The 246252-nt window shown below is 43.3% G+C and overlaps 1 protein-coding gene across 2 annotated transcripts; it reads left to right on the forward strand.

Moving 5' to 3' along the window:
* Positions 1 to 2230: 2230 nt before the first annotated feature.
* On the forward strand, positions 2231 to 180484 carry NDUFS1 (NADH:ubiquinone oxidoreductase core subunit S1). Of its 2 annotated transcripts, none has more exons than XM_033944300.1 (19): positions 2231 to 2350; positions 8540 to 8625; positions 24605 to 24696; positions 46954 to 47061; positions 56312 to 56388; positions 65328 to 65409; positions 67113 to 67243; positions 74555 to 74740; positions 76588 to 76722; positions 82890 to 83004; positions 110848 to 110993; positions 111164 to 111292; positions 127582 to 127711; positions 131543 to 131703; positions 131949 to 132103; positions 137392 to 137567; positions 164147 to 164281; positions 164384 to 164456; positions 180098 to 180484. In XM_033944300.1, the coding sequence occupies exons 2-19, from the start codon at positions 8544 to 8546 to the stop codon at positions 180187 to 180189; spliced, it is 2205 nt and encodes a 734-aa protein (XP_033800191.1). In that variant the 5' UTR covers positions 2231 to 2350; positions 8540 to 8543; the 3' UTR covers positions 180190 to 180484. The 2 variants fall into 2 exon arrangements, with proteins under 2 accessions (XP_033800191.1, XP_033800190.1); XM_033944299.1 differs by having other exon boundaries at positions 2304 to 2522.
* Positions 180485 to 246252: the final 65768 nt, after the last annotated feature.

The raw sequence follows: 246252 nt of genomic DNA on the forward strand, positions 1-246252 counted from the left end.
AAGAAAGCTGAAGTCCCTGAGGATGTAAACCGCTGTAGAAAGCCGGTACTTCACAATTGTGCCTCCTCTTTTTTTTCATGTCCATGGGAAAGGAGAAACCAAGAAGGCACCACACTGAGAGGAAAAGGGACCTGCGGAGAACAGGTGTTACCCTGAAGAGGGTGAGGTAGGGAGCTGGGGGGGAGGGGCAGGTGTAACCTCCAAAGCTGGCACCCCTCTTTCCAATAGCCAGGCCTGGCCCAAAATCCACAAGCAGAAGCCAGGAGCTGTGAGGAACACATCCATTTAGCCTGCTGGAGATAGAGTATACTGAGTGGCCAGGAGGCTGTGCATCCAATAAGGCTGAGGACAACTCTCTATCTCTACCTGCTGGTTGATGGACGTAATCCCACTAGTCTCTGGATTCGTCTGCTGTTGATGAGAAGGAAGAGCTCTTCAGTTGTCAGGGCTTGAGGATCTCCACCAGCTCAAGTATTTATATTTTGCATTCAAGCGGGGAGAAAATTTGGTGCCCATCCACCCATTTTGGGCTCCAGCTCCTCCCCACAAATCAGCTGCATGGCTATGCCACTGACTACAATAAAAAAATCTTTGTGATGCACATATCTCAAAAACAACATATTCCAGTTAATACATTCAAAATAAAACACTTTTTTCTACCTTGGTGTCTGGACATTTTGGTTTTCCATCATCTTGGTCCCAGTTTCACTTTCTGCTTTTTGTCTATTGTTTACTAATTCTCTTTCCAGTGTCTGTTCATTTCATTCTTCTCTCTTGCTCCATTTCCCTCACTTTACCTGTCTCCAACATGTTGATTTTTTTTCCCTTTCCCATGAGTTCAACTCTTTTCCTCTTTCCCCATGGTCCAACATTTTACTCCCTCTTTTCTATTATTGTGGTTTTCCCTTCCCCCTTAATGCTGAACAATGGGTTGGAGGGAAAGAGAGATGTTGCATCTCTCTCTCCCTTCCATCCCCAGACCTAACATTTCTCCCTCTCTTCCTTCTTTCCATCCACAGGTGCATCATCTCTCCCTTTCTCTTCCCAACTAGCCTCCCCCTATCTTTCCCTCCCTCCTCAGGTTCACAATCTCTTCCTTTCTCTTCCCAACAGTATCTTCAAGTAACATTCCCCTTCCTTCACTTCACTCCACCCCACTCCACAACCAGCTTCTATTTCTCTTCTCTCCTTTTCAGATCACTGTCCACCATCTCTCTCCCCCTTCCTTTGTTTCCAGTCCCATAAGCTCTTCCCCTTTACCTACTCCCACACTCAGTCTGGCACTTCTTTTAACTCCCTCCCCCAGTCCCCCTTTCTACTTAAAAAAAAAGCTAGTAACGGGGATTTCCTCACCCATATGTCTTCCTCCTTCTATCCACGCCAACCTGATGTGGCTCTTACCTTCCATTGCTGAAAAATCCATTTTTGCTGCAGGGGATGTTCAGCCGCGGCAGCCAATTTGAAGCGCAGTTTACACTTCCCCTCCCTGCTTTTCTTTTGCCTTGGTCCATCCCAATTGCCGCAACTTATGGGTTCCGCCTGGGAGGACCAGGGCAAAGGAAAGCAGAGAAGGGAGCCCTAGGCAGCTGTTTAGATTAGCAGCCGCAGCTGGAGACCTCCTGCAGCCAAAATGGATTTCTCAGCAACGGAAGGTAAGAGCAACATCAGACCGGTATGGATAGGAAGGAGAAGACATGCCGGTTCACAGGGGGTCCTACCTGTTTGCTCCCCCCCCCCCTAACACCGGCCCTGGCCATAGGTACCAGCTCTACAGTTGCTCAGCATCACCAATTCAAAGAAAGCTCCTGAGATGAACCACTAGAGAACAGAGAATCCTCTCTAGCAGATTGTCTGATCCTATCTTATGAGAACTGACCCATTTACAGCAAGTTAAGCCATGTTTAAGCTAAAGCTAAAAAGCAGAAAACATCACAAGATAATTTTCCTATTAACAAACACTGTACCATGAAATAAGGTACAGTATATGATGAAAACAGTACACCGCTTACCCTCTTTCGCTGCTGCGATGTTAGTATGGAATCGAAACTGCGCGAAATTTAAGGGAGGGATTAGGGAACATGTTCATTTTGTCAACAGAGGAATCGTTTTTACTATGTTTGGTACCCCCAAATATTTTTTAAATGTTGGTACCTATATGTGACCAGCTGCTCTATTATAGCCACCATTCATTCAGGTTATACTACCCCATACAAAACCCGGCACAAGTAGCGACGGGAGGTCACGTGACCAGCCTGGATTCCGTCGTTGCTCGTGAGTTTCCGCCAGGATCCGGACGTTGCCGAGTCCGCCATCTTGGTTGTGGGGACAGTGTAGCAAAGTCGTCTGGAAGGTAACTGCTAGAGCCTCTCCAGGGTTACCCCAGCCCAAGCGGCCTCCGGATTTACGACCGGGAAGGGGGCAGTGTGAATGCCTCTTTACAGAGAAAAGGACGCAGCGTGTCTCGAATTAGCGCTTTTCTCCCTGTGCCCTTGACAGGCCGCTCAGCGGGTGTTTCTCCTTTTGTACGTTATTACTTGGGGTTGCATATGTGTTTCAAATATTATGTATAATTTCAAAAACAAAAGTCATATTTACATATATGTATTTTGAGCATGCGAAACGTATGGTTAATTGTGTCTTTTTGGCTGTTTTCCTTGGGATGAAATATTTCCTCCCAGCAGTAGATGGCAGCGTATTGATGTTTTCCAATCTGCTCAGCAGCTTTTCTTGTTTATGACTTGTGAAGGCTCGTAACATGAGCAGCCCAAAACCTAACGCGGAAGATAAAGATAACAACTAGAGAATGACACGGGGACAAATTTTTTTCCCTGTCCCTGCGAGTTCTGCCCTTGCCCCGTTCCTGTAAGCTCTGTCCATATCTGCACAAACCTCAAACACTTTAAAATCATGAGTTCAAGGCTTGTGCGGTTAAGGCAGAGCCTACAGGAATGGTACAGTGACAAAACTCACGGGGACGGGGAAAAATTTGTCCCCGTGTCATTTTCTAGTTGTTCTCTTTATCTTCCGCGTTTGGTTATGGGCGTTAGGTTATGTGATGGCTCTACATTTCACAGGTATTCAGAATAGAAGTGGGCAATAAATAGAAGTGGGCAATAAATGAGGGAAGGCAACAGGTTACTTTCTTTGGTTGTCTGTTCCATATCTCTCTGTGTGATCTCATAAGATATTTGGATCTCTTGTAGAGATGCTGTAATTGAGCAGTTCTGATGAAAACTGTTTAATATTTTGTTAGTACCTTTAATTTGTAGGAGAAATGCTACGTTTTTGTTTAGTGGCACCTGATTTCTTTTACTAGCTCTCCAATAAACAATGTATTTTAATAGGTCCACCAAGATTAGTAGGCTTCATTTTCAGTATTACTTTCTATGTTTAACTTCACTTACTTTAAAATTGCTCTTCAATTATCTTGCCTTTAAATCCCTTGATTTAGCACTTCCCAATAATGAGTTTACTATTTAACTGAAAGCCTGTTTGGGGTGTGGTCAAGTGTTTTTGACTGTAGATGTCTATTGGGTATAAAGTAACAACTCAAGATTGTACATCTTAGGGATTATTTATTATAGGAACAATTTTATAACAGTATTTCTATTTGAGAGGTTCAAAAAGATGCCTGTCTTATAAAAGCTGTTCAAATAATGTACTTTACCAAATTAGCTGTTTTCACAAATTGGGCTATCAGAAACAGCACACTACCAGAAACTACTTTTCTTAGTGCATGCCTAACTCATAAGTCTATAAGAAGATTTTTTGTTTTTGTTTTCTTAAGTTTCAAATATAATATATTTTACTTATGTTGATTCAGCAGTGTAAAGCACTTATAAAGATAACATAGGTGTCTATCTACATTTATAAAATAGGTTTCCAGAACCAGCCCAAACAATGCACAAATGCCAACACAAATTTATATCTGTGTGCATGTAGTCTAAGATGTGCCCATGTATTTTATAAAATAAGGTTGCATATTGTAACTCCACTTTTGCACTGCTAAAATTACAACTCCCAGGAATGCCCACACAAAGATTGCATAACAGGCACATACATCCTTTATGTGTGCATGCTATTTTATAAAAGTCATTTTCTGTGTGTAAAAGAGGCTGCTTTACATAATGGGGAAAAAATCATTATAAAATACCCGATATGCCTCTGTACAGTACTGCACATAGCAATTATCTGAGGTAGTAATCCTCACTATTTTTGAAGTAGGGACCACCACCACATTGGTAAAAAAAACAAAATCCAAACTTTAACATGAGAGCCAGGATCAGTGCTGGATAAAGAAGATGGTGCCCCAGAATCCTGGCTAATAAGGGGCAGGGGCCATTGATGATGCTAGTCTGGCTGTTCAGGCACCCTTAAAGCAAATGTGTAAATAAAATTTAAGTTTGGTTTTCTCAGACTTTCTTCTTCAGCCCATCTTGCTTTCCTTAACTCACATTTCCCCAATATATATTGTCCCCTAACCTTATACCAATCAGTCTCAACTCCCATAAACCTTTCCTCACAGTTGGCTGCTATCATCCTATCCCCAATCCCTTCAAGCTATGTCTCCCCACCAGTGTTCCCTCTAAGGTGAGCGCATGAGCGATCGCTCACTATTTTCAGTGGCGTCGCTCATGCTTCTTTTGGTGTCGCTCACTCGAGCAGAGGTGAGAGGAAGCGGCGGCGGTGGCGGCCTGCCCTGCTCGCATAAGATGCAGCAGCGGCGGCTCCTTTCATGATCCCCACAATCAGTGGCGTAGTAAGTGGGGGGCAGTCCGCCCCTTGTTCTCATTGGTGTAACGCCGGCCCTGCAGCTTCGGACTTCCCCACACCTGCCCCCCCTTCGGATCGCTATTATTTTAAATGTTATAGCCGCGGGGCTTATTCCATCAGTGGAGACGTCTAACCTCGGCCTGCCCCAGAACTCTTACTGCAACAGTGACTTCCTGTTCCTGCCTAGGCGGGCGGCTGCTGCAGTAAGAGTTCCGGGGCAGGCTGAGGTTAGACGTCTCCACTGATGGATATAGCCCCGCGGCTATAACATTTAAAATAATAGCGATCCGGGGGGGGGGGGGGGAGAAGGTGCGGGGAAGTCCGGAGCTGCATGGCCGGCATTAGATGGAGTAAGAGTTGATGGTGCCGCAGGGTCCTGCGGGGGGAGGGAGGAAGGAAGAAGAGGAACCGAAGCATGGCAATTTTGGGGCAGCAGGTGTGGGGAAGTCCAGAGCTGCAGGGGAGAGTGTTGCGGTACCCAGCTGGAGGGAGAAGGAAGATGAGGGAGGGAATGAAAGGAGATGCCAGGGCTTGGAGGGAAGGAGGAAGGTATGCCAGACTAAGGGAAAAGGAAGGGGGAGATGTGAGCGCATGGAGGGAAAGATGGAAGAAAAGGAAAGGAGAGAGATGCCAGAGAATCAGGGAAGGGAAGATACCAGACTATGGGGTGCAAAGGAAAGAAAGGAGAAGAGAGAGATGCCAGAGCATAGGGGATGGGGTGGTGACAGAGAGAAAAAAATGGAGAGGTGGCAGAACTGGCTGGCTTTGGGGGTGGGCAAAATCTGGAAGGCAGTGGGGGGACATAAGAAGGAGGCACTGGGGGCATTAAAGACATGGGAAGGAGGCACTGGGGGCACTATGGACACGGGAAGGAGGCACTGGGGGCACTAAGGACATGGGAAGGAAGGAGGGAGGGAATAGAAAGGGACAATTGTTGGGCCTGAGTGCAGAAAGAAAGAAAGGATACACAGTCAATAGATGTCCCCTTCTGATGAAAAAAATAAATGGTCACGTTACCACTGACTTACTTTCTCTTCAGCAGAGTCAGCATCTGCGCTGAGGTGCAGGAAGGTCCCGCGATGACTCGTCTGCGGGCTCTGGTCTGGAAGAAGTAAGTTACATCAGAGGGGGTGAACCCGGCAGACGCAGTCATTGCGGGACTTTGCCGCAACTCCCTGCGTCTGCCGGGTCCACCCCCTCCAACGTAACTTACTTCTTCCAGACCAGAGCCAGCAGACGAGTCATCGCGGGCCCTTCCAGCATGCGGCTGCTGAGTCCGCTCTAGAGCAAGTACGTCAGAGTGGGGTGGATTGGCAGCAGGCAGCTGCAATCATCGCGGGACCTTGCTGCATGAAGGGAGAGAAAGGAGCAGGACTGCTGGAATGGAAGAGTGGTGGAGGGAAAAAAAGGGGGCAGGGTGGTATGGAAGGGTGGTGCTGATGGAATTGATGTACAGAGAAAGGGGAGAGACATAAGGGGGAAGGATATTGGAGGGAAAGAAAGGGGGATGAAGCTGATTGAAGAGGGGTGGATGGAGGGAGAAAGGGCAGACATTGGATGGTAGTGGGGAGCCTATGCTGGATGGAAGTGCAGATGGAAGAGATAAGGGAGCAAATGCCAGAAGGAAATGGGAGGAGAGAAAGAGGGGAGCAGATGCTGGATGATAATTGGACAGAGAGAGGAGAAGGTACTAGATGGAAGAGTTGGAGAAAGAGGGTACATGATGGAAGGAGGGGATAAATAAAAGGAGGACACATGATGGGGAGAAAAGGATTGATTTAGGGAAACACTAGAGGGGTGAGGGAAAGAGGTGGCAAGCTTTAGGTAGACAGTAAAAAAGGACATTGATGAGAGGGTAGTAAGAACATAATCTAGACAGATGCAGAAAATAAATTGAAAAGGGAAATGAGGGGAAAAAGGGAAAGGGATTGCAGAGGAGAGGTGTGGGAGAGGGAAGGAGAGGAGAGAGATGCCAGACCAATGGGGGTGAAAGGAGAGATGGAAGGGGGAGGCATACAGTTTCTGGAAGGGGCATAGAAGGAGCGAAGATGCCATATAGGGGAAGAGAGACGGCAGACAGTGGATGGAAGGAAGAGAGTTACAAGAAGATGAGGAAAGCAGAAACCACAGAAGACAAAGGTAGAAAAAAATTTCTATTTATTTATTGCTTTAGGAGACATGTGTCACTGTTTCTGTGAAGCATTGTATGCAGAGTCCAGCTTCTTGCTGGTTCAATTTAACCTTTGTCTATGTATTTTTATTTTATCCCCCCTTTTACAAAACTGTGAAGCGTTTTTTAGCACCAGCCGTGGTGGTAGCAGCTCTGATGCTCAGAATTCTATGAGCATCAGAGCTGTTACCTCTGTAGCTAAAATCCACACTACAGTTTTGTAAAAGAGGGAGGGGTTAGTTTGTGATTACATATTCCATACTAGGCGAAAGTGTGTTCTGTGTTCTGTGTGTTCGAAAGATATAGTTTTCTGTTAGGATTGACGGTGTAGGATTGATCTGTGCTGGTCTGGCTTGTTTAGTTTTATGTACTGTTAGTTAGATGTACTGTTCACTGCAATATGTAAGATGCTGCCTTTTCATAGGTACTCATGTGTGACGTGTGGCTTGTTACTAAAAATCATGTTTTTCGTACAGATGGGGGGGTGCCAAAAAATGATGGGCCCCAGGTGTTACATATGCTAGGTACGCCACTGTATGTAAAGACACCAGAAAGCTGGCGAAGCAAAAACTTTAAGTAAATTGTTATTCTTCTAAGTTTTGAGTATTTAACCCTCCCACAATCTCATGGGTATTCGTTTCAAGTTTCAAGTTTATTGAGATTTTGATTTAAACGCAATATCAAATATTTTCAATGTGTATAACAAAAAATAAATTTTGGGAAATAAATAAAACCATTTGAACAATAAACATACAAACATATCCATAGATGATTAAAAATACATAAGGAGTTCAAGGATAAACTACATTTGTTTAAAAATGCGTCCTCCGTGCCTGCTCATAAATTTGTGGAATATGTAACTTGTCGCTCATGCATATTTTTTTTTGCACACACCTCATCAATCCTTAGAGGGAACATTGCTCCCCACTATAATGTACTGTCAAACCACAATATTATACCAGACTCATAACATCCCCATCACTGTATGAGGTATTATCCTGTCATATCCTATTAAATATTGCCATGCTTTTTGAGTACTGTCATGCTCCCCTATGTATTGTCCTATCATATCATGATCTAAAATGTACTGTCATGCTCTACATTACTATACCCTGTTATGTTTTAATACGTTCAGTATGTAAACTTGTTCTGAGCTCTTCTGGGAGGATGGGATATAAATCCAAATAAATATTAATGTCCTCTTACCTTTGCTGCAGGCAAAGGACATCTTTGCTGCAGGCAAATAACATCTGTTTTATTTTCTTCCAACATCATGTGGCTCTCAGTAAGCTGGATTCACATGGTTTCCAATCTTCTTCATACAGTCTTGCAAGAATAGTGGGAGTTTGTATGCTGCATAAATTGGAATCACTAAGAATCACACAGTTCTAAAGAAGAAAAATAGTGGCAACAGTGCCAGCAGAAAGACTATGGACAGGTGGGGGGGGGGGGGGGGAATTGTCTTAATGAGAGTCTAGAGCTTCAGGTTTCCCTTTTACTGAGAAAGCTTGGTCTATGGTCTTGATCTGTGATCTATGATGTATATATTTTTGAGTTTAAGTTGCTTTCTAAATGGTCTTTCAAATTTCTTTTCAGCACCATGCTGCGGTTGCCTGCAGTTCGTAAAGCTTTAGCAGGAGTCACTCAGTCCACCAGTGGATGCATTTCTGTGAAGAACAATGGTAAGAGCCTATAAAATATCATACATCTATAAAGTATGTTTCTGCATATGTAGCATTACATATTACCATATTTTATTTAAGCACCCTTCATCTGTTACAGACATTACTTGGAGAAACAGTAAAGCAATGAATACAAACAAATATACAGATAAGACTACAAATCCTAAAATATTTAAACTCGTCTCAACAAGTAGTTATAACTAATAACCAGAATTAAGACAATCCTTGGCCTTCTTACAAAGCCGCAACTAATTCACTTCAATCTGAAGTTCACATGAAAGTGCTAGATTCAACTTTAGTCACCTTGTTGGGCAGACTGAATGGACCATGCAGGTCTTTATCTGCCAATATTTACTATGATACTATGATACTATGAAATATTCTCTCCCTGCACTCATGCAAACCTCCAATCCCGTCTTGCGTTAACTCTTGGATAGTAGATGGCATGGTTAGGCAGATTAGATAGGCCATAATTATTTATTTGGATTTGTTAACTCCCTTTATGAAGAGATTCACCCAAGGCAGTGTACAACATATAAAACTTACAAATACAGTGAGTGAAGTAAACTCAAAATCAGCAAAATGAACCATAATAATAGGACTACCATGAAACAGTTTCTAAAAATATACCGTATTTTTCGGACCATAAGACGTACCCAACTGTAGAGGAGAAAAAAACCAAGAAAAAAATATTTGGTTCAGAATTTTTTATCTTCTTGGTTTTTCCTCCTCTACATTTAGGTGTGCCTGGTGATCTGGTGCTGCAAAGCCTGAAGCCGCCAGAAGCAGCCCTCCTGGTACCTTTTTTAGTGGCGGTGGTCCAGCGTGGTCTCCTGACGACTGCCTTTGTCTTAGAAGAGCAACGCACAGGTTGCTTGGAAGCGCAGCCGGATGGTTGAGTGCTGAGTGAGCTCTGATATCACAAGCTTTCTGAAGGAAATAATAAGTCACTAATTTAGTTTTATTTTAGTGATTTTGAGTGATTTCAAGTCTGGTTATGGCTACAAATAAACAGATGAAGAACGAAGGAGCTAGCACAAGTGGTGGAGGTGCTAAAAGATCAAAGCTGGATCCTGCGAAAGTGCCGTTGCCAAAAGAGGATAATGGTGACATTTCTGCTCAACTGAAACTAATAACTGAGATAGTTTCAGACAACGCTAAAAATCTGAAGGAGGTGAAAGAAGAAATGAAAAGTCTCACAGCGAGAATGGAAAGATTTGAACTAAAAACGGACCAGATGGAAAAAAGAATGTCAGAAAATGAAGCTGAGTTAAAGAAATGTAAAATGTATAAAGAAAAAGTGGAATTTCTCTCTAAAGAAATGGAAGATATTATTAACAGGGAAAAACGGAATAATTTGAGAATTATTGGTCTCCCTGAAGGTGTTGAAAATAATGATGCCATCACCTTTCTTGAACAGTTTCTTCCTAAGATTTTACCACTCAAATTAAAATTTCCTTTAGAGTTTGAAAGAGCTCACAGGATTCCTGTTAGAAGAGTTGGCAAGGATATAAGACCACATCCTTTGATTTTTAAGCTGTTAAGGCACCAACAGGTGATGGAAATCATAAAGCTTTCAAAGGAAAATAAGAACTTAAAATGTCAGGACGCAAAAATTCACATAGTTCCAGATTTTGCTAAGGCCACTGCTGATAAGAGGAAAAAAATGTTGGATTTACGGCCACAAATGAGGCAATTAGGAGCTAAGTTTGGCTTATTATACTCTGCTATAATGAGGGTAACCTATGCCAATAAAACCATGAATTTTGATTGTCCTGACAAATTGAAAGACTTTTAGATGATTGTGAGCATTTGATGATGATATAAGATGAAAATAAAAAGTTCCGATGGACTTGTACTTTTTTATTTGAAGGATTGAAAAGAAAAGAAGGAAAAAGGAAGTAAAAAGATAAAGTTAAGATATGTTTATATTTTATGTTTGGAGAAATGGAATTCTTTTTGAATTCATCTGAATTAACTGTCCTCAAACACGCAGTAATATTAGTTAACATTCTATTTGGAATACTTGGAAAGAAGATGAGGAAGATATGTAAATTAGAGAATTTCTTTCTGTGCAGATTCTATTATATCATCTTGTTCTAAATGTTCTATATGGTATGAGTGTGCCATGTTTTTAATAAAAACGCTGAGGATTTATTTAGGGGCATATAGGAAAATTCTTAGGAATCTACAAAGAAAAACTTAAACATTGTGCTTCTTACCTGGAGAATGGTTCCTGGCAATCCGTCTTCATAATGCTATGTTGCAGCAGTGCTGGAAGAGCCCAAGTGATCGGTGAAAAATACAATGGAACTACAGCAACAAACAGGGAATGTTCTGAGTATCTCTGTTTTTGAGATGAAAAAGTGGGGGAAAATACAATGATATGGAAAGTGTTTAGTTGTTTTAGTATCATTTGCTGCTTTGCTTTCTTTTGTTTTATTTTTAGTTTATAGTCTCATTAGGGTTTATATGAGATAATGGTTTAGTCCAAGGATTGTTTCTTTACTTCCGGGTCACAGAAAACAAGGAAGTATTACAAGTGCATTAGAATTTGAAATATATTAAGAACACTGCGTGTTTGTTCTTTGGACAGAATTTTATGAAGAGTCAGATGAGAATTCTGATAACATATTTGTTTTTTGAGAGATGTGTATTATATAATTATTCTGTTCATTATATTGAGGAATCTATGTTATGGAAGGGAAGATGATATCATTTTGTGGTAAGAGTTTAAAAGAAGATAACACATATTAGTTAATTAAAATAAGATGCAAAAAATGGTATTCTATTAGGGAGGAAATGAATTGAGAGAAATAGGTTTCCTTATTTCAAATGAAATTATTATTAATTTAACTTATCTTTGCAGTTTTAAGAAGAGTTAATTTGAGAGATGAGTCTTTAATAAACTAATATATATGTCATCTCATTTGAATGAAATTAAAATGTATGAGATGTAGTATAATGATTTTTTATTTCTTGTTTAAGGATATGTAATAATCGCTGATTAATGAATGATATATGCACTCAATTCTTTTTTGGCTTATTATATTGATATAATTATTTGCAATGTTTAAGCTTGTGGGGTACATCTCAGAACTTACCATCAAATGTGCGTTTTCAAGTTCTCAATGATGAATAAGGGTGGGGGTGTTATAGGGAGGGTTGGGGTTACAGGTATAAGGTTTTGTATAAAAAATTAGAATTTTGGAAAATGATGCATATTCAGGAACTGTGGAACAATTTGATTTACTTATTTTTGTTAGATTATTCTTATAAAAAGGGTTATGAGTAACTTTAAAATTTTTTCTTTAAATGTGATTGGACTCAACCATCAGGTTAAAAGGAATAAAATATTAGCATTCTTAAGAAAGCAGAATGCGGATATTTATTATATCCAAGAGACTCACTTGTCTATATTAGAATCAAAAAAATTGGAAAAGAATTGGGTGAAACATAGTTTTTTTGCTCCTGCTGATGGGAAAAAGGCAGGGGTAGCTATTCTTATTAATAAGAAATGTACTGCTAATTTTAAAATGGTAGGTTCAGATCCAAAGGGAAGATGGGTCCATGTAGAGATGAGAATGGGAAATAATACCCTGGCTTTGTTTAATTTGTACGCCCCTAATTCGAATCAAAATGAATTCTTTAAGATAGTACAGAGATTGTTACTCCCACTGGCTGCTTCCAAATTGGTTGTGGCTGGAGATTTTATCGCTGTTATGGATCCATTATTAGATAAAAAACCTTGTAGAGATATAAAATCATTAGGGTTAAACAATTTGGTACATTCATGTGATTTAAAAGATATATGGCATATTCTTCATTTTAATGATCGGGAATTTTCCTTTTGTTCACAAGTTCATAAGTCTTTTTCTAGAATTGATTATATTTTTGTTTCAACTCATTTAGTTCAACAAGTGTTAAAAGCTTCTATAGACCCAATTATTATATCTGATCATGGGGGTGTATGGATTGAGCTTCAAATAGATCAGCAAGAGTATAGTAGACCTATTTGGAGATTTGATAACACATTGCTTGTTGATACAAAATTTTTAGATGAATTAAAATTAAAAATTAATGAATATTTTCAAGATAATTTATCAGACAAAATTTCAATGGAAAATATTTGGGATGCTTTTAAGGCTACTTTAAGAGGTAATATTATTTCTTACTCTGCTTATATTAGGAAAAAAATTAAGAATCAATATTATAAGTTAGAAAGAGAAATGAAAGTTTTGGAAGCTAAATTGATAAATAAATGGGATCATGACACTTTACAAGATTTATTAAAAGCAAAAGGTAATTATAATGAATTAGCGTCAAAATTGATAAGGAAGGACCTTTTTTATCATCAAACTTTGTATTATGGAAATTCAAATAAGGCAAGTAGGTTACTGGCTAATTACCTTAAAGCAAAGAAAAGAAGAACAAAAGTTATTGCAATTAAAGATGAGAAAGGTGAGATGCATTCTCAAATTTTTAAGTAAATTTTTAAAGTTTTATAAAGAACTATACTCTTCTGAATCTTATGAAGGTAAAGAGAAGGATGGTATAGATTTTTTAAATTTAATTATTGGTCCGAAAGTTCCAGATCATATAAAAAGGAGTTTAGATGAGCCTATATCATTAAAAGAATTAGAAACGGCATTGAAATCTCTTAGAGTTGGATCCGCTCCAGGTGGGGATGGATTTACAGTGGAATTTTACAAATCATTTCAAGTTTCTCTATTACCTCAATTATTAAATTTATTTAAATCCCAATTGTCTAAGGGATGTATTACAGGTACTATGGCGGAATCAGTAACAATTGTTTTGCCAAAGCCAAATAGAGATCCTACTTTGGTTGCAAATTACAGGCCCATTTCATTAATAAATGTGGATGGTAAACTTTTGGCCAAGATTTTGGCTTTACGATTAGCTAAGGCTCTCCCTTTTATCATTGATATACATCAAACTGGTTTCGTGGCAAAAAGACACTCCTCTGATAATACTAGATTGGCTTTTCATATGTTAAATTTATCTAAAGAAATTGCAGATCCGTTTTTTTTCCATTTCTTTAGATGCGGAAAAAGCGTTTGACAGAGTTTTATGTATCAAGCACTTGGTTGGTTTGGTATTGGTCCGGGATTTATTCAAATGATTCAAGCTTTGTATAGCTCCCCTTCTGCAAGATTGTACAGTAATAATAGTTTCTCTGATCGGTTTACTTTGCGGAGGGGGGTTAGACAGGGTTGTCCGTTATCTCCTTTGCTTTTTGATATTGTTATTGGCCATTCAACAAGCAAAGGGGATACAGGGTATTCTCTTTTCTGATAGAGAATATAAAGTTTCAGCATATGCGGATGACATATTGCTGTATTTGAGGAATCCTGAATCTACCATTCCATGTTTATTGGAGTTGATTGATACATTTGGAAAATTGGTTCATAGACAAAACCGCGGAAGACAAAGGCGCGCGCCGACAACTGAGCGCAAGACGGAGGTGCGCGCCGAAGAAAATGACAGTTTTTAGGGGCTCTGACGGGGGGTTTTGTTGGGGAGCCCCCCCACTTTACTTAATACAGATCGCAGCGGCGTTGTGGGTGGTTTGGGGGGTTGTAACCCCCCTCATTATACTGTAAACTTAACTTTTTCCCTGTTTTTAGGGAAAAAGTGAAGTTTTCAGTAAAATGTGAGGGGTTACAACCCCCCACAACACCCCCACAACGCGGCGCAATCTGTATAAAGTAAAGTGGGGGGTTCCCCCCCACACACCCCTATCGGAGCCCCTAAAAACAGTTATTTTCTTTGGTGCGCGCCTCCGCACTGCGCTCAGTTGTTGGCGCGCGCCTTTGTCTTCCGCGGTTTTGACCTGACACCGGAAAATTTTCAGGATATAAAATTAATTGGAATAAGTCTGAGATTCTTCCTTTTAATGTATATTGTACTAAAGGTTTATTTGATGCTTTTTCATTTACCTGGAAAGAAGAGGGATTAAAATATTTAGGTATAATGATAAAAAAGACGCTGGAGGACACTTTGAAAGAGAATGAAAAACTTTTATTTAAAAAAAAATAACAAAAGTATGTGAGCATTGGAATCTGTTACATCTTTCATGGTGGGGGAGAGTGCAAACAATTAAAATGATGATTCTGCCTGTAGTTTGTTACCAAATGAGTATGATACCAATATTTTTTCAGGGGTCATTTTATAAAAAACTTAATGGTATTCTTACAAAATTTATTTGGCTGGGTAAAAGACTTAGGATTGCTCTAGTATCTCTACAAAAGCCAATTGAGGAGGGAGGGGTTAAATTTCCAAATTTTATAGGTACCATCAAGCCTATATTTTAAGCCAGGGTATATATTGGATCCTCCCAGAACTCTATGATAATGCTCCAGATTGGTTATATTTGGAGTGGCGTCTAATGTTTCCTTTACATTTAGTTCATGTTGTTAGTATAAAAATGCCTAGAAGATATAAACAGAACAAAATTTTAATTGATACATGGAAAACTTTGAGATACATTAGTAATCTAACATCTATTCCAATAAGCAAATCAACAAATCAATCTTTATGGTTAAACTCCAAGATTCGAATTGGTGGAGCTCAAATCTTATGGAAACACTGTATTATAGCAGGCATAAGAACTTTAAATGATGTTATTTTAAATGGTAAACTGCTTGACTTTTCACAGTTGCAAATTAGATTTGGTCTTGATAAATCACAAAGTTTTAAATGGTTGCAGCTGAAGCAGGCTATTCAGGTGGGGTTCCCTGAATGGAAAACTCTTAATACTCAATATAGTTTGGAGTTCCTATGTTTCAAGGCTGATTTCATGGGACACCTAGCCGCACAGTGGTATAAATTATTATCTGGATTTTTAAATAAAAAGCCAAAAACTGGTCTGAGAGACATTTGGAGCATTGAGATTAAGCATAATATTTCTGCTTCTCAATGGCCTCGAATTTGGTCTTGGAGAATGAGATTAGAGAATGACACGGGGAAAAAATCTGTCCCCGTCACTGCACCGTCCCCGGCCCACCATTCTCTGCACCGCCCCGTCACCGCCGTTCCCTTCACCGCCCCGTCACCGCCATCCCTTTCACCGCCCCGTCACCGCCACTGCCATCCCATTCACTGCCCCGTCACCGTCCCCGTCTAGCACCCATCTTCTTCCCTCCGCTCCCCCATAGTCTGGCATCTGTCTTCTTCCTTTCCAGTGTCTTCTCCCCACTCTGCCTTCCACATTTCCTTTCAGGGTCTGTTCCTCTCTACCCTCTTGCAATGTCTGTTCTATTCCTTTCCACCTCCACCCTTCCCTCCCTCCTTTACCATTTGTTCCTTTCTACCACCCTTCTTTCATATCTTCTATCAGTCCCCCCACCATCACTAGCAGTCTCTCTTCTCCCTTACCATGAGCAAATAGAACTTCTGAAAATTGTATTGCTGAGACATTATTTCTAGTACGCCTTTTTTTCCAGATGGATAATGACATCAATTTTATAATTCTTACTGTCTGCTCTGATTTCATTCACAATTTGGTTTGTGTTTTGTACCTGAGGATTCCATGAGACATTTAACCTTTTCCTGTCTCTTCTGTGATTTCAAGTTGATTCCTTCAATAATGGAGTCTCAAGGCAGTAGCAGTTTTCTATTTTTGGCTCTTTTGACATTGTTTAAGGGATTTCTTGTACATTTGGTGCTGGTCTTCTTTGATGAGGTCACTTCAGAATCTATTTCCAAGGAAGAGAAACTTTTTCCCTTTCACCCCCTCCTTCCTTGTGTGAGCCGGAACACGCGGTCCCCGCAAGCAAGTAATTTTATATCATTTTCATTCTATTCATTCATAGAAATTAAAGTCTAGATAATGCCAGTCACATAACAAAACATGATTTTACAAAAATAATTCCCTGCACAGTCAAGCCTGCAAGGATTACTAGATGTCTTTCAGCAGCTCCCCTCTCTCCCTCCCCCTTACCTTTGTGGCCAAGTCAAAATAATCTACCAACAATAAAATTTTAAAAACACAAAGCACGCTGTACGCAGAGAAAATGTTAATTATCATTTATATTCCGCGGGTTTTTCAAAGAGGTCAAGGCAGATGACTTTATGCAATGTCACCTCAGTAACAACTATACAAAAATAGACAAATATTCCCCCTCCCTTTTTACTAAACTGCGATAGCGGTTTTTAGCGCAGGGAGCTGCGCTGAATGCCCCTCGCTGCTCTCGACGCTCATAGGCTCCCTGCGCTAAAAACCGCTATTGCGTTTTAGTAAAAGGGGGCCATAGTGCAAAATATAGACAGCAGATATAAATTCTCAAAACGGACACATTTTGATCACTAAGTTGAAAATAAAATCATTTTTCCTACCTTTTTGTCTGGTGATTTCATGAGTCTCTGGTCCTTCTTTCTTCTCCTGCCCCCCCCCTCTTTCTTTCTCTCTCCCCCTTGCCCCCCTCTTTATTTCTGCCTTTCTTTCTCTCTCCCCCTGGCCTCCCTCTTTATTTCTCTCTCCCACTGGCCCTCCTCTTTCTTTCTGCCTTTCTTTCTCTCCACCTTGACCCCCTCTTTATTTCTGCCTTTCTTTCTCTCTCCCCCTGCCCCCCTCTTTATTTTTTCCTTTCTTTCTCTCTCCCCTTAGCCCCCACAAAGCCATCGTGCCAATTTCTCCACTTCCACGATTCTTTCCCTACCCTCACCCCCAAGCCAGCAGCCGATTTCTCCCTGCTCTTTCCCCGATGTCCTGATGTCCTGAACTTCATCGGGCAGCAGCAGCATTCACAATTCACTGCTGTTGCCCTCTTCAGGCCTTCCTCTCTGTTGGGTCCTGTCTTCATGACAACAGGAAGTAGGCAGGACCCGGCAGAGAACAAGGCCTGAAGCCGACAACAGCAGCGAATTGCAAACGCTGCTGCTGCCCGAAGAAAGTAATGGAGCACGAGGCAGACCGCTTCTCCCCCCTCCCAGCCGAACCCCCGCTGACCCTCCTATCTCCCCCCCCTCCGTGAACCTTTCCGACCCTCCCAGCGAGAGCAGCAAACCTCCTTCGCGGCTTTCTCCTCCCTCTGCCGCATCACTGATGACGTCATCAGTGATGCGGCAGAGGGAGGAGAAAGACGACGCTACTGGAGGGAGGTTTGCTGCTTTCGCTGGGAGGGTCGGAAAGGTTCACTTGGGGGGGGAGAGATAGGAGGGTCAGCGGGGGTTCGGCTGGGAGGGGGGAGAAGCGGTCTGCCTCGGTGCTCCAAGGCCTGGCGCTATTACCTTTTTCGCCCCTCCCGCCCCCCCTTGGTACGCTACTGCTCTCCAGCTCTCCTTAGTTTGCCGGTTTTCTTTTTCGGTGACCGGCACGCTTTCAAAGAGCCGCGCACGTGCAGCTGCTCAAAGTTCAATCTTCTGCTCTGCTGCAACTTCCTGTTTCCGGTTGGGTCAGAGCAGAAGATTGAATACTGAGCAGCCGCGCGTGCGCGGCTCTTTTGAAAGCATTCCGGTCGACGAAAAAGAAAGCCGGCAAACTAAGGTGAGGTGGAGAGAGGAAGCTGGTTAAACGATCGAGCCGGCGTGCGGGTGGGCGGGTGGGGGCTGCGAGAACCGCACGATCCTTTATGCCTCACTGCGGTGACAAGACCATTCACCACTCCACGGGGCGGCGATGGCCTTGTCCCCATCCCCGCAGAGGCTGCTAATTTTCATTCCCCGTTTTTGGCGGGTTACCCGCGGCTAAACGCAGTAGCCGCGGGTAAACCGCCACCGTGTCATTCTCTAAATGAGATGTACAGTGTCAGCATCTACGAGACAAACTTGGTTCTTTTTATTACATAGAGCTTTTTGGACCCCAGTTCGTTTACAAAAGTTGGATAGCTCTAAATGTAATAGATGCTGGCACTGTAATCTAGAAGTGGGGACATTGGATCATCTAATTTTTTATTGCCTCTGCATTAGGAATTTTTGGAATTCAATTTGGTCTCAAATAAATTGCTTATTGGAAAATCATGTGGAAATATCATATGATACTGTTCTGTTCGGTATGTCTATGAGGAAAAAAAGTCAATTATCAGCACATAACAATAAGCTTTTGATGATAATGATGGGTGTTGCTATGCAACATATTACTAACAACTGGAAAAATTATAGTAATCTCAATTATACGTTTTGGTGGAATTCCCTGTGTCATATTTACAAGATGGAAAGAGCAATTGCAATACAGAAAGGAAGTTTTAAAATTTTTTTAAAGATATGGAGACCGATGGTTGATTTTTGTAGTGAATAGGCATCATTTTTCTTTGATGATATACATAGGGGGGTGGGAGGATTGGAAGATAAGATGTAGCGAAATTGAAATTTTGAAGGAATATGATAGTTTTAATGATTGTATAGAAAGATGGGAGGGGGGAGGGTTTTTAATTAATTTACATATTAAGAATATAATGTATGATGTTCAAGTGTTATATGATAGTAATTCATGTTGTTCTTTTTGTGCACTTGATGTAAGTTTGAAAAAGAATAAAGAAATTAAAAAAAAAAAAAAGAAGAGCGACGCACAACGCAGGAGTGCAATCTTTGTGCTTCCTGCCTGTCAGCGCCGCTCTGTATTTTTGGAAAGAGTAACAAACAATTCACATCTACCGTTCCCACTCAGTGGACCTCTCTCATATCCCTGAGCCTTCTCTTCTCCAAGCTGAAGAACCCAGCCACTTTAGCCTTCCCTCATTAGGAAGTTGTCCCATCCCTTTTATCATTTTCGTTGTCCTTCTGTGTACCTTTTCTAATTCCACTATATCTTTTTTGAGACATGGCGACCAGATTTGCACACAGAATTCAAGATGCAGTCATACCATAGAGCGATACAAGGATATTAAGACATTTTCATCTTTGTTTTCCATCCGTTCCTGATAATTCCTAACATTCTATTTGCTTTCTGAGTTGCCACCACACATTGAGCCGAGGGTTTCAATATATTCTCAATGATGACACCTAGATCCTTTTCATAGAAACATGATAACAGATAAAGGCCAAATGGCACATCTGCAGTAACCATTGTCTCATTATTTCCCTAAGAGATCCCACATGCCTATCCCACGCCTTCTTGAATTCAGACACAGTCTCTATCTCCACCACTTCTTCCAGGAGTCACTTCCACACATCTACCACCCTTTCTGTAAAAAAGTATTTCCTTAGATTACTCTGGAGCCTATCATCTCTTAACTTCATCCTATGACTTCTCATTCCAATGCTTCCTTTCAATTGAAAGAGACTTGAATCATGCGCATTTATGCCACGTAGGTATTTAAACGTCTCTATCATATCTCCCTTCTCCCGCCTTTCCTCTAAAGTATTCATATTTAGATTTTTAAGTCTGTCCCCGTACGCCTTATGACAGACCATGCACCATTTTAGTAGCCTTCCTCTGGACTGACTCCATCCTTTTGAAGATGTGGTCTCCAGAATTGTACACAATATTCTATACAGGGGCATCAATAACTCCTTTTTCTTACTGGCCATACTGCTTCCTATGCACCCTAGCATCCTTCTAGCTTTCGCCATCGCCTTTTCAACCTATTTGGCCATCATAAGATCATTACATACAATCACACCAAGTCCCGCTCTTGTGTCCTGCACATAAGTTCTTCACCCCGTAAACTGTACCGTTCCTTTGGTTTTTTGAAGCCCAAATGCATGACCTTGCATTTCTTGGCATTAAATTTTAGCTGCCAAATTCAGACCATTCTTCAAGCTTCTTCATGTTATTCTCTATTGTAGATTTTGGTATCATCCGCAAAGAGGCAAATCTTATTTGACAGCCCTTCTGCAATATTGCTTATAAAAATGTTAAAAAGAACAGGCCCAAGAACAGAACCTTGATGCACACCACTTGATGACTTCCACTTAACTAGTTCCTGACCCAGCTCATCACTTTGGGGCCCATCCCGAGAGCACTCAGTTTATTTATTAGATGTCTGTATGGTACACTGTGAAAGGCTTTGCTAAAATCTAAATACACCACATCCTAGCGCATTCCCTCGTCTCAATTCTGTGATCACCCAGTCAAAGAAATTGATCAGATTTGTCTAACAAGACCTACCTCTAGTGAATCCATGTTGCCTCTGGTCCTGTAATCTACCGGCTTCCAGACACTTCATTCTCTGTTTTAAAAGATTTCCATTAATTTTCTTACTACAGAACTCAGACTTACAGGCCTGTAATTTCCTACTTCTTCCTTATTCCCACTTTTGTGTACAGGGACCACATCTGCTCTTCTCCTCCGGTATCACTCCCGACTCTAGAGAAGCATTGAAACGATCAATCAGCGAAGCCACCAGAACTACCCTAAGATTGATCCTTCAACACCCTTGGATGTACACCTGGGCAGTTACTACTAAAGTGGAACCTTGCATCATATAGCTATAATTCGGGTTTCTCTTTCCCACATGCATCACTTTGCAATTGCTCACATTAAATGTCATCTGTTATTTTGATACCCAGTCTCACAAGGTCCTCTTGTGATTTAACAATTGTGTTATCAGCAAATTTAATTATCTCACTAGTTATTCCCACCTCTAGATCATTGATAAATAAGTTAAAAAGCAGCAGTCCCTGCACAGACCCCTGGGGAACCCCACTATTTACCCTTCTCCATTGAGAATATTGACCATTTAAACCTACTCTGTTTTCTGTCTTTCAACCAGTTCTTAATCCAAAATAGGACATTATCTCCTATCTCATGACTTTCTGATTTCTTCAGAAGTCTTTCATGAGGTTCTTTGTCAAATGCCTTTTGAATATCCAAATACACAATATCAACCGTCTCATCTTTATCCATGTGTTCATTCAAAGAAATGTAGTAGGTTGGAGAGGCAATATTTCCCTTGACTAAATCCATGCTGGCTTTCTCTCATTAATCCGTGCTTATATATATGTTCTGACATTTTGTTCTTTATAATAGTCTCTACCATTTTGCCAGGCATCGACATCAGACTCGCCAGTCTATAATTTCCCAGATCATGTTGGCCACCCTCCAGTCTTCCAGTACTATTCTGGATTTTAAAGAAAAATTACTAACAATAGCTCTTCAAGTTAATTTTTCAATTCCATCAGTACTCTGGGATATACAGTATACCCTCCTGTTGAGGCAATTTGCTGCTGTTCAGTTTGTTAAATTGACCCATTACATCTTCTAGATCTGTTTTGAGTTTCTCCGATTCATCCATTTTTGGCAGCAGTAACTCCCCCCCATCTTCCTTGGTGAAGACCAAGGCGAAGAATTTATGGCCTTGTCTTCCCTGAGAGCCCCTTTTATCCCTTGGTCGTCTAGCGGTCCAACTGATTCTCTTCCCAGCTTCTTGCTTTTAATATACCTAAAAAAGTTTTTACTGTATGTTTTTGCTTCCAGCGCAATCTTCATTTCAAGGTCTGTCTCTGCCTTTGATTCAACTTGCCATTCCTTGTGCTGTATACAATTATTTTCATTCGGATCCTTCTTCCACTTTCTGAAGGATTCTCTTTTAATACACCCTATGTATTAAAGGCTTGGGTGTAGAGCTAGGCTTGCACTTTGTTTCCTGAAGTAGAGGTAGTCTGGAATTAGACATAGCCCCTCTGGGAATAAATTCTAGAGCATGGGTACTACTCCTGAGAAGGTTCATCTGGTGAGTATCACATCTTTCAGTTTCTTTTGATGAGGGTGCAGATAGAGCTTTGGATTCTTGCCCAGAAATAGCTAAGAAGAAAAAAAATATAAAAAAATTTAAATTGAATCAGGTTGGGCAGACTGGATGGACCATTCGGGTTTTTAGCTGCCGTCATCTACTATGTTACTTGACCTCTGAGGTCTGAGAGGTATGTAAAGGGTTTGCTTTTTTAAGTATGCTGGCCCATTTTGTCAAAGGACTTTGAAAAGCAAACAAAGAGTTTTAATTTTAGCCCTGTAAGGTACTGATAGCTAGTGTAGTTTTTGCAGGAAGGGTGTTGTATGCTCATACCTCTTGCAGCCTTCTATCAGTCATGCTGCAGCATTCTGAATTAGTTGTAGCTGATGCAAATTCTTTTTGGTTAGTCTAGTGACAGTTTAGTTGTGATGGTTATCGTGGCATGGATCACTGTGGACTTGTTTTTTCAATATATGAAGAGAGATTTTCTAGCTGCTGTAGATGAGAGAATTGTTAAAGGTTATTTGAATTTGTGGGATCAAAGTGAGTGATGAGTCTTAAAAGTATCCTGAGATATCCTGAGATTCCTGAGATTTTAGGGGGAGTTCATAATTCTAAAAAAATATTTAGGAGTCATATTTGTCCCCTTGTGTTAGGAACCCAAAGAATCTCTGTTTTGCTTGGGTTTAGGCAGTGTTTGTTGTTGTTTGCCCATTCTTGAGTTGTGGTTAGACAGCAGTCGGTGTGGGTAGTTCTAGTTCTTTATCTGCCTTTATTTTTCTATGTTTCTGTAAGGGAGAGGATAGTAGATGGCATGGTTAGGCAGACTAGATAGGCTATATGGTCTTTATCTGCATATTTCTCTGTTTCTCTCTTGTACTCCCCTTTCATCTTGCACATCTCTTTTCCCCATATCCCTCCCCCGCGAACCTTTGCCTTTCTTGCACTCCATTCCTTACTTTCCTTCGCAGTCACCTCTCTCCTCTTTTATTCTTTGTATCATTCTTCCATATCCTTCTCCCCCACTCCTTTCATGTACTGTGCCTTCTATTCCTCCACTACACCAGTTCCTATTACCTTATGCAATGACTGGGTTTACCATTCTCATACTCTGCTGCTTCCCTTTGGGTCCTTGGCTGCAATCTAGTTTCTTCATCACTGTAGCTGCAAGTACTGCTGTTTTTTTCTGCCACCAGATGTTTGTCTATCTTCATCAAAAACATCAGGATTCTTAAAACTCAATGTGGCCTAAAATATCCTAGTTTTGAGCTCACCCAAGTCATTGAAGCAGTTACTAAGATGAAATCTGCGGTGTCAAATGTTTAAGGGGCCTTTTTTCAAACTTTTTTTTTTTTTTTGTGGACAGATGTATAGAGGACTCCAGATAAGTTCATTATGTGATGATATTGCTGTTGAATAAGTTCTTCAAGTTGTAACAACTTTTGAATTAAGACACTGTTATTCTTTCAAGTTTTGACAAATGAGTGGCAAGTGAGAGAGGATTATGTATTATTATTTTACAAAAAGCACTATTTGAATTACAGTAATATTGGGGAGTAAGCTCTATGAAAGAGACTTACTAAATTCACCCAAGTGACAGCGGCTAATGATTGGCTAAGCTACACAGTGGGTGATTATAAATTCTGAGGGCTCTCCAATTTGCACATACAATTTGCCACACCATAGGTCTTATTTTATAGCAGGTATTTGTTTAAGAAGTGTTTATATAACAGTCATTTATCAATAAAGATTTTTGTAGATATTACAGTGACATCATTCAAAGGTCTTTTTTTACATTTGGATTATTTTGACCTAGTGTGTTTGGTTGTTACAGCATAACCCATGAATTCTGGCACATATCCTTATATTTAAACTTTGGAACAAAAAAAATGGAATGGAAGATTGTCCGTTTTGAAACTCCTTTCAGAGCTTGCAGGTCTGTATGTACTGTGCACCTATGGGCCTGCAAGCGAACTGAGCAAACATCTTGCAGAGCTGGTGCTGCAGGGAAACTTCAAGCACATGTACTTCACTGATCTCACCTTAACTCTAGCCCTACTATTGCTCTCTTTCCCAGGATAAAATGTTCAGTTTAAGTGGGTAGATACCTATTTATGAAAAAATGTTGAAAATTTCCACTTCAATGTTTGTTTGTTTTTAAATTAATATAGTCTAGGAGCTTGTTTGTACAGTTGGAATTCTCTGTGTTTGAAAGAGTTCCTACTTTTGATTTTTGTTTGCATGATGTGTACACTACCAATTTCACAGCTAGGAATCCTACAGTGCAAGCTGGATTCCAACATTTTGGAAAAGGTAAATTGATTCTCTTGGATTTTTTTTTGCAGTACGAACAACAGCCACAGCAGCCAGCAACCTGATTGAAGTGTTTATTGATGGCCAGCCAGTTATGGTGCCACCTGGAACCACAGTACTTCAGGTAGGAAACATGGTGCTCTACATGACCAGCTTTTAGCATAGCAGAGGGGCTTTCTCTTCTGTTTGCACAGCACTTTATACATATTATAGCACTATATGAATGTTTAATTGTTAAAGAAAGTATTTGGCTTATCTAAAATCAGGAACAGTAAGGGAACAATTTTCTGTAGAAATGCTTAAAATTAGGGGCTAGGATGATGCATGCTAAGAGCAAATTCTATAATGGCAGTTACCTTGTCATCAGCAGAAGATTAATCCAGAGATGAATGGGTTATAATAATAATAATAATAATAACTTTATTCTTCTATACCACCACAATCTTGCGACTTCTAGGCGGTTTACAATCAAGAGAGCTGGACATTCAGCGAGTTACAATGTGCAGATAGTCAGAGGAAATACAGAGGGCAGAAACATTTAGGAAGCAAAATTATAGATATACTATTTGCTTTAGCGAGAGTATAAGGTATACAGATTGGAAGAAATTTCCAAGTGGGCCTGTAAGAAGAAGGCCATGCAATTCAAAAAGTACAGCGAAAATTACGATAATAACAATTTATATATGTCACAGAACCAAGAGTTCTATGTGCAATTCTGAAAGTACAGCGAAAATTACGATATGATAATAATAACAATTTGTATATATCACAGAACCAAGAGTTCTATGCGGACTTAAGAGGGGAGAGAGGAAAAGGGTAAGAGGTCGGGAGGACCGTTATTGAGGAGAGAGGGAAGAGGAGGTCAGTTGTTTAGGTATTTCAGGAACAGGTGTGTTTTTAGGTGCTTCCTAAATTCCTCGTAGGTAGTGGGCGAAAGCAGTTGATCTAGGTCTTTACCCCATAAGGCTGCTTGGTGTGAGAGAAGGCAGGCAGCGATATATAAAGAACACCAAGCTGAGCTCTGTCATATATAGGATGGTACACTCACTGTTAAGCCAGTATTCTCTATTTTCAGCAGGCTTCTGGTGGTTTTTCCTTCATTTGAGCTTGGAGGTGTAGGTTATTTAGGGGTCCAACAGAGGGTATACCTAGTGGTGCCAAGTCCCTACCTGCCTCAAATTCCTTCCTTTTTGTTGCAGCAGTGAACTCCCCAGCCTCTCAGGCTGGCTTTGGTCGTAAGGGTCACCCAAGAGTTGATTCTGAGAGTGATATCTCTCAAAAAGACATCCCCCTGTAGACACCAACGTAAGCTGTATTTTGCCCCTGAAGACCGGGGGAGCTGCGTCTGTAGAGAGTGCCATTGCAGAGAGCCCTGGAGTAGTCATATATGCACTCTTGGCTAGGAGGCAAAGTCCAGAGAGGCCGCCATCAAGCCCAGAACCTGAAGGTAATGCCAGGAAGTAAGCTTTGTAAGGCCAGAATCTCTAAGATCAGCTTCCTGAGCTTCTCTGTGTGGCTTGGGAAGAAAGACACAGCCTCTGAGCTGTGTCGAAGTGGACTCCCAGATATTCCTAACACTGAGTTGGTTGTAGGTGACTCTTTCAGAAATTCACTATCCAACCAAGTCTCTGGAGGAGATTCCCCAACCTGCTGAACTGCATGCTCACCTTCCTGATGAGAGGAGGCCCAGATAAGCCAAGATAAGGATGCACCTGTATGCCCATCCTGCATAGGTGAGCCGCTAATACCACCATCACCTTGATAAAGGTGCATGGTGCTGTGGTAATCCAAAAGGGAGCACCAGAAACTGGAAATGTCATTCGAGATCATGGAATCTTAGATATCTTTTGTGATACAGAAAGAATGGGAATATGAAGATATGCCTCTGTTAAATCCAGGGCGGCTAGGAATTCCCTTGCAGATGATGGATGCTTCCCTGGAAAAGAAGGTGGCCATAGTCTTTTCAGACAACGCTACAGCACGGAGACGTCAACAATGCTCAGCTACAGCTGGAAGCTCATCTCCTGTTTCGATGGGTGGAGGCCCACCTGCAGGCAATCTCTGTAGCCTATGTAGCAAGAGTGGAGAAAGTTCAAGCTGACTTCCTTAGCCAGCAGATGCTAGACCCAGGGGGTGGTTGCTGTCTCCACAGGCATTTTGACTGCATTGTTTGGTAGTGGGGTCACCTGAGGATGGATCTCCTGGACTCATTGAGAAGGGGTTGACTACCCAAAGGGTTAAGGAATAAATTGTGTACTAGAAAGTAGGTTACTGAGGTAAAACCTATTATCCCAGGACAAGCAGGCAGCATATTCTTTACGCATGGGTGATGTCACCGACGGAGCCCTGGTACAGACCTTTTTAACTAGAAAGTTCTAGTTGGCCGCACCGCGCATGCGCGAGTGCCTTCCCGCCCGACGGAGGAGTGCATGGTCCCCAGTTTCTTCGTTTCCGCGGAGCGAAGAAGACGCATGTGTTTTCAACGGCCGTTGAAAAATCTACTTTTTGCCTTCCCGCTCGCGATTTTCTCTTATTTTTTCTCCTTGCCTTCGGGTTCTTTCTTGTTTTCATTTTTTCAAAAAAAAAAAAAAAAAATTTTGCTTTTTTTACTTTATTTTCAATCCAGCCCCAGCGGGGCCTGTTGTCACCATACAGGCCTCCGGGTTTGATTTTGCAGAGGCCGTTTTTCCATTCATGCCCCCGCAGCCGGGTTTTAAGAAGTGCCAGCGGTGTACACGCCCGATCTCCCTCACTGACCCACACAATTGGTGCCTACAGTGTTTGGGTCCTGAGCATCGGGCGGACTCCTGCACCTGCTGTGCCACTCTTAAAAAACGCACTCTAAAGAATCGACAAATCCAGCAGAACATCCTCTTCGGCACCGCATCTGCTATGGAACCGATTGCGTCGACTACGGTACCGCCAAAATCGGCACCCACCACTTCGACGACGCCCGATCCTTCATCGGCGTCGCTGGCGCCAGGTAAGCCGGCTAAGAAGCCTTCCACCTCCCTTGAGCGCCCTCCGGCCTCAGTGGCGACACCGACCCTACCGGCTTCACGCCGACCCCGGAAACGCTCCGCCCCGATCTCGGTGAGTGCCTCGTCATCGGCCTCCTCATCGCCGGGGCGTGGAGCGGCACCTAAGGAACCGAAGCAGAAAAAAGCGGTTCCGGTGCAACCCCTGGATGACCGCATCGCGACCATCCTCCAAGACAAATTACAAGAACAGCTGCAGCAACAACTCCAGCACCTGTTACCGACCCTCCTGGCACCGCTCCTTTCGGTGCCAGACCGGCCCGAGCCTCGCGCCATCCAACCGGTATCCATTCCATCGGTACCACTGAACTCCTCCATGCCGATTCTCTCGGCTGAACACCTTCATGCCCATCCCGTAGGTCATACCCACGCTGATGCCGATCCTCCTCGGTACCAGGCTGGGCACCGGTCCTCCCCGGACCGAGACCGGCACCGTTCTTCCCGGGACCGAGACCAGCACCGATCTTCCTCTCCCGGTAATATCTCGATGCGCTCTGGCAAGTCTCTGTCTAAGACACACCATACTGAGCCTTCCACCCCGATATCTCGACATGCGCACACTGATGTCAGGGACCTGGACTTATGGGAAGACTCCCCTCCCAGTACCGAGGAGGACGCATCGTCGTCGGACGAAGAGCCCTCAGCGCCTGATACCACCTCTAAGCCTGAGCAATCCTCCTTCTCAAATTCCTCAGGGAGATGTCAGCGGCTCTCTCTATCCCTCTCGAGTCTGACTCCAAAAAATCCCAGGCCTTTCTGGAGGCCTTGGATTTTGAACAGCCTCCCAAGGAGTTTCTCAAGTTACCCGTGCATGACATACTGCGGGAAACTTTTTATAAGAACTGGGAGAACCCACTCACCGTCCCCGGGGCCTCCCGGAAGCTGGATAGCCTTTACAGGGTCATCCCGATCCCGGGTTTTGACAAACCTCAGCTGCCCCATGAGTCTCTCCTGGTTGAGTCTACCTTAAAGAAAACTCAGGGCTCCAGTGTTTATGCCTCCACCCCTCCTGGCAGAGAAGGCAAAACGATGGACAAGTTTGGCAAGCGCCTTTATCAAAACGCAATGCTGGCCAACAGGGCGAACAATTACACATTTCATTTCTCTTTTTACATGAAACATCTAGTCCAACAACTGTCCGCCCTCGGAACGCAAAGTTCCGCTCTTCCAGCAGCAAATTTCCGGCCTCCTTCAACTGCGGAAATTTATGGTGCGCTCTATCTATGATTCCTTTGAGCTGACCTCCCGTGCATCTGCCATGGCCGTTGCCATGCACCGCCTGGCCTGGTTGAGGGTATCTGATTTGGACATCAACCACCAAGACCGCCTAGCCAACGCTCCCTGTCTTGGGGATGAACTTTTTGGGGAGTCCTTAGATTCAACCACCCAGAAGCTCTCTGCCCATGAGACCAGATGGGACACCCTTGTTAAACCTAAGAAAAAGGTTCCACCTGCTCGCCCTTACAGACCACAGTCCTCGTACCAGCGCAGGTTCTCTGCCAGACCCCTCAATCCGCCTTCTCAGCAACCTCGGCGGCCCCGTCAACAACATCAGCACACTCAGGCTCGCTCTCAGTCTAATCAACCTGCCAAGCCTCTCACAGTCTTCCTCCCTCGTTGCCTCTTCCTCAAACAATCGGAGGACGTCTCCAAATCTTCATCAGCCGTTGGGAGGTCATCACATCAGACCAATGGGTCCTCAACATCATCCGCCACGGCTACTCTCTCAACTTCCAGACTCTCCCACCAGACAACCCTCCCGTAGAGTCTGCTTCTCACTCCTCCCAAACCCCCCTCCTCCTGAGGGAGGTCCAATCCCTCCTTCTTCTCAATGCCATCGAAGAAGTGCCTCCGGCCCAAAGGGGTCAGGGATTCTACTCCCGCTACTTCCTGGTTCCCAAGAAGACAGGAGACCTTCGTCCCATCCTCGATCTCAGGGACCTCAACAAGTGTCTGGTCAAGGAGAAGTTCAGAATGCTCTCCCTTGCCACGCTGTACCCTCTTCTCTCTCAACACGACTGGCTGTGTTCCCTGGACCTCAAAGAGGCCTACACTCACATCCCAATCAATCAGACTTCACGTCGCTACCTCCGGTTTCAGATACAGCACCGTCACTATCAGTACAAAGTGCTACCTTTTGGCCTCGCTTCATCGCCCAGGGTGTTCACCAAGTGCCTTATTGTGGTGGCGGCCTTCCTCAGGTCTCACAACCTCCAGGTGTTCCCCTACTTGGACGATTGGTTGGTGAAAGCACCTACATCGCCACTTGTGCTGCAAGCCACTCATCACACCATCTCTCTCCTCCATCTCCTGGGGTTCGAGATCAACTACCCCAAGTCGCATCTGCTTCCTACACAGCGACTTCAGTTCATTGGAGCAGTTCTCGACACCACACTAATGAGGGCGTTTCTCCCCTCCGATCGTCAACGGACCCTGCTCCGCCTCTGTCGTCAGGTGCTCCTTCATCATTTCATTCCAGCCCGACAGATGATGGTCCTCCTGGGCCACATGGCCTCGACGGTACATGTGCTTCCTCTGGCACGACTCCACCTCAGGACACCCCAATGGACTCTTGCCAACCAATGGTCACAGACCACGGATCTTCTTTCTCATCCCATCTCTGTGACATCGTCTCTTCAGCGATCTCTTCAATGGTGGTTGAACTCCTCACATCTTTCCAGGGGTCTACTCTTTCATCTACCCCCTTACTCCATGATCATCACCACAGATGCCTCCCCCCTATGCGTGGGGAGCTCACCTAGGAGATCTACGCACCCAGGGACTCTGGACCCCTCAGGAGCGTCAACATCACATCAATTTCCTGGAACTCAGAGCCATGTTCTATGCTCTCAAAGCTTTCCAGCACCTTCTCTGCCCTCAGGTTCTTCTCCTGTGCACAGACAATCAAGTCGCCATGTACTACATAAACAAGCAAGGCGGCACCGGATCTCGCCTCCTTTGTCAGGAGGCTCTCCGCATCTGGACCTGGGCCACAGCCCGCAACCTCTTCCTCAAGGCTGTCTATATCCAGGGCGAACAGAACTCCCTGGCCGACAATCTCAGCCGCATCCTTCAACCTCACGAGTGGACCCTGGACCCTTCAACACTCCACTCCATCTTTGCTCGCTGGGGCACTCCGCAGGTGGACCTCTTTGCAGCACCTCACAACCATCAGCTGCCCCAGTTCTGCTCCAGACTCTTCTCTCCTCATCGTCTGACCCCAGATGCATTCCTGCTCGACTGGACGGATCGGTTCCTCTATGCCTTTCCTCCACTACCTCTGATGTTGCGGACGTTGTCCAAACTCCGCAGGGACAAGGCCACCATGATTCTCATCACTCCTCGGTGGCCTAGCCAACACTGGTTCTCCCTCCTGCTTCAGCTCAGTTCCAGGGAGCCCATCCCTCTTCCTGTGTTTCCTACTCTACTTACGCAGCAACGTCAGTCTCTACTGCATCCCAATCTGTCTTCGCTCCACCTGACAGCTTGGTTTCTCTCGGGCTGACATCTCCAGAGAATCTGTCTCAGCCTGTCCGTCGCATTTTGGATGCCTCCATGAAACCGGCCACCCTCCAATGTTACCATCAGAAGTGGACCCGGTTCTCCTCTTGGTGTCGACTGCATCACCACGATCCCACCTCATTGGCGGTGGAAACTGTACTGGACTATTTGCTCTCTCTGTCCGACGCTGGCCTCAAGTCTACCTCAATCAGAGTCCACCTCAGTGCCATCACTGCGTTTCATGAGCCTATCCTCGGAAAACCTCTAACGGCTCATCCACTGGTTTCCCGGTTCATGAGAGGCCTCTTCAATGTCAAACCACCTCTGAAACCTCCTCCTGTCGTCTGGGACCTGAATGTGGTTTTATCAGCCCTCATGAAACCCCCTTTTGAGCCTCTTGCCACCACTTCGCTCAAACTTCTAACATGGAAGGTGCTTTTCCTCATTGCCATCACCTCTGCCAGGAGGGTTAGTGAGATGCATGCACTGGTCGCCGATCCGCCGTTCACTGTTTTTCACCATGACAAGGTGGTTCTGCGTACCCATCCTAAATTCCTTCCCAAGGTGGTCTCGGCCTTTCACCTCAACCAGTCCATTGTGTTGCCTGTCTTTTTCCCTAAACCCCATTCTCATCCTGGGGAACAGGCGTTGCACACGCTGGATTGTAAGCGTGCCCTTGCATACTACCTTGACTGTACCAGGGCTCACCGCTCATCCCCTCAGCTCTTTCTGACCTTCGATCCTAACCGTCTAGGTCGTCCTGTCTCTAAACGGACGCTTTCCAATTGGCTTGCTGCCTGTATTGCGTTCTGTTATGCTCGGGCCAGTCTCTCACTGGAAGGTGCTGTCACGGCCCACAGGGTCAGAGCTATGGCTGCTTCTGTGGCTTTCCTCCGTTCCACGCCCATCGAGGAAATCTGCAAGGCTGCCACTTGGTCCTCAGTTCACACGTTCACTACTCACTACTGTCTGGATGCCTTCTCCAGACGGGATGGATACTTCGGCCAATCTGTGTTACAAAATTTATTTTCCTAATGGCCAACCATCCTTCCTCCCTCTCTGTTAGCTTGGAGGTCACCCATGCGTAAAGAATATGCTGCCTGCTTGTCCTGGGATAAAGCACAGTTACTTACCGTAACAGGTGTTATCCAGGGACAGCAGGCAGATATTCTTACGTCCCACCCACCTCCCCGGGTTGGCTTCTTAGCTGGCTTATCTTAACTGGGGACCACGCACTCCTCCGTCGGGCGGGAAGGCACTCGCGCATGCGCGGTGCGGCCAACTAGAACTTTCTAGTTAAAAAGGTCCGTACCAGGGCTCCGTCGGTGACGTCACCCATGCGTAAAGAATATCTGCCTGCTGTCCCTGGATAACACCTGTTACGGTAAGTAACTGTGCTATCTTTCCCTGTGGACTTCCCAGGCCTTTCTACCTCTGTATCATGCCAGTTTTGTGCTGAATGGCTGGCTGAGGAGCATTCATATTCCGTGGGGCACATGAGGTCTTGGAGTCATAGGATGCTCGAATGTTGGGTCAAAAATCCCTCCTAAGCTCTCAAATTGCAACTCTGCGTTGTCGGTGAAATGCAAATGCGCAGACACCTTGGAACCCATGAGGAGGCAGAAAAACGTCCCTGCTAGGGTCTTCAGGAGATCCTGTTCATGGATTTGACTCTGATTTTGCCAGTGTAATGTTTGAGACTTATTGGAAATATAAAGGCTTGTCTGCACAGCCTGATAGTATGCTGGTGCCTGGTCAGGGAGTGTCTTACATAGCACTGGTCCAGCACAAAAAGGTGCTCTGCAGGAACCAGAGGTCCATTCAGAAAAGGGCTAGGATGATTTGGGATCAGGGTCCATCCCTTTACTCCCATACAGTAAATCCTCAGGTTTAGAGGACCAGACAGTATGCAGACTGTTAAAACCGGTGGACTTAATGGAAGTAATAATACTATCTCATGAAGTTAAATTTGGAACCACCGCAAACTTCCAAGGCTCAAATGTCTCTTGTGAGCAATTCTAAGACCTAGTCCATATTTTTTCCTTCACATCCGGAGATCGGTATGATGCTGACAGAACTTTGGGAGGCTCCAGAGGTTTGCTAGAGCCATGACAAAATTGTATCCGGTAACTCCTGAGTTCCAGCAGTTATTCGTACCACCTAAAGTGGATTCTCTGTTAGTGCAAGTTAAAAATGCATGTCCCTTTCTAGTGAAGGTGGAGTAATTTTAAAGGATGCTCAGGATTGCAGGGTGGACTTAGTCTTCAAGTGACAGTTTGAAGCTCTAGCATTGGGTCTGAAAGCAGTAGCGGCAGCTTCTTTTGTGGTGCGCACATGCTATAAGATGAAACATAGAAATAGACGGCAGATAAGGGCCACGGCCCATCTAGTCTGCCCACCCCAATGACCGCTGCATCATCCTCCAGCTTTGATCGTCTCTGAAACAACCGGAAGTTGCATCAGAGACGACCTTTCCTGCAGCCACATGCGATTTCAACACCCCGGCTGCTGGTAGGAAGCACTTTTAGAGAAATTGCCTGCCGTGAAGTTAAGGAGCAGGGAGGGAGAAAGGGAGGAAAGGTGGGGTGGAGAAGAACAGATGCTGAAGGGACCTGGGGAAGGTGGGGTGGAGAAGAACAGATGCTGAAGGAAGGTGGGGTGGAGAGGAACACGCTGAAGGGACCTGGGGAAGGTGAGTTAGAGAGGGACAGACGCTGAAGGGACCTGGGAAAGGTGGGCTAGAGAAGATCAGACACTGAAGGGAACTGGGGAAGGTGGGCTAGCGAGAACAGACGCTGAAGGGACTTGGGGAAGGTGGGCTAGAGAGGAACAGACGCTGAAGGGACTTGGGGAAGGTGGGCTAGAGAGGAACAGATGCTGAAGGGAACTGGGGAAGGTGGGGTGCGGAGGAACAGACGCTGAAGGGAACTGGGGAAGAGAGAGATTCCAGACTATGGGGGGAGCAGAAGGAAGAAGAAGGGTGGCAGACTGGGGGGTAGAGGGGAACTGGGGAAGGTGGGCTGTGGAGGAAAAGACGCTGAAGGGAACTAGGGAAGGTGGGGTAGAGAGGAACTGGGGAAGGTGGGGTGCGGATGAACAGACACTGAAGGGAACTGGGGAAGATGGGGTGCGGAGGAACAGACGCTGAAAGGATCTGGGGAAGGTGGGGAGGAGAGGAACATGCTGAAGGGAAATGGGGAAGAGAGAGATTCCAGACTATGGGGGGAGCAGAAGGAAGAAGAAGGGTGGCAGACCAATTGGGATGGAGGGTGAGATGGAAGGGAGAGGCACAGTAACAGAGCATATGGAAGAGACAGAGAAGGCAGACAGTGGATGGAAGGAAATGAATGAGAAGATGAGGAAAGCGGAAACCAAACGACAAAGGTAGAAAAAAATTTGTTTATTTAATTTTTTTTTTGCTTTAGGATAAAGTAGTATATTAGTTGTGTTGATAAAAAATTTATAAACAAAGCCCTACTAGCTGAACATCTTTCTCTAGTTCAGCAGCCAGAACTTTGATTTATAAGGAAGAAATAAGCTAAATATTGCAGTACTGAGGCTTATATGGATGCTGCGGTGATAGTAGTTGTGGGGGCAGGAACAGTGGTTGTGGGGATGGGGACGGGGTGGGGATAGTGGTTGCGGGAACGGGACGGTGACAGGACAGTGGTTGCGGGGATGGGGACAAATTTTTTCCCCATGTCATTCTCTATTGCAAGACCTGGGATGGATTATCAGTTTCTGAAAGAGTCACTTGGAATCGACCCAATCCCTGAAGTATTTGGAGATCCTTTTCAACACAGCGAAAGGTTATGTTTTTCTTCCAGAGTCATGCAAGCAGAAGCTAAGAATCCAGATTTTAGAGTTCTGTCAAAGCCAACTCCCACAGCTTGGTACTACCTGCAAATGCTGGGGTCGATGGTAGCAACTATAGAAGTGGTACTTTGGGAAAAGCTCATTTATGCCTTCTTCAGAATACGCTGTTATTCCGCCGGTCTTCGCAGATAGATTCACTTCAGATGCCATTGATCTGGATGGTGAAATTGCATCAAAGCTTGAGTTGGTGGCTTTGGGTGGAGACACTGTCCAAAGGATTGTCTCTCCTCAATTCCTTCTGGGTGATACTGATGACAGATGCCAGCCTTTACAGCTGGGGAAGTCATTGCGAGAGTTGCCCAATTCAGGGCCGATGGTTACCCTCTCAGAGAAAATAGTCCATCAACAGATTGGAACTGAGAGCCATTCGCCTAGCACTACAGTCATTCAAAAAGACCCTGGAAGGCAAAATGGTCAGGGTCTTTTTGGATATTGCCACAGAGATGGCATACATTAACAGATAGGGAGGCACCAAGGCTCCCTTGAAGCTACAGACCCAGTTGTTGTTTCACTAGGTGGAAACCTACCTACAAACCATTTTGGCAGCATATATAGCAGGGGTAGACAGTGTACAAGCAGACTATCTCATTCACCAGACTCTACAGCAGGGGTGTCCAATCTGCAGCCCAAGGGCCACATGCGGCCCCTTGAAGTATTTTGTGTGGCCCCATTCGAGGGCGTTGCAGTGTTTTCCTCTGCTGCCCCTGGGTGTTTACCGTCTTGCTGGCTCCCTCCTCTGTCTTGCTGCAGCGTTTTCGTGTTTGTGCGGCCCCAGAAACATTTTTATTTGGCCAATGGGGCCCAAGGAAGCCAGAAGGTTGGACAACCCTGCTCTACAGTATATCCAGGGGCATGGTCTTTGTCCCAGATTGCCTTCACCAGAATTGTAAAGTGTTGGGAGAGGCAGACGTTTGATCTAATGATATCAGCAGACAATAAGAAGGCTTCTTGATTCTTCATCCACAAAGTATAGCTAGGAAACTTCAACATAAATGCCTTGGTCCAACCGTGGCCAACAAAGGAACTGTTGTATGTTTTTCCCCTATGGCCAATGATAGATTAGATTATTCAAAGAATAGCGGCTCACCAAGGGGTGATGATTTTTGCGGCAACAAATTGGCCATGCCGGCCATGGTATGCAGATCTAGTTTGGCTACAGCAGGACAAGTGTCTCAGACTGTCACCTCAACCAGTGCTGTTCTCACAGGATCCAATTGCCCTGAGAGTCCAGAACACTTTGGGCTTAACTGCATGGCTCTTGAGCTCTCAGCTCTAGGGATGAAAGGCTACTTAGAGGGGGTCATAGCTGCCCTGCTATGATCTAATAAGTCAACTACAGTCCCAGCCTATGCTAGGACTTGGAAGCGCTGATGTTCAGAACAGAAGGTAGAGCCTTTTAGGGCTCTGATTTTCTGTTTCTTCAGGATAGTCTCAAACAGGGCCAAGTAGTTAGCTCCCTCATGGTACAGGTAGCAAACCTCTTGTGCTTTAGTGCCTTACTGGAGAAGAGCTCTTTGGCTTCCCATCCACATGTTTCTAGGTTTCTGAAGGGAGTGTTGTGATTGTATCCTTCCGTGCGACAACATGGAATGTTAACATTGTGCTATGGGCCCTCAGTAAAGCTCCATATGAGTCCTTACAAGAGGCATCGCTGATGGATGGACCTGCCCATCAAGGCGGTCTTCCTAGTACACATAGCCTCAACAAGAAGAGTTTCAGAGCTTCAGGTGTGTCTTTACATGCAGTGTCTTCCTTTCTTTCAAAGATAGTGTCGGCGTTCCATGTCGATTAGGAATTACGCCTGCCTGCGTTCCAGGCTACAGGTGTAAAGAAAAAGGACAACGTTTTGGCGGTACTGTACGTGAGTAGAGTTCTTCTCCATTATCTTAAAGTGACAAATGATTTTCACCTTTCAGATCATCATTATGTGCTCATCAGTCCTGGCAAACTGGGAAAGCCTCTATTTCCAGATAGATACACATGGCTATTTCGTCTGCGTACATTGGCTGTGGTAAATGACCCCCAATCTCCTTGAAGGCACATCCCACTAGAAGTGTGGTTTTTTCATGTGCAGAATCATGGGTGGTTCCATCCAAAGAGATTTGTAGTGCAGCTACATGGTCTACTTTCCATACTTTTACAAAGTTTTATAGAGTGGATGTGGCGGCACAAATGGATATCGCATCTGGGTCCTAGGTGCTAGCAGCAGGCTCATCTGCCCTGCCCTAAACTCAGGAAACAGTTCTGGTATGTTTCACTGGTCAAGACTCGTGTCTCTTTTGCATTGGAAGGGAAGATTAGGTTCTTACCTCAATAATCTTTTCAATATAAAGAGACTTGAGTCTTGATGCCCACCATGTCAGATGTCAATTGTCTGCTTCCTGTCTCGGACATGTATGTGTGTCTCCAGATGCTTGTTTTGGAGCAGCCAAGAGAGTATGAAGATCATTGTTTTCTGACTATAGTAGAGTTCTTGGGAGAGCCTAATCCAATTGTATAAATGTTAGTTCTGTTTGCACTCAGGTAGGTATGTATTAAGTTTCATGAGATTTAATTGATTCTTTTTGTTGCAGAGCAGAAAAGACCTCACTAACCCTGTGTCCTCCTTGTTATATCTCCTCTTTTAGGGGTAATAACTGCTTTGATGCAAACTGAGGAGATGGGGCACTGTTCATTGACACGACGAGGAATTGCTGAAAAGCTGTAGATGATTCCTTCTGCAAAAACCCATTAGTCAAGACTGATATGTCTTTACATGCAGTGTCTTTATGTCAAATGTGGTGTCAAGATTATCAGGGTAAGAATCTAATCTTCCCTTAGTGAACTATAAGCAAAATGGTATACAGCCAGCATTAACGAAAACAGGAAAAATGGACAAATTTAAAGCAGAATTAGAAATTATTTACTTCATCTCTAGATGTAACGTACTAAAGTTAGAAGGCTGTTTGCAGAAAGGTGCGGTAAGTGACCATATCTCATTCGCTGAAAACTGTGTAAAACATGAACAATGCTGTACCAGAAAAACACTGGCTGCACATACTGTAGTAGGACTTGCTTATCTACGGTAGTTCTATCCTAGCTGAGATGATAATCAAGCACCTTTGACATTTTTTAAATTAATCCCCTTATTTTTAACTACATTATATCTTATCTATGTGTTTCATCTTTGCATTTTCGAAATGGATTCTGTAGTTCGTATAGAACAGAATCGTTGTTATTGTTGATAATAGATATTTTAATGCGGGCTAGATCATTCTTGTTTTCTGATTTAGATTTGTTAGTGGTGTTTGATAGAGTGAATCACTCTATTTTGTTAAACAGAATCAAAGTTTCTGGTATTTCTGAATTAACATTTAGGTTTTCTTTTTTGGAAAATAGGAAAAAAGAAGTGTGAATTGGTAAAAAAAAAAAAGTGTCAGATTTGAAACATCTTGAAACTGAAGTCCTACAGGTTTTGGTTTTTTTTTTTTTTTTTTAATCCCCTGTTTTATTTAACAATCTATTTGGTTAAATTTTGTCTTATTTCATTCTTTAAATATTCATTAAAGAGTATATGCAGATGACATTCAGTTTTTCTTTTTGTTTGATTCTTCCATTGCAAATACAGTTTTGAAATTACAATCTATTGGTTATTCTGCAATAAATTGAACAAAACAGAAGATATTTTTGTAGGCCGGACCGGCTTAACCTATAGACCTGGTAAGGCTCTAGCCCAGGGCGCCAAACACCTGGGGCCATGACATCACCGGTTTATAGGTTAAGCTACGAGATGCAACTTGAACACTCTCCTCTTCCTTCTATTTACTACTATTTATTATTTCTATAGCACTGAAAGGCGTACATAGCACTGTACATTTTAACATACAATAGACAGTCCCTGCTCAGAAGAGCTTACAATCTAATTTAGACAGGACATTTCAGGGTTGGGGAGGTTATAGTGGGTATAGGTATTATGTCTTAGCAAACATAAAGTATGGAGGGCTATGTATGTTAATGCACACAGCTTAGGCAATAAAATTCTAGAATTAGAGACAGAGATAACGAACGCCGACCTCGATGTAATAGCGATATCTGAGACTTGGTTCACAGACTCACATGGGTGGGACATGGCTATACCAGGATACAACTTACTTCGTCGGGACAGAGAGGGAAGAATAGGGGGTGGGGTAGCACTATACACTAGAGATAACATCAAAGTCACCAGAATCACAGATGTCAACTACACCGGGGAATCACTCTGGGTGAACCTGGCCAGAGGAAATGAAAAATGCTTGTATCTGGGGGTAGTATACAGGCCCCCAAAACAGCAGGAAGACAGGGATATGGAACTAATCAAAGCCATTGAGAACATCACTTTACGCGGGGACACGGTTCTACTAGGGGACTTCAATATGCCCGATGCTGATTGGAAGACACTTTCCGATACTACCAGCGGCAGCAGAAGGCTTTTAACCTCCATAAAAGAGGCGCGACTCAAACAAATGGTGCTGGAGCCCACCAGAGATCAAGCGACACTGGACCTGATACTCACCAAGGGAGAAAGCATTTCAGAAGTTTCGGTAGGCGATACCCTAGCCTCCAGCGACCACAACATGGTATGGTTCAACATCAAGATAGGCTTCACTAGATCAAACACAGCAACAAAGGTCCTCGACTTTCGGGGCACTGACTTTAAATGCATGGAAGACTTCGTCCATCAGGCGCTACAAAACCAAGCTGAAACCGATAATGTAGAGGCTATGTGGTCAATCCTGAAATGCACCTTGCATGAGGCAACAAACCGCTATACAAAAACAGTAAGCAAACGACGGAGGAAGAACAAGCCCCAGTGGTTCTCTGCAGAGATCTCGGATCTTGTCAAGGAAAAGAAAAAAGCTTTTATTTCCTACAAGCATACTGGAAACAGGGTGTCAAAAGAAGACTATCTGATCATGTCTAAAGCAGTCAAAGCGGCAGTCAGAGAGGCCAAGATTCAAACAGAAGAACAACTAGCGAAAAACATTAAAAAAGGGGATAAATCCTTCTTCAGATACATTAGCGACAGGAAACGAAACACAGATGGGATAGTACGTCTCAGGAAAACAGACGGGACCTATGCAGAAACGGATTCTGATAAAGCCAAACTACTAAATGAATACTTTTGCTCAGTCTTTACTTGTGAGGCGCCGGGGACCGGTCCACAACTGCAGGCAAGGCAAACCTCGGAAGACCAGTTTCAAAATTTCAAGTTTACACCCAGCAGCGTCCATGGCGAACTATCAAAACTCAAGGTGAACAAAGCCATGGGACCAGACAATCTACACCCCAGGATTCTTAGGGAGTTGTGTGATGTCCTGGCAGAACCGCTATCCGTGTTGTTCAATCTTTCCCTAAGTACCGGAAAAGTCCCCATGGACTGGAAAACAGCTAACGTCATTCCATTGCACAAAAAAGGTTGCAGAACGGACGCTGCGAATTACAGACCGGTCAGTCTCGCCTCAATAGTGAGCAAACTCATGGAAAGACTTATTAAACACGAATTAGATACGATCCTGACCGAGGAGAATCTACAGGATCCCCAGCAGCATGGATTCACAAAGGGAAGGTCCTGTCAATCCAATCTGATCAGCTTCTTTGACTGGGTTACAAGGAAACTGGATATGGGGAAGTCTCTAGACGTTGTGTACTTGGATTTCAGCAAAGCTTTTGATAGCGTCCTGCACCGTAGATTGTTGAGCAAGATGACTTTGATGGGATTGGGAGTGATATTGACAACATGGGTCAATGACTGGTTAAGCGGTAGAATCCAGAGGGTAGTGGTTAACGGTATCCCCTCCAATACATCGGAGGTGACCAGTGGAGTGCCACAGGGATCGGTCTTGGGACCGATCCTTTTCAACATATACATAAGAGACCTGACTCAAGGGCTGCAAGGTAAAATAACACTATTCGCCGACGACGCCAAACTATGCAACATAGTAGATAACAGCACCTTGCCCGACAGTATGGAACAGGACCTGCTCTTATTGGAACATTGGTCCTCGACTTGGCAGCTAGGCTTTAATGCCAAAAAATGTAAGGTCATGCACCTTGGCAGCAAAAACCCGTGCAGAACTTACACTCTGAATGGTGAGACCTTAGCTAGGACTAGGGCAGAACGTGATTTGGGAGTAATCATTAGTGAAAACATGAAAACTGCCAAGCAGGTGGAGAAAGCTGCATCCAAGGCTAGACAAATGGTGGGATGCATCCGTAGAGGTTTCGTCAGCCGGAGGCCCGAAGTCATAATGCCCCTGTACAGATCCATGGTGAGACCTCATCTTGAATATTGTGTTCAATTCTGGAGACCACATTATCAAAAAGATGTGCGGAGAATTGAGTCGGTTCAGCGAATGACCACCAGGATGGTCTCGGGACTCAAGAACCTCCCATATGAGGAAAGACTGAATAAACTGCAACTATACTCGCTCGAGGAACGTAAAGAGAGGGGGGACATGATTGAGACTTTTAAATATATCATGGGCCGCATCGAGGTGGAAGACGATATCTTCTTTCTTAAAGGACCTTCAACCACAAGAGGTCATCCACTGAAAATCAAAGGTGGGCAATTTCATGGCGATGCCAGGATGTATTTCTTCACCGAAAGGGTGGTCGATCATTGGAATGAACTTCCATTGCAGGTGATTAACGCCAGCAGCGTGCTCGATTTCAAAAAGAAATGGAATATGTATGTGGGATCTCTAGCCGGATGAAGTCTGGGGGTGGGTTATTAGCGTGGGCAGACTTGATGGGCTACAGCCCTTTTCTGCCGTCATATTCTATGTTTCTATGTTATGTTTCTATGACAGCAGTGAGGGGGAGTTAATAGTTGAAAGCATTTTCAAAAAAGTGGGCCTTCTCTTCCCTCCTCTGACACTGCTGCCACTCTGCCACTCAGGATGCGGCTTTATAGGCCAGTTGCCATGAGGGGCAGAGCCAGCATCAGAGGAAGGACGTGCAGCGCTTCCTTACTCCCTCCTCTGATGCTCCTGCTTGATACTGATGCTGGCCTTCTTCAACATAACATAACTTTATTCTTCTATACCGCCACAATCAAATGAATTCTAGGCGTTTTACACAAAAGAGAAACTGGACAATCGGCGAAATACAAAATATTAATGGAGTAAATACAACATACAATACAGCTAAAAAAGACAGTAAAATTTTTAAGTTATGAATAAAACTTTGAATTAGGAGATAAATTTATCAAATAGTATAGTCTGATTTATTTTCGAAATGCGCCATAAGACAGCATGGCTCCTCCAATATAATTACCCAACCAGGATTGTTTACTTGCTTGAAATGCAAGCATCCTATCTAGAAAAGACCTATATTTGCAGCCTAGGATCTTCGGGTATGCAAATAAGTTACAATTCCTGGTTATCCTCGCAGGGTTATATAGCGCGAAATGAGTTAAAAGGTAGGTAGGGGCCAATCCCCAAACCAATTTAAAACAAATACATGAAAATTTAAATATTACTCGTGCTTTCACTGGTAGCCAATGCAATAGTTGATAATAAGGACTGACATAGTCACTTTTCTTCAGTCCAAATATCAGACGAACGGCCGTATTCTCAGTTTTCTGAAAATTTTCTTTGGTACTGCCAAATAGACAATGTTACAATAGCCTAATATGGATAGTATCAATGCCTGTACCAACAGTCTAAAAGATAGAGGGTCAAAATATGTTTTGATGGTCTTTAGTTTCCAAAGTGCAAAAAAGCACTTCTTCACCACAAAATTTGTGTCTTCTACCATAGTTAAATGAGAGTCTAAAGTGACTCCTAGTATTTTTATAGATTTTGAAATTGGGTAGTCACGACCAATGTTCCCTCTAAGGATTGATGAGGTGTGTGCAAAAAAAATATGCATGAGCGACAAGTTACATACTCCACAAATTTATGAGCAGGCACGGACGATGCATTTTTAAACAAATGTAGTTTATCCTTGTACTCCTTATGTATTTTTAATCATCTATGGATATGTTTGTATGTTTTTTCAACATATACATAAGAGACCTGACTCAAGAGCATCAAGGTAAAATAACACTATTCGCCGACGACGCCAAACTATGCAACATAGTAGATAACAGCACCTTGCCCGACAGTATGGAACAGGACCTGCTCTTATTGGAACATTGGTCCTCGACTTGGCAGCTAGGCTTCAATGCTAAAAAATGTAAGGTCATGCACCTTGGCAGCAGAAACCCGTGCAGAACTTACACTCTAAATGGTGAGACCTTAGCTAGGACTAGGGCAGAACGTGATTTGGGAGTAATCATTAGTGAAGACATGAAAACTGCCAAGCAGGTGGAGAAATCTGCATCCAAGGCTAGACAAATGGTGGGATGCATCCGTAGAGGTTTCGTCAGCCGGAGGCCCGAAGTCATAATGCCCCTGTACAGATCCATGGTGAGACCTCATCTTGATTATTGTGTTCAATTCTGGAGTCCACATTATCAAAAAGATGTGCGGAGAATCGAGTCGGTTCAGCGAATGACCACCAGAATGGTCTCGGGACTCAAGAACCTCCCATATGAGGAAAGAATGAATAAACTGCAGCTATACTCGCTCGAGGAACGTAGAGAGAGGGGGGACATGATTGAGACTTTTAAATATATCACGGGCCGCATCGAGGTGGAAGACGATATCTTCTTTCTTAAAGGACCTTCGACCACAAGACGTCATCCGCTGAAAATCAAAGGCGGGCAATTTCATGGCGACGCCAGGAAGTATTTCTTCACCGAAAGGGTGGTCGATCATTGGAATGTACTTCCATTGCAGGTGATTAACGCCAGCAGCGTGCTCGATTTTAAAAAGAAATGGGATATGTATGTGGGATCTCTAGCAGGGTGAAGCCTGGGGGTGGGTCATTAGCGTGGGCAGACTTGATGGGCTACAGCCCTTTTCTGCTGTCATATTCTATGTTTCTATGTTTCATTGAAAATATTTGATATTGCGTTTATATCAAAATCTCAATAAACTTGAAACTTGAAATGAGTGCCCATGAGATTGTGGGAGGGTTAAATACTCAAAACTTAGAAGAATAACAATTTACTTAAAGTTTTTGCTTCGCCACTTTCTGGTATCTTTACATACAGTGGCGTACCTAGCATATGTAACACCCGGGGCCCATCATTTTTTGGCACCCCCCCCCCATATGTACGAAAAACATGATTTTTAGTAACAAGCCACACGTCACACATGAGTACCTAGGAAAAGGCAGCATCTTACATATTGCAGTGAGCATAAGAACATAAGAACTGCCATCTCCGGATCAGACCCATGGTCCATCGAGTCCGGCGATCCGCACACGCGGAGGCCCAGTCAGGTATACACCTGATGTAGTTATAGTCACCCATATCCCTCTATGCCTCTCGTAAGGAGATGTGCATCTAATTTGCCTTTGAATCCTAGCACAGTGGATTCCTTAATAACCTCCTTTGGGAGAGCATTCCAGGCGTCTACCACTCGCTGTGTAAAGCAGAACTTCCTGGCATTTGTCCTGGACTTGTCCCCCCTTAGCTTCAAACCATGTCCTCTTGTCCGTGTCGCGTTGGACAATGTAAATAATTTATTTTCCTGCTCTATTTTATCGATGCCTTTCAGCATTTTGAACGTCTCGATCATGTCCCCTCGCAGTACATCAATACACCCATTGTAAAACTAAACAAGCCAGACCAGCACAGATCAATCCTACACATCAATCTTAACAGAAAACTATGTCTTTCGAACACAGAAAACACCTTTGCCTAGTATGGAATATGTCATCACACACTAACCCCTCCCCCTTTTACAAAACTGTAGTGTGGATTTTAGCCACAGTGGTAACAGCTCTGACGCTCATAGAATTCTGAGCATCAGAGCTGCTACCACCACGGTTGGCGCTAAAAAACGCTCCACAGTTTTGTAAAAGGGGGGATAAAATAGAAATACACAGCTTCAATGCTTTAGCTCAGGGGTGCCCAAACCCTCCCCTTCCCCTTCCCCTCCAACCCCAAGCCAAATAAAGCTAACACAGAATCAAGTAGAGTGCTGCCCCATTGGACTTATGGTTCCCCTACCTTAGAATATTTTACCAGGGGATTATGCCGCAATGCAGTCAATTTAGACATCAGTTGTAAGTAGTTCAAACGAGAATAAACTGTTAGAAGGTTAGGCAACACAGGGGTACGCCAACATTGTGCCAAAGCAAGGCAGATCGCAGTAAAGACACAGGCCGCTAATTTCTGTTCAGGGGAGAGGACATATTTGAGGAACAGGTTCCATAGATTATTAAATTGTATGATATAGATGCCCATTTGGTACATCTGGTTCAGAACCTAGGGGTTACTTTAGTTGTGGGACTCACTTTTAAACCTCATTTTAAGGAAGTAGTGCAGTCTTCATTCTTTGTTGAGCAGGTTGTGTAGGGTTGTAATCCACCCTAGGATTTGAAAGTGATGGTACAAAGTTTGGTGATTAGTGATTTGGAGTACTGCAATGCTCTTTATTTGGGACTGCCTAAGGCCATAGTTAGGGTATTGTAGATTGTTTAAAATACTGCATCTGATTTATTTCAGGATGCCTTTTTTCCCCAACTTATTGTTTTTAAGATCTTATTGTTGATTCATAAGTCATTGAAAAAGGATGCAAACTTTTTTTTAAGTACAGTTTTAAGTTTATCATTCAAACAGAGCACTGGGGTTAGAGGCACCTCGCTATTCCATCTCTAAGGAAAATTTATTTTGAGGAGATGAGACAATATGTACTCCTTTTCCATTGCAGGATCAGCCTCGAAGAACAAATTACTAGTGCATCTTAGGACAATGCTTAAATACCATTCAAACTGTAAAAAAATCCTGTTGTTCTATGAAGCATTTGGAGAAAATTTAGTAGGAGAGTGTGATGGGAGTAAATATCTTGTGGTGGAACAGATGTGAGAAGCTGCAAGCAGCTTGAGCTCAAGTCTATTAGAATTTTGTGTTTTTATTGTTTACTAGTATTTAAGCCTGTTACATTAACGGGTGCTAGAATGTGTCTGTCTGTCTGTCTCTCTCCTTGGCTGCTGTCTGTCTGTCTTTTTTTCTGTCTCTCTGTCTCCTTGGCCGCTGTATGTCTGTCTTTCTTTCGGTCTGTCTCCTTGGCCGCTCTCTGTCTGTCTGTCTTTTTTTTGCGGTCGGACTGTCTCCCTGGCCCCAGGTCCTTCTGTGTGTGTCTGTCACTCCCACCTACCTGTCTTTCAGTGTGTGTGTCTCTTACTGTCTGTCTGTCAATGTCCCTGTCCACTGCCTGTCTGTTTATCGTGCCCCTTCTCCCCCCTACCTTTTTTTTTTTTTTTTAAAATCACATGTGTTGTATACAGTGGAAAGGGCAACCGACGCACAGTAATCGCCGCTGGATACAGTAAACCGCCACGCGTGCACTCGTAGCAAACCATCATGCGTGCACACGCTGAATGCGTATGCGCTGCACGCTTTAACATTTCTCTACCGCAGGCCACAGAGCTACAGATCACGGAGGCAGGGATTACACAGGTAGGAGTGCGCACTTAGGATGTTATTATTAGTGATATTTTATATGAAAGGAATCATGTATTTGTCAATTGCTTGACGTATTCTAGCTGTATGTCTCCTTGAGTAAATTTCTTCAAAAAGGTGTAAATAAATCCTAATAAATAAATAAATGTGGATACCAACCTTGACAGAATTGTACATATTTATATGAATACAAGCATATTGCCTTCTGTGAACTCCAGAAGGAAGAATTCTTTGGTACAGCACACATTGAACAATAGCAGCAAATTTAAGAACTGCAATCATACTGAGTGTATCCTGACTTAGAGTAATATTCATGCTTTTAAAATATGCATAAAACATACTAATTTGGAGATACTGCTGACTGTATTTGTGTATAATTAAGATACTGTATATGCAAACAAACAAAAATTGTCTTGTTCTTTCTTTTCAGGCCTGCGAGAAGGTGGGGATGCAGATTCCCCGTTTTTGTTACCATGAGCGGCTCTCTGTGGCTGGAAATTGTCGGATGTGTCTGGTAGAGATCGAGAAAGCTCCCAAGGTATCCATCACACTTCAACTTTTAAAGAGCTCTGCTTGCTTGCCGTAGTCACAAAGTAAATAAAGAGCAAATTAATGTTTTAAAAAAATAATTTAAAATATTGCAATAGGTATAAAGAGAGGTCTTGCCCAAGATTTAGTTCAGTGGCTGAGAACATCAGGTAAGTGAAGCATTGTACTGGAACGCACTGGAGGGCTGTTTGCCAGTTGCAGTTCCTGAATAGCTGTGTTGGGGGTTCTTTCCTCCTCCCACTTCATGCAGAAATTTCATTTATACTGCACAATAATTTTTTTCCTTGCTCATCTCCCTTACTTTGATTAGAGTGGTCTACCATTGGCCTCTGCCTAGAGCTACCTTCTACCTATGTTCCCCCCCTAAGCTTTCACATTGGCCTCTGGGATTAGAGCTGTCTTCCACTGTTCCTACCTCCATTGTTTTCCCATTAGTTGAAACCTATCTACAGTTCTGCTTTTAGTTAAACTGGAAAAGAAGGCTGGACAAGCATGACAATGGATAGAGAATTGGAGATCTAAAGACGTTTTGAAGGCTAATAAGTCTGGACATTTTTCAGACATCTCTCTAATTTTGGGATGTTAATGTGAAAATATGTAGAATCCAGAAAAAAGTCAGACAGTTGTCAGATATGCTCAAGATTTGAAAGATTAGAATAGACAAGACCCTCCTCCAACTTTGAACTCTAGATATTTATTGAATTTACATACTTAAGTAATAGGATTTATTTACTTCCTTTTTTGAAGAAATTCACCCAAGGTAGTATACAATAGGTATAACTTGATATAGGCTGTAAACAATATTTAAAACACAGCATGTGTTATGGCATATTATGCTGCCCACAATGTCAGTATAAGTGGGAGAGCATGTGAAGCATGCGTCATGGAATTCTTTCCAACCTCTCTGCGTGTATGTTGAGGGGTGGGAGTGGTTATTGGATAGTTGTGTGATTGGTTTGTGTGCGCATGTGCTTACTATGTGTCTGTGATCAGGAGATAAGACTGAAAGGCAGTTTGAAAGATGCAATTGCTTAATCACAGTGTTAGTGAACTAGTATATACTACACCCATTGCAGCTGCTTCTCCCATAGAAATATATTGTGGCATATTTGTAGAGGAGTTGGTTATCTTCCATATCCCATCAGATGGAGAAACTTCACTTCTACAGGAAATCTTTCTGCATATCTCCTTTTCCCTTCGTTTGACTAGGACTTCAGTCTAGTAGTTTCTTCTTCTACTTTCAATGGCCACAGGCAAAGCAGGTTCACTCAAGGGAGTTGGGGGGGGGGGGGAATAGAGAATTGCAGGATTTTAAAATTGTGCTGATTTCTGAGGGAATAAAAAGCAAACGGTTCTGAGCACAACTCATGGGATCTTCATAAACATATGGACACAAAGGACCAGATTCTGTATAGGGGCCCGGACTCAGAAGCCACCTAAGCAGCTTATGAGAATTGCACACAGGCATCCTATACAGAATCGAGCCTAAGTCCACCTAAAAGAACCAGTTTCACTAACCAACGTCCATGTTACAATCACCGGTTAGAGAATCAAGTTGCCGCTGAGCTTTTCACGGCAAGGGATCTCCCTGCCGCGATAAGTTTAGTGACAACCTGTTCCCCTCACCCGCGAAGACTACCGGCGAAGACTTCCCTCTGGATGAAACATCCCCCCCGAACTTCAAACGGCAGGAGTGATGTTCAGTCTCTCCTGCCCGGCAGCCCCCTCCCCCGATCGAACGCGGCAGAAGGGATGGCCAGTCCCTCCTGATGTGCCACTCCACCCCTCCCCCCCCCCGTTGATCCCGCAGGAAGGACTAAAAAGGTTAGGATTCTTCAGCTTGGAAAAGAGACGGCTGAGGGGGAGATATGATTGAAGTTTACAAAATCCTGAGTGTAGTAGAACGGGTACAAGTGGATCAGTTTTTCACTCTGTCAAAAAAATTACAAAGACATGGCCCACATCCGCCTACCTCCCGCCTTACCCACTCTTCCAAAAACGCCCCTTTTCACTCTGAGCGCATAGAGGCAGGGAAAAGGCCTAAGCTGGTTTTAGATACATCTAAAACTCTGTTTATCAGTACTTGGACGACCTGTCTTTGTCCAAGTACCGATTTAGGCGGGTTTTTAGATGTTTGTTTAAAATTTTTTTATTATGAGCCCCCTAATGTGGTGAAATCAGTTAGTTTAGCGATGTTTTAAAAAAGGCTTGGATAATTTCCTAAAAGAGAAGTCCATAGGCCAATATTGAGATGGCCTGAGGAAATCCACTGCTTATTCCTAGGTTAAGCAGCATAAAATGTTTTACTACTTGGGATCTAGCTAGGCACTTGGAACATGGGTTGGCTAGGATATTGAGCTAGATGGACCAAGGATGGCAATTCTTATGTTCTTCTAATATGCACTCTTTAAGAAGACAGTGTAGTATTAATGTCTTTGTGAGATTTTATGTTTGAAATTTTAGAAGAGGGAATGATGTATAGTAGGGTTTACTTGTAGTTTGTTTTGTTGTGAAAATTATGTGAAATAATTTGTTTTATTGTAATCTGCCTAGGTTGTAGGTGAGAGATTTTTTTTTAAAATAAATACAATAATGACATTTATTGGAATTGAAAAAAAATCCAAGCAAAAATGTTATCCTCCATCCCACATTTCTAATAATAAATTGGGGATAACTCATACATTTTTCTCATGAAAAACCCTGAGGTGTTAGGTATGAAAGTGTGCACAGTGACAAAAAAGGCACATGTTGGCATGATCTGAGGTAGAGTTTGGACAGAGCAAAGACAGAGATGTAGATATCCCCACCTTTATTCTGGCCATGATTCCTGCCATTTTACCCTTATAATTTTATAAAGGCACATAGGTGCCTTTGTGCCTTTATAAAATAGGTTAGGAATTGGCTCTTCCTTGCCCTCTCAGCCTAAGTGACTTCATAAAATTACCCTCATACATGTGAAATGTTCTTTCTAGATTGAAAACTTTTTTATGGTTTTGGCATCATATAAATGTCTTCAATCTTTAGTTTGATTCTTCACCTATAGTATGTTACAGAAGGTACAGGAGTGACATGCATGCTTATTCCAGTGGCACCCAGTGAATACCTGTCTAATAGATTTTATCACAGCTGCCATATGAAAAATTAAAATTAGAGTGCCAATAATCCATCGTGTTCAACTGGAAATAAGACTGTTGAAGTATAATTGCAAACACACAAGTACTAATACTGACTGCATATACTTTCACTCCCACCCTAGTAGAGATGATAATTGAGCACTTTTCTCACATAATATGTAACTTTCTTTAAATTAGTCCCCTTATTTTCTCATCTATCTTATCTATGTGTTCCATTTTAGCTTCCTCCTTTAGATGTCTATTCAAATGTTTTGCATAATTTGTTGAAAATTTACCATATATACTCAAGTATAAACTGAGATTTTTGAACCCAAAAAATGGCCCAAAAATGGGGGGTCTCTGTTTATATTCGAGTTCCCCCCTGAAGTTCCATGCCTACCACTAGTGCTGCCCGATTCGCGATTCGAATCGATTCTCTGATTCACTTTGGGTGAATCGATTCAGATCGGTTTGTTTTGTAAGAAAATCGGACTTATCGATTCGTTGGCCCCCTTGTTAGAGACCCGTTCGGGCTTTCCCTCTGCCACTGGAGTCCTTGCTTCTGGTGTAACTTCTGGTTTTGCAGAACCGGAAGTTACATCGAAGCAAGGGTCTCTGGTGCAGATCAGCGGCAGCAAGGCTCTCTCCTTCCCAGCTGCAAGTATTTCTCCTCTCCTCCCTGGCCAGGCAAAAGCGGCGGTAGCGAATGCAATTCACTACCCTGCCGCTACTCCGGGCGTCTTTTCCTTACTGCACCACTGCTGCTCAGAAAGGGCCCTGAAAGTAGACCCCAGAATGCATCATTAAATGTTGGTTGGACTTTCAACCCTATACCCTCCATCCCCTGAACGGTGAAGGTTTTCAAGTGACTAGTTCTGCTTTTGCTCGCTCACGCACTTACGCTCTCTCCTTTCTATGTTGCTGTCCCATGTGTGATTGATCCATGCATTTAAAATCATTGTACTATAACATTGCAAAATCAGCTTCATCTTTCTTCTGGATTTCCCTGCAGCTGGTCCAGCCTTGGGTATTGATTTTAATCAAATGAATTATGGCTAATCGGAGCCAGCCATAGGCTAAGCAAACTATTCATGTAGGTCTCAGCCTGACTCTGCTTTTCATACATTGCTAACTGTGGCATACTTAAACCGTTCTAGCTTGAGGTCACTTAGTGAAGTTATTTTGAACCAATTTCCTGCACTGGAAATGAATCTGCCCATGGTATTGTGTGTAAGCTTACTCTGTGCTGCCTTCGCCTCTTAAAAAAGAAATATTTCTAGAATATTCTGTTTTGGGCGGTACATTCTGGATGGGAGCAATGTGAGAGTGAATCCCAGAAGTGCAAAGGTTATTTGTAGGGTTATAAGTGAAATGCCTGGTTTTATATGTTGAGATGATGTTACAGGCTCTTTAAAAACTGGATGACCTATTCCTTGATGCATCAAAGATTTTTAAACATAGTGCCTATCAACCGGGACTCTTTTGGGCCGTGTCATTTTCCTTTGGGAAAGAAACTACTGTTTGTTTGAAGTTTTAGCATGGTCATCAATTTAGGGCAGAGCCAATTTTCTTGACTCCTACTGTCTATTATTCAAACAATCATCTTGAAGTCCCCTGGAGATCACAAACACTGCAATTACAGCCAGAAACAAAATCTGCTTTATAATTCGCAAAATATAACTTTCTGGCTCTGATAAATCTTAAGTCAGATTTGAATTTTTTTCTGAAGATAATAAATTAAATATTTAAACCTCGATGGAAAAGCTTGTAATTTTGTCTCTGTACAGCTAAAATTCTGATAAGAAACCTTGGTAAGGATAAGGGATTCCTCTGGATAAAAAATAAAAAAGGGAGATGACGGGAGAGGGGAGATGGGGAGTTGGTGGACTGGAGGAGAGATGGGGAGAAGATAGATGGAGAAATGAACTTGGTGGAGGGGGAAAGATGGATGGTGGAGGGGGGAGATGGACTTGGGGGAGATCATGGAGAGGGGAGATGGGGGAAGGATAAAAGAAATAAGGATCTAAAAACAGGAGAGGGAGAGATATGGTGGACAATGGGATTTAGGGAAGGAAGAAACAGAAAGGAAGAGAAGTTGGGACACAAGAGATGGTGGGGGGGGGATAGAGATACTGGATAGGAGGGTAGTTAGAAAGAGAAAGGGAGAGCTGGTGGGGAAGGAGGGAGAGATGCTGGATGACAGGGTAGTTGAGAAAAGGAGAGATGGTGGATCTGGGCAAGAGACCCTGGCAAGCAAGTTATCAGAAGAAGATTGTTGCAGAGCCTGGGACCAACATGATTTGAAAAATGACCAGACAACAAAAGGTAAAAAAACCCAAAACTTTATTTTCTGTTTTGTGATTATAATGTGTCAGATTTGAAATTTGTATCCTGCCAGAGCTGAACTAGGATTTAACAGATAGAGGAAAAGTCTTTTTTGTTTATACCACAGCACCAGTGTGGGTAGGAGGGGGCAAAGAGGGTGAAGAGGCTATAAAATAAACTCACCAGGATGTCTGGAAAAAAACACCCAATTGTGCAGGAAAATCGAATCGAAAAATCGATTCAGTAGGCTGAATTGAATCGAAATATTTTTTCCTGAATCGGGCAGCACTACCTACCACCCTTATTCCCACTATTGTTCCTTCTCCACTTCTGCTGCCACTGCCATCAGCCCCCCCCCCTCCTGAACTGGGAAACTTCCCTGCCGTCAGTGTACCCCCCCCCGACCAAAATAAAAAAAGGTTCCCCATCCCTCCCCCCTCCCTCTCTGATACCACCATCTCTGGGACCCAGAGGAAGGACCCCAGGCTTACCTTGTTTCCCTGGTGGTCTAGTAGCGTATTGGAGCAGGAGCGATTCCCACTCGCTCCTGCCCATGCTCTTTCAGCAATGAAAATGGCTGCCAAGACTTCCAGCAGCAGCCTCATGAGAATGCAGCTAGAAGTCTTGGCAGCAATTTTCATCGCTGAAAGGGCATGGGCAGGAACGAATGGGAATCGCTCTTGCCCCAGTGCACCGCTAGACCGCCAGGGAAATTAGATGGGCCTAGGTTCCTTCCTCTGGGTCCAGGAGGGTGTTGGTGGTATCTGGGGACGGAGAGGAAAAACTGCCTTTTCTTGTTGAGGGGTGGGGTGGCAGGGAGGGCATACTGATGGCAGGGAAAAGTTTCCCAGTTTTGGGTGCATTGATGGTAGGGAAAGTCTCCCGGTTCAGGGAACGTTGCCAGTGGGAGAACTCTTCAAATGGGGTGGAAGGTTGTCTTTCTGTTGGTAGTGGTGGAGGCAGAGGGACACTATCAGGAGAGAGGGTGGTAGGAATGCCTGACAGCACAAGGAATGAAAGAGGAGTGGTGGAATATAAACCCTTAGAAACATAGAAACTGACGGCAGATAAAGACCAAATGGCCCATCTAGTCTTCCCATCCACAGTAACCATTATCTCTTTCTCTCTCAGAGAGATCAAACGTGCCTATCCCCAGGCCCTCTTGAATTAAGACACAGTCTCTGTTTCCACCACTTCTTCCGGGAGACTGTTCACCTCTTAACTTCATTCTATGCCCTCTCATTGCAGAGTTTCCTTTCAAATGAAAGAGACTTGACTCATGCACATTTATATTACGTAGTTATTTAAACATCTCTATCATATCTCCCCTCTCCTGCCTCTCCTCCAAAGTATACATATTGAGATCTTTAAGTCTGTCCCCATACACCTTATCATGAAGACCACACACCATTTTAGTAGCCTTCCTCTGGACCAATTCCATCCTTTTTATATCTTTTTGAAGGTGCGGGCTCCAGAATTGTACACAATATTCTAAATGAAGTCTCACCAGAGGCATCAATACCTCTTTTTTCCTATTGGTCATACCTATTCCTATGCAATCTAGTATCTTTCTAGCTTTAGCCATCACCTTTTCAACCTGTTTGGCCACCTTAAGATCATCACATCCAATCACACCCAAGTCCCGCTCTTCTGTCGTGCACTTAAGTTCTTCACCCCCTAAACTGTACCTTTCCCTTGGGTTTTTGCAGCCCAAATGCATAACCTTGTTTAGCTGCCAAATTTCAGACCATTCTTCAAGCTTCGCCACGTCTTTCTTCATGTTATTCACACCATCCAGCGTGTCTACTCTATTGCAGATTTTGGTATCATTCCACAAAGAGGCAAATCTTTCCCGATACCCCTTCAGCAATATCATTTATAAAAATGTTAAAAAGAACAAGCCCAAGAATAGAACCTTGAGGTACACCACTGGTAACATCCCTTTTCTCAGAGCGATCTCCATTGATCACTACCCTCTGTCGTCTTCCATTCAACCAGTTCCTGACCCAGCCCATCATTTTGGGACCCTTCCCGAGGGCACTCAATTTATTTATTAGATGTCTGTGTGGAACAGTGTCAAAGGCTTTGCTAAAATCTAAATACACCACATCTAGCACACATCCTCTATCCAATTCTCTGGTCACCCAGTCAAAGAAATTATTCAGATTTGTCTGACAAGACCTACCTCTAGTGTATCCATGTTGCCTCCGATCCTGTAATCCACAAGATTCCAAAAACTTGACCATTCTCTGTTTTAAAAGCGTTTCTATTAATTTGCTTAACACAGAAGTCAGACTTACTGGCCTGTAATTCCCTACTTCTTCCTTATTTCCACTTTTGTAGAGAGGGACCACATCTGCCCTTCTCCAGTCCCCCGGTACCACTCCCGACTCTGGTTTATATTCAAGATACCATTTTTCCCCTAAAAGGAGGGGGGGGGGGCAAAAATGGTATCTTGGTTTATATTAAGATCAGTTTATATTTAAGTATATATGGTAAGTAGCATACTATTCCATACTTTGTATTGTCATTTGAATATTTTTATCACTATAATTGTCTGTTGCCTATGTTCAGCTTATTCTTGTGGTATACTGCCTTGGGTGAAAACTTGGTATATAAATCCAAATAAAAGCTTATCCTGTAGCTTACTAGATATCATTATAAATAAATAAAATATTGTAGGCAGCTTTGTCAAGTTTTATCAAGTTTATTAGGTATTTATATACCGCCTATCAAGGTTTATCTAAGCAGTTTTTACAATCAAATACTGAAGTATTTTCCCTATCTGTCCCGGTTCACAATCTATCTAATAGCAAATTCAATTTAATATGAGTGCAAAGTGGTGCAAGTAGGAAAAAGCAAATCAAACTATATAGTTACATAATGAAAAGTTCCACATTAGGAGTCACCACACAGGAAAATGATCTAGGTTTCATTATGGATGACAGGTTGAAATTCTCTGCTACATAAGAACAGCCATACTGGGTCTGATCAATGGTCGATCTTCTAGACCAGTATCCTGTTTCCAACAGCGGACAATCCAGGTTTCCAAGTTTTATTTTTACTTGATGTACTCAAATAGTAGCAATATTCCATGCTGTCAATCCCAGGGCAAGCAGCAGCTTCCCTGTGTCTACCTCAATAGCAAACTGAAGTTTGTCTAAACTTCTTCTAAACATGTTGTTACCTCCTCATAGTGACGGAATAGCAACCCGTTGCTATAAGAAACAGGTCTCCAATCATATCAGTCCTCCTTTCTTTTTCCTCATCCTCCTATTATGCCCTCTGGAAGCGCATTCCAGGTGTCCACCACACGTTGGGTAAAGAAGAACTTCCTAGCATTCGTTTTGAATCTGTCCCCTTTTAACTTTTCCGAATGCCCTCTTGTTCTTTAATTATTCGAAAGTTTGCATTATGATGGCTTGAAATATACCTATTTAAATAAATAATCTTTGAACTGATTTATGCTTGTGAATGTATTCATCATATACTTTCCCCCACCCCTTTTACTAAGCTACGATAGAGGTTTCCACTGCAACCCAGAGTGCTAAATTCTCTGAAGCTCATAGAATTCCTATGAACATCATATAATTCCTATGAGTGTTGGAGCAGCATTGGAGTATTTATCGCTCCGGGCCGAGGTAGAAACCTTACAGCTTAGTAAGAGAGGGCCATAAGTTTCTTTCATTTATTTTGTTACACTGAAATTTTAAGTTTGAGCTTGAACAGAGCTTAAACAGTCTAGAATCTTTTTTTCTGTTAGAAGAGAATGGTGCTAATGATTTTCTGATATAATTGTAGCCTGTAGCTGCATGTGCCATGCCAGTCATGAAGGGTTGGAATATTCTGACAAATTCGGAGAAGTCCCGAAAAGCAAGGTACTGTGCTTGTTTTTAGAGTTATGAAATTGTCACCTTACTTGTTGCTGCTCTGTATTTTGTTAGCAGATTTGTTAGCTTAATAGTTAGTACATTTTAGGCACATTACATTCAACAGCAGTTGTGAAATTGAATATTCAAAACCGTTTTATTTCCAGGGTGAAGCTAAATTCTAGTGCAATGTATCTAGTAGTCCTGAATGGTAGAGGTTATGTATCTGAACCCACAAGTTGCTTGTAGAATGCTGTCAATCATCTTTGAACTCCACCTCCTTCCCAGGCAGCTGCTCCTGCCCCCTCAGTATTTTTTTTTCTGCAAGCAAGTTGCTCAGAAGTGTTTCTGATCTGCTCGCGGTTTTATTATTTTGGGGTATTTTTTCTTAGTGTTTGATTGGAGGCTCGGTGCCTAGAGGTTCTCGCCTCTGCCTGGGAGAAGATGCAGGCTTATGTTGCGGAAGTCTGCTGCTAGCAGGATCAGCCCTTGGGGAAACTTAGCTAGCCAGCCAGCTTTTGTATTTTTGGGAGTTCAGAGGCCAACCTCTGCATAGCTGCTCGCATCCCTGATTTATCAGGAGCTTGAGTGCAGACTGTTTTGGCTCCTTTCCAGCTTGGTAGGATTAATAGTGTGCTGGCTGCATGGTCTTATTCCCTTTCATGATGTGAGATTTTCCAGGGGTTAAGGCTCAGTCCAACATCGGACCGAGTGGCAGCCTAAAGACCAAGTTTGTCCAGCAAATCTGTGAGGTAGAGTTAAGAACATAAGCAATGCCTCCACTGGGTCAGACCTGAGGTTCATCGTGCCCAGTAGTCTGCTCATGTGGCGGTCCAACAGGTCTAGGACCTGTGCAGTAATCCTCTATCTATACCCCTCTATCCCCTTTTCCAGCAGGAAATTGTCCAATCCTTTCTTGAACCCCAGTACCGTACTCTGCCCTATTTCGCCCTCTGGAAGCACATTCCAGGTGTCCACCACACGTTGGGTAAAGAAGAACTTCCTAGCATTCGTTTTGAATCTGTTCCCTTTTAACTTTTCCGAATACCCTCTTGTTCTTTTATTATTCAAAAGTTTGAAGAATCTGTCCCTCTCTACTCTCTCTATGCCCTTCATGATCTTGTAAGTCTCTATCATATCCCCTCTAAGTTTCCTCTTCTCCAGGGAAAAGAGATCAAGTTTCTCCAATCTCTCAGCGTAAGAAAGGTTTTCCATCCCTTTTATCAGACGCGTCGCTCTCCTCTGAACTCTCACGAGTAACGCCATGTCCTTCTTAAGGTACGGCGACCAATATTGGACGCAGTACTCCAGATGCGGACGCACCATTGCCCGATACAACGGCAGGATGACTTCTTTCGTTCTGGTTGTAATACCCTTCTTGATTATACCTAGCATTCTATTCGCTCTCTTAGCGGCCGCTGCGCACTGTGACGTCGGTTTCATTGTATTGTCCACCATTACCCCCAAGTCCCTTTCTTGGGTACTCTCATTCAATAACATCCCTCCCATCGTATAGTTGTACCTCGGGTTTCTGCTTCCCACATGTAATACTTTACATTTCTCAATGTTGAACTTCATCTGCCATCTCGTCGCCCATTCCCCTAGTTTGTTCAAGTCCCTTTGCAATTCTTTGCAGTTCTCTTTAGTCCGAGCTCCACTAAATAGTTTGGTGTCGTCCGCAAATTTTATTATCTCACACTTCGTCCCTGTTTCTAGATCATTTATGAATATATTAAATAGCAGTGGCTCGAGCACCGAGCCCTACAGGTCACCACTCGTGACCTTCCTCCAGTCCGAGTTGTTCTCCATTTGTTCCAACTGTACTCCTAAGCTGAAGCAGGCAGACACCTGGCACAGTGAGTAAGGCTATTATAGCCTATGGGGAAAATTGAGGGGGGGTGGATTTCTAAAAGTGAAGTTTGAAGGTTTCTGCAGTCAGAACCAAGGTCCCCCACCTCTAAAACCCCTTCTTCTGCATTTTCTGTGCTTCAGGTGAGTCCCCACAGGCTGTTTTGGTGCAATTTTGCTGACAGTGGCCATCTTGGATTTTTTTTTTTTCTACAGCCTCCATCTGCCTCAGACCTCCTTGATTTTATTTAAAATCGATAGAGATGGACCCCTCGGGCCTTCCTACCCCTGTATCATGCCAGGCTTGCTCTGGATGGCAGACTGAGAAGTGCCAATGTCCCGCATATGGTGGATCGCATGGTGTAGGGTCGGGAGCCTTGAACTCAGCTGACTCCGAGTTCTCTAGGGCTAGGGATCCACAGGAGGTGCATTCCCAAGGGAAGAGACTCTTTTCAGATCCCTTCGAAGGGGCATTGGCTGAGTACAGATGTATGGTTGCCGCGGGGCCATGGAGGACCTGCAGGGGTTCCCTGCTGGGGTCCTCAGTACCCCCAGTACAAGGCTTCACCCTGGATTTTGTGAGCTTTATATGGAATGCCTGTTTGCACTGCAAAGGGTACTTAGCATTTGCGCTTAGCATGATGGAGGTGGTGGCAAAGGGGATCTCCCCTCAGAATGTGCCTCGACCAGACAAGGACATAGAGCTGGACCAGGATATTCAGTCTGACATTGACTGGGAAGATGTGGTTTTTTGGGGTTTTTTCTGCTCCGCTAATGTGAAGTTTTGCTAATTCTACTCAGTGGAAAATAATGCTCTTGAGTTTAGAAAATCCTGTATCTTTGTCTGCTCTGCTCTGTAGTAAAATGAGCTTGAGGATTTGGCTTGGTTTTGGAATTTTAAAACTTTATTAACCATTGCAGTAAGCACTTATTATCAATCAATAAAATATCATAAAGAATAACCCCCTTATTATTATATATATATATATATATACACACACTAGTCTTTAAGCCCGTTACATTAACGGGTGCTAGAATAGATGTGTCTGTCTGTCTGTGTTTCTTTATCTCTCTCTCCTTGGCCGCTGTCTGTATCTTTCTGTCTCTCCCCCCCCCCCGAGCAAAGCTGTCTGCCCCCAGCACCCACCTACCCTCCCAATGTCTCTGCATGGCCCTCTTCTGTCTTCCCCCCAGAGCAAAGCACCCCCCAGCACCCACCTCCCCCCAAAGCAGCCCCCTTTCCCTATCTCTCCATGGCCCCTTCTGTCTCCCCCCAGCACACCCCTCCCCCAAAGCAGCCCCCTATCCCTCTCCCTGTCTCGCCATGGCCCCTTCTGTCTTCCCCCCCAGAGCAAAGCTGTTTGCCCCAAGCACACCCCTCCCCCCAAAGCAGCCCCCTTTCCTTCTCCCGCTGACTCTCTCTCTGGCCCCCTTTCTCTGTCTGTCTTTCTGTCCCTCTCCCTGCCCCTGTGTCTTTCTTTCTTTCTGTCTCCCTCCCTCCCACTGTCTGTCTGTAATTTTTCCCCATTTCCCTGTGCAGCAGCATAAGGGGTTAGGGAGTTTCTCAGGCTGGCAAACTGTCCTCTCCTCTCCCTCTCTAATGCTCCTATGCTTTCCTTTTCTTTTCTGTTCTCTTCCTTCTTCACCATCCCCTCCTCTCCGATTTTCTTCTTCTACCTTGCCTCTCCTCCACCCTTATGGGTGGAGGAATATATGTGTGTGTGTCTGTCTTTATTTCTTTCTCTCTCTCTCCTTAGCCGCTTTCTTTCTTTTTCCTTGGCTGCCCATCACCACCCCTTGCCTGCTCCTCCTGTCGATTCTCCCTTCCTTTTACCTCCCCTGTGTCCACTACTACCCCTTCACTGCTCTCCTTATGCAGCAGCAGCCCTTCTCTCTTTGTTTTACCTCCCCCTGTCCAACAGCACCTCTTTCCTTCTCCCCCTGTCCAACATTAGGCCTCTGTTCCTTTTTCGTCACCCCCGCTGTCCATCAGCACCTCTTTCCTTCTCCCCCTATCCAGCAGTAGGCATCCCTTCCTTTTTCTCCCCCCTCCTCCTTCTTATCCCTATGATACACTTACCTTGCTCTGCCCCTGATCAGAGGTTCCCGACAGCCGCCCAGTTGCACCCATTGGAAAAGTTCCCTCTGCCACATCCGGCACCCCCCCTGACGCGACTCCCGCTTTCTTTCTTTCTGTCTCTGTCCCTGGCCCCCTTTGTCTGTCTGTCTTTCTATGTATCTCCCTGCCCGTGTCTTTCTTCTTTTCTTTCTGTCTCCCTTCCTCCCTCTGTCTGTCTGTCTGTCCAAAGCAGCATTTCCTCCCCCTCCATTTCCCTCCCCCCACACCAGTTCCCTGTGCAGCAGCATTAGCGTTTCCTCTACCCCACTTTCCCTTCCCGCGGGGCCAACTACAAACCTGGTGATTACAGCAGCGTGTGCAACAGTCTTCACACGCTGCTTCGGGTTCTTCTACTGCCCTTATTTGCTCTGCCGCGTCTCTGATGACATCATCAGAGATGCGGCAGAGCAAGTCAGGGCAGTAGAAGGGCCCGAAGCAGCGTGTGAAGACTGTTGCACACGCTGCTGGAATCGCCACCGGGCGGCGGGGTCAGTTAAAGAGGCCGGGCGGAAAGTTGCTGGGCTCCTCGGTGGGGGCGCTGAGTGGCTGCGATCCCTCTCCTCCGATACCCCGCCCGCTGGAGATCGGCGGCTGGCTGCCCGAGTGGTGGAGGCGATCGGCGCCGCAGCTCTGTCCGAGCAGCGGCGCTGGGCACGTGAGAGGAGCCTGCTGCCCGAAGAGGAGGAGCGGCGTTGTCTGAAGAGGCTGAGCTAGGCCAGTCCGTAAGCCACGCATGCGCACTTGCTCACGGAAGACGGACGCACGCATAGGAAGTGCGCATGCGTGGCTTACCGTTTTATTATATTAGATGATATATATATATATATATATATATATATATATATATATATATATATATATATATATATATATATATATTAAAACAAGGAGTACAACAAAGAAGTAACCCTTCCCACTCAACTTCCAACCCTACCCTGGATGTGTGTAGAAATTTACAAAAAGTAAAGATAAGAGACAATGATGAAGTGATAAAAGACGTCAATGGGCCTCACACCAATTTAAATACATTACTATGCCCCAACATATCAGCAATTATCGTCTCGCATCTATAGCATAAGCATAAATTTGCCTGCCAGAAAGGAAAATTAAGGCGATCATAATTTTTCCAGTTGCGAGTGACCATCTGCATGGCTATCCCGGTCATAATAAGGAGCAGTCTGCTTTTATATCGGTCCAAAGGGGGTTTAAGATTTAATAACATCCCATATATGACATCATATGTCAGTGGAATCGATGACTCCAATATGGTATTAATCTGTCCCCATATCGATTTCTAAAAATTAAGTATTAAAGGACAATAGAACAACAGATAATCCAATGTCCCTATTTCAAGATGACAGTGCCAGCATCTGTTAGATTTAGAACTATCTAACTTCTGCAATCGAACCGGTGTCCAAAAAGTCCTATGCAACAAGAAAAAACAAGTTTGTTTCATTGATGCTGATGCTGTACATCTTATTCTCCAAGACTAAATTTGTGGCCATTGAGTAGCAGAAATTTGTTACTTAATCTAAATGCTCCAAATATCTTTTAGAGAAGTTTTTGGTTTTTTATTCATAAATTCAGATATTAATTTATACTACTTGGCTGCCTGATGTCCTAACAAATCTGTCTGGAAGCATAGGCTCGGCAAACTATACTGATTTTTTAAAATTGCGCCAATCAAGGATTCCCTTCTGACTGGCCTGCTTCAACTGCAACCACTTATATACTTGAGACTTTGAAATACCGAATGATTGTTGCAGTTGTGAAAAATCAAGTATTTTCCCATTTGATATCACATCATCTAACGTGCGTATACTTGCCTGCAGCCAATGCTTCCAGAGGATCTTAGACTCGCCAATTTGAATCTTGAAGTTCAACCACAAGGATTGACATGTGGACTGTTGTATCGGGCTCAGATGTTAAATTATTCATGAATTGTAAGGTTTTCCATGTAGACAGAAGAATACTATTGTCCTTATAAATACATGGTAATTTGATACTCAACACATGACACAATCTCAATGGGGACATAAGTTGCCACTCTAGGTAAACCCAATCCGGGAGATGCACCAGAACTTCAGGAAGGATACAGTACATACCCTGCCGCATGATAAATGCTTGATGGTATCTATAGAAGTTTGGGAAATTTACCCCACCTACCACAGTTGGTTTTTGCAGAGATACTAAAGCTATTCTAGCATTTTTACCCTGTCAAATAAATTTGGTGAGAATTCCATTTAACTTCTTATAAAAGGACCCCTGAAAATACACTGGTAACATACACATTTGGTAGCAAACTATAGGTAAGATCATCATCTTGACAGTTTGGACTCTCCCTCACCAAGAAAGATATAATGAGTTCTAATGCTCACACATTTATTTGACTTTCAGCAATAAATATTTTTCATTTACTGTCATCGTGTCTTCCAGAGTTTTTTGTATCATGATGCCTAAATATTTTATCCCCTCTTCCTTCCAGAGGAATGGGAATGACTCAAATAATCCTTTTGTACAATGTACATTTAGCGGCAGAACCTCCAATTTACTCCAAGTTATTTTGTATCCAGAGAATTTCCCAAATCTATCAATCAATTCCAGTAAATGCGGAATGGTTGAATCGGGATTCTTTAAATGAAGCAAGATATCATCTGCATATGCAGAAATCTTATATTCCAGACCTCCATAAGGAATTCCCTGTGTCTCCCTTGCCTGTTGTATAGCCAACAACAAGGGTTCCAGAACAATGTCAAAAAGCAAAGGAGAAAAGGGACATCCCTGTCTAACTCTCTTCTCCAGATGAAAACGCTCTGAGAAAGTATTATTAATATATAATCTGACAGCTTTCTATGCAGGCAAACTGGGAAAATCCCTTCTCTTCAGAATCACAGGTCTTTGGAACGACCTTACTACCCCGCTGCAGAACCTGGGCTCCCTCCAATTATTCCGCAAGCAACTGAAAACCTGGCTTTTCATTAAAATGTAATTCTATCCCCCCTTACTCTTCTCTTCTATATATAAGTTCATGTAAACCTTTTTTTTCCTTCTCTTCCTATATTTTAAGTTCTTGTAAACCGTGCCGAGCTCCAGATCCGTGGAGATGATGTGGTATATAAACTTAAGGTTTAGTTTAGTTTAGCTATACAATTGATTATACGTAACTGGAAAAACTGGGATTGTCTCAATTTTGCATTCTGGTGGGCAAGTTTATGTCACATATATAAATATGAAAAAATGGGACTGATCAGTTAGGGAATTTTAAAAACTTTCATTTTTATATCTAATACATCATATTCTAAATATATTTATGTCCCCTCTCCCTCCCCCCACACTTTTATTATTTTTCATTCATACATATTGTATAACATATTATAACATATTTTGTAAATATTATTTTTCATTACCCCCCCTCTATGTGCGTCATAAAAAAGATACTTAAAAGAAGAAAAGAAGAGAAATCTTAATATTTATTCATTGCAGTATTTTGTCAATGGCCCCCATATTTTTATGAATTTAGTATATGTCCCTCTTTGTATTGCTATTGTTCTTTCCATTTTAAATATGTGACATATTGTATTCCACCAAAATGTATAATTTAGGTTATTATAATTCTTCCAATTATTGGTTATATGTTGAATGGCAACCCCTGTCATTATTAATAAAAGCTTGTTATTTTCTGGTGAAATTTGACTATTTTTCCTCATCATCATTCCAAATAATACCGTATCATATGATATTGCTATATGATTTTCCATTAATTTGTTAATTTGAACTTAATCTAATATGGGGTCCATTGACATCTTTTGTAGATTTAATATAATTATACATTTGTTGTTAGAAGAATTGCATATCCAGGGGGGAGGGGGGAGGAATATATAGGTTATAATCAAATATTATGGATGGGGCAGGGTGGTTTATAAGTTTAAAATATGTCTAAGTGGATAAATGTGTAATTTTATGTTTAAAATATGTAGTGAATTACGGAATTATGATAGATCTATAGATTCTTGAATGATAAAGAATAATGTGGGTGGGAGGGTTTTTGGTCTGTAAGAATATTGTAATATTTTAAGTGATGTCTGTAATGTAAATGTTTTAATTATTGTTTTTCACTTACTGAAATTATTTTAAAATGAATAAAGATTATTAAAAAAAGAAAATAAATCAAGACAATATTATTTGATAAATTTATCTCTTAATCTGTACTTTTATCTTCATTTTTAAACATATTCAATCTTATCCTATTAATTTAAAATTTTTAATGTCTTTTTTCCCATTTCTTTATTCATTTTTTCATCATACAACAAGTGTACAATATTACATCAATTGAATCATATACATCACTTGAAATTCTTTCCTATTATTATTTTCAGTACATATATTAAGCCCCTCCCCCACCCCCCCTTTCCACAATTATTGTAAATCAAACATATCATACATGTAATATATTCAACATATTGATTAAACCAATAATATAACAATATATCCCCCCTTTCCCATTATTACAATTATACTTTTAGTGTAAAAAGGTGTCTAATCATTACAATATGTTATCAATGGCCCCCAAATTTTGCAAGTATTGCTAGCAGCAGACAAACCTTAACTGATTTATACACACAAAAATATAGTTGAATGATTCGGGAGCACATTGTTCCAGAAGCTGAATTTATTTTATTATGTCTGCAGCCAGTCTCACTGAGGTTTCAAAGCAAAAATTAAAACACCTGGAGGGGCATAATCAAAAGAAACGTTTAAGTCTGATTTGGATTTATGGTGCTAGACACCCAAAGTTGGCAGTGGAAAAATGCCCATTTTTGAAAAATACATATAGAATTGTGTGTAAGTTTTGATTATGAGCTCCATAGTTTTTAGTTAATGCTTTTTGTTTTGTGGTGCTTGGTTCTGAAAATTGTAGAGATGCTTCATTCATAAACCAGATATCAGTAAAAAAGGTTTAAACAATGAATATCTTCAACAGAGAAGGTGTGATGGAGTTCCTTCTGGCAAACCACCCACTGGACTGTCCCATCTGTGATCAGGGAGGAGAATGTGATCTTCAGGTACACAGTTTGGCTTCTTTAATCATTATTTGTTTGCCCTTTTTGTAATGTGTTTTTTTTTTTTTTAATTTTCATTTTGATTTGCTTAGTGGTTTCTGACACCTCACCCTTCCCCAGACATGGTTGGTGCTGATAATTCGTCTTCGTCTCATGACTGGTAAGATGGTGACGTTTCTGGAATCCTGTGGATTACAGGACCAGAGGCAACATGGATTCACTAGAAGTAGGTCTTGTCAGACAAATCTGATTAATTTCTTTGACTGGGTGACCAGAGTAGTGGGTAGAGGGAGTACACTAGATGTGGTGTATTTAGATTTTAGCAAAGCCTTTGACAGTGTACCACACAGACGTTTAATAAATAAACTGAGTGCTCTTGAGATGGGCCCCCAAAGTGACGGACTGGGTCAGGAACTGGTTAACTAGAAGACGATAGAGGGTAGTTGTCAATGGAGATCGCTCTGAAGATAGGGATGTTACCAGTAGTGGCAACTAAAATGTAATGCTATGCAAGGTCATGCATTTGGGCTGCAAAAACCCAAAGGAACAGTACAGTTTAGTGGGTGAAAAACTTATGTGCACAACAGAAGAGCGGGATTTGGGTGTGATTGTATGTGATGATCTTAAGGTGCACGAATGAAAGAAGAAACTCCTAGTCTCGGAATGCAGACAGTACAACAAAAGGGCAAGGGAGGCATCCTATCAGCCAATGAAAGAGTCTTTATTTAAACAGATGGCCCTGACAAGGATCCAGGTTTCAGCACGTGAACAACACCTTCCTCAGGGGACACTGATGTTGAACTCTCTGTGGTGCGCTGAGGAGATCTTGAAGAACGGTTTCCAAAGTTACTAGAAAAGTGAAAGGTGGCCAAACAGGTTGAAAGGGTGACGGTGAAAGCTAGAAGGATGCTTGGGTGCATAGGCAGAGGTATGGCTAGTAGGAAAATGGAGGTATTAATGTCCCTGTAGACGACTCAGGTGAGACCTCATTTAGAATATTGTGTACAATTCTGGAGACCACATCTTCAAAAGGATGGAATCAGTCCAGAGGAAGGCTACTAAAATGGTGTGTGGTCTTCATAATAAGGCATATGGGTACAGACTTAAAGATCTCAATATGTATACTTTAGTGGAAAGGCGGGAAAGGGGAGATATGATAGAGATGGTTAAGTACTTGCGTAATGTAAATGTGCATGAGTCAAGTCTCTTTCATTTGAAAGAAAACTCTGCAATGAGAGGGCTTAGCATGAAGTTAAGAGGTGATAGGCTCCGGAGTAATCTGAGGAAATACTTTTTTTACAGAAAGGGTGGTAGATGCATGGAACAGTCTCCAGGAAGAAATGGTGGAGATAGAGACTTACCATAGGTCGCATCCCTTTTATCATTTTCTGAATTCAAGAAGATGTGGGATCTGTTAGAGAGAGAAAGAGATAATGGTTACTGCAGATGGGCAGATTAGATGAACCATTTGGCCTTTATATGCCATCATGCTTCTATGTTTCTATCCTCCATGCCACTGGTTAGCCAGAAGGAACAGTTACCATAGCAGCAGCTGTCTGCCCTTCGCTCTTCCCCTGGACCTGCATATGCCATTATGTACTATTTTTATTTATGCTGCTTGTAATGCTGTGTGATATTGTACTATAAGTTTAGTCCTTTTCTGTTTTTATTTTGTGGTGTTTTGTTGGGGGGGGTTTTCATCCTAGGACCAGTCTATGATGTTTGGTAGTGACAGAAGTCGGTTTCTAGAGGGGAAACGTGCAGTCGAGGACAAAAACATTGGTCCGCTAGTGAAGACTATTATGACTCGGTGTATCCAGTGTACCCGGTGTATCAGGTACCATCCTATTAATCTGTATTCTGCCAGTGTTTGTAGATTGTGTATATATATATTGCATAGAGCTTGTGTCTTTCCATCCTTTTTTCTTTTAAAATCTCTTCATTGAAACATTTCAAAAAATAACAAAGTAAACACATATAATTTCAACATTTTATATTACAGCATTATGCCCTATCAAAAATCAACAAAACTGTTTCAAAAAACAATACAGAAAAACAAAAAGTAAAAGGACCAGACCTCGATACAAAAGTGGAGAAAAGACCTCGGTGTCACCTGAAATGTGGAAAATAAGTCCACTATCACAGGATGTACCCCTCTATAGAAAACAATAACTAGAGAAAAAAGACATATCACAGGTCAGAAAACTCCACAGAAAATCCAAATAACAATTGATATCAGCAAAAATTGAATTTATATCAAACTTATCTTTGTGCAGAAGTATCAATTGTCCTGGTCCATACCTTACCATACATTTTCTTCTAATTTTCCGCTAGGATTCACTGTGGTTTACAACAGATTTAAGATCAGGACATGTACATTGGATGTAGAATTGGGTGAATCAAAAGGTTACAACAAGATTTAGGGACTGGGTAAGAGGAAAAGGGCAGGGGGTGGGCTCCTGGGATTTCACTATAGGTCCAAGGAGAAAAGATGGGTCAAGGTTCTTTCTGAAGGTTTTGTACTGGCATTGTTGTCGCAGGTGAAGGGGAAGACCATTCTAAGCCCTGGGTCCCTGGTATGCAAACGTTGAATTGTGCAGTTTCTTTCTACATATGCCTGAAGAGGGGGAAAGGCCAGTTTGTATAGTTTGAGTGATATTGCCTTGAGGAAGGAGTGTTTGACTGTCCCTGCCATCCACATCTTAAGAGCATAAAAATTGCCACTCTGGGACAGACCAAATGTCCATCAAACCCAGTAATCTGTTTCCAACAGTGGCCAACCCAGGTCCCAAGTAAAACAGATTTTATGCTTCTTATCCAGGAATAAGCAGTGAATTTCCCCAAGCCATCTCAATAATGGCCTATGGACTTCTCTTTTAGGAAATTATCCAAACCTTTTTTAAACCTGCTAAGCTAACTGATTTCACCACATTCTTCAGCAACGAATTTTAGAGTTTAATTAAATGTTGTGTGACGAAATATTTTCTCCAGTTTGTTTTAAATATACTGTACTACTTAGTAGCTTCATCACATTCCACCTAGTATTTTTGGAAAGAGTAAACAAGTGATTCATATCTAACTTTTCATCATATCACCCCTGAGCCGTCTCATCTCAAAGCTGAAGAGCCCTAGCCATTTTAGACTTTCCTTATACAGAAGTCGTTCCATCCCTTTTATCATTTTCATCACCCTTCTCTGTATCTTTTCTAATTCCAACATATCTTTTTTGAGATTTGGTGACCAGAATTGCACACAGTATTCAAGGTGCGGTCTTACCATAGATTGATACAAGGTCATTATAACATTTTCATCTTTGTTTTCCATTCCTTTCCTGATGATTCCTCACATTTTATTTGCTTTCTTATTTGCCCCTGCACATTGAGTTGAAGGTTTCAACATATCCTTAGCAATGTCATCTGGATCCTTTTCCTGGGCAGTGACTCCTATAGTTCAGATTCCATTTTCCCACATTTATCACTTTGCACTTGCTCACATTAAATATCATCTGCCATTTTGATGCCTAATCACCCAATCTCACAAAGTCCTCTTGTAATTTTTCATAACCCACTTCAATTTAATAACTTTGTGTCATCATCAAATTTAATTATCTCACTAGTTATTCCTATCTCTAGATTACATTACATTACATTAGTGATTTTTATTCCGCTTGTACCTTGCGGTTCAAAGCGGATTACATAAGAAGAGAACTGGACATTTCCAGGAGGGTATGTGACATTGGAGAATACAGATTGAGGGTATAGACTTAATAACAGATTGAGGGTATAGACTTAATAACATTGGAAGATAAATCAGGTTACATAGCAAGTATTCTGTTTCCTTATGTTGGTAGATAGTCGGTTTCGGTAGGATAATTTAGGTTTCAGGTAGCTTTCTTGGCATTTCATTTTTGTTTTTTTTGTTTTGTTTGGGGTTTGTTTTTTTTTATTGGTCGATTGAGGGTATGGTGCCAGGGAGTGAGCAGAGCATGGTCGGGGTAAGTGGGGAAGAGGAGAGGGAAATTAGCTAGATTGTATATACTTTTTGAACAGCAGTGTTTTGATTTCTTTACGGAATGCTTTGAAGTCAGATGTTGTGGTTAACAATCTGGTGATGGAGGGTTCGAGTTTTGCTGCATGCGTTGCTAGGAGGTTATCATATAGCTTTTTGCGATGAGTGCCTTTGAATGGTGGGTATGAAAATGGTGTCAGTGATAAATACGTTAAAAAGCAGCGGTCCTAGCACAGAACCTTGGGGAACCCATTTACCCCTATCTCTCCATTGAGAATATTGACCATGTAAACCTACTCTCTGTTTTCGATCTTCAACCAGTTCTTAATCCATAATAGGACATTACTTTCTATCCCAAGACTTTCTAACTTTCTCAGAAGTCTTTCAAGACGTACTTTGTCAAATGCCTTTAGAAAATCTAAATACACAATATCAGCTAGCTCATCTTTATTACTATGTTCATTCACCCCTTCAAAGAAATGCAGTTGATTGGTGAGGCAAGATAGCCTTGACTAAATCCATGTTGGCTTTTTAATCCATGCTTATATAAATGTTCTGTCATTTTGTTCTTTATAATAGTCTCTACCATTTTGCCCGGCACTGACATCAGACTCACTGGTCTATAATTTCCATGATCACCTCTGGAACCCTTTTTATTAATCAGCGTCACTTTGGCCAGTCTATGCTGGATTTTAAAGAAAAATTACAAATTACTAACAATAGCTAAAAATATATAGGATAAATACTCCTTAAAGAATATAAGTAAATAGTTTAGAGTGGTAATATTTAATAATTAACAATTTTTAAAGTGGATTTAAAGAATAATTCAATTACTATAAATTAATAATGAAGGTTGATCAATGAAAGATACCACAAGCCACAATTCCCTTTTGGACAATAATAATATTATCCTGGGAGTGGCAACTCTGAGATCTTTCCTTCATTTATAAAACCACCATTATATTTAATGGTTTATAGTTTTCGGTAGATTAACTTTTTTTGGGGATCATTTTAAAAGGAAGTCATATTGAGCATTGGAAAATAATAATAATAATAATAATTAACTAATAAAAATAGTACACATTTAGGGCTCCTTTTACTAAGTTGCGATAGTGGTTTTAGCTTGCGCTTAGCACGCGCGCTAGACGCTAATTCCAGCATTGAGCTGGCGTTAGTTTTCCCGCATAGTGTCGGGGGTTTGCGTGCTCTAAAAACGCTAGCGTGCCTTAGTAAAAGAGGGGGTTAATTTTCCCCACCACCAAATTTCCACATCCCACCCCACCCGGCTACTTTTTCATGCCACCCGGCTGGAAAACATTTCTGGGGAGAACACTGAAGACATATAAATGTTGAAAAGAATAGGGACAGGGGTGATCCCTGGGGAACACCACATAGCGGTCTCCAAGGAGAAGACATGGTTCCATTCATGTTAACAGTGTAAGAGCGGGATCGTAAACATTTCGAGAACCAGTCTAAGACTTTGAAATCAATGCCTATCTCAGAAAATTGGTAAATTAGGATATCGTGGTGGACAACATCAAAGGCCGTAGATAGATTGAATTGTAGTAGGATAGTAAACTTATTACGAGATTGAAGTTGTTGAATCTTTGAGATTAAAGAGGCCAGCAGGGATTCAGTGCTGAAATTGGGTCTGAAGCCATATTGGCAAGGTAATAGAATGGAGAATCTCTCTAAGTAAGATGAGAGTTGAGTGGATATAACAGCCTCGAGCATTTTGGTCAGGAGAGGAATATTTGCTATAGGACGATAGCTGGAAGGGGAGGATGGGTCTAGATCAGCTTTTTTTCAGTAGTAGTGTCAGGGCAGTCTGTCCCATTTGTACGGAAAATAGGCCAGATAGTAAGGCTGAGTTGATAAGTCTGGTGAGAGATGAAATAGCCTGCGTGAGAATTTTCTCATAAAGGTAGGAAGGGAACAGGTCCAGGGCACATTTGCAGGATCTTAATTTGTGGCACAGTTTAGAGACCTGGGCTTCTGATACATGCTCAAAGACTGTCCAGGATCTGCCTACTGGGATAGGGTTAGTGTCACTGGGCACCAGAGAATTGTAAGTGACTGCTGATGGAAAAGAGCTTCTTATAGTAGCAACCTTTTCGTTGAAGAATTTTGCTAGGTCGTCCACTGCTGGAGAGGAGGAGAGAATAGAGGTCATTTTTAGAGGTTAAGGAGTTCCAGATGTTAAACAGTGTGCTGCTTTGGTTATTGGATCTGGTGATTTTGTCACCGTAGAAATTCTTCCTTGCTTTTTTTAGTACTGTATTGTAGAACTTGATACTGTCCCTCCAGGACTGTCTATCTGCTGGGGATTTAGATTTTTTCCATTTCAATTTTCCAGTACTCGGCATTTCTGCTTTAGTTCTCTGTGGTACGGAAGATACCAGGGGGCCTTACGGGAGTAGGAAACCATTTTAGTAGATAGAGGGGCAAGAGAGCACTATGTAGACTCAGAGAGGTTTACCCAGTTGTGCCAGTTGGTTTCTGGGGAATCAGGTTTGGGACAAAAGGAAAACTGGTTGAGAAATTGAACTGCAAGGTATAGGCGGAATAGAAGTCCCTAATGTAATATAATGTAAAATTGGGTCCAGAACTGTTCACTTGCAATTTTTTTACGAAAGGTAATAGATTTTGTGGCGCGGGGTTGAACCCCAAGGTGAGACATGAAAATGGGGAGACAGAAGGTACCTAGAAAATGGTCAGACCAAGGGAAATGTTCCCAGCGAACACCTTCAGCTAGAGTTTTGTAGTCTGTAAGGTCGAGGAAACTAATGATGTCTAGGGTGTGCCCCTTTTCATGAGTTGGAGAGGGAAAGCCTAGAGAGGTGAGAAAGTTGTTGAATTCCTTTGCATCCTTGTTGGTGTTATCGTCAAGGTGGAGATTGATATCACCAATAATCAGTAATCTTTGAAATTTTAGGAAAGCGCTTGTTATGGTCTCAAACGAGTTTGGAGGATTTATTCCAAGGGATTGGTGGACGATATAATAGCAAAATGCCCAGTGGGTGATAATGGAGCTCATCATTGACTGAGGCTAGCATATATTCTAGTGGTGTGTCACTATCCTTTTTGAGGAGCTGAACGTCAAAGAATGATTTGTAGAGAAGTGCAAGGCCTCCTCCTTTCTGGCTATTTCTGGTCGAGAAGAGGCCTTGATAGCCGTGGGAACAGAGTTCATTTTGTGTAAATAGATCGTCTTTTTCAATCCATGATTCTGTAATGCACAGGAATCCAGGATCAGAATCTCCAAGTAAATCATTTAATATTTGAGTCTTGTTACATGCTGATCTGGTATTGCAATACATTGTTGGGACTGGACTGAGGGAGTCAGAGGTAAGGTTGGACAAATTGGCAGTAGGTACAGGCTTTAAAGAAGCATAGTTGACGCCTCAAGGGTTTTTTTTAAAAGGGGTAATTTCTGGTACGCATCTGCACGGGGATTCTGAGGCCAGGGCAGATCTCACTAACATTAGTGGAATCAGGTGTATTGGGGGAGAGAGGTTTTGTGCAGTGAGTGGTATTGAGAAGTGAGCAGAGTAAGAGAAGATAGAACCAAGGAGGTGGCTTCATGATGAAAATTAGTGGAGACTACAGGGGCTGATCTGAGGCTGCTAGGTAGCAGAAATGTAAAACAAAAGTAAATAGACCAGTAAGAAGAGAGAAAAAGGAGCCGATTGGGAGTGAGCCTTTTTTTTTTTTCATTTTAATTTTGGGGGTGGTATGGTCCGCTGAGCCCTTAGGGGGCTAGAAGGTGAGCCGGGAGAAGAAAGCCCTTATATTATATTACATGATTTTTATTCCGCCATTACCTTGCGGTTCAAGGCGGATTACAGAAGAGAATTTCTGGACATGTCCAGAGGTATTACAGATTACACTTCCCTCTCCGAATCCATGGTTTCAGTAGATTTTCGAGGCAGGAGCGATCTTCCCATGCTCCTGCTCCGTACAGATCGCTCACAGGAAATGGCTCAAGAGACTACAGGAGCTCAAGGCAGCCATTTCCTGTGAGCAATCTGCACGGGGCAGGAGTGTGGGAAGATTGCTCCTGCCCTGAAAACCCGCTAGGCCACCAGGTAAGGCTTAAGTGGGGGCTTACAAGGCTTAAAATAGCCGGGGAGGGGGGGGGGGTTAGGGGCAAAACCGGCCTGAATATTATTCGTGTTTTTAAAATATTAGTGGGCCGGCTCTGCCCCTAACTCCCCGTGGATACCGAGGGAGAAGTGTAGAGCGGGTTGCTTCAGAGGATTGAAAATTATTAATAATTGGTACTATATATTTAGCACTCTGGTCATGCTTATCTTGGAAATACAGAGAACAGGGAATCTCTGAAGGCCTGTGAAAGTAAAGTGAGGGCCCCATGGCACATCATATTTTTACCGCCTTTAAGGAAGATTTATGAGCCAGACACATGTTTTTACAAATAAACCAGAGATGGGGGAGGAAAGAAGGTTCAGGTTCCCACAGTAAGGAGCCATAAAATTCCTTTAGATATGAGCAGATATTTTCACATTGGGGCCAGAGGAACAGAGGAATTGAATAATTGAATTTGATTAGCATGGGACCAAAGCAATAAATTGACTTTGACAAAATACAGATGGAAAGGGGCTATAAAATTTGTGATATGGAGCCTAGCCTTTGGTCTAGGAGGGAAAGGCTTGGCAGACTGGTTAAGCTCCATGCTATTCCTTCCTAGCCCAATTCAGTGTCTTTGTTTTTAATTTTTTAAAGCAAATTTTTCTTGTATTATTTTGTATTACATTTAAATTTCTGAAAAGTATAGCTGCATATAATTTATATTTACCTTAAAATTTTGATTTACCAAAGAAAAAGTAAAGATTAAAACAATTTTTTAAACAATTTTATTGGCAACAGACTCTTGAGTTCTAAATTAATTTCTTTTCTGGAGAAAATGCATATTATTTGGCCAGGCAGCATAGTCAAAGGTCTGAGGCTTTATAAAGCATTCTCATAATATCTGAAGAGCAGGAACTGAGTAAATAAAAGGGAGAACTCTTATAAATTGCATCTAATTTCCAGCTTATTACAAAAAACACTCTGCTTTGTGTTCGGTGCTACCGGTGTGGCTTTACCAGATTAAATATTGTGTGCATTTTTCATTTTCTAGGTTTGCAAGTGAGATTGCTGGGGTCGATGAGCTGGGAACTACAGGTAGAGGTAACGAAATGCAAGTTGGCACATATGTTGAAAGAATGTTCATGTCTGAGCTCTCGGGGAACATCATTGACATCTGTCCAGTTGGAGCCCTGACATCCAAGCCTTATGCCTTCACTGCTCGTCCCTGGGAGACCAGGTATGCAGAGTGTGAGCTGATCCTCTCAGAAATTAAGGAGGTTTTCTGCCTATCAGTGTGAATGAAGTAATTTAAGAGACCTGCTTATATTAGATGAGAAATCTTTTTGCTGATCTGAACTTTTGCTTTAAATAAACTTCTTTAGCGTACCTCCTGACTGGCACAGAATGGATGAGTTTACGTTCCTCTGCTAGCCGGTGGAGACTGAGGCACTGACTTTTGGCATTAGTACAAGTGGGCTGTGCAGTTCCATCTGCAATCAGTCTGTTCTCAGTCTCCAGCAGGTGGAGGTGTAAGCCTGTGCAGTCTTCCCTTTTGATAGTTAGGGCCTGTTGGATCTAATTAATGACTTTTTTCTGGTCCCTTTTTTGCTCTCCAGACAGAACTTGAGTCCCTCCCCCCACCTCCCCCTGTTGGCCCTGCCTACACTTCTACTCCTCTGTGATACTTTAATCCCCATGGTCCCCTCATTAAGAATTATAGGTGTCTACTTTGTCCATGCCTCCAACTTCAGTCTATAAATATCCTTTCTAGTTCAGCACATTTTCTTTAAGCTATGGCTGATAAAGCTCAGTTCGATCAGTATTGCATCCCCCCTGCTTTTCAAATGACATGCTCTTTTGTGCTTGCACAACTCAATTAGTATAACTTACTCTATAAAGGTCTGAGGCAAAAAGACTTGTATGATATCCAGCTGCTTCAAAATACTGCCTTCAAGATGATCACTGGTTCCTGGCAATTGATCATGTAACCCCATGCACACTAGCTCCCAATTACTCAAAGAATCAAATACAAGATCTTGCTCCTTATTTCAAGATACAGACTACCATTTACCAGCCTTCTCGTTCCTTTCATTCTGCCCAATAGTACCTCTTAGTTAAATCTTCCTTCAGACAGATCATGTATGACTACACTCGCAACATAGTCTTCTCCATAATTGGTCCCACACTATGGAACTCCTTACCCTCACATCTTCAGATCTCTCTTCAAAAATTCGAAACTGATCTTACCTTTATTCACACTTGACTCTATTCTTCCCCCAGCCTGGGAACCTGTGAGACTGCTGAGAAACATCCCTTTTCCCTCCCTTTACTGACCTTTGTTCTCTACTTTTCCTATCCATTATTGTAGTTCTTTTCTCCCCACTTTCTTACTGTCATATCTGTTTCCTCCCACCTTTTTTTTCTCCTTTTTTCTTTGTGCTATCTAATAGAAATTTCTTGTACAATCCTGCTCTATTCTTGTACAAGTGAGTTATGCATCTCCCACTAGTGGACAAACCTGGGGTTAGCTAGCTCCCAAGAGAATGGTCCCTGAACCCCGATCAGAAAGTGCAGGCTGTCCTCAAAGTCTATGATCTCCCACAGCCAGAGTTGTCCCTACTGGGAACCTCTGCAGCATGAAGACGCAACACATGAACAAAAAGAATGAGTTTAAAGAAAAATAAACACGAAAAAAAAAAAACTAGCTCCTACTGTCTAGCTTGTAGGAAAGCAACTGAATTCCTGAGGTAAGAGGGGAAGGTCTAAAAAGTTTAGTAAATGAGTTTCCTACAAGTTGTCTAGCAAATGGATTTGCATAACCCACTTGTCCAGCAATAGAGCATGGATTTACAAGAAAGAAGATTAACAGAGGTAAGAATCTAATCTTTCAATAAGCCGCTTCAACATTTTTCATGATGAGCGAAATAGCAAGTGCTGGATAAACTTGGAAATTAAGTAATGGGCGATGTTAGTAGCATGGCTTCCCATCTCTCTGCTCCTTCCCCAGATATAACAAAATTGTCACTGATCCCCATTTTATGAGAGTCTGAGGTGAAACTGTATTGTTCTATTCTCGTCCTTCAGGAAGACAGAGTCCATTGATGTGTTGGACGCTGTAGGAAGTAACATTGTCGTTAGTACAAGGGGTGGAGAAGTGATGAGGATTTTGCCTAAGATGCATGAAGACATCAATGAAGAATGGATCTCTGATAAAACCAGGTTAGCATGGATAGGAGCTGTTTAAGATTCTGAATAATTCTGACAGAAGGTGCATTCTTATCAAAATTATAGGTTTTGTGTATGTATCTACAAGGCACACCATGATTGTCTTTTTTTTAATTGAGTATTTGTTCAATCTTCATTTTACCATGGGACCTTTTACTATCATTGCATAGATCAGTGTTTCTCAACATGCAGTACGGATACGCGGGTCGCCTGTTGGGGGTATGCGGCCTGGCCGCCACCAGGGATCCCTGCCTGCCCCCCGCTGAAGCTGCCACTGACGGGAATCCCTCCCTGCATGCACACCCTTCACCCCCAAAGCCAACCCTGCCACCTCGCTGAGCCGATAAGCTTCATCCCCCTCCAGCAGCAACTCCGCATAGGAATGGGCCATGGCGTGTGCAACCACTCACAAGCCTTCCCCCCAAAGTCAATTCTGACGTCGGAAAGAAGGTTTCGGGCCAGCTAATTGCTGCCTGGCTGGCCCGGAACTGTCTCTCAGACGTCAGAATTGACTTCGGGAGGAAGGCTTGTGAGCTGGTGCTGAGTTGCTGTTGGAGAGGGGATGAAGCATGTCAGTTTGGCTTGGTGGCAGGGTTGGTTTCGGGGGTGTGGGGTGCTTATGCAGGGAGGGATCCCTGGCAGCGGCGGCTTCAGGGGGGGGGCAGGCAGGGATCCCTGGTGATGCCTGCGGCTTCTGTGGACAGGCCAGCTTTGGGGGGAGGGGCACAAACTCGACATAGAAAGAAAGGGGAGCATGAGCATGGAACACACAATGGAAAGAGGAAGGGGCACTAACTTGGGACATAGGGGGGAGGGAATAGAAAGTGAGAATGGTTGGGCATATTTGAGTGAGATATGGTGCACATGGGGAAAGGAAGAAAGGAAAATTGGGCATAGAGTGAGTGAGGTAGAGATGCATGGGGAATAGAAGGATGAGAGTGAGAAGTGTTGGATATGATGGTGTAGAAGGACAGATTGAAGGATATGCAGGGGAGAGGAATGTTGGACATAGTAATGGAGGGAGAGATGTGCTGGAGAAGGGTGATAGAATGGAGGGAGAGATGTGCTAGAGAGGGGTGATAGAAGGAGAAATGGGCGCTAACGTGATCCAAGATGGCCGAAGCCTAGGCGATTGGGTACAAGCTCCCAACTGAAGTGCTTCTTCCTGAATGATTTTCGGCTGAAAACTGCTGTTCCCGGCCTGGACGTACCTGCGATGCCGAAGGTGAGAGGCAGGAGCACTGCTGGCGCCTCACGGTGCTCTGGGGTGCCGTCCCTTGGCAATATTGAGCAACTTCTTCGGAGGATGCAGGGAGCTGCTCCAGTGGATCCGGCTGCTATAAGCCCGCTGAAGATCTCCGGTGTTGGTGAGACCGACAGGACTCCTCCTGGGCTAGACACCACTCTTAGCCCGGATGTCAGAGCACCGCCTCCTCCACCACAGTTGGCCAGCTCACCCAGGGGTCAGGAAACCCTGGAGAAAGGGGAATTACTTTCCCCAGAGGCAGATAATCTAACTTTGGGAAGCTTGAAAATGGAGACCCCGGTTATGTAATCTCCAAAGAAGACGCTATGGGGTCCATAACAACTGGAGGAGGACTGAACCAGAGGGAACAGAAACCAGAACATCCAAAGGAAGTTGAGAGTCTCTGTACTACAATACAAACTACTATTTGGGATAGACCTGCTGAGGTGACCTTAGAAGCCCTATGGGACCTGGTAGCAAATTTTGTGAAGGTAATTAGTCCCAATTTCCAACAGATTGAAAACAAACTTATCCACCATTCAGAAGAACTGGGAAAATTAAAATTGGATATGACTTCTTATAATAATTTACTTCAAAAGACTCAGCAGGATATAGTTTCAATAAAACAACTCCAGGAAACTGTAATTGAAGACAATTTGAACCTTAGAAGAAAAGTGGAGTCTTTAGAGAATCAGGCATGTAGCAATAATTTGAGATAGATAAATTTTCCAAGAATAACCATGGTAACTCCTAGAGATATGCTTAAGAGATATTTATCAGAAATTTTGAAAATACCTGAAGGTAACCTTCCACCATTTGCTCAAGTTTATTATCTCCCCAGTAAAACTCCGCATCAACAGCAACCTGAGCCTATTGAAGGACAAGTATTGAATATTACTGAGATTTTGGAGAAGTCAGATAAGGAAGTAGTAACACCTGCAACATTAGTAGCCACTTTGGCTCTCTCTATTGATAAGTCTTGGTTATTGAGACTATTTCTAAAGAATAAACAAAAGGAATTTCTTTGTTGTAAAATTCAAATGTTCCCTGATGTTACAAGGGAAACGCAAAAACGTAGACGTGATTTTCTTCATTAGGGGCTACATTTTATTTGAGACATCCCTATAAGTGCATTGTCCGTTACCATTCAATTAAATATGTATTCTTTGAACCTCAACATTTAACTAATTTTCTGGCGATGTCCCGTCTGGACAAAGAAAAAACTCAAGGTTAAACTCTAAAGAAAATAGTAACTTCCTTTCCAATTTATAGGAGTTGCATTACTTCTTTGATTGTTTTCTTAATGTTTTCTCACAATTAATTCTTGGATCCAATGAGGACTTGAGCTAATTTTACCATCATAGTTTCTTTTGTAATCTGCTTAACACTGTTAAGTATGGATTTATATGATTGTGATATGCTGTGGTTAAATTTGCTTTTTGTACAAGTTTACTTGATATAATATTGAAATCAATAAAAATACTTAAATATAAAAAAGAAGGAGAAATGGGCATTGTCAGTTTGAAAGTGGTACCCACAATATTAGGTGGTAGGGGTTAAGTGAAAAGGCCAACTTAAGAGCTTTCTTTTTAAAGACGCTTTTAATGTTTAATTGAAAAGCCAATTGCTCTTTTTAGTAATAATTCATTTTATTTAATTATGTATTTTTATTCCCAATAAACTAATTTTCCCCTACCCTTTGTATATTACCCTTAATTGTTCCTCCTTTTCTATCAGACAATGTAGTTCTTTCCCCTCCATCCTAATGTATCATGTAGTATTTCGTCTATGTTTAAAGATTTAATCTTTTTACTCAATTTTGTTCTTGTTTACCCAATATTAATATTTTATGTACATCGCTTAGTAATTATTGATAGGCGATTGATCAAATATTGAATAAACTTGAAACTTGAAACAGACGCCAGGTCCCAGGTTCAGTTCCTTCACAGAAGTTTCATTAGGGATAGAATCAAATAAGAAGCACAGCCAGGGGTGATTATATAAAGAATATATTATAGAAATAGTCTTACAGAAAAGTAATATTTATAAGCATTACAATTAAGCAGAGAGCATTACACTTAAGCAGAGAGCAAGCAGTCTCACTGCCTTACAGAGGTCAGAGGCAAAGAGGGACATAGAAGCTTGCAGTTCTAAGAAGCTTCGTGTTCCATAGATAAAGGGAAGGATAGACAGAGAGAGGGGGAACCAGAGTGCCAAGCCAAGAGCCAAGAGATAGCTAGATAGAAAGAGAGAGAGAGGGCCAAGACCCCTCTCCTGATAGCTCCATAGAAAAAGAGAGAGATAACTTGATAGAGCAGAGAGCAGGCTTTTATACCTTGGAATCTTATTCTGAATAGAGAAAATATTGTATCTCCCAGTATCTTTCTGTTTAGAACTTGCAAACTGTTTGAGACAATGGTCAATTTAATAGACAAAGGAGGGTGAGAAAACCTGCAAGCATGGTGATGGGATTAAGTCTCTGGCTTGATCTGTGCACCATTGTCCTAAGCACCCTCTTAATCAGACATTAACACCTTTTAGCTAGCCATGATTCAATCAGGGCTACTTGAAACTTAAAATATATCAATCAGGGCTACTTAAAACAGTTTCCCTGCACTAAGGGTCTATCTGCCTTCCCATGCCAGGGTCAGATTGATATAATCTCCCAGAGGCCTCTAGGCTGACAGGCACGGGGCTGGTGGGCAATGGCAAAAAATGCTACATGATTCAGGGGATGAGAGAAGGAGACATGTAGGATATGGCAGTAGAGGGGGAGGGAAAGATGCCTGGATTTCTCAAGGCAGATGGACAGAGAGGGAGGGAGACATATTGCCAATAGGGGTTGAGGAGAGAGGATGAAAAGTTGGATGCTCATGGAGCGACACAGAGAGAGAGAGAGAGAGAGAGAGATGTTGGTTGGGGAAGAGAATGAAGTCTGGAGGAGAGGAAGCGTGCAGGAGGCAGAAAGAAAGAAATATTGGAAATGCAACCAGAGACTCATGAAATCACCAGACAACAAAGTTAGGAAAAATACTTTTATTTTCAATTTAGTGATCAAAAAGTGTCAGTTTTGTGAATTTATATCTGCTGTATATATTTTGCTCTATTTGTCTATTTTTCTATAGTTGTTACTGATTGTATATTTTAAAGTCATCTGCCTTAACCTCCCCAAATATAAATGATAATTAACATTTTCTGTGTGTACAGTGCTTTTTGTGTTTTTTAAATTTTGTAGTTACCATTATGTATTAGTAAAATTATATTGTGTGTATATGAAAAAATGGATGGAAGAAATTGGGTTACATATGGGGGGGCGGGTCTGGGGTGGAGCTTGGGCAGGGATACTCAGCTGGTATTTGTTAGGCTTAGGGGGTACTTGGCTTGAAGAAGATGAGAAACACTAGCATAGATGATGGAGAATTTTGTACAGATGAAACTCTCTGCCTGCATGTTTCTGTCGTATGACTTCTAGCTTATTTATATCAGATTGGTTTACAGGATAGGATTGATTATAGGATAGGATGTGTTCTTTCTGCTGGTGATGTTGCTAGACTACTTAGCTGATGTCATTGAGGCAATATCTTTTTTATTTTTTATTTCAAGAACATAGCCTATACTTTCTGTCCTGTTATTTCTTTGCTGTAACTTGCTATACATTTTTTAAAGCATTTTATTTAGGTTGAGCAAATCTAAGCTGGATGTCCCTTACTACTTCCTTCATAGGCCTCCTTATACTGTTTTGTCATCTAAGCTTTAAGAATTAAGATCTACAGTATTTTCTTTTGGTTCTGTCAGAATTAGGGAAATTTTCCAAAGCTACAAATCTCAGTATAATTTTTAATGTTTAAAAAAAAAAAAATAATAATTTCTTGAACCTATATGTAGTTGTCTCCTTCTGTGCATATATATGATTTGTTTAATTATTCTTTGGTGTCTCCGAAACAATGTGAATATTTGAATGAAACAGAACTTTTAGTCACTGCTGTTTGGGTGCTACCATAGAGGTGCTGCTGTTTGGGAACCTATACACAGTGGTAACAAACTTTTGGGTGCCCAGATGGCGGCATCTAAACGTCCTCTCTGTACTATTTCTTTCCACAACACCCTCTAGCACACACACTAATATGTGGGGCAAGGTGTTTAGCTAGCAGCTGCAGCTGCTGCACTGACTTCTGGTGCAAGGAGCACATCATTGGAGCAGAAGGGGGAGATCATAGCTTCCCCAGGAGGTGCCTGAAGGGAGGCGAGAACAGGCCCCTATAAAGAGCCTGTTACATTATTTTTACAGTATTGATATCCTTTCTTGCATCTGAGGTCAGTGTGAGGGAGAAGTACATAGAGGACTTTTAGATGTTACTGTTTGGGCCCCCAAAGAGCACATATGTCATGCACCGATATTTGGGAATAATAATAGTGAAAGTGACTGTACATGGAACCATGATGGAATTATGATCTGAGTTTCCTTTTGATCCCAGTTTAATTGGAAAATAGTGCCAGGAGTTTCATTCACAACTCTCCAGAGTCTCCTCCCCCCCTATTTTGTAATCTGTTGCCAATTCAGTTTGGTCATTAGTGTAAAACGTAGAACCTTTGTGTGAAGACTGGAATTCTGACCACCAGGCCCTGTGAATTTTTCCTCTACAGCATCTCAACCCTGGGCTGACCTGAATGGAGAAAAGGTTTACCTGGAAATCAAACCCAGGTCTTCCACATGATAGGGCACAGAATTGCCATTGCAGCACTGGGTCAACCCACAATCTAAAGCCTGAGAAATAAAACTTGTATAGAAGTCCACTCATACAAAGATTGTATTCCTTTCCAGTCATCACCCCTAGTTCTGTTATTGCAAGACACAGCACTTGTCACAGAATTGGTCATGTTTGCTGCACAGTTTGATGTTTTTCTATTTGTCTAGGTTTGCCTATGATGGACTGAAACGGCAGAGACTGACCCAGCCCATGGTCAAAAATGAGGAAGGGCAGCTGGTCTACATCTCTTGGGAAGATGTATTGGCACGAGTGGCTGGTGTGGTAAGACACTGATAGCAAACTCATATGTTTATACTTGTGCAAAAATCATGAATTGGTTCACTTGTGCATGTTCCTGGAACGACTTTCATGATATAATTTCTCTGTTTTTCTGTTTCCTCACCGAGTACCTATACACATAGAATAATTGTAAAGCATGTTTTACACACACAAAATGGCTCTTAGAAATTACATGAAGATGCACACACTAAAAGAGCATACCAAATACCAAATGATTGCACTTACTTCTCTGTGAACTGCTCATAAGAGTTTCTGGGGATTTAATTTGGGTAGAGTTGTGAAGAACATATAAATGTGTGCATGCACATGCATATCTTATAAAAATGGACATCACCTGTGGAGCAGGTATAAACCTGTGCAGTTCTGGGGTCATTATAGAAGCCTGTTGTATGAAGGCATGTAGGTGTCAGTGTTGCCTTTGTAAAATGTGAACATTTGCTCTTTAATCTGTGGAAGTCTGATTCTGTGCCACTATTGTCCCAGGTTTTATAGAGTAGACGTGACAGCTAGGAAGGATGCTGCTTTTGGATCCTTTGTGTTGAAGGCAGGCTTAGTAGTCCTTCCCTAGATTCTGGACTGCTTTGGTACATCCCTAGCATTCAGGACTACTAGACACATTGCACTGGAAAGCAAGATTAGGTTCTTACCTTGATGATCTTTTTTGTAGATGTCTAGTGTCAGTTTTGTTAGTGGCCCCCCCAATGTATGGTGGTAGGGGTTAAGTGAAAGGCGTACTGACAAACGCTGGTCCCAGGTTCAGTTCCCTCACTGAAGTTTCACCAGGGAGTAGAATCAAATAATAGGCACAGCAGGAGGTGATTGCATAAAGAATATATTATAGAAATAGGCTTACAGAAAAGCAATATTTATAAGCATTACAATGAAGCATTTACAATTAAGCAGAAAGCAAAGCAGTTTCCCTGCCTTACAGAGTCCAGAAGGAAGCGTGAAGTTTCAGGGAAAGGCAGAGAGAGAGAGAAAAGGGGGATGGTCTAAGCTTCGTGTTCCATAGATAAAGGGAAGGATAGACAGAGAAAGAGAGGGAGAGTCAAGACCCCTCTCCTCCAGAGATAGATAGCAGAGATTGATAGATAGGTTGATAGATAGATAGATGTGTTTTGCAGAGAGCAGGCTTTTATAGCTTGGCTGAATATAGAAACCTGTATGTCCCAGTATCTTTCTGTTTAGAACTTGCAAACTGTTTGAAACAATGGTTAATTTAATTGCTAAGGAGGGTGTGATACTTGCAAGCATGGAAGATGGGATTAGTCTCTGGCTTCTTTGTCCCTGATCTGTGCACCTGGACCCATTGTCCTAAGCGCCCTCTTAATCAGACATTAACACCTTTTAGCTAGTCATGATTCAATCAGGGCTACTTAAAACCGTCTTCCTGCCCTCAGGGTCTATCTGCATTCCCATGCCAGAGTCAGAATGATATAATTTCCCATAGGCCTTCGCTGACATAAGTAATGCCAACTAAAAATGCTGAATGGTAGCGATAGCTAGTCTGACATCTTCCATATTTTTTTTATTTTTATTTTTATTCTTTGAAATGTGGGCAAGCTTGTGGTACCCTTCTTTAAACAGCCAGTCTGCAATTAGCAGATGCTTCTTTTACCTCCAACATTATAGTCGCAAGTCCCCTTTGCTGCAGAATCTCCAAGCTATGAAGATAAACAGTTCCCATTATGAGTTCAAACCTCTGTCTTAGGTAGTATAGGCTATCATCTGGGCGGGGGTCCCAGTATGCTTATATCTTACCCGTTGTTGAGCGAATGAACGGTGCATAAGGGATGCAGGAAGCTTTTTCAGGAGGTTCAGGTATAAAGGTACCAAGATGTCATGAGAGAGTATGCATGTATGGGATATGGGATAATATTATCTCTGACCCTGGTAATGGTAATGCAATAGGCCATGCCAAATTAAAACCAAATTAGAAAGTGTCAGAGAAGATACTGGAAATACTTGTATAACTGCCTTAAAAGTTAGAAGGAAGCTTGTGAGATAAAGAAAAGTACATGTGTTTCACTTTACAGCAAAGGAAAATCATAATAATACATATCAAAATTTGTACAATAATTAAGATAATGATAGGGTGAATTAAAACATTAAATACGTGGTTTGCAGTGGGCGAATACCCAAAGAAAAGTTTCTAAACTGAGATATGAGGGTCTCGTAGCAAATTTTGTGCAGTTTGTGCAATCTGTCCATTTTCCTCGTTCAATATTTTTTATTGAGTTTTTTGAAAAAATATAAGAAACAGTTCAAGTACAGGGTATCAAAAAATAAAACAAAACATTTAGTATAACAAGTATTCAGTTATATTGTGCAATGTAGAATTGAATCGTTTTAAAAGATCTAAAGTACTAGGACTGTTCATGAAAAGATAATAAAAGAAAAGATAAGAGGAAAGAGAAATTGAAAGAAGAAAGAAAAAGAATAAAATGAGGAAAAAGATGAAGGTAAAGAAAAAGAAGAAGAAGAAGAGAGGAGTGTCTATGAAATAGATTGAACATATGAGTCCAGGAATTTCCAGGGTGATTTACATTGTGTCAAACTTTTGGAAAGTCGAATTATATTTTTCTTTTCATAAGCATATGATTCAAATTTATGATACATGCTCAAAGAATTCCACCAAAAGGTATAGTTTAGTAATGAAGAGGACTTCCAATTTTTCAAGATGTGCATAAGGGCAGTCACAAACATTGCATCAATGAGTTTAGGAGGACAGTTAGACTGTGTAAAACAAGGGTGTTGAGATCGGAGAATTATAATGTCAAAGGAAATTTCTTCTGAACAATTGGTAATAGACTTTATGGTGTCCCAAATGCATGTCCAAAAGGAACGAACTTTAGCACAGTGGAAAAGCATGTGATCAAGAGTCCCAGCTTCTTTCATACAATTCCAACATATAGAGTCTTGTTTTAGGTTAGCTTTCCACATCCGAAAGGGTGTCCATACCGCATTCCACATAATGAAGAACATTGATTGTGAGACTCTGGATGATAAAAGAGGTCGGTTTGTCGATGACCAGAAGAGTTCCCAGTCAACATCAGTAAGTGAGGTTGTCAGCATAGATTCCCAATGTTTCATGGAATGAGAGGAAAATGTGAAAGAGTGATCTCTTAGAATACTATAAAAGAGAGATATCGCTTTACCTTTTGATGTAGCCAATGTGGACCAGTGATACAAAGTGTGAATGGATGTCATATAATCAAAGCGTATAGACATAGAAGATAACGTCTTAGTAAGAGAAAGCCACTGTGAGTAAGCAGAAGGAGACAATGAGTAAGTAGAGCAAATTGTGACAAAGGGAACAAACGAAGTGAGAGTGGTTATCTGATGGAGAGACCACAAACCAGCCCGCTGCCACCTTTTCCATGAAAGAGATTTACTATTGATTTGGATTTTGGGGTTATTCCAAATGGACAAGAGTGGACTGTCTTTAATTGAAATCTCTGCGATTACGTCTAGTATATGAAGGGCATGCTGCGTTGCACTCAATAAGGAGTATTTTCTCAAAAGTTTGGGCACTGGCACCGTCAACAAGCATGAAACATGTAATGGTGCACATAAAAACCGTTCCAGGTCAAACCAGGTTGGTGAGTCTTGGGTATTAGGGTTAATAATCCAATAGGCTCCATATTTGGCCAATGATGCGATATAATAAAAATAAAAATCTGGTACATTCAAACCCCCATTAATTTTAGAGGCTTTCAGCTTGTCGAGAGCAATACGAGGTTTTTTGTTATTCCACACAAAGTCAGATATTTTCTTATTCAACCAATGAAAAAATTTCTTCTTGCATAAGGAGGGAAGCATTGAGAGGGTATAGTTTATCTGAGGAGTGAGGGTCATTTTGATAGAAGCTATTCTGCCCCACCATGAAAGGAAGAGTGGAGACCAACGAGACAGGGTGTTAAGAACTAAACTTTTAATTTTAGATATGTTTAGATCTTGAGTTTGAATCGGATCTTTATGTATTAACACTCCCAAGTATTTTACAGCTCCGTGTGACCACGTGAAGGGAAATTGGGCGAGATCTGAGGGGTAAATGAGATCATTAAGAGGGAAAATTTCTGATTTTTCCCAGTTAACTGAGTATCCAGAAAGCTTGGAGTAATGAGAGACAATATTAACGAGTGAGGGAAGGGAAGCAACAGGATCTCGGATAAAGAGAAGGACATCATCAGCGTATGCTGCTAATTTGATGTGACAATAAGTGGTTTCAATTCCTGTTATTGTTGGGCATTGTCGGATAGCAGAGAGGAGAGGTTCCAACGCTAAATTAAATAGCAGCGGCGACAGAGGGCAGCCCTGGCGAGTGCCTCTATGTAGGGAGAATTTGTTGGAGAGAGAATTATTAATTAAAATGCGAGCTGTGGGTTGATGATATAAAGTTTTAATCCAATCTGTATAGAACGGGCCAAAGTTGTACCACTTTAAAATTTGGAATAGAAAAGGCCATTCAACTCGGTCAAAGGCCTTTTCGGCATCTATGGCCAAACCGATTACGGGATCTGAGAGTGTTTTAGCATGGGCATTAATATGATGAAAGAGGCGTATATTGTCTCCTATGAACCTTTGTTTAATAAACCCCGTTTGATCTTTGTGAATAAGAGAGGGGATCACTTTGTTGAGTCTCAGTGCAAGAAGTTTTGCCATGATCTTGTAATCTAAATTAAGAAGAGAAATGGGGCGAAAGTTTTTAACCAAGGTAGGGTCTCTGTCAGGTTTGGGAATGACTACTATAGTGGCCTCAGTGAAGTTGAATTGTTTGTCTGGATCAGAGTGGAGGAATTCGTAGTAAGAAAGAAGATGAGGAGCCAGAAGATTACGAAACTGCTTAAAAAATTCATTGGTAAACCCGTCAGGACCTGGGGCTTTGCCGGTAGGCATAGCTGATATTGCGGCTTCTATTTCAGATACAGTAATGGGAGAGTCCAGTTTCAATTTCACAGAGTTCGATAAGGTCGGATGAACCAAAGAAGCAAGAAAAGAGTCTATCCCCGATTCTGAAGCAGAAAAATCAGATTTATATAAAGTAGTATAGAAGTTTTCAAATTGAGAAGAGATCAGAGACCGGGTTTTAACCATCTGCCCCAATGGGTTTTGAATGGCTGTGATATGTAGGCGTTTGGATTTAGTTTTAAGATATCTAGCCAAAGGGCGTCCCATAAGGTTGTCTCCCATATAATGTCCAGAGGTTGAGATAAAAATATCCCGTCTAGCAGTACTGGAAACTAAAGTGTTAAATTCGTATTTAAGATTTTGTATACGTTGAAAAATAGATGGATCATGTAAGTGGGTAGACATATGTTGTAGTTCTAACTCTTTGATAGAAGATTCTAAGTCTTTCTCTTTTTTCATGGATTGTTTCTTTTTCCAAGAGGCGAGGTTGATAAGTTCACCCCTAAGGGAGACTTTATAAGCCTCCCAGACAATGGATGGGCAAATTTCTGGATCTTTGGAGTTAAGTTCGAAGAATTCAGCAGTGAAAGATTGAATTTTGTCAGCTATTTCTGAGTCTAAGAGTAAAGCATTGTTTAGTCTCCAAGAAGAAAATTCTTTGCGGGGGGCAGAGATAAGTAGGTGTAGGGAGGTGGCCGCATGATCTGTAAGAGAGATTGGGTGAATAACATTGTTTGCCAGGTCCTGAATGAGAGAGGAGGATATAAGAAAGAAGTCTATTCTTGAGTAGGTATTATGAGGTGGTGAGAAGTGAGAGTATTCTCTACCCTTTGGATTAAACAAACGCCATGGATCTACAAGGGAGAAGGCATCTTTAAGGGCATGTAAGGCTGTGAATGACTTGGATTTGGAGGGTTTGCAAGAAGATGATCTATCAATATAAATATCTTGAATTTGATTGAAATCGCCTCCAAGTACTAAAGGGCAAGAACTGTATTCTACTAACGCCATCTGAAGGTCTTGGAAAAATTCTGGGTGGTCTAGGACTGGAGCATAAATGTTAAGGAACACAAAGTTCACTGAGTGCAACGCAGCGTGCACCAAGCACCATCTTCCATCCTTGTCCGTCGTAGAAGAGTGAACTACAGGAGAGAGTTTATCATGGAAAAATATTGAGACTCCATTTTTCTTACGCTGGGTCGCAGGAGAATAAAAGTGAGAGGAGTATCCCTTTAATTGAAATTTTAAGGCAGCAGCGAGAGGCAGGTGAGTCTCTTGTAAAAAAACCACATCAGGGTGCTTATTAAAAATATAGTTAGCTATCTTTTTCCTCTTAATGGGATGATTTAGTCCATTCAAATCTGTCCATTTTCAAAAGTGATAGTATGATTCACTTCTTTGGAGGTTTTCTTGAGTTGTTCAATGTAAGTATGGAGTTCAGTAAAGTTCAGCAGCTTTTGAAATGTCTCGTTGCCCATACCTAGAGGTAGTGGATGTACAGCATATGAAATAAAGTCTGGAATGTCCATAGAATAGGTTAAATAGGTGGAATTGTACAGCAAAGCGTTCTTAGGAAGGTGGCTGTCATGAATCCGGGGATCCAAGGAACAGGAAACGTTTTGTGGAAAGAATAGGTGAAAACAAAAATGTCCAGCTCCAAGGTAGTACAACGTGTGTGAAGAAGTAGAGGAGTAGGAGATCTTTGCGGACAGGGAGCAGGAAGCTGAATTAGTCCAGCAGGAACCAGCAGTCTCTTTAAACTGATGAGATGCACACTTGGGATGAAATTATGTTTACACAGGATCTGTCAAGTCACTGGAAACTAGTGGTGTTCAACCTTGAGATGAAATGGTGTCTGCACACAGAGTGAGGGATCCATTGGCTTAAATGAAGTCCAGGTATCATCCAGCGGTAGTACCCATGTGATGTGATCCAAATAAGAGATAGAAAATGGAAGAGAAACCATGTTGCCTGTACTGAATGTATAGAGAGAGAGAGAGAGAGAGAGAGAGACCAGGTTGCCTGTACTGAATTTGGCAAAATATAACAATATTAATGCATTTACTTGGTATAGTTATGGCAAAAGACATACAATATTCAGGTACTTAAGGTTCTTAATCAGACATTCCAAAAATATATGTTTTGGTGTGCTGCATATAACTATTATGGCACTTAAGAGAGACCATTATTCTATACTGAATGTATATATATAAAAAAAATTATGTCAGAAATGTGTACTGAATCTAGTAAGGAGCATAGAATAAACACGGTATAAAAAGTGAAACCTTTACTTAAAAATATAACCCCAACTAAGCTACATTTAGGATATGAAACAATAGGTAAAAAGAACATTGCTCAATTGGGCTAGTTAAAAAAAAAATGGGAAAAGAGCTCTAGAAATGGCCAATGTTATGTATCCTGGGGTACCCCCTAAACTAAAACAAATAGACAAAAGACAGACCACATGGCACAGACAACATAAAACACAAATTTTTAGGCGTCCATCTGTCAAGTGTTCAGGGCTGAATTTAACTCTGCAAATAAACACATTGTTATAGAAAAACACAGCAAAGATGAACACCTGAGTAGTACAAATAATGCATATCATAACCATCTCATATTCAGAAAAGGCATAAAGCTAATATCTTCTTTGGAACGTCTTTATCTCTGCAGTGATAAAGAGGAACATTGGGAAACACTAGAAATATCTTTGTGCCAAAACTGGTCTGGGATGGCTATATATATATATCCGAACTGCTGCTAAGAAAAAGAAAAAAACATTTTAAATTGGCAGCATCCTCAAGGTCACTTAAAACAAACTTTGTCCATGTTCCATTCAGGCCGGCCTGGACCACATGTCTGCCACCTGGGTCCCACTGCACTCGGAGGAGTGGGCACTGCGGTGCAGAAGTCAGGTGCAGGCTAGATTTGTCTTCTTTTGTCTGCACTGTTGTGTCCTGGCATTCAGAGGCAAGGGGCAAATTCCAAAAATCATTAGTCATGTCTAGGACAGAGAAAAATGCACATTTAGGATTAAGTTTCACAGTAATGTCAGAGTAAGAGGCTGCCACTGGTACAGGCTTTGAAATCTTAGTTAGGGCCCGAGAGTGTATAGTGAGCCTAACAAAGCCCTCTGATTTAGCATCTGACCAAGCTGGAGAGCCACATGCTAAAGAGATAGGTCCACTCAGACCCCTCTCCTCCATCTTAGGCACCAGTTCTGTTGCTGGAGGAAGTACTGGATGCTGTGTTTGTGGTTCAGGATCTTTGCCCTCAAACAAAATTTTTGTGTACCTTTTCCCACAATCTTGTGCCCAAACTGAAAGATCTGCAGCCTCTGAGTGAGTTACACTACGATCATGATTCTGCACTGGCATGCTACACTGTGTGGCTAACTGCACAGGAATAACCTCATGAACCAAAGGTTTAGAAGCATTTAGAATTCCTATACCTAATGCAAGACCAGCCACTTCAACTATTTCTTTGCCTGTATTCGCACTCATGCTGGCAGTAGTTTCTACAATGTCTTTCATTTGTTCCTTTTGTGGTATAGATACACACTTTGAAGCTTTGTCATTTAGACCCTGAATCTCACAAATTTCCATATTTTCCTGATCTCCAGTAGGAGGCGCTCTATCTGTAAAACTGATTCCAGCCCCTGTATCAATTAAAGTTAATTTATCCTGACCCTCTATAGTAGTATTAACATTGGGGCGGCTGCAAGTGTCCAAGATCAAAGGTGCCACATACCTCAAGCTGAATTCTGAGTCTGACTTCTTTGCCTTATCCTGCGTCTCCAAAAGTGAGTCCACCGGTAAGTGAAAGGAGTCTGGCTGGGCTGTAAAGGCCTAAGTCACCTTGGCATTCTGACACAGAGAGTCAGGACATCCCTATGGACTAGCACTGTTTTTCCTGGCTGTTAAATCACTTTTTACCCTGTCCAATTATTTCTGCATTGTGTGACGATCCTGTTCCCATTTCATTTTCTCTTTTTCTAATGCTTCTGTCTGTGCTCTGAGCTCATGGAAAGGAATGTAAGTGGAGGAATTTCTGTAACTACCTCTGACATGCCCTCTATTTCCTGTGTGTGGTGTTTTCTTGTATTGGGGTGCTCCCTCAGCACGCCACCTTCTAGCTTCAGAGACTGAATAATTTGAGCTGGCTGGGTCTTCCACACAGACCCAGTCCTGAGCAGTAAAGTGTCAAAAGGTGTAGTTTTAGGGTCCTCCGAGAACAACAGAAGGTGTTTAGTAATCTCGGGAGATAATAATTCTAATAGGAATTCTTTATGTTCTCTCTGACCATAATCTAAGGAACTGGGCCAATGTTCATTCTCTTTAAGTACAGCGTGTATTACCCACACTCTATATGCAAACTGCTCTAGTGTATCACTTGGCAGGGGTGAAAGAGTTCTAAGTACTTGCAAAGAGGTGCAGCGAAATAGTTGTTCGATGCCCATCTTTACAAATTGGTATGGATGAACAAGAGATCCAAGTTTATAATAATGTGGACCCAGGGCTAGGTGTATAAGCTTATCAAAATCTGCATTGTTCCTTTTGTATTTCCCTAGACCCCAGTGAATCAGTATGTCAGTAGCCCATTTGCACCATTCATTTATGTTAAAAGGCATAGGGCCCACTTTCTCCACTATTCTTTCAATGTCACTGGCCTTTATATGTCCCTGCAGTACTACTGTTACTGGAGCTGTGTCACTTATAGGGGTACTATTGGTATTGCTCTGGCCTGGTAATGAATTTTCCTCACTTTCGTTTGTCGGTTCTTCCTGTTCTACATCTGTAGCTAGTTTACCTTTTCGCTGGCCTGCTACAAAAACAGTGTTTTGTTTTTCAATAAACTGACTACATGGATTATAGGGTGAATGTTGCACTGGTGCAGACGGCAGAATCTGTGAGGAGACAGCATTAACCTGTCCCTGTGAGGCACATTTTGACTTTAAATACTTTAATTCTGCCTTGGCCTCTTCAAATTGTTCATTTACAGCTAAAAAGGAATTTGTAGCTTGAACAATTTGGGTTCTTAGCATGGATATATTAATTTGTGCCTCATCTAAGTCTTTGGATAGCTGATGGCACTGAGTGTTCAAGTCAGTATTTTCTTGTTTTAGGCTAATAACTCCTCTACATAGCCCCTGAATGAAAAGGCATTTTCATTTATTTGTTTTCTTTCTAAACTCCTGAGAATGCGAAACCATTTGTTTCTGAATATCGTGCCATGTGTGTTCAGGAAAATTACCCTCATATGGACCCCCTTTCTTGACAAAATATTTGTATAAATATCTGTGAGTTCTTGAAAATCAAAAGGGTTCATATTTGAGGCTGCAGAAGTCTGCCTTGGTTCGTGGGCCTTGCTCATATATTTCATGAGAGAGAATGGGCTTCTAAATGTCCCTGTCTGTGTGTAGCCTTTGAGATTGAAATGCTCCCACTTATGAAGGAGGGAGACTTTAGTTAATAGGTAGAAAATCGAGGTAAAGCGTGTTAGGCAAGAGTCATTGGCATAAATAATACACTTATGCCCACACTGGTTACTACCTGAAATTTACAGGCAGAAGTTTAGCAGGAAAAAATATAAGAAGTCTGTTAGAAGAGGACAGATGCCAGCTGCCAGTTCCAGTCCAGTGTGCACTGGGCCTTTCACCAGGGCAGAGACTGACAAGAAATAGAATTAAAAGCACAAAGTAAAAAAGTAAAAGTTATTAGTACAGATGTGGCGTGTCTTAATTGAGTGACTGGTTTCACTTTGAACCCTGCTTTTCTTCAGAGCAGCTCAAATATTCTTACATGCAACACCCTAGCAAGAATATAATAGCAAATCATACAATGCAAACTGGCACAGGTAACACTACAAAGACTTTTGATAGTAAAATCTCACCAAATATAAAACCCAAAATATTACTGAAACTTTTCACCAGTGTGTCATCCAGTCTAAAACAATTTTAAGGATTGCAGAAGGACTTTTGATTTCTATCTCACTCTGTCTATCAATCAAAAATACAAAGTATATTGTTAAATAAAATCTCACCAAGTATAAAACCCAAAATATTACTGGAACTTTTCACCAGTGTGTCATCCAGTCCAAAGTACAATCAATCTAAGGGTTTTCCAAGGGCTTTTGATTCTATCTCACTCTTATACATAAAAAAAAAAAATTGAATTCTACTTACCCAAATCATCAGGAAGGACCGAGACAAAGCCCCCAAAATGTCAGTTTTGTTAGTGGCCCCCCCAATGTATGGTGGTAGGGGTTAAGTGAAAGGCGTACTGACAAACGCTGGTCCCAGGTTCAGTTCCCTCACTGAAGTTTCACCAGGGAGTAGAATCAAATAATAGGCACAGCCAGAGGTGATTGCATAAAGAATATATTATAGAAATAGGCTTACAGAAAAGCAATATTTATAAGCATTGCAATGAAGCATTTACAATTAAGCAGAGAGCAAAGCAGTTTCCCTGCCTTACAGAGTCCAGAAGGAAGCGTGAAGTTTCAGGGAAAGGCAGAGAGAGAGAGAAAAGGGGGATGGTCTAAGCTTCGTGTTCCATAGATAAAGGGAAGGATAGACAGAGAAAGAGAGGGAGAGTCAAGACCCCTCTCCTCCAGAGATAGATAGCAGAGATTGATAGATAGGTTGATAGATAGATAGATGTGTTGATAGATAGATAGATGTGTTTTGCAGAGAGCAGGCTTTTATAGCTTAGCTGAATATAGGAACCTGTATGTCCCAGTATCTTTCTGTTTAGAACTTACAAACTGTTTGAAACAATGGTTAATTTAATTGCTAAGGAGGGTGTGATACTTGCAAGCATGGAAAATGGGATTAGTCTCTGGCTTCTTTGTCCCTGATCTGTTCACCTGGACCCATTGTCCTAAGCACCCTCTTAATCAGACATTAACACCTTTTAGCTAGTCATGATTCAATCAGGGCTACTTAAAACCGTCTTCCTGCCCTCAGGGTCTATCTGCATTCCCATGCCAGAGTCAGATAGATATAATTTCCCATAGGCTTTCGCTGACATAAGTAATGCCAACTAAAAATGCTGAATGGTAGCGATAGCTAGGCTGACATCTAGTAGTTCCTGTGATGTCTATACTATTATAGTGATTCTTGACTGCTTTTGTACAAACTAAGGGGGCAGGAGTGAGCCCACTGGGAAGGAGGCGGAATTGAAAGTTGTGTGACATCCTTCTGCAAACAACTTGCAGTTTCATATGGATAACCCTAGTGTTTAGGACTGCTAGACACATCTACAAGAAAGAAGATTATTGAGGTAAGAACCTAATATTTCTATACTACTGCTTTAACTCTTATTTAAGAACATAAGAGTTGCTATACTGGGACAAACTGAAGGTTTATCAAGCCCATATCTTTTTCCAGCAGTAGCCAATCCAGGTCACAAGTACCTGGCAAAATCCCACATAATCACAGAGACCCTCGTCAACATGAATTTTGCCTCCTATATGTCTGTTTCTTTCTCTTTGAAAGGAAGGAAGAAACTGAGACATACAGGAGATTAAACCTTGAAATAGTGCTATGTGAAACATGAATTCACATTGCCGAGAGTCTTTGTGATGATGATGAAGAGTTCAAGATGTAGTTTATTTGACTGAGATAAGAAAAAAAAAATGAACAATTGTAAAATGAATAATTGTAAAACTTAGACTGATGAAGATCTATAGTTTAAAGAGCTTCTTCAGACTATATAAAGTTTACATTGAACTGCAACCTCTAACCACCTCAAAATACAGAGTTGTGGTGCCTTGATGGCCTTTGTAACATGAGCATAAAATAGATTAATTTATTGAAAATTATTCATAAGTCTTTTGTTATGAAATAATAATAACAGTTTATATACCGCAGTACCGTGAAGTTCTATGCGGTTTACAATAATTAAAAAGTTACAGATTGAGTAGTGCTAGTGGAGTTGAGATTTAGCCGTCAGTTATTGTGGGGAAAGATTGTTCAGTGTAGCTGCCTAAGTACTTTAGAACATAAGAACATAAGAAATGCCTCCGCTGGGTCAGACCTAAGGTCCATCGCGCCCAGCAGTCCGCTCACGCGGCGGCCCATCAGGTCCAGGACCTGTGCAGTAATCTTTTATCTATACCCCTCTATCCCCTTTTCCAGCAGGAAATTGTCCAATCCTTTCTTAAACCCCAGTACCGTTCGCTGCCCTATAACGTCCTCTGGAAGCGCATTCCAGGTGTCCACCACACGTTGGGTAAAGAAGAACTTCCTAGCATTTGTTTTGAATCTGTCCCCTTTCAACTTTTCCGAATGCCCTCTTGTTTTTTTATGTTCTGAAAGTTTGAAGAATCTGTCCCTCTCTACTCTCTCTATGCCCTTCATGATCTTGTAAGTCTCTATCATATCCCCTCTAAGTCTTCTCTTCTCCAGGGAAAAGAGACCCAGTTTCTCCAATCTCTCAGCATATGAAAGGTTTTCCATCCCCTTAATCAGTCGTGTCGCTCTCCTCTGAACTCTCTCGAGTAACACCATATCCTTCTTAAGGTATGGTGACCAATACTGGACGTAGTACTCAAAATGCGGACGCACCATTGCCCGGTACAGCGGCAGGATAACGTCTTTCGTTCTTGTTGTAATACCCTTCTTGATTATCCCCAGCATTTTATTCGCTCTCTTGGCGGCCGCTGCGCACTGTGCCGTCGGCTTCATTGTCATGTCCACCATTACCCCCAAGTCCCTTTCTTGGGTACTCTCATTCAATAACATCCCTCCCATCGTATAGCTGTGCCTCGGGTTTCTGATTCCCACATGCAATACTTTACATTTCTCAACATTGAACTTCATCTGCCATCTCTCTGCCCATTCTCCCAATTTGTCCAAGTCCCTTTGCAATTTTTCACAGTCTTCCTTTGTCCGAGCTCCACTAAATAGTTTGGTGTCGTCCGCAAATTTTATTATCTCACTCTTTGTTCCTGTTTCTAGATCATTTATGAATATATTAAATAGCAGTGGCCCGAGCACTGAGCCCTGCGGGACACCACTTGTGACTTTCCTCCAGTCTGAGTAGTGTCCCTTCACCCCTACCCTCTGTTTCCTACCCGCTAACCAGTTTCTGATCCATCTATGCACGGCTCCGTCCACCCCATGGTTCTTCAGTTTCCGGAGTAGACGTTCATGAGGCACCTTGTCAAAGGCTTTCTGGAAATCTAGGTATATGATGTCTATGGGGTCTCCTTTGTCCATCTGTTTGTTAATTCCCTCGAAGAAGTGCAATAAGTTGGTCAGACACGATCTCCCCCTGCAGAAACCATGTTGGCTGGTTATCAGAAGTTCGTGTTTTTCAAAATGTTCATCAATTTTTTCTTTTATTAGTGCTTCCGCCATTTTCCCCGGAACAGAGGTCAGACTCACCGGTCTGTAGTTTCCCGGGTCTCCTCTTGATCCCTTTTTAAAGATGGGTGTAACGTTGGCTATCTTCCAATCCTCCGGAATCACACCTGTTTTCAGAGACAGGTTGCAAATTTGCTGTAGTAGTTCCGCTATTTCCTCTTTTAGTTCCTTCAGCACCCTTGGATGGATTCCATCCGGACCCGGGGATTTGTCAGTTTTTAGTTTTTCTATCTGTCTGCGCACATCATCAAGGCTCACTTCTATGGATGTTAACTTTTGTGCTTGATTTCCATTGAAGAATTGCTCAGGTTCCGGTATGTTGGTTGTGTCTTCGTTTGTGAATACAGATGAAAAGAACATGTTAAGTCTTTCTGCGACCTCTTTCTCTTCCTTCACCGCTCCCTTCCTGTCTCCGTCATCCAGTGGTCCCACCTCCTCCCTAGCCGGCTGTTTCCCTTTAACATATCTAAAGAACGGTTTGAAATTTCGTGCTTCCCTGGCTAGTCTCTCTTCATACTCTCTTTTGGCTTTTCGTACCACACGGTGACATTCTTTTTGATACTTCCTGTGCTCTCTCCAGTTTACCTCAGTTTTGTCCCTTTTCCATTTTCTGAATGAATTTTTCTTATTGCTTATCACTTCCTTCACTATTTTAGTTATCCACGCCGGGTCTTTTATTCGACTCTTGTTGCACCCTTTTCTGAATTTGGGGATATATAGATTTTGCGCCTCGCTCACCGTGTCCTTGAAAAAGGACCAGGCATGTTCTACCGTCTGCCATTTTTGGGAAGTGTTCCTAAGTTTCTTCTTTACCATTCCCCTCATTGCTTCGTAGTTACCCTTCCTGAAGTTAAAAGTTGTCGCTATGGTTCTCTTTCCTTTCAGTATTCCTACTTCCATCTTGAACTTGATCATATTATGATCGCTGTTTCCCAACGGTCCCACTACTTCCACTTCCTTTGCAGGTTCCCTTAGCCCATTTAGGATTAGATCCAGAGTGGCATTTTCTCTTGTCGGTTCTCTAACAAGCTGTTCCATGAAGCAATCTTGTACAGCCTTCAGAAATTCTGTCTCCCTAGCGCATCTTGAGCTTCCGAGACTCCAGTCTATCCCAGGGTAGTTGAAGTCTCCCATAATAACCGTGTTACCGCCTTTGCATTCTCGCTTCATCTCGGCTTCCATTTCTTCATCGATGTCTCCGGTTTGTCCGGGTGGACGATAGTATAGGCCTATCTTTATTTCAGGCCCTTTCCTTCCTGGTATTTTAACCCATAGTGATTCTAGCTTGTTGGTCGTCTCCGCTGTGTCCATTCTTGTTGATTGTATGCTTTCTTTTATGTATAGTGCTATTCCACCTCCTTTCTGTCCTGACCTATCCTGGCGATAGAGCTTGTACCCCGGCAGTGCTGTATCCCATTTGCTTTCCTCATTCCACCATGTTTCAGAGATTCCAATGATGTCTATGTCTTCTGCAATGATCATGGCTTCTAATTCCCCCATTTTGTTTCTTAGGCTCCTTGCATTAGTATATATGCAATTTAGCTCCTGGAATTTTGCTGCCTTTAATTCCTTTCCCTGTGCTTCGGTCTTTAGATACTTCTCTTGGGCTACAATCTTTCTAACCTTCTCTTCTTGGTTAGTCGACTCCTGTAATTTGTCCATTGTTTCTTCCCAGCCTTTTTTCCCCTCAGTATCTTCACGGGATACCTTTTTCCGAAACATCGACGCTTGGTCGACTGTCGGCTTTCCCCTTCTTCTTAGTTTAAAGCCTGTTCTATTCCTCTCTTGACATTGTTTGCTAGAAGTCTAGTTCCCGCTGTGCTCAGGTGCAATCCATCTCTCCTGTAGAGCTTGCTCTTGCCCCAGAACGTCGTCCAGTTCCTCACGAAGTGGAATCCTTCTTCCTCACACCATCTCCTCATCCACGCATTTATTGATTGTAGTTCATCCTGCCTTTTCACATCTGCCCTCGGTACCGGTAGGATCTCTGAGAATGCTATCTTCTGGGTCCTCATCTTCAGCTTCCTTCCCAGAATCTTGAACTGTTCTATCAGCGAACTTCTTTTGTAGTTCTTGCTGACATCATTCGTCCCAATGTGGATCATTACTGCGGTCTCTTCCATCTCCGCACCTTCCAGGATCTTTCCAATTTTGTCCACGATGTCCTTGGTTCTCGCTCCTGGGAGGCAGGTCACCAGTCGGTCCTCCCTCCCTCCTGCTATGTGGCTGTCCACATGCCTCAGGATCGAGTCCCCCACTAGGATCGCTGATTTTCCCTTCTTCAATGTTCGCTTCGGTCTCAGGTCAATGTCCTCGGTGTGCTTCGCTCTCTCTTCTTCTGGGCATCGACTGGTCAATTTCTCTTTGTGGGTGTCTTCTTTGAGGTCTTCTGCTTCTTGTTCTCCCTTCGATGTAGGTGTAGCTTCTTCTATCATCTGAAGCTCGTTCTCTTCCACCCTCCTCTTGTATGCTTCTTCAATGAATTTCTCAAGTTCCCTGACTTCCTCCTCGATGTGTCTCTCGTTCGTGAAATCTTCAGCTGTCCTGACTGGGTCTTCCGTGGTGTAAAGTCCTTCTAGTTCCTGTATCTTGTCCTCTAGTCGCTTGACTTCCTTCTTCAAGCTTTCCAGCTCCTGACACCGACCGCATACATATGACTGTCTCCCCGAGGGGAGGTAGTCATACATATGACAGCCAGTGCAGAACACTGGAAAGCTCATCTTCTGGTTTCCCTCTGCTTCCATAGTCGTTCCTACTTTAAGATAACACTTAAGATTACGTGCTCCTTGTGTGCCTGCTTTCTTCAGCGCTTTCTTCTTGTGTGTGCTGCCCTCGCTCTACCTTACTATACTTTGTTTGTGTTTGTTCTTTGTGTGCCTGCTTCTTGCCTTCTTCTTGTGTGTACTGCCCTTGCTCTACCTTACCTTACCGTTGTTTGTGTGTGTCGTTCCTTCTGCGCCTGCTTAGGAACAAATTTAGGAACAAATTTAGGAACAAATATGTTTTTAGGTTTCTCCTAAATTCCCCATTTGTATCAGGGCACCTAATTTGTACATATATATATTCTTGGGCAGTTTTATAAGAACCCACTGGAGCATATGAAACGCTGTCCTACATAGTCACACAACCCTCCCCCCATTTTATGAAGCCGCATTAGTGTTTTTTATCGTGTTGCGGCGGTAAAAGTTCCAAAGCTCATAGGTGTACTGAAAATCTGCTGCTGCTGTTAATGCTGTATTCTGATCCGGTGTGCGGCCTTGAGCATCTGCGCATGCTCAAGGCCTGCCTGCTCCTACGCGATGTCAGGGAGTAGGGCGTGCATGGAGGAGGGTGGCAGCGGCAGGGGTTTGTGTGCAAGGAAGATAGTGGCTTTAAGGTTCATCACGGGGGGGGGGGGGGCATGTATTCAGCGAGGAGAGCAGGAGGAGGGGCATCATCCTATTGAAGATTACAGCCCTTGTCGTCATCGGGAGTTGAATGGAGGACAGCCGCACCATTGGTCGGGTGGTGGCTCAAATATAAACCGAGACTCCAAATCTCAGTTTATATTTGAGTATATATGGTAATTGATTTTGTTGAGTGAACAGTATGTTTGAGAGGGGGCTAAGAATCAAATATTTTGATAGGAATGAGTCTAGTATAATGTAGTTTGTGATTACAACTAATATGTTGTAAACTATGCGATATTCAATGGGCAACCAATCTTCTAACACATCTTGAATAACATTTCATTGATCATTCTAAGAGAAGCTATTTCAAAAGATGATATTTCAATTTTTCCAAAATTTCCAATTTTTTCCACTTCTGGCCTCAGGATTAAAAATGGGAAAAACATTTTTCCTCAACCACCCAGACCAGTATCATTCTTTGACATGATTGGTTCTTGAAAACTAACAGCAAATAATTTTATTTTAATTTTTTTATGCAGTAGTTATCCTAACTTGAGCAACAAAGCAATCAAGGCTTTGTTACTGTTTGGGTCTTCTTATCTTTGCGAATTTGGGTTTCCAGCTCTGACAGAAATTAATTTTTTTAAAAAGAGAACGGCAGATGGTGGATGATGAAATGTGTGTTTGCTTGCCAACTATCAAGCTGCGTTTGAGTTAATTTGCACTCAAAAACAGCACATATATTGTCACATTGTTTAGCACTTCTATTTTATCTGCTTTAGTTTCACTATTACAATTGTCCATGCATAGCTTAAAGCACTGTTCTTCAACCGCCGGTCCGCAGAAAATTCTTGCTTCGCAGGGCCGGCAAGATCTGATTGGGGCCATCGGCAGTGTCTGGGCTGCAACGGCGATGAGCAGCATTGGTGGCCCCCCACGATGCAATTCAAGTTCGGCAACGGCCTCCCCGGCACTCAAGATCGGCAACGGTCTCCCCCCCTCCCACGACGGCACTCAAGTTCGGCAACGGGCCTCCTTCTCCCCCCAGCATCAACAGCACTTCAGATCGGCAATGCGGTGCTCAGCCCAAAGCTTCCCTCTGACTCAGCTTCCTGTTTTCGCCCAGCAGTTCAAGCCAGAGGGAAGCTTTGGACTGAGCACTGCGTTGCCAATCTGAAGTGCTGTTGATGCTGGGGGGGGGAGAAGGAGGCCCGTTGCCGATCTTGAGAGTCATCACGGGGGGGCGTTGCTGATCTTGTTGCCAAAATCGGAAAGAAAGATGAGAGGAAGGGAGAGAGATGGGCCGGTGGTGGATGGAACGATTGAGAGAAGGGGCAGATGATGGAAGTGAGGGGAAAGAGAGAGAAGGGGCAGATGATGGAAGTGGGGAGAAGGGGCTGATCGAAGTAAGGGGAAAGAGAAAGAATGGGCAGATGATGGAAGTGGGGAGAAGAGGGAGAGAGAAGAGGGTAGATGATGGAAGTGGGGAGAAGGGAGAGCAAATGCTGAATGGAAGTGGAGAAAGAGAACCCATACTGGATGAAAGGAGGGATAAAGAAAAAGGACATATGATGGATGGGGGAAGACGATAGAGTTAGTGAGATAGTGGAGGGGTGAAGGAAAAGGGTGGCATGCTGTGGGTAGACACAGTGAAAAGAGGGAAACTGAGGACTGCATAGTAAGAAAGAATTTAATTTAGACGGAGACAGAAAATAAAGAAGGAAGACCAAAGAAGGGAAGAGAGAGAGGAGAGAGAGAGATGCCAGAGAACGGGGAAGGAGACAGATATCAGATCTGAGCGGAGGAAATGAGAAGAGAGAGATGCTATAAACCACAGGGGGGATGGAAAGAGAGATGAAAGGAGAAAGATGCCAGACCACGAGGGAACAGAGGGAAGATGATGGATGTCAGACCAAAGGGGGGGGTCTACAGGAGAGATGGCAGGGGGAGGCAGACATTGAATGGAACAGGCAGATGCTGGATTGAAGAGACAGGGCAGACGCTGGAAGGAAAAGAGTGAAAAGAAGATAAAAGTGGAACCAGAGACAACAAAAGGTAGAAAAAAATCATTTTATTTCTATTTTGTCATTAGAATATATCAGATTTGAAATATATCCTGCTAGAGACATAACTGGGGACTGCAAAGCCCAGGCAGTGCTTCTTTAGCATCCAGCTGGCTTAGGACTCTCTCTGACCAGGGGGCACTCCCCTAACACTATTCCTGTCATGTGTGACTGCAGTATTCTGTTAGTATGATATTTTTGTGTAGCATTCTGTAATAATTTGGCTTGTTCAGTTTTCTTGATAGTAGAGGGGATATATGTGAAGGGGAGGGGAGACAGGGGTTTTGTTAGTCCTTGCTCTATATATTTGTATTTATAAAATGACAATTGTACAGAATATTGTTTCTTTTTATACTTTAATAAAATACGTTCAATATAAAATCATAACTGAGGCTTGTGCGGATGGGATCAGATGGTTTGTGGGGACCGAGCTTGCAGAGACAGGGTGGCAATGTGTTTTTTAAATTTCAGTCTTAGTAGTTTGCCGGTCCACAAAAGAATTCTTTTATTATCCCAGGACAAGCAGGCAGGTATTCTCACTAGTGAGTGATGTCATCCGACAGAGCCCCGATACGGACATCTTGCAAGCATGTCTTGCTTGAAGAAACTCAGAAGTTTCGAGATGCCCGCACCGCGCATGCGCCAGTGCCTTCCCGCCCGATGTACCGGGCGTGTCTCCTCAGTTCTTTTCTTTCCGCGGAGCTGAGAAGTTATCTTCATTCTGCGCTGACTGAATTTCAGTTTTTCTTTGCCTTCTTTACCCGCGTTTTAGTTTATTTCTTTGAATTTCTTTCGTTTTTACTTTCTTTTTTAAAAAAAAAAAAAAGTTAAAATTATTTCTTCCGGCGGTTCGGCCGGGCCGGCCTCGTGGCTGCGGCCTACCGCTTTCGACCTTTCAGCGTCGATTTTCCGGCCTATGTCCCGGCCAATCACCGGTTTTAAAAAGTGCAGCAAGTGCCAGCGTGCGATTTCGTTAACGGACCCGCATCGACGCTGCCTGCAGTGTCTTGGTCCGGAACACGTTCCGAAATCGTGCCGGCCTTGTTCCACGCTCACTGCGCGCTCGTTTAAGAGGCGTTGCTTGCTTTGGGAGTCGATGTTCAAGATGGAGACTGCCAAGGATCTATCTGCTTCTACGTCTGCTGAGGTTTCGCCGGTCCGCTCGAAACCTGCATCGACGACTCCCGCATCCAGCATCGTGAAGCCAGCATCGTTTACACCGGCTACGGCTTCAACTTCAGCTGCGGCGCCTGCCTCCGTCTCCTCGGTTCAGGTACCGCCTTCCACTGTCCCTCCCGTGGTCATCAAAGTGCCCAAAGCTAACAAGCAGAAGCACTTGGCCACGAAGGAACGCGAAGACCGTGCAGGAGGACCCCCTTTCAGTGCGGATCCCTCCATATCGGCTTCGCTTCGATCCCTGCTAGAAGCTCAGTTTGTCCAGCTTATGCAGACTATGGGACCCCGGCTTATCGCCAACATCCAGGGTGAAGTCCGGGCACCGGTTTCAGGGGGCGGTCCGCCCCCTCCCCCTCCTCCTCGCCGTTCGATCTCGCTGCTCGACGAGGGGGATCGGCGGAGGGTGGCGGAATCCTCCAGAAGGGCTTCCCTTCCTGATATGCCACCTTTAGAGCCCATCACACCTCCACGCCAGCAGGGTGCTGGGGCAGCCCCTGATACTCGGAGTCCTGGGCATACTGCATCGCAGGAAGAGTTCTTCTGCACTCCATACCAGACTTGGGTGGCGCTGCGTGAGTCCGCATCCTTACCACCTCTGCGGTCCACCGCATCGAGCCCCATCCGTTCCTTAGAGGCTTCGGGGGATAGTGCGATGCACAGAAGATCTCGCTCCCCATCCCGTCACCAGGAGGGGCATCGATCTCGACACTCATCTCGACACTCCTCACGTCATTCGGAGGTGTCTCCGCAGAAAAAGATGCAGCGTTTGGGATACTCATCGTCAGATGTATCCCAGCCGGAGGGACCAGAGTATGAGGAACCATCTACCTCCTATTCTCCATGCCGGTCTCAGCTCTCCCTGGACCCGGAGGCTTCCACTTCATCTAGTCCGTCTCGGCGGCCGGCCTTGGCAGACCAATTGTCTTTCTCATCTTTTCTCCGACAGATGGCGGATGACTTGGATGTGACTTTGGACACTGGGTCTAAATATTCTAAAGAGTATTTGGATACTATGCATTTGCCTCACCCTCCAGCGGAGACTCTTCGGCTTCCTTTGCATAAATTGCTGGACCAGACTTTCATGCGCTGTTTTGAGACACCGTATTCTATCCCTGCGGTTCCCAGTAAGCTGGATGCTCGATACCGCATCGTTCACCACAAGGGGTTTGAGGGGGCTCAACTTTCTCATCAGTCCCTTCTGGTCGAGTCTTCTCTCAAGCGGTCTCACCCTTCCCAGGTTTACGCTTCGGTGCCTCCGGGCAGGGAGGGGAGAACGATGGACAAGTTTGGTAGACGTGTTTACCAAAACTCGATGATGGCGACTCGAGTGCTCAATTACAATTTTTTCTTCTCATCATATTTGGATTTCTTCTTGCCGGTACTCCGCAAGTTCATCCCTTTCATCGATGCTCAGGCTCGTTTCCAGTTTGAGGAGGTGGTGGCGACCCTGTCCCAGTTGCGGCTGCAGCTGATGCAATCCTCCTACGATGCCTTCGAGCTCTCGGCACGGGCTGCGGCCTGTTCAGTCGCCATGCGTCGCCTGGCCTGGCTTCGCACTATTGATATGGATCCGAACCTCCAAGACAGACTGGCTAATGTGCCTTGTGCGGGAGCGGATCTGTTCGATGAGTCTATCGAGACTGTTACTAAAAAGCTTTCGGACCATGAGAAGTCTTTTCAGTCTATTCTGCGCCCTAAACCGAAGCCTCAGCAGTCTCGTCCTTCTAGACCGCCTCAAATCTACCAGAGGCGTTATCAACCGAGGCAGGCTCCCCAAGCGAGACAGCCTGCGAAGAGGCAGCCTCCACAGAAGACTCAACAGAAGCCTCAGATGCCGGCTGCACCCAAGGCTACTCAGCCTTTTTGACTCTCTTCCAGGGAGCATAACCGACGTTCTGTCTTCCCCTGTTTTTCCCATAGGGGGTCGACTCCACCATTTTTATCATCGATGGGAGTCGATCACCTCGGACCTTTGGGTCCTTACCATCGTAAGAGAGGGATACTCTCTTCATTTCCAACGGGTCCCCCCGGACCACCCGCCAAGAGAGTATCCTTCCAACTCGACGCAGACCACTCTTCTTCTACAGGAGGCGCAGGCTATGCTTCGGCTTCGAGCCGTCGAGCCGTTGCCAGTAGATCAGCAAAACCAGGGGTTCTACTCCCGGTACTTCTTGGTTCCGAAGAAGACGGGCGATCTGCGTCCCATTTTGGACCTTCGAGTCCTCAACAAGTTTTTGGTCAAGGAGCGGTTCCGCATGCTGACCCTTGCTTCTCTCTACCCCCTACTCGAGCAGAACGATTGGTTATGCTCTCTGGATCTCAAGGAGGCCTACACTCACATCCCGATAAATCCCGCCTCCCGCAAGTTTCTCAGATTTCGGGTGGGACATCTACATCTGCAGTATCGAGTGCTTCCATTCGGCCTTTCCTCGTCTCCCAGAGTCTTCACGAAGTGTCTGGTGGTGGTGGCCGCCGCACTCCGGAACATGGGTCTCCAGGTGTTTCCATACCTCGACGACTGGCTCATCAAGGCACCGTCGGCTCCAGAGGTCATTTCGGCGACCTTGACTACAATTTCTTTTCTGCAGAGTCTGGGCTTCGAGATCAACTTCCCCAAATCACATCTTCAGCCCACCCAGTCTCTCCCCTTTATCGGGGCTGTTCTGGATACCATTCAACTTCGAGCATTCCTTCCTCCTCAACGCATGGATGCTCTCCTTCTACTCTGCCAGTCGGTGTCTTCTCGCCCGTCCATCTCGGCGAGACACATGATGGTCCTCTTGGGCCATATGGCCTCTACAGTTCATGTGACGCCTTTTGCCAGACTACATCTCAGAATTCCTCAATGGACCCTGGCATCTCAATGGACTCAGGTGTCCGACCCGTTGTCCCGTCACATTGTCGTCACTCCTGCTCTACGGCAGTCTCTTCTCTGGTGGATGACCTCTTCGAATCTATCCAGAGGTTTGCTGTTTCACTCTCTTCCCCACCAGAAAGTTCTCACGACCGATTCATCGAACTATGCATGGGGGGCCCATCTGGATGGTCTACGAACTCAGGGGTTCTGGACCCCTGCGGAACGACTCCATCAAATCAATCTTCTGGAGCTCAGAGCCATCTTCAATGCTCTCCAAGCTTTTCAGCATCTGCTTCACGACATGGTGGTCCTTATTCGCACAGACAATCAGGTCGCCATGTATTATGTCAACAAGCAAGGGGGCACGGGCTCGGCCCCTCTTTGTCAGGAAGCTCTTCGAGTCTGGGATTGGGCGGTTCGCCACAACACCTTCCTCAGAGCTGTCTACATTCAGGGGAAAGACAACGTCTTGGCAGACAAATTGAGTCGTCTTCTCCAGCCTCACGAATGGATGCTCCATTCCAAACCCCTTCATCAGATCTTCGCTCAGTGGGGAACGCCTCAGATAGACCTCTTTGCAGCCCCCCACAACTTCAAACTGCCTCAGTTTTGCTCCAGGATCTACACTCCTCTCCGCCTCGAGGCAGATGCCTTTCTACTGGAGTGGGGGAATCGCTTCCTATATGCGTTTCCTCCCTTTCCTCTCATTCAGAAGACTCTGGTCAAGTTGAGATCAGACCATGCCACCATGATTCTGATTGCTCCTCGGTGGCCCAGACAACCTTGGTACTCCCTTCTACTTCAACTCAGCAGCAGGGAGCCAGTACTTCTTCCAGTGTTTCCTTCACTACTTACTCAACATCAAGGTTCACTACTTCATCCCAACCTGCAGTCTCTTCACCTGACAGCTTGGTTCCTTTCAACATAACTCCTCACCAGTTCTCTCAAGCAGTGAGGGAGGTCTTGGAGGCTTCCAGGAAGCCTGCCACTCGACAATGCTATTCCCAAAAATGGACTAGATTCTCTTCCTGGTGTATTTCCAATGCCACGGAACCTCAGCGAGCTTCCCTTTCTTCTGTATTGGACTATCTTCTACACCTGTCCCAGTCTGGTCTCAAGTCTACCTCTATACGAGTCCACCTGAGTGCTATTGCGGCTTTTCATCAGCCTCTACAAGGGAAACCTTTGTCTGCTCATCCTGTGGTTTCCAAATTTATGAAAGGGCTTTTTCATGTCAACCCTCCTATCAAACCTCCTCCTGTGGTTTGGGATCTCAATGTTGTCCTGTCTCATCTTATGAAGCCTCCGTTTGAACCTCTCAACACGGCTCCACTTAAGTATCTCACCTGGAAGGTGGTTTTTCTGGTGGCCCTCACGTCAACTCTTCGGGTCAGTGAGCTTCAGGCCCTAGTGGCGGATCCACCGTTCACTGTATTCCATCATGACAAGGTGGTTCTCCGTACTCATCCAAAATTCTTGCCTAAAGTGGTCTCTGAATTTCACATCAACCAATCCATCGTGCTTCCAGTGTTTTTTCCAAAGCCTCATTCTCATCCTGGGGAATCTGCTTTGCACACTCTGGACTGTAAACGTGCTCTAGCTTTCTACTTGGATCGCACAAAGCCACACAGAAATGCTCCTCAACTTTTCGTCTCCTTTGATCCAAACAAGTTGGGACGACCGGTATCGAAGCGCACCATCTCTAACTGGATGGCGGCTTGTATCTCTTCCTGCTATGCCCAGGCTGGATTATCCCTTCCCTCTAAGGTCACAGCCCATAAGGTCAGAGCAATGGCAGCCTCGGTAGCCTTCCTCAGATCGACACCGATTGAGGAGATTTGTAAGGCTGCCACTTGGTCCTCGGTTCACACATTCACCTCTCATTATTGTCTGGATACTTTCTCCAGATGGGATGGACAGTTTGGCCAAACAGTGTTACAAAATTTGTTCTCTTAAGTTGCCAACTCTCCCACCATCCCATTGGGGTTAGCTTGGAGGTCACCCACTAGTGAGAATACCTGCCTGCTTGTCCTGGGATAAAGCAATGTTACTTACCGTAACAGTTGTTATCCAGGGACAGCAGGCAGCTATTCTCACGTCCCACCCACCTCCCCTGGGTTGGCTTCTCAGGCTAGCTACCTGAACTGAGGAGACACGCCCGGTACATCGGGCGGGAAGGCACTGGCGCATGCGCGGTGCGGGCATCTCGAAACTTCTGAGTTTCTTCAAGCAAGACATGCTTGCAAGATGTCCGTATCGGGGCTCTGTCGAATGACATCACCCACTAGTGAGAATAGCTGCCTGCTGTCCCTGGATAACAACTGTTACGGTAAGTAACATTGCTTTTCTGCTGGTCCATGGGTGTAAAAAGGATGAAAAACTCTGGCTTAAAGAATTTTAAATAAATAACTCTCAAATTTAATTTTTTGTTGATTTAGCAATTTTATAAACTCAATTATAATGTGCCACGAAAAACCTTTGCTCTGTTTAGTGTGCCAGTTATAAAAAAAAGTCTGAGACACTGGTCTAGATGTATCACACAGGTGATGGTAAATGGAGGAAAGTTGTCTGCTGCTGTGCAGTGCCCTCTTGTGGCCAAAAAGAAGCACAGGAGATTAGTCTTGAAACCATGGTCTCTGGAAACCTGTGCCACCCCTAGGCAAGTTCTTTTTTTTTTTTTTTTTTAATAAATCTTTATTGAGTTTCCAAAGCTAACAAAAATGCAATACAGTATCTATATAAATATTAATCATATATGCATTTATAATCAATCAAAATCCATACAACAATAACCCCTCCACTCAACCAACATTTCATAAGGGAATAGAACCATACAAAGAAATACCCCCAAAAAATTAAAGTTAAGGCGATCCCAGTTCTTCCAGTTGCGCGTAACCCTAGGCAAGTTCTGTACTACTACTATTACCTTGTTTTCCAGAAAATAAGTCCTAGCATAATTTTTAGAGATGCTCCTAATATAAGCCCCATCCCTCCCCCCAAATGTCTCAATCCCTGACACTAGTGCTGCCTGATTTGCTGAAAAAATGGACTTGTCGATTCAGCAACTCCCCCCCCTTACTGCTTTAGGAGGCCTTGGAGCGGAGGTATGTCAGTCTCATGGTGGAAGGTTTGGTGGGATTCTGCTGCACAGGGGGATGGGAGGGATAGAAAGATGCAGCACAAGGGGATGGGTGAGAGGGGAGGAAAGATGCTGCACATGGGGGTGGGGGAGAAAGAAGAGGAAAAAATGGGGTGGAGGAGAGGAAGGGAGAGACGATTGTTGTACATGAAAAAAAAGTAAGACATCCCCCGAAAATAAGCCCTAATGTGTTTTTTGGACCCAAAATTAATATGACACTGTCTTATTTTCGGGGAAACATGATAATTATTTCTATAGTGCTACCAGACTTAGAGAGCTGAAGAGATATAAATTGGAGATGACATAAAACATGCTTATATTTTTGAATTGTCTATTTTCTGAAAGGTGGTAGACTTACACAACAAGGATGTGCAGTACAAAAGACTCCCTTTTTTGTATTTTGGCCATATTATTTTTGTTCAAATTTGGATTTTGTTTTGTTTGGTATTTTATTTTTAAATTCTTATTTGTGTGTGTGGTGTTTGGAAATAGTATGCACTATTAATGAAAATGAAAAAAAAATCTGAATTTTGGTGAGACTTATTTGTTTTGAAACAAAACAAACCATTTTGTTTCATTTTCTTTCAAAATGAATGCATATCCCTCTTTGTGCTCTACCCATTAAATTGACTATTTGGTGTCCTGTGGACACCAGATTTTCATTGGATGTGAGTAGAGTCAAAAGAGGTTAGATATTGTTTTCATCTGAATCTATATAGAGATGTATGCTGAGTCTAGAAAGAAAATTCCATTAGCTCTAAGAACTCCTAATACAATTTCTGTGCACAACATACAAACATATGCCTTATTTTACTTAAAAACTTTATGATCCCTTCACAATTTTACTAATTTAAGGCTACAGAAAGTAGCAGTTGCTCTCCACTGGTCCCTTGTTACTTATACTCTTTTTCAACTTGCAGCTACAGAGTGTCCAGGGCAAAGATGTAGCTGCTATTGCTGGAGGGCTAGTGGATGCAGAAGCACTGATAGCACTAAAAGATCTGCTGAACAGACTAAACTCAGATGTTCTATGTACAGAGGAGCTCTTCCCCACTGCTGGAGCAGGGTAAGTATTTAACAACAAAATATATATAATTCCATGAAAGTGTCAAGTCAGGCAAGCATCTTGATTGGATTCAGTTTTAGAAAGAGAGCTTCACTCATATCCCATAGACATCAGCCACCTTTACTCCCTCCCAGTGCTTTCAATGTGATGGTTTTGTGTCTCTATTACAGCACAGATCTGCGTTCCAACTATCTGCTGAACTCTCGAATTGCTGGTGTGGAAGAGGCAGATTTGCTACTTCTGGTTGGCACTAACCCACGCTTCGAAGCACCTCTCTTCAATGCTAGGATTCGAAAGAGGTTTGATTTCTTGGCTCATTTTTTAAGTCACTATAATAGTAATTTCTCCCAAATAGAAATTATACTTCACATGAACCAATTTTTATTTATCTGTGAACCCTTCTATTTGCTGGTAAGAATTCTATTGTTCTTTTTGGTTTTTTTTATAATTCTTTATTCGTTTTCAAATTAAACAACAAGTGCACAAAAGAGTATATTACAACAAATTATTCCAGAATAGCACTTTGATATCTGCCATATAAACATCTAGTAAAATCAATAACCCCCCTACCACCCACCCTATTGTTCATTTTGACTAGTTATTGAAACACCAGAAGGATCATTAAATTTACTGTTGGTCCCTCTGTTCTTTATTGTTGTGACTTGAGATATCTGCTCCTTCTTTAGCACTCTCCAGACCAGTAGAGGTTAAGCTTTACGATTGGAACAAACTTTCCGCTACGACCAGCAGCAGCAGGAGGCTACTAACTTCCATACAAGGAGCACGACTCAAATAGATGGTATTGGAGCCCACTAGGGATAAAGCGATACTGGACCTGATACTCACCAACGGAGATAGTGTCACAGAAGTTTCAGTGGGCGAAGCATTAGCCTCCAGTGACCACAACATGGTGTGGTTTCACCTCAGGAAAGATTTCACTAGATCAAACACATCCACAAAGGTTCTTAGCTTTAAAGGTACTAAATTCAAGAGCATGGGAAATTTCGTCTACGAGACGCTGTAAAATCAGTATACAAAAGATAGTGTGGAGGTATTGTGGTCTACTCTAAAATCTACACTACAGGAAGCAACCAACCTCTATATAAAAACAGTGAGTAAACGGCGGAGAAATAATAAACCTCAGTGGTTCTTCGCAGAGATCTCGGAACTCATGAAAGAGAAGAAAAGAGCATTTGTATCCTTCAAACAATCAGAAAGACTAGAAGCTAAAGAAGACTATCAGATGAAATCTAGAACTGTCAAAACAGCAGTCAGAGATGCCAAACTTCGGATGGAAGAGAATCTAGCAAAGAATATCAAAAAAGGGGATAAATTCTTTTTCAGGTATGTTAGTGACAGGAAAAGGAACACAGATGGGATAGTGCGCCTTAGGAAACCTGACGGTAAATATGTAGAATCGGACTCCGATAAAGCCGAACTACTCAATGAATACTTCTGCTCAGTCTTTACCTGCGAGACGCCGGGATCCGGTCCACAGCTGCAGGCAAGGGAGAGCTCAAACGATCCGTTCTGGAATTTTGAATTTCCGCCAGCAGCGTCTACCAAGAACTATCAAGGCTCAAAGTGAACAAAGCCATGGGACCAGAGTACTTAGGGAGTTGAGAAATGTCCTTGCGGAACCGTTAGCTACGCTCTTCAATCTTTCCCTGTGTACAGGAAGAGTCCCATTGGACTGGAAAACAGCTAACGTCATTCCGCTGCACAAAAAGGGATGCAAAACAAAGGCTGAAAATTACAGACCGGTAAGTCTCACATCGATAGTGTGTAAACTTATGGAAACATTGATTAAATACAAATTAGATACGATCCTAAACGATGAGAGACTAAGAGATCCCCACCAACATGGATTTACAAAAGGAAGGTCCTGCCAATCCAATCTGATCAGTTTCTTTGACTGGGTAACGAAAAAGCTAGATATGGGAGAGTCCCTGGATATCGTGTACTTGGACTTTAGTAAGGCTTTTGACAGTGTCCCACACCGTAGGTTATTGAACAAGATGAGTTCGTTGGGATTAGGGGAAACATTGATGGCATGGGTTAAAGACTGGCTCAGTGGCAGACTTCAGAGGGTGGTGGTAAATGGTACTCCCTCCGAAACATCGGAAGTGATTAGTGGAGTGCCGCAGGGCTTGGTCTTGGGTCCCATCCTATTTAATATCTTTGTACAGGACCTGCCTCATGGACTTCGAGGCAAAATTGCATTATTTGCCAACAACGCTAAACTGTGCAACATAGTGGGCAAAAGCACAATGCCCGACAGTATGATGCAGGACCTACTCTTACTGGAACAATGGTCCGCAACTTGGCAACTGAGTTTTAATGCCAAAAAATGTAAAGTTATACACCTTGGCAGCAGAAATCCATTCAGTACTTACACTCTTAATGGTGAGACCTTAACAAGAACTGCTGCAGAACGCGACCTAGGAGTAATCATTAGTGAAGATATGAAGACTGCCAATCAAGTAGAGAAAGCTTCATCCAAGGCTAGGCAAATGCTGGGTTGGATCCGAAGAAGTTTTGTCAGCCGGAAGCCCAAAGTTGTAATGCCATTGTACAGGTCCATGGTGAGACCTCATCTGGAATATTGTGTTCAATTTTAGAGGCCACATTATCAAAAGGATGTGCTGAGAGTGGAGTCGGTTCAGCGAATGGCCACCAGGATGGTCTCAGAACTCAAGGATCTCCCATATGAGGAACGTCTAGGTAAGTTGCAGCTATACTCTCTCAAGGAACGCAGAGAGAGGGGAGATATGATAGAGACGTTCAAATATGTAACTGGCTGTATTGAGGTAGAAGAAGATATCTTTTTCCTTACAGGACCTACGGCAACAAGAGGGCATCCATTGAAACTCAGAGGTGGGAGATTTCATAGCAACACTAGGAAGTATTTCTTCACTGAAAGGGTGGTTGATCGTTGGAATGATCTTCCACTTCAGGTAATTAGAGCAAACAACGTGCTCGATTTTAAGAAAAAATGGGATAAGCATGTGAGATCACTTCGTGGAAGTGCTTAGAGGGGAGGGTCCTTAGAGTGGGCAGACTTGTTGGGCCAGTGGCCCTTTTCTGCCATCATATTCTATGTTTCTATGACCAGCAGGTGGAGACTGAAAACAAAACTGTGGAATAGTACATAAGATATCCCCTTCTCTATTCTCATCAGTCTACTTCAGTCTCCAGCAGGTGTTGAGTGATCTGTACCCATCTCCCTTGGTAGGGCTGTTGGAATTTGTTTAGGGGTTTTCTAGTCCCTGTTTTTGGCCATATTGAGCTTGGGTGGGCCCTGTTTGGGGATCCGTCCGACCTCGGGGGTGTAAACCTCCCCTCTTCCTCCACCTCCCCACATTTTTTTAGAGGAGCCTCAGCAGTAAGTCTTGCCCCCTAAATCAAGCAAGGCATATTGCTTCGAGAGCCTGTGGAGTCTGTTCTGTTAAAAAAAATAAAATAAATAGATAAAAATCCTGAGGTAGTGCTGGTCTAGTGCTGGTCCCTTTTAAGATAACTGTATTTTACTGTATCTTTCATCTAACCGGCACTTTATTTCTAGCTAGGTTCTCAATCTGGTTCTTTCTGTTCTGGTGTGCCCGCCTTTTGAACCATTGGGCAGCTGCTCGTTGAAGGACCTTACTCTAAAGGCGGGCTTTTTGGTGGCCATTACTTCCGCTAGGCTTGTTTCTAAGCTACAGGCTTTTTCTTGTAGGGCTCCCTTCTTGGAGTTCTCTAGGGAGCGGGTTGTCTTGAGGCCTGTTCCTTCCTTTCTGCCAAAGGTAGTTTCTCCTTTTCATGTCAATCAGTCGGTAGTCCTCCCGATGTTGGGTAGTCAGGAGGGCTCTTCTGAGCAAAAACAGCTGCGCAAGTTGGATGTCAGTCAGGTTCTTTGCTCTTATTTGCAGCAGACCCAGGAGATCAGGAAATCAAATCATCTCTTTGTCCTTCTGGTGGGTCCTCTTAGGGGGTCTGGCACGTCTAAGGCTACTATTGTGCGCTGAATCAAGGAGACTATTGCTTCCACTTATCTTCTCAGGCAGCAGCCTGTTCCGAAGTTTCTCAAGGCTCATTCCACTTGGGGTCAGGCGGCTTCTTGGGCTGAGTCTTCGCTTGTGCCTCCGGTGGACATTTGTAAGGCTGCGGTTTGATCTTCCTTGCATTCCTTTGTCAGACACTACCGGGTAGATGTTCAGGCGCGTCGGGAGCGTGTTCTGGTGTCGGCCCTTTGGGGGTCCCGCCTGTGATGGGAACTGCTTTGGTACGTCCCATTCGTAAAGATTAACCCCCTACTGGTCTGGAGAGTGCTAAAGAAGGAGAAATTAGATTCTTACCTGCTAATTTACTTTCTTTTAGCTTCTCCAGACCAGTAGAGGTCCTCACCCTGTCTGTTGTTAGGGCTGTTGCGCGGGCAGTTTTGTTTTTTGCTGCGGGTTCTAGTATTTTTCTAGGGCCAGGGAGAATTAAAGAACAGTGGCTGTGGCTCGGCTGGCTTAACTGGCGAGCTGTGGGGACATTTGCCTTCTGGTATCTCTCCTCTGCATTTTCCAACAGCTTTTGGGTATGTTAGTTGTTACTCCTGTTCGGAGTATTGTTTATTTCTGTTTCAAGTTCTTAGTTCTGCTTGGCTATTCGGCAGACTGATGAGAATAGAGAAGGGGATATCTTATGGACTATTCCACAGTTTTGGTTTCAGTCTCCACCTGCTGGTCATGATTGGATATATACCCATTCGTAAAGATTAACATCTACTGGTCTGGAGAATCTAAAAGAAAGTAAATTAGCAGGTAATTTTTCCATTTTCTAGTTGAAATCACCATTTATAAAGAGTGAAAGTGAAAAACAACAAGGGGCGTGGCTTGGACACGCATGAAGGAGGTCGGTTAGCAGAAGAGCTCCATATAAAAAGTCCTTGAAAGAATAAAAAAGTCGCAAAAATTTGAAGAATTAAGATTAAATTTATGATAAAAATAAACTCGATGGCGTCAGGAAAGCAAAATAAAAACGACTTCACAGTCTCTGGAAGCAGCAAGAGAGCAAAGCCCGAACAAGAGACAGGATCCAAAACAGCAGATCCAGAAGTAATGAAAGAACTTAAAGAAATCAAACAAATGCTTTCAATTCTCACAAAAAAAGTTACAGAATTAACAGATGATGTTTCAACATTAAATAAAAAGATGGATCTAATCGAATTAAAATCTAACGATTTAGAAGAAAGAATGATAACTGTTGAAGAAGAAATTTTAAACACAAAAACTGAAAAAAAGAAAATTGAAACACTTACTAAAGAACTGGAGGATTACTCGAATCGTGAGAGAAGAAGCAATGTTCGTCTGATAGGTTTACCGGAAGGAGCAGAAAAGGGGAATCCGGTGACCTTTATAGAAAACTTATTACCAAAACTACTTCCTCTACAAACTAAATATCCCATAGAGATTGAAAGAGCACATAGAGTGCCAACAAAGAGATCAGAAAAGCATCAAGGACCGAGGCCACTGATATTTAAACTACTACGCCACCAACAGGTCATGGAAATTTTTCATCTTGCAAAACAGAATAAAGGTTTACAATATCAAGATGCCCGTATTCACTTTGTCCCGGATTTTGCAAAAAGCACAGCAATTAAAAGAAAGAAACTGCTGGATTTGAGACCACAACTACGTGAACTGGGAGCAAAATTTGGTCTTGTATACCCAGCAAATATGAAAGTAACCATAGCAAACAAAACTTTAACCTTTGATAATCCTGAAGAGCTACAAAAATATATACTAAACCAGGAAATGCCAATGTCATCTTAATTTTCTTTATTTTATTATAATGAATGTCAAGTTTGAATGTCTTATAATATAAACAGGTAGGGGAAATGATATGTATTAAGAAGAGCTAATATCACCTTGTATTTTTTGAAATTATTGATTGAATATAATAAGTATTTAGCAGATGAAAAACGGTATAGAATGTTTTTGACTCTGTTCAAAAAATTCCTACATTCTAGAATGGAATGATTCTTTAAATGATAAATTAACATATAAGTATACAAGATCTTAGATAAAAGTAATATAGTTTTTAAACAAGGAAGAATATAATATTTATTAGATAATAAATAAGAACTTGAATATAAAAACGAAATATAAGCCCTTAATTGGTTTTAGAAAGTTAATAAATAAATTAACTATTGATATTAATAATAACAGATGCTGTAATGAGCAGATCCTAAATACTATTATGTGATTGAATCATGGTCCAGAGCTTTCTTCCTATGGAATGTATGTAAGAATGAATGAAGATCTATGTATGTATATATAACCCACTTCTCAGAAGACAATACAGGAAGAATAAACCTATTAAAAATCCTTTCTCGGATTCAATGGAACTACAAATCCCAGAAGTCCTTGCAAAAGGAAATACATGTAAAGAATAACTCTTAAAACCGGATGAACTATGAACAAATATGAATAAATAAACTACTAGACTTGACAATAAAAGATAAAGGATTACATCGGATGAAAGATCACAAAATAAACTAAAATTAGATCGTCGCTGGAACCGGAACTTATTCGGAATTAACAAACTATTGAAAAGAAATGAATAATACTCTGGATATAAAAAATACGAAGAAGAAGAAAGGAAGAAAAAATAATATTTACTTGGATGAATAAAGATAATGGAATGACACATCTTTAACTTTGATATATCTTAAAAATGAAACTAGGAAGTATGTTATATGAATGAGGTATGACTCTGTATAATGAAGGAAGGAAGCTCTGGAACGGGAAAAAAAAAAATCACATAGTACAAGTAGCACACATATGTGAAACATTGTTTATTTTCCAAAGAAATAAAACATCTCATTATATAATATATAAGTTTAAAAGAATTATAAGGATCTAGAATATATTCATAAACTTATATATTACTTAAAAATATTATAAAGAAATAGAATTAGAAAATATAAAGGTGATATATATGAATTTAAAAAAAAAAAAAAAAATTTACAATATTTTTCATATTATCTGAATTAATAAGATATACTAATAGTTATAAAATATGAAAATGATACAGAAAATAATATTTGAAAAGATTAAATTTAACATTGGGGGGAAAAAAAAAAAAAGGCAAAATGTTTAAATATTATATGGATTGTTAATGTTATTTAGTAATATATGATATATTTGTGACTTATATCTGAATCTTAACAGGAAATGGACTTTTGTGGAGTGTTTTGATACCTGACCTAAGATGCGTGTTGCCAAGCATACACAGATAATATTGGGGGGGAAGGGAGGGGAGGGAGGGAAGAGGGGAAGAAAGAGAATGGGGAAAATATATTATTACAATGTGTGGATATCTGAAAATAATAATCATATGATTTCATGTCAAATTTTAATTACAAAAGTAAATGGATATTAAAATTTTTTCAATTAATGTCAATGGCTTAAATCATCCTATAAAAAGAAAAAAATTATTAGGTTTTCTCCATAAGCAAAACGCAGATATTTATTTCCTACAAGAGACACACCTTTCGGACACTGAATCTAGGAAGCTAACAGAAGGATGGATATCAAAATGTTTTTATTCACCGGCAATAGGGAAGAAAGCAGGGGTAGCGATAATAATAAATAAGAAATGCAAAGCTGATTTTAAATTAATAAATTCTGACTCTTCAGGAAGATGGATACATATTAAAATGGATCTGGGAAATACAACCCTGGATTTATTTAATCTTTATGCTCCTAATTCGAACCAAATGGAGTTTTTTAATCAAATTCAACAGATATTACTACCACTGGCTACTTCTAACTTAGTAGTAGCTGGAGATTTCAATGCTGTAATGGATCCAATTGTGGACAAGAAACCAAGTAAAATCATAAAATCTTTAGGATTAGATAATTTAATACAATCTTGTAATTTAATAGATATATGGCGTATCCTTCATTTTAATGATCGGGAATATTCTTTTTGTTCTCAGGTCCATAAATCTTTTTCAAGAATTGATTATATTTTTGTAACTAATAACATAGCGCAGCGTGTATCAAAAGCAGTTATAGATCCCATTATAATTTCAGATCATGCTGGTGTGTGGATTAACCTTAAGAATTATAATATTGATCAATTTAATTCAATATGGAGATTTAATAATGATTTATTAGCAGATTCGAAATTCTTAGAAGATCTTAAAGTAAAAATGCAAGAATTCTTTCAACTTAATTCTTCAGATGACATTAATATAGAAATTTTATGGGATGCTTTTAAAGCAACAATGAGAGGAAATATTATTTCTTATTCAGCTTTTATTAAAAAACAACTTAAAAAACAATATGAAGATATGGAAAAACAAATTAAATTATTAGAAAATAAATTAATTAAAAAATGGGAAAACAATACATTACAAGAGTTGTTAAAAGTAAAAGTTAAATATAATGAGATTTCTTCTCAATATGTGAGAAAAGACATTTTCAATAAACAAGTACAATATTATGGCAATTCAAATAAAGCGGGAAAATTATTAGCAAATTTTCTTAAAGCAAAGAAAAGAAAATCTAAGATTATTGCAATAAAAGATATACAAGGTAACACACATACCAGCACAAAAGATATTATAACACAATTTCTTGATTTTTATAAAGAATTATACACTTCTAATTCTTATAAAAATAAAGAACAAGAAGGATTAACATTCTTAAATTCCTTTCTTGGACCTAATATTCCGGATCATATAAAAGGAAGTTTAGAAGATCCTATATCTTTAAAAGAAATAGAAACAGCATTGAAGTTTCTTAGAGTTGGATCCGCTCCAGGTGGAGATGGGTATACTGTTGAATTTTATAAATCATTTCAAAATATCATTTTACCACATCTGTTAAATTTATATCAATATCAAATAAAGAATGAAAATATTTCAGGTACTATGGCAGAATCGATAATTATAGTCTTACCAAAACCAAACAAAGATCCTACTCTGGTTTCAAATTACAGGCCTATTTCGTTATTAAATGTGGATAATAAATTAATGGCTAAAGTATTAGCACTTAGATTGGCAAAAGCTCTTCCTTTCATTATAGATGTACATCAAACAGGATTTATTGCTAAAAGACATTCATCAAATAATACTAGACTAGCATTCCACTCATTAAATTTAGCAAAAAATATAAATGATCCAGCTTTTCTAATATCTTTAGATGCAGAAAAAGCTTTTGATAGAGTGGAATGGAATTTTATGTATCAAGCTTTACAATGGTTTGGTATAGGCTCCGGTTTTATTAAAATGATCCAGACATTGTATAGCTCTCCTGGTGCAAGATTATATATTAATAATAATTTATCAACTAGATTTAATTTGCATAGGGGAGTTAGACAAGGATGCCCTTTGTCTCCATTACTTTTTGATATTGTCTTAGAACCTTTATTAATTGCAATAAATAAGACTAAGGAGATAAAGGGAATCACGTTTTCCAACTGGGAATTTAAACTTTCTGCATATGCAGATGATATTTTATTATATTTAAGAGAACCGGATACTACTATTCCATGTATACTTAATTTATTAGAGAAATTCGGCACTTTTTCTGGATATAAAATTAATTGGAGCAAATCTGAAGTCCTCCCAATTAATGTTCATTGTACGAAAGGACTATTTGACCCATATTCATTTATTTGGAAAGAAGATGGAATAAAATACTTAGGAATTATGATCAAAAATACAATAGAAGACACAGTCAAAGAGAATGAAAAACTTTTATTGAAAAAAATAACAGAAATGTGTGAGCAATGGAATCCATTACATCTTTCTTGGTGGGGAAGAATTCAAACAATTAAAATGATGGTATTGCCTGTGGTTTGTTATCAAATGAGTATGATACCAATATTTTTTCAGGGGTCATTTTATAAAAAACTTAACAATATTCTTACAAAATTTGTTTGGTTTGGGAAAAGACCAAGAATCGCTTTAGTATCATTACAAAGACCAATTGTGGAAGGGGGGGTAAATTTTCCAAATTTTTATAGGTATCATCAAGCCTATATTTTAAGACAGGGTATGTATTGGATCCTCCCAGATCTCATGGAAAATGTACCAGATTGGCTGTATTTAGAATGGCAGCTCCTGTTCCCTTTATATCCAGAACATCTAATTACCATAACAATGCCTAGGAGATATAAAGATAACAGAATCTTTTTAGATACTTGGAAAACATTGAGATACATAAGTAACCTATCACCAGAACCAATAGCTAAATCTCTAAATCAATCAATATGGGTAAACTCCAGGATCAGAATTGGCGGATTTAAAATCTTCTGGAAACAATGGATAAATGCAGGAATAAGAACATTGAATGATGTCATATCAGAAGGTTCCTTGCTTAGTTTTTCACAATTGCAAAATAAATTTGGACTAAATAAAACACAATATTTTAAATGGATGCAATTGAAGCAAGCCATTCAGGTAGGGTTCCCTGAATGGAAAGATCTTAATACCCAATATAGTTTGCAAGTTTTATGTTTCCAGGCGGATTTCTTGGGACACCAAGCCGCAAAATGGTATAAATTAATATATGGATTTCTAAATAAAAAAAAGAAAACTGGACTTAGGGATATTTGGAGCATTGAGATTGGACAGACAATTTCTGCATCTCAATGGCCAAGATTCTGGTCCTGGAGATTAAGATTAACAAAGTCAGCATCTATGAGTCAAACATGGATATTTTTATTACATAGAGTGTTATGGACCCCGACGCGCTTGCAAAAAATAGATAATACTAGATCTAATAGATGCTGGCATTGTAAAATAGAAGTAGGGACATTAGATCATTTAATTTTTTTTTGTCCTTGCATAAAAGCCTTTTGGAATTTAATTTGGCCCCAAATTAACATATTACTAGAAAATCATATTGGTCTCTCATATGATACCATATTATTTGGTACTGCAATGAGAACACAAAGTCCAATATCAGCAAACAATAACAAATTGCTTTTAATATTGACAGGAGTTGCCATGCAGCAAATCACACAAAATTGGAAGGATTATACCAAGCTAAATTATACATTCTGGTGGAACTCGGTGTGTCACATATACAAAATGGAGAAAATATTAGCATTACAACAAGGAAATATAAAAAATTTTAAGAAAATATGGGATCCATTGACAAAATATTCTAAAGATCAGATATCTTTTTTTTTTTTTTTTTTCCCTTTATTTATTGGATTATTCATTACAATATCTCTGTAACAAACATACATGAATGAACACAAAAAAAATACAAAAAATACAAAATGTAAATTCCCAAATGGGAATTAACATAATATAAGAAAACTAATTCAACCATATCCTAGTCCACATTAAAGCTGATCGCCAGTACAAATAAAACATCATCAAAGCAAATCTTTCTATCTACTTTCTAGGAACAGGCAAATGGCTATTATATATAATACACATCATCCTCCAAAAGTAAACCAAATTAAGGAATTAAACTTTCAACAAAGGTTTCTCTTTGATAAAATCTTCTACCTGGGCTGGATCAAAAAACACATATTTATCATTTCCATATGATATCAGGCATTTACATGGAAATTTTAAGAAGAAAGTAGCTCCGACTGCCAAGACCTTAGGCTTTAGCTGAAGGAACTGTTTCCTCTTAAACTGGGTTTGTCTAGAGACATCTGGAAAAATTATCACCCGTTGACCACAAAACATCTCTTGCTTTTTCAGGAAATATAGTTTCAAAATATCTTGTTTCTCAAGTTCTGTCTTGAAGGTCACGAGAAGAGTTGCTCGTTTCTCAATTATGTCTTTAGAAGACTCCAAAAACTGTGATACATTCAGACTCTCTGGTGATACTATTCTATCCATTCCACCTTCCTCTACCTTTTCTTTGGAATCTCTTGAGATGTAATATAAATTATCGACCTCAAAGGTCTCCACTTTATTATAATGTAATATCTCCCTTAAATACATTTTCAAAAGTTCCATTGCAGAAAGGTAATGTGTGGTAGGAAAATTTAGTAAGCGAAGATTTTTAACTCTAATAGCATTTTCCATTTTTTCTAACTTAGTATGTAACATCATACTATCCTTTATATTAGAAACAGCACTAGCTTGTAAATTACCTACTGCCTGATCTAACTTTTCAACCTTTACAGCTGTTTCTCCAATTTTATTATTTTGTTCTTTAATTTTCACAGTTACATCAGATGAAAATTGACATAAATTCAAAACGGTTTTTTGCAAAGATGACTCTATTCTGTTAATACTAAGCCAAACATCATTTAGAGTGATCACCTTATCCCTGGGGAGAGCATCTGAGCTTTGCCCAGTACTCATCTGTACTGGGGTTAGTTCTTTAGCTTGCCCCAGGGACTGTCCTGAAACCTCCAGACCAGATACTGACAATGATTGAAGGGAAGAAGAAATTATTCCTTCCTTAAAAGGGGAAGGAGATTCTTCTAGCCGTAAGGAATATGATGGTTGAGGAGGTGGTGTTGGTTCCCCAGAAGATAAGGAAACAGCTTGAATATTAAATGTTACCTGTTCCTCAACAGGAGGCAAGATGGGAACCACAAGATGGCGATCCATTGGGCCTGTTGTTGCAGCAGATGGTATTGCCTTAGCTTTCCTCTTACCCATGCTGAAGAAATGGTAGTCCTGCTCCCTGCTCCTCTTAGGCTCCGAAGGGGCTCAAAAGGGGCTAGCCCCTTTAGCCACGCCCCTTCGGCTCGCGACCCGAGGCTCACGACCGCGGGCCGCGTACCGCGGCTGCTCCGAGTTTTAAGGCTCCCCGGAGGACCCAGAGGACCCTCTCAGCTGGCTGGGTCGGGCTGCTGCGGGACTGCCTGTCCCGATGAAGACAGTGCTAAACAGCACTAGCGACAGGCTCCCTCGGCGGCTGCTCCGAGTTTTAAGGCTCCCCGGAGGACCCAGAGGACCCTCTCAGCTGGCTGGGTCGGGCTGCTGCGGGACTGCCTGTCCCGATGAAGACAGTGCTAAACAGCACTAGCGACAGGCTCCCTCGGCGGCTGCTCCGAGTTTTAAGGCTCCCCGGAGGACCCAGAGGACCCTCTCAGCTGGCTGGGTCGGGCTGCTGCGGGACTGCCTGTCCCGATGAAGACAGTGCTAAACAGCACTAGCGACAGGCTCCCTCGGCGGCTGCTCCGAGTTTTAAGGCTCCCCGGAGGACCCAGAAGACCCTCTCAGCTGGCTGGGTCGGGCTGCTGCGGGACTGCCTGTCCCGATGAAGACAGTGCTAAACAGCACTAGCGACAGGCTCCCTCGGCGGCTGCTCCGAGTTTTAAGGCTCCCCGGAGGACCCAGAGGACCCTCTCAGCTGGCTGGGTCGGGCTGCTGCGGGACTGCCTGTCCCGATGAAGACAGTGCTAAACAGCACTAGCGACAGGCTCCCTCGGCGGCTGCTCCGAGTTTTAAGGCTCCCCGGAGGACCCAGAGGACCCTCTCAGCTGGCTGGGTCGGGCTGCTGCGGGACTGCCTGTCCCGATGAAGACAGTGCTAAACAGCACTAGCGACAGAAAGATCAGATATCTTAACACATTGATAATAATAATATAGAGTTAGGGAGGGAAATATAGAAATTAATATGAGGAAAAATGAAAAAACAAATAACAGGGGAAAGGGATTCAATATATATGATATGATATTGTACATACAACTATAATTATTATAAACTAAATATTATGCTATTTATTTATTGTAAGAATGAAAATTTTATAAATAAAAATTAAAAAAAAAAAAGAAAGTGAAAAACAAAACTGCAGCTTTGGGTTTCTCCCGAGTTTAAAGCCATCAGAGTATGCCAGAGTGTTGAGTAATTTTGGATGGCATCAGAAGCTTGTGATTCTTGTGTTCTAAGCTGTTTTTATGATCAGAATGCTCTTTAAATATAAAGCTCTTTTCTAGTTCAATAGGAACATCAGTCTTGATCTGTGGGTTTTAATCCTTTTTGACTGAAGTGTATAGAGAGCCTCATTTTAATTTCTGCTCTGGGCTGTGCTGAACCTCCTAATTATTTCTGTAGTGCTACCAGACGTACACAGCCCTGTACAGAGTCGCAAAGAAAAAAAAAAAGTCCCTGCTCGAAAGAGCTTACAATCTAAACAGCCAAGACAGACAAACAGAATGTCATGGATACAATTAAGGGGAACGGTTAATCAACTGGCTGGGTTGGAGGGCAGAGGAGTAGGGTTAAGGATTGAAGGCTATATTAAAAAAAAATCTCCTAAGTCTTTATCTACACATGTCTGTTCTTCTCAAGTTTATTTTCTTTTTTCGCTCAGGTATTCATCCAATCGTGAGGTTTTTGGTGCTTCAGAGGTTCCCAGTTCTTCAGGATATCTCTGACAACAAAAAGATACAGACTCTCAGGATAGAAGTCTGTAGCCCACAAGCACCTACTTTACAGTATTCCTGTGTGGTCAACCTGCACTAACAGTTTAGAGGCTCAGTGACAGTTCCCTTTGGAGCAGGTTTACCCCACTCAAGTTTACCCCACTCATACCCACAGTGGGCATGAGTATGGGCTGTGTGGTCCCCATGGCGGTTTTGCATTAGGATCAGAGCTGATTTTGTTCCTCCCACCACAAAATCACGTGAGGGGTCTGAAGGTCCTTTCCCACGTGGGGATTGGATGGCAGTCTGAAGAAACAAGCTATTTGGATACTCCAACGCTTGTCTATGACAGAAATCTTCTCATACCTCTGTCTAGAGGTTCAATGATCAGCACTTCCCAGCACAAGCATGGTACAGTAAGTAAGGCTGTTACAGCCTATGGAAAAATTTGGGGTGGGGAGGAGTCTTTAACTGTTGATGCAAGGAAGTAGGAGCTTATTGAAGCCATGACTGTTTAAAGATGCAGAAGAGTCTGCTTGCATGAAAAGGACTTAAACCTTTTGTGTGGAGTTGTGTGTTTTTTTTTAACCATACCATACAGATTCTAGTATCCCGCAAATGTCGACTAGGAATCATTGCGGCTTACATAATTAGAAATGATACAGAGGTGAATACCACATGTACAGATCAGTGTAGTGAAAAGAATAGATGTGTTTTCACTGCCTTCCTGAATTGGAAGTGTGTGATAAGTTGTCGTAGGTTGCTTCCAGACTTGGAATTCAAAGGTGGTCTCAGAGAGCTTTCCTCGCCCTGGCGTGGGGAGGGGAGTGGTAGCTTCCAGCGTTGAGTTTTCCTCAAGTCATTGAAGGATTGTAAGACCGGGATGGCAGAAGTGAGTCTGGCTGAGTTTTCTCCATATATGGCTTTATGGGCCCATACATGCAATTTTAAACTGGACCCTGCTTTTAACCGGTAGCCAGTGCAATTCTTTAAGCAGTGGACTTGCCCTCTTTATTTTTTTTTTTTTCAAATTCTTTATTGCCCTCTCATATTTGATTTTGCAAAGGATGAGCCTTGCTGCTGTGTTTTGGAGTTTCTTAAGGTCTTTCTCTGCGATGCGACAGTAGAGGGAGTTACAGTAGTCCAAGTAGGGGAAGAGGACTGCTTGTGCCACTGTCCTGAAGTTTTTTGGGCTTAGGGCTGACCTGATTGTTCTTTTCTTCCGTGGCTGAGGATGAAGCAAGCCCAGACTAGACTTGAACTGTGAATCCTGAGAGACTCTGTTGGAAGAGATTTATTTTCCTGATTGTTGAGCTGGAAGCTTTACTGTTTATTTTTCTGACTTTTGCTTTGCTGGGAACAATAAAAGAACAATAATAGCAAACTATGTTTTTGGGTAGTATGTTTGATATTAGTGCTCACATGCCTTCCTGATGCTCCTATGAGGTCCAAATTGGCCCATAGGAAAATACAATTTTGTCATAAGTTTGCCCAAGAGCCATCGTCTAAAGGGTGCCTTTGACAACAGGTAGGTGGCATGTTTGTTTCTACCTCTTTATGCATTACAAATTGTTGAGATGTGTTTTTGCAGTAATTCATGTTGTCTTTGCTAAGAAGAACAGACTCAAGTTGTTTTGGGGAGAATCCCCATATCCCCTCTCTTCTGTCCAAACTATAAGGCTGACCAGCTGCTTTGATACAGACTGAGGAGGTCAGCACAGCCCAGAGTGATGGGAGGCAGAGCAGAAGAAAATGAAAATGAAGCTCTCTACACACTTCACAGTCAAAGAGGGCTAAAACCCACAGGTCAAGACTGATGTTCCTATATACTTAAGGTTACCATATTTTGAAAAAGAAAACCCCGGACACATAACCCTGCCCCGTTATGCCACAAGCCCTGTCTCATTCTACCTCCGGTTCTTCCCCGTTTCGACCTCAGCCCTGCCCCTAGCAAGTCTCCTCTCTTCTACAACCAGCTCTGGCCACGTCTGGAGGGCCTGGGGCATGTGTGGATATGTGTGATGTCATCCGCACATGCTCAGAGGCCCTCTAGATGTGGCTGGAACTGCTAGGGGCTTGGTTTTAGAAAGTCCGTCCAGGAGCCCGGACAGTCCTCTAAAAAGAGAACATGTCTGGGTTTTCCCGAACGTCTGATAACTCTGTATATACTAGCAAGAAGATTAATGAGGTAAGTACCTAATCTTCAGTTCAGATTTATTGTGACAATTTTCTTTTGTTTCACTGTGTTTCCAGCTGGCTTCATAATGACTTGCATGTGGCTATGGTGGGAAGTAAGGTGGACCTGACTTACACTTATGATCACCTAGGAGATTCCCCACAGATCCTCAAGGAAATCACTTCTGGAAAACACCCTTTCAGTAAGGTAAAGACAAGAGGCATAGACTGTAAAACTGCTCAATTCTCTGGAGTCATACTACCAACTAGGAGGAGGTTAAGTGCCAGACTGAAAGTGAAAATAGATATTTGTGGAAAAATCACAGTTAGATTGTATATTGCTAATTAGACCTTACACATTTTCTATGGATTTGGGACTCAGTAATATCTTTTTTGTCTTTGTGCTCCATTTTCTGTGCAAACATGGTACTTGCTATTATTTTCTTGGGTTACATTAGAGGAATAGCGGGTCTTAAGTATCTCTTTAATAGTTTTCTGTGACATACTGTACTAGTATAGATATTAGAATTCTTCTGTATGAACAGTGTACCTCATTAACTTTCCACCAGTCTCTCTGTGCCAGAAGTTCTCAACCCAGTCCTTGGAGGTACACCCAAGCAGCCAGGTTTTCAGGATAGCCACAATGAATATGCATAAGATAGATTTGCATACACTGCCGCCATGGTATGCAAATCTATCTCATGAATATTTATTGGAGCTATTCTAAAAATTGATTGAAAACCCTTGATCTGTGCGTAGTATCTGCATTTTTATGTAAAGATTTGGCTATTTGAGGCAACGTATGTTTTGAAAAATAAGGTTATTTTAGGGAGAAAGGAAGAGTTGTTGTCATTAGTCTCGTCCTTCTGCTTTAGACTTCAATTTAATCAGGCCCATCCTTTCTGCGGTTATAGCACCATCAGCAGTCATTTGCAATTACAGTGGTGCCTCACACAACGAACTTAATCCGTTCCAGGAGCAAGTTTGTTATGTGAAACGTTCGTTGTGTGAAACGCGTTTTCCCATAAGAATACATGTAAAACAAAATAATTCGTTCTGTAGCATAAAATATGCTAAGGTGACATAAAAAAAGATAAATTTTTGGTTACTATTTTTATTTAGATACATCTAAAAACATAATTGTTTTTTAAAACAACACACATTTTTTAAATTTAAAGACAGACTAAGTAGAGTCTAATTTTACAGTGAGAGAGGGCAGAGTCTCAGCGGCAAAAACTGGGACTTAACTGTTCATTTTTTTTTTTTTCTACCGTGTTTCCCCGATGATAAGGCAGGGCCATCAAATAAGACAGCCCCCCCTTTTTAGAAAAAAATGTAAAATAAGGCACCCCCCCGCAAATAAGCCACCCACCGATACCTGCGCTTACCCGAATCGGGTGGTACGGTGGGTGACTCCGTGTGGTCCCTGGCACCCCCGACACGATCGGGGCAAGAGGGAGCTCAAGCCCTCTTGCCCCCCCCGACTCCCCGACACGATCGGGGCAAGAGGGAGCTCAAGCCCTCTTGCCCCCCCGACTCCCCGACACGATCGGGGCAAGAGGGAGCTCAAGCCCTCTTGCCCCCCCGACACGATCGGGGCAAAAGGGAGCCCAAGCCCTCTTGCCCCGCCGATTCCCCAACTCCCCGACAATATCGGGCCAGGAGGGAGCCCAAGTCCTCCTGGCCACGGCGACCCCCTAACCCCACCCTGCACTACATTACGGGCAGGAGGGATCCCAGGCCCTCCTGCCCTCGACGCAAACCCCCCCTCCCCCCAACGACCGCCCCCCCCCAAGAACCTCCGACCGCCCCCCCAGCCGACCCGCGACCCCCCTGGCCGACCCCCACGACACCCCCAACCCCCTTCCCCGTACCTTTCTGTAGTTGGCCAGACAGACGGGAGCCAAACCCGCCTGTCCGGCAGGCAGCCATCGATGGAATGAGGCCGGATTGGCCCATCCGTCCCAAAGCTCCGCCTACTGGTGGGGCCTAAGGCGCCTGGGCCAATCAGAATAGGCCCGGGAGCCTTAGGTCCCTCCTGGGGGCAGGGCCTGAGGCACATGGTCGGGTTGGGCCCATGTGCCTCAGGCCCCGCCCCCAGGAGGGACCTAAGGCTCCCGGGCCTATTCTGATTGGCCCAGGCGCCTTAGGCCCCACCAGTAGGCGGAGCTTTGGGACGGATGGGCCAATCCGGCCTCATTCCGTCGTTGGCTGCCTGCCGGACAGGCGGGTTTGGCTCCCGTCTGTCCGGCCAACTACAGAAAGGTACGGGGAAGGGGGTTGGGGGTGTCGTGGGGGTCGGCCAGGGGGGTCGCGGGTCGGCTGGGGGGGCGGTCGGAGGTTCTTGGGGGGGGGCGGTCGTTGGGGGGAGGGGGGGTTTGCGTCGAGGGCAGGAGGGCCTGGGATCCCTCCTGCCCGTAATGTAGTGCAGGGTGGGGTTAGGGGGTCGCCGTGGCCAGGAGGACTTGGGCTCCCTCCTGGCCCGATATTGTGTGGGGAGTTGGGGAATCGGCGGGGCAAGAGGGCTTGGGCTCCTTTTTGCCCCGATCGTGTCGGGGAGTCGGGGGGGGGGGGGGCAAGAGGGAACCAGGCGGAGAGAGGGCAGTTAAGCGCAGTGCCTGCGCGGAAGGATGCAGCTCGGGCGACTTCGTTGTGTGAAACGAAGTTCGTTGTACGGATCAAGACATAAAGTTCGTTGTGCGCAGCGTTCGCTGTGCGAGGCGTCCGTTATGCGAGGCACCACTGTATATGGACACTTTGGGGGGGGGTCCCTCTATTTGTAGCATTCAACAAATGCAGCACAGTTCATGGCCATAGGCCACATGATTTCAGTTTCCTTGAGCCTTGTGTATGAACAGCCTGCGTCCACTAGGTATCACTATTGTACATTGACTGGGTGCATTAAAAAAAACTCATGATACTATGGCTTGGATTTTCAGCCAGCATGGTGATCATTCTAACTTAAGCACCTTTGCTTAACTCAGTACATTTTTTCATCAACTATCCATATAGTATCTCTCTTTAATATTGTGCAAAATTCTGCTCAGTGCCGGCATCAAGTCATTTTTCCCTTCCCCGCAGAGATCGCATGGCAGGAGGAAGACATGAACTGCTGCACATTGGGTCACTTCCTCCTTGCTTGGCTTAGACTCGACTTCTTATGTGAACTGCCAGATCCTTGCAATTCATATAAGCTGTCCCATCTAAGCCAGCAGAGAAGGAAGTGACCCAATGTGTAATGGTTCTCTTCCTCTTCCTCTTGCAACATGATCTCTTTGGGGGGGAGGGGAGAGGGAAGGGTGGCTATCTCCAGAAGTACAGTGACATACAGGGAAATGTGGCGTTGAGGAGGGGGAGGGAGACTTGAGCTTGAAGAGGGAAATTTTGGACTATAGGATTGGGAAATTCTATAAATAAACTTTTTTGCAGATATGCAGATAGTACAAATTTAGTTTAGGCCTGCTGTTCAGCACGCCTAAATAAAATGTAAAAGTTATCCAGAGAGCATCTGAATGCCAATGCTATCCATTTAATCTACTAGCTCACTTTTGCCTTTCCTCAAATCTGGCACATGTGGAGAGTATCAAGTCACTTAGCAATTTAAATGGCCCGATGCCCATAGCTTTTAAATACATGGCTAAGGCAGTTATATGCTCAGTGGCTACTAGTGAACACATAATTGCCTTTGAATATTGTCCTGTATTATAGCTAAAGCAGTGTCTTGCCCAAATTGGATAAAATTAATTTAAATTGCTGTTCATGAAATAAAAAAAAAAATTTACACCATACAATTACTATTTGTTTAGAGAGTGATTTTGCAGGGTATTTCTAAAATCAAAGCATTTTGAAATCGTCAAATTCTTGCATGCACACGGAATGCTTTGTGGAGCTGATGCGAGAAAACACCATTTTAATGCACTGTAATACATGTAAATTTCCTTGTAAGTTCACAAGCTAGACTGCTGGTAATTTTTGTGGACTAATTGCCCATATACCGTATACCATAATTATGTTCACTTTTGCTTCTTTGCTGTCTCAGGTTCTGAGCCAGGCCAAAAAGCCCATGGTTGTCGTGGGCAGTAGTACTCTCCAACGCAGGGATGGAGCAGCTGTGCATGCAGCTGTTTCTGCTATTGCACATAGTGCTAGAGCAAGCAGTGGAGTTGCTGAAGACTGGAAGGTCCTAAACATCCTTCACAGGTTTGTTATTGTTAGCTAATTTGGAATTCATTAATGCCAGTGCAGTTCTCTAAATTGCAATAAACAGATTCTGGTGCTAGAGAGTATGTAGTTTGCTTAGTTGGAAGGTAATGAGGGTTCTGCACCCAAGTAAGCTAATTTGAGTGACTTTAGTCTCTGAACCCCAAGGAAGGACACTATTCCAATGGTATTATTGATCAGCTGCCCTGTTTTTCATTGCTGCTATTTTGTGTTTGTTTCTGCAGAGTTGCAAGCCAAGTGGCAGCTCTGGATCTGGGTTACAAACCAGGTGTGGATTCTATACGGAGCGACCCTCCAAGAGTGCTATACCTCTTAGGGGCTGATGAAGGGTGCATTACACGTTCAGATTTGCCAAAGGACTGTTTCATCATTTACCAGGGTACAGTAGTTAAGCTATATTTCTTTCTTATCACCAAGATCTGGATTGCAAGCTTAGCCAAAGCAAATAATCACCTGTGTTCTTTGGTCATTTAGCGCTTTATCCTGGCTAGAAAATAGTTTAAGCTGGGTTAGAAGACAGACACCTTGCTCCCAGTGTAGAGGTATTTTTGTTCTGTTCAAGTGATATAAATTTCTTTTAGTGCTACTTCACTCCTAATTACTTTTAGTCTAATGCAGTGTTTTTAAACTTGGGGTCCGCCTGTTGGTGGTACGTGAGCTGGCCACCTCCTGGGATCTCTCCCTGCCTGACTCCCCCCCTTTGCTGAAGCCACCACCGCTGAAGCTGATGCCGATTCCACCCTGCCCCACTCCTGAAGCCGACCCTGCCACCCAACAAGCTCCATTTCCACCCCCGCCGCCACAACAGGGACTGGCCAGGCACGTGCGACTGCACGCGGCCAGCCCACAAGCCTTTCCCCAACATCAATTCTGACGTTGGAGAGAAGAGTCCTGGCCAGCCAATCGCTACCTGGCTAGCTTGGAACTTTCTCTTCAGTGTCGCTGCACACGCCTGGCCCATTCCTGTTGCGGCAGCTGCATGGGGTGGGAATGGAGCATGTCGGGTGGCAGGGTCAGTTTTGGGGGTGGGGCAGGGAGGAATCGGCAGTGGTGGCTTTAGCAGAGAGGGCAGGCAGGGAGAGAGAAAAAAAGTTTTGGGGGGAATGGAGTGTGTCAGGTGGTAGGGTTGGCTTCAGAGGTGAGACAGGGAGAAATCGGCGGTGGTAGCTTCAGCAGAGGGGGAGGGCGGGGGCAGGAAGGGAGAGAGGAAGAAAAGTTTTGGGGGGAGTAGAGTGTGTCGGGCAGGGCCGCCATCAGAAATTTCTGGGCCCCTTACTGAGCAATCCTATTGGGCCCCCCACGCATCCCAGCCCCCCCCCCCGACTCCCCCCTTCTTCCATGGGCCGAATACACACATACTTTTCTCTGTCACCGCACTCTTTGACCAAAAGATTTGTAAGCCTGCAACCACGTCAGACTCTTTCAGCAGGGCCCTAACCTAAACTAATCTATACCTATCTATTCTAAACTAACATATGTCTAATACTGAACTAATAACAAACTAACAAACATCTGCATAATAAATAACTAATAAATAATAGTGCTAGTAGCTATAATTCACTTTTGAATGTAAAATCTCAGTTAAAGATTTCTTTTGACCTTTGTAGGCCAGAAGTAGATCACAATTGCACAATATTTTTTGTAACAAGTATTAAATGTGTTTTTATAAATACTGTAAGCTTAATAAATATATCAGAAAAAACTACACATCTGAGCGCATATCTGAACATACACATCTGTATGATCCCATCCTCCTCAGCTTGCTTATAGCTGCATCATGCATGTTAAAAATGTACGATATGTTGATATGTGCACCTTCCTTCCATCCCATCCATCCTCCTCAGCCTGTCCTTACACATCCACAGCTGCATGTTAATGATGATGTATATGTTATGATGATAAATAAGTGCATATGAGCACATCATTAACATGCAGCTATGGATGAATATAAAAAAGAAACAATATTCTATACAATTATCAATTTATACATCAGCGTCTTCTCCCCACTCTCTCTTCCCCATTTCCCTTCAGCGACCTCAGCCCACTCTCTCTCCACTTTCCTTCAGCGCACGCACATAAAAACAAGCAAGTAATTTATATCATTTTCATTCTATTCATTCATAGAAATTAAAGTCTAAATAATGCCAGTCACATACAAAACATGATTTTACAAAAACAATTCCCTGCACAGTCAAGCCTGCAAGGATTACTAGATGTCTTTCAGCAGCTCCCCTCCCTCCCTCCCCCTTACCTTTGTGGCCAAGTCAAAATGATCTACCAACAATAAAATTTTTAAAACACAAAGCACGCTGTACGCAGAGAAAATGTTAATTTTTCATATATATTCTGCGGGTTTTCAAAGAGGTCAAGGCAGATGACTTTATGCAATGTCACCTCAGTAACAACTATACAAAAATAGACAAATATTCCCCCTCCCTTTTTACTAAAACGCGATAGCGATTTTTAGCACAGGGAGCTGCGCTGAATGCCCCACGCTGCTCTCAACGCTCATAGGCTCCCTGCGCTAAAAAACGCTATTGCGGTTTAGTAAAAGGGGGCCATAATGCAAAATATAGACAGCATATATAAATTCTCAAAGCAGACACATTTTGATCACTAAATTGAAAATAAAATCATTTTTCCTACCTTTGGTAATTTCATCAGTCTCTGGTTGCACTTTATTCTTCTGACTGTGCATCCAATATTTCTTCCCTTCTTTCAGCCTCCTGTATGCTTCCTCTCCTCCAGACCTCATTCCCTCCCCAAACTTTTTCTTTGTTTCACCCTGCCCCTTCTTTCTTTTTCTCTCTCTCCGAAACCCCCTTTCTTTCTGTATGTCTGTTTTTCTCTCTCTCTCACCCTGCCCCCTTCTTTCTTTCTCTCTCCACACCCTCTTTCGTTCTGTATGTCTATCTTTCTCTCTCTCTCTCCGTGCCCCATTTTTCTTTGTTTCACCCTGCCCCCTTTCTTTCTTTCTGGCTTCCTGTCCCCTCCTTTCTTTCTTTCTCCCTGCCCTCCCCTATGCCACCACCATTGGGAAAATGCTGCCACCGCCACTGGGGAATAGGCTGCCACTGCCGCCATCGGGAACAGGCCGGCGCCGAGTTCACCCTGCTTCTCTTCCCCGTGGGGCCGACCAACTCTCTCCACCCGACGTCAATTCTAACGTCAGAGAGGACGTTCTAGGCCAGCCAGGCAGCGATTGGCTGGCCCAGAACGTACTCTCCGACGTCAGAATTGACGCGAGTGGTGAGAGTTGGTCGGCCCCACAGGGAAAAAGCAGGGAGAACTTGGCGCCGGCCTGTTCCCGATGGCGGCGGTGGCACTCAAGTGGCTAAAGAGCCGCAGTTTGCCGGCCTAGGGAGAACACTGGAGGGTGGCCAGCTGTGCACCCTCTTGGGATGTAAACCCGGTGCGGGGCGGACCGCCCCTCCCCCACCTTGGTATGCCACTATCTGTACCTCACTCCCTCCCTATGACCAAAAATTCTCCTTTCTTCTATTCCCCGTGTACACAACCATCTCTTTCCTTCCCTTCTTCTCTCCCAAGTCCATGCCTTCTGTGTCCAAAAACCCATTCCCTCCCCCACCTCAGCATCTCTTTCCCTCCCTTCCTCTCTCCCAAGTCCATGCCTTGTGTCCAAAAACCCATTCCCTCCCCCACCTCAGCATCTCTTTCCCTCCCTTCCTCTCTCCCAAGTCCATGCCTTCTGTGTCCAAAAACCCATTCCATCCCCCACCTCAGCATCTCTTTCCCTCCCTTCCTCTCTCCCAAGTCCATGCCTTCTGTGTCCAAAAACCCATTCCATCCCCCACCTCAGCATCTCTTTCTCTCCCTTACTCTCTCCCAAGTTCATGCCTTATGTCCAAAATCCCATTCCCTCCCCCACCTCAGCATCTCTTTCCCTCCCTTCCTCTCTCCCAAGTCCATGCCTTCTGTGTCCAAAAACCCATTCCATCCCCCACCTCAGCATCTCTTTCCCTCCCTTCCTCTCTCCCAAGTTCATGCTTTGTGTCCAAAACGCACTCCTTCCCCCCTTTTGTGTTCCGCGTTTGCCTCCCAGCCCATCTTTGCAACTTTCTCAGCAAAACGGAGCTCGAGCCGAGAGGCTTGTTTCCTGTTTCCTGCCTGTCCTGCCGTGCACAAATAGCTGACCGGAAGTATTCTCCGACGTCAGCGCTGACGTCGGAGGGCAGGCTTTGCTTAAGCTCTCCCTCCGACGTCAGCGCTGACATCGAGGAACACTATTAATCGGCTAAATGTGAGCGGCAGGGCAGGTAGGAACAGAAGACGAGATGTATTGAACTCCGAGTATGCCCCGTCCAGCTCTCTCCTGTGCATCTGGGGCGGACCGCCCCCTCCCTAGACTGTGGCCTAGGACCCTGGGGGAGCTCCGGGTCCCTGAATGCAGGACTGGTAGTACTGCCCTGATGGCGGCCCTGGTGTCGGGTGGCAGGGTCGGCTTTGGGGGTGGGGCGGGAAAGCAGGGAGAGAGAAAGGAAAAGTTGGACTCTTGGAGGGGCAGAGAGAAATGTTGGTTGGGGAATGGAATGAGGTCTGGAGGAGAGAAAGCATACAGGAGGCAGAAAGAAAGAGAGAGAAATATTGGATGCACAGTCAGAAGGAAGTGCAACCAGAGACTCATGAAATTACCAGACAACAAAGGTAGGGAAAATGATTTTATTTTCAATTTAGTGATCAAAATGTGTCAGTTTTGAGAATTTATATCTGCTGTGTATATTTTGCACTATATTTATCTATTTTTTTATAGTTGTTACTGAAGTGACATTGCATATTTTAAAGTCATCTGTCATAAGATCTTTGAAAACCCCCCAAATATAAATGATAATTAACATTTTCTCTGTGTACAGTGTGCTTTGTGTTTTTTTTTTAATTTTGTGGTTACCATTATGTGTTAATAAGATTATATTTTCTGGTGGGGTTGGGGGGGGCGCTTGGTTGAGCTGTGGAGGATATCAGAGTACAATCCTCCATGGCGGGTAGATCTTATTGTATAAGCTTGGCTGTGTACTTGAAAAGATTTAAACATAAGATTATATTGTGTGTATATGAAAAATGGATGGAAGAAATTGCATTACAATTAGTTCTATTATTGTGGGGGTGAAGTCAGGAGCGGAGTTTGGGCGGGTCTGGGGCAGAGCTTGGACTGGAGTACTTGGCTTGAAAAAGTTGAGAAACACTGGTCTAATGCATTTCATTGGTGTGTAATTAAAGTATCTATCCATATATAAAAGGTAGTAGGTGTGTTATGGTGATGGTTGTCCACTCTGTGCACGGTCTAACTGCAGAGAGTTGACAATTCACCCAAATAAACACATTGTTGTTTATGTAGGGCCTGGTTGGTATGGCAGTAAAGGAACAGGACAGCATAGCTGGTGATGTGAATAGGATTTTATGTTCCACCACACCATTCAGATTTCCTATCAGTCACCGATGGGATTGTCTACTACTACTTTACCTTATAAAAGTCTTTATTCACCAGTTATCTTGAAGCCTTCAGAAGATACTCTGCTCACTGTTATGGAATAATTGCTTATGTCAAATGCCTTATTGAGGATAAGCAACATTAGTTGAAAAATGTTCAGCAACTTTTCCAGTTGTCTGTTGGCATCAGTTTTGTTGCATTGATTTGCTCTTCTATCTCAGGGCACCATGGTGATGTGGGTGCTCCAATGGCTGATGTTGTTCTCCCTGGAGCTGCTTACACTGAGAAATCTGCTACTTATGTCAACACAGAGGGCAGAGCTCAGGAGACTTTAGTAGCAGTGACGCCTCCAAGCATGGCAAGAGAGGACTGGAGAATTATCCGTGCAATCTCCGAGGTAAAACTTCTTTTTGCATGATTGAAATTTGTGTTGCTTGCATTCCTGGCTGAGAATACTTTAGAAAATGGGAACGATGTAGTTAGAAAGTGTTTTATGGGAATGTATGTTTAATATTTCTGGGGAGAACAAGATATTTTTATGTTTAGTTCATTTTTATAAGGCATAAGAAAGTATCATTGTGCATACTGTAGACTGATGCTATAACTATCAGGGCTCAAGAGAGCCACCATTCCCATAAACAAGCTGCTAAATAATATGGGGACAATATTCAGCCAGCAATGACCGTTGCCAGCACTATGGCCAGAAATTTAATGCTGGGCTGCGTCAGACTTCGGCATTGGATTTCTGGAGCCAGCTAAACCAAAGCTGGCTCTGGAAATCTGAATATTCAGCACTTAACCAGCTGTGGACCATTGTATAAAGATATGGCTGACATTTACACGGCTATTTATGTGTTTACCTTGACAACCAAATCACCAATCTACTGACGGCATCCCTCTACTACAAGACATTTAGAAAAGAAATAAAGACCATAATCTTCAAGAAAACTCTGAAAAAAGAAATAATATCGCAAGTCTCAAACTCCACCTCTCACTAAAGCCAACCACCCCAAACAAATAACCTTACCCATTTCTTACTCTCTTTGAAAATGACCAATTTTTTTTTTTTTTTTTTGTAAGTTCTTGTTATAATACATCTTGGATAATTCTTTTGTAATCCGCCTTGAACTGCAAGGTAATGGCGGAATAGAAATCCCTAATGTAATGTAATGTAATGTTAAGTGCTGAACATTGGCACTTAACCACCCAAGTGCTGACTTTTTTTTGTCATCCCCCCGGAACGCCCCCTGTTTTGAATTAAACGTTAAGTGGACATTTTCAGCAGCACTAAATCGGATAAGTTCTGCTGAAAATGACTGGTTAGTCCAAAACAGGCGATTTAATCAGCCAGGAACCATTTTTGGCCAGTTAAATTGCTTTGAACATCAACCCCTTCATTTTTAATTCTAATGGTGTCTTATATACCACTATATATCCTACTGGATTTAAAACAGTTTACAAAAGATTACAAAAATTTACAAAGGATGATTAAGAACAAAAATACTGAAAATTATAAATAATAATGCTAAACAGTATGGTTTGACTGAAGCCTTTGTTCAAAGAGAGGTTTTCAGTAATGTACGAAATATGCAGTAAATAGGTATTGTTTTAATTACTGTTGGAAGACCATTCCAGATTTTAGTACCCAGGTATTGAAAGGTACGTTCATGATGTCTTTTATATTTGCCAGATTTTAATGATGGGTATAATAATGTCTAGTATTCATGTATGAAAAAGACTTAATCTGAGGCAGTTTACAGAAGTTAAACTGGAGAACAGATCATAAAGAGATGATAGGTCTCAGTGCCTGCCTGTGATTAGGATGGAGGTAAATATGGTCTGCACGAGGTGTGCAATAACTACTGTGTTTCCCCGAAAATAAGCTCTAGCATGAACATAAGCAATGCCTCCGCTGGGTCAGACCTGAGGTCCATCGTGCCCAGCAGCCCGCTCACATGGTGGCCCAACAGGTCCAGGACCTGTGCAGTAATCCTCTATCTATACCCTTCTATCCCCTTTCCCAACAGGAAATTGCCCAATCCTTTCTTAAACCCCAGTACCGTACTCTGCCCTATTACTTCCTCTGGAAGCGCATTCCAGGTATCCAACACACGTTGGGTAAAGAAGAACTTCCTAGCATTTGTTCTGAATCTGTCCCCTTTCAACTTTTCCGAATGCCTTCTTGTTTTATTTTTTGAAAGTTTGAAGAATCTGTCCCTCTCTACTCTCTCTATGCCCTTCATGATCTTGTAAGTCTCTATCATATCCCCTCTAAGTCTCCTCTTCTCCAGGGAACAGAGACCCAGTTTCTCCAATCTCTCAGCATATGAAAGGTTTTCCATCCCTTTTATCAGACGTGTCGCTCTCCTCTGAACCCTCTCGAGTAATGCCATATCTTTCTTAAGGTACGGCGACCAATATTGGATGCAGTACTCCAGATGCGGACGCACCATCGCCCGATACAATGGCAGGATAAATTCTTTTGTTCTGGTTGTAATACCCTTCTTGATTATACCTAGCATTCTATTTGCTCTGTTAGCGGCTGCTGCGCACTGTGCCGTCGTCTTCATTGTCATGTCCACCATTACCCCCAAAGTCCCTTTCTTGGGTACTCTCATTCAATAACATCCCTCCCATCGTATAGTTGTACCTCGGGTTTCTGCTTCCCACATGCAATACTTTACACTTCTCAACGTTGAACTTCATCTGCCATCTCATTGCTCATTCCCCTAGTTTGTTCAAGTCCCTTTGCAATTCTTCATAGTCCTCTTTAGTCCGAGCTCCACTAAATAGTTTGGTGTCGTCCGCAAATTTTATTATCTCACACTTCGTCCCTGTTTCTAGATCATTTATGAATATATTAAATAGCGGCCCAAGCACCAAGCCCTGCGGAATGCCACTCGAGACCTTCCTCCAGTCCGAGTAGTGGCCCTTCACCCCTACCCTCTGTTTCCTACCCGCTAACCAGTTTCTGATCCATCTATGTACGTCTCCGTCCACCCCATGGTTCTAAAGTTTCCGGAGCAGACGTTCATGAGGCACCTTGTCAAAGGCTTTCTGGAAATCTAGGTATATGATGTCTATGGGGTCTCCTTTGTCCATCCGTTTGTTAATTCCCTCGACGAAGTGCAATAAGTTAGTCAGGCATGATCTCCCCCTGCAGAAACCATGTTGGCTGGTTATCAGAAGTTCGTTTCTTTCAAGATGTTCATCGATGTTTTCTTTTATCAGTGCTTCCGCCATTTTACCCGGAACCCAGGTCAGACTCACCAGTCTGTAGTTTCCCGGGTCACCTCTTGATCTCTTTTTTAAAGATGGGCGTGACGTTGGCTATCTTCCAATCCTCCGGGATCACGCCTGTTTTCAGGGATAGGTTGCAAATTTGCTGCAGTAGTTCCGCTATCTCCTCCTTTAGTTCCTTCAGAACCCTTGAATGGATTCCATCCGGACCCGGGGATTTGTCAGTTTTTAGTTTTTCTATCTGCCTGCGCACATCTTCAAGGCTCACTTCCATGGATGTTAACTTTTGTGCTTGATTTCCATTGAAGAATTGCTCAGGTTCTGGTATGTTGGTTGTATCTTCGTTTGTAAATACAGACGAAAAGAACATGTTAAGTCTTTCAGTGACCTCTTTCTCCTTCTTCACCACTCCCTTCCTGTCTCCGTCATCCAGCGGTCCCACCTCCTCCCTAGCCGGCTGCTTCCCGTTAACATATCTGAACGGTTTGAAATTTCGTGCTTCCCTGGCTAGTCTCTCTTCATACTCTCTTTTGGCTTTTCGAACCACACGGTGACATTCTTTTTGATACTTCCTGTGCTCTTTCCAGTTTCCCTCAGTTTTGTCCTTTTTCCATTTTCTGAATGAATTTTTCTTATTGCCTATTGCTTCCTTCACTATTTTAGTTATCCACGCCGGGTCTTTTGTTCGATTCTTTTTGCACCCCTTTCTGAATCTGGGGATATAAAGATTATCCCAGGACAAGCAGGCAAGTATTCTCATGAGTGGGTGACATCATCCAACGGAGCCCCGATGTGGACATCTCAAAAGCATACTTGCTTGTAGAAACTTTTAGAAGTTTTGAGTTGCCCACACCGCGCATGAGCGAGTGCCTTCCCGCCAAATGCACCGGGCATGTCTCCTCAGTTCTTTCTCTTCCGCGGAGCTGAGAAGTTTGCCTTTGAAACTCTCTGCGCGAAATTCCTTTCTTGTGCCTTCTGTGCCCGCGGGTTTGGGTTTTTTTGTGCTCATTCTCGTTGGCTCACGTTGCGTTTTGTTGTTTTAAAAAAAAAAAAAAAATTTCATTCGATTGTTCGACCAGGCAGGTCGCGTGGCCGCAGCCCCGCAGCTTCGACCTTGCGGCGGAGCTTTTTCGGCCTATGTCCCGGCCTGTTACCGGTTTTAAAAAGTGTGTCAAGTGCCAGCGCGCGATTTCGTTGACGGACCCGCAACGACACTTTCTTCAGTGTCTCGGGCCTCAACACCTTCCGAAATCGTGCCGGCCTTGCTTCACACTTACAGCACGTGCGTTTAAGCATCGCTGTATTTTGTGGGAGTCGCTGTTTAGCATGGAGGCGTCTCCGGTGCTGCCCTCTTCACAGAGCGCTACGCTTTCGACTTCCGATTCTACATCTTCGGCCTCGAGTCTGCTCAAGCCTGCCTCATTCGTGCCGGCTTCGACTCAGTCGCATGCTTCGGTGCCTTCCGATGTCTTTTCAGGTCAGGCAGCGCAGCCTCCCATCCCTCCTGTGGTGCTTAAGGTGCCCAAGGCCTCTAAATCCAAGCCCCCTGGCGGCCGAGTGACCGATGTCCGTGTGGGAGGTCCCATTGCTGATGCGGATCCCTCTTTGCCGGCGTTGTTCCACGCCCTGATGGAGAAGGGATTTGTCGAGCTCTTTACCAAAATTGGGCCAACGTTCTCTTCCAGATCCAGCCTGAGCACGCGGAAGCCTCCCACGAGGTTGAGCCGCCTCTGGTGCTGGGAGCAGAGTCTCGGCAAGTGTCTGGTCTGGCTTCGGGGCATGTCTCGCAAGGAGCAGAGTCTTTGCCCATGCCACCTTTGGAACCGATACCCTCGATGCATGGCTTGCCTGGCCCGGACCCTTCCTCCGCAATGCCGGGCCTCGAACCTTGGGGAGCGCCTTGGGGGGGCCTCATCTCAGCCTCTGATGCTTCGATCCACAGCCTCCAGTCCCATCTACTCGGTGGCTGCCTCATCTGGGCGTCACTCGCCTTGTTGCTCGAGGCATTCATCGAGGCACTCATCGAGGCATTCATCGAGACAAGCCTCGCCTCGTCGGAAGCAACCTTTCCGGGAGTTTTCCCCGGAGTACTCGCCCCCTCCTCCTATGCCGGAACTCGAGAACTGCGGGGGTTCGTTCTCTCCGTGTCGGTCCTCGGCATCGGCGGACCAGGCCGCCTCATCTTCTTTGAGCCCACCTCGAGGCCCGGCCCTGGTGGACCAGTTGTCATTCTCGTCCTTCCTGAGGCAGATGGCGGTGGATCTGGATATCACCCTGGATTCGGGTTCCAAGTTCTCGAAGGAGTATCTGGAGACGATGCATCTTCCTCAACCTCCTGCCGAGTCTCTACGTCTGCCTTTGCATAAGCTTCTGGACCAGACTTTCATGAGATGCTTCGAGACCCCATACTCCATCCCAGCGGTCCCGGGGAAGTTGGATGCTCGCTACCGCACGGTGCACCATAAGGGCTTCGACGGGGCACAGCTCTCGCACCAGTCCCTCTTGGTTGAATCCTCTCTGAAGCGGTCTCATCCCTCCCAGGTCTATGCTTCCACTCCTCCTGGCCTGGAGGACAAAACCATGGACAGATTTGGCAGGCGCATCTACCAGAACTCGATAATGGCCTCTCGAGTCCTGAATACAGCTTTCATTTTGCAACCTACTTTGAGTTTTTTCTATCCATTCTTCAAAAGTTTTTACCCTATCTGGACTCTCAGGCTCGCTTCGAGTACTCGGAGGTGCTAGCATCATTGTCCCAACTCCGCCTGCAGATGATGCAATCATCTTACGACGCCTTTGAGCTCTCGGCCAGAGCGGCTGCTTGTTCGGTGGCCATGAGACGCTTGGCGTGGCTTTGCACCATTGATATGGACCCAAATCTCCAGGACAGGCTGGCGAATGTTCCCTGTGCGGGAGCGGACCTTTTCGACGAGTCCATCGAGGCGGCAATGGAGAAGCTGTCCAAACATGAAAAATCTTTTCAATCTATTCTCCGCCAGAAGCCCAAGCCTGCTATCTCTCGTCCATCTCGTCCTCCTATGATTTATCAGAGGCGCTATCCGCCGAAGCAGGCCCCCGCCATTCGGCCGCCAGTAAAGAGGCAGCATCAGCAGAAGCCCCAGCAAAAACCTCAGCCTTCTACTGTCCCTAAGGCTCCCCAGCCTTTTTGACTGTCTCGTAGGGAGCATAACTTCCATCGTTCTGCCCTCCACGCTTTTTCCCATTGGAGGTCGCCTCCATCATTTTTACCATCGATGGACGACTATTACCACCGACCTCTGGGTCCTTTCCATCGTAAGAGAGGGATACTCTCTTCAGTTCCATCATGTTCCTCCGGAACATCCTCCAAGAGAGTATCCTTCCAATTTAACCCAGATCGCCCTTCTTCTTCGGGAAGCCCATGCTTTACTCCGGCTTCGGGCCGTCGAGCCGGTCCCTGTGGACCAACAGAACAAGGGTTTTTACTCCCGGTACTTCCTTGTTCCGAAGAAGACGGGCGACCTGCGTCCTATTTTGGACCTCAGGGTGCTCAACAAGTTCCTGGTCAGGGAGAAGTTTCGCATGTTGACCCTGGCTTCTCTCTATCCCCTCCTCGAGCAGAACGACTGGTTATGCTCCCTGGATCTCAAGGAGGCCTACACTCATATTCCCATCCATCCGGCCTCCCGTCAATACCTCAGATTTCGGGTGGGACATCTTCATCTTCAGTACAGAGTGCTTCCTTTCGGCCTAGCTTCGTCTCCCAGAGTCTTCACCAAGTGCCTGGTTGTGGTGGCCGCAGCACTCAGGAACCATGGTCTGCAGGTGTTTCCCTACCTCGATGACTGGCTCATCAAGGATTCCACGTCTCAGGGGGCCGTCCGGGCCACTCAGAGGACAATCTGGTTTCTGCAGAGTCTGGGATTTGAGATCAACTTTCCCAAATCCCATCTTCAACCTTCACAGACTCTTCCCTTCATCGGAGCTGTTCTGGATACTATCCAACTCAGAGCGTTCCTTCCTCCTCAGCGCCTGGCGGCTCTTCTTAATCTTTGTCACTCGGTCTCTTCTCGCCTGTCCATCTCGGCAAGACACATGATGGTGCTCCTGGGCCACATGGCCTCTACGGTTCACATGACTCCTTTTGCCAGACTTCACCTGCGGATTCCTCAGTGGACCCTGGCTTCTCAATGGTCGCAGATCTCCGACCCTCTGACTCGTCACATTCAGGTCACTCCTGCTCTGCTGCAATCGCTTCGCTGGTTGATGCTCTCTTCCAATCTTTCCAGAGGTTTGCTGTTTCACATGCCTACCTATCAGAAGGTCCTCATGACCGACTCCTCGAACTATGCTTGGGGGGCTCAACTGGACGGTCTCCGCACCCAGGGCTATTGGACGAGTGCGGATCGTCTGTGCCATATCAATCTCCTGGAACTCGGGGCGATTTTCACTGCTTTTCAGCATCTGCTTCACGACATGGTGGTCCTCATTCGTACGGACAATCAGGTCACCATGTATTATGTCAACAAGCAGGGAGGCATGGGATCGGCCTCACTCTGTCAGGAAGCTCTGAAAGTTTGGGATTGGGCGATTCACCACAACGCCTTCCTCAAAGCTGTCTACATTCAGGGGGAAGACAATGCCTTGGCGGACAACTTGAATCGTCTTCTCCAGCCTCACGAATGGACACTCCATTCCATGCCCCTTCATCAAATCTTCTTCCGGTGGGGAACGCCTCAGATCGACCTCTTTGCAGCTCCCCACAACTTCAAACTGCCTCAGTTCTGCTCCAGGATCTACACTCCTCATCGTCTCGAGGCAGATGCTTTTCTTCTGGACTGGGGGAATCTCTTTCTGTATGCGTTTCCTCCATTTCCTTTCATTCAAAAGACTCTGGTCAAGCTCAAGTCCGACCGGACCACCATGATTCTGATTGCTCCTCAGTGGCCCAGACAACCTTGGTACTCCCTCCTTCTGCAACTCAGCTGCAGGGAACCCGTCCTTCTACCAGTGTTTCCATCTCTGCTTACGCAGCATCAGGGATCTCTGCTTCATCCCAACCTGCAGTCGCTACACCTGACAGCTTGGTTCCTCTCAGCGTAACTTCCCTTCAGTTTTCACCAGCTGTGCGGGATGTTTTGGAAGCTTCAAGGAAGCCTGCTACTAGACAATGCTATTCCCAGAAATGGACTAGATTCTCTACTTGGTGTTTTTCTCATCACAAGGAACCTCAACATGCCTCCTTGTCCTCTGTTTTGGACTACCTTTTGCACCTGTCTCATTCTGGTCTCAAGTCTACATCGATCAGAGTCCATCTTAGTGCAATTGCTGCTTTCCACCAGCCTCTTCAGGGGAACCTCTTTCTGCACATCCTGTGGTTTCCAGATTCTTGAAAGGACTTTTCCATGTCAACCCTCCCCTCAAACCACCTCCAGTGGTTTTGGACCTCAGTGTTGTTCTTTCTTAACTTATGAAGCCTCCATTTGAACCTCTTAACAAGGCTCCTCTGAAATTTCTCTCTTGGAAAGTGGTGCTTCTCGTTGGCCTCACTTCTGCCCGTCGAGTGAGTGAACTTCAAGCATTGGTTGCGGATCCGCCCTTACAGTGTTTCATCATGACAAGGTGGTCCTTCGCACTCATCCCAAATTCCTCCCCAAGGTGGTCTCGGAATTTCATCTGAATCAATCCATTGTTCTTCCTGTGTTTTTTCCAAAGCCGCATTCTCATCCTGGAGAATCGGCTCTTCACACTCTGGACTGTAAGCATGCTTTGGCTTTCTACCTGGAACGCACCAAGCCTCACAGAACTGCTCCTCAACTTTTCATCTCCTTTGATCCGAACAAGTTGGGACGCCCTATCTCTAAGCGCACCATCTCCAACTGGATGGCGGCTTGTATCTCTTTCTGCTATGCCCAGGCTGGATTACCCATTCACAGTAAAGTCACAGCACATAAGGTCAGAGCAATGGCAGCCTCTGTAGCTTTCCTCAGATCGACACCGATTGAGGAGATTTGTATAGCTGCCACTTGGTCCTCGGTTCATACCTTCACCTCACACTATTGTCTGGATACCTTCTCCAGATGGGATGGACAGTTTGGCCAAACAGTGTTACAAAATTTGTTCTCCTAAGTTGCCAACTCTCCCACCATCCCATTGTGGTTAGCTTGGAGGTCACCCACTAGTGAGAATACCTGCCTGCTTGTCCTGGGATAAAGCAATGTTACTTACCGTAACAGTTGTTATCCAGGGACAGCAGGCAGCTATTCTCACGTCCCACCCACCTCCCCTGGGTTGGCTTCTCTGCTAGCTATCTGAACTGAGGAGACACACCCGGTGCATCGGGTGGGAAGGCACTCGCGCATGTGCGGTGTGGGCAACTCGAAACTTCTAAAAGTTTCTACAAGCAAGTATGCTTGTGAGATGTCCGCATCGGGGCTCCGTTGGATGACGTCACCCACTAGTGAGAATAGCTGCCTGCTGTCCCTGGATAACAACTGTTCCTTAGCAAAGCAGCAGATGAATCCAGAGACAAGTGGGATATAGCTCACATCGACCAGCAGGTGGAGATAGAGAAACTGATTTACCGTTGGCCTTATAGCCTGGTGTTCCTCCTGTTGAATCAGTTTTGCTCTATCTCCCAGCAGGGGTGGAGCTATCTCACTAGCTCCTGGATTCTGACGGTGCCTGGTGGATTGGAAGTCTCCTCTGTTGAGCCTTTGGCTTTTCAGTAGGATCGGGGTGCCTGGCTGAGTGGTGCCGGCTTTAGGAGCTACACCTGGGCCCTCCCAGGTCCCTTCTCCACCCTCCCCTCCGAGTGATTGAGGGATTTTCCTGCTCTCAGCGTTGGTTTCTTCATTCCAGTTTAAAAAAAAACAAACAAAAACGCTCCTTCCTGTGCTGAGCTGTGCCCTTTTGAGGTAGCTTTCGGTTTAATTACCAGCTTTTTCCTTGCTGAAGGGGGGCGGGCTGAGAGTGTGGTGAGTAATTTGCTTTGTTTCTTCATTTTTTATTTGCCGCCTCGAGTGCCGGTCCGGTTGGGGGGGGCGGCGTTGTGATGGCAGAAGATTCTCGTCAGCGGTGTTCACGCTGTGGGAAGCGTCGAACACCGGCGGGATTGTGCTCAGCCGGGTGCTTAGAGGCACCGGCTGAGGATCCTTTCTTGCAGGCTTGCGAGGGGGCCATTTCCCGCGTCGGTGAAGCGCGCTCGACGTCCCCGCCCCTTGCGGTCGGCTCGGCCTCGCGGCGAGGTGCTTCCACGGCCGAGGGGGGGTCGGCAGGGGGCGGGGAGTCGGAAGTGCTAGAGGGAGCGGGGGCTCCGCTCTCCGGCGCCGAACAGGGGGTTTCAACAGCGGTTGGCCTGGGCTCGTTCACACCGGAGTTCATTATGCTAATGCATAGGGCTTTCATGCTTCAGTGCAGTCAGCCTGCTCATCCGGTCTCGGTGAACTTGCCGGTTCTTACTGTGCCCTCTTCCTCTGCTGTTCCCCTGAAAGTGGATGCTGGGGAGACGGCGAAGGGAGATAGTTCTCCAGTAAAATCGCCGGTACTTAAAAAGCGCAGGCTCGCGTCCGCGGGCGAGCCTATGGTAGTTTCCCCTTTTTCCCTTCCGGAGTCTTTGGAGGAAGGTGAGGTTGAGGAGTGGGAAGCGGAGGATCCCCCGTGTAGGGAAGTGGATGACCCTTCCGCGCTCCGTCTTTTCCATCGGGAAGAACTTTCCTCCTTAATTTCGAAAGCATTACTGGGTTTGAACATCTCTCAAGTAGATTCGAAAGTTTCGGGGAACCCTCTTATGGCAGGTACCCGTAGGCCGCCTAAGGCTTTTCCGGTGCATGAGGCCATGCAGGAGCTGATTTCGGCACAATGGGATACGCCGGAGGCCGGGTTACGGGTAGCAAAGGCCATGCGGCTTTTGTATCCGGTGGACCCATGCGAACTTGAGAAATTTAAATTGCCTAAGGTGGATGCACTGGTAGCCGCGGTTACCAAACGGACGACCTTGCCAGTAGAAGGGGGGGTTACGTTAAAGGATGCCCAGGATAGGAAGGTTGAATCTTCCCTGAAGTTATCTTTTGAGGTAGCTGCAGTTACTTTGCAGGCCGCAATTTGCAGCTCTTATGCAGCAAGAGTCTGTCTGCAGTGGTCTCAAGTGATGGCGGATAATATGATGGAGTCCGGGGGTTCTGTCCCTTCGGAACTGGCTGATTTGGAATCAGGTTTGGCTTATTTAGCGGATTCCTTATATGATATTATTCGCGCTTCGGCTAAACAAATGTCGCACCCGGATGGTCGCGCTCTCTCTCTCTCTCTCTCTCTCTCTTGATCTATTGGGTTCTTGGTTCGGTTGGGATATGGTTGGTGATTATTTTTTCTTACATTTATAATTAGAAGGTTTTTCACTGGAATGAAGTTTTTCCTTTGGTTTGAATGCTCATGCTCCTTTCTTGGGATGCTGGGGCAAAATGCATAACTGATTCAATAGGAGGAACACCAGGCTATAAGGCCAACGGTAAATCAGTTTCTCTATCTCCACCTGCTGGTCGATGTGAGCTATATCCCACTTGTCTCTGGATTCATCTGCTGCTTCTAAAGGAAAGAAAATTAACAGGTAGGACATAATTTTACATTACGGTAAGTAACATTGCTTTTTGCGCCTCGCTCACCGTGTCCTTGAAAAAAGACCAGGCATGTTCTACCGTTTGCCATTTTTTGGAAGTGTTCCTAAGTTTCTTCCTTACCATTCCCTAATTGCTTTGTAGTTTCCTTTCCTGAAGTTAAAAGTTGTCGCTATGGTTCTCTTTCCTTTCGGTATTCCTACCTCCACTTTGAACTTGATCATATTATGATCGCTGTTTCCCAACGGTCCCACTACTTCCACTTCCTTTGCAGGTCCCCTTAGCTCATTTAGGATTAGATATAGAGTGGCATTTCCTCTCGTCGGTTTTCTAACAAGCTGCTCATGAAGCAATCTTGTGTAGTCTCCAGGAATTCTGTCTCCCTAGTGCATCTTGAGCTTCCAAGACTCCAGTCTATCCCGGGGTAGTTGAAGTCTCCCATGATAACCGTGTTACCGCTTTTGCACTCTCGCTTCATCTCGGCTTCCATTTCTTCATCGATATCTCCAGTTTGCCCGGGTGGACGATAGTATAGGCCCATCTTTATTTCAGGCCCTTTCCTTCCTGGTATTTTAACCCATAGCGATTCTAGCTTGTTGGTTGTCTCTGCTGTGTCCATTCTTGCCGATTGTATGCTTTCTTTTATGTATAGTGTTATTCCACCTCCTTTCTGTCCTGACCTATCCTGGCGATAGAGCTTGTACCCTGGCAGTGCTGTATCCCATTTGCTTTCCTCATTCAACCATGTTTCAGAGATTCCAATGATATCTATGTTCTCTGCATTGGCTATGGCTTCTAATTCCCCCATTTTGATTCTTAGGCTCCTTGCATTAGTATATTTTCAGAGTAGGTCTTAATATAAGCCCTACCCCTGAAAATAAGCCCTAGCTGTAGGCAGGGGTGCTTCCCCCCGCCCCGGTCACACAGCCGAACCCTCCCTGACCCTACTTCCTTCCCTCCCAACCGATCCCTGCTGACCGTGACCATAAATACCTTGCTGCAGAGGAACGTCGGGTCAGCAACACTCACAGGCTGCTTCACGGTCGTCTCGCTGGGGCCATCTGTGTACTGATGACGAAGCCTGTGAGTAGTGCTGGCCCGACGCTCCTCTGCAGCAAGGTATTTATGGTTGCAGTCGGTGGGGATCAGTTAGGAGGGAAGGATGGAGGGTCATCAGCGGCGGGGACAGCGATGGGTGCTCAGTGGTTCTATTGCACGAGGGATGGGAGGGAGGGAAGGAAGGATGAAAGCTGGGCAAGGGTTCTGCTGCACAGGGGGATGGGAGGGGGAGGGAAGGTTGGAAGCTGGGCAAAGGATTCTGCTGCATGAGGGATGGAAGGGAAGGATGGAAGCTGGGCAAGGGTTCTGCTGCACAGGGGATGGGAGGGATGGAGGAATAGAAAGATCCTGCAGAGGGAAGGCACAAGGGGATGGGTGAGAGGGAAGGAAAGATGTTGCACATGTGGGGGAAAGCAAAGAGGAAGAATTGTGGTGAAGGAGAGGAAGGGAGAGATGATCATATACATGAAAAAAAATAAGCCCTACCCGAAAATAAGACCTAGTGCCTTTTTGGGGCCCCCAAATGAATATAAGACACTATCTTATTTTCGGGGAAACACGGTAGCATATATAAGTAGGTAGTGCAAAGGTTAGCACACATGCAAAGACAGTAATACTACTGTTTATTATTTAATGTACCACTTTTGTAATCAAATTGAAGTGGTTATTTAGGTAAGAAAGAAAGGAGTGCCTTAAAATGTGACAGTAAAGCAAACTATCAATCATGCATAACAAAAAAACACAACAAGCTATTCTCATGCATAAAAAAGAAACATTCAGACATTATCAATCACCTGACTGCTACACAACCCTTCTTCTCTGTCTTATTTCAAGTATGCCTGAGTCAACAGCTCTCCTACTTAGTCACTTCTGAAAAAACAAAAGCAAATTGTTTCAATCTAAAATCAACTGAGTTAGGAGCACAAAAAGAAATGACCTCTGGCCTAATACTTCAACATTATTCTTGCTAGGCTCACACAAAGCCACTTTGAGCCGTTGATTGTTGCATCACTTAAATACCTTACATAGAAAAAACCATTTTTTCCAATTGCAGTAACTACAGTAAGGCAGCTATCTTCCCCATGCATACAGTTTTTTCAACAAGTTATTCTTTGGACTCAACTGAAATGCTTACTGAAAATTATTTCTGAATTTCACTTAAACTAATTTATAGTATGGACAGTTGTTTTTTTTTTCCTAAACTCTCGCATGATACAGTTGGAGATTTCCCTCCATTAACTGGATTATAGAAAAGTGCTATTATATTACTTATAAGAAACTAAAGTAAGGAAAATATATCAGCTCTTTGTTACTTGGAACTCCAGTAACCCAGCATCCAAATACATACTTTAAAACTGGGTACCGTAAGACTCACCTGACCATAAGATGCACTCTAGATTTAAAGGAGAAAAACAAGAAAAAAAACATTCTGAACCAAATTGTGTACTAATATATACTAAGCTCTACACCCGGCCACCTTCACTCCCTGCTAGGCTCCCCCCTTCCCTGTCAGGCTCTGCACCGTAACTTTTTATAACACTCCCCTGTCACCTGCCAGTTAGAAAGCAGTTTTGTTGTGCATGACAACCATCCAAGAATCCTACAGCAGTGAAAGAATTAAAGTAAAAGCGACAGAGGGGAAGAGAAAGAGAGAGTTGTAAGTACAGGACAGAATGAGAAGGAAGTGCAGCCTTGTCTTCTTGAATGGGAGTGGCTTAAGTGAATTTCCTTGGAGGAGACTGTTACCTAGCGTAGGAAGTGCTCTCGCTGAATGGCTGAGAAATAGGTTGCAGGAATTCCAGGGTGTCATGCACATTTCAGAGCTGTGAACCACTGACTACTCATTTAACTGCTCCTCTTGCCTGTCACCCCCAGGCTGTAAGAAATTAAATCTCTGCCAAACATACACAACACCGTCAAAAAAGGTTTACAGGGAAATATATATATACACTAGTCAGTGAAATAAATGTGATATAAATGAGAAACTGACTATATTTATAAATACCAATGGTAAGAGAGCGAATGCCATCCAAAAAATTGCTCAGAAAAAGTGAAACTCTGAAGGGAGGTGGACACCTTCCCTTGATAAAAGAGTTTACCATCCAATCATTGCATTGCTTTAAAAGACAACACTCTCTGACCAGGTAGGACTTCAATTGTTCAATTGTGTAACAAGTATCTTTGTTACACAATTGAAGTCCTACCTGGTCAGAGAGTGTTGTCTTTTAAAGCAATGCAATGATTGGATGGTAAACTCTTTTATCAAGGGAAGGTGTCCACCTCCCTTCAGAGTTTCACTTTTTCTGAGCAATTTTTTGGATGGCATTCGCTCTCTTACCATTGGTATTTATAAATATAGTCAGTTTCTCATTTATAAAACATACACAACAGGCTATACTCGTGCAGCTCTAACATACGCAGGATATAACTGAACTTCCTTTCTAACATAAACTGGAGTTCTCATACAAAGCAAATGCACACTTATAGCTCCTATATAACACAGGAGTTCTTATAGTGCTCTAATACAAGCAGCATATCACCTGAAGCTCCTCTCTAACGCAGTGCTGGAGTTCTCAAAGAGTGCAAAAATAAAGCATGTTGCCTATAACCCCCTCACCCCCCGTTGTACCTTTTTACATGCTGCTTATAGCCTTGTGGTCCAGCGGTGTAAAAAGGTATGACAGTACGGGGTGGTGGGGGAAGATACTATGATGGGGGGAGGGCATTTAAAAAGGTACACCGGGGCGGGGGGGGGGGGGTTAAAAAATTTGAATCTTCCCTGTATAAGATGCACCGACATTTCCACTGACTTTTAGGTGGAAAAAAAGTACATCTTGTGGAGCAAAAAATACGGTATTTGATTTAATGTAGCAAAAAATTAGTGTAGTCAGGTGAAACCACCAGGTCGTATGGGCCTACCAAATTAGAGCCAATGTTGATGAGACCTTTCTTATGACACTTAAGAATTAGTATAATATACTTGTGGTGACAGAAATGACCCTGGTTTGTTTGTTTTTTTTACAAATGGGTTCTGTATTTCAGGAGTATTGTTTCCAAATAGGTTAACTTTATGTATTTCAATAACAGTAATGAACCTCACTCATGCAAGAGTATTTTATTTGTTTGTTTATAGAAATTTATTATTTTTTCTCAAATTAAAATGTTTTGCCCAAGATAATGTACAGTATAAAAGCAAAGCAATCTTTAAATACAAAGTTAAAAAATAACCAATAAAATAGACCCAGTAGCTAATTTGCTCCCACAATACAGCATTTTAAAAGCACAGGGGACATGGCATAGGCAGACCAAATATTTATACATTTTTTTCACCATCTTACAGTGGGAATACATGTGCAGACACATCTCACCATTGGGTTTTGCATCAGCTCAGAAACACACATATTCCCTCAGCTTTACTTGAGGAATTAAAAAAGTAATTCTCCTTAATACCGTATTTAAAATTACAATTCTGAATTTAAATTTAAAAATGTAACATCAGAAGTTAAGTGATGGCACTTATCTATCTAGTGGAGCCATTTTACTAATTCATAGATATAAGTGCCAGAATATGGAAGGTGCCAAGTTTTGATGCAGTTTTTGTGCATATCTGTATAGTATTTGTAAAATGGATTCTTCCACTGGATGTGCTAGCAAATACCTGTGCACTCAGCATTGCACATCTTATACGTATTTTGCAAAAGGTTCCACATTTGGCATAATGCTGTAAAAAAAAATTTTCATTTCATTTATTAAAATGCATAACACTGCATTCTTGCTATTTGAATACTAAGCGGGGTACAAAAAGCATAACAAAATAAGATACAGGGGGGAACTTAATGTGACTCAACCTGGTTGTCTTAGTTCCATTCTCAACAACCTATCCGAAATGGGCTTTCATGTGTTTCAGTTTCTTGTGACTAGAAAAGTTATGCATGATTTTTTTTATCATATTCACATTTTTTTGTATAATATTTGGTGTTTAAAGTACAGTTGGATATTCCTTACAAGCAATTATAATGCCTCTGGCCATTTAGAAACTATTGAGGTGCTTGCCACCGAAAGCCTGAAATTTTTGCATTTCCTTTTCATCCAACTAAATCAGTCTGCACAGTGGGTTATATCCTTCAACCAGTAGATGGAGGTAAAGGGGAAATAAAAACAGACCAGTTCTGATTATATCACCATTATAATAGCAGATACAGTCTGCACACCTCTTATTCTGCCAGTGTCGTCATGCTCAAATGATCCCTCTCTTCAAGTCACTTCATTGGCTCCCTGTCCATTCTGTACATAGTTCAAACTTCTCTTACTGACATGTAAGCGTATTTACTCTGCAGCTCCTCAGTATCTCTTCTCTTGTCTCTCCCTCTACCCCTCCCCGGGGACTCCGTTCATTGGATAAGTCTCTCTTGACTGTACCCTTGTCCTCTACTGCGAACTTCCAACTCTGTCCCTTCTACTTTGCTGCACCTTCCCGGAACAAATTGCCTGACTCGATATGTCAGGCTCCAAGCAATATTCAAATCCATGCTAAAAGCCACTTTTTTAAAGCTACTTTTAAGTCTTTACTCCAGCCTACTTGTAAAGCACCTATATCTGTTTGTAAACCGCTTGGATCCTTTTAGGCTGTTGTGCGGTATATAAAGTTTTTAATAAACATTCCCTCTATAGTTCCTTAGCCCAGAGGTTCTCAACATGCAGTGTGCATACCCGAGGGTTATGCAAATCGCTGGTGGGAAGGGTACGTAGTGCCACATGGGTCTCCTGTCCTCTTTCATTCACTACTGACATCACCACCCCTGAAATTCATTTTGCCTCCTGTGTTGGGGAGCAGGTTGAACTGCCATAGTCCTGCATGCTACCTGCTGCAAACACGGAAGCCTCTCCTCTGCTGCATCCCACCCTCTGTCAGAACTTCCTGTTTCTGCCGGGTGGGACACGACAGAGGAGAGGCTTTCAGGTTAGCTGCAGGCAAATGTGTATGAATCATTGCCGCTGCTAACCCATTGAAGCAAGAGAGAGCAATGTATGTTATTTGTGAGTGGGGTTGGGGAGGAGGGAAGGAAGGAAAGAAAATTATTGCAGGAGGGATGAGATTGGGGAGGAAAGGAAAGAAATTGTTGCAAGAGGGATGAGAGAGAAATGGGTATAGAGGTGGGAGAGAGGGAGAAATGGACTTAGAGAGTGGAGGGGAAGGAAAGATGTTGGACTTGGCAGAGAAAAAGAGAGAATGCTGCATGGGAGGATGAAGAGAGATGTTGGTCCTAGGGAACAAGGGAGGGAGGGAGAGAGAGAGTTGTTGGACATTGAGGTGTATGAGAGGGAGGGAGAGAGACACAGTAGGTGGAGAGGGGAGAAAGAGGGAGATGTTGGATCCAAGAGCAGAATGGAGTGATGGATAGATGCCGCACAATGGGAGTAAGGGATGGTGGAGGGAAGAGAGAAGGGAGAGGGAGATTCCAGGTTAGGAGGGCCGGGGGGAGGGTGAAGAGAGGGAGCGGATGCTAGAGTAGAAGGAGGAAGACACCGGGAATGGTGGAACTCCTATTGGAGAGACCAGGAGAGGGGTGGCAAGGAAATGTTTCAGAGGATAATGATTACAGAGGGTAGAAATATAATGGGGAGTAAATTAAATGTGAAAGGGAATGGAGGATTGAGGAGGGAGTGAGATGGGGAATCAGAGAGCTAATGGGTGAAAGAAGATGGAAATTTGATAGGTTTTTAAAAGTAAAGAGAAAGGTGAGAAAGAGGTAGAAAAGAGCTAAAAATGACTGATAAATATGCCAGTTATTAATAATGAAGTCTGGATGGAATCGGCTCGCAACAGTCTCTGCTGGTGGCTTCAGGGGGAGGCTCTCCATTGGGGCAAACCTCTTTGGACACACAGTGATTCACTCATGATAGATGCCAGCCTGTTAGGCTGGGGTTCTTTCTGCGGGGACCACTTTATTTGGGGGTTGTGGACTACAACATCAGAAGTGTTGGTTGATCATTCGTCTGGAGCTTCGGGCTTTTCGGCTGGCATTTTCTCGCTCTCCTGCCCACTCTGGCAGGGAAAGAAGTATGAATCTTTTCCAACAATGGCGTATGCAACTCATCACGGGGCACTAGAAGCACTCCCTTGGTCCAGGAAACTCGCATACTGTTTCGCTGGGCAGAGATACATCTTCTGTCTCTTTCCTCAGTCGACAAGTCCTGGACCTGGGAGAATGGTCTCTCTCGCCAAGAGCATTCCATCTTATCGTGCAGTGTTGCGGCCTGCCACATAGAAACATAGAAAATGATGGCAGAAAATGGCCACGGCCCATCAAGTCTGCCCAACCTAATGACCCACCCCCCTAATTTCTTCCATGAAGAGATCCCACATGCTTATCCCATTTTTTCTAAAAAATCTGGCACGCTGCTGGCCTAGATTACCTGCAGTGGAAGATCATTCCAGTGATCAACTACCCTTTCGGTGAAGAAATACTTCCTGGTGTCGTCATGAAGTTTCCCACCCCTGATTTTCAATGGATGCCCTCTTGTTGTTGTGGGTCCTTTAAGAAAAAAGATATCTTCTTCCACCTTGATACGGCCTGTGACATATTTGAACGTCTCAATCATGTCTCCCCTCTCTCTGCGTTCCTCGAGTGAGTATAGCTGCAACTTACCCAGCCGTTCCTCACACGGCAGATTCTTGAGTCCTGAGACCATCCTGGTTGCCATTCGCTGAACCAACTCAACTCTCAGCACATCTTTTTGGTAATGTGGCCTCCAGAACTGTATACAATATTCCAGATGAGGTCTCACTATGGATCTGTACAATGGCATTATGGCTTCCGGCTGACGAAACTTCTACGGATACAACCCATCATTTGTCTAGCCTTGGATGAAGCTTTCTCCACTTGATAGGCCATCTTCATGTCTTCACTAATGATTACCCCCAAGTCTCGTTCTGCTGTAGTCCTTGCTAAGGTCTCGCCATTTAGGGTGTAAGATCTGTATGGATTTCTGCTGCCAGTCCGAGTAGTGGCCCTTCACCCCTACCCTCTGTTTCCTACCCGCTAACCAGTTTCTGATCCATCTATGTATGTCTCCGTCCACCCCATGGTTCTTCAGTTTCCGGAGCAGATGTTCATGAGGCACCTTGTCAAAGGCTTTCTGGAAATCTAGGTATATGATGTCTATGGGGTCTCCTGTCCATCCGTTTGTTAATTCCCTCGAAGAAGTGCAATAAGTTAGTCAGGCATGATCTCCCCCTGCAGAAACCATGTTGGCTGGTTATCAGAAGTTCATTTCTTTCAAGATGTTCATCGATGTTTTCTTTTATCAGTGCTTCTGCCATTTTCCCCAGAACTGAGGTCAGACTCACCGGTCTGTAGTTTCCCGGGTCACCTCTTGATCCTTTTTTAAAGATGGGCATAACGTTGGCTATCTTCCAGTCCTCCAGGATCACGCCTTACACTTTTTGGCATTGAAACTTAGTTGCCAAGTCGTGGACCAATGTTCCAGTAAGAGTAGGTCCTGTGTCATACTGTCTGGCACTGTGCTTTCGCCCACTATGTTGCATAGTTTGGCATCCTCGGCAAATAATGTAATTTTACCTCGAAGCCCCTGAAGATGTTAAATAGGATCGGGCCCAAGACTGAGCCCTCTGACGTTTCAGAGAGGGTACCGTTCACCACCACCCTCTGAAGTCTACCTCTAAGCCAGTCTTTAACCCATTCAGTTAATGTTTCACCTAATCCCATCAAACTCATTTTGCTCAATAACCTGCGGTGTGGATGCTATCGAAAGTTTTACTGAAGTCCAAGTACACGACATCCAGGGACTCCCCCATATCCAGCTTTCTTGTTACCCAATCAAAGAAGCTGATTAGATTGGATTGGCAGGACCTTCCCTTTGTAAATCCATGTTGATGGGGATCTTGCAGATTCTCCTCATTCAGGATCGTATCTAACTTGTGTGTGATTAGTGTTTCTATAAGTTTACTCACTATCGAGGTGAGACTCACCGGTCTATAATTCGCATCCTCCGTCCTGATCCCTTTTTGTGGAGTGGAATGACGTTAGCTGTTTTCCAGTCCAACGGGATTCTTCCTGTACTTAGGGAGAGATTGAAGAGCGTGGATAACGGTTCCGCCAGGATATCACTCAACTCCCTAAGCATCCTGGGGTGTAGATTGTCTGGTCCCATGGCTTTATTCAGTTTGAGTCTAGATAATTCACAGTAGATGTTACTGGGCGTAAACTCGAAATTTTGAAACAGGTCTTCTGAGCTTTCCCTTGTCTGCAACTGTGGATCGGACCCTGACGCCTCGCAGGTAAAGACTGAGCAGAAGTATTCATTTAGTAGTTCAGCTTTATTGGGATCCGATTCTACATAATTCCTGTCTGGTTTCCTAAGGCATACTATCCCATCTGTGTTTCTTTTTCTGTCACTAATATACCTGAAAAAGGATTTATCCCCCTTCTTAATATTGTTCGCCAGATTCTCTTCCATTCAGAGTTTGGCCTCTCTGACTGCTATTTTGACAGCTTTAAACTTGGCCAGATATTCTTCCTTAGTCTCTCGTTTTCCTAATTGTTTGCAGGAGATAAATGCTCTTTTTCTTCTTTTTTACAAGGTCCAAGATCTCCGCAGAGAACCACTAAGGTTTATTGTTTCTCCGCGGTTTACTTACTGTTTTTATATAGCGGTTGGTTGCTTCGTGTAGGGTAAATTTCAGAGTTGACCACATTACCTCTACATTATCTGTTCCGGCTTGATTTTGTAGCGCCCGATGGACAAAATCTCCCATGCTTTTGAAGTAAGTGCCCTTAAAGTTGACGACCTTTGTTGATGTATTTGATCTAGTGAAAACTTTCCTGAGGTTGAACCATACATACCGTGTTGTGATCACTGGAGGCCAAAGTGTCGCCTACTGAAACCTCTGTAACACTTTCTCCGTTGGTGAGTACCAGGTCCAGTATCGCCTGATCCCTAATTGGCTCCAAAACATTTTGTTTGAGGCGTGCTCCCTTTATGGAGGTTAATAGCCTTCTGCTGCCGCTGGTCGTGGCGGAAAGTTTGTTCCAATCTGCATCAGGCATATTGATGTCCCCACACAAAGTGATGTTCTCTGTCTTCGATTAATTCTATATCCTTGTCTTCCTGTTGTCTTGGAGGTCTTTATACTAGACCAAGATACAGACATTTGTCATGTCCCCTGGCCAGGTTCACCCAGAGGTATTCCCCGGTGTACTTGACATCTGCGATTCTGGTAACTTTGATGTCCTCTTTAGTGTATAGTGCTACCCCTCCTCCTAATTTGCCCTCTCGTATCCCGGTATTGCCATATCCCACCCATGTGAATCCGTGAACCAAGTCTCGGATATCGCCACCAGGTCGGCGTGCCTTATTTCTGTCTCTAATTCCAGAATTTTATTGCCTAAACTGTGTGCATTAACGTACATAGCCCTCCATACCTTATGTTTGCTAAGTCCCTGTGGAGAATTTCCCCCCTGAGTTAGTGTTCCTCCTATAGTATTGTTTTCAACGTGTGTACTTACCTCGGACTCAGAAATGGAGTTGCAACTTACCTTGCCAGGATGGTTCCTTACCTTGTCGGTACGTGAGTGGGTACCCTCCCCCAACTTATCTAGTTTAAAGCCCTACGAAGCAGGCGGGCTAGTCGGTGTCCAAGGACGTTCTTACCCCTTCTAGTCAGGTGGAGTCCATCTGATCCCTGTAGTCCCTGCAGTGCCTCTCCATGGTTTAGGAATCCGAAGTTCATCTTGCACCATCCGTGTAGCCACTCGTTTGTCCTCTGGATACGTTCTTCCCTGGCTCTTCCCTTACCTCTCACTGGGAGGATCGAGGAGAAGACCACCTGCGTTTCCATCCTCAGCTTCTCACCCAGGGCTCCAAAGTCTTCAGGTATAGTCTCCGGGATGTTCCTGGCAGTGTCGTTTGTTCTGACGTGGATGAGAAGCATGGGTAAGTGGTCTTGGGGCTTGATAAGTCTATCTAGGCAGGCGGTGACATCTCGGATTCTGGCTCCTGGTAGACAGCAAACCTCTCTTGATTGCATATCCGGTCTGCAAATAGGTCCCTCGGTGCCCCTCAGCAGAGAGTCCCCAATGACTACCACTCTATGCTTCTTCGGGGGGGGGGGGGGGGGGGGGCTGAACTGTTGTCCCTGGAACCAGAGCCATCTGTTGGACATCTTCCTGTTCCTCATTGGCAGTTCCTTCCTGTAAAAGCTGGAATATGTTCCTCAGGGTGATTTTTGGGGTTGATGTAAAACGGCCTCTTTGTAAGAAAAAGGAACAAAAAAAGAGGAAGGTCTTCTGTGCTTGCCTGTGGAGGAGGTTACCAGCTGTCAGGAGTCAGCGTCTCCAGCCTCTTCCTGTACCCCAGTCGTTGGTTTCAAAGCTGTAGATTTGGTCGGTTTGGGCGTCTCGAGGATGGTCTTGTCTTGCACATGTTTGGTGATTTGGGACAGCTCCTGGATGACTCCGTCGATGAAGGCCTCGTCTTCCCGGATGCTTCTTAAGCGCTTCACCTCCTCCCTTAGGCTCCTCAGTTCCTGTAAGATTCTCCGTCTAGCTGGCCCATCTCTTCTGTCTATGTGGAGACTGTAGTGTTCTGCTGGAGAATGGCCTTGGTCTGCACAGAGACCTCTGTCCACCATCCTGGGTCATCCTCCTCCTGTACATAGGCCGTGGCCATCCCCTGGATCCCTTCGGTGACTGGAATGCTGGTCTTGATTGAAGTCTTGGTGCTTCTAGTTCTCCCTGCCATTTTCTCATACGGACGTGATGGCTTCAGCCAGGACCTCGAAGGTCAGGCACTTCTTTAGTCGAAGAACAGAGTGCGCAAGTTTAGGTCTGGATGCCTTGGTTCTGCCCTGGCTGGCTCATGACCTCCTTTATGTGTTCCCTCCGTGGCCTCTGGTTGGTCAATTCTTCCACTGGATAATGTCGTATCCCGGCCTAGTGATCCTAGTGACTCCAGATTGACGTAGTCTTCCATGGTATGCAGATCTTGTATGTCTTCAGGACGAGAAGCGAAAGCTTCCTTTTCGCGACCTTCTCAGTCAGTCTGGTACCCATGGAGACCCCTTGGCACTTTGGTTTTTTGGCATGGCTCTTGAGTGCTCAGCTTTCATGGAGCGCAGTTTTTTGAGGTGGTCATTTTCAACGTTTTTTAAGTCTAAGAAAACCTCTACTTTGGCTTCTTATGCCAGTCTTTCCATTAGTGGTGTGCCAAGGACCTGGGAGAGCTGGAGCAGGCTCCCATTCTGGTGGTTCTGTCTTGTCTTTTTCTTGCGGGCTTGGATACGAGTTTAGCTGTGACCTCCTTTAAGGTTTAGGTAGCAGGCTTTTCATGCTTCTGAGCACATAGGGGTTCCAATTCGCTTACTGCTCATCCTAACGCGACTAAGTTTCTGACAGGGGATCTTCGCTTGCGACCTCCCTTGCGTCTTTCTTTCCGTAATCTTAACTTCGTTCTGCAGAACCTTGTGGAAGCCCCATTCGAGCCACTGAAGGATGCTTTTCTTTTGGATCTGATAATAAAATGTCTTTCTGGTCACTGTTGTCTCAGCACGGTGTATTTTGGAGCTTCAGGCTCTTTCATGCAGTGAGTCCTTTCTACTGAAATAAAAGCTGCTTACTTTACCTTACTGGGGATCTGTCGAAAAGGAAAAACACAAGGCTTACTTTGTATATTCCAAAGCAAATAACTTTTTATTCTAGTAATAAGTATTATAGTAGCATTTGGCAAATCAGAAATAAATCAGTTTGGATGTATACAATGGAGAGAAGAAAAAAAACTCATACAGAGTGCCATTTCTGTAAGTATGGCGCAGCTTCTCTAAAGAAACTCTGCCAAAGCATGGATGTTTTATACAGAAAGTTTCTTTGTCTTACAAGACCCTGGCTGTAATTATGTATCACCCTATTGACACAAATCTGCTGTCTATCTAGCCCACCCCTAGTCCACACCTCCATTCTTCCCTGGGGAGCCCTTGACAGACATAACTTCTGGAACTTACTTGAAGTTTCCATTCTTCACATGGGTATATCAGTATCATTGCCTCAGCACATTAGCCTGGCATCTCTTTATCAGTTCTTAGGTTCCCGGATAGAGTGTCCTGCTGACTTGCATTTCCTTTCAGCACTGCTAAATAGCTTATTGTCTTTACAGCACTTTTGTGTCCTTGAGAAGAACAGTCTGTTTTACACACTCACATAGCCACACAGTAGCATCCGAGCATCTGAATTGAAACCAGTCTGAATTGAAACTTAGCCTGTGACTTCAGCAACTCCAGCAAAATGCAGGAATAGGTCTCACAACCTGTAAAAGTCTCCCATGGTCTCCTGTCATCTATCTCACTACGGATAATGGAAGTGGGACTGGTTCTCCATACAATACCTTCTTTTCTATCAAAGGTGGTTTCCGATTTCCATGTTGCTCAGGAGGTTTGTTTTCCTATGTTTCACTTCACGGGATCAGTAGGAAAGAATCAGATCTTCTGCAAATTGGACATCAGGAGAGTTTTTCTCCACTGTTTGGAGAAGACTTTCAGCTGTCTGTTCATCTCTTAGTCCTGACTAATCCGTCTCAGCCAGGTGGACCGGCTTCTAAGTCTTCGATTGCCCATGGTATTCGTATGGCCATTTTTGTGACTTACATCGCCTGCGGTAGGCAGCTGCCGGTTTCTCTACGGCCCCACTTAACTAGATGTATTGCTGCTTCATAGGTGGAGTCTCAAGCGTTTCATCCAGCTGCAATTTGCAGGGCAGCTACTTGGTCCTCGCTTCATACCTTTACCCAATTTTACCAAGTGGATGTGGCGGCTCGCTCTGATGCTGTTTTTGTAACCTCAGTGTTGTGGGTAGGCTCTTCTATCCCTCCCTAAATGCTGCCGTTGCTTTGGTACGTCACCTAGAGCAGTGGTTCCCAACCCTGTCATGGAGGACCACCAGGCCAATTGGGTTTTCAGGCTAGCCCTAATGAGTATGAATGGAGCAGATTTGTATGCCTGTCACTTCCATTATATGCAGATCTCTCTCATGCATATTCATTAGGTCTATCCCGAAAACCTGATTGGCCTGGTGGTCCTCCAGGACAGCGTTAGGAACCACTGACCTAGAGTATGGAGTCTGGAAAGGACGTAACTGAATGGAAGATTAGGTTTTAACTTTCGGTAATCTTCTTAATGTTAGTCCCTGTAAGATTCCATAAGACCCACTCTCTCTGTGTAAGCTCCATTGTTTTGGAATCGCCTGCTTTCTTTCTGCCTCAGTTATTCTTCTTACAGGCTTCAGGATCTTCCAGCAAGTCGGGAGATCCTGGGAGCAGTTCGCTCATCTGTAAGTATGCATCTTGCTAATGGCTATTTTATGTAGGTGCTCGTTGCACACAGCAGGTTAGTTGTTTCTCAACGTCTTTTTTGTGTTGCATTTTGCCTGTTTATTACTTGTTTTTATATTTTGCAGAGCTGTTCAAAACAGGAATTGTTAATGTTGCCAGTGAGGTTCCCCTATGTCCCCTTCTTTATCCTGGATTGGTTCCGGGATGGTTGCTTGGCTTTGGGACTGAACTGAAGGGGGCTCTAATTCACTCTCTAAGGTAGGAGGAGCAAATGCTCAGAAAAGTGTTTGGATTTCTGCAACTCCCGGATTGTGGGAAGGAATTGAACACCTAGAGTATGGAATCTTACAGGGACTAACAAGAAGATTATAAAAGGTAAAAACCTAATCTTCCTGTTCAGACCATTAATTGGATAACTATCCAGATGAATTTAGGACAGGAAAATTGCTTCTTGTCTTTATCTGGTTAGGAAACCTTCTTAGCATTTAGCGCACATTAAGCTTTAGCAAAAGGGCCCCTTAGTTATCTGGCTAGCAGTTTCTCTGAATACAATAGATATTCAAATATCAGCACTGCTTGCTGTATCTGGATATTCAGCTCCACTCATTATCCAGATAGTGGTGGTGAATATCCAGATACGTTGAAATGCCAAGCAAATATTGACCACCTGGTGTTTTCCTTCTAGGAGAGAACCTAATTGAGTTGTATTTTTCTCTGTTTTCCTTGCTGGTTTGGGGTGCTCTAGCTAGCTGGCATAACCCTCCCCTATGATGATCTGGACCAAGTAAGAAACAGATTGCAAGAAGTGTCCCCTAACCTGGTTCGATATGATGATGTTGAAGAAGCCAACTACTTCAAGCAGGCCACTGAGCTGTCCAAGGTACCAACCAGCATAAACTTCCACTCGATACTTTTCAGAGCTAAGTATCCAATTATGTCGGAAGGGCAGTTCTTGTCCTGATGCCATGTCTCTTTTCTTCAGATTGTGAACCAGCAGCTTCTTATGGACCCTCTTGTTCCACCTCAGCTCACAATTAAGGATTTCTACAGGACAGGTCAGTATCCAAAGTCTAGCTGGCTTGTTAGATTTGTTACTGAACTGATGGTCCCGGGAGCCAAAGTCAGGGGGAAGGCACTGGCACATACGCGGTATAGACACTGCCTAAAGATTTAAAGTGATAGTGCATTTGGCAGTGTCCATACCGGGTTCTATGGATGCCGCCCACACGTGAGAATATATGCTTGCTGTCCTCTGAGGGCATGCAAGATACTAATTCCACAGAACATGGAACTCTCTAGTTATAGGCTTTCTTGGGCGCTAACCCTGAAGGTGGACCCTAGCATTCGGTAACTGTGATTTGGCTTATTCTTCCCAATATGCTTCACTTTGCATTTGTCCACATTAAATTTCATCTGCCACTTGGACGCCCAGTCTTCCAATTTCCTAAGGTCGGCCTGCAATGTTTCACAATCTGCATGCGTTTTAACAATTATGAACAGTTTAGTGCAGGGGTCTCAAAGTCCCTCCTTGAGGGCCGCAATCCAGTCAGGTTTTCAGGATTTCCCCAATGAATATGCATGGGATCTATGTGCATGCACTGCTTTCAATGCATATTCGTTGGGGAAATCCTGAAAACTGACTGGATTGCGGCCCTCAAGGAGGGACTTTGAGATCCCTGGTTTAGTGTCATCTGCAAATTTAATCACCTCACTCGTCGTTCCAATTTCCAGATCGTTTATAAATAAGTTAAATAGCACCGGTCCCAGTACAGATCCCTGTGGCACTCCACTGTTTACTCTCTTCCGTTGAGAAAAATGACCATTTAACACTGTTCTCTATCCAATAACCAATTCCTAATCCACAACTGAACTTTGCCTCCTATCCCATGAGTCTTTAATTTTCTCAGGAGTCTCTCATGAGGAACTCTGTCAAAAGCTTTCTGAAAATCTAGATATACTATATCAACCGGCTCACTTTATCCACATGCGTATTCACACCTTCAAAGAAATCAAGCAAATTGGTGAGGCAAGATCTGCCTCGGCTGAACCCATGCTGACTCTCATTAAATGATGTTTGTCTAAATGTTCCACAATTTTATTTTTTATAATTGTTTCCACTATTTTTCCTGGCACTGAAGTCAGGTTTACCGGTCTGTAATTTCCCAGATCTCCACTGGAACTCTTTTTAAAAATCGGCGTAACATTGGCAACCCTCCAATCTTCTGGTACTACAGATGATTTTAGTGACAGATTACAGATCACTAACAGCAGGTCAGCAATTTCATGTTTGAGTTCTTTTAGTACCCTGGGATGTATACCATCCAGTCCAGGTGATTTATGACTTTTTAACTTGTCGAATTGGCTTAATACATATTCCAGATTCACAAAGATTTCTTTCAGTTCCTCCATATCATCACCCTTGAATGCCATTTCCAATTCTGGTAGATCTCTTACATCTTCTTCCGTAAAGACCGAAGCAAAGAATTCATTCAGTCTCTGCGATATGGCCTTATCCTCCCTGAGTGTTCCTTTTGCTCCTTGATCATCCAATGGTCCTTCCTCCAAGACAGCACAAAGGCTATCAGACTTATGTGTCCCTGAATGTCTCCTCTGTGTACCTCTGCCTTAGCTCCTCCATGACTGCTACTGCAGCTTCAAGAGATCAGACGTGTTCTCTGAGAGGTAGGATCTCTCTGCCCCAAGTACACACGTGTGACCCCTCACAAACTGAGAGATAATTATACATGTGATGCTCAATGAAAAAAAACAGGAAAGCATCCTCCTTGCTGCTGGATTGTTGTCTTCATCTTGGTATTGGTGTGATTAATTATTAGACTTGATCAGGTAGTAGAAATACTAAATTACTGTAACAGGTGTTATCCAGGGACAGTAGGCAAATATTCTCACATATGGTTGACATCGTCCACGGAGCTCTGTATGGACGGTTTAAAAGTATACTGTCCACTTAAGTTTTGAGAAACTTTGTGACTGCCTGTACCTCGCATGCGCGAGTGCCTTACCGCCCAACGTCAGCTTGTGGTACCTCAGTTTTGTATGCAAGCTAAGAAACCAACCCGGGGAGGCGGGTGGGATGTGAGAATATCTGCCTGCTATCCCCGGATAACACCTGTTAACGGTAAGTAACTGTGCTTTATCCTAGGACAAGCAAGCAGCATATTCTCACATGTGGGACTCCCTAGCTTACTTCAATAGGAGGGAGAGTTGGCCATTAAGAGAATAAATTTTGTAATAAAGCTTGGCTGAAGTAACCATCCAATCTGGAAAAAGATTTCACACAATAGCAAGATGTGAATGGAGGACCAATTAGCTGATTTGCAGATTTCATGTTTGGGAGTGGAACATAACTGAAGCCGTCATAGCTCGGACCTTATGTGCTGTTACACAACCCCTGAGCTGCAGCCCAGCCTGACCATAGCAGAAGGAAATTCAGGCTGCAAGACATGTGGAAATAGTTCTCTTGGTTACAGGCCGGCCCAACCTGTTAGGATCAAAGGAGATGAACAGTTGAGGAGAGGTTCTGTGTGGCTTAGTCCTTTGTAAATAATAAGCCAAGGCTCGTTTACAGTCTAAGGCAGAGGTGTCAAAGTCCTTCCTCGAAAGCAGCAATCCAGTCGGGTTTTCAGGATTTCCCCAATTAATATGCATGAGATCTATTAGCATACAATGAAAGCAGTGCATGCAAATAGATCTTATGCATATTCATTGGGGAACTCCTGAAAACACGACTAGATTGCGGCCCTCGAGGAGGGGCTTTGACACCCCTGGTCTAAGGTATGAAGAGCTGTTTTTCCAGGGTGAGACCGAGACTTTGGGGAAAGAAAACGAAGCACAATTGATTTAGATGAAATTCCGTGACTACTTTCGGCAAGAATTTAGGATGGGTGCGGAGAACTGCTTTATCATGGTGGAAAACTGTAAAAGGTGGGTCTGACACCAACACTTGAAGCCCACTCACTCGACATGGAAAGTTGTATTTTTAATCCGAATCACTTCTGCAAGTGAGATATTTAAGATGAGTTGAAGACATTGGCTCAAATAGAGGTTTCATCAGTCTGGTGAGAACAGCATTAAGATCCCAAACCACTGGAGGCTGTTTGAGAGTTGGGTTTGATATTGCAAAGTCCTTTCATGAACCTGGAAACAAGAGGATAAACAGTTAGAGATTTATTGTTGACCAGAACATGGAAAGCACTGATAGCACTAAGTGGTTTTAAGACCTGAATTGGATTAGTGGAGAAGGTAATCCAACACTGAAAATATGGAGGAGGATGAAGCATCTTGATGATGAAGACTACACCTTGTTGAAAACCGTGTCCACTTCTGTTGGTAGCACTGCTGTGTAGAAGGTTTTCTGGATGCATCCAAAATGACTGACAGGATCAGAAAGATCAGCATCTGCTGAAGTTGTCCTGAGAGGTTCCAAGCTGTCAGGTGCAACGACTATAGATTGGGATGTAAAAGAGACCCTTGACTGCGTGAAAAGAGATGGAAAGATCTGAAGTTGAAGGGAGAACCATGGATGTCTGAAGCCACTGAGGGGCTATCAGGATCATAGTGGCCAATTCTTGCTTAAGCTTGACTAGCATCCTGAGAATGAAAGGAATTGGTAGAAATGCATAAAGGAATTTGGCTGTCCAGTCCAGGAGAAAAGCATCTGCCACAAGATGATGAGGAGAACAGAATTGAGGCACTTTGTGATTGTGGGGGATGCAAATAGGTCTATCTGAGGAGTCCCCCAAAGAGAGAATATCTGATGCAAGACTGTGGAGTTGAGCGTCCATGCGTGTGGCTGAAGAAATACGTTGAGTTTGTCGGCAAGAGTATTTTGTGTTCCTTGAACATAGACAGCTTTTAGAAATATTTTTCGAGCAATTGCCCAGTTCCAAATCTTTTCAGCCTCTTGAGAGAGTCAGAGAACCCGTACCAGAGTCGGAGAGCCCGTATCTCCTTGTTTGTTTATGTAATATATCGCAACTTGATTGTCTGTGCGTATTAGGAGCAATTGATTGGATATACTGTTTTGAAAAGTCTGCAGAGCATTGTAAATTGCTCAGAGTTCTAAGAGGTTTATATGGAGCTTCTGTTCCTGAGTAGACCATTGACCTTGTGTGGAAAAACAGTCCAGGTAAGCTCCCCTAAGCATACTTGGACGAGGCATTTGAAACAGCAGCCCTTTGGAAAGATTTGAGGAATTCATCCACCACTGAAGAGATTGAAGAAGCGATGATGTGACTGTAATTTTCTGAGAGAATGGATCGACAGCTTGATACCATTGAGATGCAAGGGACTACTGAGCTGTTCTGAGATGAAGTCTTGTGAAGGGGGTAACGTGACTAGTCTTAATTGCAAAGTTTAATAGTCTTTGCTGAGGTAGGAAAGTCCTGAGTTGAATGGTGTCGAGCAGGGCCCCTATGAATTGTAGAGTTTGAGAGGGTTGAAATTGAGATTTCAGAAAGTTGACTTCGAACCCCAACTGCTGAAGAAACAGGATTGTTGATTGTGTTGCTGAGAGCACCCCTTGAGGAGAGGCGTCTTTTATGAGCCAATCGTCGAGATAGGGAAAAACTTGAAACCCTTGAGCTCTTAAAGCAGCTTCCACTACTACCAAGTACTTGGTGAACATTCTTGGGGAAGAGGCGAGGCCAAAGGGTAGAAATTTGTATTGAAAATGTTGATGAGCTATTCGAAACCGCAGAAACCTTTTGTGAGCAGGATGAATTGGTATATGGATATAAGCTTATTTTAGATCTAGAAAGCATAGCCAATCATTTTGATCTAATAGTGGATATAAAGTTCCCAGAGATAGTATTCAAAAATTTTTCGTTGACTAGGAATTTGTTTGTCTCGGAGGTTGAGAATTGGACGTCATCGTCGGGATGAGAAAATACCTGGAGTACAGCCCCTGATTTTTCTAAAAAGTTGATACTACCTGTATGGCATTTAGTTGAAGCAGAGCCTCTATTTCTCGAAGAAGAAAGGATGTCTGCTGAGGGTTGAAAGAGGACTGTCTTGGAGGATGATTTGGAGATATAGTGACAAAATGAAGAGAGTAACCTTCCTTGATGACTTTGAGAACCTACAGGTTGGTTGTTATCAGAGTCCAATGTTGATGATAGAATTGTAGATTACCTCTGATTGGTTGGGGAAGAGGCTGGGATAGGGGAACAGCAGATATCCTCTCCATAAGCACGTCAAAAGGACTGAACAGGTTTTTGAGGAGCTGCTGCTTGAGCTTTCTGAGGCCGTTGTTTTTGCTTCTTTTGCGCTGGCCTAGAAGCAGAAAGTTTAGAAGTATATCGCCTCTGATATGAATAGAAAGGCTTAGAGGACTGCTGTGAAGCTTGAGGCCTAGTCTTTGTTCTGACAAAGATTGAGGGAATCAAGACAAGGTGGATAAGTTCCTACTGAAACAGAACATACTCAAGTAAGGCTAGACTCAAATAGGGCACTGGTGTTTGACCTAAGGGCCACCGCATGAGCAGACTGCTGGGCACGATGGACCACTGGTCTGACCCAGCAGCAGCAAATCTTATGTTCTTATGACATAAGAATTCCAGTTGTTTTCAAGTTGTGTCAATTTTTGTGTGGCTGCCTCAATGGAATTGCCAAAAAGTTCTTCGCCTAAACATGGAATATTGGCTAATCTATCCTGAAGATTAAAGTCCATATCAGAGACTCTTAGCCAAGCTAGACATCTAATAACAACCGACATAGCAGATGCTCTGGATGACATCTTAAAAGCATCATAAACTGACCTTGCTATATACTTCCTAGTCTGTGAAAGAGTGTGAATAGTTTGCTCATATTCTGTAAGGTGCTCTGAAGGAATCTACTTTTCAAAGTTAGGCAATTTCCTTATCAGTTGTTTTAGATAACAGGACATGTAGAAAATGTAATTAAGGATCCTGCTCGCCAGCATAGAATTTTGATAAAGGCAGCATCCAAATTTGTCCATAGTATAGCCTTCACACCTTGGTGATGCTGAGGCATAAACTCTTATGCTGGAAGATTTTTTTAAGGGTTGACTCCACAAGTAATGATTGATGTTGTAGCTGTAGTTTATCAAACCCTGGACAAGAAATGATTCTGTAAATGAAATCTAGTTTCCTTGGAGCTACCGTGATAGTTAAAGGTGTTTCCCAATTTTTGAGAAGCATCTCTTTAAGAATTCCATGTTACAGTAACTTGAGAGGTCTTTGGGAGGCTCATCATAGTCTGAGGCATCCAGGTACTCAGCGCTTGATCCAATGTCAGCTTTCAATTTGACAGGTAGGGCTTTGCCTAACTGCCTAATATACCTAGTAAAGGAAAGTTTTTCTGGAGGAGATCTTTTTCTGGGAGGTGTTTTCTGTGGTGACTGTTCTGAAGGTGTGTCATAAGACTCAATTGCAGATAAAGTAAGTTCACACTATGAGTGAGATCGCAAATCTGAGTCAGAGAGAAGACGTGGAGAAGCTGTGCATCAAGGAGAACGATGTCCTAGGGAAGATTTACAACGTCTTCGGTACCGATTTGATGAAGATGATGAAGATCGATGATTATCCCTTTTTCGCTTTGAAGCTTGAGATTGACACAATGAGCCCCAATGATGCCTTGGTTGAAGAAGTGTGTCGATGCTTCAAAGTTGTGGATCGATGCCTTGATGGAGAACATCGATAAGATGAGCTTGAACGTCGATGCAAAGATCGATGTCTGGAGGTAGAATGTTGTCGAGATGGGTAGTGATGATGCCTCACAGAAGATCCATGAGAAGTAGCTCAGTGCTCCGATGGCTAGCTGACATTGGTACTTTGAGGCCTCATAGTGCTATGCTTAGGCTGTGCTGGTACCGAGGGAGTCGGTTAGCACCAGCATGCAGTGCAATTTTAACATACAAGAGATGTTCAAAAAGTATCAAACCTTTATTCATAAAAAATACTCGCATTCAGATACAACAATCTTATATTAATCTCCATCAAAGTAGTCCCCTTTGGTTGCCACACACTTCTTCCAACGGTTCTGCCACTGTCGGAAGCAATGCTGGAACGCCTCTTTTGAGATTGTTCGCAACTGGTCTGTCGCATTCTGCATGATGTCTTCTCTTGACTGAAATCTGGTCCCTTTCAGGGGCATTTTCAGCTTGGGGAAAAGCCAGAAGTCACATGGAGCCATGTTGGGAGAGTAGGGAGCCTGAGGAATCACAGGCATGTTGTGGCCAGGAAACTCCGTATCAGATGTGAAGAATGGGCAGATGCGTTATCGTAATGAAGCTGCCAATTGCCCGCTGCCCTCAGGTTCGGCCGTTTGTATCTCACAGCATTACGAAGGCGACGCAGAACTTCTTGGTAGTACCCCTTTGTGCTTCGATGATCTTGCATCACCAGGGTCCTCAATTGGTCAATGACGATCTCATTTCTGGATGTTGAGGGCCTACCAGAATGTGCTTCACTCTCTACTGATGTGCAGCCATCTCTGAAGTAGTTGTACCACTTCTTTATCTGTGTGGTGCACATTGCTTCGTCCCCGAAGGCCTGTTGAATCTTGCGGATCATTTCCACTTGGGAATCACCAAGCGTTACACAAAATTTAATGCAGTAGCGTTGTTCAACGTTATCTATCATTTTGTCAAAAATGAAAATCAGACAGCTCTCACTTACACTTCCTCACTCATTGGCGGTCTGCCGGCAACTGACAGCTTCTGTAGGCGGGAAAAAATTCAAGCATGCGCATTAGAGTTGCCTACATATGTGTACCAAACCACGCCTCCCTAGCTTTTATTTGTTTATGCAAGAAAAATTAAGGTCTGATACTTTTTGAACAGCCCCTCTGGAAGAACTCATTAGTTTCTCCCTGAAAGTATGCAGCGGTACCAATGGCTCATCAGCTGGTGCCATCAGTGCAGCAGGTTGTCTCGGAGTGGGTGACCTCAATGAGGATACACACCGTGAAGGAGAGACAACCTGCAAAGCTGGAGAACGATGGCGTCACTGTTTGGTCTGCATCAAGGGACTCGATGCTGTTGAGACCTTCCAACGCTTGCTGGGAAGTGGAGAGCTTCTTAGCTGGCTTCCCCAATGCTGTAAGTTCTTCTGATGCCAATACAGGAGTTTTCAATGTCGACGGGCCTGAAGATTTGCTGGTGAGCATGGCCGAGCCGAACAGCTTTTCCTGTTGAATGCAACATTCCTTGATAGAGCGCTTTTGTAAGGTGGAACACCGTGCACAAGAATTGACCCAGTGATCAGGGCCTAAACACTTAAGATAGCAACTATGAGGGTCGGTGATGGAAATAGGCCGCTGACACCTACAGCACTACTTAAAACCTGTTAAAGGTTTTGACATGGACGGAAAAATATTTTCAACGAGAATAAACTCAAGTTTTGAAAGTGAACGAGAGACCCGTTAAGGAAAAAAACCCCAGTCCGAAGTTGTTGGGTTTTTGTTTTTTTTTTACAGAAGAACAAAATGAAAGATATTAAATGAAAAAGAAATTAGAAACTAAGAAAAAACGCTAAAGCAGGAAGGCAACGCAGACTGAACGGAGTCCAGTCAAAAAAGTACTTCGCTCGGTGGAAAACGAAGAACTGAGCTACCGTGAGCGGACGTCACAGGAAGGCACTCGCACATGCACAGTGCAGGCAGTTGCGAAGTTTCTCAAAACTTAGTGACAGTACACTTTTAAATTGTCCGTACCGGGCTCCATGGGCGACGTTACCCACATGTGAGAATATGCTGCCTGCTTGTCCTAGGATAAAGAGCCTTAAGCTTATTTGGCATATTTTAGGTTTTTATATAGTATTTGATTCTATCTGAACTGCAAGTAAATTGTTGTTTACGGAAAATCATTTGCTGATGAAAATACCTTGTAATAAAAAATTTCCCTCTTGTCTTAATTGGGATAATTGACTATATATTAAGAGACATGGTAGGGTGGTTGGCAAAATGATATAGACATGATAAATATCTGATACATACGTTTACTGTTTTAGGGAAGTGGTCTCCAACCCTTTTCATGTAAAAGGCTGCAGTGTAAAGCTCTGAGGGCCACCAAGAAATTTCAAGTTTACATATACTACTAATTTTGTAAACCACCTTGACTTGCTTGTTCAGACTGCGTCTTAAAGATTAAAAATTAGTACTCTACAACACTTGAAGGATATATTTTGAAACTTCATTTTATTTTGGATTGTCAGCAGTAACAAATTCCATAAATGAGACATCTGAGTAACACACTTAAGAGATTATTTGCAGTTATTATTTCAAGTGGGTAAGATTGAAATTAACACATTTACATGATTTGAAGAGCATTTCAGCCATTTACATGATTTGAAGAGCATTTCAGCCAACTGTTTGAGAACTACAGTGGAGGACTTCCGGGGCTGTGCATTGGGAGACCACTGCTCTAGGGTTTTTAACATTTAAATTGAAACTAAGGGAAAAAATGTTAACTATTTAAGCAAACAGTTGTTTGCTTTGTTTAATTAAATTAAGAGATAGATAGAATATCAATAATCTGATAGGCAGCGGAATGTTTTTTTGTTTGGGAGGGGAGCCCAAAAGCTCCGCCTTAATGTAATCTAATCTCGTTTGTATGTCGCACATACCTATTCAGACTTTAGAGGGGTTGAAAGGGGATCAGGAGGAGGGACTAAGAGGGGCCTTGAAAAGGGGGGAGGGTAAGAGGGGGCAAGAAATCATAGTTGTCTAGGAGCTCATCTAGCGAAAAAGGTGGAAAGATTCATTTCTGAGAAGTCAAGTAGGTTCAGCAGTCAAAGAGGAATGTTGTGTTTAGTTTATTTTCTGATCAAGTTTCAAGTTTATTAATTCTTTTGATTAATCGCTTAATCGTAGTTCTAAGCGATGAACAAATTAAAATACATTCAAAGGGGAACATTACAAAACAATACAATACAAACTTCAGACAATACAATTGGATAAAAATTAACTCATCAAATTCATAACATAAGGTAAAAAAGGGGTAATGAAATACAATTTAATATAGGAAAGTAGAACAAAAAAGGAAAGGTACATAAGGGAACAAAAAAATAAAAGCATATTAATAGAATAAAATCAATGACCTGGGTATTAAAAAATTAAATATCAAAAGCATCTTTAAAAAGAAAAGTTTTTAAATTACTTTTGAATTTTCCCAGGTCCTGCTCCCTTCGTAAGTAAATTGGAAGGGCGTTCCAGGTCTGTGGCGCGGTCACTGAAAAAATAAATTGGCGTCTTGTATTTATGATCTTAAGTGAAGGGATAGTTAATAAGTTTTGTTCATTTGATCTTAAAGTTCTCACAGGATTATATGGTATTAGGCAATTAGGCACTTATATATGAATGCTGGTGTTTTATTGAGAAGGGATTTGAAGGTAAGCAAACAGAGTTTATATGTTATCCTGTGGATAACCGGAAGCCAGTGTGCATCTTTTAAAAGGGGTGTAACATGGTCAAACTTTCGAGAATTGGTAATAAGTAATTGGTAATGATCATTTCTGGCAGGTTATTCCATATTTTTACTCCTATGAATGTAAGTATGGAGTGGAACTAACGCCTGTAATGGAGATTTTTTTGTGGAAGGTAGATTCAACTGTATTCTGTTTGAGTCTCCTGGAGGTAGACCAGGCCGTTGAGAATAGTTGGGTGAGAGGAGTGGCTGAGTTTCCGTGGATTATGTGGTGTAGGATGCATGATGTTTTGAAGAATATTTGCGATGAAATTGGTAGCCAGTGTAATTGTTTGAGGTAGGCTGAGATTGAATCGTATTTCTTTAGGTTGAAGATAAGTCTGACAACTGTGTTCTGAATGAGCTGCAGTTTGTGAACTAGAGAGGAGTTGATCCCCAAGTATGCTGAGTTGCCGTAGTCCAGCTGGAGTAGTATCATCAGCTGGACAATCGGAGCAAAATGATGTTGGTGGAAGTATGGCTTAATAAGTCTTAGTTGGCGCATAGTGAAGATGGTCTTTTTCCGGAGGCTGGAGATTTGAGGATCCATTGCGAGTATATCATCCAGAATAATGCCAAGTACTTTTGAGGAGATCTGTACTGTGAGGGTGGTACCGGATTGAAGATTAATGCTTGTCGGGGCATTCTGCTGAGCAGTGTGGACACAGATGGCTTTAGTTTTGGTGGCATTTAGTTTGTTTGTTTGTGGTTGCCCAGGTGTGGATTTTTTTCAATGTTGTTTGAAATTTTCTCGTCTCTGTTTGGTTGGTTGGGGATGAGGAGAAGAATGTTGTCTGCGTAGGATAGTAAGGTTTCGTCTTCTAATTTAATGTTTCCAAGTTAGCTCATGAAAAGGTTGCAAAGGATGGGGGATAATGGGGAGCCTTGCGGAACTCTGCATAATGCTTTCCAGGGGTTGGAGAATGCTCCTTCCTTTTTAACCGTGTACTGTCTATTTTGTAGAAAGTCTGTGAACCAGTCTAACACAGTTCCTGTAATTCCGATTTCAGATAGGTTGTGTAAGAGATTCTTGCGATCTAGACCTTTGTCCCTAGACCTCCCACCTCAGACCCGCCCAAGCTCTGCCCCAGACTCCACCCCATAATAATAGTACTTGTAAATGCCATTTCTTCCATTCATTTTTCATAAACAGTACATACAGTATATTAACAATACATAATGGTAACTACAAAATTAAACTACACAAAGCACGCTTTTTCCCCTCCCCACCCCTGCACATCGTTTCTTTCTCTCTCCTCCACCCCATCCCCATATGCAATGTCTCCCTCTCTTTCATTGTCCACCATCTCTCTCTCATTCCCTCCCTTGCTGCAAAGGGAGTAGGGAAAGAGAGGGATCCAGGGTGAATCTCTAACTCCTTTTACTGCTACATCCAACATTTCTCTCTTATTCCCCAGACTGTGTGCAACATCTTTCGCCCCTGCCCACCAACCCCATGCCCAACATTTTTTTCTTCTATCAACCCTCTCCAGCACCATGCCACATCTCTTCCTCTATTCCCTCCAACACCATGTCCAACATTCCTCCTTGCATTCCTTTCCATGTCCCACTGTTCCCTCTCCACCACCACATCCAACATTTCTCTCATCTCTCTACCTCACTCCTCTCCCACCACCATGTCCAACAATTCTGTCCCTCCCTGTGCCCAACAATTATCCTTTCTTCCTTTCCCCATGTACACCATTTCTTTCCTTCTCTCATCCATGTTCAACAATTCTCCCTTTATATTCCCTCCCCCACCTCAGCCTCTTTCCCTCCCTCCATCCTTCCATCCTTTGTTTAAAGGTCATGCCCCCTCCCTCCCTCTCATGTCCCAAGTTCATGCCCCTCCCTCCTTCCTTCCTTTGTCCCAAGTTCACACTCCCTTCCTTCCTTGTCTCAATGCGTTGTTCCCCTCGTTTCTGTGTCCCAATGTACCCCTCTCCATCCCTCCCTTCTGTGACCCAACATCGCCTCTCTTCCTGCCTTGTTCCAAGTTCATACCATCTCCCAAGGGGTTGTACCTGTGTTCTGGTCGGCTCTGAGACATCCAAGTAGGCCCCCTCCTTCCATCCTTTCTTCACAGCCAAAGCAGCAGCAGGAGAATTGCAGCAGCCGAGTATGGCCAGAGGGCCTGGTGTGTTGGCTGTGTGACTTGCTTCCAAAAGCTGTACAGCCACGCAGCTTAGAGGGAACATTGCTTTATTCCTTTTCATCTAATCAACTTTCTATCTCCTTCTCTCACCCCCTAGCTTTCACATTTCTTATCCTCCTATTCCCTTTTATCTGTTCCCCATTATCATATTTCTATCCTCATATACTCATTCTGCTCTTTCATCTCCTTGACAACTCTCCCACATGGATCCACCATTTCTAGCATCTTCTCTCCTTGTTGCTTACTCCACCCTTGTAACCCAGTATTTCTTTCCTTCTCTCTCTCTTTCTTTCTCTTTCTCTCTCTTTTTCTTTTTCCCACAAGTCCAACATCTCTCCTTTCTGCCCTTCTACTCCCTTCTCCCAATTCTGACATCTCTCCTGCCTCCCCCTTCTGGCCTCCAGTCCATATTCCCTCCGCATTTCCCTGTATATCTTCCCTCTTTCTCCTTTGATCTTCCTGAGTAGTCCATCTTTCCTTCCCCTTCTGCCCCTCCCCTGAATCTTCGTTCCTTTCCACATTTTGTCCTCTCCACCAAATCATCTCTCTCTCTCCATTTTCCCCCCTCCACATCCATCTCACACTATACCCCTTCTGCCAACTCTCCCTGTGATCCTTCCACCCCCTCTGCCATCCCCAAATTTATCTGACATCTTTCCCTCCTCCCCTTACCCCACTGCTGAGTGTCATATTTCTTTCTCCTTTCCTCATTTGAATCCAGCATCTCTCCCTCCCCCCACTCCCTCTCCCAAGTCCTATATTTCTTCCTCTTTACCTTCCACCTTCCCCCTAATCTGGAAGCACCAGGCAGGACTCTGGTAGAATCAGCTTCTTGCTGCCGGTTAGCGTACCTGCTGGTCGTCGCTCTCTGCCACGAACCTTCCCTGACATTTACTCCTTCCCCCCACCTTACGTCTACTTTACATTTCTTGTAAACGTTGCTGCTTGGAGGAACCGATTCTCAACGCCACCCTGCCGCCACCCGGCATCTTCTCTACACTGCTCACCCCAGCAGAAACAGGAAGTTGTCAGAGAGCGCAGGGCGCAGTGAAGAGAAGAAGACGTCGGCCAGCTGCTGGACAACGTTGAAAATTGGTTCCTCCACCCAGCAAAATTTATAAGACATGTTAAAGTAGACGTGCGGAGGGGGGGAAGGAGTAGATGGGGAAAGGTTCAAGGCAGAGAAAACCAACCAGCAGGTACACTGGCCGGCAGCAAGATACCACTCCCAGGAGAGTGCTGCCTGTGTATATACACCATCAGCCTTGTTACCACTGGAAATATTTGGAGAGGCCATGGCCCCTGTGACCCCACTCCCCATTCTGACACCTATGAATAATCTTACCCTAAATTTTCCACCAAATCACACAGAAAATTAATATTCACTTAAAGCAATGTTCCCTCTAAACTGCATGGCTGCACAGATTTTGGTAGCAAGTCATACAGCCAGCACACCAGGACCTCTTGCCATACTCTGCTGCTGCTTTGGCTTTGTGAAGAAAGAAGTGCAGATAGAAGGAAGGAGGAGGCGGCCTACTTGGATGTCTCAGAGCCGGCCAGAACACAGGTACAAACTCTTGGAAGGGGGCATGAACTTGGAACAAGGGAGGGAGAGAGGCGCGTTGGGTCACAGAAGGGATGGATGGAGAGGGATATGTTGGGACACAGAAGCGAGGGGAAGGACATATTAAGACAAGGAAGGAAGGGAGTGTGAACTTCTTTTCTCAGAATTCCTACTGTATCTGTAGGTTATAAATTATAAATGGAAACACCAAATTATATATATGGACTACATCTGATTGTCCCACCCATTTTATAGCTGGTTTTTGGATGTATTATTGGTGCCTATATATGTAATCTGTATGTATAAAGAGTGTTGTCTTTGGAACACTCTCAGCAAGTTGACTTTAATACGAGTATAATTTTTGACATTCAGTACATTAGGTGTCAACAGTTATACATACAGTATAATGCTATTTATAGTAGCAGTAGGTGTGTCATTCTGGATGGATGGGTAATATCCTCATGCTCGTGAGCCATGCAGAAGGAATCCACTCCAACTTTTGAATTCCTCCTCCACTAGAGGGCTCTGCTGCCCCCTTCAGTTTTTCCTTATGCACGTGAGCCAGAAGGAGTCTTTCTGATCTGCTCTGTATATTTCTTTTTTTGTCTTTTTCCATTCTTTTCACAAATTTTTGACAGCTCAAAGCTCCCTTCTTCGAGGGTTTGGCTCTGCCTGCATGGTGGAGAAGCAAATTACAGTCTGTAGCTTACCAATCCTAGGCCGGTGCAAATGCGCAAAATAAAGTGATGATCAAGGGGATGACCCCACAGTCCACCAGTTGTTCAGACCCTCAGCTCTGGTTGAGCTTATTGTGGACTCTGCAGGAGATAAACTTGTACTCCCTTGCAGGTCTCTGCTGCTCCTCGCTCTATAATGAGCGTCCAGTTTTCCTAATTTTCCAGGCATCCTGACATCAATGTATTAGTCACAGAGCATTGAGATGCTCCTGAAGGGTCCCTTAGTAGCCAAGACAATGGCTTGGCCAACAAAGGAGGTGGCATCGTCATCCTCAATAGGACAGATTACACACAGGAAGTATTGATACAAATTGAGGATAGGTGAAATTATTTATCTTTGAGAGAGGACCCTACAGATTACTTAATGAGGAAATAGCAGTATTGGTTGATATTTCTTTTGGAGTTGGCCTTCTTATACAAAAAGAAAAATAATTTTTGAAGGTCCAATTAGATCTACCATTTATATGTTGCTCAAAATACATAAATCCATAGTTAATCCTCCTGGAAGACCTATTGTTTCACTGAATGGGTCTGTACTAGAACCTTTGTCTATTTTGTAGACTATTTTTCAGACCATACATACCCAAAATTGGTTCATACTTACGTGACTCAGCACACCAGGAGATATATCTGAAATCATATTGGTAACTTTGGACATTGAAGCACTTATATTAATATTCTGCAAATCAATACCTTGGCTATAATTGCTTTTTTAGTATTTGGCCCAAAGTCTTTTTTTTTTGTCATCCATGTTATCTGAAGTAATGAGTTCAGTGAATAAATGTGCTGTTTTACAGATCCCATCAGCAGAGCATCCCAGACAATGGCAAAGTGTGTGAAAGCTGTCACTGAAGGCGCACAGGCTGTGGAAGAAGTTTCCATTTGTTAAATCCATTTTCTGACCAGCTGACAACGCAAAAGGCTGATGAACAGCTATAGCAGTGTGTTGCTATGCATTATTTTCAAAGCTAGAACTGATTCTTTCCTTGTGATAGTACCACTTAGTCATCTTTTCTTGACTACATGGAGAACATGCACAGTTTTTGAGTTATATACCAGTACTGGTGTGGCATTGCCTCCATTTGTCATGGAGGTTAATGTAGGTGAAGATAGCTATATTGGGAAATACTTTTTGGTTGTGTATAAATTTACTGTAATCCTATTAAAAATAGTTTATTACATTACTGTCTTCACTTGGCCTGGAAACTTTACTCAGTGGCAGATTGTAATGACCATAGTTATTTTTCCAGTAGGAAACCATATATGTACTTGGGAAAAGCCAGGTTTCGCTTGATGAAACACATTCTCTCCTTACATTTCTGGTATTTTAGCAGTTTACTTTGGGTAAGACACAACCCTCCACTGCACCAGGTACAAAAACTTAGATTGTGAGCCTGCTAGGGACAATGAAAGTACCTGCATATAATATATGTAACCACTTTGGTTGTACCACAAAAAGACAGTGGATCAAATCCATGATCCTTTACCCCTTTATGTCCTGGCTGCACTCTTCCTAGGGAAATTAAAGATGTAGGTAGCATGAGATTTAGCCAGGAATAGATCATTTCCATTGGCAATCATTCATGTCATCGTCATCATAAGTTTAGGCAAGTAGAACAGGACAGTATTTACAAGTCTTGCAGCTTCATCTAACTGTGTCATGAATATATGAAAGAAAGATGTTTACTAAATGACTCCAGATCATCAAGTACACCACATATAGGCTATCAATCAATGATGAATAAATCCAATAATCAAAACAGCTAATCATAATATATCAACAAAATATACCAGTTTACAGGATCTTCAGAAGGCTATTAGAAATAATAATTTTGAATCATAGCTTATCTCTTCATTGATCCAGTGTTTTATCTTCATTTATATTTTACTAACTTCCCCTTTGCAGTTCATTACATTGCTTACTTCTCATTTTCAATTCATTGCATTGTATACTTTCACAGTAATAGAGTAACTTATCTGAATTTCTTCTGAAGTTATTAGCACCCCTAAATCCATGTTTCAATTACTTCGTCAAGATGGTATAATGCCTTGGCATAACTGCATTAATAAAACACATTTACTCAGCTTGTAAACTCTCAAAAATAGTTAGATTAAAAATATTAGCAATATGCACAGGACATCCTTATGCTTACCACACTTGCATTTACTAAACTTGTTTCAAAATGGCTATGGCGTCTCTCTTCATGAAACTGTCAGAAAGCGTCATGTATCTATCAGTGAGTATAACAATAACAACGCTCATGTGTGGCAGCCTTAAAATGAAACCGCCCCCCCCCCCAAAAAAAAATTAACATCTTAAATGGTCAAGCCAAATTCACGGGAGCAATTTAAAGGCCAGCAGAGCATTCCCCATCATTAATTACTAGTGCTATTGATCTTACACCAATGCCAAATGCCATCAGTCCAATTCTTCATTTAATCCAGTCAGAGTTAGTGTATTTAATTCAGAGATCCAACGATGTTCTCTTAACTTCAGAAGAAATTCAAATAACATAAGAATAGCCCTACTGGGTCAGACCAATTGTCCATCAAGCCTAGTAGCCCGTTCTCACGGTGGCCAGCCAGACCAGGTCACTAGTACCTGGCAAAAACCCAAAGAGTAGCAACATTCTATGCTACCGATCCAGGACAAGCAGTGGCTTCCCCCATGCCTTTCTCAATAACAAGATTATGGACTTTTCCTCCAGGAAATTGTCCAAACCTTTCTTAAAACCAGCTACGCTATTTGCTCTTACTACAACATCTGCATTCCAGAGCTTAACTATTCTCTGAATGAAAAAATATTTCCTCCTATTGGTTTTAAAAGTATTTCTGTGTAACTTCAAGTGTCCCCTAGTCTTTGTAATTTTTGACGGCATGAAAAATCGATCCATTTGTACCTACCTGTTTTACTCCACTCAGGATTTGTAGACTTCAATCATATCTCCCCTCAGCCAGCTCTTTTTTAAGCTGAAGAGCCCTAGCCTTTTTAGTCTTTCCTCATGCGAGAGGAGTTCTATCCCCTTTATCATCTCTATGACTGTGAAAGTATACAATGCAATGAATTGAAAATGAGAATTTAGCAGTGTAATTAATTTAACAATGAAAATGGGAAGTTAGTAAAATATAAATGAAGATTAAAAACACCAGATCAATGTTAAGCTGTATGATTCAAAATTATTGTTTCTAACAGCATTCTGAAGATCCTGTAAACTGCAATGGTATATTTTGTTGGTATATTGTGATAATAGTTTTGATTATAGAATGTATCCTGATCATCAAGAACAGACCCATCCAGTTTTAATGCTGATATATTTGAATATATCAATCTATAGAAACACATTTCTTACCTATTCCTGGTGAACATAAGAATTGCCACTGCTGGGTCAGACCAGTGGTCCATCATGCCCAGCAGTCCGTTCACGCGGCAGCCCTCTGGTCAAAGACCAGTGCCTTAACTGAGATTAGCCCTACCAGCGCACGTTCTTGTTCAGCAGAAACTTGTCTAACTTTGTCTTGAATCCCTGGATGGTGTTTTCCCCTATGTCAGACTCTGGAAGAGCGTTCCAGTTTTCTACCACTCTCTGGGTGAAGAAGGAACTTCCTTATGTTTGTACAAAACCTATTCCCTTTCAACTTTTAAAAAGTGCCCTCTCAGTCTCTCTACTTTGGAGAGGGTGAACAACCTGTCCTTATCTACTAAGTCTATCCCCTTCAGTACCTTGAATGTTTCAATCATGTCCCTTCTCAATCTCCTCTATTCAAGGGAGATGAGGCTCAGTTTCTTTAATCTTTCGCTGTATGGCAGCTCCTCCAACCCCTTAACCATCTTAGTCGCTCTTCTCTGGACCCTTTCGAGTGAAAATCAGTGATATTACATAAAACTCCAGTTTCAGGTTGAGAAGTGCTGGCAGAAGGGTTAAAAAGTACGGTACACCTTTAAACTGGAGAACTTAGCTCACCTCTGCACTACTTGAGATAGCCAACTGATTGCATCCTAGACTTAACTTAGGCCCTCTTTTACTAAGGTGCTAACCGATTAGCGCGCGCTAAACGCTGACATGTGCATGTTAGTCTATGGATGCATTAGCGTTTAGCACGCGTTAATTGGTTAGCACACCTTAGTAAAAGAGGAGGTTAGTGAATGTATGGATTTGTAGTCTTAAGTTTTCTTTTTGCTTCCCTAAGATTATCATAACCATAGATTCCTGCATGCCATGGGGATAAAACCAGGACGATCAGCTTGCTTTATTGATGTGCTTATGTGGTAGCTCAATGAACCCTCTGCCTGCCCCCACTGAATGCAAATTGTTTGGGTCAATGACAGAACGTCATAATTAATAAACATTATCACTGGTTTGAATATAGTCACAGAATTAAGAATGTCATCAGCAATTTAATTTAAATGGACATTTATTTGATCTTTTACTCTAGAGTTGAGTTGATTACAAATTGTAAAGATCACATCATTTCAATGTTGTAAAATACCTAATGCAATTTCACATCCTAAACTGCCCAGTATAAAAATTCAATAGACTCCTCTATAAACTACAAATATGATTTATCCCATTTTAGTGTATGTATTTGAAAACACCCATGTATTTAATTTTTGTTCTCCATAATTTATTTATTTATTCAATTTTTTGCCCATCCTCCCAAAGGAACTCAGAATGGATTACAAGTCAAGTAATCAAGCATTTTCCCTATCTTCCCTGGCGGGCTCACAGTATGTGAGGTAGTGGAGGATTAAGTGACTTGCCCAGGGTCACAAGGAGCAGCATGGGGTTTGAACCCACAACCTCATGGTGCTGAGGCTATAGCTCTAACCATTATGCCACACTCACACCAAGCAAAGTATGACCTTTGCTTGGCATCTTATTCCACAATACACAGGATTTATGAATTTTTTAAATTATATTAAAGTTTCCAACAGGGTTAGCTGCCATATATATGTGTTGAGATAGAAACACAGCCAGTTGGCTCTCTGTTATGTCTGTTGTACAACAGAAGTGGCCTTCAAGCTGATGATGACCATGGTTGACCTAACCCATTCTAATGTACCTGCTTCCTCTTGAAAAATAGTGCTTCATTTTTAAACAGTGAAATAAAAATTTCAGTTTGACTTTAGCTAGATTTATTTTGTTCTGTGTCCTGCAATTCTTGAGGTTTTCAGAGGATTCTGTACAGAAAAAGTTAAGAACTGCTTAATTGTTTAGCAGTCAGCAACTGCAGCAGCCCTCATTCATATTGTATTAATTTGATTGAAAATTGATCAACTTTGCAACAGACCTGTGATACAATGTTTAACATGTTTCTGCAGTCTGCTAGTAATGTTCAAGTTTAAAAAAAAAAATCAAGTTTAATTTACTGATTTTTCTGCAGGATTTTGTTTCGTTTTATACAATTCTCCCCAGGGTACATCTGAACAAGAATAACAGTGATGAACAGAAGTGATCAAGACTGTCTTGAGCTGGTTCATAATGGGTCATTGATAAACCAGAGACATGAACTTACTATAATAGAACTTTCAAAAGGCTGAATGGCTCCTCTGACGGTCACAGCTTCAACGCTGGCTTGTGCATACCACCAGCTAGTGGTGCAGTGGTCAGATCAGCACCCTGAGGTTGTAGGTTCAAATTCCATGATACTCCTTGTGACGCTGGTGCAAGTCAGTTAATCTCCCATTGCCCCAGGTATATTAAATAATAAGCCCACCAGGATAAATAGGGAAAAATGCTTGAGTACCTGAATGTAAACCACTTAGTGGTATATAAAAACAAATAAATTCAGGAATCTAGGTTTGAGAATGGCCATACAGAAGCTGGAACTTAGGGGAAAAATCACCACTTTAAGCTAACTGATGAAACCTTAATTTGCTTGTGCTGAGGAGGAGCTGAGAAGATCTAAGGGGAAGAAAAAGTCCATTGGAATATCTTACCTGCTAGCATTCAGACTGGGAAAAGATAAAAACTTGGGCTTCGGTAGGTTATTTCAATGTCCTCTTCCCCCCCCCCCCCCCCCCAATTGTTTATTAAAGTTTTAAGCATAAAAACAATTTGTAACAATCAAAACTGGTCTGGCTATGTCGCTTGGAGGACTTCCTCACTCCACACGGGACTAGAATTGGGTTAGGAGGGAGGGGGGTTGGGGCTTTGTGGGGGGGGGGGTAGTTTGGGGAATGGGTTGTTTGAATCTGGGAAGGGTACCAGTCATGTTCATGGTTCCTTCTTTTGCAAGATGATTTATGTATATAGCTAGATGGTATGTGTCTATGCGAGGTGTCATGACGTATGGTTGTATGTGACTTGCAGTTTTGATAGTGTCCTTTTTTTTTTTATTTCAGTACTCTGCTTTTTCAGCAAAGTCAGTTTAGTTAGTGTAGCCTTTAGAGTCTGTTAGGGTTTATTTATAAAAAGTGGGTTTTTTAAATCTTTATTGATTTTCAAACTTTGATAGTGCAATACATTTGATTAATCATGAATATGCCCTTATGCTTAAACTCCAAGATTCAAGTAGGCGGTGCTGGAATCGCCTGGAAGAATTGGATGCAGGCAGGTATTTGGATATATAAAAAGTGTTTTAGTCTAGATTAGTATTTCAGAGTATTAGTTCAGATTAGGGCACAGCAGTTGAAATTTGTGTTTAGCTCCCATCCACCCCTGACCTGATTTATAGTTCCTTGAACCAATTAGAAGGCTACAAACATAATTAGCTAGTAATTAGTTCTTAAGAAATTGTTTGAGAAATCTTTAGAGTATAACCTACTACTTAAAACATTGCAAAATAATAATAAAAATTAAACATGACCATAACCTAACATATAACTAGCAATCTTAGGGGAACTTAGACTACATATTCTAACTCCCATAGCAACTTAGGAAAGAAATCACCAATATTAAGATACAGGCAGCAGTCCAGCAGAAAGATGGAGACTATCCAGTCTTTTGCACTATCATATGTTTGATTATCTCCCAGTCGGTGAGAGATGTTATGTGTGTGCTTGGTGTAAAGAGCTCCTAGCACTCTGAACGGGTCTGATCTCTTGAGGCTAGAGTAGCAGACTTGGAGGAGCTAAGGGAGACAGACAGGTACATAGAAGAGATCTACAGGGATGTAGAAAAGTCCCACCTCCAATCTGGCAGCCTCTGTGCTGCCTCGGAGGAGGGAAGTCTTAAAGGAGAGTATCACCCTGGTGAAGTAGGAGGCAACTCTGTAGCTAGGACCTGATTACCAGGTGATGCAATGTCCTCTTACAATGAGGATCTGTCTCCAGGGGTGTCTGCCCAAGAGCAAAGTGTTAGGGAAGCTGTTATAGTGGGAGATTTGGTCATTAGGCATGCAGATAGCTCGGTTACTTGCTTGCCTGGTGCAAAGGTAGCAGACCTCATGCATCACTTAGATTAGATAAGTGCTAGGGAGGAACCTGGTGCTTTGGTACATGTTTGTACCAATGACATAGGGAAATATGGTAGAGAGGCTTTGGAAGCCAAATTTAGGCTTTTAGGAAGTTAAAATCCAGAACCTCTAGGGTAGTGTTTTCAGAAGTGCTCCCTGTTCCATTAGCAGGTCCCAAAATACAGGCAGAGCTCTAGAGTCTCAATGTGTGGAAAAGGGAATGGTGCAGGGAGGAGGGTTATAGATTTGTTAGGAACTGGGCAACTTACTGGGGAAGGGGGAGCCTATTCTGCAAAGATGGGGTCCACTTTAACCAGGGTGGAATCAGGCTGCTGGCGTCAACATTTAGAAAGGAGACAGAGCACCTTCAAAACTAGAAACTGGGGGAAGACTGACAGTCACTCAAACAGCCTGGTTCGGGATAAGATGTCTTTAAAAGATGTCATGAAGACTGAGCATCCTGATGGTGAGACTGCAATATAGACTGCAGTAGACCAGGTTTCCTTAAATTCAGAGTAAGTTGATTTTAAATTGTAAATCTATGTCAGCTGCTGAGCAAATTGCAAATAGATATGACAAACACTGAAATGTCTGTATGCAAATGCCAGAAGCCTAAAAAACAAGACTGGAAAGTAAAAATATATTACACTACATGAAAAGATATAATAGTCATCTCTGAAACCTGGTGGAAGGAAGATAACTAATGAGACACTGTCATATCGGGGTACAAGCTATATCGTAGTGAAAGGGTGGATTGAATTGGTGGAGGCGTAGCATTATATGTTAAGGAGGGCCTTGAATCGAATGGACTAAAAATTCTACAGGAGCAGAAACACACCTTGGAATCCCTATGGGTAGAAATTCCATCTGTAAGGGGGTCTGTAAGGATCGTGATAGGTGTGTATTACTGTCTGCTTGACAGATGCTAAAATGTCAGAAATTAGGGAGGCTAACAAACTGGGTAACACAGAAATAATGAGTGATTTCAACTACCAAATACACTGGAAAGAATAAATATTATCACCATACACTAATCACTTTATCCTCTTCTGTTGAGGTGGAGACAATATTAAACACAGACTGCGGTGGAGAAAAAGACCTCACATTCAACCAAAGTGCTTCTCAGAACAGCAAAAGCTGAAAGCGAGTAAGCCCTTTAATCATCAATGGCCATTTAAAAAAACTTCACCAGCTACTGTAGTAGTTACACTGCTCCTCCAACAACAGGGGAAACACTAGCAAAAAAAGTTACTTAAAAAAAAAAAAAAAAAAGATGTAAAGCAGCAACCGTGGAAGGCAAACAGCAGTATTTGAAAGCAAATCTTTATAGAAAATGTGTCACAACGTAGTAGAGAGGACTAGTTATTACAAACCAGCTGAAAATCATAATAAAGGTCCAAACATATGACTGAGCAATCTTAAAGTTTAACAGTACTTAGCTCAAACAGCTGGTCCAAATCTCAAAAGCTGGAGAAACTTTCACTGTAGTTCCCTTAGCATCTCTTCCATGGTTGAAGAAAGGCAATGAATGCACAATTATTGTCCCTACAGGAGTACCCTATTTTGCTTATGTGTCGTCAGGGGGGTCAAACAATCATTAACGTATCTCAAAGATGCACTCAACACAAGGGTGAGAGCTACATTATATCCCATGTAAACTGCTGATGTCATCATGCTCTAGAGGAACGCCTTCCATTCTACAGCATAATTTGAGCCTGCTGGGACAACAGAACGCAGTGTGAAGATCCAATGCTGCTCTCTTTGGCATAGATTGCTTCAAACATCCCCATGCCTGGCTGTCATTTGCACTTGTTCAAGCACTACTACAACGGAATGAGGCGAAAGTGTGTTGCTATTGAGTACAATGTTCCACAAGAGGCTCCATCAACTTTCTTGCTGATACACAATGCCAATGTTCTGTCAGGCGAATCCATAATTGGCATGATGTCTGCCCCACATAAAGGCCACAGGGACAAATGAGTAAGTATATAACATTCTCTGATGTACATAATGTGTCAGTCCTAAGATCAAAAATCTTATCACTAGCATCATGAAAACTTGCACCTTCTATCATCATAGGGCATGCCACACAGTGGCCATAACTACGGTGGCCATCATAGGGCAAGCCACACTGGCCACAACTATGGTATCACAATCTTATCTCTGGCTCTATGCAAGCTTCTTTTCCTGCCCCATCCAACCAAGTTTTTGTAGTTTTGTTGACATAATGTTCTATATCAGCATTTAAGAACTTTGAAAGCATGTGTGGATGCCCTCCTGCCTGATGAGAGCAGAGGGGGGGGGGGGGGGGCGAGGATGGGTGGAACTGGGTGGGCCTGTTTGGAAAATCTGGTAACCTTATTCCCAATATTATTGCAAAATATTGTAGAGGGAAGAAAAGGAGGAAGAGAAAGCACAGTTACTTACCGTAACAGGTGTTATCCAGGGACAGCAGGCAGATATTCTTGACTGATGGGTGACGGCACCGACGGAGCCCCGGTACAGACAATTTTAGAGTGATTGCACTCTAAGAACTTGGAAAGTTCTAGTAGGCCACACCGCGCACGCGCGAGTGCCTTCCCGCCCGACAGAGGCGTGCGGTCCCCAGTTAGGATAAGCCAGCTAAGAAGCCAACCCGGGGAGGTGGGAGGGACGCAAGAATATCTGCCTGCTGTTCCTGGATAACACTTGTTACGGTAAGTAACTGTGCTTTATCCCAGGACAAGCAGGCAGCATATTCTTGACTGATGGGTGACCTCCAAGCTAACAAAAAGAGGGATGGAGGGAAGGTTGGCCATTAGGAAAACAAATTTTGCAAAACAGATTGGCCGAAGTGTCCATCCCGTCTGGAGAATGCATCCAGACAATAGTGAGATGTAAAAGTATGAACTGAGGACCAAGTAGCAGCCTTGCAGATTTCCTCAATAGGAGTGGAACGGAAGAAAGCCACAGATGCTGCCATCGCTCGGACTCTATGGGCCGTGACAGAACCTTCCAGTGTCAGTCCGGACTGAGCATAACAGAAAGAAATGCACTCTGCAAGCCAATTAGACAACGTACGTTTTATCAACAGGACGTCCCAATTTATTCGGATCAAAGGACAGAAAGAGTTGAGGGAATGATCTGTGGGGTTTAGTACGCTCTAAATAGTAAGCTAAAGCCCGCTTACAGTCCAAAGTATGCAGAGCCTGTTCTCCAGAATGAGAGTGAGGTTTCGGAAAGAAGACAGGCAGAACAATAGATTGGTTGAGATGGAATTCAGAGACAACTTTAGGGAGAAACTTTGGATGTGTACGCAAAACCACCTTGTCATGATGAAAGACTGTAAAAGGTGGATCCGCCACTAGTGCATGCAGCTCACTGACCCTCCTGGCAAAGGTTAGAGCAATAAGGAAGACCACTTTCCAAGTGAGCAACTTGAAAGGAGCCGTAGCCAAAGGTTTAAACGGAGGCTTCATCAAGGCGGAGAGAACCACATTAAGATCCCAGACTACAGGGGGAGCCCTAAGAGGTGGTTTCACATTGAAAAGACCCCGCATGAATCTGGAAACCAAAGGATGAGTTGAAAGGAGTTTTCCATGAACTGGCTCATGAAAAGCAGCAATAGCACTGAGGTGGACTCTGATGGAAGTAGACTTGAGTCCAGAGTCAGACAAAGAAAGAAGGTAATCCAACAAGGTCTCCACTGCAAGGGACGTAGGATCATGATGATGAAGAAGACACCAGGACGAAAACCGTGTCCACTTCTGATGATAACATTGAAGAGTGGCAGGCTTCCTGGAGGCATCCAGAATAGAACGAACGGGCTGGGACAAAAGAGTATCATTCGAAGTCAGCCCGAGAGATATCAAGCTGTCAGGTGCAGAGACTGGAGGTTGGGATGCAGAAGGGTCTCCTGATGCTGAGTAAGCAGAGAAGGAAACAATGGAAGAAGAATAGGCTCCCTGGGACTGAGTTGAAGTAGAAGGGAGAACCAATGTTGCCTGGGCCATCGTGGAGTGATGAGAATCATGGTGGCCTGTTCCCTCTTGAGCTTGAACAAGGTTCGCAACATGAGAGGAAGCGGAGGGAAAGCATACAGGAACAGATTCGACCAGTCCAGGAGAAATGCATCTGCTGCTAGACGGTGAGGGGTGTAGAGTCTGGAGCAGAAGAGGGGCAGCTGGTGATTGTGAGGAGCTGCAAAGAGGTCTATCTGAGGAGTGCCCCACTGAGCGAAGATGGACTGTAGAGTTAAAGGATCGAGAGTCCACTCATGAGGCTGGAGAATTCTGCTGAGTTTGTCCGCTAAGGAATTCTGTTCTCCTTGAATGTAGATAGCTTTTAGGAATAGTTGGTGATCTGTGGCCCAAGCCCAAATCTTCTGGGCTTCCTGGCACAAGAGGCGAGAGCCTGTCCCACCCTGCTTGTTGATGTAGTACATTGCAACTTGATTGTCTGTGCAGAACAGAAGGACTTGAGGAAAGAGAAGATGTTGGAAGGCCTTGAGGGCATAAAACATCACTCTGAGTTCCAGGAAATTGATGTGATGCTTCATTTCCTGGGCTGTCCAAAGACCCTGAGTTTGGAATTTGTTCAAATGAGCTCCCAAGGCATAAGGGGAGGCATCGGTGGTGATGACAAGTTGATGAGGAGGTAGATGGAACAGAAGACCTCTGGAGAGATTTGAGGATATCAACCACCATTGTAGAGACTGACGAAGAGATGATGTCACAGATATGTGTCGAGAGCAAGGATCCGTCGCTTGGGACCACTGGTTAGCTAGGGTCCACTGAGGAGTGCGCAGGTGAAGACGTGCGAAGGGTGTGACATGAACTGTGGAGGCCATGTGACCCAAGAGTATCATCATTTGCTTGGCCGAGATAGAACGTTGTGGAAGCACCTGCTGACATAGATTGAAGAGTTTGAAGACGGTTGGACGGCAGGAACGCTCTCATGAGGACTGTATCCAGCACCGCCCCAATGAATTGAAGTCTCTGAGTGGGGATGACATGAGATTTGGGTAGATTGATCTCGAACCCCAGAAGCTGTAGAAACAGGATGGTTTGGTTGGTGGCCAAAAGTACTGTTTGAGATGAATTGGTCTTGATTAACCAATCGTCCAGGTAAGGAAAGACCTGAAGGTGGTGAGAGCGTAGATAGGCAGCCACCACAATCAGACATTTGGTGAACACTCTTGGAGAGGAGGCAAGACCGAAGGGCAGCACCTTGTATTGGTAATGACGATGATTGATCATGAAGCGGAGGTACTGTCTGGAGGCCAGATTGATTGGGATGTGAGTATATGCCTCTTTGAGATCGAGGGAACATAGCCAGTCGTCTTGATTGAGAAGAGGGTAAAGAGTGGCCAGAGAAAGCATCCTGAATTTCTCTTTGACCAAGCATTTGTTGAGATCGCGAAGATTTAGGATGGGTCTGAGATCTCCTGTTTTTTTGGGGACTAGAAAATAACGGGAGTAGAATCCCTGTCCCTGCTGATCTAGAGGAACTTCCTCTATGGCGTTCAGAAGGAGGAGGGATTGAACCTCCTGAAGAAGGAGGAAAGACTGCGGAGTGTTCAAAGCAGACTCTTTTGGCAGACTTTGGGTAGGAAGAGTCTGAAAGTTGAGAGAATAGCCATGGCGGATGATGTTGAGGACCCACTGATCCGAGGTGATGATTTCCAACGGCTTATGTAATGAGCAAGGCGTCCTCCTATGGGTTGTGGAAGATGGGCAGATGGTACAATACTGGCTATGTCCTGGAGAACCAAGTCAAAAGGGTTGGGAAGACTTTTGTGGAGGAGGAGGCTTCATCTGTTGTTGTTGTGCTGGTCTAGGGTTTTGCCTCTGTTGTTGTCGCTGACGCCTAGGTTGTTGAGAGGCCGGTGGCAAAGGACGACCACATAGCGGCGTTGGTAGGCCGATTGCTGCCGAAAAGGCCTGGTAGATGGGGTCTTCTTTTTTGTTTTGAGGAGAGTATCCCACCTAGTCTCATGAGCTGAGAGCTTTTGGGTAGTGGAATCCATGGATTCTGCAAAGAGCGCATCACCTAGGCAAGGCGCATTAGCCAGTCGATCTTGATGGTTGACATCAAGTTCTGAAACCCTGAGCCATGTCAGACGACGCATGGCCACCGACATGGCCGTGGCTCGAGAGGTCAGCTCAAATGTGTCATAGATCGACCGGACCATGAATTTGCGAAGTTGTAAAAGCGATGAAGAAGTTTGGCGAAAGGTAGATCTTTTGCGGTCAGGGAGGTACTTTTCAAAAGCAGTCAGATTTTGAATGAGATGCTTTAGGTAGAAAGAGAAATGAAAAGCATAATTCCCTGATCTATTAGCTAGCATCGCATTCTGATACAACCTTTTGCCAAATTTATCCATGGCCTTACCTTCTCTGCCAGGAGGGACCGAGGCGTACACACTAGCTCCCGTGGATTTCTTTAAAGTGGATTCCACCAAGAGAGATTCATGTGGAAGTTGTGGTTTGTCAAAGCCAGGAATGGGTATGACCTTGTATAAGGAGTCCAGTTTGCGAGGGGCTCCTGGGATGGTTAAAGGCGTCTCCAGATTTTTGTAAAAAGTCTCTCTTAATATATCATGGAGAGGCAATTTCAGAAATTGCCTTGGAGGCTGGTCAAAATCCAGTGCATCAAGAAACGCCTTGGATTTTTTGGACTCAGCCTCCAAGGGAATAGAGAGAGAGTCACACATCTCTTTCAGAAATGAGGTGAAAGGTTGCATTAGGCTTAGAGGACGGATCTAAAACAGAAGGATCCTCGTCAGCCGATGAACATTCCCCCTCAGAGAAAAGAGGCTCTTCGGAGTCACCCCACAGATCAGGATCCCTCACTTGGAAGCTGCGATCCCGGGACTCCGGTGTGGAAGGGTCCAGGTGTCGAGTTTTGCGTGTCGACTTACCCGACCTTAGAGAAGCGGTACCGGGAGATGTTAAGGGATGTATCGGTGCCGAAGTTTGCACAGCCTGGTGTAAGGACCTCTGTTCCGGCGCTAAGATCGGCATGGATACCGATGAAGCAGAATGTACCGGTACCGACAGAGTGGATGCAGATAAAAGAGGCTGCTCCACTGTCGGTACCGGTGGTTCAGACCGGACCGGGACTGGAAGGCTCGGTTTCAAAAGAGGAGGAAGGAGCTGCTGCAATTGCTCCTTGAGCTGCACCTGCAGGACGGCGGCAATTCGCTCATCCAGCGAAGGCACCGGTACCGCTTTTTTCTTCTGCGGTACCTTCGGTGCCGCTCGACACTGCGAAGAGGAGGAACCCGAGGTCGAGGGGCTCACCTCAATCGGTGCAGAGCACTTCCGCGGGCGCCAGGACTGGACTCGCTGCTACTGAGACCGGAGGACGCTCCAGCGGGGAAGGCTTCTTAGCCGGCTTACCTGGAGGATGCGACGCCGGCACGGTGTCGACGAGGTAGGTGCCGACTGAGACAGGGCCGATGTCGGGGCCGGTGCCGCAGAATCCGACATGTCGGTACCAAACAATAACCGCTGCTGGATCTGACTGTTTTTTAAGGTTCTCTTTTTTAAAGTGGCACAGCTGGTGCAGGAGGACGCCCGATGGTCAGGACCCAGGCACTGTAAGCACCAGTTATGCGGGTCGGTGAGAGAAATGGGCTGTGCGCACCGCTGGCACTTCTTAAACCCGGGTTGGGGGGGCATGAACGTAAAAACGGCTTCTGCCAAATCGAAGGCCAAGGCCTCGATGGTGGCAGCAGGCCCCGCCGGGGCAAAACCGAAAAAAGAAAGAAAAAAGAAATTCTTTTTTTTTTTTTTTTTAAATAAGAAAATAATAAAAGAAAAAAGGAAATACAATTTCCGTAGAGGTTTACGCAAGCGGGAAGGCGTATGAGGAAAAAAGTTTTCAACAGCCGTTGAAAAGTGCGTCTTCTTAGCTCCGCGGAAACTAAGAAACTGGGGACCGCGCACCTCTGTCGGGCGGGAAGGCACTCGCGCGTGTGCGGTGCGGCCTACTAGAACTTTCCAAGTTCTTAGAGTGCAATCACTCTAAAATTGTCCGTACCGGGGCTCCGTCGGTGCCGTCACCCATCAGTCAAGAATATGCTGCCTGCTTGTCCTGGGATAAAGATCTTTAAAGGAAAAACAGCCTGAACGCCAGCTCTGATCCTTTGCTGGCCACCTCCTAGCCTTCTCCATTGGCCTATACCAGACTTAAGAACATAAGCATTGCCTCTGCCGAGTCAGACCATAGGTCCATCACGTCCAGCAGTCCGCTCCCGCGGCGGCCCCCCAGGTCAAGGACCTGTAGTGATCTATTACTCAAGGGCGTTTTGTATTGTATAGTAACCCTCTAATTATACCCCTGGATCCCCTTTCCCTTCAGGAACTCGTCCAATCCCTTTTTGAAACCCAAAATCGTACTCTGCTCAACCACCTCCTCTGGAAGCGCATTCCAGGTGTCCACCACCCTCTGGGTGAAGAAGAACTTCCTAGCATTTGTTCTAAATCTATCTCCCCTCAATTTTTTTGAGTGCCCTCTAGTTTTTGTTGCCCCCGCCAGTCTGAAGAATTTGTCTTTCTCTACCTTCACCATACCCTTCATGATCTTATAAGTTTCTATCATATCCCCTCTAAGTCTCCGCTTTTCCAGGGAAAAGAGCCCCAGCTTCTCCAGCCCTCAGCATATGAGAGGTTTTCCATGCCCTTTATCATTTTTGTTGCTGTTCTCTGGACCCTCTCGAGTATCGCCATATCCCTCTTCAGGTACGGCGACCAGTACTGGACACAGTATTCCAGATGCGGTCGCACCATTGCCCTGTACAGAGGGAGGATAACTTCCTTGGTTCTGGTAGTGATACCTTTTTTGATAATGCCCAACATTCTGTTCGCCTTTTTTGAGGCCGCTGCGCATTGTGCTGCCGGTTTCATTGTTCTATTCTCCAAAATCCCCAAGTCCTTTTCTAGGTTGCCTTTTCCCAATGTCACACCCCCCCCCCCCCATTGTGTAATTATACATCGGGTTCCCTTTCCCTATGTGCATAACTTTACATTTCTCTACATTGAAGCTCATCTGCCATTTATTTGTCCACTCAGTCAGCTTCTCCAACTTTTTTTTAAAATAAGGGGCCACTTAATATTTCATAATATTCGTAGGTGGTCTAAGACATGCAAGTGTGAATACGAGCGCTCTCATATATGCCCCTGCTTTACCCATTCTCACTCTCTCTCTCTCTTTCTCATATGTTACCACCTCCCCCCACTTTCACAGAGAAGGACCAACTTAGAATTATTAGCACAAGGTGACCTCTTTCAAAATACTATAGTATATTAGATTTTTTTTAATGTTGATGTACACAGAAAATAGCAAAGTGCTGAACATACAACTACTTAAAAATATTAAAGAAATTAGTTTAAAAGAGAAATACTCTTACAATGGCTTTAGCACTAATGCAGGCTTGCATTTCATCTGCCCTCCCCCACCCACCCACACACACACAACAGAACAGGGGAAAAAATGAAAAAATTATCAATCTTAAGCCACACAACAGTGGAAGTTTGGGCTGGTCTCCGAAGTCTTGTGAGACTTGAAGCCATGGGACCAACCCAAACTTTCTATGCCAAGTAGCTAAAGCTCACGGCTGAAAAAAGGCATTCCCAAGAGGAGCTTCTATGGGCCAGAAAAATTAAGCTTGTAGGTCGGTTTATGGCCCACAGATTGTACAAATCTGCTCTATACCACCTGAGTGATCTTATAGAACGGACAACACAAGATATAACATTCCATTACCTCTTAGTCCCTGCCATTCTCTTCTCAGGTTACCACCTAATCCTCCTCCTAATTATCCCCAGAATGTCTGAGCAGGGACCTGAACCATCCACTCCACACCCCATCTCCCAGCAATGTCAGCTGGAGAATGTCATTTGTATTTGCCCCATACTTTTGCATACTCTCAAAACATCTGGAGGAGCAAATAGGTCAAAGGTGAGAATAAAAGACATAATTGTGAAGTAAGTACAATTTCTTTCTTTTTTTAATTTAAAAAACATATTATGACAGAATATAATTCCAGAAAATGAGAGAACAATCCAAATATCATATAAGTGAAAAATAATCTTTTTTGCAAAAAGGAAAATAATTTACCCCCTCTTTTTACAAAGATGGGTTAGCCGTTTTAGTGTGCGCTAAATATTAGCACGTGCTAAATACTAACGCGTCCATAGACTTATAATGGGCGCTTTGGCATTTAGCGCATGCTAAAATGTCTAACGCACCTTAGTAAAAGGATCCTTTAGTCCACATCTCGGGATCAGACTAGAATACCAAATTTGATATTCAGAAAAAAAGAAAAATTATAGCAGAAAGGGTCAGGATTATATTTAAACCTATTTCTCCAAAACACAGAAGAAATTACTAAGTAATATAAAAACATGGTAAAATTATGTTCTTACCTGATAATTTTCTTTCCTTTATAAGCAGCAGATGAATCCAGAGACTAGTGGGTATAGCTCACATCGACAGCAGGTGGAGATAGAGACACTGATTAACAGTTGGCTAAGCCTGGTGTTCTTCCTGTTGATTCAGTTATGCCTTTGCCCAAGCATCCCGAGACAGGAGAATGAGCATCTTCAAAACTTCATTCCAGTAATACATGTGTAATTTAGAAATGCAACCATACAATTACCAACATTACCCCAACTGAAATATGCAAACTAACATACCGACAGAAAGGCCACTGGGGTGGGGCTCTGGATTCATCTGCTGCTTATAAAGGAAAGAAAATTATCAGGTAAGAACATAATTTTACCTTCCTTAGCAAAGCAGCAGATGAATCCAGAGACTAGTGGGATGTAGCAAAGCCAATTCAAACTGGGTGGGAAGCCAATGCCGCCTCCGCAATCACCGAAGCGCCAAAACTAGCCTCCGCACGGGCCGCCACATCCAAACGGTAATGTTTCGAAAAGGTATTTCCAGACGACCAAGTAGCCGCTCGGCAAATTTCCTCCAACGCAAGACCACCGGACTCTGCCCAAGACGTGGCCAGAGCTCGAGTTGAATGAGCACGAAGTTGCTCCGGTACTTGTTTCCCCGACAACAAATAAGCCAACGCAATTGTCTCTTTGACCCAACGAGCAATGGAAGCTTTGGACGCAGCCATCCCTTTGTTCTTGCCCACGAATAACACAAACAGGTGATCCGAGCGACGAAAGTCGTTAGTTACCCCCAAATAATGTAGAATCATTCGGCGAACATCTAATAGACGCAAAGACGAGAATCGTTTTCCCCAATCCTCTTTCCTAAAGGACGGAAGGAATAAACTCTGGTTCATATGGAACGAAGAAATCACCTTAGGAAGGAAGGACGGCACTGTCCGCACAGACACTCCAGCATCCGAAATCCTCAAAAAAGGCTCCCTACAAGAAAGCGCCTGCAGCTCCGACACCCGTCTTGCCGAAGCCAAAGCTACCAAAAATACTGTTTTCAACGTGACATCTTTCAACGTCGCCGCAGCCAGCGGCTCAAACGGAGCCGCCTGCAATTTCCCCAGGACAAGTTTAAGATTCCATGCCGGACATGTACGCTTCACCGGAGGCCAGATATGGTGAACCCCCTTGAGGAATCGAACCACGTCAGGCTGCGATGCGAGAGTCGAGCGAGACACCCGGCCCCTATAACAGGCAATGGCCGCCACCTGAACCTTCAGAGAGTTATAGGCTAACCCTTTAGATACGCCCTCCTGAAGAAACGACAGAATAGCCGATAGAGAAGCCTGAAAGGGCGCAACACCCTGCCTTCCGCACCATGACTCAAAAATTTTCCAGACTCTAGCATAGGAGGCAGAAGTAGAAAGCTTTTTAGCTTGAAGCAGAGTGGAAATTACTTAGCCCCGCTTTCTCAGCCGCGACCGTTCAATAGCCAAGCCGTAAGACCAAATTGGGCCGGATTTTCGATAGCGATTGGACCCTGCGTCAGTAAGTCCTGAGTCACCTGGAATGTTAACCGCTCGCCTGCTGAAAGTTGAATTAGATCCGCGTACCATGGCCAACGCGGCCAATCCGGAGCCACCAGGATCACCCTGCCCTGAAAGAGAGATATGCGATGCAACACTCGACCTATCATCGGCCAGGGAGGAAATACATACAGAAGGGAATTCGGAGGCCACGGGAGAGCTAATGCGTCTACCCCCTCCGAGCCCCTCTCCTTGCGTCTGCTGAAGAACCGAGGCAGCTTTGCATTGCGGGACGAGGCCATGAGATCCATCGCTGGAAGCCCCCACCGAAGGACCAGCAGATCGAACGCCCGAGGAGACAGCTCCCATTCGCCTGGATCGAGCAGATTTCTGCTGAGGAAGTCTGCTTGAACATTTTCGTGACCCGCAATGTGAGCCGCTGACAGCAGAGGAACATGCACCTCCGCCCACCGAAACAGCAGCATTGCTTCTTCGGCTAACCGAGGACTCCGGGTACCCCCCTGACGATTTATATATGCCACCGCCGTGACACTGTCCGAAAAGACCCTGGTCGGACGGTCCTGAATGAGGGACTGAAACGCCCGAAGCGCACGCCTGATAGCTCTCAGCTCTAATAAATTGATTGAACACTGGGCCTCCTCCGAGGCCCACACCCCCTGTACTGAGGCTTGCAGGCACTGAGCCCCCCAGCCCAGAAGACTGGCATCCGTCGTAATCACAACCCATTCCGGCGTCGCTAGCGGCATGCCCCGGAAAAGATGAAACTCGCGTAGCCACCAGAGCATGCTGCGAGCCGCCCGAGGACTCAACGGGAGACGCAGATTGTAGTCCAGAAATGCCGGGGACCAACGAGAAAGAAGCGACTTCTGTAAAGGCCTCAGGTGGAACCGAGCCCAGGGAACCACCTCTAGAGTCGCCACCATCGAGCCCAGAACTTGTACATAATCCCAAATTCGAGGTCTGGGTGCCCCGAGAAGACACCGAATCTGAGACTGCAATTTCTCTCCCCGATCTCGGGGTAGAAACACCTTCCCCAAACAAGTGTCGAATCTGACCCCCAGATGCACCAAAGTCTGGGACGGGGACAGAGAACTCTTGGGAAAGTTTATGATCCACCCCAACGACTGAAGGAGAGAGATTACTCTTTGCGTCACCGACAAACTCTCCTGTTTGGAAGAAGCCCGGATCAACCAGTCGTCTAAGTAAGGGTGTACTCGAATCCCTTCCTTGCGCAGAAAAGCTGCCACTACTACCATTACTTTTGAAAAGGTACGGGGAGCCGTTGCCAGGCCAAAGGGCATTGCCCGAAATTGAAAATGCTGGCCGAGGATCGCAAACCGCAGAAACCGTTGATGCGGAGGCCAGATCGGAATATGGAGGTATGCCTCCTTGAGATCGAGGGACGTGAGAAACTCTCCTGGCCTTACTGCCGCAATAACAGAGCGAACCGTCTCCACGCGGAAATGACGAACTCTGAGAAACTTGTTGATCCCTTTGAGATCCAGCACCGGCCTGTACGAGCTACAAATCGCTGCCTGTAAAGTAATCGCAGCCACTTCAAAAGACATTTTCAGAGAAGATTCAATCTTCCTATCCTGGGCATCCCTCAGCGTAACACCTCCATCCACTGGCAAGGTAGTCCTTTTGGTAACTGCCGCCACCAAAGCATCAACCCTGGGCAATTTAAACCTTTCAAGTTCGGTCGGGTCAACTGGATACAAGAGCCGCATGGCCTTTGCCACTCTTAAACTGGCCTCCGGCGTATCCCACTGCGCCGAAATAAGCTCCTGCATGGCCTCATGCACCGGAAAGGACTTAGCTGGCCTACGAGTACCCGCCATCAGGGGATTTCCCGATGCCTTAGCGTCTTCCTGTGAGATGTTTAAACTCTGCAAAGCTTTGGAAATTAAGGACGAGAGCTCTTCTTTATGAAAAAGGCGGAGAGCAGAAGGATCATCCACTTCCCTACCTGGGGGATCCTCCGCTTCCCAATCCAAAACTTCTCCTTCCTCTAACGACTCAGGAAGAGAAGAAGGGGGAACTATACTAGGATCTCCCTCATTCGCTGACGCAAGCCTGCGCTTCTTCATTACTGGTGATTTAACCGGAGAAAAAATTTCATCCACGGTCGAACCAGCAATCCTGTGAAAACCCGAGGTGGAAGGCCCCGGAAGGACCGGAAAACTCACAGGAACCGGCTGAGCCGGCTGACCGCTCTGTAACATGAAAGCCCGGTTCATGAGCATAATGAACTCCGGTGTGAACGAGCCCAGTCCAAATGCCATGGAACTAACATGGTCAGTGCCTGAGAGCGGAGCCATTGCTGCTGCTGCTGTCACATCCGATCCCCCGATCGCTGCCAAACTTCCCCCAGCCGCGGGAGAGCCCTGCTGCCCGACCGAGTCAACCTCAAGGGCAGGGGATATTGCGCGCTCCTCCCGAACCCGGGAAATGGCGACGTTACACGCCTGTAAAAAAGAATCCTCAGCCGGTGAATCTAAACACCCGCCTGAGCATAAACCCGACGGTGTTGTGCGCTTCCCACAGCGCGAACACCGCAGACTAGCTTCCGCCGCCATCACCCGGTCCGGCAAAAAAAACTTTTTTTTTTTTTTACAATGCACACGGAGAAGCCGCCGTCGCTGCCCTCAACCAACCGGCATTCGCGCACGAACTCCGCACAACAAAAACAAAAAATGAAGCAGAAAGCAGAAACAACTCACCAGCACCCACGCCGATCTCTCCACATGCAGCAAGGATAAAGCTGGTAAGTGTACTGCACGCCGCTCAAACGGCACAGCTCAACACAAGCAGGAAGTAAAGAAGTGGGGTTTTTTTTTTGTAAACTGGAATGAAGAAACCACCACCGGCGAGCCCACGGAAACCCCTCAATCAACCAGAGGGGAGGGTGGAGAAGGGACCTGGGAGGGCCCAGGTATAACTCCCAAAGCCGGCACCACCTAGCCAGGCACCCCTATCCTGCTGAAGAGAGCTAGTCTCAACAGAGGAGTAGACACGAACACCAATGCACCCGAGAATCCAGGAGCTAGAGAGATAGCTCCACCCCTGCTGGGAGATAGAGCAAAACTGAATCAACAGGAAGAACACCAGGCTTTAAAGCCAACTGTTAATCAGTGTCTCTATCTCCACCTGCTGGTCGATGTGAGCTATACCCACTAGTCTCTGGATTCATCTGCTGCTTTGCTAAGGAAAGAAAAATAAAGGCAGATAAAGATCGTATGACCTATCTCGTTTGCCTAACCATACCATCTATTATCCCTTCCTCTTCCGAGATCCAACATACATGTCTTGAATTCAGATACTCTTTTTGTCTCCACCACCTCTACAGGGAGGCCATTCCAAGCATTCATCACCCTTTCCATGAAAAAGTATTACTTCTGAGTCTATCCATTTCATCTTAATCCTATGCTCCCTCATTCCTGCATTTCCTTTCAATGGAAAGAGACTTGCCTCGTATGCATTTATGCCACATAGGTATTTAAATGTTTTTATCATATCTTCTCCAAAATATACATATTGATATCTTTAAGTCTGTCTCCATATGCTTTATGATGAAGACCACTGACCATTTTAATAGCTGGACTGACTCCATCCTATTTATATCTTTTTGAAAGTGTGGTCGCCAGAATTGTACACAATATTCTAAATGGGATCTCACCAGAGACTTATACAGGAGCATCACTACCTCTTTTTTCCTGCTGGCCATTCCATTCCTTATGTACCCAAGCATCCTTCTAGATTTCATCGTTGACTTTTCACACTGTTTCCTTCTATGTTTATTGTTTACTTTATACCCCACTAATGCAACAGGTCATAGCAGCTTACAATAAATTAATAGTTGAAACACAGGGAATGCCATTTTTAAAAAGTAAAGATTAAAACAATCAATCCATCAAAAACACTTTTTTGAAGAGGGACCACATCCGTTCTTCTCCAGTCCTCTGGTACGACTCCAGGGCAGCATTGAAAAGGCATTAGCCAGCGGAACCATAAGAACTTCCCTATGTTCCTTCAGTAACCTCAGATAGTCCCATCACTTTGTCCACCTTTAGCTAGCTCCTCATGAACAGAGTCCTCTGAAAATTGTTCAGGGTCTACCACACCTCCATTCCCATATGCATTTGTCTTCTGTGGTCCTGCTCCTGGCACTTCAGCTGTGAACACAGAACAGAAATATTTGTTAAACAATTCTTTATCAGTTTCTACATATTCCTCTCCTTCAGCTTTGAATCTCACAATACCACTTTTGAGGGGTAGCCTAGTGGCAGAGCTGCTGCCTCAACACCCTGAGGTTGGGTCGATCCCAGAGCTGCTCCTTGTGACCCTGGGCAAGTCACTTCATCCTCCCTTGCCCCAAGTACAAAATAAGTACCTGTATATATGTAAACCGCTTTAAACCCCCCTTTTAGAAAACCGCAATAGTGGTTTTTAGCGCAGGCCGGCACGCTCAATGCTCTGTGCTGCTCCCGACGCTCATAGGAACTCTTAAGAGATTCGGGAGCAGTGTGGAGCATTCAGCGCATCGGCCTATGCTAAAAACCACTATTGCGGTTTTGTAAAAGGGGGGTAAATGTGTAACCACTAAAAGGTGGTATAAAAGCTCCATCCTTTTCCCCTCCCATCAGTAACATATCTATTTATTTATTTAAAAAATTTCCTCACCACCTAAGTGGGACAAACTTCACGTCCTCTGAGACTACACCTAAATGAACACAGAAGTGCTTTAAAGAGAGGACTAGCCTCAGCTCCGATGGTTCAACATTGTGATACAAGCAACATTTTTTTCAACTACGCTGTTTGGTACTTGATCAGATTCCTATTCATCCTAGGGGTGGCAATAGAAGACTTCAACTCCAGTGCAGGAAGCAATTTTGGATTTTTCAGCTCCAGGCTGTGCAGCCCCATGGATTAAATACAAGCATCGATTGGTTCTATTTTTACTGAATCTTGTCAGCATTTCTACAGTTAATCATGTCATCATTTTAGTTTTATCTTGTCTGCAGTATTTCTCTAATATGCTCACTTTTGTGTATCAGCTGTCTCTAGCTCAAGTGACTTCATTCTGTTTTGTGAATGAGCTGACATGGTCTGCCCGGATAGCACAATTACTTACCGTAACAGGTGTTATCCAGGGACAGCAGGCAGATATTCTTGACTGATGGGTGACGGCACCGACGGAGCCCCGGTACGGACAATTTTAGAGTGATTGCACTCTAAGAACTTGGAAAGTTCTGGTAGGCCGCACCGCGCACGCGTGAGTGCCTTCCCGCCCGACAGAGGCGCGCGGTCCCCAGTTAGGATAAGCCAGCTAAGAAGCCAACCCGGGGAGGTGGGAGGGACGCAAGAATATCTGCCTGCTGTCCCTGGATAACACCTGTTACGGTAAGTAACTGTGCTTTATCCCAGGACAAGCAGGCAGCATATTCTTGACTGATGGGTGACCTCCAAGCTAACAAAAAGAGGGATGGAGGGAAGGTTGGCCATTAGGAAAACAAATTTTGCAAAACAGATTGGCCGAAGTGTCCATCCCGTCTGGAGAATGCATCCAGACAATAATGAGATGTAAAAGTATGAACTGAGGACCAAGTAGCAGCCTTGCAGATTTCCTCAATAGGAGTGGAACGGAGGAAAGCTACAGATGCTGCCATCGCTCGGACTCTATGGGCCGTGACAGAACCTTCCAGTGTCAGTCCGATCTGAGCATAACAGAATGAAATGCACGCTGCCAGCCAATTAGACAACGTACGTTTAGAAACAGAACGTCCCAATTTATTCGGATCAAAGGCCAGAAAGAGTTGGGGAACTGATCTGTGGGGTTTCGTACGCTCTAGATAGTAAGCTAGAGCCCTCTTACAATCCAAAGTATGCAGAGCCTGTTCCCCAGAATGAGAGTGAGGTTTCGGAAAGAAGACAGGCAGAACAATGGATTGGTTGAGATGGAATTCAGAGACAACCTTAGGGAGAAACTTTGGATGTGTACGCAGAACCACCTTGTCATGATGAAAGACCATAAAAGGTGGATCTGCAACTAGTGCATGTAGCTCACTGACCCTCCTGGCAGAGGTAAGAGCAATAAGGAAAAGTACCTTCCAAGTGAGAAACTTGAAAGGAGTGGTAGCCAAAGGTTCAAATGGAGGCTTCATTAAGGCGGAAAGAACCACATTGAGATCCCAGATAACAGGAGGGGCTTTAAGAGGTGGTTTCACATTGAAAAGACCCCGCATGAACCTGGACACCAGGGGATGAGCTGAGAGAAGTTTTCCATGAACCGGCTCATGAAAAGCAGCAATGGCACTGAGGTGGACTCTGATGGAAGAAGACTTAAGGCCAGAGTCAGACAAAGAAAGCAAATAATCCAACAATGTCTCCACTGCCAGGGAAGTGGGATCAAGATGATGAAGAAGACACCAGGAAGAAAATCGTGTCCACTTCTGATGGTAACATTGCAGAGTGGCTGGTTTCTTGGAGGCATCTAGAATGGAACGAACGGGCTGAGACAAAAGAGTATCATAAGAAGTCAGCCCGAGAGATACCAAGCTGTCAGGTGCAGAGACTGGAGGTTGGGATGTAGAAGGGTCTCCTGATGCTGTGTAAGCAGAGAAGGAAACAGTGGAAGAAGAAAAGGTTCCCTGGAACTGAGTTGAAGTAGAAGGGAGAACCAGTTGTTGCCTGGGCCACCTTGGAGCAATCAGAATCATGGTGGCTCGTTCCCTCTTGAGCTTGAACAAGGTTCTCAACATGAGAGGCAGAGGAGGGAAAGCGTACAGGAACAGATTGGACCAGTCGAGGAGAAATGCATCCGCTGCCAGACGGTGAGGAGAGTAGAGTCTGGAGCAGAATAGGGGCAGCTGGTGATTGTGAGGAGCTGCAAAGAGGTCTATCTGAGGAGTGCCCCACTGAGCAAAGATGGACTGTAGAGTTACCGGATCGAGTGTCCACTCGTGAGGTTGGAGAATTCTGCTGAGCTTGTCCGCTAAGGAATTCTGTTCTCCCTGAATGTAGATAGCTTTCAGGAATAGTTGGTGATCTGTGGCCCAAGCGGCGAGAGCCCGTCCCACCCTGCTTGTTGATGTAATACATTGCAACTTGATTGTCTGTGCACAGCAGGAGGACCTGAGGAAAGAGAAGATGTTGGAAGGCTTTGAGGGCATAAAACATCGCTCTGAGTTCCAGGAAATTGATGTGATGTTTCATTTCCTGGGCTGTCCAAAGTCCTTGAGTTTGGAATTCGTTTAAATGAGCTCCCCAGGCATAAGGGGAGGCGTCGGTGGTAATGACAAGTTGATGAGGAGGTAGATGAAACAGAAGACCTCTAGAGAGATTTGAGGATATCAACCACCAATGTAGAGACTGACGAAGAGATGATGTCACAGATATGTGTCGTGAGCAAGGATCCGTCGCTTGGGACCACTGGGATGCAAGGGTCCATTGAGGAGTGCGCAGGTGAAGTCGTGCGAGGGGTGTGACATGAACTGTGGAGGCCATGTGACCCAAGAGTATCATCATTTGCTTGGCAGAGATGGAACGTTGTGGAAGCACCTGCTGACATAGAGATTGAAGAGTTTGAAGATGGTTGGATGGCAGGAATGCTCTCATGAGGACTGTGTCCAGTACCGCTCCAATGAATTGAAGTCTCTGAGTGGGGATGAGATGAGATTTGGGTAGATTGATCTCGAACCCTAGAAGCTGTAGAAACAGGATGGTTTGGTTGGTGGCCAGGAGCACTGTTTGAGATGAATTGGCCTTGATTAACCAATCGTCCAGATAAGGAAAGACTTGAAGGTGGTGAGAGCGTAGAAAGGCAGCCACCAAAATGAGACATTTGGTGAACACCCTTGGAGAGGAGGCAAGACCGAATGGTAGCACCTTGTATTGGTAATGACAGCGATTGATCATGAAGCGGAGATACTGTCTGGAGGTCAGATTGACCGGTATGTGAGTGTATGCTTCTTTGAGATCGAGGGAGCATAGCCAGTCGTCTAGATTGAGAAGAGGGTAAAGAGTGGCCAGAGAAAGCATCTTGAATTTTTCCTTGACTAAACATTTGTTGAGATCGCGAAGATCTAGGATTGGTCTGAGATCTCCTGTTTTTTTGGGAACTAGAAAGTAACGGGAGTAGAATCCCTGTCCCTGCTGATCTAGAGGAACTTCCTCTATAGCGTTTAGAAGAAGGAGGGATTGAACCTCCTGAAGAAGGAGGGCAGACTGAGGAGTGTTCAAAGCAGACTCTTTTGGCAGGTTTTGAGCTGGAAGGGTCTGAAAGTTGAGAGAGTAGCCGTGGCGGATGATGTTGAGGACCCATTGGTCCGAAGTGATAACCTCCCACCGGCTGAGGAAAAGAGAGAGACGACCACCTATAGGTTGAGGTAGGTGGGTAGAAATTGGAACACTGGCTATGCTTTGGAGAATGCAGTCAAAAGGGCTGTGTCGATTTTTGTTGTGGAGGTGGCTTCACAGGTTGCTGCTGCTGTGGCCTGGGAGGCTGACGTTGCTGTTGACGTTGACGCCTGGGTTGCTGGGGAGCTGCTGGCAATGGGCGTGCTGCATAGCGTCGTTGATAAGCCGATTGCTGTCTGAAAGGCCGAGTCTGAGGAGGCTTTTTCTTAGTCTTGAGCAGGGTATCCCAGCGTGTTTCGTGGGCAGAGAGCTTTTGAGTGGTCGAGTCCATGGATTCCCCAAAGAGCTCATCCCCTAGGCATGGGGCATTGGCTAACCGATCTTGATGATTAACATCAAGCTCGGATACTCGAAGCCAGGCAAGGAGACGCATGGCCATAGACATCGCAGTTGCTCTGGAGGTAGTTCGAAAGTGTCATAAATTGACCGAACCATGAACTTACGTAGTTGAAACAGAGAAGACGAGCAGTGATGAAAAGCTTGCTGTTTGCGCTGAGGAAGGTATTTTTCAAAGGAAGCCATGGTGGTAAGAAGATGCTTAAGATAAAACGAAAAATGAAAAGCATAGTTACCAGATCTGTTAGCCAACATTGCATTTTGGTAGAGCCTCTTACCAAATTTATCCATGGCTTTGCCCTCTCTGCCAGGAGGTACAGAAGCATAGACACTAGCCCCTGTGGACTTTTTAAGAGTAGATTCCACAAGCAGGGATTCATGCGGAAGCTGGGGCTTATCGAAACCAGGAATAGGAATTACCTTATACAATGAATCTAATTTACGGGGAGCTCCTGGAATCGTTAAGGGAGTTTCTAGGTTCTTGTAGAAAGTCTCCCTCAAGATATCATGAAGAGGGAGTTTCAAAAATTCCTTTGGAGGCTGATCAAAGTCAAGGGCATCTAAAAAGGCTTTAGACTTTTTAGATTCAGCCTCCAAAGGAATGGATAGAGAATCACACATGTCTTTCAAAAAAGAAGTGAAAGACGTGGATTCATGTTGAGAGGATGGGTCAGGCACAGCAGGCTCATCCTCATCTGAGGAACAATCACCCTCAGACAGAAAAGGCTCTTCAGAGTCACCCCACAGATCAGGGTCCCTGATATGGGAACTACGGTCTCGGAACTCTGTGGTGGATGGTTCCAAGTGCCGGGATTTGCGCACCGACTTACCCGACCTCATCGATATGGTACCGGGAGACGTTACCGGTTGCACCGGTGCCGAAGTCTGTACCAACTGATGCTGGGCTCTCGGTTCCGGAGCAAGAACAGGCATCGATATCAATGAGGCCGAGTGGACCGGTACCGAAGCGGATGCTGCAGGCAATAGGGGTTGGTCTACTACCGGTACCGGTGGTTCAGACCAGACCGGCACCGGAAGGTTCGGTGCCAATAGAGCAGGAAGGAGTTGTTGTAACTGCTCCTTTAGCTGCACTTGGAGGACGGCGGCAATGCGCTCATCCAAAGAAGGCACCGGTACCGCCTTTTTCTTTTGTGGTACCTGCGGTGCCGCTCGACGCCCCAAAGATGAAGAGCCCGAGGTCGAGGGACTCACCTCAATCGGGGCGGAGAGCTTCCGCTGGCGTTTCATGGTCGGCAGGACTGGGCTCGCTGCAACAGAGACCGGAGGACGCTCCAGCGGGGAAGGCTTCTTAGCCGGCTTACCTGGGTGCGACGCCGGTGTGGTATTGTGCGGCGTCGAAGAAGTAGGTGACTATGAAGACTATGAAGGTGCCGATGCCGGTGTCGATGGTACGGGATCGGACATATCGGCACCGAAAAGTAATCGCTGTTGTATCTGGCGATTTTTCAAAGTACGTTTTTTCAACGTGGCACAGCGGGTGCAGGTGGAAGCCTGATGCTCAGGACCCAAACACTGTAGGCACCAGTTGTGCGGATCCGTGAGAGATATAGGCCGAGCACACCGCTGGTACTTTTTAAAACCTGGCTGAGGGGGCATGAAAGTAAAAACGGCTTCCGCCAAATCGAAGGCCGAGGCCTCGATGGTGGCAGGAGGCCCCGCCGGGGAAAAACCAAATTGAAGAAAAAAATAAGTTGTTTTTTTTTTAAACAAAAATAAAAGAAAAGAAAAAAAAGGCAATAGAGCTAAAAGGGTTTACGCGAGCGGGAAGGCGTAGAGAAAAAATTTCAACGGCCGTTGAAAAACGCGTCTTCTTAGCTCCGCGGAAACTAAGAAACTGGGGACCGCGCGCCTCTGTCGGGCGGGAAGGCACTCACGCGTGCGCGGTGCGGCCTACCAGAACTTTCCAAGTTCTTAGAGTGCGGGGCGTGGCTTGGACACGCATGAAGGAGGTCGGTTAACAGAAGAGCTCCGTATAAAAAGTCCTTGAAAGAATATAAAAGTCGCAAAAATTTGAAGAATAAAGATTAAATTTATGATAAAAAATAAACTCGATGGCGTCAGGAAAGCAAAATAAAAACGACTTCGCAGTCTCTGGAAGCAGCAAGAGAGCAAAGCCCGAACAAGAGACAGGATCCAAAACCGCAGATCCAGAAGTAATGAAAGAACTTAAAGAAATCAAACAAATGCTTTCAATTCTCACAAAAAAAGTTACAGAATTAACAGATGATGTTTCAACATTAAATAAAAAGATGGATCTAATCGAATTAAAATCTAACGATTTAGAAGAAAGAATGATAAGTGTGGAAGAGGAAATTCTCAACACAAAAACTGAAAAAAAGAAAATTGAAACACTTACTAAAGAACTGGAGGATTACTCGAATCGTGAGAGAAGAAGCAATGTTCGTCTGATAGGTTTACCGGAAGGAGCAGAAAAGGGGAATCCGGTGACCTTTATAGAAAACTTATTACCAAAACTACTTCCTCTACAAACTAAATATCCCATAGAGATTGAAAGAGCACATAGAGTGCCAACAAAGAGGTCAGAAAAGCATCAAGGACCGAGGCCACTGATATTTAAACTACTACGCCACCAACAGGTTATGGAAATTTTTCATCTTGCAAAACAGAATAAAGGTTTACAATATCAAGATGCCCGTATTCACTTTGTCCCGGATTTTGCAAAAAGCACAGCAATTAAAAGAAAGAAACTGCTGGATTTGAGACCACAACTACGTGAACTGGGAGCAAAATTTGGTCTTGTATACCCAGCAAATATGAAAGTAACCATAGCAAACAAAACTTTAACCTTTGATAATGCTGAAGAGCTACAAAAATATATACTAAACCAGGAAATGCCAATGTCATCTTAATTTTCTTTATTTTATTATAATTCAAAAAATTTGAATGTCAAGTTTGAATGTCTTATAATATAAACAGGTAGGGGAAATGATATGTTTTTCATTGTATTAAGAAGAGCTAATATTTTTTGAAATTATTGATTGAATATAATAAGTATTTAGCAGATGAAAAACGGTATAGAATGTTTTTGACTCTGTTCAAAAAATTCCTTCAACGATCTTTTTACTAGAAATATGGATAGATTATACATTCTAGAATGGAATGATTCTTCAAATGATAAATTAACATATAAGTATACAAAATCTTAGATAAAAGTAATATAGTTTTTAAACAAGGAAGAATATAATATTTATTAGATAATAAATAAGAACTTAAATATAAAAACGAGATATAAGCCCTTAATTGGTTTTAGAAAGTTAATAAATAAATTAACTATTGATATTAATACTAACAGATGCTGTAATGAGCAGATCCTAAATACTATTATGTGATTGAATCATGGTCCAGAGCTTTCTTCCTATAGAATGTATGTAAGAATGAATGAAGATGTATGTATATATAACCCACTTCTCAGAAGACAATACAGGAAGAATAAACCTATTAAAAATCCTTTCTCGGATTCAATGGAACTACAAATCCCAGAAGTCCTTGCAAAAGGAAATACATGTAAAGAATAACTCTAAAAACCGGATGAACTATGAACAAATATGAATAAATAAACTACTAGACTTGATAATAAAGGATAAAGGATTACATCGGATGAAAGATCACAAAATAAACTAAAATTAGATCGTCGCTGGAACCGGAACTTATTCGGAATTAACAAACTATTGAAAAGAAATGAATAATACTCTGGATATAAAAAATACGAAGAAGAAGAAAGGAAGAAAAAATAATATTTACTTGGATGAATAAAGATAATGGAATAACACATCTTTAACTTTGATATATCTTAAAAATGAAACTAGGAAGTATGTTATATGAATGAGGTATGACTCTATATAATGAAGGAAGGAAGCTCTGGAACGGGAAAAAAAATCACATAGTACAAGTAGCACACATATGTGAAACATTGTTTATTTTCCAAAGAAATGAAACATCTCATTATAAGAACATAAGAACATAAGCAGTGCCTCTGCCGGGTCAGACCACAGGTCCATCCTGCCCAGCAGTCCGCTCCCGCGGCGGCCCAAACAGGTCAGACCTGTCTGAATCATCAGAAGGGGCTCCCTTGCCACCTTGGTTTCCCATTTAAGTCCTGCCTTCCTATCGAAGTCCTAGCCCTCCGGTCTTGCACATGCACGACCTGGTTGGTTTATACTCATTACCTGGTTAACTTCCTATACCTGTGTTACATCCCAGCACCTCTCTCAGTATCCCACGATCCCTTTATCCCTCAGAAATCCGTCCAATCCCTGTTTGAATCCCTGTACCGTACTCTGCCTGATCACTTCCTCTGGTAGCTCATTCCAAGTGTCCACGACCCTTTGTGTGAAAAAAAATTTCCTTGCATTTGTTTTGAACCTGTCTCCCTTCAGTTTCTCCGAATGCCCCCTCGTACTTGTTGTCCCCTTCAGTCTGAAGAATCTGTCCCTATCCACCCTCTCTATGCCCCTCATGATCTTGAAGGTCTCTATCATATCTCCCCTGAGCCTCCTTTTCTCCAGAGAGAAGAGCCCCAGCCTATCCAGCCTCTCGGCGTATGAGCAGTGTTCCAGCCCTCTTACCAATTTCGTTGCTCTCCTTTGGACTCTCTCAAGTACCGCCATGTCCTTCTTGAGGTGTGGCGACCAATACTGAACGCAGTATTCTAGATGTGGATGCACCATCGCTCGATACAATGGCATGATGACTTCCCGTGATCTGGTTACTATGCCCTTCTCTATGATTCCCAGCATCCTGTTGGCTTTTTTCGAGGCTGCTGCGCACTGTGCAGATGGCTTCAGTGATGCATCCACCAGCACACCCAAGTCTCTCTCGAGTCTGCTGTCTCCCAACAATACCCCCCCCAATTTGTAGTTGAACAACGGGTTCTTTTTCCCTATATGCATGACCTTGCATTTGTCCACGTTGAAGCGCATTTGCCATTTGTTTGCCCAGTCTTCCAGCTTGTCCAGGTCCCTTTGCATGTCCTCACACTCCTCCCTGGTCCTAACTCTGCCGCACAGTTTGGTATCGTCTGCGAATTTTATAACCTCACATTTTGCCTCCTTTTCCAGGTCATTGATGAATATGTTAAAGAGTAAAGGCCCCAGCACCGATCCCTGTGGCACACCGCTCGTGACTCCCCGCCAGTCAGAATATTGACCCTTTACTCCAACCCTCTGCAGTCTACCCGACAACCAGTGCTTGATCCATCTGTGCACATCCCCTCCCACCCCGTGGTTCCACAGCTTCTTAAGTAGCCTTTCATGTGGCACCTTGTCGAAAGCCTTTTGAAAGTCGAGGTAAATGATGTCTATGGGCTCCCCATTGTCCACCCGACTGCTTATTCCCTCAAAGAAGTACAGAAGGTTCGTTAGGCACGACCTTCCCTTACAGAATCCATGCTGGCTTGTTCTCAGTAGGCCATTCCTCTCGATGTGCTCGCAAATGTCGTCCTTGATCATAGCTTCCACCATCTTCCCTATATATAAGTTTAAAAGAAATATAAGGATCTAGAATATATTCATAAACTTATATATTATTTAAAAATATTATAAAGAAATAGAATTAGAAAATATAAAGGTGATATATATGAATTAAAAAAAAAAAATTACAATATTTTTCATATTATTTGAATTAATAAGATATACTAATAGTTATAAAATATGAAAATGATACAGAAAATAATATTTGAAAAGATTAAATTTAACATTGGAAAAAAAAAAAAAAAGACAAAATGTTTAAATATTATATGGATTGTTAATGTTATTTAGTAATATTTAATATATTTGTGACTTATATCTGAATCTTAACAGGAAATGGACTTTTGTGGAGTGTTTTGATACCTGACCTAAGATGTGTGTTGCCAAGCATACACAGTTAATATTGGGGGGGAAGGGAGGGGAGGGAGGGAAGAGGGGAAGAAAGAGAATGGGGAAAATATATTATTACAATGTGTGGATATCTGAAAATAATAATCATATGATTTCATGTCAAATTTTAATTACAAAAGTAAATGGATATTAAAATTTTTTCAATTAATGTCAATGGCTTAAATCATCCTATAAAAAGAAAAAAATTATTAGGTTTTCTCCATAAGCAAAACGCAGATATTTATTTCCTACAAGAGACACACCTTTCGGACACTGAATCTAGGAAGCTAACAGAAGGATGGATATCAAAATGTTTTTATTCACCGGCAATAGGGAAGAAAGCAGGGGTAGCGATAATAATAAATAAGAAATGCAAAGCTGATTTTAAATTAATAAATTCTGACTCTTCAGGAAGATGGATACATATTAAAATGGATCTGGGAAATACAACCCTGGATTTATTTAATCTTTATGCTCCTAATTCGAACCAAATGGAGTTTTTTAATCAAATTCAACAGATATTACTACCACTGGCTACTTCTAACTTAGTAGTAGCTGGAGATTTCAATGCTGTAATGGATCCAATTGTGGACAAGAAACCAAGTAAAATCATAAAATCTTTAGGACTAGATAATTTAATACAATCTTATAATTTAATAGATATATGGCGTATCCTTCATTTTAATGATCGAGAATATTCTTTTTGTTCTCAGGTCCATAAATCTTTTTCAAGAATTGATTATATATTTGTAACTAATAACATAGCGCAGCGTGTATCAAAAGCAGTTATAGATCCAATTATAATTTCAGATCATGCTGGTGTGTGGATTAACCTTAAGAATTATAATATTGATCAATTTAATTCAATATGGAGATTTAATAATGATTTATTAGCAGATTCGAAATTCTTAGAAGATCTTAAAGTAAAAATGCAAGAATTCTTTCAACTTAATTCTTCAGATGACATTAATATAGAAATTTTGTGGGATGCTTCTAAAGCAACAATGAGAGGAAATATTATTTCTTATTCAGCTTTTATTAAAAAAAACTTAAAAAACAATATGAAGATATGGAAAAACAAATTAAATTATTAGAAAATAAATTAATTAAAAAATGGGAAAACAATACATTACAAGAGTTGTTAAAAGTAAAAGTTAAATATAATGAGATTTCTTCTCAATATGTGAGAAAAGACATTTTCAATAAACAAGTACAATATTATGGCAATTCAAATAAAGCGGGAAAATTATTAGCAAATTTTCTTAAAGCAAAGAAAAGAAAATCTAAGATTATTGCAATAAAAGATATACAAGGTAACACACATACCAGCACAAAAGATATTATAACACAATTTCTTGATTTTTATAAAGAATTATACACTTCTAATTCTTATAAAAATAAAGAACAAGAAGGATTAACATTCTTAAATTCCTTTCTTGGACCTAATATTCCGGATCATATAAAAGGAAGTTTAGAAGATCCTATATCTTTAAAAGAAATAGAAACAGCATTGAAGTTTCTTAGAGTTGGATCCGCTCCAGGTGGAGATGGGTATACTGTTGAATTTTATAAATCATTTCAAAATATCATTTTACCACATCTGTTAAATTTATATCAATATCAAATAAAGAATGAAAATATTTCAGGTACTATGGCAGAATCAATAATTATAGTCTTACCAAAACCAAACAAAGATCCTACTCTGGTTTCAAATTACAGGCCTATTTCGTTATTAAATGTGGATAATAAGTTAATGGCTAAAGTATTAGCACTTAGATTGGCAAAAGCTCTTCCTTTCATTATAGATGTACATCAAACAGGATTTATTGCTAAAAGACATTCATCAAATAATACTAGACTAGCATTCCACTCATTAAATTTAGCAAAAAATATAAATGATCCAGCTTTTCTAGTATCTTTAGATGCAGAAAAAGCTTTTGATAGAGTGGAATGGAATTTTATGTATCAAGCTTTACAATGGTTTGGTATAGGCTCCGGTTTTATTAAAATGATCCAGACATTGTATAGCTCTCCTGGTGCAAGATTATATATTAATAATAATTTATCAACTAGATTTAATTTGCATAGGGGAGTTAGACAAGGATGCCCTTTGTCTCCATTACTTTTTGATATTGTCCTAGAACCTTTATTAATTGCAATAAATAAGACTAAGGAGATAAAGGGAATCACGTTTTCCAACTGGGAATGTAAACTTTCTGCATATGCAGATGATATTTTATTATATTTAAGAGAACCGGATACTACTATTCCATGTATACTTAATTTATTAGAGAAATTCGGCACTTTTTCTGGATATAAAATTAATTGGAGCAAATCTGAAGTCCTCCCAATGAATGTTCATTGTACGAAAGGACTATTTGACCCATATTCATTTATTTGGAAAGAAGATGGAATAAAATACTTAGGAATTATGATCAAAAATACAATTGAAGACACAGTCAAAGAGAATGAAAAACTTTTATTGAAAAAAATAACAGAAATGTGTGAGCAATGGAATCCATTACATCTTTCTTGGTGGGGAAGAATTCAAACAATTAAAATGATGGTATTGCCTGTGGTTTGTTATCAAATGAGTATGATACCAATATTTTTTCAGGGGTCATTTTATAAAAAACTTAACAATATTCTTACAAAATTTGTTTGGTTTGGGAAAAGACCAAGAATCGCTTTAGTATCATTACAAAGACCAATTGTGGAAGGGGGGGTAAATTTTCCAAATTTTTATAGGTATCATCAAGCCTATATTTTAAGACAGGGTATGTATTGGATCCTCCCAGATCTCATGGAAAATGTACCAGATTGGCTGTATTTAGAATGGCAGCTCCTGTTCCCTTTACATCCAGAACATCTAATTACCATAACAATGCCTAAGAGATATAAAGATAACAGAATCTTTTTAGATACTTGGAAAACATTGAGATACATAAGTAACCTATCACCAGAACCAATAGCTAAATCTCTAAATCAATCAATATGGGTAAACTCCAGGATCAGAATTGGCGGATTTAAAATCATCTGGAAACAATGGATAAATGCAGGAATAAGAACATTGAATGATGTCATATCAGAAGGTTCCTTGCTTAGTTTTTCACAATTGCAAAATAAATTTGGACTAAATAAAACACAATATTTTAAATGGATGCAATTGAAGCAAGCCATTCAGGTAGGGTTCCCTGAATGGAAAGATCTTAATACCCAATATAGTTTGCAAGTTTTATGTTTCCAGGCAGATTTCTTGGGACACCAAGCTGCAAAATGGTATAAATTAATATATGGATTTCTAAATAAAAAAAAGAAAACTGGACTTAGGGATATTTGGAGCATTGAGATTGGACAGACAATTTCTGCATCTCAATGGCCAAGATTCTGGTCCTGGAGATTAAGATTAACAAAGTCAGCATCTATGAGTCAAACATGGATATTTTTATTACATAGAGTGTTATGGACCCCGACGTGCTTGCAAAAAATAGATAATACTAGATCTAATAGATGCTGGCATTGTAAAATAGAAGTAGGGACATTAGATCATTTAATTTTTTTTTGTCCTTGCATAAAAGCCTTTTGGAATTTAATTTGGCCCCAAATTAACATATTACTAGAAAATCATATTGGTCTCTCATATGATACCATATTATTTGGTACTGCAATGAGAACACAAAGTCCAATATCAGCAAACAATAACAAATTGCTTTTAATATTGACAGGAGTTGCCATGCAGCAAATCACACAAAATTGGAAGGATTATACCAAGCTAAATTATACATTCTGGTGGAACTCGGTGTGTCACATTTACAAAATGGAGAAAATATTGGCATTACAACAAGGAAATATAAAAAATTTTAAGAAAATATGGGATCCATTGACAAAATATTCTAAAGATCAGATATCTTAACACATTGATAATAATAATATAGGGTTAGGGAGGGAAATATAGAAATTAATATGAGGAAAAATGAAAAAACAAATAACAGGGGAAAGGGATTCAATATATATGATATGATATTGTACATACAACTATAATTATTATAAACTAAATATTATGCTATTCATTTATTGTAAGAATGAAAATTTTATAAAAAAAAAAAAAAAAAAGTTCTTAGAGTGCAATCACTCTAAAATTGTCCGTACCGGGGCTCCGTCGGTGCCGTCACCCATCAGTCAAGAATATGCTGCCTGCTTGTCCTGGGATAATGGTTGATTCATGTTCAGCTGACCTGTCACGTGATTTTTCTCCTGACAGGGCTGGACATGGTTATAAGCCCCACAACAGTGCTTTGAAAGTTGTGGTTGAAAACAGCAATTAGGATCTGCGTACTGTAAGTAGTTGAATGAGCTTCTGCTCTTTTTCAACTTTCAGCAGGTGAGCAATTTCATTTCCCTTTTGGGTTAGTGTTTTGTGTTATAGGCTAGCCTGGATTTGGCGCTAAGGCCCTAAAGCAGTGGTTACCGGCCACGAAATGATCGTCGGCCTGGCCTGTTTGTGTTCAGTGGTTTTTACCATTAATCATTCTCAGCTATTTTTTGCTCCCACCTGCTAACTTTAAATTTGTGCGAAAGTTTTTTGCCTATGATGCTTTGGTGGAAGAGTGTGGGTACACCTCTCCGTTTGTCTGAGGCTTTTCTTTCGCTTAAGTAATAAGCTAGCTTTCTTGGCTTGTGTGGTGCTTTTGTTTTGGAGTGATATTTTTGAATCTTTGTACTATACCTCCCTCCATTCCTCCCTATTTTTTGTGGTTGATTACAAAGAAAACACACATAATCAAAACAACATCTAAAAAATGTCGTGTCCCTCGCTTTACCGTGTTAACTATTTTTTTCTTCCATTTGCATCTTTTCTTCCCCGACTACCAGCTTCTCTTTTCCAGATATTTTTGCCCATCTTCCTCTTTCTGTGATCTTTTGTTAGTTTATAAAAGCTAACCTCTTTTTTTCTTACATTTTCAGTTACTACTTTTGAGAATCAAGAATAGCCTTCTTTTCCTCTTACTTACTTTCCTTTTGTTGCCCTTACAATAGTTCCTTTCAGTTTTGCCCACTGCTTTCCTACTTCTTCCAGATGATCCCATCCAGGCAACTCCTTGATGTGATCCTTCATCTGAAAAAAATTAGGTTTTCAAATAATCTAGAGCCTTCACTTTTGAATGAACCCATCTTAATATTAAACTACACCATCCGGTGAACACTGGATGCTAGATGATCACGGGGAATTTTTCAAGTACCTTTCTTATTTCTAATCTTAATGTATATTTTCTGTAAACCGCTTAGAACCTAACGGATGTAGCGGTATATAAGAAATAAATTACATTACATTACATTACATTACATCACCAACTATAACATTAGAAACACTTTTTCCATTTATAAGCACTAAGTCCAGTATGGCCCCATCCCACATGGGTTCCATTACTGACTGCTGGAACGGTCCTCCCTGTAGAGAAGCCAGGATCTCCCTACTTCTAGGAGATCCTGCAATAGAGATACCCCAATCAACATTTGGCATATTAAAATCACCTATTAATAGTACTTTTCCTTTTACAGCTGTATTTTGAATATCTTCAATTAAATCTCTTTCCACTTCTGTCTGTGAAACAGGCCTATATATCACACCAATGTAAATACATTTTCCATTCTGTCTTTCCAGATTTGACCCACAGTGCCTCTTTCTTACCATGTAGGTCCTGAAATTGTGTGGCTATAAATACAGAGCGAAATTCAATCTTTTCCGTCACAGCACCTCAAACCTGGAATTTACTTCTAATCAATATTCGAGAAGAATTAGATTTGGTTAGATTTAAAAGTAAGCTCAAATGCTTTCTTTTTAAAGATGCATTTGACAGCTGAGATAACCAGAACGTACGACCCGACTAAAGTTTTTTATAGATCTCATTATATTTACTACTCTTGCCTCCCTTCGTTTTTCCTTCCTAATGTTGTTTACCATATATGTTTTCTTTAACCTTCTCAAAATTGTATTTCTTCCCCTTCTCCTTTCCCTTTGTATCCCGTGTTTGTCTTAAGTTTTTTTAATCAAATTGTCAGTCTCCCTTTATTAACTTAAGTTTATTATTATACTATGTACATCGCTTAGAATGTTAAATAAGCGATTAATCAAATATCGAATAAACTTGGAAACTTGGAAAACTTGCTTTAAATATAACACTACTCCCCCTCCTTTTCTTCCTACCCTATCTTTCCTTAAACAGATTATAGATCCTGGATGAGGAGAATCTACGGGACCCCGTCAATATGGATTTACTAAGGGGAGATCATGCCAATCCAACCTGATCAGCTTCTTTGATTGGGTGACGGGGAAGCTGGATGTTGGGGAGTCCCTGGACATCGTGTACCTGGACTTTAGCAAAGCATTCGATAGCGTGCCACACCACAGGTTGCTGAGCAAGATGAGTTCTATAGGATTAGGTGACACATTGACGAAATGGGTTGGGAACTGGTTTGGAGGTAGGCTTCAAAGGGTAGTGGTGAACGGCACCCCGTCCGAAATGATGGAGGTGATCAGTGGAGTGCCACAGGGCTCGGTCTTGGGCCCGATCCTATTCAACATCTTTATAAGAGACTTGGCAGAAGGCCTTCGAGGTAAAATAACATTATTCGCCGATGACGCCAAACTAAGTAATGTAGTGGGCAAATGCACAACGGACGAAGATTCAATGCCCGACAACATGATGCATGACCTACTCCTACTAGAGCACTGGTCTAGGACCTGGCAACTTAGCTTCAATGCCAAAAAATGCAAGGTTATGCACCTAGGCAACCATAATCCATGCAAGACTTATACCCTCAATGGTGAGATTCTAGCAAGAACGGTAGCAGAACGAGACTTGGGGGTGATCGTCAGTGAGGACATGAAGGCTGCCAGTCAGGTGGAGCAGGCCTCATCCAAGGCAAGACAGATCATAGGTTGCATACGCAGGGGTTTCGTCAGCCGTAAGCCGTAAGTCATTATGCCTTTGTATAGATCCATGGTGAGGCCCCACCTAGAATACTGTGTGCAATTCTGGAGGCCGCATTATCGCAAAGATGTGCTGAGACTGGAGTCGGTTCAGAGAATGGCCACCCGGATGGTCTCGGGACTTAAGGATCTCCCGTACGAAGAACGATTAGACAAACTACAGCTATACTCGCTCGAGGAGCTCAGAGAGAGGGGGGACATGATCGAGACGTTCAAGTATCTCACGGGCCGCATCGAAGCGGAGGAAGATATCTTCTTTTTCAAGGGACCCACAGCAACAAGAAGGCATCCGTGGAAAATCAGGGGTGGGAAACTACGAGGTGACACCAGGAAATTTTTTTTTCACTGAAAGGGTGGTTGATCGCTGGAATAGTCTTCCACTGCAGGTGATTGAGGCCAGCAGCGTGCCTGATTTTAAGGCCAAATGGGATCGGCACATGGGATCTATTCACAAGGCAAAGGTAGGGGAGGGTCATTAGGGTGGGCAGACTAGATGGGCCGTGGCCCTTATCTGCCATCTGTTTCTATGTTTCTATATAACTATTTCCCAGTCATGGTTCTCTGTGAACCACGTCTTCTTGCTCACAACTAAATCCAAATCAGCCTCTAGATACAGAACCTTATTTCCCAGGTCTAAATGGGTATGGTCTTTAAAAACATATCTGTTATTTTCAGAGGTGATCATACACATGCAGAGAAATCTAAGGAAAAAGGTTAATATACTTTCAAAGTGAAGTCTCATCACATTACACAATTTTTTTAAAATTAAACTTAGGGTTACCAGATTTTCCAAATGGAAAATCTGGACCCCTAGACCTGCCCCTAAGCCTGCCCAGTTCCACCCATCCTTGCCCCATTACGCCCCAGTCCTGCCCCCCGCTACCTGGTCATGGGCAGGAGGGCATCCACGGATGCCCTCCTGTCTGACGGCGATTTGTTGGAAGCTTTACAAAACCCAGCCAAAGTGCTGGGTTTTGAAAAGCCGTCTGGACCCCCTCCTGAAAAAGAGGACATGTCCGGGGAAATCCGGACATCTGGTAATCCTAATTAAACTAGTACTATTATTTATTTTAATGCATCCGTTTTGGTCCAATTCAGAGGAGCTAGCCAAAAGATCTGATTTCTTCTCAGGCACCAGCCAAACCATAGCAAGTTGAGAGTATATGAACACTGAAGCCTCCCATAATCTCCTTGGTCTACCCTGATCTTCCTCTTACTTGCTATATTACAAAAGGTTAGAGAATAGATTTGAGCAATGGCTTCTCCTTCAGTCCTCTGAGAGACACCATTAAACATCAGGGTGCAAGAATAATATGATTCATAAGGACATAATAGTTGTCATACCAGGACAGACTGAAGGTCCATCAAGCCCAGTATCCTGTTTCCAATAGTGGCCAACTCAGGTCACAAGTACCATATATACTCGAATATAAACTGAGATTTTGGGGCCAAACAAATGGCTCAAAAATGGGGGTCTCAGTTTATATTTGAGCCTCCTTTGGATGATGGTGCTTTTTTTCCTCCCCTCCCCACCTGAGGACCAACAATGTTATTTTCCACCCCTCCAGATGCCCAGCACTGCTATCCTCCACCCCCTTGCCATGACCAGCATGGCTATTTTCTCCCCTCCCTCTCGATAACCAGCACTGCTATCCCCACTGATGATCACTGCTATCTCCTCCTCCCCGCCCATGACTGGCACTCATACCTCCTCCCTCTTCATTGACCGGTACTCCAATCCTTCACTACCCGCTCCCCTCTGTGCTAGAGCAACATCGCACTTACAGTCCTGATGCTCTGGAAGCCGATGCCGATGCTCTATGTTGGATATTCATAAATGATTCAACAATTATCAATGTCTATAACTGATAGAACTCTGCTCAGAGACATGAAGGCAATATGTTCCGCCTCACCACCCAATCATTGCAGTGTTCACAGTGAATTTGCTCCAGGTGAAAGATTGTTCTTAACTGTTATGTTGCTAGCTACTACGGCTATGCTTAGCTTTTTATACAAATCTAAAATGTAAAAGCAGATTTGCTCAAACTTGGCTTTGAAAAAGTAGCTGGTTCCAACGTGCCACGTTTCGGTCCTGCGTCAGGGAACCGACAAACAAACACAGTTAAACTGGAGGTGAAAGCTCATATAGCATAAAATACAATTAGCTTATAACGTCCAAGTGTGATTTCTTTTTTTTTTTTTTGTACCTTAAGAAGAAATCACACTTGGACGTTATAAGCTAATTGTATTTTATGCTATATGAGCTTTCACCTCCAGTTTGTGTTTGTTTGTCGGCCTCCTCTGTACTTTTGCCACAGTCCACCACCCTCTGAAACAACTTCCTATTTCCGCTTAGATGGACCGCAGCAAAGGAACGGTGCAGGGGAGGCTGTGGGCAGCAAGAGCAAGGAGATGCTGGCACATGGATGGCAGGAAGGGGAAGAGATGGGGCATGGATGGAGGGAAGTGGAGAAGGAGGGAAGAGATGGTGTACATAGACGGAGTGCAGGGGAAGAGATGGGACACATGGAAGGAGGGAAGAAGGAGAGAGGGAAAAGATGGTACACATGGATGGAGGGAAGGGGAAGAGTTGGAAAGAGATTTGAGTTGGAGGCAGAAAAATGGAAGAAAACTGAATATGAAAATCGGTGCCATAGAAGGATGTAATGCAAAAAGTGAAGGAGAGGAAAGAAACAACAAATGCATAAGGAGGCCTTGGAAACAGAGTTAAGAGCACAGATGGAACAAGATGACCAGAAAAATAAAATTGCCAAATAAAGGTAGGAAAATGGTTTTTATTTTCAACTAGTGATTGAAATATGTCAACTTTGAAAATTTACATCTATTGTTTTTATATTTTGGACTGTTCAAGAAGAAATGCATTTCTTTCTATTTATATGTCTCCAGTCGTGCTCAGCTATCTGCTCAAAGACAAGTATATTGCCTTTAACCCCTTTTTTATTTATGTGTTTTACATCAACTGGACTCCTGAGGAAGGCGTGTTCGCCGAAACACGGACCGTATAGGGTCCGGTTGGACTATTACATTTGTATTTTTATGATTTTATTGTGGAGAGAGATAATAAATCATTTTTCAGAACATCTATATCCACAGACTTTTTTATTTTTCTCATTGGATGACAAATGAAACTCACATACCCAAATTTCTAACCTCGGTTTATATTAGAGTCAACCTTTTTTCCTTCTTTTTTTTAGGGAAAAATGTCACCTCGGTTTATATTCAAGTATATACAGTATCTGGCAAGATCTCTAGGCGTAAAACAGATTTTATGCTGTTTATCCTAGCAATAAGCAGTGGATTTCCCTAGGTTCATCTTAATAATAGCTTATGGACTTCTGTTTTATGAAATTATCCAAACCTTTTTTCAAACCCTGCTAAGCTAACTACTTTCACCACATTCTCTGGTAATGAATCCCAGAGTTTAATTACATGTTGAGTGAAGAAATATTTTCTCCGGTTTAAATTTACTACTTAGTAGCTTCCTCACATGTCCTCTAGTCCTAGTAATTTTAGAACATCTACCTATACCACTCCACTTTATAGACCTCTATTATATCTTCTCCAGGCTAAAGAGTCCTAGCAGCTGTTGCCTTTCCTTATAGGGAAGTCATTCCATCCCTTTTATCATTTTCATCGCCCTGCTTTCATGGTTCAACTTTATTTAATACATCACAAATAACAAAAGAGCTAAGTGGTTTGCAAAATATTAACTTAAACACCAAGGGGAAGAAATGGGGAAACCACATTAAGAAGCTAGGTTACAAGTGTTTATATAATAAGGAAGGAAACATGAGGAAAGAAGAGAGTGATAAATAAAACAAAAAACTATATAAACTAGTGAAAGCACTGTCCAAGCCTGCAAACCTGGGCATCTTGTCAAAAAGAAAAGCAAACACATGTCTGTTATACCATATGCCTTAGTAAAGTAGTACATTTTTAGAGCACCCTTAAATTTTTAATTGAATGTTCTTCATGAAGATAAGAGGTACTGCTATCCAGGAAGTAAGGACAACAACAGAGAAAGTAAAAATAATATCTTACCTGTTAATTTCTGTCCTTTAGATGCACCAGATGAATCTAGAGATTAGTGGGTTGTGCCCATCTGCCAGCAGGTAGAGATAGAGTTCAAACTTAGCACTCTGGCTTATTGGATGGCATGCCTCATGGTCAGTTAGTATTACTCGTACCAAAGCATGCAGAACTAATGCTGCTGTAAACGTCTTTCCCACATGGAACAGAAAAAACCTAAATGTAACAATTCAATTACAATGTAACATATGAACCCTGACCTGTCTATACTATCGAAAGAAAAAACCCCCAAACATTTTTAGCTCAATTCATACCAACAGCTACTTGAAACAGTAGGGTGGAACCCTGCATTTACCTGCTGCATCTAAAGGAAAGAAAATTATCAGGTAAGACATAATTTTTCCCAGCACATCCAGGCTTGAAATCTTCAGTTGAAGAACTGCAAGATGTTTTTTTTGGACTGCTGATGCCAAAGACTAGTGCTGCCTGATTCAGTAAAAAAAATTTTGATTCGATTCAGCCTATTGAATTGGTTTTTCGATTCGATTCGATTTACCTGCCCAATTGGGTGGGTTTTTTTTTTTTTTTCAAATATCCTGGTGGGTTTATTTTATAGCCTCTTCACTCCCTTTGCCTTCTCCTAACCACACTGGCGCTGTGGTGTAAACAAAATAAACAAACAAAAATGACTTTTCCTCTCTCTGTTAAATCCTAGCTCACGTTTGTGGTCTAACACCAGCTCTGGCAGGATACACGTTTCAAATCTGATATATTGACATATAGCTGGGAACATGTCCCCTGGTCTGACCACTTCCTAGGGGCTTTCTGTCTCCCCATCTTTATGTCGCACCTTGGGGCTCCACCCCGTACTTCCAACCCCATTACCTTCCGCAAAAAAATCACAAGCGACCTGTTCTGGTCTAAATTTCTCAATCTATTCTCCTCTGCCCCTAAGCCTGCAGATTCAGGTACTAATTAGCATAACTGGGTCACTATCTCCAAATCGACCTATCTTTCCCTCACCCCCCTTTCCACTAAATCCATCTCCTATCCCAGCAAGGCCCCTTGGTTTCTCCCATATCACAGAGAGCTAAAACAGAAATGTCGAGCTCTGGAGCGCATATGGAAAAAATCAAAATGTCCTATAGACAGACGGTCCTGGAGAGTCAATATCAAGCTGTACAATACAGCACTAAAAAAAGCAAGAAAGAACTTCTATGGTGACAAAATCTCCAGGTCCAACAATCAAAGCAGTACTCTATTCAACATCTGGCACTCCCTAACCTCCAAAAGAGACCCCACCTTGCTCCCCTTCTCTCCCTCAGCCGATGTTCTAGCAAAATTCTTCAACGATAAAGTTTCTTCCTTAAGATGTTCTTTCCCTCCTTTCAGTCTCTTACAACTCCCTATTGCCCACCGATTCAACTCCCACCCTAATGGTCTCCAACCCTATCCCAGCTGACAGATCCTGGACCACCTTTGAGCGCGTATCTGAATCCCTGGTCCTCAATCTCTGCCTCAAACTGAAATCCTGTAATTGCTCCTTCGACCCATTCCCCTCCTACCTATACGAGAACATTCCCGCTCAGGCTATTTCTTCTATCACCATTCTCATAAACTCCGCCCTTCAGTCGGGCCATTTCTCCCCAGAAATGGGTCATATCGCCTTGACCCCACTACTTAAAAAATCTGACCTTGACCCTTCCATACCATCCAGCTATCGCTTAGAGAGATTCTCTATTCTTTTACCCTATCAATATGGCTTTCGTCCTAACTTCAGCACCGAATCCCTACTGTCTTCCCTGATTTCAAGGATTCAACAACTTCACTCTCGAAACAAGTTCGCCGTCCTCCTACAATTTGACCTTTCTGCTGCTTTCGACGTTGTTCACCATGATATTCTTGTTTACCAACTCTCTGAGATAGGTATCAACTCCACAGTCCTAGGTTGGTTCTCTAAATTCCTCCGCTCTCGTTCTTACATTGTTAACATGAATGGCACCTCATCCTTCCTCTGGAAACCGAATTGTGGAGTCCCGCAAGGCTCTCCACTAGATCCTTTTCAACATCTATATGTCCTCCCTAAAACTCCTCCACCTATCCCCCCTTGAAACAATTTACACTTATGGAGATGACATCCTCGTCCTCATCGAGACCGATTCGAACCTCACCGACCTGTCTAAGAACATATCCTCTTGTATAATGAACCTACAATCCTGGGCCCACACTGTGCAAATGAAATTGAATGAGTCCAAAACAAGACTTCTTTGGCTCGGTCCAAAACTAGATCACCTACCCACCTCCATCTCACTACCCTCTGGTTCCTCTCTGCAGCTTGAGTTCTCAAGCAAGGTCTTGGGCATCATCATTGATTCCACATTGTCCTTCAATGACCACCTCCAATCCTTGGTAAAAAAATGCTTTTTCAGCCTTCACATGCTGAGGAAAGTTAGATCCTGCTTCCATCAAAAACATTTTACCCTCCTTGTCCAATCCATCATCCTTTCCAGATTGGACTATTGCAACTCTATCTACTTAAGCCTACCTAAAAAAACCTCCACAGACTCCAACGGATTCAGAATGCCGCGGCCAAGCTCATCTTCGCTAAAAGTAAATTTGACCATGTCTCCCCGCTCCTGGCCAAGCTCCACTGGCTTCCGATAATCACCAGGGTACACTATAAATGCGCCTGTTTAACTTTCAAAATCCTATATGGTATCCTCCCTCCCTTTATCCCTCTTTCTTGGAATTCCTCAAACCCTAATACCACAAATTAAAACTATCCTTCCCCTCGCTAAAAGGCATTTCCCACATAGGAAAGCTAGGGACCTCCCTCCACTTCAAAATCACTGAGCTCTGGAACTTGAGCTGTCTCCAAGATTTCCGCAAACATCTGAAAACCTGGCTTTTCTCAAAAAATGTAAGTCTCCCTCCAACTTAGGAATCAAGGAAACTCTTATATCTTGGCATCCCAAGTCCTCTAAATTTTCTTCATACTTCTACCTCTAACGCTCTGTTGTAGTTCCTTCCTATTTCTCCTACTGTAAACCGCATCGAGCTCTACGAACGTGGAGATGATGCGGTATACAAACCTAAGGATTAGATTAGATATTGTAATCACAAAACAGAAAATAAAATTAGTTTTTCTACCTTTTGTTGTCTGGTCATTATTCAAATCTTGTTGGTCCCAGGCTCTGGTTGTCTTCTGATAACTTGCTTGCCAGGATCTCCTTCTTTCTCCATGCTAACCATCCATCTGCCATCTCTGTCCTCCCCTTCCATTTCCCTTCCCTCCCCCAGAGGTCTGGCATCTTTCCTTTTTTTTGTCTCCCTCCCTAGATCCACCTTTTCTTAACTACCCTTTCATCCAGCATCTCTCCCTCCTTCCCCACCACCCCAGGATCCACCATCTCTCCCTTTCTTTTCCCAACTACCCTCCTATCCAGTATCTCTATCCCCCCTCCACAGTACACCATCCCTTGTGTCCAACTTCTCTCCCTTTCTGTTCCTTCCCTCCCTAAATCCCATGGTCCATCATCTCTCTCCCTCTCCTCTATTTTTAGACCCATTATTTCTTCCCCCTCAAAGTCCGGCATATGCATGTCTCTTTGAACCCCCCTTCCCTCCCTCCCTCCCTCCGTGTACTTCTACACCAGCGCCACCTCCTCTAAAGGCCTGCACCCCATTCCTGAAGGCCTGTCCCCCCCTTAAAGGCCTGTCCCCCATCCTTTGTCTGTCCCCCCTTTGAAGGCATGTTCCCCTCCCTTGAAGGCCTGCACCCCCCACTCTGCACTCCGAAGGACTGCACACCCCCCCAGGAAGACCTCCGTGTTCCTCCTGGCTTCCCCGCACCGTTTACCATATAGGTGTAGCCTGCAGAGAAGATCGCGGTTATAGCGTCTTTGCAAACTGCTTTGAGCTGTTTCCTCTGCTGCAGTCCCGCCCTTCCTCTGACATCAGAGGCAGGATTGCAGCGGAGGAAACAGCTCAAAGCAGTTTGCAAAGACACTATAACTGCGATCTTCTCTGCAGGCTGCACCTATAAAGGTAAACGGTGCGGGGAGGCCAGGGTGGGAAAACAGACGCCGGGGGGAACCAGACGCCAGGGGGGGAAGCTGGACAGCAGCACTTCCCGACTGACCCTTCCTCCTCGCCTTCTAAAGCAGGTGTGGCAGCAGCCGGCCAGCAAGGGCAGCGCTGCCGCTCCTGCTTTAGGGGACGAGAGGGGAGGGTCCGAATTGGGAAGCCGATTTTTTTTGTTTTAAATCGATTCGAATCGATTCACCCAAAGTGAATTGGTAAACCGATTCGAATCGTGAATTGGGCAGCACTACCAAAGACCATTTCCAGGCTCTGAAGTCTAGTGACTGAGTCAGACTGTACATTGTTCACTCCTGAACCATGCACTGCTGATAACGCCTGCAGGTGGAATTCTACTGTACGTAAACTACAACTATAATTTCAGTCTCAATGGTGCATTCATGGTTCCTCATTGCCTTTTGACGTAGGCCTGCTTTGCCTTCCAGAGTGTTCTCCAATGTCTGTAGGGTCAGACAAATAGCTAAGCTAATCTAATCTAATCTTTGGTTTATATACTGGGCCATCTCCCAGTGGAGCTCGACTCGGTTCACATATAATTAAGGCTAGAGTACATAGCAGAAAACATAGGAGAAGGAAGTACTAATTAAAAACTAAAGTACATAAGAAAAATAACTATAATATCATTTTATTGAGGCTGTAGTTAAACCATTTAAAAATTGAGAGAACAACAAAGTTTTCAGGAATTTACAAAATAATTGTAGCTGGCCTAAAAGCCTAATGGAGTCAGGAAGTTCTTTCCAGATCTCTACAAATTTGCAAAAGATCGACTGAGCTTCCCAGCAGATTTAATTCCCTTAAAGGAAGGGAAGGCTAACATATCTTTGTGTGGTTTTCAAATGGCAAAGTTTCGTAGCTCAAAGCGGTTATTCCTCTGCGAGGGCGACCAAACAGCCATGAATTGGCTGATCCTCGCAATGATCCACTTGCTGGTAGATGGGCACAATCCACCAGTCTCTGGATTCATCTGCTGCTGATGCTAAGGAATAGGAAGAAGTCATGCCTTGAGAATGTATCAAATGAGTCTGTATTGTAAGAAGTTGTTGGTTAGAAGGTGTCAGGTCAAAAGCGCGCCGGGACAAAGGCGCGCCCAGACAATTGAGCGCAGCGCGGGGGTGCGCGCCGCACAAAATTACTGTTTTTAGGGCTCCGACGGGGGTGTGTGTGGGGGAACTCCCCCACTTTACTTAATAGAGATCGTGCCGCATTGTGGGGGGGTTGGGGGGTTGTAACCCCCCACATTTTACTGAAAACTTCACTTTTTCCCTGTTTTTAGGGAAAAAGTTAAGTTTACAGTAAAATGTGGACGGTTACAACCCCCCAAATCCCCCATAACGCCGGCGCGATCTCTATTAAGTAAACTGGGGGGGCTCCCCAACAAAACTCCCGTCGGATCCCCTAAAAACTAATTTTCTTCGGCGCGTGCCTCCGTCTTGCGCTCAGTTGTCGGTGCGCGCCTTTGTCTTTCGCGGGGTTGTCTATGAACCCAAAAATATACTAATGATTATAAATATGTATATATGCAAACAATTGGAATTATATATATAGATGTGTGTGTGTGTCTGTCTTTCTCTCGCTGTCTTTCCTTGGTCGCTTTATGTCTGTCTGTCTGTCTTTCTGTCTCTCTCTTTCCTCGGCTGTCCACCACCACCCCTTGCCTGCTCCCCCTATCCAGTAGTAGCCCTTCTCCCTTCCTTTTACCTCCCCTATGTCCAGCAGCACCCCTTCCCTGCTCTCCCTGTCCAGCAGCAGCCCTTCTCCCTTCGTTTTACATCTCCCCTGTCCAGCAGCACCCCTTCCCTGCTCCCCCTATCCAGCAGCACTCTTTACCTGCTCCCCCTGTCCAGCAGCACTTCTTCCCTGCTCCCCCTGTCCAGTAGCACTCCTTACCTGCTCCCCCTGTCCATCAGCACTCCTTACTTGCTCCCCCTGTCCCTCTTCTCTGCTCCCCCTGTCCAGCAGCACCCCTTCACTGCTCCCCCTGTCCAGCAGCACCTCTTCACTGCCCCCCCTATCCAGCAGCACTCCTTACCTGCTCCCCGTCCCTCTTCCCTGCTCCCCCTTTCCAGCAGCACCTCTTACCTGCTCCCCCTGTCCAGCAGCAGTCCTTACCTGCTTCCCCGTCCCTCTTCTCTGCTCTCCCTGTCCATCAACACTCCTTACTTGCTCCCCCTGTCCAGCAGCACCTCTTACCTGTTCCCCCTGTCCAGCAGCACTCTTTACCTTCTCCCCCTGTCCCTCTTCCCTGCTCCCCCTGTCCAGCAGCTCTTCTTCCCTGCTCCCCTTGTCCAGCAGCTCTTCTTCCCTGCTCCCCCTGTCCAGCAGCACTCCTTACCTGCTCCCCTTCACTGTTCCCCTTGTCCCTCTTTCTTGCTCTCCCTGTCCAACAGCACCCCTTACTTGCTCCCCCTGTCCAGCATGTAGCTTCCTGGTCATTAGCATTTGCCCTCCTCTTCTTTAAAGCAGCTTGCTGAGGATTCCGACTAAGTCTATTCTTCCTCACCTTGATAGGTATAATGGTTTATCATTTTGAAACTGATTGCTTAATTAACCCCCCCCCTATAGAAAACCGCAATAGCACTTTTTAGCGCAAGCCGGTACGCTGAATGCTGTTCGCTGCTCCTGACGCTCATTGGAACTGTGTCAGGAGCAGCGCAGAGCATTCAGTGTGCCGACCTGTGCTAAAAATCACTATCGCGGTTTTGTAAAAGGGAGTGGGGGGGTAAATCTTTAATGTTAGAAGTATTTATTTCAAGAATTGGTGTAGAGCAGGGGTGCTCAAAAGGTTGATCGCGATCGACCAGTAGATCGCAAAGGCAATGCGAGTTGATTGTGGAGCCCATCCCAGGCTCCGCGATCGACTTGCGTTGCCTTTACGTTCTCCCTGCTTCCCCAACGCTGTAACAGGCCAACAGTGACTGCAGAAGCGCCGGGAACATCAGCTTTCCCCACCACGTCAATTCTGGCGGCAGCCATTCAGCGACCGGTGCAGGGCCGGGCGGGAGCTCGAGAAGCTTGCTCCTGCGTGCCTGTGTGCCACAAGCCCCGAAGGAGGTGCACTGCTAGACCACAAGGGATATGCGGGGGAGGGGGGTAAAAATAAATTATTAGTAGTAACGGCCGGGCCAGGAGGGATCTCTCCTGTTCCAGCCTACCACTAGGCCACCAGAGGTGGAAGAGGAGGTGGGACAGGGTGCAGAGCCTGGCAAGGAGGGAGGTCAGGGTACCATGCAGAGGCAAGTAATGAGGGGGGCTGGCTGCATTGCCTGGTAGGGCAGGGAGGAAAGGGGCTGGATGCAGAGCTTTACAGGGCAGGGAGGGAAGGGGTTGGGTGCAGGCGGCTGGGTTCAGAACCTGGCAGGGAGGGGGCTGAGTGCAGAGCCTGGCAGGGGAGGGCATAAGGGAGAGGACACTGGGTGCAGATCCTGGCAGGGCATGGCACTTGAATATAAGCCCCTGTCTTATATTCGAGTCAACCATTTTACCTTTTTTTGGGGGGAAAATAGGGGTCTTGACATATTCGGATCGACTTATATTCAAGAATATACGGAAGGTCTGTAATTTTTAACAAGAGCTGGGTCTCTATTTGGTTTTGCAAAAACTACAATAGTAGCTTCAGCGAAGTTGTGTTGTTGATTAGGGTGATCATGAATAAAATTATAATAATTTAAAAGATGCGGAGCTAGTTGAACACTGAATTTTTTTTAAGAATTCAGAGGTAAGGCCATCAGGGCCAGTAGATTTATTAGAACCTAAAGTGGAAATTGTAGTTAGGATTTCTTGAACAGTTATAGGAAAGTCAAATTCTTGTTTGATATTATGTGAGAGGGTAGGATGTGGAATTTTATCTAAGAAGGCAGAGATTATCTGTTCTGAGCTTGTATTTTCTGATAGAAATAAATAACTGTGAATATAACTGTTCAAACTGAGTTTGAATCGATTTAGTATTGGTAACTATATGACCTGAATTGATGAAATGTTAAATCTTTCTTTCTTGCCCTATAAATACTTGGCTAACAAAGTACCCATTTTATTATCTCCAACACAGTGTCCCAATTTATATATGAAGATATCTTTTTTGACAGTACAAGTAATTTATAGAATTATATTCATATTTGAGTTTTAATAATTTAGTATAGGTATCACAGTTTTTATTAGGGTCTAATATGTATTGGAGTTCAAGTTGAGTTCTGTTCAAGATCTTTGGTTTGTTTCAGGATCAACTTTTTTTTCCCAAGCCATTAAGCTTATGAGATCACCTCTTAATGAAGCTTTGTAAGCCTCCATACAGTAGCCATTGAAATTTCAGAAGTTTGGTTATTATTCTGAGATGAATAAGCTAATTATCTCTTCATCAGTTAGAATGTAGTTACTGAGTTTCCAGGAGTGACTGGTTTTATTAGTTTCAGTGAGTTTTATTAGTTTCAGTAATGTGACTGGAGCAAGATCCGATATCAATTTTGTATGTATAGTGGAATGTAGTAAAATTGATGATAATGAAGAAGAAGAGAGAAGAAAATAATCTAGTCTAGCATATGTATTGTGAGGAGGTAAGTGTGTAGTCTCATCTTTTGGGGTTAAGCATTTTCCAGGGATCTATTAAATTGAAGCTGCAGATTAAATTTTGTATTTCTCCCAGAGTCTTTGTTTTAGCAGGTCTACAAGATGAAGTCCTGTCCATAATTAAATCTAATGGTTGATTAAAATCTCCTCCGATAAGAAGTGGAAGATTTGGATAATCCAATAACAAAGTTTGCAGTGATCTAAAGAAATCTGGAGAGTCACTAACAGGAGCATAAACATTGAGCAATACAAGGTATTGTTACTTAATTTTGGCATGTACTAGACACCATCTACTTTCAGAATCAGCTGTATGGGAGATTATTGATGTTGGTAAGGTGGATTTGATGTAAATAGATAACACCAATTTTCTTATGAACTGCAAGTGAAAAGAAGTGGTTAGAAAATCTTTTGATAGAGGTTTTAGCACAACTTGCTAAAGATAGATGGGTCTCTTGTAGAAACATAACATCCGGATGAAAAGAAGTCAGATAATTGGAAATTTGTTTACATTTGAAATGTATAGCCAGCATTTAGATTATCAGTAATAATTCCATTAAAAATTCCAAAGTATATATATATATGAAGGGAACTGAAAGAAGTATTGGAAAAACATATAGATATTCTTGAGATAGCAAGTAAACCAGGAAATCACATCTCTGAAAAGGTCTAGGGATGTGATACTGTGTTTCCCCGAAAATAAGACAGTCTTATATTCATTTGGGCCCATAAAAGGCACTAGGTCTTATTTTTGGGTAGGACTTATTTTTTTCATTTACATGATCATCTCTCCCTTCCTCTCCTTCACCCCCAATTCTTCCTCTTTGCTTTCCCCACGTCCAACATCTTTCCTCCCCTCTCACCCATCTCCTTGTGCCTTCCCTCTGCAGCATCTTTCTATCCCTCCATCCCCCTGTGCAGAACCCTTTGTCCAGCTTCCATCCTTCCCTCCCTCCCATCCCTCATGCAGCAGAACCCTTGCCCAGCTTCCATCCTTCCCTCCCTCCCATCCCTCATGCAGCAGAACCCTTGAGCACCCACCGCCGACCCTCCATACTTCCCTCCCAACCGATCCCCGCCGACTGCAACCATAAATACCTTGCTGCAGAGGAGTGTCGAGCCAACAGAACTCACAGGCTGCTTTGCGGCCTTCTCGCTGGGGCCTTCTGTTGGCCCGATGCTCCTCTGCAACAAGGTATTTATGAGTGAGCTTAAAGTCAAAGTCAGAGTTCACAGCGATATGAGAGCCTGGCATCCAGGAAAAAGAATATTTGGTCCTTTTACTAAAGCACGCTAGTCATTTCAGTGCACGCTAAATGCTAATGCGTCCATAGACTATAATTAAAGAACAATTTCAGGTTTATACTTGGAATTCTCAAGCCCACATCATGGAATGCACACTAGCCCAAGCAGAATTTAAAGGCTCTAAAAGCAAAAAAAACAAAACACCCTTCTAAATAACTTCAATCTTACATTCAACCTTCTAGAACACGTGTCAAACACAAGACCCGCGGGCATGCCTGGCTGTTTTATGCGGCCTGCGGTGACTGTGTGTCTGACGTTACACTGTAGTTAAACCCTCTCCAGGAACCCCCTTGAATCCCAACTCCCCCATCTACCACCTCCTGCTACTGAAATTTTAAATCTTCGGTCAGCCAACAGCACAACAAAGCCAGCCTCCCGCCGTCGGCCTGCCCTGGAAGTGTTCTTTCTGCAGCATCCTGCCTACTCAAGAAAGAGGAAGTGCTGCAGAAAGAGCACTTCAGGGGCAGGCCGACCGCAGGAGGCTGGCTTTGTTGTGACGCTAGCTGCCAGAAGATGTTAAATTTCAGCAGTGGGAAGGTGGTAGGTGGGGGAGTCGGGAACTGGGGACAATTCATACCATAGTATCCAGCTGAGAGGGGAGGGCTGGGATTGGGAATGAGGGAAGGACATGCTACACGGGTTGCGGGTGGAGGGGGGTTGGGAAAACAAGAAGGACAGATGCTGCACAGGCTTGAAGGGGGTTGGGAAGGACAGAGGCTGCATGGGTTGGTGGTTAGGAAGGGAGGGAAAGAGATGCTGCTGGTGGGTGAGGGAAGAGAAAAAGAAAATTCTTGGACATAGGTGTGTGAAGTGGGAGGGAAAGAGATGGTATACATGGGGAAAAAAGAGATTTGTTGGACATGAAAGTGGTGGAGAGGAGGGAGGGAGAAATGTTACACTGGTGACTCAAAAAAGGGAGAGATGTCAGATTCCGGAGAAGGGTGAGGGAAGAGAGAGATGCCAGACCACAGAACGGAAGGCAAGGAGGGGAGGGAGAGAGAGATGCAAGACAGAGAGATGCTAGACTGCACAAGGAGAGGAGAGGAGAGAAGGAGAGATATGTTAGACCTCGGGAAGAAAGAGGGAAGGAGAGAGAGATGCCAGACCATGGGAAAGAAGAGAGATTCCAGGCTATGAGAAGGAGAGGAGAAAGATGCCAGACCATATGAGGGGGAAAGGGGAAGACAGAGTTGTCTGACCATGGGAGAGGGATGAGATTGTGCACAGGGATAGAGGGGAAGGGGAGACAGAGGGAGGAGATGGTGCACAGCAATGGGTGCGGCAAAGAAGAGATAAGAAGAAATGCTTCTTAGGGATAGATGGGAATAGGGGAGAAGAAAGAGGAAGGAGATGGTACGCATGGATAGATGGAAAGGGAAGACATGAAAACGTAGATAAATTTTGAGCAGAAAGCAGAAAAAGGGAAGAAAGTTGAATGTTAAAAATTAATGCTAAAGATGGATGTATGGCAGAAAGTAAAGGAAAATAGCAAATGGATAAGGTAGCCCAGGACACACAGTTAAGAGCACACACAGAAGGAAGTGCAGCCAGAGACTGGGAAAAGATGGTTTGAAAACCAAAATCACCAGACAACAAACGTAGGGGAAATGATTTTATTTTCAATTTAGTGATTAAATTGTGTCAGTTTTGAGAATTTACATCTACTGCCCATATTTTGCACTATTCAGGAAGAAATGCATTTGTTTCTATTTCTCTGGGGTTGTACTGCATGCAGAGTCTTGCATCTTAGGTTTCATTTGTAAATATTAGTACTTTTAGTTTGTGGTTCTGTATTTGCATAGGGTTATCTGTGTTCTGCATGAGTGACCAAGGCCAGGTGTTCTGGTAAGAATGAATGTTGAGAAGCATACAGTGTGCTTTGTAAAACCTCTATATGGAAAATTACACTGACTATCTGTAGAAATCGGGGGCGGAGACGTTAAACTGTGTACTAGTGTTGCCCGATTCCCGATTTGAATCAATTCACCGATTTACTTTGGGTGAATCGGTTCAGATCGATTCGCTGTTGTAAAAAAATCAGCCAATCGATTCGGTGATTGACCTTCCCCCCTCGCCCCCTAAAGCAAGAGCGGTAGTGCTGCTTCTTGCTGGCTGGCTGGCCGCTGCAGCTCCTGCTTTAGGGGGCGAGGGGGGAGGTTCAGTCAGGAAGTGTTGTAGTGTCCGGCTTCCCCCCTGGCCTCCTGCTCCTACATTTACCTAATTAGAGCAGTGGAGCAGCCTGCACAGAGGATTGCCAGTGCTAGCGATCCTTGCAGGCTGCCATCGGCCTCCGGGGCTGTAGTTTCCTCTGTCGCAATCCTGCCCTGGCCTTCAGGGGGACAGGCCTTCGAGGGGGTTGCAGGCCTTCAGGGAGGGGGGCCCTGGTGTAGAAGAACATGGAGGGAGGGAGGGCAGGGGGGTTCAAAGAGACGTGCATATATGTCGGACTGGGGGGGGAGAAATAATAGGTCTAAAAACAGAGGAGAGGGAGAGAGATGATGGACAATGGGATTTAGGGAGGGAAGGGACAGAAAAGGAGAGAAGTTGGACACAAAGGATGGTGTGGGGGGGGGATAGAGATACTGGATAGGAGGGTAGTTGGGAAGAGAAAGGGAGAGATGGTGGACCCTGAGGTGGTGGGGATGGAGGGAGAGATGCTGGATGAAAGAGTAGATGAGAAAAGGAGAGATGGTGGATCTGGGGTTGGAGACGAAAAAAAGGAAAGATTCTAGACCTCCAGGGGAGGGAAGAACAGAGATGAAAGATGGATGGTTAGCACGGAGAAAGAAGGAAATGACAAATGGGCAGGAAACCCTGGCAAGCGAGTTATCAGAAGACAACCAGAGCCTGGGACCAACATGATTTAAATAATGACCAGACATCAAAAGGTAGAAAAATAATTTTATTTTCTATTTGTGATTTACAATATGTCATATTTGAAATGTATATCCAGCCAGAGCTGGTGTTAGACCACGAACGTGAGTTAGGATTTAACAGAGAGAGAGGAAAAGTTTTTTTGTTTGTTTATTTTGTTTACACCACAGCGCCAGTATGGATAGGAGAGGGCAAAGAGGGTGAAGAGGCTATAAAAGGGGTGAAGAGGCTATAATATAAATAAAATAAAAAAATCGATTCAATAGGCTGAATCAAAATTTTTTTTCCTGAATCGGGTAGCACTACTGTGTACCATGGTTTTTCTGAGCATGCAGGGAGAAACTCCTGAATAATTTGATCAATATCTAACATTTTAGAAACAAAGAATGACAGGGAATTATTTGAAACTGACACTCCCAAGTCCTAAAGCAATATAAAACAATGCAATGGAACGATATTGTAATTCAACTAAAATGTATCACTTCCTATCTACTATAATAAAATGCTAAGAACGCATGCGCACTCCTATCTGCGTGTTCCGTGATCCATATGTCCGTGGCCGGCAGGAGTACACATGCGCGCTTACAACTGCCCCAAACTTGCGGATCTCCAGGATCTGGAGGGAAGGGGGGGAGGCAAAAAGCTCGGCAGCAGAGATGCCATCCCCTCTTTATTTACAGCTCCGAGCCGCTGAAGACTCTCCCCAAATCCCTGGCGGAGGGTTGGCCGCTGCCCCCACACAGGACTGGCGAGCTGAAGGTGTTCCGGGCGGCGGCTGGCGGGGGCTCGAACCTGCGCAAGCAAAAATCCCTCGCCAACCTCTCCTTCCTCACTGACGCCGAAAAGAAGCCCCGCCGCACCTCCGTGGAACTCGCCCCGGCCCTGCTATCACGCTCCCATCACTCACTCCACATAGCTGAGAGGAATGGCTGGAGGCCATCGGTTCCGGAGACTGCGGGAGCAGGAGAGGGAGGAGGAGGAAAAAAAGAAAAGAGAGCCACAGACCCATCTTCCTCCTCTTTGGACTCAGAAGTAGGTGAAGAAGCAGCAGTACTAGAGGGGGAAGAGAGCGACACTCTTCAGCGGAGGTGTTACTGTCAGTCGCAGACTGGGTTTCACGCCGACAATAATTTTTATCCGGGTGGTAGGCAATGGGCCGGCAAGTGTGGACATGATGGAGGGAAGGAGGGAGCAGATTTCAGTGGATACAGCATGCGGACATGTGCTGGCCACAGTGGAGAGTAGGCTGTGGCGCCATGACTGAAAGGTTCCTAAGGGGGGAAAAAAAAGGGGGAGTTGGTAGTGGCAAACATGAATGCAGTGGATTTGAGGGGGGGGGGGGGTACATATATAGCAATTGGTGAAAATCGTGAATAGAATGGATATTAAAAAAAGGGTGAAAGGACTGTATTTCAGCTCAGCAGTTCGCGTCGGAAGGGAACAGCACTGATGCTTATTGCGTTGATTGTGAACTACTGGATTATGGATGCTGTTACTCTTGGACAGGGGGGGGAGCAGGGAAGGGGTGCTACTTGACATGGGACTTCAGGAAGGATGGAGGGTTAGAATAAAGACATATGGTCTTGGGGAAGGACAAAGGGGACCTGAAAGGAAAAGATGGCAAAAGGGGTTAAACGCGGTCAGAGAGAGATGGTAGAGAGTGTAAGAGAGGGAAAGGGCATGATGAGGGTCAAAAGGGTACAGAGGACTAAGGAAATGGTGAAAGGTGAGGTGGTGGGACTGGGATCAGTGGGAGGCACGATCCAGCCATGGTACAGGCGGGGCATGGGTGGCTTCAGGGTATAGGTGGGGCTATTCAAGTTTCAAGTTTATTAGGATTTGATATACCGCTTATCAAGGTTATCTAAGCGGTTTTTACAATCAGGTACTCAAGCATTTTCCCTATCTGTCCCGGTGGGCTCACAATCTATCTAATGTACCTGGGGCTATAGAGGACTAAGTGGCTTGCCCAGGGTCACAAGGAGCAGCGCAGGGTTTGAACCCACAACCCCAGGGTGCTGAGGCTGTAGATCCAACCACTGCGCCACACACTCCTCCTTCTAGCACCCATTACTGTAACAAATGTAATGGGCTTAAACACTAATATTATATATATGAGGGCTATTAACACCTATCTTTTTCAAAAATATGTACTAGATAAATTAATGACAATTTGTGATATTATATCTCTTTTTCCTGGTTACAGTAAGTTGCACTGAACTATGGGGCATATTAGTGATTAATAAGAATCAATATAATATAGAAATTCGTAATATAATGCAGATGATAATGACAATAATGATGATAAAGTATTCTTTGCTATATAGAGGTCAAGTGTTTCTGAAATCCCCTTAATTAAAATGTGCAGCCCAGTCAGATGGTATCAGTAATACTACATCCTAGCCTGATTTGAAGGAACTTCTTATCAGACTCAGCAATCCTCTTTCTGCCAGTGCAGTTGTTGAACATCTTTCAGCTGTGCTGGATTAAAGATTCATAAGCGCACATGCATGAGCGACAGTCATTTTCAAAAATTTAGTTTTACTATAAGTAAAGTAGATTGAATTGTAGAGCAATAAATTTGTTGGGCTAAAAATGTTAACAAAAGTTGCTTTCATTATAGTTGTAGTACTTTAAACTTTTACTCAATTATATTAGGGCAGTGGGCCATAAAGGGGGAGGGTTTGCCCTAGGTGCCATCTTGCTGAGGGCGCAGGCACTCATCATCCTTTCTACACCCCCTGCTCCCCTATCCTTTCCCACCCCCCAACGCTTCCCTTTCCCTGTACCTTTGTAACTCCCAAGCTGCTGTCATGCCAGCATCAGCTCTTCCTCTGACATCACTTCCTGGACCCGTGCCTAGGAAATGCCATCAGAGGAAGAGCTGATGCTGGTGTGACAACAGCTTGGGGGTTGCTACTTGCACCAGGAATGTTACAGAGATACGGGGGAAGGGAAGTGGCAGGCGTGCGGCAGGAGGGGGCAGGGAGGGAGCATGTGGAGGTAGGGGGCGAAGGAGCTCCACCACCCTGAGTGCCTCTCACCCTTGCCACGCCACTGTATTAGTGGGCAAGATAGCAGGTTTTGAAGAAGCATGTGGATTCCTTAACTACATACCTTGGTATTTTTTTCTTTCCCGATGTCAAAAAGGAGAGGGAGGCAGTGTTTATTGCCTGCCACACTTGCAACCCTTGTTACAGGTCCAATGGATTGCTATGCAATATTAGCCACTATCTGGTGCAACTGCCTCGCCTGCGGTGGAATCGTTGAGGGGGAAATGTCTCCCAACACCTGAGGGTGACATCACGCCAAGTCTGGATGCACAGAGTACACCCCGATACCAGTATCGAAAGGCCTAGACCAGGAGTTGCTTCAGGATTCAGTATTTTGGAATTCAGGAGTACCTCGGCAGGGCAGTATGGGCCTAAAAAGCCACTGATATAGACTTCCACTATTGTGAAAGACCAAAATCACAGAGGTGAAAGCACTGGAGGAGAAATGGGAGTAGCAAATGCCTTAGAGAAGGAGTCCATTCAGCTGCTAGTGGATGTTACTTTGCAATCCTTGTGGGATGCTATGGTAGGCATGTCCCAAAAACTTGTAGTAGTTTTCAACATTTTACCGCTGAATTAATGTGGGTATCTAAATTGGAACAAAAAATAGTAACTGTTGATCATAAAGTAGAAATTTTGAAATCTGAAATGAGAGACGTGGAGGGGCATTTTCGATAGGACGTCTAAATCCAACTTTGGACGTTTCCGCAAGGAAAACGACCATTTTTGAAACTGCAAGATGTCTGTCTTTTTTTTTTTTTTAAATGACTCATCTAAATGTTCTTGCCCTTAGGATGTTTATCTTTTTTGGCCATTTTCAAAAATCAAAATGTCCAAATGCAAAACGTCCAAAACAAGCCCATTTTGATGTGGGAGGGGCAAGCACGGGAAAGGGGATGACGGGGATCCTGTGCGTTCCCCCTTTGGGTCACGGGGATCCCATGGAGACACCCCCTCAGGTCACGGGGATCCCCTGGGGGCCCCCTAGGGTCTCAGGGATCCCGCAGGGTTGGAGGAGCTCGGTTGGTGCGCATGCCTCCTTTTCCTGCCCTCCATCTGCTCTTCTATGCAATGTGCAGCACTCCCAGCATGCCACCTGTAGCCGGCCTGGAAGTCTTCCCCCCCCCAATCAGAGCTGACGTCAGACAGAAGGCTTCATGTCAGCCATGTGCAGCATGCAGGGCCCGCTGTCCTGTGAAGAAGTGCGGCTGGTAGGTACAGTCTTGTGGGGGGGGGGGGGGCAGAAAAGGAGGGAGTAAGCAAGCGGGCACGCATGCGTTGCAACAAGGAGGAAGAGCATTGGGACATGGGGGGCCCAAATGTGGGACACAGAAGGGAGGGAGGAAGTGTGTTTTTGGACACAGAAGGCATGAACTTGGAGAGAGGATGAAGGAAGGGAGGGAAAGAGATGCTGAGGTGGAGGAGGGAATAGAAAGGGAGAATTGGGCATGAGTGTGTCAATGAGAGAGAAAAAGAGATGGTGTACACAGGGAATGGATGAAAGAGAATTTTTGATCATAGGGAGGAAGTGAAGTATAGATGATAGGGAAGAGAAAGATGAGAGGGAGAAATGTTGTGCTGGAAAGGGAACAGTGGGACAGACTGAAAGGGATGCAAGCGGGACGAATGTTGGACATAGTGATGAAGGGAATGGAGGGAGAGATATAACATGGTGCTGTAGAGGGGTGATAGAAGGAGAAATGTTGGGCATGGGGCTGGTGGGCAGGGGCGAATGATGCTGTACATGGTCCAGGGGATGAGAGAGGGATAAATGCTGGACCATGATAGGAGGAACCAATGGACATCAACAGAAGAATTTGCAGAAGACGGGAAAGTGGAAAAAAGAAACTGGGACCAACTTGATGGAAAAATAAGTCTCCAGACAACAAAGGGAAAAAAATGGAATTTATTGACTAAAATATGTTAGCTTTGGGAAATGTATATAGCAGAAGTCTTTGTATTGTGTTCAAAAGAAAAGGAAAAGCATTTCTGGTTTTATTTCTACAGTGTTGAAGTACTTGCTGACTCTTGCTGTGGCTGGTGGGGATCCCCAAGCACCGCCAGCAGAGGACCTCCTCTAGAGACGGCCAGAACTCCCCTCCACCAAGCGCAACAGTCTCTGGCAGTATCCATGAGCCACTGAGGTGCCAGCATCTGTGGCTCAGGGATGCTACTGCTGCCTGCCAAGCTTGGCAAAAGGGACCCACAGTAATTGCAGAGGAAGACATCAGCTGACAGCTTGGGGGGTCCTTGCCTGGCCTGGTGTTGGGGAAGAAGAGAGAACAGAACGCAAAGGCAACATGAGTCTATCGGTATTAACTGAACTACCTATAACTTCATTTAAGAAATATATTGGTAAGATTTTGAAGGTTTCTGAAAACTCTTATCCTCCAATATCTAAAATACGTTTTTTTTTTGTTCTACCTTTTTCAAAGAAAGAACCTGCTGAGCTGAAACTAATTTGGATGTCTCATATGATTTGCTAAATTTGACTCAAGTTATAAAAATCAGAAGAGTCTGATACTAAACCAGCAACTTTGTTACTTTTGTATTAGATCCTGATCGGGTTCTAAAACTTTTCTTTCACCACTGCAACTCACTGTATCTTGAATTATCCTCGCAAATATGTTATGAAATATAATTCTGTAGAGTAAAATATAATTTTTTATCCAGATCAGTTAAAGTTTTCTAGCGCGGAGAGCTGTGCTGAATGGCCCGCGCTGCTCCTGACGCTCATAGAGTTCCTATGAGCATCGGGAGCAGCGCCAGCCATTCAGCGTGGTTCTCTGCGCTAAAAACTCTGGATCTGGAACCACACTGTTGCCCAAGATCACCTCATCAAACTGGTTCACTCAATGCCGACACGGTGCAGACAGGTGATCAAGAACAGAGGGTGGACCACCAAATACCCATCACTGACACACAAAATGGCCTTTTTCAAGGCCACCTCCATGAATACGAAGGATAGATGATGCTTGTATGTACTTTTTTGGCCAGTAAAGTATATTACTTGATTTACACAGAAAAAATGATTTAACATGGCAACTTTAACAAACAAAACTCAGAAATTTAAGGCCAAGCTAGAATGAAAAGTTGTATTCTCTATAATGTGCTACACAGACTAATCTATGGGTCAACAAAAAAATTAAAATAAAAGGTCAGAAAATTGAAAGAATTCACAAGTGGTTCCAGATTTTTGCACACCACTGTATGTCAGAGCTTTGAGTGTCCCATGATTTCCCTACTGTAGTGGCACCTGTCCTGGGCTTCATCTTGGTCCTTTCTCACAACCACTGTGGCTTTCTTTCCACACCACATAATTCTGTTTTCCCCGCTTAGCACAACTCTTTGTCTCTTGACTACTCACTCACAAATACAGCCACTCTCATCTATCCCCTCCATTCTTGGGTGCCCTGCCTCCCCACACAACTACCATTTCTGATCTTATCCCCACCCACTCACATGAAGCCAACTCTCTTGCCCTCATTATCACCACCTTCCACTTTGCACAAAAAGCCATTGCTGGAGCTCATCCACCAATTCTACCCCTCCCTCTCTGTCTGAACACATGTAGTTACTTCTGCCTGCATATAGCCACTCCGTGCATGTTGATGTCCTGGTGCTTCTTCCCTGCACACACAGAGCAGCCTCTCTCCTAAAAACCCTCCTCTGCAGTTGCACTGCCTTCTAAGGATGTGCATGGGTGTTTCTTTTGTTAGTTTCATACATTCATTTTAGTAGTAACATAGTAGATGACAGCAGATGACGACCTGCATGGTCCATCCAGTCTGCCCAACAACAAAAGCTCCTAGTATATGATAACATATGCATACTAACAGCCTGATTCTCAGAACTCTCCTGATAAAGCCAATAGTGCATACCCCACACCACTGAAACAATGCAGAAAAATAGGTCTCCAATGCTCAAAACAAATAATATTCAAATTATATGCTTGCTGTAAAAGCAAAAACAAGGGGAAGGAATGTGCTTGGCACATGCACAGAAGTTTCACAGTAATGCGGAAGGCAAACCTGACCATGTAATACCCCTTAAATATAAGCTTTTTTTCACTTGGAAGGCTTATGTTTAGCACAGAAAAAAGGCGCCAATGTAAGCTTTCACTTTTGGATTTGCCTGGACTCAAACACATTTATTTTGCAGTACCGGCACTTACAGGCTTACATAGGGTTTCTTCTACTTACAAAAGCAAGCAAAACCAGTAGATTTTAAACTGGAAATAAAACAAAATCATCTTTTCAAACCTTCTACCACCAGCTCCAAACTGGTGTTATTTTACTAGGTTTAAGAGCAGTGTTTGTGTGCTGTTCTTTGAGTACTGGGAAGTCACAGTAAATAATGCCAATTAACATATTTTTGACTACATTGAAATACAATTTGCGGCCATCTCTGCCGTGCGCTAAAGCCCTCTGAACATTCCACTGGTCTTACTGCTGGCAACAGGTTTTGACAATCAATTTGTTGATCTTGAACAGTCCTTGACATTTTCAGAGCACAGACTGTAGAAATCTGCCCAACATTGGCTTAATTTTCAACCATTGGAGATACTGTTGCCCACTCCAGGCCTACCATATCTATCTAGCCATGATCAGGACACAGACCATAGAAGTCTGTCTGGAACTAGCTTTCCCAACTATTAGATTTGCCGCTTAAGCACGGCTAAGTTGTTTTGATTCCATTCTCTTTCCATATAAAATCCTTTGTTTATTTCATGCATCCTTGAATTTCATAATTGTTTTCATCTCCACTACCTTGAACAAGAAGGCATTCCAGGTATCCCCCACCTCTTTGTGAAAACATACTTCTTGATACTACTCCTAAGTCGTCGTCCCCATAACCTCAATTTATATTCTCCAATTCTACCACTTACCTTTCTCTGAAAAAGGTTAAAATATTAAAATATTTGTATCATAGTGATTTTTTTAATGTTCATTATAGTGTTTTAATATACATTAATTAACCAGATTGTTATCTGCCATCACCTACTATGTTATTATGTTAATGCATGTTCATTTGAAGGTTAGTACAAACTTTAGCATGCATTAAATTTTTTAAAAGACTCTAAGAAATCAAATGTGCACTAACAACTCCTTGTGTAACTGAAAGTAACCCACCTTGAGCTACGGCTGAAATAAGGTGTGAACTAAATCTAAATAAATAAAATAAAAATAAAGCAAACGCACAGTTCCTTACTATCTTCAGTATAACCTCAGCTCAGCTATTAGGTTCTGCTTTTTTAGTAAAGTGATGCTGCAGGGCTTCTGACTTTAACAAACAGAGCCACACAGTGGCTGGAGTGAAGAACAGGAGACAAGACTGAGTGAGGATGGAGAGCAGACATAATGAGAGCAAAGGACAAGAGAAGGCTTATAAATAGGAGACAAGAATGGAAGGAGAGCAGTAATAAGCCCCTTTCAGAAGGGGCACAAAACAGTAGGAGACAGGCAGTAGTAAGACGATAAGGTAAAAAGCACAAAACAAAAAAGGAATGAAAAGTAAAAGAAAAAAACTCAACAAATGTTCAAAAGGAGAAAAATCAAATAGACAAAAGGAAGGAAAACAAATGAGAAGCCAAGCATTCACAGAAAAGGTTCAGAAACTATTTTTTTTTTCAGATATTTAGAAATTTGCTTTTTGTGTATAATAATTAACATAACATATGCTAACCTATGCAACTCTGCCACAAATTGCTACACACTCTTAAAAACAACAACAGTGTAGCACCATTTCATAACTCCTGCAGCAGAATTTACACAGAAGCTGCCTCTGGAATTAACATCTTTCTTAACTAGGAATAAAACACTAGAGACCCCCACCTAAATAGACAGAGATGCAATCTGATCAAAGTCACAAAAAATTCAGATTAAAAAAAAAATAAATCACAAGTTTACTGAAAAAATTAAGAAAAAATGAAAAGAAAAGTAGTTAAGAATGTTTTTATTCAAACAAACAACATGTTGCCATCAGATTCTGCCCTACCAGAAAGATGAACACCTTTGAAAGCTATTTCTGAGGCAAAAGCAGG

The sequence above is a fragment of the Geotrypetes seraphini genome, chromosome 5 (genome assembly GCF_902459505.1).
Source record: "Geotrypetes seraphini chromosome 5, aGeoSer1.1, whole genome shotgun sequence".
Lineage (NCBI taxonomy): Eukaryota > Metazoa > Chordata > Amphibia > Gymnophiona > Dermophiidae > Geotrypetes > Geotrypetes seraphini.

Excerpts from the sequence above, each read along its gene's own strand:
- NDUFS1 (XM_033944300.1), top strand. The coding sequence starts at position 8,544 with ATGCTGCGGTTGCCTGCAGTTCGTAAAGCTTTAGCAGGAGTCACTCAG. Across the intron at positions 65,410-67,112 it reads GAGGAGAATGTGATCTTCAG|GACCAGTCTATGATGTTTGG; the intron begins GTACACAGTTTG and ends TTTTCATCCTAG. Across the intron at positions 131,704-131,948 it reads GTCCTAAACATCCTTCACAG|AGTTGCAAGCCAAGTGGCAG; the intron begins GTTTGTTATTGT and ends TTGTTTCTGCAG.